General features: G+C 40.8%; 1 protein-coding gene across 7 annotated transcripts; it reads right to left on the reverse strand.

The window, feature by feature from the left end:
- Positions 1 to 16,830: 16,830 nt before the first annotated feature.
- On the reverse strand, positions 16,831 to 207,116 carry znf536 (zinc finger protein 536). Of its 7 annotated transcripts, none has more exons than XM_047579905.1 (8): positions 206,468 to 207,116; positions 182,731 to 182,812; positions 164,469 to 164,570; positions 136,505 to 136,604; positions 109,820 to 112,116; positions 79,460 to 79,618; positions 70,492 to 72,276; positions 16,831 to 17,153 (listed from the first exon to the last, which is right to left on the reverse strand). In XM_047579905.1, the coding sequence occupies exons 5-8, from the start codon at positions 112,113 to 112,115 to the stop codon at positions 16,963 to 16,965; spliced, it is 4,431 nt and encodes a 1,476-aa protein (XP_047435861.1). In that variant the 5' UTR covers position 112,116; positions 136,505 to 136,604; positions 164,469 to 164,570; positions 182,731 to 182,812; positions 206,468 to 207,116; the 3' UTR covers positions 16,831 to 16,962. The 7 variants fall into 7 exon arrangements, with proteins under 7 accessions (XP_047435861.1, XP_047435860.1, XP_047435862.1 ...); XM_047579904.1 differs by lacking the exon at positions 206,468 to 207,116 and adding an exon at positions 205,723 to 206,313; XM_047579906.1 differs by lacking the exon at positions 206,468 to 207,116 and adding an exon at positions 193,187 to 193,313.
- Positions 207,117 to 288,358: the final 81,242 nt, after the last annotated feature.

Here is a 288,358-nt window from a genome sequence, read left to right on the forward strand (position 1 = left end):
GGCGAATGTATGGGCTTCATGAAGTAACTCTTTCTTGGGTTAGATACATTGTAAGTATGAGTTTGAAGTGTATAAGTTTATGATCAAGGTTCTTTGATGTTTCTTCTAAATTGTTCCAGACAGTCAACCAACATATTTCATCGCTGGGTAGATTAAGGTCACCCGTCCACACTTGATGGACAGCTTGGGGTCAAGACAAGAGATTCATGTTGTTAAATGACAATAATTAAAGAGGTGGCATTGAAGATTAATGATAATATTTAGCCAAGAAAATTATTTATTTGTACTCAACTACAACGTAAAGTGAGTTGTGAAAGTTTGCGAAGTATGTTTCCAGTGTCTGAGTCAACATGCAAGTGATGGAATCATGTGAAGGTTTTTGTCAAAGCAATTTATTACAAGGTGCATGTTTGCATGAGCAACATGGATACATGTGCAGCTACAGGCAAGGTGTCGTGATAATGTGCAGGTGCAGGGAGATTACTGCGTGTGGGGAATGTAATGAAGGATGAGTGTAGAATTTTGAAGACAGTGATCAAGGGCACAGAGGGAGAGGGGAAAGGAGAAAGAGAGGACAGCGTAATAGACAGAAACTGAGATAAAGATGGTTGATGGACATGTCTCATCCTCTCTCTGATAGCTTCATTTATAGCCTTAGGACACACACACGCACACACCTACATGTACATCCCTCTCTGCTGTGTGATTGACAGCTAGCAGGTGCTGGGTGAATGAAGTTGTCAGGCTGGCTGCTGATCAGCTGTGCGTCGCTGTAACAACAGCTGAAGGCTCAGCTTGACGCACCACTGCACCTGAAGGTGATCTCTTGTTTTGCCATAGAACGTGTGCGTGTGAGCGAAACATTCAGATTAAATAACAGACAATTTCACTTTGTGTCATTAAAGTGGAGGAGAGTGGTAAGAGATGTAGAGTGTGCACCACAAGAGAGGAATCAGAAAAGGTACCTGTTGATTTTATTCATCACTGTGGCAAAGAGGAGGATTTATTTGGTCTGTCAAAACTTCCACCTTATTTTCCATGCATCTTTACATTGATTATAATGTCAATTTCCATGCATAGTTTCACCAGTCTCCTAAAAGTCAGTCTCAAAGTCATGTGGTCCATGTCGAAGTAACTGGGACATGCAGAGTTGCACATGTGAATAGAGAGATTCAAAAAGGCTGCCAAGAGCAGTTATGTCTTTCAGTCAAATACAGTTCTTACAGTCAGTATAGATGAGCAGTGAACATTAACATCAGTGCCATAAATATAATCAAAATATAAAAGTCCTTTTTTTATTTGCATCTTTTGCATGATGTATTTTTTTTTTGTTTCTGAATATTGTCTACATTTATTTGTCCTTGTCAGTTAGATCACTTCAACTCATCTCATCTTCCATTACTGCTTAGGGTCGTGGGGGTTGCTAAAGCCCATCCCAGTTGTCATCAGGCATGAGGCGGGGTACACCCTGGACAGGTCGCCAGTCTATCACAGGGCTCAGTTAGATCGCTTTAATGTGATAATATGATCAGTGTAATATCGTTATCGCATAATTGCCTAAGTCATTTGTGTTTTTCTTGTTTTCCGAAAACATTCAAATAAGACTTAGGCTATTATGCTATTAGGCTAATGATATGATAGTGTGGTAAAAGAAAAACTAAATGTTGCCAGCTTAGACTTGTTATTAAGATCATTTATTTAATTTGTTTTGGAAAATACCTCTACCAATTCTACCACGTTTGACAATCTTGCTGCACATTTACCTGTGTTCTGATTAAAATGCAGATCTCTATGTTGGTACTTGGGCTAGATATGTTAAAAATAAGATGATTTGCACCCCTGTTGCCCTGGTTACCTGGCATATTGTGTAGAGACACAGAAGAAGGACTGGATCCATGTTGATAGAGTTAATAGTTGTTATACTGTATACGTTTTAACTGTTGGTTGATCTTTTCATGAAACTGTGTACACTTCTTAGTGCCAGTGTATCAATATCCATATCCAGTATTCAATAGTTGATTTGCACTGTAGAACCATTTGACTGAGCTTTGGTAAGCACATAAAGCACAGTGGTTTCTGTTGTTATTTTACTGACTGCACATTTGAACCAGCAGTTCTGCCACGCACAATTGTGATTTGACAGTTAGAGACTTTGAAATAAACAGATGCCTTGTGCATTCCAGTGGTTGAAAAGATGGATAGCATCACTACATAGTGAGGTTGTCCCTTTAACAGATAAAGTGGCATAAACACATGGAACTGTGAGTACTGAACCATTCATGACACAGTCATTCTAGCCATGAAGATTACAGTGCGTTGGTGGATCACTGTTGTCACTCTACTTCAGCTCTTATCGAACCACTGCACACACAGATAGTAAACCAAGTTGGAAGAAAGGATCTAAGCGAACCACTGGGACGCCAGTTAACTGGTTAACTGTACCTGATAGTTGTCTTTACTTCTATTCATATCCAGGTCGCAGGGGAAGCAGCTTCAGCATGGTCCAGACAGCCCTCTCCAGCCAGTTGGGAGCATACCTGTGTTCCCCGGGTCCTATGTTTCCCAGGTCCCTAACCCTGTCCCTAACCCTAACCCTAAATCTTTTTTTAAAAAAGGGTCCTATGTTCCCCGGTCACGGGAACACAGGACCCGGGGAACATAGGGATGATCACAGCCAGTTCCACCAGTTTCTCCGGACGAATTGAGAGCTTCATCTCTCGGCTTAGCTCTCTCTTCACCACAACATATCTTGGCATTTACTGTATATGCAAATGTTTGCATATTCACTGTCACTTGATACAATATTCATTCATTCCTCTGGAGGGAGAGGGGTTGACACTTCAGGTGTCATTAGACAAGAGGCAGGGGACACCCTGGACCAGTCTCACTCTCACAGAGAGACAAACATTTTTTACACTCACATGCGCACCTATGCCCAACAGAACATAGGAAACTATGGTTTGAACCCATTGACACAAAATTGGCATTAAAAAAAATATTAATAAAAATTCTTCTTTCTCAGAACTCACCTTGCCTGGTGCGTGGTGGCTAAACTCACAAACTGGCCCTTGATATTTGTCCCTCTTCGGGTGACCGTCACATGATCCACGACTTTATTGATCCCTGTTTTTTCCTTCCTTGTCTTTCCTTATACATAGGGACAATCTCACTTCATTGTCTCTGCACACTCCTTTATTCTTTTATTGGTTCCATCTTTGCCCATATGTTTTTCCCATACACCTCTCAGACTCTCCACCTAGTGCTTCTAAGTGGGTTTTGAAGAGTTAACATTGAGATGAGATATCCCATTCTGTATACCCTCCAGATATCTGTTAAAAAGGCACAGGCAGCACTCTCTATCACAGCTTAGACACCAGATGTTGCTTGCAACTCCTCTCATTGCAGATGTAATGGGCCTGAATGCTGCAGTTTGTGACTTCACTGGCATCCATCCTGCGTGATGCAGCACCAGAGGACAAACTAGTGAGACACTGTACACGCACACACACACTCACAGAAAGAGAGATGTAATTATCCTCCATTATCACCAACTCTTTTATTTCCCCCAGCAGCAAAGGAAAGTCTCCCGTAGAAATGACAGCTATCAAAGTAAAGATGGGCGTTCTGTTTCAAAGACAGTGGATATTTGCTGTAGTGTCAGTGTTGGCTGGATGTGTGGCGGGTGCGTGTATGTGTATGGGATGTTATTGTCTGAATGCGATTGTTGTAGGTGTGCATGCAGGTGTTTATGTTTAGGTGCTGGTAAAATGTCTCTGATGATAAACATGGATATTAGATTTTTTGCATTTTAAGATAATCTCTCAAATGCTGGGACACAAAATTAAATTACTAGAAGTAAAAATGATCATGCAACATGAGTGAAAAAACGGATTTAAATCATGTATGTAATCATGTATCATGATAGGTCCAGATTCAACAACAGACACTGCCTATGAGCCTGGACTTGATAGCTGCCACAGTTGTTTTTGAAATCATTTCATTCATCGATTGGAGGTCTCTGTTTAAAAAAATTCCCACGTTTCTGATGTTTGGGTTTGTCTTCATTCAGAACTGGGGATAGATGTAAACACTGCAGAACTTTGATGTATTCTACCTAAACTGTAGCCCTAGCTGAATATGTAATAAAGTAATAAATAACATTTTATTGCAAAAATGTATTGAATTATCATCACTGTTACTTTAACAATAACAGTCTAGTCAATGGCAAAGTGACATAAAGCTTGGAAGACATGTTTTCTGCAGGTGCTTTACCTCCTCTAGTTGCGAGAGGAGCAACTGAAAAAGATCAAAAAGACTCAAATATCACAATGTCATTGACTCTTGACCACAGCAAATAGGCCTAAATAATAATTCCAACATGTTGTAAACTAATTTTATGGTTTCCCTGCGGTGACACAGAGTGCAAGAGCTGTGATTGTTTTGTGTAGTAGTTACATGTTTCTGCTTTAGTATTTCCGGTGTAGGTACCAGATCTGTTCAGGTGAGTATCTGGCGCTTCCAGATGACGTTACAATGTAGGGGATGTTGTCGTCAAGTTTTATGATTGGGTGGACAACAGGAAGAAGTGAAAGAGAGGTTAGCAGTTTTAACGGTTGTTGTCGAAGCAGAACTACGTAGCGGTTTTGTTTTGTCCCTTTATTGTTTGGATAAATTCATAAAAGTTGCATTTTCATTTAATATTTTTCAGGATAAAACTTCTTAAATCTTTTTGTGCCCACTATACAAATGAATGGATTGAAGTCGAATTATTTTGTCATTTTATTACTTTATTTTTTATGAATAATGTGCTTTCATTGTATTTTTTGGTGTTTTGTGGAAAAAATTTAGTTATAAATAAAAAACGTTATCGAGCTATCTCTTCCAAAGACATTGTGAAAACTAAATGAAACGCATGTTGTCTAACTACAAATCAATGTCGCAGTCCGAGAATGGATGAATGAATGCAGCTGGACGTAGCTGAACATACAGGCCAAACATGTAGTTGATGTCATCTGGAAGTGCTGGACACTTGCAACATTTTAGCGCAGAAGCCTAAATTATGCTTATATACAGGACATATTTTTCAGATTTTATATATTCTCAATGTTTGCACATTTTGTTTATTTATTTTTTTTTTTGTTTAGCTGCTGCTCTGTGGGTTTTATGAACTCCCCTGGGAGATGTGAAGTAGGTGAAGTGTGAGGGCCAACTGAGGTCCAGGTGGACTGGTCCACATACACAGCACAGAAACATATCACGAGGTGGGAGGTAGCTCACTTAACCCTTTGAGTGGGTGGAGTTGAGAATGGATATCACCTGGTGTGGGGTGAGGCGGGAAAAAGAGACACAACTTCCGGGGTTCCGAGGAAGGGTCGGGAGGTCTCCACGCGGAGGGAAACCACGCTGGTGACACACCCACACACACTGCGCCGGAGACACACCAGATGAACTGAGAACCAAGTGCCGAATCGAGCCAGCTGGCCGGCCGTGGAGCTCCTGTGGCCGTGTCGCGACGGGGACACCCTGAGCTACGGCCTCGCCGAGTCCGGTTGTGCCGGGTCGTACCGGGCCCAGAAGCGGTAGCTACGAAAGGAGCGGGTAAGTGAAGCGACTCCCATCCTCAGGTAGTACACACACACACACACACACACACACACGCGCGTACGTACGCACGTTTACGTACGTAATGGGCATACACGAGAGAGGCGTAGTTTGATAAACGAGCAAATGATATTTCATGCAGTACCGATGCAGTCCCGTTTGTCCACGTGTGTTACAGTAGGCCTTTGAGGATGGTCATTTTAATCCTGTATTGTGTTGCACATGTCAAAACTGACAATAAAGTTGACTCGACTTCATCACAGTTACTTCATAGCAATGAGGTAATGAAGTACTCTGCCAGGCTATCCATAATTGAAGCTATACAATTAAGACATGATCTGTTAAACAAGGTTTTTATGATCACCGTTATCAGGATCAGTTGAACTGGATGTCTCAAAGATAGACAAGGCTGTAGGTGGAGAAAACTGAAAAGTAATGGAAAGTAATAAATAACATTATGTACTCATGTCTAAATTTCTACAATCTTTGTAAAAACTATAAACTTTAATTATATGTAAACGCAAAGTGTAATGTTTGCAACTGAAATAGTTAGAGAACATTGTTGTGAAGCCCAAGCAACAGCACATTATACCCCAAGGTATTAGCTATCTCTTTGTCATGCACAGCCTCAGCCGCAGCAGACGACGAATAAATCTCTTCGTCCTCGTTGCTGTTATTCCGCTTCACATTTGATCTTGGAGGATGTGGTCACAGACAATCAAAATCATAATTATGGATACAGTGCTGCTAGGGGGACATTTTAAAAATGGTTCTGAGGTGACCGGCGTTCATCTATTTATTTTTATAGGGGTCTCAGCGTGAGCAACAAACTTGATTTATTTCCCTCTGCTTTTAAGGGTGCAAGACCCAGACATTCAGAAATGAAGTGGAACGCCGCTAAGAATTTCAAATGCACTTTTAATGCATCCCCCTCATATTGACGTTTAGGTGGGAATCCGTCTTTTTTATTTCTGTCGTTTCTAGCACTGGGGCTGTTGGTGTATTTGTGAATGTGTGTGTGTTTGTGCGTATGTGTGGCAACATTTATTCCTTCTCATCGTCTGTTGAGAGTGAGAGGGGAGGTGTGGGGAGGGTGGGAGTGTAATGGTAATCATTTTTTTGTGACTGCGCCCAGGGTCTGAAGTGGCTGTTGCAGAGGACTTTTAGATTGATCTTATGTACAGCATGCATGCACTCTCACATGCACGCACACTCACACATACACACAAGCGCGCACACACACACACACACACACACACCCTGAAGAAGATATGCTATATGGATCGCATCCATCCCCCTCTGCTTGCCCTCCCTCCATGCTGCCATTTGATTAATGATCCAAATATGTGAATAAAAATATCAAAACAACTTGTCAAACCCAGGGGTGCCAGAGGAAACGGAACAGCTTAAGGATGAAACTATATATATATATATATAATGTGTAGTTTAGACACTTAACCTTATATTTTAATAATAAGAAATAAATATAGGATTAGAATACATGAATGGGTTTTATTTGAAACTACTGTTCAGTAGTAGATAGTCTTCACGGTTTGCACATGCCTGTATTATATACAGTATAATGCACCCTGGTGAGCTTGTGGATGCTTAATTCATAGTAGTGATGCTATCAACCCTTTCTAACACAGAAGACCACTAATTGACATTTTCATTAACAGCAAATTTATGTTCCTATTTTTGTCCACGATAATGACCATTTCCCAAGCAGTGCTGTGAGCTCTGCTAATGGACATGGAATAAAGGCAGAAACTTGTTTAATTATGATGGGGAAAAAGAGGCCGTATCATAAGTGAGAAGGAGGAGGGGCAGGCCTGGGTGATGGCTGGAGGTGGCTGATGATTGAAGTAAGCGAAGAAGATTGAAAAGACTGTGAAAAGACTGACATCACAAATCACACCCCCAATTAACACACTTGATGGAGCACTACATTTAAACAAGATCCACAGAATTAATGATCAGATGGATTTGAATTTGGGGGGACATAAATTTCTTGTGTCAAGAAACCTCTGTAATACTAAATATCTCATAGTGTCGATTTAATCACACAGTTTATTGTGTCTGAATATGCAGTAACAGTAGCAGGGACTGACCATCTGGAACAGAAGGGATTTTCCCTGGTGGGATGGTCAAGCAGATACTCCAGGACAAGAGAAATGAAGTTTGTAACCCTAGCTGTACTCTGGCCAGCTGGCTTGGCTCAAGTGGGGGTCATAAGTTTACATCCAAATTGGCTTTACCATCACCAAACTTCTATAGTGGAAATAGTTTTTATTAATGTGACCTTACAAATTAAATATAGAAAACAAATTGCATGTTCAGAATTCACTTTCTCCTGTTGAAGGTGTTTATTGTATTTTTTTTTTATTTTTTTTTATTATTATTTTTAAGGTGTTGTTTTTAATGGTTTCTTGTTTAAATCAATCTGCTCGAGACAAGGAACACCACCAACTCCACCAATCAGGCATGGCGCCATAAATAGGTGTCATATGATTATTTGAGTATGTGAGTGTATGTATGTCTATATTTATATGTGTCTGTATCTACTGTATATCTGTATCTATATCTGTAAATAGACATGGTCAAGATGATCTGCTGAAGTTCAAAGAGAACTTCAGAATGGGGGTAGAAAAATTATTTGAATGACTTTGAACTTGGCGTGGTTGTAGAAGTCGTGATATTCCAAAAACTTTAATCTATTTAGATTTTTACACAGAACTATTTGTATGGTTCAAAGAGAATAAGCCATAACAGAACAAACTTCCATTGAGAGGCAGTTCTTTGGGTGAAATGCTTTGCTGGAGCTTGGCCAGAACTGTTCGTAATGGCAGAAAGGCAACGGTAACCCAAAAAAAGACACATTTTACAACTGAGATACATCTCCAAAGTCAAGAACACACGCCATGGAGCTTGAGAATATGCTACAGAAGACTGCATTGAGTGGCACTCCTTTTATCTAAGGACGGAACACTTAGACTATGTTTCTCAGTGGTTCACCAAAATAAGCTTGGATCCATCCTGACTTGTGTGATAGATTCATGGTGGTGGTGGTGGTATAATTGTGTGAGAGATTCTGGGCCACAAGAGTGTTGTCTTTAAATGCCACATGCTCCCTGATATCGTTGCTGAGCATGTCCATCCCTTTATGACCACAGTGTACCTGTTTACTGATGGTTATTTCTGGCAAGATAATGCACCATCTCCCTACATGACAGTTGGTATACTATACACTGTACTTAAATGGCCCCACCTGTCACAAAATCTCAATCCAGTAGAGATTGATGGAAGGGGAGATTCACATCATGGATGTGCTGCTGAAAAATCTGCAGCAACTACAGTAAATATGGGTCAAACACTCTTAGGAATGTTTCTTGCCCTTTGTTCAGTCTATATCATCCGTGATGTAACACTGGAGAAAGAACACTGAATGTGACTGTTTATGTGTTTGGTGAGTGGTCTGTGTTTATCTCATGTTTTGTCAATTAGTGAAGTTTCGCACAATCTTTGTGTGTGTGTGTGTGTGTGTGTGTGTGTGTGTGTGTGTGTGTGTGTGTGTGTGTGTGTGTGTGTGTGTGTGTGTGTGTGTGAGAGTCTGTGTGTGTGTGTGTGAGAGTCTGTGTGTGAGAGTCTGTGTGTGTGTCAGGTGAGTGACAGCAGACAGGGCTAAAGTCCCACCTAAGATGACAATAATGGAGACATCAGCAGGATAAGAGAGCCAGCTGACAGTCATCCACTCAGAAAGATGCAACGCCAATCCTATAGTGAGGCTGAATACACACACTGCCACTGGTTCTCACAGACAAGCAGAACCCTACATGAACATAGGCAGTGCATTACATGAGCATCATCGCCATACTTCTTAACAGCGAGAGACACCATCTGGAAAAAGCTACACTGGATAGGTTGTGTATGTAGTATAGTGTATTTTCTTAATATATACCTACTTATTTCAATTCTAACATGATTATATATACAGTTAGAAGTTCAAGGAATCTAGATACAGATAAAGTCACAAAATTCTTCTTGTTTGTTGAACATCAAAGGCCTTCTGGGTAACTTTACATGATTTATACATCAATTGATTTCCTGGCAACTTGGTGACAGTGAAACAAACTGTAAACACACCATTTAGAAGGCTACATTTACATGCACTTACTGTAAGTGAGCATGTTACAGTCAGCTTTCTCCAGTGAGACGATTTCTCAAATGTCAAGGAAACAAGATATTTGGTGTCCATAATCTCGATGATCGGAGAAACCACGTTTCACCAGGCAGCGTCAAAGAATGCTGATGGATTGGACACGTGCATGGTGGTTTCCATTCAGTACACGTGCACACAGATGTGCATAGGCATTTCCATCAGTCTGTTAAAATGATGGATTTTGTCAGGTTAGCTTTATATCAGCATTCGTTGTGGCTTCATGCAGACATGACAGCAGTGATGTAGAAAGGTGCTACAAGGTGTAAGATCCAGAACCTGTTGTGTGAGAGGGAGCGAAGGATGATGCAGAAAGTGAACCTTGTTGAGTTTAAAATGTTATGACAGCAAGGAATAATAGTTGTTATTTTATTAGCTGCATCACTGGTGGATTTTTTTAAGTTTATTTCGTCACTTAAGTCTTAATTATCATTAATTAATGAACACACAGGATGCTCATCCAGCTTCTGACCAGTTGCTTCAATTTAACATCATTAACGACAGATGTTTTCTGCCTGTTCTTATAATGGCATATTGCATTAAGTAGAGACGCTCATTTAATTAATGTTAGCTCACATGCTGTAAGGAGCCTAAAGCATTTGCTTAGCTATTTATTTAAACATCCATGCAGAACTTCATAAAATATGAAAACACAAGCAGAAAGTTTTGATAACTCTTAAAGCTGGAAATAGTTATCATGTGATCAGGCTTACATAATTTAATCATGTCTCTTTCTAAGTGGACATGTCCGTTTTAAACTGACTAAACTGAAACACCTGGTTGCTGAAATACATGTCAGCACATTGACATGTTCTGTTTTTATTGTAACTGGCAAATGTGACAGCAGTTGACTGATCTAAGCACCCAGAAACCAATCAACATAAGCATTCAGAGTCATCTAGGTAACTTAGGGATATTTAATGCCTTAAGCTCTGTGTAAGGTTGCTTTCACACATGCATTCAGTTCTGATTCAGGGAGTATTTAATGTATAACATGTTACATTAGCCTATTTAATCTTGATTCGGTTTGTGTCCCAACAGCAATTGAGACAAAGCAACCAAGACATAGTTTGGACATGGCCTCTCAACACCACATGCTTGCAATTCATTTTGTGATTGGTCATAATTTTAGGAAATTATCAAATCGAAATGGGGCCTCAGCAAAGAGTGTGGAAACTGGCATTTGTTGCTGTTTTCAGTGGTTCATATAGAGTTTTGTGTTCAGCAACGTGTTCAGTTTGATCAAGCACCCAGGTCACACATAAAAAATGTTTTAATATGTATGCCAAGAACGAGCACTGCTGCTGCCAGAGACCTAAGACGGCACACAATGACCTATTCACCCGACAGTTTCAGGCCTGGTTATGTAATTATAGGCTTATATTTCAGGCTCAGTGATCTGTTTTGGTCATGTTTGCTTTAACCTGGTATAGTCATATACCGGCTATGGCTCAGTAGGTAGAGCGGGTTGTCCATGAACTGAAGGGTTAGTGGTTCGATCCCCCGAGTGTGCTGAAGTGTCCTTGAGCAAGACACTGTTGCTCCCAGTGCAACTGGTGCTGGTGTGTGAATGTGTGTGTGAGTGAATGGGTGGATGTGTCTCTGACTGTAAAAGCGCTTTGAGTACCTTTGAGTAGGTAGAAAAGCGCTATATAAGAGCAAGACCATTTACCATATTGGTCCATGGGTAACTAGCTATTCTGGCGTACTGAATGTACATTGCTTGTACTTCTTTTTACAAAGTAGAGAACCACTTAAGCTGCCTATAACTGATAATCAAATGGATTTATAATAGTCAGAGGTGATTAGTTGCTGTATGATTTTTTTTTATTGATATAACATTCTGAAAGCTTTGTTTGTGTTTTGACTTTTGCTTTTGAGTTGGAAACCATCACCTGTATCTGGCAACTAGGCCACATGTAGAAAGCATTTGAATATATATGCAGAGAGGAAGCACTCCTGTTGCCAGACACCTAAGGCAGCACAAAATAACCTATTCACCCGACAGTTTCTCTTCCAGACACATCAGGTAAACTGCCTGGTTATATAATTATAAGCTCATGTTCCAGTTTTTCACTGGCTCGTGGTCGGGTTTGCCTTAATCTAGGGTAGTCGTATTGGTTCATGAACGACATGATGTTTTATTATCGATCTAATATTTTGGTACTTTTGTTGTGTTTTGGTGCATTTTGAACAGCTTTTCATTCAGAAACTGTCACTTGTAGGAGTCAACACTGAGTTGACTGCTTCTCTTGACTCAGGATTATCAAAAAGTCATTTTTTTGTTTTTGTTTTGTTGTGTCTCATCAATAATTGGATAGATTGCCACGGAATATCCCCAAGACATGAATGCCAAACTGTATTGTTTTTGTCCTTTGTTTGAATAATTTCTCTCCGTGTTGCATTCATCTGAGCAGTTGCTGGCTTTTTCTACTTGTTTCAGCTCTAATGAGAAAACAGATATTGGAAATTAGTCTGATTCTACAGACAAGGACAAAAAACTGTTCCCCTCTTTGTTGCTGTCTTGTGGAGGCATCAGCCAGCCCAACACATTCATCTCACTTTATAAGAATGAGCTGGTTTCATGCCATGCACCTTATTCATGTAGCCACAATTATCCATAAATTAATAAAACCTGACTGGTTATTACTAGGAGAAAGAGGAAGAGAGAGGGGGAAGGACAGATGCAGAGAGGGGGAATATGAAGGGCCGTATAGTGAACAATCTCCGGATAATTAACAGGAAGATAAACAAAACATAAATTTGGATATTGCATTTATTTGGACTACCACTCAAATATGCGTGAACCACGTTATTTTAATTAAAAGATAAATCTATGTGACATGCTGCTTCCCAGTTAATTATTCAGTGCTGTACAATAAAAACAAAACCCATTAAATGTGCCACGCACTCTATTTCTCCATTAACAGTAAAAAGCACTCATCCTGGGGACAACATTTCAAATTCATCTGCTGGTTTGTCTTTTTTTTTTTTTTTGCCTTTTCTGTCCTTTCATTGCAGATTTTTTTTGTTTTCTTTCATTTTCACCCACTTTGCATATGCATTGCTCCCCAGACCTTACACTTGCAAAACATTTGATGTGCATCAGATACTTTCAAAATGTATGTAAAGTATCTATTAAAAAGGGAAGACAGATATGCAGAGCAATTTATATTTTTACATTTTAAGTCCTTGTGGCTCCTTTTTAACCTTTTTTTGTAATACCTAATAAACTTGTTCTACAAATACTCAACTGCTTCTCTACCAAATTATTCAGAACAAATGAATGAATAACAGTACTAGGCAGAATTACTACACCAGAATTGGCATCCTTTAAAGTTAAAGAGCAATTTGGTCCAACTGTCTTTGTGTTCAGTTAAATTTGGGTGAAGTAAACATAAACTATTGTAAAACGTGTCCTAAATGACAGGAAAGCTCACTGGTTTTAAGTGTATGTTTTAAATGTAGTTTTAATATAGGGATCTGCTGCTAGCTGTAGGTCTCTTGGCTATCTTTTTATAGTTAAATATATAAACATAAATGCTCATATATTTGTAAAGTCTAGTACATTGGCTATTAAGCTGTAGTTAGATGACCTAGCTGCACTGGAAATGGATTTTTATCCTCTCAAGGCAAAGATTTGTGGATCTTTGGAGCTCCATAATGTCCAAGCTGATATTTAACAACAACATCAGATACTGGAGCTTGACACACACTGTCAAAACTTCTTTGCAATACAGACAAAGGTGATCTTCACTTTTCACATGATAATCAAATTATTAATACGTCTGATTATTTTCTCCAGCATGTTTTTGGATCTCAAGGGTTTCTTATTTGCCTCCCTGTTTTGAGATATTCATATTCATATAGAAATTCATATTATTTCTGCTTATTTTCTTCCTCTTGCGATTTTAGATCTTTGTAAGTCTAATGCTTTTCCCAACTTCTACAAGCAAACATAGCTGAATTCACGTTTTCTCGTTTACAGGCACATTTCGATACACAAATATAACAATTATCTCTTGGCGTCAAGTGAAACATCCCATCACTTGATGCCTGCCTCACATTCAAAATTCAACCTCTCTAGTGGAGTGATTGTACAGAATGGCACACAGGCAGCTAGATGCAGAAGTTTGGATTTCCAGAGGTAGAGGTTTTATTGCAGAAAAAACACCAGATAAATTGTAATGCTTCAAAGTATATCAGAACATCAAGATCGCAGAAAGAGTAAACAGTCGAATATTTGACAATGAATGTTGTCTTCTCTCAAACAGACATCATAATAAATAATGACCAGGGATATTGATTCTCTTTAAAATACAAAATTATTAGAGTTTGCAACAAAACCCCATCCCTCACTTGTCCTCCCCTAGGCTATGGAAATCTTCATTTAGGAATGTGGACAGTACTTGGACAAGGACCATGTACTATAGAATATCAGGCTAATATAAATGGCCATGGTCTCATTTTTTTTTTTTTTTTTTTTTTTTTTTTTTGTCTTTTCTAGCACCAGTGATTATAACTGAGCTATGTGCTGCTTAAATAAGAAGCTTGACAGAGATCAAACAGCATGGGGAAAATGGGATGGATTATTTTAGGATTACAGCAGTGGGGAAAATGGCGTATCATTCTCAGGCATGGACAAAGAGTATAAGTCACAGAGGAATGACGACAAATGATGTTCTCCAGTGTCGAAACAAAAAATATTGCCTCATCTAAACACAAGGATGAAAATGTACTGGTTCACATGCTTTGGTAAGCTCAAAAAGCCAGAATGCCGGTGCCAAAAAATGGAATGTTGTCTTCTTTAAAACGTTTTTTAACATATATGTTAATGTTTAGCACACATACGTTTGTATACCGAAAATTCAAGGTGCAGGCAGTCGCATTGAAAGCTTATAAAATATTACATGTACGCGAGAACCTACACAATGACAAGTCATAAAGCAGTGAGACCTAATGTGCATTGCACAGTGATTGACATCAAAATAAGCAGAAGAATGATAAATAAAACTACATTTTATGCAACATTATTTGTTGGGCCATGAAGCTAAAGTTGTAGTGACACAATTCAAATCATTATTACATGAATTTAACAGAATACTGCATTTACTCCGTTCACCTTGTCCTTTTACATTCTGTTCTTTTTCCTCCTCACTTCCAATTTCCTTCTTTCTCTGCCTTCTTTTGCATCCGTCCATGTGCACAGCGGGATTATATTTGTCACTGTTGTTATTGTCCGTGTGTGTGTGTGTGCGTGTGTGCGTGTGTGAGAAAGTGAAAGCGAAGGCGCACATAACCTAAGTCTCAATATATTTTGATAGACACTTTGTTTGCGGGGAATTTAGGTATAGGCTATGATCATGTTTGTGTTACAGTTTGACAAGTAGTGGTTGTGTTGAGGGAAAGTGTCCAAGAAATGAATTGAAGTCCATGTATTGTCCTCAGAAGTGATGAAACAACAATGCACATTTGTGTGTGAGTGTGTGTGTTTGTGTATCATAAAGTCCTCTAGGCAGAGCTGCGACGCTAAGATCCGAGGGTTTAGCCCTCCACGCCACTGACTGTGTGTTTGCGCTGGAAGATATCGACTTTCTAAAAGTCTGGATCATTTCTCTTTATCAGAAAAACATTAACAACCCCCAGCCCTCAGGCCCCAACCGCCAACACATCACAAAGCACCATACTTTACTTATTTTCCACAGCTGCCGGCATAATACAGTACAATAAGTACAGTAGATGCATTTTGTTTCTTCTTAAAACGATGTAGTTAAACTTTACAAAACCAAAACATTTATTTTTTTCAAGAAATAAAACCCAAATGAAAAACGGAACACATCTAAGGATGAGAATGCCTTTGAAAAGCAGGTTTTTCTTTTTTCTACAGAAAATGAACTACAATTACAGACATAAAGCAGGGCAGAATGAGTGATTATCTAATGTTATATCTCTACAAGAGCTTATCAGAGGAGGACAGTAATGCTGCTATTTTTCTGAGATGAAGCCACAATGTCTCTGTTTCCCTATGTACAAAATACAGATGGTTATTTCCCATTCTGGAGCATACGTAGTAAAGTCCTCACAGTTCAGGGTCCTTGCCAATGTACCAATCTGACATCTATCATTGTGACGTAGCAAAAGCTAAAACACAATCAGTTAAAATTCCCCGTCCTTCTCTGAAGTGGAGCCTATAAGGTGACCTCCAGACGTTGAATCGTCAAACCAGAGCAGAGCGAGACTTAACGTTGGCTAATGGATGCTTTAAATACGCCATTGATTGATTTGTGTTGTATATTTCAGGCCATTCTACCAGACTGGATATATATTAGAGAGAACGATGGAAGAGAAGGATGCAGGAGAGAAGGGGGCGACATGAGGGGCTCCGGCCAGCTGATGGGACTCAACTTGACCCTTTGGCGTCCCGTCCAGAGTCAGGTTACCACCACTGTACGACTCTGAGTGTGTGTTTTTGTGTGTGTGTTGTTGAATTGATTTCCTCTGCGATGACAGCTCCAGTCAGGCTGGCACCAGAGCCTCCCCCGCCCCCTTTCCTCTCTATCCACACACACACAAGCCACCATCGCCAGCACTAGCACTGCAACACACATATACAGTGCTCCCTACTCACACTGGAAAAAAATGGCAGCCATTGGTGTTATGTTCTGGTCTGGATGTGCATTCAAAAGCCCTTCTCTTTCTCCTCCATCTTCGATGCAGTAACTGTACTGCCAAATCATTTACATGGATCATTTTTCTTATAAAAGCATTATTTTTAGAGAAAAGTCTTTAATGATTTCAGATTACTTCACCTGACTTCTCTCTTGCATCCATCCTCCATGATTTGTCTGCAAACTATGAACCGTTTCCACTCGTTTTCATTTCCACCCTGGCACATGACCCACTGTGCTCAGTCACTGCTGAATCACCTCATCACAAATACATAGATTAGTAATGCATTTTAGTAAATGTTCACAGACGTCTACTAACACATATACAGTTTATTTACTTTGCGTTGATGTCATAGAAAGTGTGGTCTATGCAGAGGTGTCTGTTAGCTTCAGGTGGTTCACTCCTGCCTATGAGATGTGGTTTACCCAGACAATAACTTATATAGCAGAGCTCCATCTGCTCCTTTCACTGGTGTATTAGACACCAGCAACGGCATCATCTCCGTTCTTCTCCATAATGTCGGACTCAGGGCGGGAGCGTTTGAAGCGCCGGTCGGGGTATTGGCTGTTGTCGAAGGGCATGCGGTGCACGCACAGAACGTGAGTCTTCAGGTTGCCCTTCTGTGAGGCACTGTAGGGGCAGTAACTGCACTTAAATGGTCTCTGGCCTGGAAAAGATGCAGCAAGAAAAAGAAAGCAAAACCATTTTAATTTGACAGGCATTGAAGCTGAACAGTCAGATGATACATGCCTTTAATACTGATATAAGCAGGTCGCGGATGATTTTGGTTTGGCCGTTCTAAGTCTTTCCTTCTTCATACATTACGATACCTGAAATCAATCATACTTTTAGTATGATTGATAAAGTGAGGATATACACAAAACTGTCCATTTCACACCAAGTGGCTGGCTGAAATTTAGACAGATAGCCATTCTAATGTACATTCTAATTAGTTGAAACTGCATAAGTTTGGGCTCAGGAGGAGAAAACCCACGCAGACATGGAGATTACTTGCAAATTTCACATGAATAGACAGTATCAGGCTAATTACTTCTGACTGTCTCAGTTTGTGGTGATCACTAGGCCACAACTGCCTTTCCTCCTTTCCATCAATGTGTTCGTCTGTAACTCTAGTTTGAATGTTCAACTTTTTTCTTCTGACCACATGGAAGATGAGTGTGGGGAGCAAAGACTGAAAGAAGAGAGAGGAAAGAGCAAAAAGGAGGGGAAAAATTACTTCCCCACTGCCGACCTCCTTATGGAAACTAATGCATCACTAACAAAACAACACCCAACACTTAATACTTCCCTCTCTTTGTGCAGTTTGTGAGTTACCACAAATTCATCCGTGCTAAAGTTTTGCAACCCCTCGAGTCGATATGCATCTTTTCAAAAGGGTTCACGCATCTACTCTCTTGAACACAATAGCAAAGCGGAACAAGGTAAGGTATTTTTCTCCATCTTCCCTCCTTGCACCGGCACAAAATGTTCTCCCTAGATTGAATCTGATCATCACTGCAGCAAACACAATGGCCCTTAATAGCACCAGCCGTTTGTTTGAAGGATGCCGATTACACCGCCATCATAACCCACTTCACTTAGCTCACTCACTCACAGACAGACAGAGAGGACAAAATGGAGAGGGAGGGAGGAAGTCGTAGGGGCAGAATGAAGGGAGAGAGTTCTGAGCTCTCGCTAGTACTTTAGAATATTAATAACAGTACATTTGCCATTACTCTCGCTTTCCTTTTTCTTTATCTCTTATTCAATTTGAGATGCTCTAAATCAAATTAACATATGGGGTTTAAAAGAGGAGCAGGGATAAGTGCAGGGAATATCAATAGGTAAAAGGCCAGGAATTAAAACGAAACAGTTTGTTTGAATCGCACACTTGGCATACACATGGAGTCTTCTTATACTGTATAAAGATGCCCGCTAAAATATAAACACACACACAGCCATGATGTGAGGATACAGTGAGGCAATGCAAGATGTGTGGAAGCAGCTACTTTGTGTTTGGCAATCTGACACAGGCTTTGGAGCCTCGCCGGCTTTCTGATATTACATTGTTTGCTTCAGAGCCAGACAAAGGGGATTGCTACAAGTTTGGAGGCTTTGGATGTTCCAGTTGTCTGAATTTCCAGATAAGCTAGTCGGCGGCACACAATGAAGGTCCCCTTTATTCATGTGCAGTTTAATTTCACACTCTCTTACATTACGTTAAGTCCGAGAGGCAGAATATCTCATCCCATTTTACACTTAGGGAGAGCGAAATATGCCCCCAAACAACTCAACTCGTTTTTTCCTTTGCCTGCTTATTTATGTTAGTCTTCATGAACTTAAAATAAGAAGTTGAAAATAAATACAAATCAAGTTTTATCTCGGGGATGTTTAGGTAAAAAAAAAAGAGCAATATTATGCTTTGAAATGTGTGCTCTGGAAAAAAAGTTTAGATCAGCTCTATAAACTTGAGCAAGTATTGAGATTGAAATTGACTATACTGCAGAGAAACAGCTGATACATTGTTACGGATTAAAAAATAAGGCTCTCTCTCACTCAATCCCAATCACACATAAATATTTTTAGGCATTCAACAACACACATTGCCCGCGACTGAGAGGGGCAAAAGTTGCCATCATTAATCCATGTTCTCAGGCCTGTGCAAGAGACTTAAACAGGACGCAGGCATGCAGCACCAGCGTTCATTTTGATTTGTGTCACACCTCTCCCTGTCACTTTATTCACAACTGGTGTAAAACTGCAGTGTGTTATTTTACTTTTTTTTTTTCTTTTTTTTGTACATTTGTACCACCTTTACAGGTGGTCGAGGTTCAGCCTGCCTTCTAGGTTCATGAAAACAGGCATGTGAAGAATATTATTTGTTGTTTTGAACTCACTTATTTACTCGTCAGCGTTGTCACCAGGGTTAAGCAAGATTGCGAGTATATTAAAAAGGGAGTGGTTTTAATCAGAGAAATAAAATGCAATTGTTTGATTGTTACACAGAGGTTAATATTCTGAAGCACAAACAAATAACTCTCTACACCGCCCTGCAGGAAGGGCCTCAGATTTTGTGTCAATGCAGACTAAGTACACACTTCATCGTGCAGCCCAGAAATGTCCTGAACGCATAGAAAAGAAAAAGAAAAAATTCATGCACTAATGAGTCTAACCCACCTCTAACTGTTCTATATGCATAGCTTATTTGGCAAAACTATAATTTTTTAGTGTCTTTTTTTTTTTTTTTTGGACAGTTTATATCCTATATTTCACATTTCTATACACACTTTATTTTAGTAATTTGTCCCTTTTTGTCTTGACACTAAGTTGTCTGGCATGCCTTCAGCCTTTAGTGACAAAAAAAAAACAAGGGAAAGAGAAAAAATGGGGAAGAAAGGGAGGAAGGGAGAGACAGGAAGAGAAAAGAGAGGGAAAACAGTGGTCTTGTTTTCATTAGTGTGGCATTATCTAAGTCTGTTAATTAACCCCCTAAGGCCCTCGGCATAGAGATCAGAGGAAAAGGGGATGAGGAAGTGAAGAGGAGGGCAGCAAGAGAGGATTCAGTGGGTGGAGGTGTGAGTGTGTGTGTGTGTGTGTGCGTGCGCATGTGTAGCAACGTTAAATCACACCGCTGCCACAAACATGCCCATGTTTCACCTGCCACTCATCATGCACCCCACCCCCACACCAACCCTCTGCAAGCATTTTATCTTTACCCATAAACATGTGTTCTCTTTATCCACTCCTCCACATCTCTCTCTCTTCTCACCTCATCTCTCATGCTCCTCACCCCTCCCAATCCCTCTGCAGCATCTCTTCATCTTTCCTCTTCTCTCTCTCTCTCTCTCTCTCTCTCTCTCTCTCTCTCTCTCTCTCTCACATGCTTTTGAAAAAATGGAAAATGAGGGAGCTAGGGAAAACACCTTCTTGTTACTCTTCCTATTCCTATCTTTGTTCATGTTAGCATGTTAACAAATCATCTGACAGATAAGTTGCATATGTTTTGTTAAGTTGATTAATAGCAGTTCGGTCCGGCAAAAGTAAAGTTCCAGCATTTATTTCATTTGAAGTGGCAAAGTGGGAAGTAATAAAGTTACTCTGCTCTCAAGTTGTTATACACTCAGGCTGTGCTTACGTTGAATGGTCTGTTGCCATTTTAAAAAAATGCAGCGCGACTCGTGGAGAAGCGTTGTCTCGCCTGTGTCTTGTGAGAAGAGCCGTCTTAAGACTGCAACAGATGGCAGTGCTGGCATCAAATTGCATTTAAGAACGGCTGCATTTGGTTGGATGCCAGCACATTGTTCGCGGTCTGTATATGTGTATGTCTGTGGCAGTGTGTTTCAGTGTGCATATGTGGACACGACTACATGGTCCCTTATATACTGTATGTGAATGAATGTTAATGCAGTGTGTGCGTCAGTTTGTTATTTGTCTGTAAAATATATATAAACACATATATCTGCACAAATAAAGGATTCTCTGCTTGATTGTTGTAAATATCGGGGCTTCGTATTCTATTGTTATTATCATGCCACGCATCACTGGATATGGTTTGATTTCAGAGAGACCCATATGATACTATGTCTATAAAACATTTTAAAATGTATTTTACAGTAGAATCGTGAAGCAGAGATGACTATTTAAGGAAAGTGTTAATAGACGCAGAAAGCAGAAACAGGCAGAGGGTCTGTAGGCACAGAGACAGAAACACACAGAAGGTGTGAGCAATTAAATGTGCTAAACCATCTGTCCAATAACCTGCATGCATACTGCAGCACCTACATTACTCAGCAGATTGCAGCAACACCTTCACACACAAACACACACATATACACACACATGTACTGTATACCAGAATACAAGAATCCAAACCCACTGACTGAAAAATAAGTAAAAGCGATTTCTGCTGATCACATCCCTAGCTGGGCTCAACAAGAACCTGTTTTGACGTGACTGTACGGCTTCATTTCATAATCAAGTCTTTGCTGCATTTAACTGGTATCACACACGGATCAGCCACAACTGTGAAACCACTGACAGGAGAAATAAACCATCTTATGACAGTCAGTGTTCTGCTGGGGAACTTTTGGACATGTACCACCCACCTAGTAATCTTAATGATACTGCTTGATGGCAGCAGCCATCCCCAGCAGGATGCAGTCTGACACAAACACACACACAAAAACGCTTTAGGAACAACTCAAAAAAACACCTCAAGGTGTTGACCACCATGAGATGGTCCACAGAGGCCCCTCCCCTCAATCCATAGGACCCAAAGACCCACACTAACAAAATTCTGTTACCAGACACCACAGGAAACCCTCAGACGGCCCATGTTCATTCTCCGATGAGTCACAACAGTTTTGGAGGCACAAGGGAGACCTCCACAATATTAGGAGGGTGGTCATAATGTTATGCTTGATCAGTGTGTAAATGCTTAACTTTAGTTGCAAACCAAATTAGCCAGACTCAATTCTTATCAGAATATAATAGAGTCTTTTAGCATGCCATTTGGATTTCATTATAGAGCATTTCAACCAATACGGAGAACAAATGCCTCTGTGCACAGCTGTGGAGTCCTCCAGCCAGTCAGAGTCATTTTGCATGTGTGATAAATCCAAATCCATGATGCTAAAATGATATGGGTGACTACACTGGGGTTACTCATCTGTCCATCACCACATGCAGCTTGCCCAAACAATTTGATTATCCTGACAGAGCATAATCAGGTCCAACGTAAAGACTTTTGTGGGTCAGGGGATCTTAGGGCTGGCTTCCATGCTACATGATTTACTGTATATAGTTCAGTACAAACACACACAGAATGATGGAATGCTTCATCAGATGACCTTCCTGAGCACCTGACCAAAAGACTTTAGGGTGACTCGGACTGTGGCCTGAAAGCAAAGCAGCATATGGGGGAATGCCTTTATAAAAGTTGGAGGTGTGTGTCAGATGATGACCTCATCAAGTTCACAGTATGGAAAGAAAGGTCAGATTGTTAAAGTTGTTATCAGAGCTTTAACTTTGAGCTTCCTGAGAGGCTAATTTATACGGAGTCTAACTTTTAAATCATACTTTTACTTTCATACAATGCCAAATTCAGTTTTAAAGATATTTCTATAAATATACACACATGTGTCTTCCCACACCCGACCCCTCTAAAAATAAATACATTTACATGCCTTCAAACCTTCAAACAGCCTGAAGGGAATCTATCCTTCTATCCTTCCCTAGATTTCCTCTGATGAATTAAGATCATTTCCCTCAGCGAGCTGGCTTGTTGATAGAAAATTGGGCTGAAGTTTGGGGAATAACGATTTGGTCTGTTTCCTAGTTTAACTAGAGAAAACCAACACGCAAATAACACCAGGGGAGGCACTTAAGGAGAGGAAAGGAACCGTGGGTGGAGAGGGGTGGAGGGGAAGGAGCTCTTTCAGCATCAAAGCCAGCTAAAACGTCTCCACCAGGGACTAGGTCCCATGTTAAATACCAAACTAGATTATTAATTGCTGCACCAGCAGGACCTGTTAATAAAACCCCAAAATAGCAGCCCCATCTTCATCTTTATTCTATTTTCATGTTTTATGCTCCTTGTCTGGAGTCTGCCGCTGCTCTTTTTTATCCTTGTGCTCAGTTTGCTTCACAAACCCCTTCACTCAAACTTGCTGGGTTATATGAACACCTTTTTTTTCTCTCAATCAGTAACAGTCACCTTTTCATTCATTTACTCAATCACTAGCACTGACTCTCACCATCACACACTGGTGGGTTTAGTCTTTCACTCATACATAGACACATATTTTATTCATATTTCTCTCATTTTTAAACTCATACTTTCTGCACAACTTCTGTGTTGTGAAGGTCAGTCATCCAGGTCATGGTATATCCAAAATAGCATTTAAAAAGACAACTGGACTAGTAGTTCTAAGGGACCCCTACCTGGATCCCTTTTAAATGCTGTTTGGAACTTCTGTTATTCATATATACTTCCGTTTGATTGCTTACTTGTCGGTTCCCTTTATTAGAGAGATTGAGGGGCCTGTGTTGTCTCTTAGCTGTTCCTCGTACTGCACTCTTGTGGACAGAGATCTCAGATGTTGTTCCTGGAATCTGCTGGAGCCACACTCCCAGTTTGAGGGTCAAACCATAGGGACCACTGTTGCCTTCACCTCCTACATATTTTCTAGTTCCTCTTTCAGCCTTCGGTATTTCTCAGGCTTCTCACGCTTCTACTTCCTGATGTTACTATCACCCGGGATTGCTAAATCTATCACTATGGCCCTTTTCTGCTATTTGTCCATCACTACAATGTTCGGTTGGTTAGTCATCACCAGCTTGTCAGTCTGTAACCTCAAGTCCCACAGGATTTTGGCTCGGTCGTTCCCCACTACCTTTGGAGGTGTCTCCCATCTCTTCTATACTATACTATACACTGTAGTCACCTACTTTCATTGTTTAATTTTCAGTTTCTCTCATTTACTCATATTATCTGTCGAACCTACAAAGGTTCCTTCAGTCGTGTTTTCCCTCACTCATCCACTCACTCATCTGTTTGCTCACTCACTCAGCCAGTCATTTGTATCATTTTTCAGTCTCCATTCTTTTATGAGTCCACAGCAGTGTGTGTGTGTGTGTGTGTGTGTGGACGCCCAACCTGAGTCCCTGCTGAACTGAGGAAGGCACAATCTGCTGCTGACCTGTCACTGTACACAGATAATGGATGCCCAACTGTGTGTCTGCATGTGTGCGTGTGTGTGTGTACGTGTGTGAGTGTGCGTAGGCTGTCATCTGTGTTTCTCAGCAATGAGGAGAAAGAAAGGAAAGGAAAAAAATGGAGGGCAGTGGGGGTTGATAGATATGCCCGCCACCTGCTTCTCACTCACATTCTGACACAAAGAGCATCGGCTGCTCCGCAGTATTAATCATCATGAACTTCCTTTGACCTCAACACACAGCGATAACAGCTGAAAGTTAGGATAACACAGAGCAACAGGCAGACGCTTTATATACAATAAATAAATTTTAAAAAGTCCAATGACGACAAGGCGAACCGGTTGATGAAACTAAAATCTTTGTGCTCTCCCCTTAGAGGCTCAGCACTGAGCAAAGACCTGACGGCAGACAACTCAGTGGCTGACAATCAGAGCTGCTCAATGTGTTCATTGTAATGTATTATTACTGCGAAATAGCATTAAAATAAAACAAAGTGCATGTGTTGAAAGGCTGGTAGGCACGTCAACATGTATTAAAAAATTCTAAAATAGTAAAAAAATATGATACTTATGCCAGGTCAAGCTCAAATCCACTGCTTAGTGGTACCGTATGGCTTTAGTGTCATTAAACTGAGCTAAGCAGTAGGATGGATGGATGGATGGATGGATGGATGGATAGATAGATAGATAGAAACTGAAAAATTTGTACAGACACCTTAATACCTAATCTATGACAAAAAAAAGTTAAAATAAACAATAAAAACATAAAATACAGTATTTACAAGGATTATTAAATGAATAAAACAAAGAATTATTAATAATCTATAATTATAAATTATAAAAAATTATTAAATAAATTAAATAAGGTTCTAATATAATAATGTCTGGCATTGTCTTGGCTGAACAGAATCTATTACCTGATATTATGTTGCTTTAGCTTGGAAAACTTTAGAAACCTAAACTGAGATTTTATGACTTGCCTGTTGGGTCAGTAGTAACATTGGAATTTCTGCACCTCTGGTTCAGTTTTAAAGAGAAACATTCTACTACCAAAGGAGTGGGCAAAAGAAACAAAACAAGTGTTGTATGAAGAGTTTACTTAACTGATAGCATGTAAATCTTCATACACTGCACATTTTATATAGTATTACAATTAGAACTAGCTTGGCGATGTACACCATTAATACGCTGTAAATAATAATTTTATAATATAACAAAATGCACTGAAATTGTTTCCATTGCAGTTTTATTTTTTGGCCACATAGGATGGTGAGAGAACATACAGTGAAATGTGTGGCAAATATCGGGTCATTCTAATAAAATATTAAAAATGGTGTAGTGAGAATAATTTCAAAATGTGTCTTGGTCCTCCTCATAATGTAAGAGCCTTACAGAGAGAGGTGTAGGAAGCAGTCAGGAGCCAGCGTCACCACACATGCTGATCATGTATCAGCTGTGTTTGCTGGTAAACGGTGTAAGTGAGACAAGCTGCAGCCAAGGAAAACAGAAACTGTTATCAACACAAGAGTGTCGCAAAGTGTGTGTGTGTGTGTGAATGTGCTCGTTTCACATCACCCTGCCAGGTGCTCCTCAAGACTTGCAATTTGCACAAAACGGAAAACGCCATCATCACCAAGCTACAAGACTATCTCTGCATCTGTGTATGTACAGTATGTTTTCTTACAGATGCATGTACGAGTGCATTTTTCAGTCCATGTGCCTGTACATGTTTGCACTTCTCTCAATTCCAATTGGCCAGACAACTGTGTAAAACCAGAAAGAAGAAAAAACTCCTTCACAAACTGTTTTGAACTCATCTATTAGGATACTACTCCTGATACCCTGGAACATTGGCATTAGACAGAGATTTTTTTCACACTGATCAGCTTGTAAACACGATCGAGACTTGATCATGTTTTGCATTTTTCAAGTGTGATCCTGCATACAGAATTATGTGGCGAGAAGCTTAAATCCCTTCAGAATCAACAAATACCACAACTTTTTAAACCCCCTCCCAGTAGAGCTGTTCTTTACCCCCTTTCATAAGCTCTCCCTTCTTTCCTATCTCCCTCCATCATTTTCTTTCCATCGTCTTCCTCCACTGCCCTCTTTCCTGTCTTTTTTCCTCCCTGCACAGGAAAGCTTATTTGTCCGCTTTAAGTGAAATCACTCAATTCTTTCAGGAAGAGACTTTGGAGACCGTTGGTAACCGAGAGAGAGAGGGGGAAAGAAAGTATGTGTGTGTGAGAGAGTCTACCTTCCAAATAAGTTCCATTAATCATGGACCAGAGTCTAATGTAACTAATATTTTACAATTAGAGGAGACAAGATGGAGCTGGGGGCCATCTATCTCCCTTACACCACATGATCATCGATTCATAAGAGCTGAGGAGAGGGAAAGAGGGAGGCCGTGGTGCACTAGCCCTGCATACACCGCATACTCACAAACACACACACTTTGCTGGGCACACGGTGACCCACATGCAGACAGAAATACACCCACATACATAAGCACAGATGCTTAGCGGGAAACAGAAGGATGCATGAGAATGAGGGGACAAGCTGTCACATTAGCATTTATTAGTATATGCTGCGCTTAAAGTCGGACCTACAACTGCAGTTATCGTTGTTTATTGATAGTCTGCTGATTAGTTAGAAAATGCTGATTCTACATTGCAAGCCAACTTGAGTCTAGGAATAGCCTAGAATGTATTCTAATTACAGTAACACAAGTAGAGAAAGAGCATTGTAGCATTTTGGACTTAATGATTGATCCAAATAAATGCCTATTCATTAACTTTCTTGAGTGGCATATTGTGGATAGCGTTGTGCATTGTATCACAGCTCAGTTTGACCTAGGTGACAGAGCTAATGTAGTGACTGTAGGATAAAGTATTTTAACGTGATGTTTGGACTTCAAGTAAAAAAAAGTCTTTCCAGGCAACTGGACTTAAATAGTTTCTTCCAGAATCTCTACAAGTCCATTTGCCTTTCTTTAACGTTTTTGGAAATACGACTTTGGTAACTGTGTTGGTTTTATGGTACACTGGGGAATTTTGTAGACTATGCCCGTGGCTTCTGGTGTTCTGGGTACATGGGGATTTACAGTATTTTGGTAATTAAATCAAATCAATCAGCTATTCTAAAACAACAGACTTGATGGGATTGCAATCCTGGAATAAAATCAAAAATAATTAAACAAATAAAACGAAGAGGGAGACATAGACTTCTAAACTGGTGTTAAACAGCTACTAGGTCCATATCCCAAAAATCTGAGAGCACTGTGAAAGACTTAAATGCTACCTTAACCCGTTTGAAACCTACTTGAAACAATAACGTCCATGCATCTATAGCAGCATGACACGATGTGCTTTTGTTTGTCATTTGATTGGATATTAATCCTTTAAATTAATTCTGCTATCTCAACTTCAAACAATTTTCTTAAGGGGGAAATTATAAATTGCCTGTCTATTGATTATTTTTGTTTATTGATGAGTTAAATTAAAGAAATACATGATTGCCAAAGGCCCCAGATTCCCAGAATATATTCTGTAACAGTGAGCGTTCCGTTCTTCGGTGCAGCATGAGAGACCAATTCTGCACCAACACCTGGTCTACTGGGCCCTCTAGTGGGTTAACTGGAGAGCCGCAGCATGATATCCCTCAATCTAATGGTTAGGAAGGAGAGAACATTAGAGGCAGCCGAACAAAAGCAGAAAGACGGGTTCATCTGTAGGTCACCATCTGCCTAGTGACCAGCCAAACACTGGCAAAACTGCAATCACTGCAGAGGGCTGTCGTACACATGCAAGCAGACAATTATACAGCACATCCACATGCAGGCGCAGCAGTGCTTACGCACACGGCTGCACACAACGCAGCGTAGGAAAATGAAAAGAAATCCATGCTGAAGAAAGAGAGGAGACGGTAAATGAAAGACAGGCGGGGGGGTGACGTGACGAGGGAGGAAGTTAAATGAAGGGCAAAGAGCGATGTTCGTCACATCGAAAGACTTTGCTTCAAATGTTGAGATTGCTGGGAAGCAATGAACAGAGACACACACCAAGGCCACGTAGAAGGAAAGATGACCTAATGTGTTTTTTATTCAGACACGTGTGCTGTTACACAGATGCACGTCCGCTGTTATGTATAAGGGTGATATAATCAGACATGTCCACGCCACCATGTAAATGCGTGTGCATACTAAATGTTAGTGCACACAGTGATACCAGATCATACCCTAACTGTTCTCTCTCAGTCTCAAACCCAGCCATCTTAAATATCCTTTTTTGGGGGGAAGTGTGCGTGCATGAGTGTGTCTGTACAAACCAGTCAAACAGTTACTTTCCCCAGATGTGAGTTTTATTGGTAACAGACTCGGGAGATTTGTGGCAGGAGGGGCCCTCTGCATCTGGCGCATTGCAGTTGATCCGTTTAAAAATTAGTCAGGCATTGACCTGGGCAGCCTCCCGGTGGTTCAGCAACGTATGGGGTCCTGACTTTGGGTTAACACAAATACAGATTCCGTTAATGTGGTGCAGATCAGGTTTCAGACGACAGAGGGGGGCAACAAAACCATAAAATATGTCTTCCTTCTGTAAAGGGGAGTTGGCTGAAGCAGCTGGGCCGTGTGCGGCAGAGAACTTTGTGTTAACTTTTGATGTGTGGGAGATTTGTTGTGATTTTTACTGCTATGACAGGAGGACCACTCCGGCAGCAGATGTACACACACATAGGCATATTTAAAGGTAGTTTTGATGTTTATAGCTTTTATTGAGTTCTGACTCACTGTATGAACAGACCCTTATTTCTGCCTTGATCTTCTTTCTTCTGACTTTACCACAGGCTACCAGTTCCATCTGAAAGCCATATATGTTTTATTCTAATTATTGCTCATGTTTCTTTTCTGACGTGGCTGGTATTTTAAAGAGAAACAGAACATATGAAGACATTTTACATAACTAAGAGTAAACTACATACCACGCACCACACTAGTTTTGATCGTCATTCTATGTGGAAAATATTAAATCATGCTTCTGCTCTGAACCCTAAACCCCATAAAATAAGGCCCTAGAGGGGATTTCAACTCAAAACTTTTTAAATAGTGAGAGAGTTTGTAAGGTTTTCTTTTACTATTTATACTATATTAATGCGTACATGTGTGCCTCTGAATGACGTCCCGTTTAATAATGATTATAGCAATGCGGGGCATTCTACATGTTCGTATTAAAATGCAAAGAAATAATGATTGATCTGAAAGCATTACAGATGCAGCACAAAAGTATAGTTGAGTATGTGCGAGTTAAAGGATTTGATATGCTAGGTGTTTGCAGAGAATTTATATTTTCTCTGATAAAAATACATTAACCTATGAAATGCTTATAGTGTTTTGAATTAAATGTCCCTTTTTTCACTTTCAGGTTCCAGAACCTAGCAGCCAGAGTTCCACTGTTCTACTCTAATACAATAACCTCCTGCATAATGAGCATGTAGTTTGATAAATTGTGGTACCTTTCCTTGATAATCCAGCCATTGTTCAAGAACATTTGAATGCAGGACTTTATGCATTGTTACACTGGTATGTTGGGTTAAGTTCTGAGCACTGTATCCACCAGTAAAATATATTATTCATGCCTGTATATCTAAGTACACTGGGTGGTTACCGTGTGCGAAAACACAGTAGAAGTAGATTTGCAAAGTCAAAGGAGAGGTGTCTGATTTTCTCATCTGTGAAACAAGCATGTAGACTTCTGCTTGTTAGTCTCACTCTAGACAGGTTAATTATAGCCGTTATGAATTTATTTTCGAAAGGAGTAGGAGTGACAAATAAGCCTAACCCAGAGACAAAGGCAGTGTGAAGAGATGGGAACAGAGACAGGGATGAGGGAAGAGATAGAATTGTCTGCATTCGCTGCAGTTTAAATATCTGATTCATCTTTATGTTTGTCACGCGGGACATTCGTGTGTATCCTGTCATTCTCGTATTTTTCCCTACAGCTTACTCTTCAGGCACCTTTGGGAGACAAAGTGGTGCAGACAGTAATTTAACTGTGTATATTCGACGTGATCACAGTCTGCGGAGTTTTCCATCACGTTGAGGTAATAACTTGTGTCTGAAGTGATGGGACAGCCCTGCAAACAGTTCTGATCACACAGTGATGCTCTGACACAGCAGATGGGCTTCCTCATTCCAAAGCCAGAAGACGATATGAAGAAATTAAAAACATGAAACAGGCCGTTGATGTCCAACAATCCATTTTTTTTTAGTTTGAATACATTTTATTTTTATTATAAGTACAGTTCAGTAGTTACAAAACGAAGCATCTGCCATGAGGATACAGCAAAACATAAAGAGTGTTCAGCTCACAAGACAGGTTTTGTACATAATATGTGGAGTGGAATGATCATTATAGCTGGTTCTGAGAAGGAGAGAGCCCAAGCTCAAATCTCACCCTTAATCTCTCATCTTTACACGTCTGGAAAAAAAAGAAATAGGGTCAGATGTCGAAGCCACTGGTCAGTGCCTCCAGCAGGATGCATCTAACTGGTTAACTTAGACCCCATTTCTAAACCCCCTAAACTATTACTTCTCACATTTCATATGTCTCACTCTTTTAATTTTATTTTTGAATCCCCTCTTTTTCCGGCATATTGACATTGAAAGAATGGTTAATTGGAGTCTACATAAATCAAATGAAAAAGGTTAAAATAAATCAGAGGCTGTACTGCGGCAAAATCTCCTCAAGTTGGAATTTGAGCACTGAAAATCACCCAGGCTAAAGCAGTAAGGGGCCTATGCTGTAGGTCAGAAGGGGATTAGCATACAAAACAAATCTGTGAAACAATTTGTCAAAGCCACATACAGTAGAGAGGTTGTTCAACTAAAAAAAAAAAAGAAATATTATATTTGGACTGTACATACCGCATTAGACTTTTCTCTGGGTTCACAAAAATGATGTAGAAACATTTCACAATGCCAAGGGACACACAAACACACACCTTCATTTTAGTTAGTTAGCTAGTTCTGTACTGTATAGGTTGGATTTATAATACTATCACAGTGCAAAATACTTCTGAGAATCAAAACAAATGAAAGAAATAAGAAAGGATAAGTCCCTCTATGCATAATGGATTCTGTATATATGGGGGCAAATATGTTTGCAGCACAGGAGACGATTGTCATCTTTTTCCTCTTTTTTCTTTTTTTTTTTTGATCAGTAAATGGACAAGGCATTAATGTACAGTACATATAAAAATTAAAAATAAAATCAACCCTACATCCTACAGTCTAGCACAGCTACATAGCTTTGTAGAAGCAATAACAGATGACTTGTATCTAAGGCTATACACAATATGTCTTTTTTCCAGTTTTATGTTATTTTTTTCTCATCTTAAAGTAAATACATCAAACCATTTTCAGTAGTCAGTAACACTGTGCAACAATGATAGGTGGCAGTATTTTACAAACATTTGCAACACTAGAGTCCTTGAGGTTGACATAAGAGATGAAGAGAAAGGGATGGAGTGTAGTAAAGAAAGAAACTGTTTCCACAGTTTTTGATATATATATGTATATATATTTTTTCAGTTCTTCATTCAAAGTAGAGAAGAATGCCTTCAGTTTGATTATGTGGCCATTTTAACTACTGTCACCTCTTTCGTCTTGACACGTTTTAAAACTTCATTTTTTTTTTCTTCACTTTTTTCAGCTACTGTATGTCGCTCAGTGTACATTAAGCATCTATGGATGCTGGGTTGAATGATACAGAACAAGAAAGAAAGACATAGGGATATACTGTAGGTGCAGAGGGGTATAGTATTATGGATACATTTAGGGAAGTCTGAACGTTCATTATTAGCACCACCATCATCAAAGTCAACTACAGGTATGTTTTTAATACAAGCAATACCATATTATCTCTGGAAACTGGAAACGTGTTGTAGGTTATTAAATGGCAGCCTGTCTTTTGTTAGCTATAATCAGTGTGAAGCATGGCCGTGGGACATAAATAGTGAATCTATGACAGCCAATGGACGAGCCAGAAGTGGCTGGTTTGACAGGAATGTGCTTGGTCTCTGTCAACAGTCTGGTAAAGTTGGGTTTCTATTCATCTGTTGAGTACATTTCACAAGGTACAATATAGTGGTGGTCTGTGAACTTGTGAAGTAACTATCACCTCCATTTAACAAGAGAAAAGCATTTAATTAAGCACTACACTTGAGTCCTAATTAAAAAAGACATATCTTTCTAGCTCAAGGAATGTATCAGAAATTGCAGGGCCAGTTACAAGAAGTGCTAATCAGACAGGTAGTTTCATAAAAGGAAAAAAAAAAAAAAAAAACTTGTATAAGAGATAAGACAACAAAGACAAGGGGCATTCAGACCACAGGAGACAAAACAGGAAGGTTGGTGTCACTTTGTTTAGTGTCCAAGGATGCTTGCAAAAGTCATTAGGTCCATCTCGAAAATCCATCCCCCAAGGAAACTGTCCCAGACTTTTCCGTCATATAGTTCTCACCTTCTCTCGACTCTGACGGTAGTATGTGTTTTTTTTTCATCTTAAATAAAGTCTTTGTTATAGTGTATTCCTTCATTTAACCTTCATCCTTCTCCTCCTCCACATGATCATCGCCTTCACCATCATCATCCTCATCATTCTCTCTTGCTCCGGTGTGGGCCGTTAGTCTCTGTTTACAGCATGGGCGTCCAGCCCCTTGGGGTCGCCTAGGTTATGGTTGTTAGGGTGGTTAAGGTCGTTGTTAAGATGGTTGGGGTCGTGGGTCAACGCGGGGTCATGGGTCATGGGCTGGTCCTCCTCTCCTACCCACAGATGCACTACGGCCAATGAGAGAACAAGAGGCAGATTAGCACCACGGACCCAACACACCGACCCCACCCTGCAGCATATACACACACTGACACACACACACACACACCCTTAACATTGCATCATATGGTCAGTGGATGGATTAGATATTAAAGCTGGTCAGGTTTACACAGTGAATATGTGGAACTAACTTCATTTCATTAACTTTAAAGGGTGACTTCACTCATCTGTGTTAACTTGTTAAACATAGGGGGGAGAATATCTGCATCTCTTCCTGTTTGTCACACTTCTTTTGGATAAGTGTCTGTCCAGAAGAACTGGCACACTATTCTTTTTAAAATGTACATGCAAGACTTGAAACAAGTAGAGGAGTTGATAATTGCTCATTTAAGTGAGCTGATACCTGGATTCACATACTATAAATACAATGATGTACACACATTATACAAAAGAAAAAAAGAAAAAAACACTAGCAGTCCCAAAATGTACTGCTTTTGCAGAATTTCACGGCCATAAGTTGTTATTCTGAATGTTAGTATATTGCTGATATGCAGTCAGTATCTACAAAAGTGGTGGACCAAATGAGAAGTGCATATTAAACCACTGTGGTTTAGTTGCATTGCATTCTACTGCGTCCGTGTTATTCTGATGTAACTATCTGCAAGGCAACACACTGCTTTTTACTGATTGTACGCAAGGTCAGCAGAGCTACAGTTTGCACCATCTACTGTACACATCTACCATTTATTTCTTCCCAATTGCATTTTCTCTTCTTCTGTCCACAGAAGACTGCTCTGCGGTTTTGTGATAGGACACTCAGAATAGTCATACTTAAAATTTTCGATGCTAACACATTATACTTATGACAACTGGAGTTGGTTCAGACTTGTTACAAGTAAGATGGTTGGCTCAATGAGTGTGACAAGAAATGTGACAGTGGGTGAAAAGTGAAGTGATTAATTCTAATAAAAAAAAAAACAGTTTTAAGTCTTTGTGAGACAGTAAGAAATGCATAACTGTAATTAGGTCTCACAGCAGCGGCCACTAAATAATACAACCCAGCTCCCGCCTCCCCTTCCCCTTCCTCCTTCTGCACTTTCATTCCCTCCGTAACTTCTTTGAAAATTATTTTGCAATAAAACACTGCTGAGCACATTTGCATGTCATGTTCTTTTAAAGTGGCGTTATGAATCTGACAAAACCAAATTAAAACACGGGTTTATTTGAGCTGTGCTTTCACAAGTATGGAAATGGATATCAAAATGAAAGGACGTGCCACCGTAACAGAGGGAAAATAAAGAGCTAATAACATGATAAAACATCTCTCAGATTCAGCACTCGGTAATAACTCCCAGGCTGTCTGTGCATGGAGTGAACAAACACTTGTATGCCTTATATGTGCTTCTGCTTTTAATGCTCTGTATTACTCACGTCAGGCAGTTCCAGTGATACTAAAGGATAATTACAAAAATATGTTTTATTGAAATGATATTGGTAGGAGTGGTGGTTGAAAAATTGGAACATATAAGATAGAATCTAATTCCACTTTTCTAATATTCTACATGAGACAAAATGCTATCAACATGATTATCCGTGAGTCAGTGCAGCATTGTTCAGTGAAGTGTTGGTCTCTGTTATAGTCAACGGGTGTTTACTCATCACATTCAGAGTGCTACGGCAACAATAGGATTTCATAGCCGACCGTGACCACCAGATGGCAAGCTAAGACAGTAAATGAGACACAGAAGCGCATGACTAGATAAGTGAGCATACCTCCCCGTATATTAATACCAGTCCCCTTTGATTCCTTAAAACATTAATACATTAGAAGTTGCAGCTAAATTAGAAAGTGATTTAGTTAAACCGTCCTTTAAAGAAAGCTAATTTGATCATGTCCCTGTGATTTTTTTTTATTTTTAATGTTATGTGCAGGAGCCACTATAACTAAAATTAACCAAAGATAAAGTTTCCTTGTTTAGAAGCTTCAAAAAGTGTTTAGTCTCTCCCCAAGGGCACTTCCTGCCTTTGACTTCCCTGTAAAGAAACTTTCTGTAACGAGCTCCAGATTAGGCCCCATATTTGATTTTCACTGTTCATTAACTAAGCCACCTGGAATGTTATTATTTAAGCATGGTGCTCCTTCTCCCCAAACAACTGCCGCTGTGAGGGGGGGAGAGATTTCCTGGCCAACTTTATAGATTTAGCATAACTTCCCCCTCACAGTTTTTAATTTCCCATTCGGGTAGATGGCAGATGCACCTCACAGACACAGAAAACCTGCCTGGCATTCATTTATCACATGAATGCAAGGCTTATCTGTTTGTCTCCTTCATAGATTTTGCCTGTCTTGTGGGGGGAGGGTGAGGGGTGGTGGTGTGCGTACGTGATGCCAGTGTGATACCGTAATCAGTATCACTAAAAATTCTGTACTATTGTTTCACATGCAATGTAAGGAAGTGCATTTGAACACCAATCTATACAACACAGATGGGGAACCACAGCGGACCCTAAACAAAATGGAAAGAGTCAGTTCGCCCTCTTGTGGTGTGTTTTGAGATAGCAGATAGCAAGACGACGAGTGGTTATTGTGGAGAAGAGAACCTGGGAAAGCAAAACATATGGTGTGAGGACACACAGCTCCAGGATCCATCCACTGTTAATACATGTGTCATGCTTAACAGAATGGATAAATGGAAAGGAGGATGGAACAATGGCATACCACTGCACTCTGAGCATGTGTTGGGGACCGATTTGGGGATACGACAGACTATGTGTGTGTGTGAAAACGTGTGAGTGTCTTCTCACAGGGATCACAGACAAATGGCCAATGTCTAAGAAATGCTGGTGCCTCTGTTTCCTTCTCCTTTATCCATGTGTGCTGACCGTCAACATACAGTTTTGAAATTAGGCATAAAGGTATTAGAAAACACACTGCTCTCTGTTGGTGTCAAAGAATGGTGACACCGCCTCGACAGTTAGTTCACCCGTATTACAAAGAATTTGTCGCCCGCCTCCTTGGATTTATTTCGCCAGGTTTTGAGAAATCTATCTCAACTCCACTCCGATGGAACGGGCTGAATAAAACGTTGTTTGTGGTGCTCACAGATCTGTTAAAACTGCAATCCTGATAATGAAAAGAAAGCGCTGCCAGAGCACAGTGTCACTACCGCCACTAAACAAAATAAACAGATTTCTTTTTCCCGTCAGTGCTGTTAAGAAACTTATCTTAATTCTACTACACCTCCACTGTATTAGGGTGGAGGCAGCTACAGATTTCAAGATCATTTTAAATAATTGACAAACTGTTCTGCTTGGCTCAATAACACTGGAGAAATGGACAACATGAGGGCTACTACAGAACATTGGAAACATTACAAAAAAAATAAAATTAAATCTTTGGAATTACCTTTAACAGCCAGTAGGCACAAGTGGGTCTGCAAGAATGTGTTTCTTTGATTTATTTATTATTTTATTATTTATTGTTGTATCCTGTAGGTGCGAGGAAAACTATAACTTCACCTCCAGTGTACGGTGATGTAGCTAGAGTGGCTGAATCAGTGATTTAAAGTTATGCTCCTCAATATATCAGGCTAATCTTAAAATAAATAAATAAATAAAAAGACTTCAGGCATTAAATGTAACCCGAAAATTGCCTCATTCCTACATATGAATATACTTATGAAGAGTGCAAAAAGAGCTCTGTGAACTCTCTCCATGCCACTGAAGGTGGCTCTGGCTTCTTTGTTCCCTCTCCCAGGCATCCGGGCCCTACACTAGCAGAAACTGTTGTTCTTGGCACAGCCTTGCTTCATTGTACAGCCCAGTATTTATAAATATGTAAATACGAACAGCACCAGGCATAACACAGCCCGCTTGTATACACCGAGGAGGAGCGGCAAGGAAGTGAGCGCACCCCTTTGCTCCCCCCCCCCCTTTCCAAAATTGTATTTTTAGATGGTTTTAATGAATACAGGATGTTTATAGTTACCATTCCCTGTGATTCGCACAAAAGACTAGAAAAATCCACATCCACACTGCCACCCCTCCTCTTCACCCTTCTCACCCTCCCCCCGTCCCTCCGCCAATCCCTCAAAGCACTACTAAAGAAGAAGAAGGAGTGAGTGGAAAAAAAAGAAGCAAATTTGTGGTGAAACGCAGCAGGATTGTTGTGCTCTCAGTCTGGTTTCGACTCAGATCCTTATTAGACAAACAGAGTGCGGCGTTAAGGTGCAACAAAGAGTGACGAAAACTCCTGTGTGCGGGTGGAGAGTGCAGTGGGGAGGATAGCGGGAGGAGGGGGTTGTGCGTGAGAGAGAGAAACAAGACAAGATGTGCAGCGGAAAGGTTCCTTAAGAAGCGTCTTCAATGCGGAGCGCAATTTGTGTGTTATTTCTGTTTTTTAAAGTTGCAAAAATAATACAAAAGCGAAATCAGCATGTGCGAGGAGTGAGTAAAGAGGGTTACGTGTCTTCTGTTGTCTGTGATAATGCGCTTTTTGTGCGTGATGACTCCATGTCAACTTGCTTGTCAGTTTTGTTTTGCTGCAAACTCTTGGGTTTAGTATGAGGTGAGGTGTGTGACAGGATGGAAAGATTCAGAAAAGGAGGAATGGAAAGGAAAGCAAGTAAAATGTAAAAAAAAAAAAGGAAAAAATTAAAAATGAAATATATGAATGATTGTAGTTGGAGAAACACAATGAAGTGAATGTTAGTGGCCTCTTTCTATCTTTCGCTGTCTGTCTCCAAAACTATTTCTGAGGCTAAAAGATTGCCGGCTTGATAATACCTCCGCTGAGCAATTTAAGCCCAAACACTCTGATGCTACAATCTGTCTTCTCTGCCTGATAGCGCTTTTCTCTCCTCTTCTCTCCAAATTACTTTCTTTCATATCTAATTATATTTGCTAATGATCTTATAAGAGAATAATGGAATGTGCTTGATCTATTACCTTTTTTTTTCAATACATAAATACAATGCGGGGGAAATGACTATTGGAGACAGGAGGAAATGTTTTTTTTTAATGTTTTTGATGAGAGGGAAAATGAAGCTGGGAGCTGCAGGGTCATTAATGGGCGATGAACACAGAGGTCATCTCTCACATTCTCTTTGACATTTCTCCCATCCGACGTGCAGAAACAATCACAGCCTCATCCACACTTTCCATTTTGCCCCTTTGCTTTGCGGTGACTCTGAAATCTTTCAGATATCTACCTCGAGTCACTTTGATCTGGGGAATGGAAATGTTGAACTTTGTTAGGTGCCAGTTCTGTGCAACTTGTTTCTGGTTGTATTTTAAACCTGAATCCTAACAGGATATAGCACAGCATATGAGATGAACTTTCAAAATTGATATTATGATGAGCTAAGTTTGAATTCCTCTCGTGGGAAGCTGTAAACTTGCTGAAAAAATGTCCTCCTTTGTTATTTAGTGCGCAGAAAATAATCCTGATGCTTTTGCGAGAGGGATCAGTATAGTCCAAGTAAAGGAAGCTATTTTAGATTACGCCTGGCTATAAAATTCACCACAAAACATAAAAAAAGAGATTATAAGGAGACAGGAGTCAATAATACAAGTACGTCACCGAATAAACTGTGAGAACTTTGGTGCAAAATCCCACAAGAAAAATAATAGTTCCCTGTTCAAATGATAGCTTTCTGTTCTTCAGCTTATACTCACAAAATCCATTGGCCTTTTAACTGAATAGCTCTTCTCCCTTTCCGTTGCCAAGCCCCTGTCCCGTCCTGTCCATCCCTCACTCCCTTCCTCTTAAGCCGCTTCTCTATCCTCCATTCTTCCCCAGTTTCTCTTCCCCCTGTTATTTTTTTTTTCTCTCCGCAGGCCTTAGGAAAAGCCAAGCCATGACAGGCACTCTAAACCCCCTGCATTAATGGAAGGAAATGGCATTCGATCCCTGTTTGATCTCCTAATCATTTCTGCTGAAATGATAATTAGTGCCATTCCAATCCTCCCATGGAGGAGGACAAAGGGATGGGCTGAGGGGGCAGTCGGTAAATACATAAATAGAAAAAAAATCCTCTTGCTTTTTAGACCCCAAATGACATCTCTGTCACCAAGCCGGGCATGTTCACAACCAACAAGTGCTTTCCTCCACTGTACATTTCTCATCCTTTACACACAGAAGGGGACGTACACACTAACACACAGTCAGACACAGAGACACAGTGCCTGGCGACTGCTGTCTGTGATTCTTTTCAGCTGACATAATCCTGATTGATTCGTTCAGCAGATAAAAACTGGGTCCACTTCTGCCCTTTTACTGGGGGGGCTGGAACATAATACGTCCTTTTATTCGGCAACAATGTAACATAATGGCATTGGAATGTGCAGGGGAAAAAGGCCACATCTTAAACGCTTGTGACACACTGTACTTTGAAGAAGCATGTAGTTCGATGTAAAAAAAAAAAGAAGAAGAAAAGGGAAGAGTCCCCAAAATAATCAAAGAAGAGAAGGAAAAAAAAGTGACCATGAGCATTGCTTCTATTAAGGTCAAATTAAGCCTGTTTTATTTCACTTTTCGTCTTCTCTGAGTGTGACTAAACAGTTAGACACTTCTGTGTGTCTGCTGTCCAGTAACTCCATGTTGGCTTTCTTTTCTCAAGAGGAAATCCGTGATTGGAACTCTTGAGGTCCTACAGTAACTATCACTACCGTCCATTCTTTTTCTTGGTTCAGGGGCAGGAATACGTGAGGTCATCGCCACACACTGCGGCTACTGTCCGTCCTTCTCCTTTCTTTTTAGGAAAGCTTTGTGCTTACATGAGCTCATGTCCTTTACTCATTCTCTGTGACACAAACAAAGCTGGTGGATTCTTGTTAGTGCCCTCAGCTGCACTGGAATGTAGAAGTGTTTAGTAAAACGTTAGACAAGGGCTCCTGACTGAGCAGCACACATGTCTGCAGCTGCTTTTAAGTTTCTCTTTAGTCTGATTATCTGTTAATAAATATGTCATCTTACAGGACTGAACAGTACAGGGATTTTGTCTTCTTTCTTACCTCTGTGCAATATAGTGTGTTAAGGAAAATCAGACTGCTATAATCTTTTGTTATTGTACTACTACGTAGCAACAATCAGAAGAGAAAGAAGATAATGGCATTGATACATGGAGCTGTATTTAATTATGAAGTCCCCTGTCATGACCTTTGGAACTGAAATTCAATTTGCATCATCTATGACACTGACCAATCTTACCACACATTGCAAGAACATCTTGGCTGTTGGTTTTGAAGTGCAGCACTAACAGACTACAGAACACAAAGAAAGCAGACGGCTTTCCTGCGAGTCAGATATATTAATTGTAGGCGCTAATCTGCAAGCCGCGGCCCTCCCTGAAGTGGACAGTATTTTCCGCACCAGCACGGTGGCAGTGACATATCTGGTTACTAATTCGGTGTGGCACGAAGCCAGATGGGAGATGGGAAGGAAGAAGGACTCTGTTGATTTGCCAATGAAATGTGTCCCCAAACCCTTCCATTTGACTGCAAAAGAAGAGGAGGACAGACAAAAGGAGTGTGATGACACATTATAGAGGATGTAGATCACAGTGGGAGGAGAAAACGAACTGGAGACACAGCGGCAAATAGGACAATATTATATAGGGCAAAATGCATATATAGGGCAACAGTAAGTGTGTTGCTCAGCTAAAGTCTTTAATACTCACTCATACATGGACAGGAAAATAGAGAATCAGAGTAGAGAGGCACTTCTCCAGCTCAAATAATGAAAACACAATATCACGCCTCTTATTAAGTATAGACACTGGTGAGTCTGTTTCCTCCACCTCTGAAGACTTTTCCTTAAGTCCCAGCTATCGTGGTTTCAGAACAAAGGTATCGTTTTAAATATTTACATTTGCTGGACTCCAGGAGATCGGTCAAATAGAGTAAGAGGCCCGGAACGAATCAGGGAGAGATAAAAAGATGCACATACTGAGATGAAAAGAAGTCGGAGCTCTACAGAGGGCGATTAATGTAACAGACTGACAGACGGGAAAGTAATAGCAACCCATGTGCACAGCTATCATAGTTATCATTTATAATCACAGAGAACCTGTCGCTGGTTCCCAGCGTTCCCATGGCGTGCAGGGAGTTTTCCCAACCTTCCAAATGTTACAGATAAATAAATGACAGCAGTTTAAAATGGGAGGATAGAGAAGGCTCTGAGGACTGGGTGGTTGGTTGTAGTGTCAGAAAGAAAGAGGAGGAGGAGATACGGGCTCTGTGAACAACTGCAACATGTGCATCAATTTGGTATACCAAGGTGCAGGCACTTGCCATATGTTAAAGCTCCAGCAGGCAAGATTGTCAAGATACATGGAAGGTGAAACGGTTTCTGATTGCTGCCTACTTCCAGTGCTTCTTGGAGTGCCTTTAACGCCATTACTCATTATCAGTGTGTTTATGATATGCGAAAGAAAAAAATAGCCCCACACGTTTCAGGCTCCTATCGTTATATGAACACTGCGTTGCTGTAGAAAGGTCAGAGGTCGGTACAGATTCTAGTCCAGTGTGTTTGAACAGTGTGATATCATGCAGTTGGGTATAGATAGCCTACCACTTCTGGCACATCTCAGGTGTCATGGAAATGCTCTTTTAGCTTTTCATCACCTGTCATTTTTACAGTGTTAAATGACATGTGAAATGGTTAGGATTACAGCTAGGGACAGGGGTAGGCAGTGGTCCATCAAGATGACTGATACCCCACAACAAGACTTGGCATGTTACTCATGCGGTTTATGATGATACCAGGTAATACAGACGCTAGGCTAAGCTAGGTTAATACAACATGAAAAACTATGAGCAGTATTATACCAGAATTATGAACCAGGCACAGCAGGCCCTGGATTTCTATATGTTCCATAGCCCATAAATTCCAGCTGTACTACATAGCAAGAGCTTTTACATAACTGTGCTCTCCCAACATACAGAGCGTAAAATAACAACCGCACTAGAAAAGTTCTGTTTTTAATACCTAATCTTGTGGCCCTGGATATAGAGGAGGCCTTTACTACTTTATTTAGTGCTCTCACTGCATTATTTCTTGTTCTTTAGTCAGACTGGTTCAAAGACAAACAGAAGACCTAGAAGCCAGGTCTATTATCTAAACAGAGAAACACAGGATAGTTAGAAAGCTATAAACAACTTAATCTAGTTTCAATCAAACTTCACCAAATCAATGTGTAAATCTTTCCCACTACACTGTTTGTGAAGAATGTGTTAGTCATGATCCTGCCTTCCATGCATCCCAAAACAGTTTTTGTGTTACTGCTCCGTCATGAAATCTTCAAACTTCACATGATCATAGCAGGGGGGCTGCTACTTTTAGTATCAATGTGACAGATACAATCAGTGCCTAGTAATATTAAAATTAAAATGAATGACCTTTATTAAAAAATAAGGCTATTAATAACTTTAATCACCGTATAATGTGCCATGTATTGTTTTTTGTTCTACATCAGGTTTTTCTTTTGTCATGCCTTTGTTTTCATTTTAGCAGACATGTGAAGACGGAGGCAATTGCAGCAGTTTAGCATTGCTAATAACCCATATGTTTCTTCCTTTTCCTCCCTCTGTTAAGCTCTCCATACACACACTTTCCCATCACCACTTCAGCTTTCTTTGATGTAAAGCGAGAAAAAGGCAGAGGAAGTGAGAACTAAAAAATGTAGATCACCTGGCTTCTGTTTAACACGCTTTCATAGGCTTTCAGTGGTCTCTGATGATTCAACAGTTGCTGCTACAAACATCTGCTCGCTGCTCTTAGCAGATCTCAATTAAGACTCACACAGCCGGGCATGCCATACCTTATTTATGTTTTTTTTTTTCCACCGTTCCAATCAAGAGAATGAGGCCAAAAGGTGTGAGAAATCCCACTCAAATACAAATGTTACGAGGCGGAAAGAAAGAGACGTTGAGAAGAGGTTGGAGGTGCTGGCGAGAGATTTATAAAACGACGGATTCTTGCCAACACTGGCAGCACTTTTAAGAAAATAGGAGCAGAAATAAAAGGAGCAATGACAACAAACACAGACAAGTCGCAGCCTGAAGCCCTCCCTCATCTGTTTCCTTTTTTTTTTTTTTTTTTTAAATGGCACCCATAAGAAAGAGACGATGAAGAAGAAGGAGTGAGTGTTGATATGATTATGTAAATGTAAACAGGATTTCCTGCCGACTGGAAGCCGTTTCTCTCTCTCTCTCTCTCTCTGACCCGTTCTCCTTGCAAATCTTCCATTTAAGACAAATTCCCCCGGGGAGGCCGCTCTGCCGTTACTTAACGGGATAATTATGATATACGAAACCTTTCCAAGATCACCCCACCACCCCCACCCCCACCCAACACCCCTCCTCTTCCCCCTTGTCTTTGCCTTCTTCCCGAATTGCTCACACTCTTTCTATTTTTCTTTTTCCGTGTTCCTCACTCGCTGTCATTTCCTCTCAGGCCGTCCCTCTGTCTTTTGTCTGTCCTGGAGAGTAATACTGATCTGCCTTTGAGCTAGAAAAACCACAAACCTATGTTCATCTGGTGGGTTTTGAAGGCCTGTTTGGACTATTCTTTTGCTTTGAAACCTTAAACGCTGATTTGATAGTATGAATGCTAATACAAACAGGACACGTATCAGAAGAAAATGTACAGAACTTTTCTTTAAATTAATAAAATAAATATGTTGCTATATTTATTATTTTATTTAAATTTTTTTCCTGAAAACACATGCATATACTGTAGTACTTTGGCTTCTGTTAAAAACTTCTTTAACCCTATGCTCATTCTTAAATGGTTTCATTAATGGAACCATCTCCACCTGTCAGTGTTGCCAGATGGGAAATGAAGAAATATCATCATTTAAAATGATCGTATTTTGACCTGAACTATAGTGTGTACCAAAACAACATGGAAATAACCACACACAAGCATAGTGCATTTAAAATCAAAGCTATTCTATGTACGAGTAACTGCAATAACCTGAGGAATAAACAAGGAGGCCTGGCCATGAATGAAACAGCTGCTTTATTCATTGTCAGTCAAATGACAAACTATCGTAGGCCCTGAAACAAGATGCCAATACAGTCTGGGCGAATCTTCCTAACCATAGATTTTCAACATTTGTTTTCTACTAACTGATAAATAAACAGCTAAAATGTGTGTGTGTGTGTGTGTATTTTTTTTGTTTTTTTTTTTTTAAATTACATTAGCTTTCATTTGTTACATTTGTAGAGTTCTCCTGACCACCTGTTAAGACTGCACAAGATTTGAATGTTAATATTTGACCCCGGTTCCATTCAGCTGTGGAAGTATTCTTTCCCATTAAATCCTCCCTCTCACTTGGACCTTAACGCCATGACCTCACAGTGGAAGAATTGAGCAGCAATCACACTGTATTCCACATTTCCCCACTGTGTGACTGTGTCTGCACATGTGTGTGTGTGTGTGTGTGTGTGTGTGTGTGTGTGTGTGTGTGTGTGTGTGTGTGTGTGTGTGTTTGCATGTACGGATTACTATCCGTGATGTACTGTATTTACCCTTCATTCTCTCACAGCCAAGGAGTCTTTCAAGAACAAAGAAACACACACTTATGATATGAAGACTCATAAATGCAGAAGACCGAGCAGAAAAGCTGCTCCAAACATTTCATAATGCAGACGTACAAGTTAATTGCCATTCTTCGTGGTTGTTTGGTTCCTTATTTACTCCTACAACTTTGTTACAGAGCCACACGTCAAACTATTTACACGCTGGTGTAAGCACTTACGGCTACGACTCTTTTTGCTTGACAACGGCCATAAACAGAAGAGTGAGAGATCAAAACTCTTCATCAGAGAGCGTGACAGATGACAGATATGGTAAGAGATTTTCCATGATCTTCTGCACACATGGGGGGACTTCAAGGGATGGAGAGAAGAAAAATGAAGGGGCGGAGGAGGTAAAGGATGATAACTGAAAAAGAAAAAAGAACTCAAAGAAAAGTTTCTTTCCACAAGAGGTAGTGCAGTTTGAGAAATGGCCGACAGAAACTTCCTACTTACAATAATGTGTCTGATCAATTATTTATTACCAAACAATGTATGTGTGTGTGTGTGTGGTGGGACAGTAGATTGTGTAATAGTTTTGAAAAGGTGGAACATTATTTTTCACATTGTGGGCCAGACATTGGTTAAAATGCTCTACTAATTGGTAACACAGATGTAACCAAAGCCTCGCTTCCTGGACCTCTGCTCTGAGTGCAGGCAGATAGGACAGATGGCATTAAAACTTTGTGAGAGTGTAGTACGTAATATGTTTTAGCCCTAAAGCACATTTGTGATCTCTTAATTGAGTTAAGTTTTGAAGGTAATCATGTTCATGGTGCATTTATTACAGCTTTAAAAAATCTTACTCAATAAAGTTATGCCAATTAAGAGAATATAACATATTTATTAAAAAATTAACATCCAATTAGTTTTATATTGCTTTGCTGAAATGAATAGTGGCCTAAACTTAGTAGAGTTTTATGTTTTATGATAAATTCAACAATTGTTCTGTCAGCGATGTAAACATTTCAAACATTTAAAAATACATTATTTTTGCCATTACTGTCTAATTTTGTCTGTTTGGTAAAGCTTTGAAGACTAAAAAAAAAAAAAGGTGAACAAAAATAGCTATCTTAAATCAGCTTTACAGTAACAAACTATTTCATTAAGATAAATGCTACAATCCAGTTCTGATTCTGATGTGCTAAGAATTAATAAGCATTCTCTGTTTGCCTCCGTGCCTCTCTCCTTCCCAGAACCATTGTTTTGCTGTTGAAATCCATAGCATTTTTCTTTTGTTCCCCTCCTTTCTGTAAGCCTGCTCTCTTATTTTCCCAAGGCCACGAAACTTCAGACATGAGAACCCTGATATAAAACCAGGGAAATTTACCTGGGATTAGCAGCCATTGACAAATAACCTTGGTGATAGATGCACAGTAGATTTGGTTCAAAGCTCTCCCGGCAGCCTCAAAAGAGATTAGTTCACTTCTTATCAGGTCAGCCTTGTCGCCTGGGAAATGTGTTTAAAGTCACATTGATTTATTGAAAGATTCCCCAATAAGAAGATATCTCTAGACTTAAGGAGTGTGTGTGTGTGTATGTCTGTGTGTGCTTCCGTATGTGTGTCATGTGAATGAGTGCTTCAAATAAATTACACTGCCTGTTCAAGCTTTAAGAAAAAGAAAAGCTCCAGACAAAGACATTTTCAGCTGCGAGCGGTGCGCTTCAAACTAAAAAAGCGCTTCTGGATAACTAGTGTTGAATACTGGCACTAGAGAAAGACACCGTCTCTTTCGCTACCTGTCTTGCTCACTCTCTCAGTCTCTCTCCCCATTTACCCCATGCTGGTAGTGCTGCTGAAAACAGTGATTGTACAGTGGTGATACGCCGAGCGACACTGACAGGGAGGTATAATAAGGCCTCTTTGTTCCCCAGAGAGAGCGAGGTAGAGAGACATATAGATAGAAGGGGGACGGGCAGGGCTGGGAGGGGGGAGCTTTCATTTACACTATTACCTTCTTAAGCGTGATTATCAGGCCAAGGAGAAGAGGACTGTGGGAAAGCGGGTGGGGAAGCCAGTGAGGGAAACGAAAGATCTGACACGTCGCTCACCACGTCCATTTGTGGGACAACATTCTCAATTCTCCTCTCTTTTGCACACAAGTCTGCCTTGTAAATCTCACTCCTTCATCTTTTATCCTGATTATCCTGACTGTTTCTTCAGTGTTTGTTAAGCACACTTTTGCCAGTGTAAAAGAAGAAAATAAGTTGGTTTTGGTCTTGGGAGAAATGTGTCTTGAAGACACAAAGGGGATCTGTCTTTTCATTTACCAACCTTCCTATATATTCCTAACATGCCATCAATCCTAGAACATCAGTCCAGCCACTTCCTTGCTGAAGATACAGTCTACTTGGAAGTGGCTGTCGTTCACTACTCCATCCAGTACTCCTGGAACATCCTTTTGTAGCACATCATACACACATGCTAATACATCTCAGTCTAGTTTCTGAGCCCTCTCTGCATGTTTCTCATTGTGAGCATTGTTTAGTGGCCAAAACGCAGCTTTATGCACAACAGCCAGGCTCTGAGTTTGGCTCCAGAGATTGCTTGGATTCCGGAGACACAAGCAGTTTGCTCTCAGTTGTGAGTTTTTGTAGCCGCCCTCGATAACCCCTTACCCCTAAACCTGACCCTAGTCCACTATTAATTTGCGTGAGAGAAACTTTCCTTAACAAGGCCTTCATCTGACAGATTCAGCTGCATTCTGAATTGCTCTCGCTCTTTTCACAGTTCAGTAATTTCTCTCCAGTTAACAAAATATCAATGGTTCTCATTCCTCTTGAGCATTTCACTGTTTAATACCTTTTATCTTCAGAAATACAGTCTCTTTCATTCTCCCCATCTTGCATGACAACTGTGACAGGCTTAATAATGTGGAACAACCTCTTTAAGTAGGTTTCCCTACAGTTAAGATCATCAGGCAGACCAATTAACAGCTCTATCTGAAATTGATCTAAAAAGCTGTATAAAATCATGTTTGACTTGGTCAAAACTTGTTGTTACTAAAAGGTACCCATTCTCTTTTACTACTCACTCTGTATGTCTTCCATAAATCTTTCCCTTTCTCCAATTTATGTGTCTTTCTGCCTCTCTCAAAACCACCAAACCTCTATCGCTCTCCCCCTCCCTGCCTTCATGCACATACCTCCAACCCTCCTTTTTCTGTCTCTCTGTCAGTTTCCATGCTTCCTCCATGCCTTCGTCTATCTCTCCCGCTGCTTGCTTTTAACTCTTGAGGTCATCCGGGACCCCTGGGCAGCTATCCCAGAATGCTGAGCCGGCTAACATCCTGCAGAGTTGCCTTCTGGACAGAGCAGACAACCGAGCCAGGACTCGATCGGTACTCGGACTCAACCATGTATTCTGTCAGTGCTACACCCTGAAGAAACAAGGATCTTCAAAGGTTCTTTGGTAAGGGTGGCGGTTCTGTATCAGATTGCAATAACTACAGCAAACCTTTGACTGAACGCTATGCACGTAGTATTGTGGCATAAATAAATGAAATAAGTTATTCACTACCTTCATTTTTGGACTTGAGTCAAATCAGCATAAGCAACCAATCAAGAAGACTGGCAGCTTTACTGGCATCTTAAAGGTGTTTTACCTTGTGTGCCAGACAGCTTTATTGCACAAAAATAGATTTCTTTAGAACATAATATACAGTAGGCACAAACAGCAAACCGAGGTAGTGCTCTGGGTAGACAGAAATAAGACAAAGCAGGGTCAAAGGAAGTATCACCATTGTGTCAAAGAGAAACAAGGGACAGGGAGCTGGAACTTCGGTGGAAAGTAACTGAGTAAACATTGTAATAATAGTATTTAAATAAGTTTTGAAATGTCTGATTATTTCCATCCTAGCCCATTTGGTATTTGAACTTTTTGAACTTCATAATCAAATATTGTACTCCTTTCCTACATTTGGTGAAGTTCTATAGTTACTGAGTAGTTTACCAATCACTTGAAAAACTATGTTATATAACCAGACAGGGTATGCCCATCCAAGAACTATTATTAACCGATTGTCAGGAAAATATTTTGGGGTTAACAAAATACAATTTTTCCCTCTGAAATAAAAGCACCCAGAACTTGTATCAGGTATCAATAAAAATTAACTTGTCCCTACAGAACTCTACTGAGGACGTATCCTATACTTACACTCAGTGTCTTCAAACTTAAATAAAAAAATATCTGAAGTACCTGGCCCAGTTTTTTATACCCATTTGTAATTGTAGTAATTTGTTATGTACAGGAAAGGGTAACAAAATCCCTTCTTGCTCAACATCGCATGCCTGGAACACTAAAATTACAAGATTGAACACAATGCAGAAATGTGTATATCTGAAAAAAACACACCACACCACTGTTGAGTTTCAGAGAAGTTAACACAAGGGCTCATGTCTCTGTGTCACTGCTCAAGTGGAAAGCTATAATTAGCGATGGAGTCGTTGCCTGAGTAGTTCAACTACGCACAAAAACATGCAACAACAGTGGGCTGCTTCCATTTAGAGTGGACGGGTAATAATAAAATGACAAGGAATCAGTAGTCAGACATCAATGTTTGAATGTCCCACACCACACGCACACGCTGTTTCGCTGCCTTTTTCAATTGAAAGGCCACAAGTGTACCATATATGCAGTATATATTATGTACCAATACATTCATGTGTCTCTCACAAAGTGTGTGTGCATGTACGGTGTACATCTATACGTATCCACCCAGAGTGCACATAAACAGGCAAACTAGTGATCAATACGCAACAGAGAGTGTCAAAAACAATACTGCAGCATCAGGGCTTATGTCTATAAAATGCCCGTGTTTATTCAATAAACAGGAGAAAGAGAGGCTGAGGACAGACTAGGCCTGCTCAACCAAAGATGGATGTAGAAATCAATCTGTATGCCTCGCCTTTAAAACAAATGAGAAATATATTGCAACAAATTGTCCCTTCCTAATGGCCGAACATGAGCACATGCATTTCTTACATGGACTTGCAAAGAGAGCCCCTTTCATTTGAAAAGTTAACTTTGATGTTTTTATGACTCTAAGTCATCACCATTATTTATTAGTTTACCATAGATGAATTGGTGTCAAGATATGTCCACTGACAACTAGTATTTGTGTACTATTGCAGTACATCAATACCAGCAATATCTGGGTAACACAGAGACACTGATGCCATTTCTAAATGCATCAAACTGGGAGAAGTAGGAGAGAATTTCACAATTTACTACAGAATGATGTTAGGTGTGGTAAGAGAAAGATGTTTACATATAAAAGCATGATGCAAGATAATATGAACTACTTAATGTATATTACAGACTAGTTGTCACTGTAGGGATCATCAAAAAATACAGAGAAAGTTTGGAGGCAAACTCATATTCCACAGTACATTTTTTTTATTTTTTTTCAAATGTAAAAATTCAATCCTTGAAGACCAACCCATCACTTAATATAATGATATTTCATTTCATGCTGACAATGCCTTTTAGACATCCTTTTCGTTCTGAATATAAAAGCTATCTGTCATGGCTTCTGTTATCACAGAGGGACAGCAAGAAAGTCTGAGAAAGACCAACAAGTAAGAGGGATGGAAACACAGAGAAAGAGTGAGAGACAGAGACGGTTTCATTGGTCTTGGAACAAAGTGTGTGTTTGTGCGGCGGCCAGCGTCAGTCAAGAGCCCCATCAAACACACCGGTGCTTTTGGACACAATGATATCGACAGAATGTCAAGAACAACAGCAACTGACAGGGAGTGTGTCGATCTCTTTGTGTGTCTGCACATCTTGGTATGTGTGTAGCATGATTACACCGGTGCATCTTTGCTTTGTGTGTTTACGTGTGTGTGTGTGCACGCCTCATCAAAAACAAAGGAATCCAAATACACGCTCGTGCATGAGCATAAATATCACTGGCTGTCAGTCAACTTCAAACAATGCAGCTGTAATCTATGATAACACAAATACAAGCAGCTGTGGGGAGCCTGAAAAACTGCCACAGCAAAGAGCACAGGGTGAACCCGGTCTTGTTCTGACCATTCAAGGCGGCACACTGAAATCTAAGTGTAGCAGGGGATTGCGAAGAGTTGCTGGTTAGATTCCAACTCAGCCTGTACCTCATTTGGTTTGAGCTGATGAGTGTCGGTGGCCTACCAGACTGTCAGGACATGTAAACACCACAAGGACTCCAAATCCCAGAGGTCTGTGCTCTGCTCAGAGTCAAACTGGGTTCTGCCTCTCATCAATAATCCCAGTTGTCAGACCTCCCTGTCGACAAGGAGCAGATCTACATGTACACCCCCTTCAGCACCCTTCCTCTCCCACACACACACATTTTGTCTTTGATCTCTCCCCAGTGGATATATTCTATTTCCTATTTTCGTCATCACCTGGTTCTAATTTACAGGTCATGGAGGGAGTGCTGGATCAAGCCAGGCTAAATAGCTGTCACTCACATCATCACCACTGCTAACTATCAGCTTCTCTGCTGCTGAAATTTACGTCTCCATCTTTTCCACCTACGCAGAATGTGTTATTGCCCATAAGAAAATGTTGTGTTGAGAATGATGAGCTCTACTCACAAGCCACAGGCTGCACACTGGTAGCAACAAATGTCCTCTTTTCCCAATAAACGGTTTTAAGGAAACAATCATTTGGTGTGCAGTAAATCACGGTGTGGGAAACATTTCTCAGTGCTTTTCCAAAGAAGGGAGACGCACAGCGCTTTAATGCACTACTCAGGGAAGTACAATATCGGATTTTGACCTCTAGATGGTGCTGATCTTTTAGATGTGTGATTCGGAGTCGCGGTGGATCTGCATAAGCGCTTTGTGTGACAGACACAGTAGTGTGTGCAAACAACCCGTGTGTGTTGTTGTACTGCATTTTGAGTTCAGGGCACAAGAACGCCGACATACATGCTTAAGAGTCATTCTGTATTGTGTATTTGGGTGTATTTTTTTATTTTATTTTCACAGGACAATAAAAACATTAATTTGCCCTGAAATCATTTCTGACATAAATGTAGAGCAGTGCCCATTGGAACCCAGTAATGAAGCATGCGGCATCTCGCCGGCTCCTAATTTGACTAGTTAAATGACTCCATTACGTGTCTAACAGACAGAGGCAAATCATTTCTGGTCAGTTGAGGCTCACTTACCCGCATCCTGGTGTTGGGGAAATGTCTGTGTCTCTGGCTGACTGACTGAGTGGCTGGCTGGATCTGGCTCATTCTCCCTGCCACTGCCTTTTTTTAGTCTTTTGATTGGCCTTTTCTAAAATGGAGTGGTGTTTAAAACACAGCCAATACACCCCACCAGAAAATGGTATATTGCTTTAGTTTTGCACATGTTCCTGGCTGCTCTTTATTTCTCCATGTTAGATGTATTGTGAGCTCTGAAATAATCAAATTAAAAAAATACAATTTGTTATGTGTGGAAAAAAAGTGTTCTCTGTCTCACATTCACTCCACATCAGATTCTATTTTTTGATACCAATTTGTGTAATTATATTCTTGTCAACAGTGTTATTTGGCATCTGACAGAGAGACAGATATAGCGTAAGAGATAGAGAGAGGCTAGAGAAGATTAAAATATATTGAATTATTAAAAGGACTACCTGCTGTCCATCACTGTCACTTAACACATGTAGAATGTGAAGTGCCTTCCCAGCAGCCACTGGGTGGACATCTGTTACCACACACACACACACACACACACACACACAGCGACATCCCAAATTTCTACATTCAAAGAAGAAAATAATTAGTTCTGTTGTTGCTAAAAGCGTTGACAATGGCACACACATTGCAATGTATATGCACACACAGAGCATGTCACCTGCCGTCTTTGCCCAATTCCTTTGAGACTGTAACAATCAGAGTTGAATCCCAATGAACATGTGTTGTTGTTTTTTTGTACTTTTTTTTTTGTCATCCCTGCCACTCAACAGGGTTAGCGAAACTTTCTCGAGTCTTTAGCACCAGCCTGACCCTTATACTTGATGACTGGAGACAAGACACGACAGCCAATAAATTATCAAACACACCAAACCCGGGCCTTGTGAAGAAATGCACTTTTCAACAGTCGTCATTATGATGAGCTCAAAATTCAGCATGAATTCAGCAGATTCACACTAAAATGCGCATTACAGTTGTTGTGATATTTCCACGGACCTGCATTATTTATATTGAACTTAAGGGAGAAAAAATTGAATGCCAAAATGTGCTTCTAGTAAAACATGATAAATTTATAGACCTGGAAATGGGGCACACAAGGAACATGCACAATGGAAACAACTGAGTGAATGTGACAGAATATAGCACATATGCACATAGGCTTTATACAGTAATCTATGGTACACCTGTGTGGCTCATCCCTTTTGTTCTGTATGTTACAATAACACACACACACACACACACACACACACACACACACACACCCAGTGCCAGATTAGCTGTATCCACTCTGGTACAATCTTCCATTACACTATGTACCCTACTAAGACATAAGACGTACACTGATTAGCTTTGGAAACATTCAACCTTATGAACCTTGGACTTGCAGCTTGGCACATTCATGCATGTCCATGAAGCCTGACACGGAATCCTGCTGATTATTCTGTTGGATGTGATGGGGTGATGAGTGACATGCCTGCATTGCTGATAGCAGTCTGTCTGAACAGATTCATGCCAAAGGCATTGGTGTGTGTGTGTGTCTCTGCGTGTTTAGGAAGTCATGGGATGCTTAGTGTGTGTGTGTGTGTGTGTATGTGTGTGTGTGTGTGTGTGTTGGGGTGGGGGGGCAATTAAACAAAAGTGCTTTGAAGTTGGTCATCTACACTAACATAGACTCTCCTTCAAATCACATATTCATCTTCTCCCATTTGATTTCCTCTCGCACCCCACCACCCTGCCCCCCAACCACCTCGGCACACTGTGTGTCAATAATACTACCAGCTGCTCCACTGCTCCTGCTCTGTGTGTGTGAGACGGATAGAGAGGCAGGTAGACGGAAAGGGGGAGAGAGAGAGACAGAGAGAGAGAGAGGTCTAAGTCTGGTGGACATAGAGGGCTTAATGTGATAGGTAATTATGTAGTCTGATCTCACATACAGGATTTAAGAGCTAACTATACCGGCCGTCTGCCAGAGACACACACAGTGATGTCTATAAATAACTGTCATATGACAGTAAGATAGGCAGATGGATGGCTAAATAGATTGATAGATACATGGATAGATACAGGCCTATAACTCCATTCTGAGCGCTAATATTTCATGACGCTGTGACAAATAAAAAGCTGGGTCAACCATGGCCTTATCCACAAACATGTCCTCTTTCAGTTAGGGATAAAATAACACAATTTAAAAAAAATATTCCCTACACATATAAGGGACGGGGACTATGAAATTTTTTTTACCTTATCAATTAATCAATCATTTAGTGTTACAAATATTAAAAGAAGTGAATCTGTCCATCATATATTCTTGAGTATTGTAGAACAATAATAAAACAACTATTCTTTCGGGTATTATGGCAGATCAGTTATTTCAGTTGTTATTAATAAATCTTTTCTGATAATTATATATCAAATAATTCTAAGCATGACATTTAATTCAGCGTATTATTGTATGCTTTGAAATGATAAATGACCTCACTTGAAACGTGTTGAAGCTTCTTCACTTCAAGTTGTGATTTAATTTTCGTAAGAACAAAAAATGCTCTTTTATCGATCAGCATGTTATATTACCACTACACTCAAAGAGCCCAGACACATTTAGAAAATTAAAAGAAGAAAAGGAGTTAAGGTAGGTTTACTACGCATTATATCTTAATGCAATTTACTTTCTGCTGTTTCATGATGCGTACAGTATGTTAGGAAAAAAGAAAGAGTTTTAAAAATCACGGAGAAACCCAAGTGATGGTTAAGGAAATGTTAAGCGACAGTTTTTTTTTTTTTTTTTTAGTTGACCTGATCACATATTAGGGATTGAAGTAGAGGAACATGGGTTGACCTTATGAAGTCCAGCAGAGGTGTATTTTTTTGGAAATGCTTTACTCCCTCATTATACCCAGTCTTCATTTCCCTCTCTCACAGCCACCCTCCTCAAGTCCTCCCACTTCCTCTTCCTCCCTCCTCCTTTTGCAGCGCCGGGGCGCCCCTGTCGTTTGTGTGACTGTTGATCCTTGCAAAGAGGACAGATCAAATATTTCTCCTCCAGTGTATGAGGCTTTCCGCTGGGGCCTTGCAGATATGATGATTGGGGCTGACGGATGGACGGGGGCCCTGGGTTTTGAAGTCTGAAACAGACAGCGGTGGCTTTGATAGCCCCCGCTCCTCTCGCACTGGATCACCAAAGAGACCAAGCGAAAAGAGAGGAGAAGAGGAGGAGGGGGTTAAGGAGAGGAGGGTGCAAGTGAGAGCGAGTGGGGAACAAAAGCATCTGTAGAGTGGTCAGGGCTGGCGGCAGCGGCAACAGCCGCCGTCAGAGGCTTTTTGAAGTTTACACACTGCTCTCCCCTCCACTCCTTTCCCTTTTTCCCCCCTTCCTCTTCTTCCTTCCCCAAAAGCCTTCTGCTTCCCTTGTCCTTGAATGCTTCTTTCTTACTTACTTGAGTCATCTCTTTCCTACTCGACTGTGATATCTGTATACTAGACACAAGCAAACGGCAGCTCACTTTGTCCGTCTCGCTTCCTTTCCCGGGAGAATCCAAAACCCCTGTCACTGCAACCATCAACCATCATCCGTTTTTTCAGCAAACTGAAACTTTGCCCAAACCTCCCAAATTAACAGGAGCAATCATTCAAAACAAACAAACGCATGTCACTGTCAGCACTAATGAAAACACTTTACGTCTTATAGGAGGCCTCAAAGTTTGCACAGATAAGAAACAAGACGGACTAGTGGGAGAAATGAAACATTGCAGCCATAAAAACTGAGACTCTACAGATAAATAGACAGACAGATGTATAGAGAGTTTTACATGTACAGTCTTTTAGGAACATGGTTTTCCTGCTTCCAGGTGAACATATGTAAGTTTGCTATTGTGCTACAGGTTTGTATGCCTCACTGGGACCTACTTCCTTCCTTTGACTCTACCTTGCTCTCTAACCCATTAGAAGCTATACTGTACCTTACTTAAAATAGCTAACATCTGGCACCATAAGCTACTACTGGTCATTCCACATCCAGGACTGCAGCGGCAGAAAGTAGAGAGTAGATTGGCTGATGAATTTAACTTTTCATTGGTAAGTATAAAGAGCACATGCGCTCAGATGTTTGACACAAACTAGGGGGAAATAGTAAGAGAGAGCTAGATTTGAGAAACTAGGGACACCTGCGACTCAATTCATACATGTTTGTTTTATGCAAAAAGAAAAGGTATGTAAACGTGTTCCTTCTATACATTACAGTGTGTGCAGTGATAGCCGCTGACACCCGACAGATGGCTTTTGTCAGGCCTGGAGAGCAAGAGTTAACCCAATCCTCCGCTCACCCTCCCTTCATCCCTCTCTTCTCTTTAAATGTCTCCCATATAAACAGATTTTGTTGCTGCTTAAAGTGGGCTCAAAATTAAAGCGTATCGTTTTACACACATATTGCATGCATATTACGGAGCCCCAGCTGGTGGCAGGCTGCTCTTAAGAGCCATATGATTAAGTTAGAGGTTGGGGTATCCGATAAGATTTGAGCTCTCTGCCTCTCTCTCTATCTCGCTGCCTATTTTACTGCAAACTTATTAAATGGAGGAAACGACATTATTTTTTTCTGAGTGTATGTGTAATTATTGTCACACACCTGTGACTCCCTGCCATCCACGACAGGGAAGAAGAGAAGGGAAGGAGGGATGATGAGGAGGGGGGTGGGGGGTGGAATGAGAAGAAATGTCGTTGAGAGCAGCAGGAGTCCTCGTTTCAGGAAAAAGGGAGGAGGATAAAGAGGAGAGGAAAAACAAGAGAGCTTGTTAATCAGGCGCTTTCTGTCACTGGCTGAACACTGATATCCTAATGATTCACGCCGAGATAGTGACATCACAAGGGAGAATGACAGAGAGACATAGAGTGAGAGAAAGAAAACAAGAGGGAGGTTGCAAATGAAGGAAGGGGAGATGACAGCCCCAAAAAGGACAACTAGTTTTGCACAGACAAGATGACAGAAAGCAAGAAATATTAAAAAAAGACATAAACTGGGAAATGTCCCTCTGAATCTGTCGTCGCATTCCGCACAAACAGGCGCTTGTTTAATTTGAACAGAATGTTTCTCAAGGAGCGGCGTTGTGAAAGTTTTCCAGCCAAGTTTCAATCTGTAATTTTTTTCCCTCTCTTTCTCATTTGCCATTTCCCTCAGCAGACCACCCCGTTGAAGGCAGCAACATGTGATATGATCCTCAGAAGACAAAGGAAATTACCTATTAAGAGGGAGAGATGATCTTCCTTTAGCCATGCTCCAAGAAAGTGACTCACGATGTTGTAATTGTTTACCTTTGACTTGGCCCATAAGTCTCTCCTCCCATCTCTCTCTGTTCAGTTGTAACATAATATTTTGCAGCGCTGCTTTCAGAAGCCCAGCTCTCACTCCTTTTTCTTTTTTCTTTTTTTTTTTTATTCCTCTATCTGTTTTAACAGGACAGATGTCATCGCCCCAAACAGTCTGAGTCATTGTACGCCTCCACACCCCTGAGTAACCCAAGGACATCAGGGAAGAGAGGACTGTAATTTTACATTTTAGACATTTAGCTGATGCTCTTAGTCATGGCAACTTGAGGGTTCAGTGTCTTGCTCAAGGACATGCGGACGGGCCCGGTAATGTAATGAAATAAATCAAAAGGAGGGTTGTGTATGTGACCTCCAGTTATTATTAATCATAAGGAAAATACAATAGTAAAAGAAGAAAATATATTTTCAGATAAAAAAGGCCTTAAGACATGCTAACAAACATCACTATGATATACTATTGATTTTAGTCAAGAAGATTTATCCTAGTCTAAACAGGTGGTAAATTGCATTTTGTGAACTCAGTTCTCCTCCTAAAGACAAAACTGTCTTAAAGTTATAAACCTGTGACCTTGGCTATTTTTTTAATCAGTGTCCTGTGGTACTTAGTGTCAGGTGCTTGGCTTCATAGGTCGTACAAAAGCTCTAGCAGATATCCAGGAAGCTGTGGCAGAACTCAAAAGGGTGTTTGTCTGCACCGATCCAGTTTCCCCGAGACTGAAAAGATGTGGAAGAAATAAAAAGATGGGGGGCTCGAGGGGGGAGGGGGGTTGTAAATAGCATCGCCAAGCGAGCGGGCTGCATGTGCTTTTTTTGGGTGTAATGTTTTAATAGAAAGCAGATGGTTACAGATGCAGGGGCCGAGTGCCGGTGATGACATATCTTTAATATTTTAGAGTGGTCTTTGCTGTAAATGTTGCAGCAGCTGTTTCCCAACACAGTAAATTTACAACGTTTTTTAATCATTTTTTTTCTTTTGTGTGTTTGTGTGCGTGTGTGACTGACAGCTATTGGATTTACTGTAAATTACAGAAATGAATATGGAAAAGTGATGAAAAGGCAGTGAAAGGGGAGGAGGTTGTGCATGAGTATGCGTGTATGCACCCCGACTGTTTGTCACTGAATCAATCCCTCCTCATTCTGAACCCTTGCTGATTATTCTCTTATTTGAGTTTGTTAGAGGCGGCTCACACACGGTTGCCCCTGCAAGTATTAGAACGCATATTCAAATGTAAACTGATACTAAAATAATGAGATGGAGGGAGAGGAAAAAAGCAAGAAAAGGTTTATAGAGGAGAAGGGAGGGGGGGCAGGAAGATAAATATATATTTGTTTTGTGTTTCTGTTTGGGCCGTTGGTTTAGCTTTAATGTCAGCGGCGGGGAAGGAGAATTTCCGCCGATGCTTTTGAGTCCAGGTGATTGTCATCAATTCGCGTCTTGGCATTTAAACCACCCTCTTCAAATAGGAGTATTTGAAATGCAAATACAGCTGCGTTTGCCCAGACAAATTAAAAGACACAGAGAAGAGTGGAAAAAATAAAGACATAACTTTTTACAGTTTTTGTTATCATCAGAGTTTGTCAAACGCTTTTCTCTTTCCAGAGAAAGAGAGCGCCGACGTGGACAGATAATGCCCACAAAACGGCGTCCTAACTGGTTGTGTGTTTATTTGTAGTTTCGTTCACCTGGCAGAGAAAGAGAGAAAAGACAGAGAGGTGCTGTTTTTATCTTGCCCTTGACTTCACTGTTTGCGCCTTGTGGGATGTGTTCGATTAAGGGTCTTTTTCTCTTTTTTTCTTTCTTTTTTTCCACGAGACGCAGTGAGAAAATATGATTCACTTTTTTCCCCCTCTCTCCATCTCTCTGACGCTACAGTTATTTAAACATCAATAGCCATGCGTCTTCTTTAGCACACACTCTTTCTCATATTGATATTTGTATATGATCATTACTTTTGGCCCTGCGTGCTTTGTTATACTGCGTCAGCTTCAGTAGGTGGAGGATCCAATACTGCAACCTCTGCATTCCCCCAAAAAACCAATAGACTACACTTCATTGTGTAAAGGAATCTACTGTAGGACCACACTAGATAGATTCCATTCTACTACGTAAATGCTCTGAAATCTCAAGCAATGCAGGCAGCTTCCTGTGATTGCGTTGTTAACGTTTAATACTTTATGGAGAGAAGCAGACAACCTCTGCCCAAATAAACAAACAATAAGAAAAAAACTTGCATTGTGTTCAAGTTAACAGCCTGGAAGAAACCGTGTTCTTCTAAAACTTCAGGTGAGCTGACGGCACTCTTTCACAAAGAGGAAAATAACGAGGAGTGAAAAAAGAATGCATAAAAACGTTGTCTGCTGCCTCACTTGTGATGAAGTTGCTGAATGTTTGCTTTCTTAATTAACAAGTTCAGTTTTCTTTTTTTCTCTTTCTTTTTGTCAGATGAGGAGGAGGAGGGAGAGGAGGTGGAGGAAGGGTGGGTGGGGATGTTGGCGGGTGGATGGTGTTCAATATGATAGATGCATTTTTTTCTTTTTTTGCAATTGTTTTTCTTTTTCTTTTTTTTTTGAATGTTTGACAAAATTGGACATGTTCAGCGGTCTGTTTTTAAAATAGATAAAGGGACGAAGAGATTTCATCAGAGGACCTGCGAGTGAGCAGTGTGAGGACGAGAAGTGTGTGTATCCACGAGGAAGAGGAGGAGGATGGATGTGATGGGAGGTGGTGGGGGCCGACTACCTGCAGAGAGGCAGCGTCCAAATGAGAACATAATAACAACATCAGAGCGCGAGGAGAAGGATTGTCTGCGAGATGACAACGGTATTAGAGAGGAGTCAGATAATTAAGAAATGCACTTAGTGTTTTGTCAAAAGTGGCCGTCACTGCTGGAGATGGAATTTAGCTGTGTATGTGTACGCGTGTCTTTACCCCGCGCTCCGTACTGTAGATAATGAGCCTGGAAAAGCTGAAGAAGAAAAAAAAAGATGAAGGGAAGAAGGAGAAGAAGAAGAAGACAAAACAATAAACAGCGAGGAAATCAATCAGATTATTTAAATGAAAAGTTGTGTTCTGTCTACAGAAAGACTCCCGAGTTGTTCTGGGCATTTCTGATGTAGCTGTCCAGTCAGGGAAAATAAGACACATTTTGGATCAGAAGCAAACAAGAGTGGTGGCAGAGGATGGGAGGTATTGATGGATGGATAGAGGGGAGTTGGGGGTGGGGGGTGTGTGCCACAGAAATAAACCCAACTCCCATCTGATGAGCAGCTTGTCCATAATACTGAATCCCCATCTCTTGCCAAGTCTGCTTCCTGATACAGAAACACGATAAGTGCAGATTTTTTGAAAAGATTCCCTTCTTGTTCATTTGCCCCCCCCCCCCTCATCCCTCCATTCATCCCCCACTCCTCATTTGCTTTTGGCCTGAAAGCACATCTACAGTAGTTGGTGCCATGGATAATCAGGTGGTTGTTTTTTTTTTTGTGTGTGTGTTTTTTGTTCCCCCGCTTTGCCCCCCTCCCACGATGTGATAATAAAATTAAAGAAGAGGGAAGGCAAAATAGATGTATGTGTTCATCTCTTCCTCAGCCAACAACTACAGGACAGATGATGTGGCCATCTTGAGATCGTTTGTCATCTGTCGGGCAGAGTTGACCTTGCAACTAACGCCGACCGTTGCACTGATATCATCTTTTATGGCGAGGGGGAAAAAAAAAGATACAGAAAGATAGAGGCAGGCGGAATAGAGAGAGGGCTGTTGTTTTCTGTAATAAAGACAACATTTATGCCTTCCTTTTGCACTGCCAGTTAAAAGAGACACAAACATGGAAATCCATTATGGAACGCTTCTTAAAAGTGTGACCAATCCTTGTTCAGTCAATTAGAGTCTGGAGACTGAGAATATGATGTTTGTCTGTTTAGCCCGCGATGCATACAGATCAGCCTGGATTGGATGATGGAAAGACTTTTTTTTTCACTAAAGATAGAGGCAGGGAGAAAGAGAAAACAGGCAGAGATGGAGGGATGGAGGGGCAGCACAGCCAAGCTCTGCTTATCTCTTTTCTTCTCCTCTGCTTTCCTGCTCCCCCCCCCCTCCCATATACAAAAGCATTAATGTGCGCGGCTATGTGCTTTGCCATTGTTCTGTGTTTAAATGCTTAAAAAGAGACGTTGTTTGTGTGGCTGGCAGAGTGAGCGGTGTGCGGCCGCATCCAAAAGCCTGTACTTAAAGTTGCTCGGCGGAAATAAAAGACAAAAACATGGGCCGCGTTAAAAAGGGAGTGATAGAGAGGCAGCTAATAAGAGTGGTTACCCCAGAATGAGCGGGGATGAGGTTTCACATTAAAAAAGATTTATCTTAAAGTATGGTGCTAATCCCTTCAGTTTTAATCCCCACCACTCCACCCCCTGGACCATCCCCTTACAGCACCCTTTTCATTCCTACCAAGGCATAATAAAAAAACTATAAACCATAAAGTACTTACAATTTCTGGAAACTGGCAAATGCATGGCGCTCTGATTTTACAAGGATTCCTGGCCAGTGAATCACAGAGCTCGAAGGACTCATCTTTCTCACAACAGATTATTAAAAGAAAGACAAAGTTGTGGGATACAGCGGAGGGCAAAAAGGACGCAGGAAAACGAGGAGATCGGAGGAGAGCAGTGCATATTTTCTATGACCTATTTGATGATTATCGTGATGGCAGCGGTTGTGGTGATAGGTGGCGGAGGGGTGTTGTCATGCTCTCTGTCACACTCGGCTGTGTCATACAAGCTGGATGGATGCCTCTGTCCACTGCAAGCTGCTTGAATGAGGAAGCATATGGGTGTATGAGAACCTCAGCCCACTTCATGAATATTTGATTCATATTTCCTGTGTGTATGTGCGAGAAAGAGAGAAAGAGAGAGAAAAGAGAAGGAAAGAAAGGGAGGAAGGATATTTTTTCCCTTTCCCTTTCACTTGTCATTGCAAAAACTCACAAGGCTTACTTTGTGGCATTCTAATCATAATTGCCAATCCTGAATACAAATCTCTCAGCGCTAAACGCATTGAGTGAAATTGAAATGACAAAATGAAGCTCATATAACGGTGTAATCAAAGATACATTCAGGGGGAAAAAGATGAAGAAAAAAAAAAGTTGAGTGTTCTTCCGTAACCGGTAAGAGATGAGGATCAGGGGCCAGTTATTAGCTCGGCCAGGAACAAAGAGCCACAGTGTTGGAGGGCAGCTTAACGCTGAGCCAGTTACTGTACCTTTCAAAACTAATATGTAACCATATCTGTTTTAAAAGGACGATTCATATTACTGTGAATGCATGAGAAAAGTTGTTCCCATCTATGTGACCCGGGAAACTCGAATCCTACTCGTAATAACCGCCCCCCCTCACACACACACACTCACTCAATTGCAGGCCTGGCCTTTTGTGGAAAGTATCCCATTTAAAAAGATGGGGACATTAAATTTTTGTTATGATGTAAAACATCTTCAGCTTTTTTGACAGAACAATGGTACTCATTGTGCTTTATTGTTACTGTGGCAACTGCAAAGGTCAGCGTGGGTGTGGCCGGGGAGACAAGGACGGCACTGAATGAAAATTGGGTTATATGTGATCAACTAAGTTATTAATCAGATTAAAATGGATTCCCTCTGCCTGCTGTTTAACTAGGCAGGAGGGGGTGAAAAAAAAAGCGAATGAAAGATTGAGAGGAGAGGGAAAGAGAGGCAGAACAAATAGGCCAGTGTTTACTCATGCAACAGCATAGAAAGTCATTGTTTTAGAAGCTGAAGTCATTGTTGCAGATGAGCTACGATAAGGACTAGCTCTGTGAAATATCCCGCTACATGGAAGCAGTCTGTCTGTCTAAAAGCGTGCCCCTGCCGTAGATGCCCCCTAGCTTCATCCAGGTAACCTCTCTAATCCTGATTAAATCACTGTAATTAGAACAAGCAGTGTTCCTCCACCCCCATATTTCCCTAATAAAACAATGCAGCAGTTTAAATCCGGTCGCTGGGATTTGCAACGCAACAATGCAGTTTATATCCATCTCTGCAGAGGAATTAAGTGTATTTTCTAACTGCTAATGTTATAATGTTGCGGGCTTATTTGTCTTGACGCTCGCTATTCTTATTCTTATTCCCCCCGCGGTTTGTTCTGCGTCTCCCTCGCAACTTTGTTTATTTGAGTTTTATTTATTTGCTTCTTGGCACTTTTTGATGTTCGAATCAAACATGTTTTTAGCGAGTGGTTGGGATCATTCTTCACTACGGGAAATAATGCAAGTTATTTGTCTTTAATTGCCACAGAGCTTTTCAAACACGGCAGCTCGCTGCCTATATGTCTATACCTGTGTATACTTTTTTGTTTTTATTAGTATCACCGCATGCCTCCATTGATGTGGAATAACAGAGGAAATAAAAGTTGACATAGTTTCTCCGTTTTTTTTTACCCCCACAACCCCCTGTTTTCCTCTCCCCATTCCTTGCTCTCTGTTGTTTTTTATATATCTGTGTTTTTCCTTGAAGTTGATGCAGCATTGTCTCATTATGTGTCGACTAGCTGTGTAAGTGTAGTTATTATGCCTGTGTCTCTTTGCCTGACGGTACTGTTCCCCCTCTCTCTCCCTCTCTCTGTGTCTCTGTCTCTTCCTCTCTCTGCTGTCTTTCTCTGTCTCTCCCTCGGAGGATGAGGAGCTTTATGAGTACAACTCCTCCGAGGCGTCCTCTTCACATCTCCAGGGCGCCTGGGGAAGGGAACGTTGCATTCTTAAGAGGAGCAACTCAAACCGAACAAAGTCTACAGGAGTCAGGGAAGAAAAGAAACAAACAGCAAACTAACGAGATGGGAAGTAGAGATCATGTCAAATATATCGGGTTAGAAGGCCAATTTATAACCCATTGTTTCATGTTTTGCAATATCGAATACAATGCACGCGAACGCAGCTATGAGTGCACAGGGGGAAAGGGTATACAGACTTGCATATATACATAAAAGCACTTGATTTGCACGTGAGCGCACACACACACACTCATACACGCACAAACTGCATGTAGTTTATGAATGTGATCACCAGCTCCCTGCAACCTTCCAGCTCCCACGCTGTCTCTACACCCGCTTCCCCATCCTGTTTCTAAAATAATGAATAGAGTAATTGTCATGTAACTTTGCAATCATCCAGCATTCGTCTCAATTTTCTTATCAAGTGCAACTCGATACTGCCTTTCATTCACTGTACTGTACTTCCAGGAAACGTGATGTGGCCAATATTATTGGTGGTATTAGCGAAGATGGCTGAGAGAGGGAGGAACATGGGAAGAATATAAAGCCTTTTCAGAAAGGACCTTTCAGCAGACACAGGCGTTGATATATGGGGAATTAGTGAGGGGAAATATTTTTAGAGCCATCACATCTGCCGAGGAGAAAAGAGAAGGAGAGAGATGAGCAACAGGTACCATCCTTAGGGCTTGACAGCAGCTATTACACTTAATTGCTCTTTGAAAACTACACTATTTGCACTTTTGGGTGACAAGGTGATAACGCACCTCTGCACAAGTTAAACTGGTAATATTGTTGCACATGGGAAATAGCACCTCGCCTTCGCCAGCCGTCAGAGGCTGACATCTCGGCATGGCAGAGGCACACAATAAGAGCCTGGGGAAGTGTATCACCAACAGTGCTCTTCTTCTTCTTAGTAAAAGACAGACAGACAGACAGGCCTCCAGATGGCTTAATCACTGGAGGAGTCCGTGCCCTCCAGTTACAAGGAGAGAGAGAGAGAGAGAGAGAGAGACAGAGAAAAAAAAGACGGAGTGAGAGATAAAGAAAAGGAAGGATCCTGGAGTGTGGGAAAGTGATGCAGGGATCTAAGACAGACGGAAGAGTACTAGTGGACTCACTTTAGTCTGAACACAGGAACGTCAGTGATTTCACTGCACAGTCACTCTGATATTAGTCAAACTCTGGTTGAAGTTCTAATCAGGTTAAGCTGTTTACAAGAAGCCTCCAATTGAATTTGCCATGAATAAATTATTTAACTGAAAAGTCTGGTCCAGTGGCACACAAGAGGGAACTTTAGCACTGACTTTATCTGACCAAAGACCATTTCAATTGTCTAAACTTTTTATTTTTCATTATTCACATTATTTGTATTTTTTTATTTTTTTTTTTAAAATGATTTTACGAAAATTATAACTGCTGATATTTAATGATGCAGCACTATTGCTATCAAGATGTGGACAATAAACTCTAGTGAAATGGTCAGGCAAGTTTTTATGGGGGAATCTTTGTATGGTTTTAATAAATGTAACAGAATTATGCAAACTTTACTGATTTGGTCTCTTCTCTACTTGTTTGCTGATGTGCAGTCTGCCATTTTGGGCCTAGCTTATATTTATCTTTATTTATATATATTCATAGCAATGTTTTAGTGTTTCTAGAGCTTGCCAATTACTTTTAGTGAGCATTTTTGCTTAACTGATTGATAATGCTTACTGAACGTGGATAGCATCACCTATAGTCTTGCCAGTTGGAGACCACAGCATTACTGAAGTGATATTCTGAAGGAGTAAAGATTTGCCTGTGTGCTACTACAGGTTCCCAGATGTTGAATTGCATGCAAACCGTTGAGCAATAAGGTGCAGTTTGTCCTGTAAGCTGTTAAAGTGTTGTACTCTACTGGAAACACTATCTGCGCTGAATGTGGGAAGGAAATAGAAACAATACAAAAACAAGTTTTAACAGTGTGGATGTACCTTATTCAGAAAAAAAGAGATTTTGAAGTGTTACATTAGTGTTGACTATCTAGATGAATGATAACAACTATAAATACTGTATGTAGCCTTTATTTTTTCACATTTTAGATGATCATAAACCCCATCCACAACAACCAAGATTCCTGAACTTTCAGACTTTTAAGTGCACTGAATAACACACACGAAAGGTCTCATCTGCCTCAGTAGTAAGCATATTTGAAATAAAGAGAAAAAAGAGAGAGAAAAAAAATATATATAGAGAGAGACACTTTACGTTTTACTTTTACTTAAGTACAAAGCTTCATATTTATTAGTTCAGTAAACACAGGTTAATTTGTGTAATTATCTGAGTGATGTATCTGTGCATAGAAACAATTTTGACTATATCTGTGTTATAAAGAAAAAGCGTGTCTCTCTGTGTGTGTGTGTGTGTGTGTGTGTGCGTGCGTGCGTGCGTGCGTGCGTGCGTGCGTGCTGTTCGCTGTTGCCTACCTTTCTTCTACTTAAAGCAGAGAAAATAAAAGTGACACCAGTAATGCCAACTGTGATCCACTACATCTGCGCTTCACAGCGAGTCCACCAATCCCACCATATGTTTTTAATTACCATCGGTGCTGTACAGAACCTGTTACATATACGCACACACACGCACAGCCGCACACAGAGAGGGAGACGCACTGTATTAGCCTTTTTATCATAATAGCCTCAACTTTCCTCTGAGTGGACGTGTTTCTCTGTTTGCTTTCCAACACTTAAATATGCACATGTATAGATGGTCTGTGCATGCTGTTCTAATGTGACCTCAACACTCATGGGTTCAAATCCCTCCCTGGTAGGGTGGTGTATTCTCCCTCTGACAGATGTAACAAGCTACTGACACAATAATTGCTGCATTTAAGATTAAACTGAAATGCCTTTATCTTTGTGAAACCGCACACAAACACAATTGCAGACACAACAATGCAGAAACTAAACAGTAACATGTATCTTACAGTTGCAGAACTAAAGAGCAGTGACCTCACTTTAAAATAACATGAAGAAAAAATGTTTCTTATGTGTGATGGTTTTTCATTTTAAAAAGTGTGATCACAATTCTTTTTTTGTAACTTTGGTTACATGTACATAATTAAAATTAAAACTTGGAATGTGAAAAATAAAATAGATTTTTTAAGTCAATGGGTTAGGATTTCAATTTAATCAAAAGATCGATAAAATGCATCAAAATACAAAAGGCCGTTATGAAACAGTAGTTTTTGTAAGAAACATTGAAAAAGAAAAGAAAAAGAAGCTACATTCCATGTCTTTAAATACCTGGTATTTATGACAGTTGTCATTGAATTCTTAACTTGTGATTTTGACAGAATACTTTTTTTAGGAGACTTTTTTTAGGATCCACTTACTGCAATCATAATAATTATAAAAATAATAAAAATAATTTAGTATTAAGTGTCATTTAATGTGGGCGCAAAAGTTGAATTTTTATCTGCAACATACACAAACAAACCACTGCATTAATGAGAGAACTATAGCACACAATGTGAGGGCACTTGTAAACTGGGAGCGATGGGTCTAATTGAGATATACAGCATTTCCCTCTTTTCTTTCCCTTGCCTATCCACTAACTCTCTGTTTTTGTAGCCTACTTCTCAAATTGTAAGAGGTGCTCAGCGATGAGCTCTGCCATTTTCTTCTCTGAAATCCTCAACACTCTCATCTGAGTCCTACACTTCTATCAACGCTGCCTCTCCAGCTTGTCAATCTCAACCTAAAGTCCTCGTCCACATTTAATATATTAAATGAACAACGGGGTTGAGGTAATGTAAGTAATACGATGTGAGGAGCAATGTTCGCAAGCAGTCATGGCATGTACAGCACTGTTTGAATAATGCAATACTTCATGTTTGATAATGCATGGCTATAGATAGGTCTCCATTGCAGCCAAGTATTGATTGTGTTAAGCACATCTACAGTACAGCAAATGGTGTGGGTTCATATCAATCTTTACACAGTGTACTGTACCTCAGTAACCAGATACCTTGTCTGATTACAGAGACCTCAGGGCCACTGCTGCTGTTAATGACATTTATTGATAAATCTAATTCCAGGGCCAGTTTAGGGAGGTGTGGATTTTAATACTACTGACATGTGAAAATGTGTGTGGAAATCCTTATGTGTGCGTATCTATGTGTCAGAGTGCAAGCAGATTCATGTGCATTGTACCCCTTTTCCCCTCCTCCGGGCATACTAATGAAGAGACGGCCACTCCAGACGTGCAATGCGTGCCCTACAACAGCTCCCGCAGATTCAGGGGAGAATTTCGATATTAATGATTTATGCTGTATTTGCATACAAACCTAATGCAAACCCACTCCAGATAATCACATTTTGCCAGGTCTGAATTGAGTTTTACGGACGTCTTTGCCACCCCCACCTTTTCCACCCACCAAATAACGGTGGAATGTGTGGCTCTTGCTCTTCAAGCTGCGGGTGACCCCTGGCACAAGGGGTTTACAAGTGGACACATAAAAAAGGAGCGTAATCGTGCATTTTACTATGAAAGAAGTCCGCCTATTATTTCTCTTCTGATCACACATCCGAAGTACATGAAGTAAAGCAGAGCTGGCAGAAGCAGCCACAACAGAGGTAGCACTGCACTGAAATTAGTATCAACAACCATGGTATAAATTTACACCGTTGCAATTTTTTTTTTCATTTATTAATTTTTTTTTTTTTTTTTTATAAATTATTTCCATTTCATGCTGTTTTATTTATGGATGTTATTCACTAAAGTGGAAATACTAGCACACCAAGTACACTGAGAAGTGCTGGCAATTGTACTAGTCATAACAGTATGGCACACTGTGCATAATTACAAAATGATTCAACTTTGTAATTTTAGTAACTGTAACGATAAAGTAACAATATGACAGATAATAATAACTGTGATAATTGTTGTCATATAATAAAAAGGGTACTTGCTCACTGTAATAGCAGTCACCATCGATTCACATTCTATAATTCTAGTTGCACTTATTAATACAAATTTACACAAGGGTTTCATCATGTGGTCCATCACAGAATTAACACTGACAGACAAACACACCAGCCAACAGGATCACTTTCAATTTATTGCATGTCTCCGGACTGTGTGAAGAAGTCTGAGCTTACAGCATGTGGTAAATGACACCTCACACCACTCTAGCGTCTTCCTTTCAAAATATCACTGTGGATCGTAGTTCAATTCAGCTGGCGTTTTACTACACAGACATGAATACACTAAGCTTTTGAAATCAGGAAGAGAATCTGTAAAAGCTTTGCTTGTGATATAGGATTTCGTGCTGTTACGATCTGTTACATATATCATTGTTACAGTACACACGGATAATTGTTTAGTGGGCTGGGAATGGAGGTTGGCAGAAAAAAACACCTGAAGTAATGTCACTCTTAGCACAACAATTCACTCACATCCAAGTATGCCATGATATGTCTCAATTTTACTCATGTTTCCTATAATCTATTATATTTTTCTATCTTCAGTGCCATCCTTGAGATGTGCCAGGAAGTTGGATACATAATAACTTGTTTTTTTTTGTTTTTGTTTTTAAATACAATGAATGCCTAACTTAGACTAGGACACGTAAGAAAAGCCTTTGTTCAACAGAGAATGCCTTATCTATAAAGGTCAAAATTCTAGTTCCAAAGAGAACTGCCCACATTGCATAGTGTGCTTATACAAGCTTTTGCACTTCACATGTAGGGCATTCACACAAAAAGGTAAAAACGCATTTCCTGTCTCATGGTATATACACAGTTTGCTTAAACTGCTTTTACATTGTTAATCTCTTTAGAGTAAAGGTAAGCTGCACATTTCATATGTAAAATGTCATACTCTTAAGATTATTTGAAAGATATGCTAAATTTTCAGTCTGAATGATCAGCTAACAGCACCGGTCTTTGTTCTACATTTCCTGTCTCTGTGGTGTGCATATGTCAGTGTTTCAAAGCTCAACACTGGGTTTTACTTCTTCCTATAGAGACACTAAGCAACTTGCAACCACCCCTAAACAGCAAGAGCGCATTGTAAAAGAGAGAGAGAGAGAGAGAAAAAAAGACTTCCTTCTTCGGTCTCAAGGAGCGGCTATAACCTTAGCAGAATCATGAAAGTTGACAGTTCATTTTTCACAGGGTCATAGATCGACGAGTCTTATAAAGTAATGGGCTTTTGGGAGCTGGCTTTATGAGAGCTAAGATAGTTAAGAGACATGTGGAGGAGATGGCACAGGGAGCTGAGGTCCTGCTCTGACTCATCCAGGGTTATTCCCCCCATGCTGTGGAGCGGGAGGGAGACACTGCACTCCCAGTAATATAAACGTGTAATAAAGATTAATCTGTTGCTAGTCGCCAGGCTGATAGCTTCTAAACTTGCTTGAAATAAGGCTGAAATCACTTCAGAGCCAATCTTGAGGCATTTAGTGAGTGAGATTCCTTTGTGGGTGTCAGGCAAAAAATGTATATGTGTTTGTCTTGAAGGTTTAGTGTTTATGTGTATGCAGTGGTGGGAAAATGTGATTTGGGTTTCAGTTTGATGTCAGTGAATATGTGTGGTGCTGGTAGGGGTTAAACACACTCACCAGGTGCATCTGACCTCTTCATGCCCCCTGGGGGTGCTCCTCCCGCTCCACCTACCAGGCCGTTGAATGCTGGGAGGTTGTCATTGCTGTAGGCTCTGAGGACAGACAGCATGTTCATTTGCTGTTCTAGGTGGGTCTGCTGCTCAGCCTTTAACAGTCCTGAAGGACCCCCGGGAGACAAGAGGCCCAGGCCCTGCTGCCACTGCTTCTCTAGGGGCAAAGTTTGGTTCTGGGATTGTGGAACCAGAGAAAGTGGTGTCATGGTGGAGGAAGATGTTGCCAAACCAGCTCCACTCCTTGAAGGTAGGGGGGATTCATCTTGGAGCTGTTTGGGATGGGTGTGGAGATGGTCTGAAGCTGGACTTCCCTCTTCCTCTCTCTCCATCTCCATTTGCCCATCTTCATCTCTGTCCTCATCTTCTTCAGCAGCTCCTCCCTCATCTTCCTCTTCATCTGAGTGATTCTGTTGTTGCTGTCTCTTGGGGGTGGTGGAGGGGGTCTCACTGGCACTGTGCACCCTCGTCTTTACAACCTCCTCATCTGATCCAACACGGTCATCTTCAGTATCTCCATTGGAGCCTCTCTCACCAATGTGATCATCACCAGCAGAAGATGCTCCTCCAAAAGTCAAAGGGTTAGGTAGGTCGAGGCCCTGATCTGCTTGGCCTATATACCCTTGAAGGCTCTGGTTGGTCCTTGGGGATCCATCATACAAGCCACCAAATCTTCTGTAGAAGTCACTCTGGAAGGGGTTGTATGGCTGGTCCATGTGGTTGTTCCAGCCTCCCTGGCTTTTCTCTGCATCTCTATCTCCATCTCTGTCAAGAGCCACACCAGACGTCTTGTTGTTGGAGGGGAGAATGGTGGAAGTGGTAGGCGAACCCTCTCGATGAAGCTCCTTGCCTGTATCAGACCGCTGAAGCTGGGCCTTACTCAAATGGTTGGCCTGGAGGTGAAGAGCCATGAGCTCCAATGAGGAGGTTGAGAAGGAGCAGAAGAGGCAGCCATGCCACGCCACATTATCATGAATGGTGACTGATGAGCCGGGGAGAGATCCAGAAGCAGACTCAGGCCGGACTGATACAGACAGATCAAGTGGTTCATACTGGGAACCAGGTTTCCCAGGCTCTGACTTCTGTTTGGCTTCAGTCTTTTCCTCTCTATCCTGGTCATCTGAGATTGCTCGCTTGGCTTTGGGTTCACCATTATCGTGGTAGCGCTGGGGCTGGAGCTGGGCTGCATTCTGGTTTTCCTTAATATCTTTCTTCATGGAACTAAGGACAAAATTGTCCATGAAAGCCTGGAGTGAACCTTGAAAATGGACTCCATTTCCCATCATGCTTTGGTAAGCCCTGCTCAGGTCAGAGAAACTGGCGGCACTTTCAGTCACTGATGAGACCATGGAGGATGGGCCATCGGCAGTCTTCATGTTTTCTGCTGAGGAGTCAAAACGGCGGTCTCCACGCTCTCGTTCACGATCTCTGTCATGAGAAGACATCATGCCAGCTGACGCCCACTGATGTGGTAGCAATGGACCTGCCCTGAAATCTAAGTTGGGAGGCATGCCCTTGAAAACATTACGGAGGACATCTGGTCGGGCAAAGATGCCACCTCCTGTCTTCCCATGATCGTCCTTATGGTCAGAAGAAGGGGTGTGGCCAGAAGATGGGCCTGATGAAGTAGAGCCGTTTTGACGCTCGCGATGGTGACGCTCCAGGTGGTACTTTAGACTGGCAGACTGAGTGCCGGCATAGTCACAATGAGGGCACCGGTAGGGTTTCTCTCCTGAGAAACCAAGAAAGAGACAAAGAAACAGAAAGGAAAGACAGTGAAAACAGTGAATAATTAACCTGCTTATTACATTGACTTGGTATCAAAATCTATTTATTGGAGCAGGGAGTGTGGACCCTAGGGTCATGTAACCTCCCTGAACAAAGAAAATTAGGTCAAGTGAACTCACAAAAATGATAGGATTTCATTAACTACTGTAAAAAGATTATATGTTGCATGCCTCACTTTCAGTTGGCATCAAAATGCAGGCAAGATTAATTTCTGAAAAAAAGATTGTGAGAATAAAGTTTAAACAAAAAGAGGTAACATAGGGCAAGAAGAAATTTAGGAGTAAAAATAAGTGCAATAATATTTTTCCTTCAACCAACAATTCTATCTTTTTTTTCTTTTCCCAGTCATCGGCTCAGCTCCACTTGATGCGTGCATGTGTGTACTGGGACCAGAGTGGGGGTGTGGAGTAGGCATCTGAATATGGGTCGATCCAGCTCCGCCAAGTGAGCCATCACTCATATCAACACCATAAAAACATTTCACCATATGGTGCTTTCAGTCCACTACAAGAGATAATATTTTCAACTGACAACACAACTGTCTCGATGTTATCTGTGCTTGCATGGGGCTGAGGGTGCGGCTAGGTCTCGGTGCCTGTTTCCATGTATCTCTACAAGAATGTGTGTGTGTGCAGTGGGGTCATCATGCCTCTGTTCTGGCCTTGTTTGCTGTCAGGCCTGTGCCTTAGCGATGAGAGTGCAATTTCTCGGACATTCCCTATTTGCAGTTTATCTTGAGAAGCATAAATCAGCCACAGTGTAGTATCACTCCGACCACTGCTACACTGCAATGAACTGAGAATAAAATATGGATGTTAGACCACAAAGCGAGAATAAGAAAATGGGAAAAGAAATATGCAGGCGAAATGTGTGGACCACATGTTTGTTGCAGTGAAGCTCTGTGATAAAGAACAATATGATTCAGTACAGGATACACAGATCAAAGTGATTTATATCATGGTGAAAGAGAGGGTAAATCTGTTGTGTAACATTTACATATATTTATTTATGCTGCACATCCATATTCATGAATATTCTTGATAATAGTATAACACCAGTATTATTCTGCCAGAAGTGGATCTTCCATTGGAATGATACTGATGTTGAAATAGAACACATCCTGCTAGCAATTATAATAGGCTTGGAGTCTGAGCCAGATTTGGATTCATTAAACAATGAACAGAGAGAGAAAAACGCTAAGCTTGATTTTTTTTTTTTTTTTTTTTTTTTTTATAAATATATACATATAAAAAGTTCCCAGAGTGGAATTTCGCTTAGAAGGATAACAACGACTGTGTGCAGAAAAAAAAAGAGGCGGATTTGTGGAAAAAGAAATAAAAGGGGATCGGATGATTGTAGTGTTTTGTATGCACTTTCTATATATACAGTATGCCAATAAAATGTTTAGATTATACACATGGAAACCATTTTATAAAGGAAAAAAGGCATTGTTACGCAAGGCTGGTTTGAATGATTTAAGTCGGGCTGTGTAGTAAATCATGGATATAATTAGCAAATGGCATACTGCTCAAGTAATTTATCATTATTTAGAGGGCACCATTCCAGAAAAAGACTTTGCGATCTGCAGACCTACTGCAGAGTTCTCAAATAAAGGGCCACAAACACCAACTCAATAGAATATTGATACAGGAGAGGAAAGAATAGGAAGCTATACAAAAGAAAATTGAAGGTGGAAATGCTGAAGAGAGCGGAGAGAAAGAAAAAGAGAGAAACAGAGGAGAGAGAGAGAGCACGCAGAGATACAGATAACCCTGACTATACACAGAAAGACAGTGATTTGATATCTTTTCTCTTACACCAGAGTGGCTTTGAAGCATAGAGTATATTTAAAATAAACCATACGAGATGAGCTTTTAACCCAATAAGTGCTTCTCCTGTGAGCTGCCGAACAGAGGCTCAGTGCTGATTTAATAAGGAAACGTCCCTGATGCAAATGATCATTCTCAATTCGTCTAACTGGACAAAATGATATTCTAGGAGCCAAATTAGACAGAAATTAGACTGATCAGATTTTTTTTTCAACCTCTGTCTTCTCTTTCCTTATAAGAGGTTGTTAATGTTCACGGGGGAAAATAAAGATTAATGTACCATCTACATATCTAAAATTAGAATAAAAAGCACAGACAATTGTATGTTTGACACCGTCCCTTGATGTTTACAGAGCGCACTGAAAGCAAACACAAATGCTGTCAGTGAGTGATCAGTTTATACCAGTTTTCCATTAAAATTAAGCATTTCAATATCTGGAGCAAGTGAGACAGACGACACGTGCATTTCTGAGTCTCCTTGTGTTTATGTACGTGTGTGTTCACCATTTGGAATGTGTGTGAACACATGTTTATGCATGCGTGTCAGCCTGAGCCTGTGTGTATATGAGTGTGTATGTGTGTGTGTGTGTGTTTGTGTCTTAGAGGGCCATTTGGACTGGCTAAGACATCTGCTCCATCATACGTCAGGGGCCTGGTGTGACATCTGGGGAATATACTGTATCCTGCCTTGCAACATTACACACAATTTACTGCTAAAGGTCATTATGTACCCGTTAATCCACTTTTAATTGATATCAGCGCAAACAGCACAACCTCCCAGCCACATGACAGATCACTGCCGCCACAAAACCAGGAAATTGCTATGTGGAGTTAAAAATAGAATGGTGAACTTTTTGCTGTTCTCCGTCTTCACTTTTCCTTTTTTTTTAACTACTTTTGACATTTTGACCCCAACAAAGGTGAAAGAAAGATGGATAACAAATTCACCTATCTGGCTTTCTTAGCTAGGACTTGAAAAACTAGAACACATAAACATTTAAGTGGCACCTTTGTGGCTATAAATCAGCCTTTTCTGGACTGCTGTACTGAGATCTGCTTTTCCACAGTATGTTTGCACTTCATGTTGGATGTAGGGATTTCGTCTGGCTTTGTGTGAATTATGACAGCACCATAGAAACAAGTAAAGATAAATACCCCAAACCTGTACAGAGGGGCAATTAAAATGGCTTAATAGATATGACATACTGGAAGATGAATTTCCATTTGGCCAGAAGGACGGAAAAAAAAAGTTAAAAAAAAAAAAAAAAAAAAACAGACTTAGATGTTATTGATGTGAAACTGAATCACAGAAGAAGCTGTTTTAAGTGAATCAGTAAAAGGTAGATTAGAGAATGCCTCTAGTGCTGCTGAGGTTAACACCACAATTCATGGAAATTCAAGGAAAACTGACCCCCGCATATAAACACAAGCCTGCAGGAGTCTATTTGTCCATAATTTCCAAATATATAATTTTAAACAAGGACAAAGGTATTTCCTGTCTTCTCAAACTGTTACTCAAAGGAGTAAATAGTACAATTGTTGCAGGAATTGTTTTAGCTAATACAAAATTGAATATAAGTACTTCCAGCCCCAAGATGGTGTATCTCAGATTTAATCAAAATGCATTCCAGTCATCCAATGCAGCAGTGCATCTTACTAATGTGCTTTTAATAATTTTTCAACATTAATAAAGATCTGTGTTACATACGGTGTAACAAGTACATGCAACGTTTTAATACTTAATTCTTACACATATATATATGTACGCTGTATATGGCCATTGTTATCCTTCAGTGGTTAAGTGCTGGTAATGGTGAGATGTAAATTCAAATAAATGCACAAAAAAGCTTTGGACATTTTGTCAGCACCAAATAGCAAATACACTTTTGCCCATAAAGTTGAGTTGAAATATTTTTGACCTCTTCTTGTGAAATGACTGTGACAATTTATATAAAAAGGCATAAAAAAAAATGAATGTGTGTGAAAACAAAATGATTCCAACTTTATGGGCAACAGTGTACATTAAATATAGCATTGTTACCGTATGAAAGATACTCTATAGCAGCAATGAGAAATAGAGAGAAAAAAAATGTATTAGCCGAGAGATATGGAAAGATAGAAGGAAAAGGAAGAAAGAGGGCCCAAAGGAGTGAGAAAAATGGAGAGGGAGATCACAGGTCCCTCTTGATTCATCCTGATTACAAGGTTAGGTTAAGGTTAAGTGACATGGGCACGTCCTGCCTCTCTTCTTTCTATTTCTCCACGTCTTTGTCTCCCTCTCTCTTCATTTAAAGGTGAGCAGGGGCTCTTATTGGTTATGCGGCCCTGCCTGAAGTTATGTGTGGCTATTGTCAAGAGCGAGGACCTTTTTATTTTTTACACACAGCTGCTTACTGCTAAATAGTGCCTTGTCCAGAAGGGGACAATCTGGGCCTCTAATTGCTGTCACTGAAGCCTAGATTCATTATGTGACTTTCCCATTAAAATGTGAGCATTAATTTGTATAATGAAATATCACCCTCTGCAGTGTGTTCATTAGCTCTGGCCCCACACTGTAGTGCCACTGCCGCACAATGTTAGCTACCTAGAAAACTGTGGTTAATTTTGCTAATGGATATTTTCCCACTCACTGTTCAAGAGGAAATTAATACTGTAACATTAGCTCTTTAACTTTTTGAGAAATTTAAATTCACTTCATTCCTTTCAAGCTGGCGTTAGTCGCTCATTAATCTCCGTGTTGCGTTGCACAATGCCGCCTCGACCGGCTTGGTAAGCAACTCCATTGTGTCACTCACATTACATTAGGATGAAGGAGAGCTTGGCTGTCATCTGTGAATTTCTCTGCATTGTCACCAGAGCAGAGAGAGGATCTTTAGCCGCTGTAAAAGTCATCTTGTGGATGTAATCAGGATGTCACAGTGGAGATGCCATGATTAGGTTATAGTGATGATTTAAAGGCCACATGTTGGGGATGCATCAAGCTCTTTTTCTCCCCACGTGTGGAAGACTAAGTTAACACCGTGTTTAGATAGGCCCATATCCAAAGATACATTCCATTCTAAAAGGCAACGTACCTACCAAACTTTCTCACTTTATATTGTATTTTTTGTGACACGAAAAAACAAATGTACTGTATGAAATTAGACCAACCCACTAGTGTGCTTTTATAAATGAGTTAACGCCAGGCCTGGGTTGAGGTCTCCACTTCCTCCACAGTAAAATATGGCCCTCATGGGTATACTTTCTGTACTACTCAAAGCAGACATAACTCGCCACCAGATAACAGATGCCCCTGAAAACCAGCAGCTACTACAGTACAGCTGGTGATGGCTAAGGTGTGTGGATGTGCTATTTAACATATTAAATCTAATTTGGTGAATATACACCGGATACGTTTTGATGCTACAGTTTGGGTTTTTTCTTCCATTTTCATTCTGTATCTGAGGTATGTGCCTTTTGTTAAGGAAAGCAGCACAGGTTTTAGTCTGGCTTTTAAGTGCAGGGAGAAGGAAGAAAGCCAGTGAGAATAACTGTGAGCTTGAAGGTATTGTGAGCATTTAAGTGTCTCTACTGCCACTCAAAAATCAATCTGTTTGTGGTCCCATGATTGTGGTGGTGAACTGACAAAAACATTTAGGAAAATGATGATAAACCTGCACTTTTCTCAAAACAGGCGAAACAGTTAAAATTGAACAATTTTTTTTGACATAAAAAAAAAAACTAAAACGCAAACAAAAGTGAATTCTAAATAATTTACTGTAAATCACAAATATTTTGCTGTACTCTTAATGCATTTATGTGATCCAAGTAACCCTTAAGTAAGGATCTTAGGTGACCCATAATGGCGCAATAGTACCTCCAGCAGACACATGTTGGTCACTTGTTTCCTGCCTCCTGCAAATGTTCAGTTCAGCTGCATCTATGTCCATGTGAAAACAATGCAGCTGATCAGTACTATTTAGATTTAATTAGTTGGTTTATAAACTGTAATGTCTTTTGGTATTATATCCATGCTGGACGATACAGCATTAAGAACATTAAGAATGTTCTTTATTAGCCAAGCAGCTATTCACTTCATCAATAAAACCCTACCAGTAGCATAATTATGTGCGTTACACCACTTAGATGGCAAGGTGCCCAAATATCATAGTTCACCGTTCCCAGTTTGGAAAATCCAACTCCATTTCAGATGCACTGAGAGGTAGGGAATCACCTTACAAACTTTACACACAGGCTCTCCAATAAAAACCAGGTGTCCTTGTTGAAAGGTGTCCTCTGCATAGTGTAACTGTGACTTTAACCTGGATACTCATTGGGGCGTTTGTACCTTGCAGAGGGTTAGAGCCCTGGCTACTGTCCACAGTCCACATCATTACTCTGACTGCAGACTTAACCTTCCAGCAGTAACCTGGGGATGGGTTATAACAGAAATGCCTGAGCCATGTTTGGTGAGATGTCTGAGCAGAGAGTACAGGGAGTTAGACCGCTTGATGGAAAAATAAAGCTAAATCTATTAGGCACACCATCTCACACATATCCCCAAATTGTGGACAGGCCAGCTTTGTTTTGCCTTGAAAGTTATTGGGAGTTAGAGAGTGTGAAATTGCCCTCTGAATGATGTCATTGGAAGACACTGAACCCTTGTTGTGTTAATTAGAGCTCAATGAAATGATGAGTAGGAAAAACAGAATAACAATGGCCTTAAGCCTAAATGAGGGACACTGTTCGGTAATGCATATTCCTACTTGGGAACAGTTTTCTTAATTTGGCTTTATGTCAGATGGAAGAAAACGTGTTCCAAACTGACAGCTGATAAAACCGCACTGAAATTTCTCAAGGATTATATTTTGTGGACTAAACAAGAGTATGACTAAGGTGAGAACTGCAATATGTGTTGAGCTTTTGAGCTGAGACCACTGGGTTTTTATGGGGCTGCTTAGTTTTAGAACATTGTGTTGGTGTGATTTGAAAACTGTGACCATCTGTGCACATAAGTTTGATAGAGGAACTGTGTACTAAAGCTTCTTCTTTGACTTTCTTTATTTAGGGCAGAGACAGAGACAACGTCAATGCAATCAATTAATCTGCATCATATCCATCATATCAGAGGGAGATTGACTCCAATATCTGATTAGGCCAATATTCATAAACCAATATGTCAGTCTAACCCCAGAAGAAATGTCAGTACAAGTAGTAAAGTAAATTTTGCATGAAGTACAATAAATGTTTAATTGCTGAAGAAGTGCAGTCAATGCCTGTACCCAGGAGGGGTAGGGAAATGATAGTGTTTGTACTGACCTGTGTGTATCCGCAGATGGACTTTGAGATGATGGGAGGTGCGGAAAGACTTGCCACAGTAGGGGCAATCCTTGGAGGATGAGGCTAGACACCGCTCGCGATGCTGGGGCAGAGGCGGCTGAATGTTCCCCGCTGCCTTCCCCAAGTCCTCCCCGACATCTGGAGCGTGCACAGAGACAGCGAAAGGAGGGAGAGACAAATGGAAGGTGTGTTGAGTGCCACTTCAAACCCGCCCTCCACACATCACAACACAACACATTTTCTTTTTCTTCTTTGTCCGCTGTCTGTCTCTCTCTCTCATTGTCCCTCGCTTCCCTTGCTCAAATGTGTGAACGCCACACAAAGTCAAACACATCAAACAAGTTCACGGGCCACGCTATTTTCCTCCCTGACAGAACGCTGACAATTCATAAGCTTTTCAGTTTCTTTAGAAACACTATGGTTCTAAGATACACCCCCCTTAAATCAAGCACACACACACACACACACACACACACACACACACACACACACACACACACACACACACACACACACACACACACACACACACACACACATACCTACTCCCATTCTCCTCCTGTTTTTTTCTTCTTTTTTTATCCTTGCTATCATCATCATTCCTATTAAGCATATGCTGGATTGCAGTGAAAATTAACAATGCAAAATAAGACAGACTGAACGGAAGAAGAAGAAAGAGAAAAATAGATTTGGCTTTGTCAGCATCGCAGGATATCCTTGCATCTCTTTCTGCGACCTGATTTTGACAGGTAGCTGTCAGAGATATGATAGGGTGATAACAGTTTTGACCCAGCCCTCCACCACTTCCTCCGCATGCCAAAAAAACGATGATGCACAGTTTAGTGCAACAGCAGTCTGTTATCAACACAATCACCTTCTGAATACGAATCTAAAGATGAGCGACGACAACCTGGGAATGTGTTGACAGCAGCATAATCTGAGGTGAATGTGTCATCATCAGATTGTACACACAGGCCTTGTTGTACCTGGTGCTTAAGAGCCTCTGATGTGACGCATTTAAAGGCTTAAGAGACGCAGTTAAGTTCAAAACGTGGGGAAAAGACTTGAAAGAAAACAAAAAGAACATGCAAAATACGCTTGATATGTCTTGTATCTTGAAGCTGTAAAAATTAAAAATATCTGGTAGTCCAGAAGCATTTGATGGATGTCACTAAGCAGGCGGTTTAACATAAACCCACGCAGCACAGAACTGTCAGGAGAGATTTACAGATTTCATAGTAAATTCAGAATCTTTCCCTCTTTTTTTTCTTTTCATTGTGGTTGTTTTTTTTTTTTTTTATATATAATTTTCTTTAATTGTGGGACAGCTGCCTTATAAAGATTTACTCATCTGGTACGTGAATGTGTAATGGTAAGCAAAATAACTAGCCAGTGTGAGGATTCCTGAACTTTGTGATGACACTGAAGCTGTAACTGTCCGTGTGTGCAGCGCATGACCGAAAGATGCCCAAATATGGTTGAAAATGCTATTTATTTCCTAATCTGGCGCATGATTTATGTCTGTAGGGAGAAGGGGCGAGGGCTAGAATGAAAGAATAAGAATCAAAATCGAGCAACCCACTTATACAACCCCGGGACACAATGAGGAACATTTTTAACAGTAGCCTAATCTTTTCTTTTCTCTCGCTCCCCACCCCATTTCACCCTCCTCTGTTGGGGAGTCAAATAAGGTTTAGAGAATGGAAAGACCCAAGTCAGCAAGTCCTCTTCCACATCGCTACTAAACACACAACTCCATCCAGCAGGGCTGCTATCAGGCTGAAGGCTATTTATCATGACTGAAAGGCAACCTAAATGTAAGTCTGTGACAATACGCGGATACTGAATACCAACTGCTTCCACTTGGGTTTGGCAACTGTATGGTTTAATTCTGTGCGCCGTAATAGGAAGGAGAAAGAGGTTTTAAAAGCACAACTGTGGATCCAGGTCCAAATGTTATACAGGAGGGCATTCATTGGTTGTCTATTATTTTCACATTTGTTGAAATAGGGGCTGATTGAATTACAGCTAATAAAATGTTTTGAGTCGCTAAAATGGAAAAATGACAATTCTACTGATGCACTGTATCCACGTAAAACTCCCCAAAATGTCTGGGAAACTGGACTTTTAAAATAAATGTAAAATACATATAAAATGTGTGTAATAAAAGTGTACATAAATTTGAGCACACTGTGAACATGTGAACTTTGTCCCTAACATATATATAAATATGTGCATTTATTTATTAATAATTTTTGCTTTTCTTTTGCATGCGCATGAAATGCACTTAAAATATGCTCCGTAAACAGGAAATAATTAAATAAAAAGAAATACAATTCCCCTAGCACATGGTCCAGGACTGCACCATACTGTAGCCATAGTCGCTCCCTCATAAACATATTTTGAGTGGTCTACTGTACAGATCCCTTTTTGGCAAAGATTCCCTGCATCGTGTAACAGACACTGGCCCACCTGCCCACCCCAGATGGGGCTAAAATTAAAAAATCCAAAACACAGATTAGAAGCAGGACAAACAACAGACCACACACACACACACACACACACACACACACACAAGCTATGCATCTCCCTTTCTCTGTCACACACACACATACATGCATGTCCTTGTGTGTCAGGGTTAATAGTGCTCCTGTAAGAGGAAGACGCACTACTGAGAGGATGAGAGTGTGCTCTCCTGGCATATAACAGCCCTTCAATAATAAATGGACTTCACACATTTCCAGACACACACACACATAGTACACACACTACAAAGAAAGGTAAAACAGAACTTTGGGTGTGCTCCCTTGCTCTACTCACGACTGTGTCGGCATGTGATTTAAGTGTATGCACACACACACATCAACACACAAACGCACGCACACGTGAAAGACTGCACGTCATTCCCAGGCTCTGGCTGAGTGTCCAGCATGCACATCTTTAATCAGTTGACTGATCCGTAGCTTTAATGCGGCTGTTCCAATTACTGTAAAAGTCATCCTGCTCCATATAACCACAAATATTGACACTTTATTGCACAACACATTTATGACATTTTGAAGGTCACACCGTATATTAGGCATCCTCGTTCACAGCGGGGTGTGTGATGTGTGGAGAGAGTCTGGAATCTCCTGTTGACACCCAGCCGTAACTATCCTCTGAGTATTGATTTTCGTTCCCTGCCTTCCATTATTTTTTATGCAAAGATTTGCTGTAGGAGACACAACATTAAAGTGATTGTCACAGGTGAGCCTTTGGCTTTTTATATATAGGCCCGTTTCCATTGAACAACACGTGAACTGAGCACAAAAGAAAACTTGTAGCAGATGTTCTGTCTTATTAGCTATTTATTTATGTAACTCGCAGATAACGACTTGTGTCTCAGGTAAAGAGAAAACGGGGATTTAGGATTTGTTTCATATTTAATATTTCATCTTTTAGAACGATCAGTGTTGATAATCTAGTGCATGTCTCAAAAAATTGAGATCAATTTGTTGCAAGTGTCAGAGGTCCCTGCTGAGTTGACACGTTTTATTTCAAGCAAAGCCTCCTTCTCCAGCATTATTCCCCACAAACGATCATAACTCACATCGAGAACAGTACCGCTAAAGAAAGTCTTTTAATTAAACATTCAGTCTACTACTACTCGTTCTTTGCCAGATCCTCCCATTAAACTCAAACATTCAAACTGTTTTTACGTATTGTCTGTGAACTCCTGTCTTCCTTTAGCCCAGAAAAAAAAAAGAAAAAAAAAATACATGACAAACGCAGAACTGTGACTGTGCTAGTACAAGAATATCACAGAGGGGGAAAAAAGAGAAATACATGTATAATTCAACTGTATCTGATCTGAGACCAGCTCCTCTCCCCTCTGCCTTTACTGGTGTCACGGCGGCATAATGGAACATGCCAGAACAAAGGCTCTGAGATCAGATTGGAGCAGAGTTGAGCAGGCCATCTGGGAGGCAGGCTGAGTATCAGTCACTCTGCCTGCTGTCTGCTGCACTCACACTCATGTACACACACTTCCCCTCTGACTAACTGTGTACGAGAGTGCAAATGCATGTACAAGTGTGTGTGTGTGTGTGTGTGCGTGTGTGCGAGTCAAACACCTCGCTCCCTTCTGACCGCACGTCACCAGGATCTTGCAACAAAGCGACCGATACATCGGCATCGCGGGGACGCGCCACCGAGGCAGCCTCAACAACTGACTGACAAATATATAAATTGAGAGCGATCTCTGAGTGTGTGTCTCAGTCACACACACGCTCAGCGATCGCTCAGAGATCGTCCTGTGGGTACCCCAGGGTTAGGCACGCTGCCTACTCTTTTACAGCGACCACACCCAGTTCCCACTAATGGAAGACAAAAAAAAAGAAAAAAGAAAAAGAATGTAAGGAAAAAAAATCAACAACATCAAAAATAAAGAGCAAAGCCAGTGATTGTGTGTGCATATATGTTGCCAGGGGTGCAGGTTGGTGGGGGCAGGGGAGTTGCCAGTCCCTAATGGTGCTCTTTCAATCACACATTGCACTCTAAACGCTCTGTGGTTTTGATTAGTATGATATCACTTTCAGGAAATAAAACTAGGGGGGAAAAAGCACATCAGTCATAAAAACACAAGATGTTTTGCTTTTTGCTTGGCCATTATTCTAATGTGTCACGTGACTCCTGTCGAAGCCCGTCGGCCTCTCCCTGTAGCCAAATAACTAATTGGGGAGAGAATGTGTGTGTGAGTGCGTGTTTGCCTGTGTTTGTGTGTGTGTGTGTGTGTGTGTGCGTGGGGTGGGGTGGGTGGGGGGGACGGAAACTGTTTGGGGGAAAGATATTAAGAGAGATTGGGTGAGAGGGAGGGTGGTAGGGAAAGAGAGAAAGAGTAAAACGTGATGACATCATTTGAAAGGCATTAGGCTTTTAAAAATGCGCCCGGGGGGACTTGATTTCCTTACACCAGAGCAACACAACACCATCCGGCCTGATGCTTGCTCTCTCTCTCTCTCTCTCTCTCTCTCTCATAGACACACACCTCCCAGCACCCCCTTACCTTCATTCTTTTTTTTTTTTGATTTGGACCAATGCCATCTTTGTGAGCGTCTGGTTCATGCGAGTTAATCAATTTGAGGTTTAGTTACACTGCTGATGCTAGCATTCCAGCCACTGCTAGAACGTAATCTGAACTTGCAGAATTTATTAACCAAACACCAATTATCATTAAACACCACTGCATTATCCCCCTCCTTTTACTACCTGACAAGGACTACTTAATGAAATTTTAGATTAAAGTTATTTGGCCCATGATTTATGGGCATCCAGAAAGTCCTACTGCAAGCCTCGCTTAATGTGCATTGTTTTTTTTTGTGTGTTTTTAATTTTTTTTTTTTTTAATTTGGTTTCCTTTTTTTCTATTTTTTTTTTCTTTTCGAAGGAAATTCACAGGGGATTTGAGAAATCTCCTAGGTATTACAGCAACCAGGTCTAGACCAAGAAGAAAAAAGAAGAAGGAAGAGGGAGGACCGGAAAAGAGCAACTGTGCTCTAAATGTTCCACGGCATACTTACTTTCATACTCGTACTACTGACCCCACTGAGCAACAGAAATGAGACCAAAGACCAGAGGAATTATGGAACCCCCTACCCAAGAAAAAATAATCACAATAACGGAAATGCAAGTTTTTGTTTACCCCTGCAATGTTTGTGAGATTAAAACAGCAGCAGAACGTGTTACATATAAGGCGGTGGGGTAAACAGGGGCACCAGATGTTCTTTGATGTTAATAATGGCATTTATTATTAATATTAATTAGACCGCATTCAGCAATACATTTGGGCCATTTCCAAGTCAATTAAGCAAAATGGCATTCGGGAGATGTTGAAACGACATTTTAAGGCAGGTGTTCAGCAGCCCCCTAATAAAACATTTTTATTTTTTTTTTTTTGCGGTTCCAGAAAAACAACTCCTTTTGAGGCAGATTTTATTTATTTTCTCTTTGTTTACTCTTCCTCAGTATTTCTCTCGTCTGCTGCGAGTGTTGCAGTTGCAACGGTATCTCACAAAAAACATATTGAGGATTGTTTCTAGATTCAGAATGCTTTATCTAATTAAATTATACAGTATGTGGTGATTCTGATATGCGCGCATGTTGTGTCCACACGCAGGCAAATGTGTCCACAAAAGACTGATGGCTGGCGATGGGAATTCATTCTCATGATATAATGATCATGACAATCATGATGCGGGGAGGAACAATACTTTGAGGATTGCTATCCAAGCTTTTCCGAACGACTGCCTCATGGAGGATGCGCATTCTTAAGACAAACCCAAACAAATTCAATTTCCTATTTTTTTTTTTTTTTTTTTTTTAATCTGCAAAGCCCAGTCCACATAGCTGAACAAGCCAACGCACACTTACACCAGGACACAGGGTTCCTGGCTGTGTCGTTACCAGCAGATACCAGTTCAACCAAATCTAATTAGACAACACAACCCAGAGGCCTCACGCCAGGGGGTGTCTTTTCTATATAATCAAAATAATCCTTGGATATATGGACAAAAAACACACCAGATTTAAAGCTCTCTTCAGTTTAATCTAGACCTCTGAATGGAGTCCTGCCACACCTCTCAGACTGTGTTTATGCCGGTGTGTGCGCTCAGCCCTGCTTTTGGCAGCAGGCCCCTTTTTTTCAAAGCTGGTAGAGGCAGCAGCCTTACAATGGTACATTAACAATCTGTGCGTTCATTTATCAGTGTGCGCGATTTGGACTCTCCGTTCATGGCGCACTGCACTTTTCATGGCTGAAAATTAATGAACAAGCCTCCCCTCGCAACAAACATGCACCTGTGCTGCAGAGATGCTAATCACAAACATTTATATTTATTAGTGAACACCCGCACTAAGACTGGAGTTGTGAAGGAGGAAAAAAAAAGAGGAGAGAGGATGGGAAAAACAAGAGGAGGAGAGATAGTTCTCAGTTTCAACAGGGGTAATGAAAGGGTAGTGGTTTCCATTGTGCAGAATTGTGTTAAAGCTATTTGTTTGAATGAATGAAAGCAGGGTATGGAAGTGCAGGATATCTATTCAGGGAACGTGATCTTCATGCTGGGAAGATTATTCCTCTAAAACTACTGCGAAAAGGATTGCATCAAAAACCATTGTGAGCTCATTCTAAATGCTCGCAAATAATATAATTCCTGAAGGGGCCAAACCTTAAAGATTTTGAAGACAGCCTTTTCATTTTAGGGGGCTTTTCCTTGCCCACTTTTTCTTCCATTACTCTTTCCACTTCCTCCCCCACCCCTCATCCCAACTGACAGAAGGTGGCTCTCTTCCTCAGTAAAGGCTATGCCTCTGCCCGGCTAGGAGAAGAGGAATGGTGCCATAAGTTTCTCCCTGGCACCGGCCCACCTTTGTTTTCCCCCCTACTCAAGTCTGTTTCAGGCTTCAAAGAGCATTGGAAAAAGAAATACACACACACACACAGGCGCACACACATGCACATAGAAATGTCTGAGGGAGCACTGATGTCTCACTAACTTTATCATTCTAGCAGGGTGATCATAGCCCCGTTGAGAGGATGTGGATGATGCTTGAGGGTCTATGAGTGTGTGCGCGCTTGCGTGCATTTATGTATGTGTGCAATGTCCACCACTGTCTGCATGTGCGCATGAGAGCACAAAAGGCAGATGGGGACAGAGGTAGGTGTCTTTCAGGACATGAAGACAAAAGCAATTACTAATGTGTTTGTCTGCGTGTTTGTATCTGCACGCACTTGCCAACTTGTCTGTGTGTGTGTATTTGTGTGCATTTGTGTGCGTAATGTTATAATAATCAGGGTGTATATTCATCATGCCCCCTCTCAGTCTGTGTTGGCAGGAAGTGGTGTGGTTACCATTAGTGAAGGATGGCTAGGTCGCTGTATCTTTTACTGGTATATTGCTGAATTGGTATGGCTAGAGAAAAGAAAGGAAAGGAAAGGAAAGGAAAGGAAAGGAAAGGAAAGGAAAGGAAAGGAAAGGAAAGGAAAGGAAAGGAAAGGGACTGAACACGACAAAAAAGGCTAATAAACTTAAATAATTAAACAAACTGAAGCAACTGTTAAGAGTAAAAGTGAAAAATGAGTACAACAAAAGGGCGACAGAACACGAAGATGAGGTAAGATAAGGTGTACCTTTATTGATCCTTTATAGGTGATGTTCAAAAAAGAAATGGAATGATATAACATCACAAATTAAAGTATTGAGAGGGAAAGGGGGTAAAAACCGAAGAGGACCATGTGGCCAAAATTTAGAAAACGTAAATTAGAAAACTGGCAAACTCTTTTTTTACGGACTCAATGCGCACGGTAGACTACCACCTAAAGATGACAACCACCCTCTTGCACTGTCTCTTTAACGCTGAATAAAGCAGAACTCCTCCCTAAGCCACCATTGATTTCCTATTCATTTCTGAGCATACTAAATCAACAGCAAGCACAATAGGCCAATCATCAAACTCTGCTACAGTACCACCACTTCTATCCCACCCTCAATCCATCTGGCACTGGTCAGAGTCTATACTGTACGTGGCATCAATGCTCTGCACACCACAGCCATTAGTGGCGTTATTCTCCATCAATGAAAATGAATCAATTAAGCCTCATTAAGGATGCATATTAAGGTGGAGTAATTATCTGGTGAGGAATGTACAGTGATCGATAGCTTGGGAGCATAAATGCGCACTTAAAGACATATATTACCACAAGGGATGAACACTTTTAACAAGGTCTCTTTGGAAGTGGAGCTACGGTGGGTAAATCTGCAGCACGTCTTGCATACATACCACGTGTGTGTTATTGTGTGAGTCAGAGAGAGCATAGCCTGGTCAGGCAGTAAATCCAGAGACCAAGGACGTGTCCTGTTTTGCTCTTCTATGAACTTGTCCAGTGTTTCAGAAAATGAAATAAAAAGATTTATACTACAGCACGCACGAGTGCATGCCAGTGTGTAGACACGAGACAATGACCACAAGAGATAGACCCACAATTTAAGAATACATGACAGAAAGGCCCCATTTTTTAGTGAGAGCCAGAGAGTTTTTAAATCCTGGAGGCCTCCACTCACTGGCTACCGGCGTACAATACACACACACACATTTGCATGCACAAAGTAACATGCACACACACAATCCCATGCATAACGCCTATTAAAGAGCACGCTCTGTCCCAGTCGCATAATTTTAATTTGTTATGAAGGTCATTGACAGCAAGTAATAATCACCATTGGGGATCTAACAATTTGCCATTTCGGAACATTGAGGCACTGATGACTCAACTATTAATAGACTGAAGCCTCCCTCCACACCCTAGCCTCACCCCCCCTGCTTACATCCCTTGTCCGCTTAAATGACTAAAATCTATTCTAATATTTTTATACTCATACCATATTCACATACGGCATTAAAAAAGACAATCTGACTTCATCCCATTGACATTTGTTGTCTGTGGAGGACAAAGCCTAAAGCCTCTTTTACAAAGCCTAAAAGAAACCCGCATGCGGTGTCTCCTGATAACAGATTTAAGTTATAAAAACCTTCAGAACTTAAATTTCCTGTATGTTTCATACTATATGCCTTTACAACGAAAATAAAATTCAACAGCTGCCTGTACAGAACTGATGAATAGTTAAGCATATCCCCCCTTTTTACAAACAACATGCAGAGAGAGACAATGACAAGTTTTATTATAGACCAGCTCATTTATTCCCTGCTCTAGCTTCACCCAAGCCATTCAGACATATGTGTCTGGCATTTGTCGCCAAACAAATAAGTCCAAGCTTAAGCTATTTTTATCAAATGCAAGAGCGTTTTTTCTTTTTAAGTGATCGTCAGTGTTTGGGGCGAAGAGAATGGGAGCTGGAATCCTTTATCTTTCAGAGGCTCAACAACTCAAGACTAATTACAAATTAATCTGGATCTGGATATCTGCAATGAGAGGGCCCCAATAAGAACTTGTGCTTCGCTAAGAGGAACTAGTTGTTATATATTTATAGCGGAGCTCAACGCATGGAGAAGCAGGGGCAGGCCGGAGATGGAGGCAGCCAAAACCCAAAAGACAGAGTAGCACATAATTGCCTGCTTTTCTATATCCAAGCAGCCACATCAAGGCTGAGGATTGTGGATATTAATAATTGATCATTAGCTTGATAGGGCAGAGCGCGCTCAAGTTTTTAGTGGTTGAAGTTTGGTGCGGCTATTTTTGATTTCTCATTGGGGTTTTGAGCACTATCAACGTACTTGTGGAGGTCAAGTATTGTTATAGTTTAAACTGGCCTAAACTAAATTCAGGTCATGACAATATAGTCAGATGTGTATTTAACTGTATGCTATTGTTCAGTTTGATCTCGGATTTCCGGAAATGCCGAGATATTTCAGATCTACACACTGCATCTATTTTATAATATTAATCTTTTTTTTTTATTGGAACTTCAGTGGAGTGTATTTCAATGCAGCGTATGGTGTATTATTCTATGTACATGGTAAATAAAGTGTGTATGATGTCTTCCAAGTGCAACTGCTTTTACCACTTTTGCTGGTCACTGCTGAAAGCATGTCCACACCAAGAGAAGTGATTTCCAACACTTGATCACAAAATAACTCCTGGAATGCGTTGAACATCTGACTTGAGACTATGGTAGATGGTAGTTAACTTCCTGCTGGGGAAATAGGCTTTGATTTGCTGCCTGGTAGCCCGGGTATGTCGCTCTCAATTACTCACTCTGTCTCTACAGCTAGTGTACTCTGTACTCCCCCCGGTCCTATGGTAAGGGACCTCTGGGCACCTTGACTGTCGTTTAACTGCTTGTGGCATGAGGCAGCTGAGGAAATGGGTCATTAAATCCAACGAGCTAGGGCCAACCCCCCCAGTGCCCCAGATCTGTTTTCTATCAGATAGCCTTCCTTTACAGGAGTGACAGAAAGAAGCCTAGCACAGCAGCCCAAAGCAGACATTAGTGTCATTGCAGCTCAACACTACTAATAGCAGCAGCTAACAAGGACTGAGGCGTTTTATTTACGTACAATACATATTGTCATCCCAAAGGTATGTAAGAAGTGAGATCATTGTCGTCCCTCTACGGATATAATGGAAAATTTGTTCTTCACCCGGTTTTACGTAATGTCCCTAAAAATAATTGTAAAAGTACTAATTTGAACACTAATGTATGGAAGCTGTAATAAATTAGAATATACTAGCAGTACATGTGAATGCACTGCACCTTCGTACAACATATGGACACTGTACATCCAGACTGATCAGAAAATGATCAGATGTGGCAAATGGCCTTTCTACATATTGGTACTGAAATTGCTTTGCTGTCACAATGTCACATTTACCCACAGTGTCAAGTACTGGGAGAAACTCAGGGTTAAGTGTCTGGCTCAAGGACACTTTGGCAGCTGGAAAGCTTAAAAGTACTACTTTTCACCACTACACGACAAAGCAATTTTTGTAATTTGTAATATTTTCACAGTATAATGTATAATATATAGACTGTAGTATAATGTCTGAGGGACAGGATTAAGAACGCTTCTTTTGTGGTGGAGGCTAAGAGATCTATCCTAGAACTGAATAATTCTAAATGACTGATGGAATCACGTCCAGTTGCAATGCTGCAGTCACCCATCAGTACAATAGAGATGAGTGAAGTACTCAGCCCATTCTGGGTTCATTTTGACCTGAAAAATGCACTCCTGGCCTATTTAGTCTAACTTAAAGTTTAATTGTATAGGTCATCTCTGCAATATGTTGTTTATGCCAACATATACAATTACAGCATGGAAACAAGGCACTCATTCATTGTCTTCAGCAGTATGTGAAATTGGATGAAAATCAGTACAAATTCCATGAGCTGGATTATTAAATCACTACAGGAAATCAGGGTATCTGTAGCTGGGGTTGTACACAGTGAGGTTTTAGGGTATGCCACTTGGAATACAATCAGGATGGCCAGCCACAGTGACTGAATCTTTCCCAGGGAATGTATTATTTTCTCACTTATTTCTATTTGCCAAAAAAGCAAACAAAAAAACAAAACAACACAAAACATCAATTTTACTCTAATGATCTTCAAGAATGTTCATCTAATGCTACCCACAATTTGTGGTTATAGTCAATCAGTTGTTAAAAACCTGCAAAAAAGCACCAAAAGGCACAGAGTTCTAGATTTGACTATATTCCAATCCAATGTGTGTATTGTATTTTCTATTATTTTATACAGTTATCCTTGCTGGTTTATAAACCACTCACCTTTAATGTCCCCACACACACGTACACACTAGTTTTCAGGAGATTAAAAAGAAAAGAAAAAAAAAAAACTCCGATACAATTTCTTAGTCAGACAAAGAAAAAAAAACTAATTACCCAGATTTTGATTAGTGCCATTTTGACATAAGGTCTTGTGTTGGATCTCTATGACTTTCCAAGACTGACTGATCTCATCTACATAGGAAAAGGGCAGACATTTTGCAGGAAGGTAAATACTTCAAATGTTAGCCCGGGGAGTGTCTTCGATTTGTCCTTTAGGAAGATGCTAACGTGTGATACACCATGCCCTCCCTTCTTCCCTCCCCTCCTCCTCTCTCATTCATCTGCCTCGCAAACTCTTTTCTCTTTTCTCTGCTTCCTCTGTCACTGCAAAATGCAGGGCCAGCAAGATGAATAAAAAAAAATACTACACACTTGTTGCCCGGACTTTATCTCTACATTATTCTCACCGCTTCTTCCGTTCATTTCAGAGAATAAGATAAATGAACAACGTACATTTCGTGCACCTGTCCTCCCCTCCCCACCTTCCTCTTTCCCTAACGATAAGGGATTTCATTAACGTGAGAATGCTTGGGCTGAAAGAAACATAATTGCTTCAGTGTTGTTGTCCTCTCTGCTGCCGACGCCCTAATTTCCTCCTCTCCTTACTCTTGACTGTTAAGTGATCATTATATCAACACAGGGGATGGGCCAAGGGTAAAATATTGACAAACTGCGGTCATGTTCATGCAAAGCATCGAGAAGAGGAGTGTGTTTGTGTGTGGTACTGAGTGATGAAATATTTAAAAAAAAAAAAAAAAAAAAAAAGAGTAAGGGGGAGGAAAGAAGAAAGACAGGCTAATGGCTGGGAAGTATTGGTGAAGAATGAGGAAGAAGGAAAGGTGTTAAGAGAGTGACAGCAAGGACATAAAGTGAGTGATATGATCAATCGAGAAAGATCACATAGTCCAGTAACAATTTAAAAACCGGGCCCAATCTGTCATCCACCGCCTCCTTCCTGTCCCTGATGGATAACTGTATGTAAAAGATACATAATTTTTTGACTTGCCATTTACACAGCATTGCACCTGAAAGCCAAGCGGCATAATAGACAGTTGAGAATGTCAGGGAAGTAAGACTAAGAGTAAGTAAGAGAGAGAGAGGTCCACCGGCAGAATCTTAATTAGAAGAGCTCCATCTAAAGGCGAGGCTTTCCAGGCTAATGATGAAAGGCTAATGATGACATACACATGCACATATATACATGCTGATATAAACACATACTCGTAAATACACCATCTATATTATGTAGTATGCCTATTTACATCCTTGAATGGACGTCATCGGATAAACGTGCATATGTATGCACCATCATTTACCCGTTTGCTAAGAAACATTTTGTCTGAATCTACTTGAATCATTCAAATTACTTAAAAGGAAGACATTAATTCATGGAAATTCGCTAAAATACATGTCTACACACACTCTACCCTACACACAACAATTTTAACATCAGTGCAATTAGCAAAAGATCCCCCTATTCAACGTTAATTTTATGCCTTCAGCTGACCAGTCAATGACCAAATCTATCTAGTTATGGCAGAGCATCACAAGAATGTTCAGTGGTAGTCTGGAAATGCATGTATAGGATTTACCTATCTATCCCTGAGCAGACCTGGCTGTTGAGCCTGAGCCAGCGCCACATGATTGTGTTAATTAATCTGCCATTGTGAGCATGGGGAACAGCTGCACGGGCTCTCGTGGCTGCGTTGTCAAAGCAAAACAATGCAATGTTAAGCTTCCCCCACTGAATCTTCCATTACAAAGGAGCCCCAACAACAGGGCTAAATTCATAAATCCACAGATCAATTTTTACCAGCACTAATGTCTGACCTTTAAAGCGAAAAAAGGGATTTTTTTTTAACATGCTTCATTCGGGCTTGAAATATGGTCAGATATGTGATACCTAGGATTTGGGCCAAATGTTCCCCCACCCCTCCCGCCAGCCTGGAAAACAAACACAACGGAGATGGAGAAAGAGAGGGAGAGAAAAGAAGGTGGGTGAGGACGGAGGGAGGGATGAACAGAGGTAGAAAATGAGCAACAGAGACATACCGAAGGAAGAAGAGAAAAAGAGAGATACAGATCAGTACAACAGAGACAAACAGATGAGTGCTCGGAGTCACCAGCTGGGCATTGGTATTTTAAAACAAAACATCCAACGCTATTAGCAGGGATCCATCGATCAGTGTTACGTGGTGTTAATTTGGAATAAGGAGAGAGGGTGAGAAGAGAGCAAACAGATGAATAAGGCTTTATATGTGCTTTACAGGTTTATTCACTTGAGACGAAAGCTGTTAATGAAAGACACATGAAATTAAGATTCTGAATTTCTAACAATTTATCAGTATAGGAAATCTGAGCAGACAGGTTTACTAGTACTAAAGGAAACAGAATGGATCATTTATTATACTGTAGTCAGTTGCATGCAATTCTGTTTTGTTACAAACAAAATTCTAGCATTAGTGTACGACAAAAGGCAAAAATCTCCCATTCATTTAGAAGCAACATTGACCAGGGGAATACATAAATAAAATTAGGTAAACTGCGCTGCCACCACAAATTATGTCTGCAATAACAGACTTCACAAATAAATGGTTTAGCACCTCTAATCGAGTTCACAAAATGTTTCACTAGACAACCATTTCACTGCATTCATTACAGCTTCACTGAATTACAATTTTATTGCTCACAGAAATCACAGCATTTGTCTTTAATGTGGCAACCAGATTCATCTTCGTTTTAGAAACTCCAAGATGCCTGGAAGAGCTGGAAGATGGCGTGCCCCCATCACACACTCTCTACAGTGAATGGCATGGCCTTGGTGCATACTTGGCACTTCCAAAGAGATGGTGATGCACCCCGAAAAAATCATCAAGATGCCTGGCTCTCACCCCACTCTGCAGCCGAGCCCTTCTGTCTAGCAGAAAGCCCTCCAGCAGCCCACAGCGCACGCAAGACATTGGGAGAGAAGTTGTACACACTCCTCTGATGTATCCGACGGATCCTGTCAGTTGTCAGTGACTTTATGTAAAGGGGGAGGTGAATGTGACTGATCATTTCTTTCAGGTTTGAATAAAACAAAATGCTGAGGAATGCAATAAATGGAAGCAATCGTAAAGGCAGATGAAGGAGGCAAGACATTTCCTTCTCCCTGTGACACTGTCTCTCAATCTGCACCCTGGTTTAGTCTGCCAAACACCAAGTCAAATAGTGACACTGAATATAGCGGTGAATTCCAAATCCGTTGTTTAGTTGCCATATTCTTGATAGACTGCACAAATGTTCTTTTCTTTTTTTTCCCTTTTTTTTAACAAGAGTTTTTATTTCAATTCTTGGACACACAGTGTACAAAACCAGTCTGAATTACTTCTGACGCCCTGAAACATGAAACATTCTGAAACATGTGAACACACGCGTGCACATACCCAACATACAATCTTGAAAGCTTACAGATGGTGAAGGGTGACATGGTGCTAACACACGTCTCAAAAGTGATGCTCGCTGCAGCATCTCACCTGTCCAACACGCTAGATTTCAGAAAGCCATCAGATGTTGCATTTACCGCAACACTGAGCAGTGGAGAGCATCCGATCAGAAGATGTACGCAGCCTGAGGTTTGGTGCACTTACACTTGACAACTCAACAGGACACTTAGTCGAGCTAGAATGTGAATTTGTGACGCCAGAAAAGAAGGTTGATATCTTGTCATTATATTCTCCCTCATGGATTTGTTAGTATTTACAGCTAAAATGTTACAGAGTGTGTAGCGAATTGGAAGAAGGACTTTTTTTCCTCCTGTGGTACTGTGCTGTCGGCTCCCTGATTGTTGGAGTATAAAAATAATCGTCATGGAAATAGATCTCATTGACAACATGCCATGTTCACACTGTGAGCAGCTTGTGCCTTGTGAACATAATCCAGAAACGTCCTCCAAAACTTTCCTCTACAAACTTTCAATCCCTCATCCTCTTTTTGCCCTTCTCTCCAAAAGACGAAAAAAGGCAATGCCATGGAAGACAAAAGACGAAATCCTGTCTTGTCAAGTACCAGCAAAACAGGTAGAAACATAAAGCATGGAGTGGGCTCAAGGATCAGGAATGGAGGGTGGGGGCAGAGAAGATACAAAGCGCAAGCAAAAAGGACCATGACACTGAGAGGGAGGGAGGATTGACCAAACTGGCTTTCCCATCCTCTTCCTGAAAATCCACTCCTCATCTCTGTGTCTAATAGGAAATTCTGGCTCTCATAGTACGACACCAGCACAATTACACCTTACCTGCAAGCCCTGCCAGGAGAGGTGGCATTTGGTCGATCCGTCTTCCCATGGGGGTGGTTTGTGGCTTAGCCCCGACTTAGCTCCATGTCTTAAGACACGGGATACGAGGGATGGGAAGGACCATTGGGGAAAATACAAGTCTTTCTCGCTCTCTGTGAAAGCCCAGGATAAACCTGTGTTCTCACAAGGGAAAACGGTAACTTCTGGCAGCTGGATGGAGGCCCAAGGGTTAAATGTGATGACACTGAAGTCTCAAGAAAGCTGAAACTATTTTCTGTCCTTGGTTGGTGAACTTGTTAACTTAGCTGAAAAACAGAAATAGGGTTGCCCTCCACATATTCAAAGTCTGTCTCGGTGTCCTTTGAGAATGTATGTTCTGTTAAAAATCCCTTTTTGAGTGATTTCTGATTCAGGGAGATCTATAGGTCCTATAGGTATTGAATCTAGGATCCTCACATGGAGCTTTATGCTGTACATGAAAAACACTGAGAGGCTAAGAGAGACCATCCTTCGCTGTAAAAACCTTATCATCACCATAAACATATGCTCACTGTGTGAGACATTGGGCAATGTTAACTTGAGGGCAGATGCAAAAAAAAATATATATAAGGAGTTGGTAGAGATGACGAGACTCAGGTTCATTAGCGGAGCTGTAAATGAAAGTGAGGACGGCATCTCATCAAGCACATGTTCAACACTTGGTCCATAAGGGAGCTATACCTGAGGCTGTCGCATTTAGAAGGTGTTACTCTAATAAGACAACAGTCGCTTTTATTTACAACAAGCACAAGATGACATGAAAAATGCTTTAACACATCTTCTGTTATGCCTTTGGTGAAACAAACACCTTTGTTATTTTGTAAACAAAACGTCTAACACACAGCCCCTCGTGCGAGCTGCAGATACATTCAAATAACATATGCTCTTGACTAAAAAACACACACACACACACAAAATAGGTGTAAACCGTCTAAATTGCAATTGCACTGCTTCTTGGAAAACAAACACTTTGCTTTGTTACCAAGACAACTGAGATAATGTGATTCCGGCGGCATTGTCAGGACTGCTACTTGCTACATTATGTGTGACAAGCTTAAGAGTAGATCTAGGGGCATGAATGCGCAGATTCAGGCTTCAGCCTATTGCGGATTGAAGATAGTCCGGCAAGCCATATTTGCATGTGTAACCTTGCCAAAGAGTTAAGCTCAGTAGGCTAACAATGTTTCCACGCTTGCAAAGCCATGGTTTGAAGTCAGCACTGATGTATAACACTCTGTAATGCTGTGACTTGACGGTTTGCGTTACTGTTACTTCCTGTGCTTACGCTTTGTTTTTAACATATCCATCCAGACAAATAGCAAATTCATCGCAGAGCCTATAGCCCGCATTCTCCTCTTTCCTCTTTCTCTCGTTGCTTTCCATAACGACAAAATGAATTCAGCTCTGAACCTAATTAATCCACAAAGGTTTCATGTCTTAATCCCCAAAGTCAAGGGGGTTATTGTCCTCACAAATGAGGTCAGTGTTCCTCCCAGTGGAAATAAGCGAAAGAAGGAGCAAAACAGAGAGTAAAGGGAGGCACCACAGATGCTTACAGACTGGCTTTCTTTCTCTCCAGCTCTCCTGTTGAATGGGGCTATGATACAGTGGCAAAAGGCCCTGCAAACACACTGGAGCTGCCTGCTATCTGTACAAGGATGTTTACATGCATATAGATATCACGATGTGAAACGGACAGTTCACGTGCCATAACAAAAGGAGAGCAACAGAAACATAAACGGACCAGTGAATATATAAGGCACCGCATGACAGCAGTGAGAGAGGGAAAATGAAACGCCTGCCAATCTTCAGCACACAGACCTTTTGAACCAGGTGGATAAGAAAGCTGGTTCTGGTGGTAATTGTCACTAAGGCAAGTCACTGTCAAACTCTGAGGCGAAGAAGCATCATCCAAGTGTGACAGGACGATAGCCATGATACAGCCCTCCGTCTGGTGGGATGACAAGGGGGAATGTGACACACATGGCCACACCATGCTGCATGAAGCACAGTCACCACCAGCGGCCCACACGGGGTCTCTGTGGGGGGACAAACCCTGGGAATAGGACCGAGCCAGCCAAATGCTCGTCCAGGATCGTCGGCACACTCTGGCCACGCCGCGAGCCATATCCCCAAGGACCGAATGGGAAAGTGTGGACTATCGACCACGACAGTCCACGTCTATTCTCATTTAGACCATCCTGATGAGAGCTTTCCAGAGATCATCCAATCAAGGCTTGGCTCAAGGCGGGGCGGGGGCCGGGTGGCTGGCCAATGATAACTTGGTTAAATACAGGGTCAGCCAATAGCAGGCATGTTGAAGGGAGGGTCAGCCAGGAAGGCTAGCTAGAAGAATAAAGTCCAAGATGACACAATCAACAGCTTGCTGAAATCTGTTGCAGTCATAAGTGCAGCCACTGGACAGTATACAGCAGGCATGACAGAAGAGTGTAAGCCTGATGCCTGAAAATAGAAATAGTCTGCATTCTTCTTTATTAAAAAACACGACTAGAGCAGTATGTCCTCCCTGCAACTATTTTACGGATGATAATTACTTTACTTTTACTAAAGTTGATCAGGCAAGAGTTTATTTCCCACAAATTGCTTGCTTTCTGTTTGATGGATGATATGGTGACACATAATGTCATGGGTATATCAAAAGGATCCGGTGAGTAACTGGCAGTGTTTTTGATCACTGATAATTACTGTATCTGTACTCCAAGAAGAGTAAACAAACGGAGAGGCTGGAAAATGAGGGGGAAATAGAAAATGGGGAGGGCCTAGTTGCAGTCACTCTAATTTCTAAGTTCTTCGAGAGTGGTGGAATGAGAAGAAGTTCATATTGTCATCTCCCCACGGCAAGAGTTTGAAATATGAGTTTAAACTGACAAAGGGAATTAAAATCTGCGAACGCCACATTTTTTGATGCCTAATTTGAAGATCAGCTATCAGAGTTGGTGTTTGTTGATTTTTATCCAGGCAAGGGTTATTACATTTCAAGAACGTGACAATTAAAAATCCCTCAATCATTGTCATGAGCTTTCTTTGACCACGGCAACTTGAAAAGTAGATGGAATTCTACCATGGGGTCAAAATATAAATGACAAATACCAGATCTTGCCGGGAAATAATTCTCGTCTGGGTACACAAGGCTTATTTTTTGATAACGGTAAATACATGCTCACATGAGGAATTGTGGAAGTCTGATTAACCACAAGTGTTTTTGAGCACAAACATTATATCTGATACTCGGAAGCAGGTCTAAGAAGCCGGGCCTTGAAACAGACGAGGGGGGAAGGAAGGGGTTACTGAGCTGGTTTTGTTTCTCCTTTTATCTTTTATTCTTTTCTTTTTCCTCCACACTGCCGCCTGCATGCTTCCCCTTCATCTCAGAGGATATATAGAGGAGAAAAAGATTTAAAAGGACTGGAAAAAAAGCTCAATTGTTTATTGATTTTATAATAGGCTTAGTGCAAGAGAAATAAAGTGAGGGGCTGGTGGGGCAGTGTGGTCAACCAGAGGCGATGGCGTGACAAACACGCAGCTTACGAGCAGGTAACAGCAGCTTGAGTCCAAATGCCGGGATATTGGCTTGAGCCCTTTTCTGCTTTTCCAAATGCCCGTTCAGGCATTGTTATCCTGATTTTAAACCAGTGTAGACATAATCGCTCCTCTCACAATCAGGGCACGGCCTTATGACTTGGAAAGTGTGTGTCTTTGTTGGAGGAACAGGTGGCTGGCTAACTTCAGGATGAAATAGCTCTGTGACAGAGTGTGACTGCATAGGTGGACATGATGTAATTCAAAGAGGAACGGACTGAATTAAATTCTGTCCTTTGTTGGGAGCTCGAGAGTACCATGTAAAACATGAAGTAAAACGCTCTGAATTGTTGTGCAGGCTTTTTGAGGCTATGTACAGAAGAGTGTGTATGTGTCTGTCTGAGAACGCATGGGTGTGTGTAGGGTCTGATATATGGATGATAACACTAATTAGCTCATTTTGTTTGGGGCACAACACTCATTAAAAACCCAGTGGGGCCATTAAAGTTACCATCCCTCCAAACCATTGCTGCCACCATATCCATCTAGGCTGATATCTCACCCAGCTCTCCCTGCTTTTAATGGCCTCTGCTTCAGGTTGTTGGGTTGAGCAAAGATTTGTGGGACTTGGATCTCTCCCCCTTCTTCCCTTTTTTCCCTCCTTTCTATATCTCCTGATTTCTATTTAAATATCTCTGCTTCTCTTTCTCAATCTGTCATTCTCCCTCCACGTCACTCATTTTCTCTGTCACTGTCTCTGTATATCATGCTAAATGTTGCATACCAGTTCCCCCATCCACTACCTTTAGTTCATGTGCATGTTTAATCCTAATAGCTGTTTTCTGAGAAGGAACTGGGGAGGGAGTCACACTTTTCAGTCCCAAGAAGGAGGGGGTGATGGTTGTTTTCAAGCTTTACACAGCAATGTCACTTTAATACCAACAAACCTCCTTGTGATTCAGTGCGGCTTCCTCTGCCATAAGGCACATGTTACTCTGCAGCCGGAGAGACTACAGACAGAGGCCTGCCAGGATTAGATGAGCAGGTGTAGCATCCCGCTAACAGATACAGCACAAAGCCATATTCAAGCCCATACACTCTGGGGCTAGCCAATGCTAAAGCTAACAGCTTCTGCTCAACTAAGAGGAAGGTTCAAGTCAATCCACTGCACATATTACTGTCGTAATAATGTTTCAGCAGGGAGAAGACTAGATTAATGTCTAGCTAATTTATACCATTTGGGAAGTCTCCAGTTGAACTGGTAAAAGGGTTAATCCGCTGGGAAAATGATTGATGACGATGTCCTCCTAAGAGGATAAGAAGTACTGTGTGGTCATGTCTATTTAGTCTAATTTATGGTCAAATAGTGCAGGGAAACAATTAAAAATAACAATCAAGCCCAAACATAGGAAGTGGTTTGACACTGTCCTGCTTTAAATGCTGCTCTAAAATGAGAATAGTCCATTGATGGAAATAGTTCCCTACTAATACACTATTCTTCCCTGTTGGAGCAATGGTCGCTGCGACTGTAAACTGGCATTTCTACACACAGTACTGTGCTGTAACCTTTGTCCAGGGATTAGTAAAGCTCACATAATGCAACAACCAGACCCATATCGTGTCTGGTCATATCCCATATCGCTCCCTTTTAGCCATGATGTTGAAAGGCAAGACTGAAAATATCCTTGGTCTCAGGTCTGGATATTAAGAGTGTTGATTAGATATATGAGTTTGCCATTTGCCCACGGAGCGTGGAGTGTCTCTGACAGAACTGGGGACCATATGGCTGGTGAGAGATTTCCCCCCTCTCTTCCTCTTCGCGCAGCCTGACAGCTGGATGGCTGCTAACTGGGGACGAGGAAGCTTGGCAGCTGCAGCTGAGAGCAACGCTTTGATGCCGCTCACCCTTTTTCACTCTCACTCTTTCTCTCTCTGCCTTCCTCCCTGTCTCTTTCTCCTCCTCTCTCTTTCTATAAGACACACACACACACACACACACACAAGAGCTCACACACTCCCTACTAACCAGTGTTAACTCATGCAAACTTCGTACAGGTTGGACGAGAGAGGTGGAACTGTCAACATAGAAAACTAAAACTGAAAAAAGTTATCTGCCTTTCCAAGATGTACAGATCTGCTGTCGAAAAGAGATAGGTGTGAGGGATAAAGGAGGGAGAGCACCCATTTTGGGGTACAGTATGGTAAGGATGGGGATGAAGAGGCCTGTGGGAACACATTAAGATTTTCTTCCTTCTGCACTTGTAGTTTTTTAACTTTCACAAAGGAATCTTTCATCATTTTTCTTAAGCAAAAAAAAAAAGAAAAAGAAAGAAAGACACCTTCAGATGTTCAGATGCAGATACCTGGATGTTTTGTTGGGTGTGAAAGAGAACGCAAACCATTTGAAACAAGTTGTAACAGCAGGCACCTTTTTTCATCTTAAAGCTCATCATATTCTAAGGTACTCTGAGGTAAACAATACTAATGACTTTTTTATTATTATTAAAATAGATTTAAATGCAACCAAAATAATCTCTTTAACTGAGACAATTTAAACAATTGCAAAAATAAGATGCAGGAAAAAAGAAGCAAAGGTGCTGTGCATTTGTGCAGAACTCCATTTTTTGGCAGCACTGATCTTCACCCTCTTCCTTCTATGACACCATGTTATCAACCTCTGTTCTCTTCTCTTATTTCTTGTGTGATTCGTAACTTGATCTGATCTGCCCACTCCTTCATGCTCCATGCCCTCCTCAGTTTTATTTTTGTTCTCCTTTGACCCCTCCCCTCACTCCTTTGCCTTTACTGTATCCCATCTCTCATGTGCTACATTCATCTCACTGCCTTCCTTTCTTTCCGCCCGCTATCTCCTCCCATCCCTCGTCTTGTTGAGGGCCCCCTGTTGCTGCCCGCTATCAACCAGCTCTGAACAGGAGAACATAGTGCAGGAAGGCTGGCGGTGGGGGTGAAGGGGGGGTGGGGTGGGGCGAGGTGGACGAGAGGAGGGGAGAGATGATGTATAAGAGCGAGAGGGGAAAAGCAGAGAGGAGAGCTGAGTTTGGCTGGAGCCAAGAGGAGAGCAGCTGGGCACGGCTAACAGGGAATGATAATGACCTCAGAAATCTGCTGTTCGCTCCACAACAATAGGGTGCTCAGTCGCCTGGAAAATTGTGTTCATCAGCTAGCTCTGCTCACTTACTAATTGACATTGCCAAATATTTTAAGAACAATTGGAATGTGGCAGGGGGAGAGAGTGAAAAAAACCCGAAAGCTCAGAGATCTTAATCCCTGGACTTAATTCCTCTCACTTTTTGCTTCTCCCTCTCTTTCTCCATCTCTCCCTTCTTTCTCTCACTCTGTCTCTTCTTCTGTTGCGATGAGAAGATAGCTACAGCTAAAGGGGGGGAGGGTGGGGGAGCAAATTTTTCATGTAGCTTTCTGCTCTCATGTCAGCGCCCTGATGTTGACACAAAAGGCTTTTTATGTGACCTGTCAATGGGGTTAAGAGGAGGAGATTAAGAAGGGAGGGAGGTGGGGTGGAGGGAGGGAAGAGAGGGGCAGCAAAACCGGAGAATGATAAAGTGAGGGAGAAATAAAGAGAAGAAGAAAAAGAGGCAGAAGCAAAAAAGTGGGCAGGATGAGGGGAACAAGAGCAAGCAGGAGATTCCTCGGTCATGGTATCACATGCCTGGCCCTCCATTTTTTTTAATAAGGCAAAGGTCAATGTATTCTCCATGTTTTTCACACACAGGAGGAGACCCAATCATGCCCAAGTTAACTTGTTCAAACAAAGATCCCCTCACCCACCATTCCATACCCCAGTCCTGCCGCTCCGCCATCCAGTGCCATCATTTGCATTCTCTGACTGAGAGCCCTGCCTCATTTCACAGGAATCCCACATTGACGGAGTCAGACAGCTGTCACCAGACGGAGAGAAAAGGAACTTGGCATTCAATCTCATTCAGCTTTGCCCTCCCCTCCATCCCTCCAACCCCTCTGTTAAGCACACACATAAACAATCAAAGAAGAGAAAGTTTTTAGCCAGTGTAGAGTTTTGCTTTGCGTTTCTGGCTGAAGGAGGGGCAACTTCTTATTTAGTCTGGATCTGTGCATTTGTATGTGCATCTTAATGCTAAGACTAGGTAAACACGCTCCACTACCAGCGCAAGTTGTGACTGTGATGTTAATTTATGTCTCTTTCTTTGGACTTTGAGTCTCGTCTCCCGTGTGGTCAATCAAGTTAAGTTTTCCCCTGCATTTCAAACCCGTTGTAAAGAACTGTATGTTGAGTTGGCTTCGCTTTCCCTATTCTTGCTCAGTTTTAGCAATGACACCAGAGAAGATAGCTTGTTGATGTATTAAGAACATTAATATGCAAACAGTCTACCTGACAGTGTAAGGCAGCCTTCTGTTGTGGAAAGATAAATATTATGTTTTAATTATAAAACATAAAACAGAAAGGGGGAAGACAGAAGAAGAGGGATGAGGTGTGTGCCAAGGAAGCTTATTCCAAGGGAAAGGTAAGCAATGTTTTGGCAAAGATTTGGAGTTGAAAAGAGGGACTGGCATAATGCAATACTGTTTACTGAGGAATGTGATGCCCTGTCATCTCTCTCTGCCTTTTTTCACTGCACTCTCTCTGTCTTTCCCCTTCGCAATTGCCCGTGTCAATTTTTTCATCTCCTCTTCTCTCCTTCACTGTCTCAACAGTCGTTTTTTTCCCCCTGTCCTGGCTCCATAACCAAGCGGGGAATCCTAACGTGATCATTAAGACATAAAAGGGGCTGATAAATGTTTCATAAGGACAAGGCTAGCCACTGATAGCCACCCAGGAATACCGAGGAGCAAACCCAAGTCTCGCAGTCCTTCCCTCGATCAAACACACTCGTCGGAATACAATTGAAATTTTTAAATATCTAAAAAGCCAAGGCTAATTCCCACCATGGGTAATATTTACAAATTGAGTCGGAGAGACGGGGTAGGGGAGAGAGACAGAGAGCAAAAGAGGAAGAAAGAAATCAAATGAACTGTGCAAGGAAAAGGAGAAAGAAGAACAGAGAAATAAATTGGCCTTTTATATTGTGCAAGCGTGTACAAAAATACTAAGTCTGCATTTATCCGAGACATGTCAATCAGAGCAGCACACTGACAATTAGTGCGTTTGAATAGAACTTTTATCATTTACCAGACACCAGAGTCCTGACCTACTGTACAAAAATACAGCTCAGGGAATGAATGTGCCTCTAACACAATGAATGTCTATTTAAGTTTGGTGACACATAAAAAATACAGATATGACAGGCCAGACTTCTTCAAATGAGTGGGGGGTAGAAAGCTCAGGTTTTGTAACCACTGAGTTCTCTGATTATAGAGAAAAGAAGAATAGTGCAAGGAGGAAAGTACTAGAGGAACGGATGTCAATTACAAAGACAAAGTAATTTGCGCAGATGGGAGAAATGGGGGGAAAAAAGAGAAACATAATTCATTATTTTTTAATGCACATAGTTTTAGACTCATACTCTGTATTACTGCACACACAGTCACAACGCCCTGGCCTCATTTCAGTTTTGGTAGCAGTGTGAGATGATGTAGGAGTAATGTAGCTTCCAGCAACAAGGAATGTGTGAGGTATCTTGGCCTTTCATAGTAAGGCACCTTTACCAATTAAAGACACATCTATCTGACAGACTGAATGTGCTACTCAACTTTTGTAGTTGCTCTGTCTATATTTTTTTTTTAGCTTTTGTTCAAGTGCTTGGTCAAGCAAATGGTTTGCATTTTGTAAAGATGTGACCTTTCTTTTTAATCTTTTCATTCACGAACATAACTAGGGTTGGATTAGCCCAATGGGGGCGCCAATTGAGCCCTGTCACAACTCATTCCTTTAATCCATTTTGCCCAAAGCCCCATAAAGCAAACCAGTAGTCCTACACAGAAATATCAAACTTCTCTTCTCAGCATATTGATAAAATGGACTGATTTTAGATTTTGTCCCTTTTTAGGGTCAGTAGCAATCATACAAGCCATTTAAACTAGAAAATCTGGTTGGAATCTTTCAAATATTATACCAAACGCATCTCTTCACTGGCTGAGTCTTGATGTACATGGTGTGGTTGCTCAGACTTAGAGTGAACATTTGTATCAAAATATATTTTTTAAAATGTGATTATTATTTTAGTTTCTTGTGTGATGGTGTAAATCACCAATAGCCAGCACACAGGAAATTAACCTAATTTTTATCACTTATAGGAACATAGGAGGACTAGACAATCCTTGGGACATCTACAGTCTGCAGGATGGCAGCGGCTTCAGGTTACAGTCTTGCCCAAGAGCGATTCTCTTCAAATGTATATTGTATCTGCTTAGGATGCCAGTTAATCACAGGGCCGACACAAAGAGAGACAGATAACCAGTCACACCTGTCGGTAATTTCGAGTTCCCAGTTAAGCTAAACATTTATATCCTTGGACAGTGTGAGGATGTCTGGTCATCTAGAATACTCCCAAACCACTGCGCTTCACTGTGCTTCTCCATAGTTGGCTTGCCATATTTTACAGTTGATATTGTCTTGATCAGGTTTGTGACCATTCTTATTTATAGTAGTCTGGAGCTTGTTCAACTCTGCTTTATTCCTGTTTTAATGACACAGTAATTACACTGTAACAGTTTGTCTGCATGTGTAATTACGCCCCCATTGTACTGTCGCAATTAGATGAATATCCACGCTTTATAACCTAAGGCGTCAAGTTGGCAAATCCAATTTCAATTTGTATAGAGCAAGCATTTTGCCTGCTTGTTTGAGCCGTGGTAAGACCAGGGATATGCAGGCTAATCCCTGCCATGCTAAAACGCAAAAAAAAAAAAAAAAAAAAAAAAAAAATTGTAGACATAGGGGATTCTCCTGAGAGACAGAAAGAAAGAGGGAGCCAAAGGGAGTCTTCTTTTACAGCTGCAAGGAAAGAGGTGGGAGTGGGGTTTAAGGGGAGTGGGACGGTTATGGAGCTACATTCAAGGCTGCTTTAGGCCTTACATGCTTACAGCAAAGCCAATTTTTTACAGATTCAGTTTCATTTTGCCTATATTATGGCAGGAGAATGGGGAGATGGCATTGTGCAAAATGAGAATTTTCTATGGTGATTGATGTGCATGTAAGAGAGAATTCTTTCCAAAGACCCAGTTCCTTTTGACACCAGTTCTACCTGTTGCTGAAATGTGCTTGCATGACTTCACCACAGAGTTTTCACCCAGCACAGCTTCTTCAGGGCCTGATCATCGCAGGATACAATAACAGGAAGCAAGTCCAAAGATAACCAAACATAAAAGAGATAGCAATGGGTCTGCGTATAATTACCATTTTGTTTTCTAAAAAAAGCATATTGAATAAAAAACCCTGCTCAAGGTCAGCTGCAGAGATGTGTTTAATAAGAAGGGTCTTTAAAGGACATCTCCCACAAAGGCCTTTGTTTTTCAGCTCTTTTTCTTCCTCACTTCTCCCATTTTTCACTCATTGCTTTTAAACAAGCGCTGTCTCAAAGACAAAAGTGCCAGAGTTGACCTTCTTTCACAGTTGAGATGTTATTGTTGATTACTATAATTTAAGTTTAACTCAAAATTGCTGTGGGCAGGTGGCAGGGCAGAGGCACACACTCACACACACACAAGCACACACTTGCAGGTACACACTTAAAAGAGAATTACAAGCTGTTCTTTTAAGACCTGAAATATTAAGATAAAGACAATGGTACAGTAGCCACATCCTGTTCAAAACAGAAGAGAGTGATATGCGCACACGCTACAAACCTCCCCTCCCCTCCCTTCACACACACACATATATGCACGCACACAACAAACATTCATGCAGAGGAGAAGCATGACACCTTTCTCCACATGAGACTCAGACACATTTTTCTCACACATCAAAGCTTCTAATTTGAGAGTCCCTGAGCTCCAAATGTGAATCACATTGTGTAAGTTGTGAAGAACGACAAGTCAAGTTTTGCTACTCCTGATTAAAAAACAGGAAGTGGCAAAACATGCATTGTTAACATTTTAATGTCAAATCTGTTTACTTCTAAAATTTAATTTCAATAAAACTGCATCCCACTCCATTCAGATCAGGGTGCCCTTTATTGTATCCTTCTCTAAAAATGTACTTTATTTGGCATGTGCTGTAGCATTTAGCCTTTTGAGATCGTACCCTCACAAAGCTGTACAAAAACAATGGAAGGACGGCCTGTCAGATATGACAGTGTCAGAGTGACAAAAGGGTTGAATGGTGCCAATGTGTTTGAATACTGGGCTAAGGGTGAGACTACAAACTGTCCCTACACAAACATAAGCGCATACATACATCAGAATCAAGGCCTTGGGGAAACCATCACAGTTGTCAAATCACTATTTTGACTTATTTTTGTATGTATATTTTTGTCTTTAATCCTAACCGCCTTCTCCAAAGATGGTGCCCTGGGGGCAAGATTTAACTACTCAACTAAATCTAATGCATTCCTTTGTTCTTTGTTAAAATTAAATGAATACGTGCTAAATGCTGTAAGTTTTATTTTTATTTTTCTCAGACATATTTTAATTAGTTTATTTTGTATACAATATAGAGTACCTCTGAAGTTGTTGAAATGCTACAAGCTGTACCCATCAGAATCGGGGTGCTTGAGTCAAAAGAGAGAGAGAGATGCAGAGGAAGGGAGAGAGAGATATGGAGGAAGAAACTTCCAGCATTAAAATTCAGAAGATAATTACATCCGCTACACCCCCACTCTGTTGAGAAAGTGTTATGTTTAATAGTCTCTATAAAGAAAATAGGTTTTTATCTCACTCTCATTTTCATTAATTCCTAATTGGGGTGGGGGGTTGTCTGTTATTAATTCTTAGATTAAAATAAACATAGCCTGTCCCATGTTCAAACCCATCACACTACACGGGCATGATAAGGACTTCATGCCTCTGTGAATAAATAAACAATTTCATCTCCACTGGTGGAATTAAGTTGCTTACAGCCTTAAGCTAAGCCACTCTGATTTATATTTATATATATTTATATTTTTCTCAAAAGACTTAAAAGCACATCCTCGCTTTTGCAAATGAAGTTCACTTTTTTGACCTGCTTTATATGTATATCTTTAATTAGTGTCTTGTTTAGCTTAAACTGACTGATTATCGCATATTCGTGACCTAATTACTGCACACGCTTCTTAATGCCAGCATAGTGCCCCGAGGAGCAACCAAAAGTTACCTTTAAAAACTTGTGTAATCATTAGCAATGAGCCTCCCTTAATCCCACTAAACATACACTTATCTAGGCCCAGCCGGCCTGTGTTTACTGGGTAGGAGGGGGAGGGGTTTGGTTGTCTCTAACATGTTTATTAAAGACATTTATTAATCACTGTGGTTAAAATGAGTTCGTCCCTATGCTCTCCTTCTTTACTCATGTTCCACAGGGAACTAGACTGCTAACCTGCAAACAAGCGCTGGTGAAGCAGTTCACCTACTTGACTGTGTTCTCTGGAGTCTTCTTTGGCTTAACGTGAACAGTAGCTACAATGGTACTTAATAGTGCAACATAGTAACCATGTCCAGCAAAATGAGGAAAAAATGGAAATGAGGCAATATATTGTTTAACTGTACCTTCTTGCAAATTTCCACCCTGTGGGAAAAGGATTATCTTATCTATCTTAATATTTATAGCACAATGCATTTATTTTGCTTTTTTATCTTAATTTAGTGACACTGTCTATGAGTTTGTGTTTGTGCATGTGTGTGTGTGTGTGTAAAGTAACCTGTATAAGAAAGCCACTGTGTGAGGATGTGTGACTGTCTGGGGTGCTTGAAATCAAGTAACTAAGTTATGTGAGGAATGTGTGGCTCTAATTCTATATGACTTCAATTATTTTTTGTTTTTGGGGTTATTTTCCAGTCTTTTTGAAGACATGGATTTGTCATTGATATTTAGAGCATATCATATCATCCATATAATTTAAGTGATTCTTTGTGGAAGCTATATAGCTAGAGTTGTTGGATAATAAATCAGATTGGATTCTATCACTGGATTAAATAAGGAAACATCATTATGTTGTATTGTACATCATGTCCCTTCATCCACAGACTGAGCAAAAGATATAAGGAGCTTTCTTACCTGAGGATGGTGAGGAAGGATGTGGGCTGTCATCTTGGATGCTTCCTGTCTGGGAGTGTCCACCCCCAGCTCCGCTCTCTTCTGTCACATTGGAGGAGCCTGGAGTGGTGGAGCGACTGATGGACTGGGACTCGGGATCACTGGCTGAACCGCGACGTTCGTCCAGACCTTGCTGAAGTGCCTCCTCGATGATTCTCTTGTCTTTCCCATGGATTCGGGAGTGGACAACCATTTGATGGTAGGTTCTGAAGACCCGGCCACAATCAGGACATTCTGAGGGCTTCTCCTTCAGGCTGCCCAGATTGGAATGGCTGAAGTCAATGTTTGGGCTTCCTAAGCCAGCCAGGGCTCCAGGTGCCTCTGCATTACCATGGTGGGACATGAGGTCACGATGACTGTCGAAGCCTCTTCCATCCTCCTTCATGGATATCATGGCTCCACCAGAGGCCTTGGATCCCTGCAAGGCTTCAGAGAGCTGCTTCTGCTTGGAGCTATCGCTTGAAGCAATCAAGGAGTAGTCTTGTTTATCCTTTGAGAAGGAAGCCAAGGGCCCCACACCACTCATTTCATCTTCCTGTCCTGGGGGTATATGGTGCTGGTGCTGCTGCTGATCCTTAGGCATGAAAGCCCTGTCCATAGCCATGCCACGAGCCATTATCTGCCAGGCTTGGTAGCTATTGAGGGAGTCCATCTCTGCCACTTTTGCAGCTGCCTGGAGGCGCTCCATGCAGCTTGACTTGAGTGGTGGCACAAGATTCAGGCAACCAAGGAGAGAGCGTTTCTCATTTTCACCCAGCACATGGCCCATACCTCCTGCCATCGGCCCCAGCAGCTTCCCTAACATCTCCTTTTCCTTCATAGCTATCCCTGCTTTAGCCAGCAACTGGTGTTGCTCATTCAGACCCTGTTTGTCTGGTGAAAGGAAGCCTCCCTGAAGACAGGAGATGTAGCGGGAATAAAGGTTGGCATGAGCTTCCTGAGCCAGATTGCTCATGCTATTGACGGCAGCCATGTCCTGGTCACTGGGCTGGGGTGGCTTGCTCTTGATGGCAAGCTTGTTCAGATGCACCTTCATATGATTCTTGAGGAACCAGGGTTCCTTGAATCGGCGGCCACAGATTTGGCAGCAGTGTTCAAATGAGTCCTTGTGCTTTCGCATGTGGCCCTTAAGGAACCAAGCTTGGCTGAACACCTGGCCACAAACGTCACAGCGAAATTCAGTGGCCATCTGTGTGCCACCAGCTCCACCAGCACCCTGGCCCTGTGTGGTCTCAGCTGTGATGTGGGCCTTCTCCACGTGACTTATAAGTTCCTCTTCATGAGATGCAGCAAACTCACACAAAGTACATTTGTAGGGCTTATGGAGTATGCGGATGTGGCGATCCAGCTCCTCACGCTTCTTGAACTTTCCTTTGCAGAATGTACAACGGAAGCCTGTAGTTGGGTTCAGGGACTGCTCATCTTGGGTGCCAGCTGGCTTGGGTGAAGAAGAAGGCTGGGAAATGGTGTCTGGAGTGGCAAGGCCAGAAGGGGGAGGGGGGCCACAGGCTGAACCTAATTGCTGCTGATGGGTGTTAGAGCTGCTATTGAGGCCCAGATGAGGTGTTTGAGGTGTCTGGAGGAGACTGCCACTCCCTCTCATCTGCTTGTCCCTAAGGATGGCCCTCTCTTCAAGCTCATGCAGCAGCCTGTTCTCCTCTCGGACACGACCACGTCCCTTACCAAGATTCCCCAGCTTGTGGGTGCGGAGATGGATCTTCAAGTTACCCTTTTGAGCTGCTCTGTGGTCGCAGTATGGACACTTGAATGGCTTCTCTCCTGTGTGTGTGCGCATGTGCAGTGATAAGATACTGTTAAAACGAAAGCGCTTGCCACACAATGGACAGGGATACTTCCTATTCTTGCGAGCGTCATCTTCAATATCATTCATCTGCGACATGATGCCCAAGTTCTGCCCATTGAGAAACTGCTGTAGGTCAACACGCCCGTTCAACCCACTTAGTGCCCCTGCATCAATGTCACGGTTAAGTTGATTGGCTAGCAGGGCCATCTGACTGCTTATAGGTTGACTGGCCAGGGCTGCGTGGTGAGTCTTCTCATCTAAAGGTGTGGCTGCCTTCTCTTCAGGTATCTGTTGTGGGCGGTGTAGTTCAGGAAAGGCGTGTCCTAGCTGGGCAGTAAGCTGATGAAGTTTTTGACTGATGGGATAGCGGCCATTTAACACTGCATTGCTCAGATGGGCATCAGCGTCAGTAACCGCTGATGACACACCAAGACATAAACTAGAGTCCTCCATCCTGTAAAATCAGAAAGAAAGAACTAAATTAGAAATGTTTCAAATGAATTTTTGTTTTAAGATAATACAGGTTTGAAGGAAAAGGAAATATAACAAAACACTGTATTTAAAATGTATCATCCAACCACATATTCAGGACTAATGTATTTTAGGGACTAATGACTACCAACATCTGTGATGTGTAATCTGGTAAAGGAGAATAAAACTGATTGTCTTTGATGCATTATGTGTATTGTCAGCACCAACGGCCTGGAAGGATGCTGTGACTCCTTAGAACTTTTTTTTTTCAAAATGTAAAACCATTTTGGATGGAATAATTACTCTGTAAACACTGTGAGCGGTGTATAATTAAGCTACTTGTGCCCATCCTATCAGAATTCCTCCAATTACACGCCTTAATGAAATGGAGCAACTGCATTGTCGGGAAGCCACCGCAATACTACAATTATGATATTAACAATAGCACTTAAAACCAAGGGGTTACTCCAGTAAACACAACATTCTTATCTCGGTGCCACGACACTTGTCTTGGCGCAATATTCCATTAAAGAGCCGTATTACATTTGATGTGAATCACTTTGTTCTCCTTCTGCGTCTGCGTCTGTTTTCCCAACTCTCTCTGTGTCTTTCTTCTTGTCTCTACCTAACTCTTTCACAGTTCCCAGGATAGAGAAAACAATGGAAACATAAGTCAGCTGTGTTTAAAGTTTTTGCAGTACATCCAAATTTTCACTGGATAATACACTAAAAGAACAGATAAAAGCGCATCCTAATGTCCAAAAGAAATTAGAAGGTACCATTTATGCATTTATTTAATTCTACCTATGTTATCACATATATCTTCCTATAGTCCTGGACTTCCATAGAGCCTCCGAAATATATCAAGCTCCTGCCATGTTGAACTATCAGTGAAGGTGTTTCATTCCATATGTGTGACATCAGTGACATTTTATTTTTTTTATTTTTTTATTTATTTAAATATATATGAAAAAACAACAGCGTTTTAAAAGCAGATCCATCTGCTGTCCAGATGGAGAGGTATAAACATCTATCTGCACACTTCCTCACTGCTTGCAGAGGTCAAACCCTCAGTAACAGTTACAGTGGTTCTGCTTTGGTCAACAAAATATTGTATAATATCTCATTAAGCTGATTAGTATGCTGCCTGGTAACAGCGACAGCTATAGGCCCATAATGTATGATTATAATCATCAAAATAACCTTTCATGAAGAGGTAATGTAAAGAACTGGCATTAGGTGCATTTACTTACTAAGTCTGGCAGCAATGTGTCACACCCACATTAAATATGTGCACACATGTTCAGTGTACCCTTTATAGGCACAAAGGGCATCTAAGATTCTGCCACACTCCTTTTCTGTCTCTCCACCTACTGTATGTTTCTGATCTGCTCTTCGTTTCTCTTGGCTCATTTATGAACTTGTTCATTTGAGCATTTTCTCTTTTTCCCTTCTCTCTCCCCTCAGTAGGAGGTTAGCAGACATAAGGGGTGTCTGTTCTTGTAGTCACTGGCCCCTCCAACACACTGTTGATGGTGGATTCTTATCTTGTGGACATGAATTAGACACTGTCACCAGTTTCCAGTTGTGTGTAAAGGAATGTGACACTTGTGGGCTGCCCTTTGAATTCTCCTTATTCCTCCCCACAAGTATCATAAAGCAATTCTACTGAATTCATCAAGAATATAATGGGTATGTTATGTTCTGCGGGCTTATGTGTAACAGTTAGATGTGCTTCCGTCAAAGCCTACTTAAATGTACAACAGATCGCATGACTACATTCTGATGTGAGTGGAATAATAATAATGCACTCATCCAAGTAACAAATTATGTTAAAATCCTAATAGTAAATAAGTTTACACTTAAATGGAATATACTGCATAGGTGTATGTTTATTGTTAAAATTGCTGGGAAAGATACAACTTCGTTAGACTGCTTTAATAGGGCTTAGATTTTAAATTGTATTTATGTGACACCCCAGCTTCCATCACCAGTCGTGCATATATTGGAAAAGACCTTATTTGAATGGGCCCTTTTTACAGAGGCGGCTGCCTTTTGGAATAGAAATCTGTGATTTAAACTAGGCTGATGAGCTGTTGCTCATTTGGGGAGATAGCAGCTTGCCCTTTTCTTCAATTTGATTTCTGCCTTTATCTTTAACATATAACAAAGGCAGATAGACAATGGAATAATGTGAAATGAACTGAAGAATCCAGTTTGTGTTTTTTATAAACGTATCCTGGCTGACGAGCGTATGCAAATGAGGCACATTAATATGCTTGCCTTGCTCCCGAGTCATTTTATATTTTTTCCCCTGATTAAAAAGGACATTTCTTATGTGACATCCCCCCTCTGCTCACATCAACACACACATACAAGGGAATTTGAGGGTGGTGTACAAGCAGGAACACATAGACACACAGGGAAAAAAACACACTCAGACACATCCCTTTGACTGCAGACAACAATTCAATATGCGAATGCCCTCTAAAAGACGCGGTGAGTATGTTGCAACTCACCCAGCATTTTCAAATGGCTGCCCAGAGAAATCACATCAGCAACACTTTCTATTTTGACCACAGCCTGACAGTTCCACGCAAAATACCCCTGACATGTACTGAAAAACAGTTCTCCGTGCAATGTTAATATAGCAGCACTATGTCTTAGAAGATCAAGACTAAGGGATGTCATTCTTACCAGTCACATTAAGAAACGTCTCTGGGCCCTTTGTCCCTAATATGTCTCACTCTCTCTGCCATTGCTGCATAGTCTGTGCAGACCCGTTATGAAGACGTTATGAAGAACAGATGTCGTCTATAGCTTCATGCTGGTACAGTATCTGTCTGCCGTTATTCTAACCTGTATAACCTTATCATTTCCTGGCATGTGCAGCAATGCTGCCTCATTAAAACTATTGGCTCCTCTGATACCTCTAAAACCACAGAGACTTCCTTTAGCATTTTCTCACGAAGGTTCAGTTGTTGTCTTTATAGTTTGTGGTTTAATATTCAGCAAAGCACCACGTGCACCCGTAAACACACCAAATACTCTGCACATTTACACACTCACAGAAACTGATTTCACTCGGTTTCTCTTCAATCCTCAGCTTAATTATAAGTGGTATCTGTAACACAATGGAAGTATATTTCAGTCACCATTTGAATGCGCTGAGTTCATTTCTCTCTTATCAACAGTAGCATGCATCATAAATACATATGGGATTTAAATGTGCTCCTCTCTAATTGTAACCATATAAATGATTGTACAAAGGCAGTTCCAATATTAGGAATTGCTACCTATTATAAATCCTTATTAAAATGCACTTTTTCAGACATAACTCATAGTACACTTGAATTTGCCGTCAGTTTTGAGTCAGAGTTGTGTCATAAAAACTTTTCCCTGACATTTAAGACAAGATGGGGAGGGGGTAAAGGATCGAAACGCTATTAGTTGGACTTTACTTTGTTATTTTGGCATGTATCGACACAAAACCCATCGACTAATCACAATGCAATACCTCATTAAGTCCTAATGAACAAATTCATTGCATTAAACAAATCAATCATTATTCACAATGTGCTGAATTCAATCATATTTGCACCAAATCATTAATGAGACAAGGGAGTTGCAGTGACAGCATTCTGATGTTGAAGGGACAATGTGGGTATTTGCCATATGTTACATGCACTGAGAATTGAATGCTAAATATTTAGTGATTAGACAAGCAGCAGGGACATTCGGATTCATTAAAAGACTCTAAGTGTGTTTTCAAAAGTACAAGCTTCCTCATCATTTCAAAGATCAATTACCTCTTGGCAAAAGATGTTTTACTTAGAGTTAGTGCTTTGGTAGGTAGAACACACCAGATATGAGTTTCTTTGCGGCTTGTGTTTTGTTCTATTGCAGGTGGTCTTTGCAAGACGTCTAATTAATCCAATAAAAAAGCTGCCTTGTTTTCCTTCCTCTCTCTCGCACTTTGACTTCACTGCATTATTACTTTCTGTAATGAGGCGAAAACACTCTGCACTGAACTGCACATGGAAAACAGTCACACAACACCTGCCAAATTCAATCCTAACTCCATCCTGTGCCTAGAGCCTCTTGATCAAAACTCATAACTCTGCACTATCAAAAAGATGTGCAGCTTCAAAAAACTCGATTGCACTATTCTAAAAGGGGGGGAAAGGTAAAGCTGCAGACATGGCCAAGGTCTTGTCTCAACGTTGGATGTGGAGATGTGTAGGCATTTATTTTTTATTTTTCTTTATGAAAATTAACAATCGTTTAACGGAATATTAGTGTGAAACCTTTCTCCCAAAGGGCTACATGATTTTTGGGGCAATGGTTTCAGTGGTCTGAAAGAAATAGATTTCTGATTGGCTGGCCAAAAACACCAATGATGCTCACATTTTATGACCTGATTTGTGGTAAATTTCACACCTTCCAAAACACAGCATCAGTAAGACAAAAATAGTCCGTCACACAACCACAGAATATTTAACAACTGAAAACTTGTGAATAGTTGTGGATTAATATAGCCCCTGTTCTACTTTTGTGCAGAGAAAATAATAGAAAGTGAGTGGGGATTTAATGAGAGCTCAGGCTCAATAGATCTGCGGCAAATATGAATGAACAGGAGCCTCTGCCTTCCCTTCTTTCTCCTGCACAATATGTCATTGAGAGCTGTTTAAGAGGTCCTGTCAACAGGTAGTTCAACTTTCAGCTCATCCCCGCTGATCAGTGGGAGCCCTCCTGACAGCAAGAAAAGAAAGACACCGGGAGGGAGCGAGAGAGAGAGAAAGAAAAATGTTGTGGGTCTTTTTATCCGTCCGTCGCTCTGACAGCCTTGCAGGGGATGCCATGGGAGGAAGATCAATGCAGGACAAGCGGATTCCCACAGTTCATTGTTCAGGGCCAGCCAAATCATCTTCCCAAGACGGCCGGGAGCTCAAAGCTTCCCTTTATGATAACCATCCCTGGTATTATTCCCACTATGATGATGATGACCTGCAGATGTCTCAGTCTCTATGTGTGTTTATGGGTGTGTGTGTGCGTGCATGCACATCGTGAACACCTCTCCCCTCCTGAGTGAGCCACAATAGAGGTCACAGTGGCATGGTCAGACCCCTGCAGCAGTGAATAAAGCTGAGCGATGAGCACAGGATTAACAGTGTCAAACATTTGTTAAGCAGTCTGCTTCAGTTTAGCGAAGAGAAAGCCCAAAAAGAAACTGAAAAAATGTAGTAATTGACATTACAATAAACACGATTCTTGTTGTTTGTTTAGTTTTTTGTTTGCCTGTTTTCTGATACTGGCCTATAGGGAACGCTAAATATCAGACTTTGAAAACAGATATGAAGGAATTGTTTCTGTTATATAACAGATTTATCAAACTTTAAGTAGCAACTAAGACTACACTCTGCTTCATTTGCCAAAAAACACAGATCCACTACTGTAGTGCTGATGGTCAAGCATCACATTAACCCCACTACATCTATATGCATTGCCCATTCACAACCAATCATTAATTTATAGCACTTATCAGTCAATTAACTTTATGAGTTGTCTTTATACATGTCACATCACAGCTATTGTGGTTCTACTGTAGATCATCATTTGTGGTTTTATTTCTACCAGGCATTACTCTTAGCATACACTTTTGAAAACCTCAACAACCGCGTAGGCTCTCAGATCAACTGGTCTGCAGCTCACATTCAAAACGTGGCTCTTGTCTAATGTACCTGTGTGGTTTGGCCTGCTCTTTGTCTGGCAACTAAACTCTTCCTGTCAAATCAGTCAGAAAACTGGGGCACAAATCTGTGTGTGTGGGCGGGCATGTCCATGTGTGTGTTAGACAACAAACATGGCAGTGTAGAGCGCTCATGCATGGTTACACTATAGAAAGAAAGAGGCCAGAGAGACAATGGCCGCAGTGTATCTGTCATAGCTTACATCACTGGTCAGTCACTGCGCTGCATGTTAATGCTGCCAACACACACACGCTAATGTCTGTAGGTCACATTTTGGGGCAGCGCGCTGATGCACTGCAGGAATCAGTGAGTTCACGGGATTCATGAGTTCAGTCTCACTCTGATTTTCAGGTGACGGCGGCGAAAAAGAGACAAGCAGAAAGAAAGTAGTTGAATGTCAATACGGCCTAAATAACAGAATATCAGAAATAATTGCTGTTTTCTTCCACTCATGCTGGGCGCTTTCTGGTAGAGTTTTGCATAATGACTACAGTTGGGAGGGGGGGTGGAGGTAATAGTAGTGGGTGTGTGGCAGTGGTGGAGGTGGTGGTAAAGGGAGGGGTTGTTGTGACAGGTGCTGAAATCCAACTAGGGAGGCAAGGGAGACAAAGGTTCAATTTACTAAGAGGAGACTTTAATTGTTACACAGCTAATTAAGAGAGGAAGGATCTTTTTTGCACTCTCGACTATTTACTGAGAGCTGTGTGTGCATACATTGGGAGGTAAATTGTGCCTTCAAGCCAAGTGAGCCTATAGTAAGGAGTCACAGTGCATGTTGTGTGTGTGCGCTTAGAGAAAGGATAGGGCGCTACCTCTACATACAACATATCTTTTCACAGCTTCTCCACTGTTGGGAGTTTGGGACTTTCGCTTTCTTTTTTCAACTAAAACAAAAGTCTATGGCTAATTAGCAGCACTCATTACAGGAAGCGAGTCAGGTAATTATTTTACATCATGCTGCCGATAATTGAATGATTCTTCAATGTCTGAATGTCTGTTTGAAAATACCCCCCCCTCCTTCTTTTTTTTCTTTTTCTTTGAGGAAGATAAGAGAGAGGGAGGCTGGATACAGGTAGTGCTGCCATATGCTCTTGAATGAAAAAGCTCTTCTGTCGAAGCAAATGGGATTTTTAAATATTGAAACTGCTGCATGTCTTTTTAATATGACCGTGTTAAATCTCTCTTTATTCCATCACTTTGATAAACTCTCCCTTTCCATCTCTCTCCTCTCTCATTTCTTGTTTTTCTTTTTTTCATCTGAAGAGTTTAAATGGAACTTTCGCTCTTTAGAAAGAAGCTGAACTTATTTTGCAACCACGCTGTGTCTCTTTGTCATTTTTTTTCTTTAAGCAGCACATTTCCTGTTTAAGAAAGCAAACTAATCTTATCAAGGAAGTTGAGACTTGAGTGGAAATGCTTGCGATTCTCAGCATATGTTACAATATCTCTTAGAGCCCTTATAACCGCTATTGTTCTCACGCACGTTTGGTGTGACTGGGGAGCAAGAGGAAGAAAAGAAAAACGCAGCACACACTCTGCTTTCTCTACTTTTGCTTCAAAGTCAGATACAGACAGTGAGCTAATGTGGTACTTAATACTGTATAAAAAGGAATAGAGGAGAGAGAGAGAGAGTGAGAGAGCATTTTCTACTTTAAGGACAGGGTGTATTTATTACAGACTAATTGTAGCAGAGGAAGTGCTTTAGAGGGGTGTGCTCTCAGGAGGGAGGGTGGAGGGCCTCAGGGACATAAGAGAGCATGTTTATCTATCAGACTTTATCAGAAACACAAAGTGGTGACTGCTCTTAAGATTAGAGATGGGGTTTGGTGGAGTGGAGAGGGATGAAAAGATTTAGAGAAGGAAAGTAAAAAATTGAAAGACTGATAAAAAAAATGAGCGAGAGCGGAAGAGAGATGCCAGTGAGGCAGCATTTGCTTCGATGCCTATGACTCAGTGAAAGGCAGCCGTGATTAAAGCAGGAAGTTGGGTGAGAGGAGTTTTTTTTTATTTTTTTTTCTGTGAACTGGACTACAAAACACACTGTTACACATTCACATTCAGGGTTACTGTTTAGAAGAAAAAAAAACACACATTTAATTTGAGCGTGGCAGTAGTGGCATGTGTGATGTCTCTTAAAGAATGGGACTGGAGTGTCTGGTGGCAAACACTGCATTTTCCTCATTCCTCTCTGCCCTTCTTGACCTTCAGGTTCCTAACTGACTTATCTTCCACAGCAAAGGCTACAATACACACACTCATTAAAAACACACACACAGACACTTGGACTCATTTCTAAGAAAAGCTATGCAGTGTGATTTTCTCTGGGATTAGCTGCTAATTTGAAAGAATAAATTACTAGAACCTTAACAGCTCTGGCTGAGGAGTCATTTGTATTTCTGAGATGCACTGTTGTTAATGTCTAAGTGGTTAGTAAGAGTTATCAGCACCTAACAACTTTTGTTGTTTATCAGAGGAATATTTTGACATTGAATCAAAATGCCTGACACTGGCAGTCTTGCCACAACAAGCTAGTGTAGTAACCAATAGTTAGCTGTGTGTGCACGCCACTTGACGGCGTGCTGAGGAGGCTGCATCCGTTTGCCTCCAATTCTGTCTTCACACACACACACACACACACACGCACACACACACACACAGTGTCTTCTCCATGAGTTCCGGTGCAGCCTCGGGGTGTTGGATGTGGGCAGTGGTGGGAGGTGGAGCTGGGGTGTGGGTGGTTATAATCTGCGTGCCCTCTGTCGTCTTCCATCACCGCAAAACCCCTCTTCCTTTCTGTCTCACCTCTCTGGCGAACCCCCCACTCCCCTCATCCCCGCCATGCTCCTTCCATCCCTCTCCATATTTTCTCCCCCTGCATCTGATTAAGTTAACAATGTGGTGTTATTTGCATGCTGATTTTGCAGACCCCACCACCCCCATCTACCCTCTCTCTCTCTCTCTCTCTCTCTCTCTCTCTCTCGCCCTCTCTCTCAATTCTCTGACAAACAAGAGAGGCAGGATCAGAGTAATGTGATAGCACAGCAGCCAGCCAACGCAATCTGCCTCAAAGACCAGGTGTTCGCAATCCACCTCCCTCTTAATTCCTGCCTCCATCATTTCTCTTGTTTTATTCCTGTTATTCTTCTCTTTTATTCCCTCCCCTGGTTCTTCTTCTTCGTCTGCTCCCTCATCGTATCCCTGGTGTGTTTATAAGGTTGTATTATAATCAAATCTGGAGCAAGGGAGGCCTGTCTTTTTTTATTAATTATAGGCCACAGCTGATGTGAATGTATTCTGAAAGCATCTTCAAAATAGGTCGGCAGTACAGTTTGCTATTCTTATCACATTTAAATGTCAACATGGTGCAAAGCCCTACAAATTAGTTCAGGCAGGCTTCAACCCCCATTTAACATTTAAAGCGCCATTCTGTAGGGCTCAAAGAGCGATTTAAATCAGTTTACACACATACGCATATATACAGAGATAGCGCTGCGTCTTTCAAACTTCTCATTTCAACACAGACATTTAACTGCCAACCTTTGCCTAAGAGAATTCAGTTCACTGTCGGGATGGGGCGGGGTGGGGGGTGGGGGTTGGTGGGCAGAGTAACAGAACAAAAAAAAGAGATATGAAGCAACAGAAACAATGCATTAGCTTTTATGAATAATAAATTTGCTCGTTGTTCCGTGCAGAAAAGATCCTGATTTTCAGCATCTCTGCCTAAATCCACTGTCCAGATGAATAAATCAGAAGGGGGAGACATTTTCCTGAGTTGTAGGTAAATAACAACAATGATATGAAATATATCTTTTCATATGCAGCACCAACTAACCCCTATAGAGCAGCACAAGACAATAGAAGCCTACCACTGTTGTTCTACATACTGGTGACTGGGCATACCAAACAGAGTTCACCAATCTTACCCGCAAACACACACAGTCGCACACTAACATCTATTGATACAAACACAATCAGCAAATAGGAATCACGTACAATCCAACATAAAACAGTCTACATTAGTATCCTCAACAAAACACAACCACATTATCCCTCTTTCAATAGAAAATCTGAGATGGCTTGCTGTGAATTAAAAGCTTGATCCGTCGCCTGTGACAGCAGGACATAATTGAAGGAATACAAAATTAGTGAAGTTAAGAACCATGGCTTGAAACTCGTATTAAAAGATTCGTCCAATTTTAGTTTATTTTTTCTGGAGTTTTAACTGAACCATTAAGCAACAATTCAAAGACCATTTGAAGCAGGTTGCTTGGCAGAAAATGGATCCTTTGGAATAATTTACTTGGCCAGGTCATGATGACGAGTGATAGAAATTTGGTGGCACAGTGTGATTATATTCTCAGGTGTTTGTAGTGTAGCCTACAAAGAACGAAAACATAATATACCATCTTACTGCCAGGTAGAATGGATGATTCAGCTAAGATCTCAGGTTGCCGTCACTTTTTATCTTATCCCTTAAGGGGTTTTAAACACTTAACCAAACGGTTAAATATAGCAAGAGATTTTGGTTAGGGAAAATGAGGCAAATCTGAAACATGAATGTAATTTGCACAGATTTTTGGGTAAAACCCCTGGTTGTCTCCCTCGTACGTGATCTTAAAAATCTCTACTGGAAGGAAGGTGCAGTTGAAAAGGTAGGGAAACAGATAGCAAATGGACCTTGGTAGCTTTTTCTTTAGAAATGTTACTTTTTTTTATTTTTCAGTTTATTGTTTCAAACCACTTTCACATAATTTGAGCTCAAGAAATTCTATTTTTAGAACAAAAATCAGTGTGATATGATACAACATGGAAACCTATGACTCCAAACAACATTTCTGACATGGATACAGAGTTGCCCTCAAATAAAGTTTCATGCACACACACACACACACACAAATTAGAGCCCCCTAGTCAGAGGGGTTATGACAAGGCAAAAGAAGTGATGTTCAGCCTTAAGGAGAGCTTGGCTCTGTCAAGCTGTTTCATGCCATTGAGATGCAGGATCAACTACTAGCCTAGGAGACACACAAGCACCCTGAGCCCCAGAGCGGTAGGCCTGTTACAAGACTTGCTTTGCATCATTACACTGCTGACCTCAGTTGTCCCAGTGACACTACTAACGTCTAAGAGGGAACGACGCAAGCAAACAAATCTGACAATCATGGACTTAGATGAGACAGAAGATAACAAAAGTCCTTAGAAGGACATTCTGACAATTTAAGAAGCCTAAATGGTAATGCACAACACTAATGCACACTAATGCATTTATTAGTTAGTCTATGGTTACACTATAGACGACTTAGTATATATTAGGTACACTCATATGAGAACAAGAGCCAGTGTAGGGGTCACAGAGAGACTTGAGTATCCTCTTACAACTGCCCTATTACATCAGCATAAGTAAATGAATCCAAAGAGCTAACTAGCTTATAAGAGACCCAATCCCACTGACTGGCTTTCCTCTACCTCTAGGCTTGTCTATGACTCTTTCCTATCCAGCCCAAAGGAGAATGCTATATGGGTGTGCCTAATGTGGACTCGCTGAAATGTCAAAGCATTATATATCCTCTTACGCACAGAGTAGCCCCTAAGGGTTTAATTGACTATGCTGTAAAGTGAGTTTGAGAGCCTTGAGAGAGTGCGATGAAGATGAATATGTTTCATTAGAGGGCAAACAGAGCCTGATGGCTAGAATTGGCATTGAGAGAGAGGGAGAAGAGTCTAACGTGGATGAAAAATACATTTATCCATTCTCAATCCACAATGAAATGTACCGGCATAGTTGTCCGCTCCTCGGATAATCACCTTCAGTGAACTTACTGAGTTGGTGATTCACATTTACATGTGTTCATCACCACTTTCTTTTTTTTCTCTCCTGGTTGGCCTCTGTCTTTCTCTGAACGAAACTAGAAAGGAGAGAGCTTCCAACAACTGCCTGGTGACTTCAAATACTTGTCAAAAAAAGAACAGAGCAGAAGACAGAGAGAAGAGAAGGGGCCCCACTACTATCCCGCGGCCTTCGTTTACCAATTATACTGAGTACCTGCTGACAGGTGGGTTGTCACAGTGTCTGCTTGGCCACCCAACTCCCCTCAACAACCCCCCTTCAACATCCCATCACTTTCCATCACACTCTGTTACAGTTTACCACATGCTACGTGGAGGAACTCACTGCATCTTCAGGCAAACAGATGAGACAAAAGAAAGGGAGAGTTTGGCTTCGAGACTCAAGACTTTGATTTAGGAAACATTTCAGAGCGATATAAGTTCAGGGAGTTATTTACTGCTCTCTTGGAGTGGTGTGAGTTTTAAAAGGCCAATGGTGAGTTGTGGTTGCCAATATTTTCTCAAAAGGAAATTAACGATCAGGTCATCGAATAACTGTGTAATGTCAAAATATACATTACTGCATTTTCACACTCTGTCATATATCCATTGTTGACATGACCTGTTACTATTGTTATATTGTAATCTTGAAATATCCATTTTTTTTCAGTCCTAATAAAGTGATCCCAAGTTATTTTAGATTCACACATTCTCTTTTTAACTATGCCTCTCTCCAGTAGGAGGTTTAAAGATGCCCCTACCGCCCCTACCCACTTCCCCTGTCTTGCCGGCTCAGAAACTCAGCCACCCAACATACACGACTGAGACAAAACATAACCATAATGGCTCATTAAAGGGAATGGAGACGACTTAGGAAAACAAAGCAGCCTTCACTGGGCTGTCACCGAAACTCCTGTGGTGGTACGTCCAAACTCCAGCTGGTGACAGGGAGGCAAAAATGTCTTCCTCCCACCAAAACTCACATCGGTTCGGAGTGTTTTGACTACACTCGACATGTCTCTATTTGTTCGGTGACAAATCGAATGTGTTCTCAGCAGAGTGGCAGGCCACTGTGCTCCAGGGAGAGGGGAAGAAAATGCGTGCTCACCTTTTTCTCCACTATCTTTGAGAAGGAACGACTCAAGTGTTATACATCGGCAACTTCTATGAAGTTATGGTAGACTCAGGGTAAGGTTAAGGGTAAGATGAGAATTTAGCTCAGCACACATTCATGAAGTCTCTGAAATTCACAGGAAGAACAGACATCGTTCTTCCACGGGATATTTTCTCATTGATGTCGATGTCTAAATGGATAACCCTAAGCTGAACCCCAGGAAACAGGACAGAACTCTGTCAGTTTGCAAAGTGTGGTGCAAGAATCACGCAGGACTTTCTGTTTGGTAAATGTGAAGGTCGCTGTGCCCTGCATGGAAGAATTATTATTTTTATCATAAAGACTCAAGTCTTTACTGACAACAACATTTTCAGAAAAAATATGACACTACATAAATGAATGGCAATAAATCAAAATTCAGTAGAATGCTCTGGAAACTCTATCCTTTTGTCTTCCACTCTACTGAAGCTCTTCACTTTCTTTTGGAATATGTTTCTCTCTTTTTTCCTGACTGAAGCTACTGTGTATGGCTAATCCCATAGGCCGCCACTGACCCAGCACCTATTGCAGTGAAAGCACAGTCGTATCTGCTTAGCAATCCCCCAGTAATTAAGGAAGGCCCGCACCATGCCTAAACCTCTCCCTGACACAGTGTTGTGTCTGCACTGCATGGAGACAAGTTATAAGAGGCTTAAGTCTCATGTACCTGCCACTCTCTCTCTTTCCCTCTGTATGTTTCAAGAATATTGTAGATGGACAGAAGATTAAAAAAGCGATTGGAAAAATAGAATTAACCACCTTTACCGCTTTTTTAATTACTGCGAATTCCACCTCAGTGTGTGAGACACACTATAAATAGTCTCCAACTCCCAAGAAGCCCTGAAATCCAACTTGTAAATGAATGAACACACACACACATCCTTTCTTACAGAATGACCAAAAACTGAACCCGATGCTTCTCAGAAACTGGGCCAAACCATATGTCCTTCTGCGTATTTTGGGACCCAGCTAATTCATTTTTTTAATGATGGCATTAAATCTTTTTTTTTTTTTTTTTTTTAAAGAGAGAAAAGAAGGAAGATCTGAACTGACAGAGCAATGGGCCATGGGGAATATATGATCAGTCAAGGTTTTAGGCGAACTTCCAGGAGACTATAATAAGGTTGAACCTCTGTAGGATCAGCATCCAGGGAAAAATTACCATCAAAGTTGATGTGACGTTTTTTTTTTGACAGGGATAAAACTGTCCGTAATTAAGACTAACAGCATTACAAAACTGTTAAAAGATACATTGGGTGCATAACAGGCTTGTGTAGATTCACAGTTTGGGTGGAGTTAAAAGACAGAGTTAAAAAGAGAAAGCATGTGAGATGTAAGGACAGTATGTTCTAAGAGAGCTAAGATTTTTGTTTTATTTTGTTTTATTTAATTTTTTTTATTTTCTTTTACGTTAAAACAATGGATCTGTGAAAGAAAGACAGTGACCTATGCAAGGGTCATGGGTGAGGAGAAAGCAAACAGGGTGAAAAAATAGGCAGGAATGAGATGACATCTGTCATGAGAAAAGAAAAAAACTATATGTCTCACAAAATGGTGTATTCGCTACTTATCCCATAAGCAGTTGGTTCACTGTCTTTGACAATACATGTATCCAGGTCTTTAATGCATCCAAACAAAGTTGAAGCTATAAAGGAAAACATATGTAAAGTATGTTATGTTTTTATGTATTCTCTCTTCACAACATGAATAAATTTCATTTCTGAGCTATGAAAATGTTTAATAGTGTTATTTAAATACAATTAAATTAGCACCAAAAATAAAATTGCTGTTCATATGTGTTACCTGAATAACTTTGATACTAATTAAAGATTTTACATCCAGAAAGTGTCCTGTCAGCTCATAAAGTACAATTTATTGTTATGAATAAAACTATGCAGCAAAATAAAATAGTTAAAATCAGATCCACCTCATCCAATATCTGCATTAGTGTTGTATTGTTGTCCCACAAATTAAAACATCAGTATTATCAAGAATATTATCCTGTGAAAGAGCACTTTCACATTTCACTGTAAACACTGAACCGTTTCCACTAACTGCTAAAGAATCATTAAAAAACAGAAATAAAAAGAATCGGTGGATTTAAACTAAAGATTTATAAAGAATTTATAAAGAGATTTATAAAGACGGAAGTCTTCTTCAACCTGAAGTCTGCTCCACTATGTCAGAAAACATAGCATAATTGTCTTTCAGTTGACGAGAACTAAAAATAACAGACAATAGCTTTGAGATGAGCAGAGGCAAAAAAGGAGAGAAAATGTTTTGTCCTTCAGCTGTGTTTTCACTTCACTTTCCCACCCCATGCCAGTGACTGCGGAATAAACGGATATGTGAATTAAACCCCATTGTTTTAAAAAGATCTGCTTCTAAATTTAGGGGCAGCTCTCGTTCTCCCTCAACGTGAAAGAATGCACCAGTTATGTTTGTGTGTGTTTTATTTTCTTCCCTTCCTTCATCCCTCGTTGTCATCTCAGCTACATATATCTCATATTGTTTGAACAAGTGTGAGCGGTGTATCTATGCACGCGTCAAAAAAAAAAAAAAAACACATACACACACATATAGTTCAGTCATGCGATTTTTGCAATTAGAAAAGACACAAAAATAATTATTCTGCAGCGCAGTCAGTCGACATATCCTGAGTCGAGATGATGCACGGATCACGTGTTTAATAAAAAAGGTTAATCAGTTGTTAATCAGAGGATTAATAACGTGTTATTTTCTTTACAAAACCATTAATATTATGCCATAAATATTTAACACTGATAGGTCTTTTTTTTTTTTTTTTGGTGGCAGAGACAGCGTGGGGGTGATATGTGCTTGGTGATGCAGGGCAGAGTGAGCAATATCCAGACATTAATGTGCATTAATCATGCTTTGGTGAAGACAAATAAATTCATTCATGTTTATTAATACAACCTTGGAGAAAACAATACTCTTTACATTATTCACTGAGTTATTAATAAAGCATTTATGAACAGAAGGACCACAAAACACAGACTGGGGATTGGGGAGGGAAAGACAGATGACAAAAGGGGGAAGAAATAAGAAAAAGCGATCAGAAGTGGGAGGTCAGAGTCACAAAGCCAGGAGCAAAAGTTGTGTGGGGAGATGGAGGGGGACATTTAAGGAGGGATGAGCATGTGTGTGTGTGTGTGTGTGTGTGTGTGTGTGAATGAGTGAAATGGAGAGAGTGCAGATCACCACTGGAAAGCTGGGGGTTAAACAGAGATTTTCTGCCCTCACTCTTTTTTTCTCCTTGACAAATTACCCTGCCCATTTGTTAATCAAAGCAAAACAAATATTGCTTTTCATTCGCTCCATTTGTTTGAATGAACATACAGACATTCCCAAAATACTCATTCCCAGCTCAAATGTAATTAAATTGTGCCTTTAGTGAAAACATGCAGTGGTACTCCAATTAGTTGTGTTTTTGTCATCGGGTAAAGACGGAGAGTGGCAGTGGGTGCGCCCTGGGCACCTCGGTGTCCCGTCATGGAAGTGTGTCTTAGCGAGTAGGGTGGGACTGGGGGGTGCATGAGTACATGGGTAATGACAGAAGATTTTTGTTTGCAGGATCACAACCTAACCAGAAAAACAACGGTACTGGTCGATGTTTTTGTTGTAGGTGTTTCAAACAAGCAGTGACTACGTATACAGCCATGAACATGTAAAATCTTTCGCACTGGGCTACACTCGTTACCATGACAGAATTTAGCTATATATACCTTAAATAGTTTAGTTGATTTGATGCAGCCAGAACATTGCCCCAATTTCCACATGGTGTTGAAATGAACGAAAGCTGAGCTAAGATGACAGGTAAGCATTGCATTTACTGCCAATAAAAAAGTGAAGATTCAGTCGAGCTCCCATGCTTATAGGCCTTTACATCAACCCGACCTCTAAGCCAACCTTCTGGCTAGCTACAGGAAGGGCATAAAAATTCCTGTGTTGACACTGAAGTTGATTTGATTCAAACCCCAGATTCCAATAATGCCACAAGGACCCCATGTCATCAGTAAAACCAATGAACAATACATGGTGTTGGGTGCTGCGTCAGTGCTGCCGACACTTTACATATCCATCTTATAATCATTATCTTTTTCTTCTTAAAAGGCCTTATTTATTTATTTATTAATTTATTTTTAACTTTTTCTTTTTCCTAAGCTCCAAATTGTATTTTTATTGAAGGGCTATATGGATCACTTGGCAAAATGTCATCCGTCAAGCTGTCGATGAATCTATCCTTTCATTTAATGATCAGCCTAGCTGATATGCATTTTACATGGCTCCATATATCTTTAATGGGAATCAATGGGAAGCAAATGATGCTGGAAGCCTGTAAGATTCGTGTCTGATGGATGGAGGAGGTTATTTGTTGTTACGTGTGGCTGTACAGCTTAGACATGTGGCTTTGTACCATATATACCTGGATGGATGTGGCTGCAAAGATGGCTCACTCTGGGTTACAGACTGGCTTACATATGAGTCTGTTCAGTCCTGCTGCTACATTCTCCCAGTTGCCTTGTCTTCATAAACCAGGGGAGAGGAGAGGAGGGAGAGGGAGAGGCTGAGTGAAAGAGACAGAAAGAAGGGAGAAGGTGGAAATGATGAAGGCGAAAAGAAGGGAAAAAGAAAGACAATTAATGAAAGGGGAGGAGGAGGAGGAGGAGGAGGAAGAGATGGAGAGCAGGATGCTTAAACTAGGATGAAGCGAACAGCCGAGAAGGAAAAGGGAAGGGAGGAATGGCCATTCGACGTGGTTTCAGTTAAATAGTGATTTCATTATGTGATTTTGAGGGTGGGGGTGTCTGTGGCAGCTCTAAAACACATAACTTTTTACGAAGTGAAAATCAAATATTAAAAATGACAGGCCTTATAAGTGTGCTGAGTGAGCCTGGGTCACGAAAGGAGGGAGGCGCGGGCGGCTTGTCAGCTACTATCTGTCAGGGCGAATTAGAAACAATCAGGGCCGAGTGAAAGGGAAGGTGATTGTTATTAAGCGGCGGGGCCCTGCGAGCGGGCTCCCCAGATGTGGTTGTGCATATAAAAGAACAGGAAGCCGGCAGTTTAATTCAGGAAACTTGCCGAGGCAGGCGAGCAATGCCACAAAGGAGGAGAGGGAGGCGATGGGTGCTGGGAGGAAGGACAGAGGATATGAGGGGGATGGGGCTTCTTGTTGCTAATATGCTGGAAGTTACTTTGGTAACACATTACGGCTTTTGTGGAAATTCGGAATGACGCACCTTCTTTTTTTGGGGAGCTTTCTTCCTCAGCTCATCCATCTTTGTCCATCTTACAAGAGGAAGTAGCTGGCCAGCCCATAGAGAGGGCAAAAGGAAGAATCAGATGAAATCTAGATAAGTTCAATTTAACACACACATACAAGAGTGTCTGTCTCACCACCTAAGCCCCAGAACATCTCTCCCTGTCACTTTTGGAGATGCTGTCAATGCCTGAATTGGTACGAGTGCACTTTTTTTTTCTTTTCTTTTTTTTTTTCAGGCGATTGTGGACAAGCATATTGATGGACAAGGACATGGCTCAGTTTTGACTCCTTTGATAGTCCTGTTATCCGTCAAGTTGCACCCTACCCCTCACACGGAACCCTATCAAGGACAAGTGGTGAGAGTGTGGTGGGATTGGCAGGGTTGCTGGGTAAGGTGGGGGCTTGTTGATGTGTACAATATGTTCATCAAAGGAGGGTGGGGGTATTTGAATGACAGGGAACGACATCTGCCAAGAGGCCTTTATCCTGAAAGGCACAATGGCAGTGGTGACATTTTGTCAAACCAACACTGCCACACAAACTGGCTACGACACGCACGGAATAAAAACTTGACTTGATGTCTCAATTTAACTTTTAATTTGTTGAAAAAATATCAAACACATCATTATTAGGAGGTTTATTTTGACCATAGTGGGATCCAGTCCCCACTTACTCGTTTGACAGAAAGTCAAGTGGATTCACTGTATCTGAAATAGTTTCACTTAACACTAGTTACATGAAATCAATGGCAAATACAGAAGGACAAAAGAGCAGAAATGAAGGAGGTTGTTAAGAGAGTTTCTTTCATATAATGCTTCTGTCTCGTAGCGTGAAGGGCTTTGATTTCTGTTTACTTTGTAGTGAGAGATATCGCAAGAAATTATCCCTCCACTTAAGAGTCACTGATCATCCAGTAGGTTGAAATAAAGCAGACTTGTTACACGCTGTCTCTCTCTTTCTCTCCCCCTTCTGTCGTCTTTATTGTGGTGATCAGTCGAATGCTCGCTTAACACGAGCCGTCTCTGGTTTCCCCCTCCCGGATTTTTCTACTCTGTTGCCACTGCTGATGTAGCGGAGGTTATGGTGTTAAACACGGAGCTGCTAAACGTTCCCCAAGGTAATAATAGTCAGCTTATATACAGTTCTGTGCAGTATGGCAAAGGGAAGTTTCTGCCAAGTGCGGAAGCAACGTAAATGGAGTGAAAGAGGCGATGGGGAGGGTGAAAGCAGAGTGAGTAATAATAAAAGGAAATACATAAATGAAGAGAATGATTTGGAGAGGAGAGAAAGGTGAGGTGCAATATGAAAGAGACAGAAGGTGCATAATTGCTAAACCAGAGGTATAAACAAAGTAATATTGACGCTGCATTGTTGTGATACTGTTGTTGAGTGAGAACAGTTGGTGAGGGAGCACCGGTAAATGCTCTGTGACTGTGATTACATGGGTTTAAATCAGCTTGAAGTCAAGACATCACTTTTAACTTTTAATCCACTACATTTTCAACTCTTCAAGATGTACTTTTTCACATTGTATAGCCTATATTTAATTTGTGCGTGTGGTCAATATCAAATTAAATTAAAATATGAAAACGTAATAATGTTTCGTAGACACAGAGAAGCCAGCCCGACTTTGCCTACCAACAAAAGTTTTCTAGTGGAAAGTTGGTCTGGAGTCACTCTGTTGGGAGCTGATTATGCTTTGGCAAAGAAGAGCCAAGCCAGTCAAAATGGGTTTTATGCGGTATCTTCTGATAAGACATGAGTACGGAAATGCCAGACTAGTTTTCTTTTGCTTTCAACCAAATACCAGGGGAATTTCTCTTACTGTTCAGTAATGCCAGAAGTCAGAGGACAGTTGATTTGTCAAGACATTGCTGAACCCAGAAATCCTCCAGGTGATAAACGTTTGGGCAATATCCAAAAACCATAATACATACATATATATATATATATATATATATATATATATATATATATATATATATATATATATATATATATATATATATATATATATATACATATACACATATATATATAAAAATGTGGAACACATGATTTTTTGGACATTATTTTCATAGCAACCAAGGAGTCAGTGCATTTTGTGCAGCATGGGATGTTGCATTGTCCTGCATTAAAATAATTTCACTATTTTTTTCAGTGGCAGTCACTATTTAGGAGCTCGGTTTTGACACCTCAATAAACCTAAAGGAACTGACCATCTCACTTCCCAATATCCCGGTCCAGACCATCATTCTTCCATCTTTTTGCTGACTTTGCATCTCGTTGGAACAGGATGGCCATTCCCCAGCCATCCAGAACTGCATCCATCTGGACCATCCGGTGTTCACAGAATCCATTGGTGAACAAAACATTTTGAAAATTAGTCTTCATGTAATTCTGAGCCCACAGTAAGTGTTTCTTTTTTGTGAGCATTGCTTATGGACGGCCAAAATGCAGCTTTATGCGTCCAGGCTCTGGAGGATCCTTCATCAAGATGTTATTGAGTATCTAGCAACACCAGCAGATTCTTGTTTTCTTTTTAGCTTTCATTTAATGCTAATTATTCATTTTTTATGGAAACATTCCCTAATAAGACTTCATCTGATCGAATTCATCTCTGGTCTGAGTCAAATCTTTTAATAGTTTGATGATTATTTTTCTGTTTTCACAATGTATATATATATATATACATACCTTCAGGCTTCTGAAAAGAACATAAATCAGCACTGTTCCACGCTACTTATGTTCAGGGAGATTTTTCTTCCTCCCTTTATTGCAAGAGAACTGTGACTTGCTTAATAATGTGGAACAACCTTTTAAAGTAGGTTTCCCTTCAATTAAGATCATCCACCAAACTAATTAACAGCCCAATCTAAAATAGGTACAAGCTATCTGAAAACATAGGAGAAATAAAACAAGTAAAAAAATTAAAAGTCATTTTACAGTTCTGCTTAAATGTTGCCTAATCTTGAGCAGATTGTTGTTAATTAGTTAGGATCCCTGTTAGCTGCGGCATACATGTACTATATGTAACATTACAGTCAAGTGTAAAACATATGGAATACTATATGTTATATTGCTAATTGACTTCAGGATGTATGAACATGACATTTTAAATGACTTTTGCATTTTAAACATTCATTTCTGTTTAAATCTAGTCAATGACAGTGGTGAAGAATATCATGGTTCCTTTGCTCTGTATACCACTGTGCATTTACTGCTGGGATATTAGTTTTTGCCTTGGGGAATGAAAACCAACCGTCTGTTGCCTGTCTGTTGGCATATGTATACGATTCTAAATCGTGTACAGATATGGAGTTTTTGAATTGTAAAACTTTACCCATAGCAAAATTCATCCCATAGATCTTTGTGAACATGAGACTTGTCTCTTTTGTTGAACAACAAGTAAATGTGTAAATGTGTAGAAATGTGTGTTCTTCCAAGGTGTGTGATGATATGAGAGCAACGGCATGTCGCGGAAGACTACAGAAATATGAATACTGTGGCATGTAGGAATTGCCCACCCTCCCCAATCTAATGTAATCCAATCCAATCCCAGTTTTTTCCTGTAGGAACCCAAATCCAGGCCATGTCTAAGATTTTACAACGATTAGTGGGGGAAGGATGACGAGGGATATAGAGATGTACTAGAGCGGCATTAGCCATTAATCACCAAAGGTGGAGCAAAGGGAAGAGAGGGAGAGAAAGAGAACGGGAGTGTTACAGAGAGTATGGCCGTGCGTAGTCATTCTACACTGGGATGGTGGACCTCCAGGGGTCTGGTGTTTGACTGTGTAACAGTACCGTAGGAGTACAGGAGCATCCACATGCATGGTATTAGCCTCAAGCATGAACTTCTCCTGCCCATACAGTGTATTACAACAGAAAGTTGGTCTGAAATTATGTATATGTTGTATGCCAACCATCTACAGACCCTAACTCTTCCTAAGTCCTAACTCTTCTTTCAGTGATTTCACTACCAAAAGGCCATCATTAGTGATCCACCTGTGTCCTCTTTATAAGTCACTTTTATGTTTAAACTGTAATTCTACATTGAACATTGAGTAAAGCAACACAAAAGTGTGTTATATGCTTCTTAGGTTCTATTTCATTCTTCCAGTCTGCCAGAGCATCAGTTATACTTCTTGTTTTTCAGCCACAGGCGCATACTACGCTGTGGGGATTTGTTTTGGGGAGGGCTTGTAATGAATTCTCATTTATGTGTGAAAGTCCCACTTTATAGCTTTATGTTTCTAATCAAGATAAATGAGAAAAGTGGCTGCTGTTACCCTGCATCTACATCTACATCTACATCTTTTTGATCCTTGTCAGAATCTGACTGTGGATGTGAGTTTTTCTGTGCTGTACATCAGGTGACTAAGTTATATTCAGAAACATCAGCTGAATGGAGCTTTTGGCTTAACTAAATATACACTGCTGTTTATCTAGTTAGTTAGTCTGCAATGCATGTTTGATTTATTTTTGGTGCCCTTGCACTATAACTAAAACGAGAGGTATGTAGTTGTGGGAATACAAGATTTCCAATCCTGTCACTCTCATCAAATCATCCTAACTGGATGAGAAACCCAAGTACTTAAATAAAAAAATCCCATCCCAACCTCTCAAGAAGATTCTTATCACAGTCCCTGTATTTGATCATTAGTTTACGCGTCTTGTAAACAGCATATAGAGATTTAACACAATCACTCTCTGCACTCATTAAAAACCTCCAGTTACCTCGAAGCAATGTTGTCCTTTAATGCCCACTGAAGCACCGTCTTACAGGATCTCAGAAACTTAAATGTAGGTGTTAACAGGTAACTCTGATAAATACCAGAACTCCCAATAAAATGTGGAACTTCGGTTGCATGGTACTGAATAGACCCTTATGATATTATATAGTAATCATTGTCTCTGTTCATGAATGGACCAAGGTTAAGAACTTGCCTATGTAATACCATCCGTTGTGTAGTGACCAAGATACATAATTATTATCAGCTGGATGAAGCTTGTAACGAAACAAATCAAGACAAATATCTATTATCAGGATTAGATTTAAATATTGTTGTAAACACTTCGTGGTGACTGTACAGATTTCCAGCACTAGCGTAGGATATCGTATCAAGATTTTAAATCTTAGCCTGACTATTGTACTGCTTGGACATGCACTAGACCTTCCATTGACAGATACAATTAAATTTGCTAGTTTCCACTGGTCTGACACACACGCACGCACGCACGCATGCACACACACACACACACACACACACACACACACACACACACACACACACACACACACTGATCGCTGTAGTGGGAGGCAAAGTGAAACTGGGCGACCATAAAACCAGAATGGCCTTCACTCAGTGTTCCCAGCATCACCCACCCTCATCCCTACACACATACCTCTTTTTTTATTTATTTTTTTATTTTTTTTCCTGTACTATGAATAAATTTAGTCTGTCCCAGACATGAAAATGTCAAATACCTAAAATACACCTAGGCTAAATAGCATATTAATTTTTAATGCCTGCTCATCCTATGCTGCTATTCTCATATCAGGCCTGTCTGCCAACAGCTGTTGCTGGCTCTGTAGCTGGGAATTTATCATCCATCTAGCTAAAGGAGGGGAAAGAGGGAGAGTATAAAAAAAGAGATGGGAGACATTGTTCAAGCGACAAGGGAAAGGGGAGGGACAGATCTGTGTTTTCATGGATCTCTACCTTGCATTTATATCACCCACACCTCGCAACTTTCTTACTTTGATATACGAGTGGGATTCAATTACACTAATGCCAAACATAAATTGTTCAAGATTCGTTTCCTTTTTCCCCCCTCACCGTGTATTATAGAGCAAGTCTCCTCATACATAAAACAGAAATAAGGAGCAGAGCAGTGACATTGACGATGGAGGTAGTGACATTGGGAAGAGCGGCAGAGGGAGACGAGATACACTGAAGCAATGTGCCAGTGTGGGTGTTGAATGCCACCCATGTGCGTTTTTAGGTGGCATGTGGTGGATGATTATCATAGATTATCACAATCCAGATTGTTACAAGTTCTGTCTGCGCACATAGCAGCAGTGTACTGTAGCTGTGTGACTGTGTGTGTATGTGTGTGTGTGTTTTGGTTTAAGACAGAGTGCCTTTGGGGATAAGACTAAATGGTGAGTGAATGACGAACAGTTGGAGTGTGTGAGTGTATGTGTGCATTTATCTGTGTGTATATGCGTGTTGTTCTTTTATCCTTACAGCGTGAGAAGCTATTATTGCACAGGGTTTAGAAAAATGGAAAAACAAAAGTTGAGGGCATTCTGCTACAGGCTAAGGGTATGGATTGTCTGAGAACTTACCTTAATACACCAACTGCATACTGGTCCACAACCTGTCTGTTAGGATCAAGAAGCCTCTCTCTGTCACTCCTCACTGACTCCTGCTTGCTGGAATGGCCACCTAGAGGGAAGGATTAGAAGAGAAGATGATATTGAAATATAGAGCTCAGAGGTGCAGAGGAGAGTGGACAGAGGATGCAGCATTAAGAAAAGACAGTGATGGGTGGAACGGAAGATGAGCATGAGGTGGGGGAAGGGTCGATGTCAAGATGGAAATCTAACAAATTCAGTAAGCGCTGCTTCAGAGGTCAAGGGAACGCAGCTGAAAAAGGTTAAAGATGAAATCAAAGCCGGGGCGCTGCGGTGCCCGGAGGCACAGCTGAAAATCTATCCCTCCAAGGCAAGGCCACCACTGACGCGAGGCAGACAAGAAGCTAAATACTGCACGCCACTCTGGGATCTTTCATTTTCAACCGATCAATAAGGGCTTATATTTATCAGGGCCTCCAAGCAGCTGCCACGTCTGACAACCTCCACTTCATTTTTGCACTCCTCCTCTGTTCTTTTTTCCTCCAGCTCCTCCTCTTCTCTTCCTCCTCCTCCTCCTCCTCCTCCTCACCCTCGCACGCTAAATTGAGACCCATCGACCATGAAAAGGGGCAGAGACCCTGGATTGCCATTAACCCCCCTTGTGTCACTAGACTGTCTTACACACACAAACGCGTGCACGCACACACGCTCATACACACACACACATATACACACACAAAATGCCCTGGAGATACAATTCTGCTAAAGGTCTGCCCCCCCTTCTTTGAAGTAACATGCCTTATCATTATGGCCTTGGCAGAGACACCAGCACCAGTGTCTTTTGTTCCTCAAGCTGCCCATGCCACCCAAACACACACGTGCGCACACATACACCCTGTCTCTTAAACACACAAACAAACATGTAGACACCCATTGCTCTGCCACAACCTTGTTTCACTTTTAAATTCTATCCCTCTGCACATGTTCTTTCCTGACAAATTTATTTCAAATAACAAAAACATCAAATCCCAAATTACTACATTAAATCTGAGGAGCATTATGAGAAGCATAAGATTGGGTTTAGGGGTCTGAGTTAAAATAACTGGCTGTCTAATCATCTGCACAACAATATTTGCTGTGAGGCATTCTAAATAGATTATCGCTAGTCCATCTGTGTCATCATTGATTTATAAGGCATTAAGCTGCTTGGGGAAGAGATAGGGCCTCGCCTTCTCTACTGTTAAAGGGGCTTCTTGTCGAAATCAGGGGCATGGCAATGGAACAACTGTGGCACTCGTCTAACCTCCCCTTTAATCGTTAGGCGAGAGGAAGTGAAAATAGGACGGGCGTATCTGTTTTTTTCAAAAAGGGGAAGTATGAATCCAAATTTTCAGCATATCTTTTTGTTTGGCGATACAAAGAGACTGGGAGGAGGGGAGGAAGTACAGGAAAAAAAGAGAGAAACAAATAGCACGCGCAAACACACATGCACATACACACATGCAGAAAAAAAAAACAAGGGACATCATTAACATATGAATGCTATATGCAAATGGTAGGGAGAGAGCAGATGTTGGTGCATTTAATTGACCTATATGTGAATTGCATCCAAACCTTTCAGTGTGTTTTCTGGGCCCACTGAGTACAGTTCTAACTGGCATTCTAGTACCACTCAACATATGAGCAGGGAGCACAGTGATTTTAACAGTATTTAAACATAATGTGGAAATGACTAAACATAGAAGAGAGTAGAATAGGAAATAGTGTAAAGAATTGGCTTTCCTGGAAAACTGTGAAAAGTCATTGTTTGTCCCCGGTTGCTTTTCTGTTATACGTTACGGACGACATCTGCCAGGGCCGACTGTTTTACTTACTAACAGGTGGTGGTGGAAAGTAACTAATTATAATTACTAAAGTACTGTATTTGTGTGTTATTTATTTTATTTTATGTCACTTTACCCTTCCAAACTGCATTTTATAAAGACATGTATTTTTATTTACTTTATGGCCCACTCTAGAGTTGTGTTTTAAAGGAAATTTGTACGATACGCTTGCAAAATATATATTGTTATAGACTAAACGGCAGACAAAATGGCTAAAATGGTCAGTATTTCACACATAAGCTTTATGGCTGGTGGAAAGCTGTGTGCGACTTCTATTGACTGACCTCCATCGAGACCAATAAAAGCATTAATCATATTTTCCAGGAGTGGTCTTAAAGATACGTTCCCTGTGAGCGTTCTTTGCAGACACATTCACTGGATTTGTTTTCACTGGATAGGTCTTATAACTTACAGACTTTTCGTGTAAAATTGTTGGAATTATGTTTCATTCATCAATAGCTGCTGTTCAATCTGAAAATAAATGGAATATATATTTTTTTAGGAATACAGCTGCGCCTGAGTTCTGTTTAAAACTAGATGTTCTTTCACATAATGTGCAGGTGCACTTTTGTCTTCAGTGTCAGGTCCAGAAGAGCCACAGTTATTTTATTCATTACGCTATTTTCTATATACTTACTATACACATGACAGAAATACACTGGAAATAACAGTGGAAATAACATAAACACATAAATAGCAGGGTGTGCCATTTTAAAGGATTGTTCCTTAGTGACTTAGTCAGTGATGTAGTGTAATTTTAGATTCTAGCGTTATTATTTTTACTAAAATTAAACTAAAATATTATATCACTTCCACGTCTTGTGACACCTGCCAAGGCCCAGAACAAAAGTGATGTGCACTCAGGTAAACCCCACCACGTTCTATTTTGCAGGTAACAACGGAGAAAAACAAAGAGAATGAGGAGGGAAAGTCACGCATTTAACGCTGCAGTATTTGCATGGGCGAGCCATGAAAAACACAGATGCTATTTTCATCTGGGCCTCTGCCTTTCTTTCTTGATTTTTCTCTTTTCCCCCTTCCCTCCTTCCCTCCTTCTGTCTCTCTTTCAGAGTCCAAACCCACCCCTACACATACGCACGCATGCACACACACACGCACACAAACACACACACACACACACACACACACACACACACACAAATTCTTAGGAATGTCATTAAATTGTACTAAAAAGCCTTTTGTCCAGGGGGCAAGGACCACCCGATATATGATAATACATTAAGGCCCCAGTGTAGCAGCCACTGAGCCGAGACCATCTTAAGAACATGCATGGTGTGTATGCCATTGTGTGTGTGCATGTGTGCGTGTGCGTGACATGCTAAAGAAATGGATGCCAATGTGGCGAGGAAAAAACAAAAAGAGGGGAAGGGAGGATGAGGCAAGTTGGCGTAGAGTAATAGAATGAGTGAGATATAGAAAAAGAGAAGGGAGGGAGAGAACAAGGTGGTGTGGCTGCCTGCCTGCGCATGTGGCTCTCTAACAACTGTGACACATACTAATAGAAACATACCTAATAAATTACAAGCTTTCAGGGTCTGGCAAGCTGACATTTTCTCTGTACACGGGACAATTTCATATCTGCGGCGCAAAGTCAAGGGGCTGCTGGACCAAATTGCATCACACAGAGATGCCAGAGGATTAGCATAAAAATTAACACTTAAATTTCAGCTTATTGTCAACCCCACTCCTGCACCGGCTGCCTCACAACAATCAATTCCTCTTAGAAATCTGATTAGATTCCATGACGCTTATTATCCTAGTCATGTCTGCCTGCCCCCTTCACTACTACCACCACCACCACACACACACCATTAGCATAGTCAGAGCACAGGCTGCCACAACTGCCCAGACCATTGGTTTAAATAGAATTAATTAGAAAATAAATCTCAAGGTGTGGCATTTCTTTTGACAGACGATGCTTCATTCTCTGTCTGGTTGTTTATCTAGAGATTTTATGTCTTTGGTCTGGATAGAAATCCATCCCAACGTGCTGAAAGTTTACCTTTTGCAGGCGAGTCAAGTCAGGTTCATGTCTTCCGTGGTGGTAATGGTCATATGCAAAATATAGAAGTTACTGTTTGAAATGTTCCTTTTCTTAGTATCTAAACTCTAAACTGTATTTAGATTACAGTCTTACTGATTTGCCAGCTGCCTTGCGCTCATATGCTACCATGGTTTTTGTCATCATTCCCACCTTCCCCCATTCAAAATGAACTTCAGCCGTCACATTTTTTTTCATGTTTACAGCAGAAAGCTGGAATGATGCAAAGAAAAAAAACTCATTTTGAGATCTCATGAGGCTGTCGCAATGAAATATTTGTCAATATCCCTTTCTGTTGAAGCACATTGCACAAGTATGTACTAAAAGCACAGTGCACATTGGGTGGCTTTGGTAAGACTCTTGATTGTTTAGACAAATGGCATTTCATCGCATCCAGATGTCTTTAAGCTGTGCTCAACCACCATCGTTGCTTTCCAAGGCGCAGGCTGAATGTATACAAACATCTCCTCATAACTACATTCCTCATCTGGGCCTGCAAGCGTCACAGCCGTCGTCAGTGAACTTGGACGACAGCCAGGAGAGTTAACATTTGATTTTCACATTTTGGAGTTCATCTTCACGGGGGCAGAATATTTTACTAGATTGGAGGGTGTGCAGTTCATCTTGGTGTGAGCTTAAAGACTCATCCTGTCAATTATCTGCCATTTTTAAAGTGATAAAATCAGTTATGGATCTTTTGCAACGGAAAACCTGAATGCAACACAAATCATTTAAAACATTTTCTCAGTTGAAAATAATTTTTTTTTAAAAAAAGCATGATTGGAGAACTGTACAAGCGGAAGAGAACGAGGTGCACCCTGGCCTGGACAGGCATTATAACATAACACTGTACAAAGGGTCCCGAATAAAGACGCCCACAGGGTTGAGAGAAGGAGAGAAGAGAGAGGGAGAAGGAACAAATCGTCTGATGTTCTAAGTGGATAACAACAGCTCCTGCTATGCAGCAGCAGAGGCGCAGAATAATTTAAACCAGCTACCCGGCCCCTCCTTCCCCTCCCTCATCTCCTGGCCACCACTCTATTCTTATGTTAACACGGCTAAAGCAGAGAGGGCCACCCAGCAGCAGAGAGCAGAAACTTAAGTCCACACTTCAGGAAAAATAATCTATCTCTCTGCCTCTCTCTTTGCAATGTAACTTTACTCATTTACACACACACAGGCATACTGCTTGGTAAGGGAAAGGCTGAAACGGATACAGGGCAGAGCACACCATTGCATTTACTGTGCCTTTAAAGCATATTACTTTTCAGACAAGAGTTTGAAGAATAATAAACCTGGTGCTTAACTGGGCTATTTTCCCTTTCAGTTAATGCCATGCAATGGCAAGGCGGGGGCGAGAAGAATTCATAAGTCTTTAAATGCAGAATAAACACTGCTTTCTTTGTTGATTGTACAGCTCTGTTGTGTTTTCTTGCGGAGCTTGCCCCCCTTACCCTCTTTCTCTTTCTTTGTCTGTCTTTTCCAACCTCCAACCAGAAGAGCTGCTGTTGTGTTTGGTCTCCAAACAGCACATCTGAGCTACACACCTCGCTGATATTTTATAGGTTCAAATCCCCAAGAATGGGAGAGGGAGGGAGTCATATTTTATACCGGCGGTTTATTTTAACGGGGGCTTGTAATTAACGCAGCATGTCCTCTATCTCCCAGCCATCTATGCCAAGGCCTTTATTTAAACAACTTTATTGTAAAATGTTTGCGTTCTCAGCGTTCGGCCAGAGCCCACACACAGAATATTATTTCATACTTCAAGGAGAGGATAGGGGTGTAGTGGGAGCTGGGGTAGGGGGTGTTGGAAGAGTTTACGCTTTGAGCAGTTATTGTTTTTGATTACAGCAAGACTGAAGCCCAGTAACCTTGTGCGCACACATACATATACACTGGCAAACGGTCTCACGCGGTCTCACACATCACACACCGACTCTCAGTGAAGATGTGAGAGGCTGGAGGAGAACCTGTTTACAGAAGGGGTGTGCGAACCTGAAGCCTTTGCTCGGGCCAAATGTACAATCTCAGCATGATTTATGGGAGTAAGATCACACTATTTACGTCCAAATGAGAGCACTTGTTTAATGCCACTGCTTGGGGGCTTCTTTTTGGAGTGCGTTTGTGTTCTTACAGGGTTTAATGGAATTTGATGGGGAGATTGAGTGTTTACATTTTGTCAAAACGACCCTGAGTTAACACAAGAATTTCTCGCATGCTATAAATGCTACTTACAAGATCAAACTGGGAGATATGAGCAGCCTGTTGAGAGCTACGTACGTTGATTACGCTGTTGCCTTTTATGACAAGCTTTTATTTCAGGATCATCTACGATCGTGATCTATATTGGTTCTGTAATGTATCACATTTCCATATAAAGAAACCAAGGACTTGTTGAACAGGAAGCTCCACTTGGGTGTTAGATGTGGATACCGAGCATGGTGTAAGCTGACAGAACATTTGGAACTAACATTTACACACACCGCACTTCTGATCTGCCTTTGATGTTCTTTGTATATAACTTCTAACTTTCAGGTTGGACATGGAATGGAAGATGGCTTTATATTGTAACCAGATAGTAAAGCCCATGCTTATCTTATCTTCACTGGGAGATCTTATGCACACGTTAAGTTTGAATAAGCGTTCCTCATAAAGTATAAACCACAGATGCCTGTTAAAACCTCATTCAGGTTACAGAGTGGGTTTTAAAATGAGAATGCAACCCATGTAATAGTATGTGTTATTATGCAAAACAGTCAGCAATGTAATATTTCTGATCCAATTATTTGACCTTCATAAAACACTCGCAGCAGATATTCTATTCTTATCATCTCGTAATAGAGCTTCCATGCTTATAATACAGTATCATACAGAGCGTTAAAGTGCCAGTGCATTACCGTGCCTGCTGTCCAGCAGATCAGATGGATCACAGATTGCCTTGGGGATGCTAAGTTTAGTTTATTCTGCTTTTAGCACACAGAGGAGATTGACAGGAAAAACCTGTATGTGTGTGTATATGTGTGTGTGTGTGTGAATGAGAGAGAGAGAGAGAGAGAGAGAGAGAGAGAGAGAGAGAGAGAGAAGAAATGACATCAGCAATGAATAAGGTTGCATGCAACTGTTTTAAATGGATCATAGGTGGACTGGGCACTGTGAGACTACCACACACTACTCCCTGGAGTTTTAACACACAGAGCTCATACGTGTGATGACATGGCTGAACAAACACACTGAACCTGGTACATCGACTCAACGATGAGTGAAGGTGAAACAACTTGCTTTTGACCAAACGGCAGCCTCGTCCCATCCTTTGTGTCTTCTCCCAAGTCCCAAGAACCTAAAGGATCCAGTTCAGGGGTCAAAGAATCCCTGAGTTACACTGGAATAGTTGGTCACTATCAGTTCAGCAACTACTTTATCTAAGATATATACCATAATCATTTAAGAAGTGTGACATTTGAATGTTAAATGTATAACTCCTTTTAATGACTCTGTTACAATGAATGTTGTAATAGTGCTAATATTGTAGTATAAATGTGTTTCATGTCTTTTTTTTTGGCTCTTCAAGCTTTGAGGCTCTTGACCCCCAACTTAGTGCAGCACAGAGATTTGAAGTCTCCATCCTTTCTCCATCACATGCATGAAGTATGTACATGTTGTCTTGGGGGAATCATTTTAAAACAACTTTGTATCACAGTTAGCATTAAATAATGAAGTCAGGGCAAGATGCTTGCCAGTAAATGTATGGTTGGAAGAAAAATAACATGTTCTTGCCTTCGGAAATTTTAATACCCCCAAAGAATCCCTTGAAAATGTATACACTAAGGGGACATGAGACATAATACTGCCACAGGAAAAAAAAAAAAAAAAAAAATGCAACGTACCAAAGGCTTGGCAGGATAATTTTTATGATGAGAAACACATATGAAAAAACATTCTTATTACCCCCAATGGATTCAAGTGAGAAAGAATGAATCTGCAAAAGCATTTTATTCTTTAAGGAAGCTGCAAGCTTGACCCACACTGACATTTATATTATATGCTGACTGTTGCGGTTCGATGTCTGTGTTTCTTATTTGCTGCGATGCGTAAATGCTGCTCTACCACTTACTTCTGAAGCAACAGACCAAGATATACGAGCAGGTGCCTTGACACTGAAAATGGTCAAACTAGCTGGCTAGCCTCCCAGTCTTAACAAAGGTGATTAACACAGTTTTAATATGCCAGAAGAATGTATTTGTGAAATGTTCCAGATTCTTAGCGTTCACCCTGATCTCTTCTTACCCTTCTCTTCCCTTCTTGCTGCAGGGTTCCTTCCAATTCCTTCCACTACATCCACTCCATTCAGCACTTCCTCAATCTCCTGCTCCCCTCCCCCCATATGGAGGTGAGAAGCTAGAAGGGGATAAAGTGAGGTGTAGACACTTCTTTAGCCTGGCGGAGGCCAAACAGATCGAAGTCAGAGAGCACCTGGCTGCTGGGTAATCTGCGAGCTAAGAACTCCTTCCTCTTCCCCTCTTTTCTCAAAATCTTTTCTTTACATACAGTTGCTGCCCCTTCTGTTTTTTTTTTCCAACTGATTCAGATGTTTGCTTGATATTTTATTTACTTTTAAAGCAGTCAGTGTTCTGCAAATGCTTAGAAATACAATTGCACGTAGATATTTTATATATATATAAACATTATTTAAAAAGCTCTACACAAGGAAAATGCTCTCTTCAAATGTTGATGATTTACTATTTACTAAAGGCACCTTCCACACCCTAAACATGCTTACACACAAACATGTTCCCAAGTGCTCTCCAGGCCAACAAGCAGGGACAGTGGCCACTCACCAGAGCTCTATCGATCGTGCCTGGATGTGCCAAACTCTCCACTGTGTCATTCAACCTTTTCAATTTTTAATCACCAGCTCCAACATCAGAACAAGTCCCTGTACAGTCTAACACACACACACAAACACACACATAAGCCAAGGAAAAGAATGCAAATGCTATGAACGCACACGGATGCAAATGCGTGCAAAAAGTCAACACTGTTACCACCCACAGTACTTCAAACACTCTTATCCTTCCATCCCTGCACACACGACTACACACACACAACTACACACACACACACACACACACACACACATCTTCCACCACAGACAAAAGATGCACGTAAGCAACAAAGCATATTTCTGCAGACAATTCAAAATCTAAGTCTGTTTCTCGCAACACCAGCTGACAAATAATATTAAGATCTGCATGCATGCCGAGACTTTGTTTCTGTGATTGTGAGCGAATGTGAGAGAGGCGTATAAAACCATGTTATCACCTGGCCCCGTCTTGTGCCCAGCTCCAGACTGTAGCCAGTTTTGACCTTGGGCTCTGCCATATTCATTACATCATTAAGTTACCTCTTCATTAACTTTTCATTGTTTATGGAGGAGACATTGGAAAGGAGAATAGATGGGGGTGACGCGATGGTGGAGGCTCTTCATCAACAAGCCTTAACCATGGCTCAGGCATCTGGGCCCTGTCTGGGCCCGAGAGGGACATATTCCTCAGATTTGATGAGCCATTTTCTGGAACATTTCTGGTCGATTCTCCAAACTGAAATAATGTGCACTGTGACTTTTACTCACAGTTTTTCACTTGTCAAAATAAGCACTTCAAATAACAGGTACTCAAAATGATTGTTTGCGATCTGCTATCATGCATCGTGTATCTTAAATCTGATTGTGAACATATTTGCGAGGGCTGGTCTCATAGCCACCAGGCGCTGTTGTGCTTCCACACCACTCTAGCTTTCTGTCATTAGCGATGCATCGCCCCGACAGCAGACACAGATTGTGTTTTTAAGAAAAAAAAAATGTCCATGCCAGCTACCATCTACCATTGCAGGCCAATTATACTACAGCATCGCTCACTCATTCTAGCCCTCTCACTCATTCTTTGTAACAGTGGTGTCTGGCCAGACTCCATTGCTCTTGAATAACAGGGGTAGATGTCCCCTTGTGTTACAAGCTGCTGAATGCTTGTTAGTTCACACTTTTTCACAGAGAGAGCACAGAGGGGGAGAAAGCGCGACAGACACTTATATGTTTTCACCTTGAGGTTTTTTGAAACCTTAAAGATGCAGAGTGTAATCATAATCTTGGCCGAGGTCAAATCATGGTTTGTACAAACCTTTAGGTGTTCACATGTGAAATTACAAACCAAATAGTCTGTAGTCTTTGTGTAAGGCTGACTCTGAAGATCACTTACCAATTACTGAACCCTAATTCATTAAGGAAAATTAATCCTCCAAGAAAACATTAGGGAGGAGAAAAAAAATTCTCTTGAGAGATGTTACAATATAACTTTAAATAGTGAATTATGCACAAAATGGAGATCAGAAAAGAAAACAAGAGTTCAGTTTACACTGGGGCAAAGTAGGTTTCTCTTGACATTCCCACACAACGCGTCCTACATTTCTGTCTTTGATTCAATATATTATTTGGTTTCACCTCTTACTCACAGTGGAGATTAAGATAGGAATAACGTTCTCTTTCACTTGTTTTTCCTGTGCTTGTGTGCCCAAGGTGTTGATATAAGTAAGCCAATAATATATAATTATTTATAAGAATAATACATTACAGTCCATCTGAAAATGACCTCTCGGTGATTTGTGGTTTTAGTGTAACATCACTGCTCCTCTTTAAAACCTCAAACAAATCATGATCAGTACTAAGGAGGCCGATCATAAATCTCCAATCAAATTTAAGTTTACAAATTTACAGTTTTGTCTGCCTGGCTGGGCTTTCGTCATCACATCAACTTACATCTCAGTAAAACAACATTTAAATGGTGAGTTGCTTCATCAGATGTCCGCATTTAACTGTCATGTTGGTTTTAAAGAGTTTTTATTTTATTCCTCAACTCATTCCTCCCTATACAAAATCCAACAGTAAATAATAAGTAAATATTTAATAAGTAAATAAAAAAGCACAAAAATGCACCATTACCCATCAAATAATAACGGAAGAAGTTTTGACCTCCGTTCAACCGCTGCTTCAGGTACAAAATTACACAAACACACGTTTTAGGCACAGAAAAAGCCCATGAGAAAAATGGGTGATTGCAACAGCGATGCATACATGCATGCATGCCACACACAGCCATTCGGTTGATGTTATCTTGCAAGTCTTGTTTTCCAGTGAGCTGCACTGCGGAAAAGATTTTGTACAAATACACCAGGTCATTTGTTTTTAGTCTGGTTTATTGTGGCAGCAAATGAGATGTAGAATAATGGCCTACCACAACTGAAAGTCGAGATCTAAAAAAAAAAAAAAGTTTATTTCCTTCATGCTTTTGTTTTTTTGCCTCTTTTAAAGCATGTTACTCAGGTTTACTGATCCAGCAGCAGGAATGGAAACACACTATATCTAGTTTCAAGGTAATTATTTTCTTCTGGACTATTGACACAGTATACGAAAGTGTTGTAAGTTAAAATACAAAAAAAATAAATAAAAGCATGCAAGGTAAGTCAATGTTAATGTATTGTTTGTCATGAATGTACTGCAGTTACCTGTGACTCTGCAGCGGCCATTCCACCTACCACGGTGTGAAGTTGCCTTATAAAGTTGCAGGGAATGGGCAGAGGACGTTGAGGGCAGTTTAAATTCCTAGTGGCAAGTTTTACTAGACCAAATCTGCCAAGTACAAAGTGGTCACACGAAATGTTGATTTGACTTGGTTTTTAGTGTTTACTGCACTTTGCATGGAGTGAAATTCAGCCTGGTATCATGTAACAATGAGTGATGTATCAAGTTAAAAATGTTTTGCTGTGTTATTTCACGCCTTAAAATCCTAAGGAATATATAGTTATAGACAACTATATAAATGAAATTAGGCATTACCTTACTTTTAGCACCTAACAATTTGCGCAGCACTGTCCATGCAAGGCATGGACTCTCTGAGCAGCACAACAAGGAGAACAGAGGCAGAGGATCAGAGAGAATGTGTGAGCTGTGCGATGAGAGTGATTTTTGTCTGTTTGACAGGTAACATCCAGCCTGTTTTCTTCTCTGTCTTAGAGACAGTTGTGTCTGCCTCAAAGCATTACTGTCAAGCTCACCTATGATTAAATCACTTCAGCCTGTATATATTGCGGCCTCGTGGCTGTATTCACTTAGAGAAGCACATTTTGAACCCGTTTGAGTCGATGGGTCAAATGTTTCAAAGTAGTTAAGGCTGTGAGTCTGGTAATAATAAAAAAGTATAAAGGAAGAAGGCTGATGTATCAAGGTCTTTACCTCTAATGTTCGTGTTGTCCATGTCCACCAGCTAGTGTTGCTGTGGTGCTCTCCTTAAAGACACCTGGGCCGTACAGTGCAACCATTTTACCGGGTGTAAGAATGAAAATTGCGTTGGGTGAATGTAAAAAATGATTTGGTCACAATGGTGGTGGACTGTTATGGCGCATTGATGGGTTAAAATTGCTAATGAGCTTGACTTACCCGATGTGTTATTTATCTTTGGCTTTGTCATCAGTGCACAAAAAAACATTGTAGACAACAGTTTAGTCTGGGCCAACCTTGGTCCATGTTTTGACAATGGGACAAACTAAAAACTTGAGCCTTTGTGCTCTCTGCAGTACCATTTGTCCAGGTACATTTCTTTCTGTTTCATATCAGTAGTTTAAGGTTTTCAGCTTAATAGTTTTGCAACCAGGATCAGAACTTAGATCAAATAGATCAACAATCTTCATTCATGTACTTCAAATCCAGAACGGACCATTTAAAGAATATTGGCTTGAAGAAACATTTAGACAAATATATGAATCAAATGAGACTGAGAAATGCAATGGTAAAGTCCTGTCTTAATATAAAGGAAATCTCTCGATCAAATGGTGATTCTGCTGAAATGACCACGTGCAGTTGATTTCCTGCTCTCCAACCCAAGCAAATAAGTCTGGCTGAGCCTTCACAGACCATGTTTCATTATCATACAATTGTGAGTCCGAGTTTTCTGTATATTCTCCTGTGGTTTTCCTAGTTTAGTGTGACGCACAGCACAATACTCAAAGACTCCAAGTGATTTAACTCAACTTTACAAACGTAAGCAGCACTCAAAACATTTCAAAACAGATGTAGACGGTTGTTACAACTGGAAATATGAGTTGTGTATAAAATACAAAGGTGACGACTTGGATCAATAGCGTTAGTGCTAATGCTGTGTACAGTGTGTCGTCATTAGACCACACACAGACCTCACACGTACCCACAGCAATCAGAGTGCAGCCTTTGCTATCTGACAGAGAGCACCACTAGGGAAATGAGGCACCGTGTGTGTCTACGAGTGTGTGTTGTGCACATGTGTGTGAGGGAGAGAAAGACCTCAGAGCCCTGGGGATAGTGTGTCACATAAGCTCCATCACAAGGCTGCTTTATTGAGCCTGGCATGGGTCAGACCCCTACTGTCATCTTCAAATATGCCTGCCACCTGCTCACGTACACACACACATACACGCAGTCACATACATGCTCACACATCCAAAACTCTCCACGCTCACCATACACGACACACTCATGCATACACAAACCAGCACACATGGCTTGAAAAGAATTCATCTGGTGTTTTCTGGTAATTGCAACAAAAACACCGAATCTGGACGTGTCACGTTCATTTCCCAAGACCCCAGAGCGGAGGGCTAATTTCAAACAGCCTCCCCCTCTCACTCTGCAGACTTCTGTCCTTTTTTCTCTGCCCGGCCTTCTTTTTTACATTTTTTTTCATCCTCTCATTTCAGAGAGAAGAAAAAAAAAACACGGCAGTCTTTTATGCACCCGCCAGTTTTGCAGACGATTATTTGCTTAAGAGAGGCAAAACTGACGGAAATTCTTTATTTGTCTACGCGGAGAGACTTCATGCCACTCTGCTTTCAGATTCCACATGTCTAAGATATACTCTGTGCCCAGGCTGCTATGTCAGGGACACCAGTAATATGAATTAGCGATGCAATAAGATTTGCAATGCCGTCACAATAACTCCTGAATTCATAAGCAAATCAGGGGCTCTCTTTCCTCTTTCTCAATCCACTAACAGTCTGTGTTTCCTATGTGGTACTTTTGTGTGGATGCACTTGCTACTCCCATTTAACTGGCACGCACTGAACTCTTCATTACCACAATATGAGCCCACGTGTGTACTGTAAAAGTGAAAGTGTGTTTGTTAGTATTTAGAATGGACACGTTTTTTTCCCTCACAAGCACGAGCGCGGTTGTGTGTATGACTGTATGAATTGGCTTGTGCATGTGCCTGTTTTATGTGAAAGTGCTTGCCTGCTCGCACACCAATTGTGTGTGCGTGTGTGTGTTCCCTGATGGAGATAAGTCTGAGTGGTTAGGAGGGAACAGATGTCAGCTGGTGTCGGCTGCCAGGAAGATTGAACAAAGCCAATCACGTTGCCTTCCTGTCCAAAACGCATGGCAGAGGGAGACCTGCATCTAACAACAATTTGTGGCATTAACTCTGAGCATGCCACCCTGCCTGCAACTCTCATCTCACACACACACACACACACACACACACACACACACACACACCACCATCATCCTGTTTGGAATAAATATGGTAAACAACTGGTGGAGATATAAAAGATTGCAGGGGGAACTAACAAAATGGCGTCTGTAATATGATCTGCCCTTGTTGCTACAGTAGCTTAATCATTCATGAGCCCGTACAGTGGGAGAACTGGCAGGCATTACTGAATCTCTACCTGTTTTTCATTGGAACCTATTATTCATTAAATCAGATGTGTGAATGTTACAGTGTGTACATTTTTTTTCATGAAAGAAAGTTTGAATCGTAACCGACTGCTTCGAATGACTCGTTTTCCCTCTCCTTGCTCTGCCTTTAGTTTCCCTCTTGTCTCTTTTTCTCTTGCTACCACTTGTTCGTTCGCCGTCAAACACAATCACATTACAGCGTTTCATGCGCTAGGATAAAAGTGTAAAAGCTTATTTGACGAACAAACGCAGAGATCTTAATTCATTTGGAAGAGGAGAATGAGTCATGCAGGATAGCACACAGTATTTACCATGTAGCATCAACAGTAGGCAACAGTGAAAGAGACATACCCACACATGGAGTCATACAGAAACAAACATTTAAAAATATCTGAACTACACTGTAAATAACGATGTGAGAAATGGTGACTCTAAGTCCCATTTTAGGTTAAACACCTTGCGTCTGTGAAGGTCCTCAGTCATCCAGGTCACGTATAACCACAAAAAACATCCTTTGGTTAAACACCTAGTCTCTCCAAAATGAGTTTAAATTAAGTGACAGTAAAAGCCGCTGTGTTAATGAGCTGTGCAACTGTCCCAGTGGGATAGGAAGACAGATATGCATGTCCCCGTTGGACAGAAAACTTAAAGGCAGAGCTGTAAAAGCTGGTCTGATGGGTAGAAGGGTAAAAGCTCTGGAGCTGAGATGTGCCTTTCGGGCACATGGAACCAACTGTAAAGTCAAGTGCGATGTGTCTGTTCCTGTCCAGGAAGTTGGACCGGACTTAAGAAATTCTCTAAAACTACAAGAAGTAAAGAAAAGCAGAAATTTTCAAATGTGTGTGTGTGTGTGCACTTCTTTGTGTGTGCGGTAGTCACCATGGCATCTTAGCCTTGACTGACAGATCCTTAGAGATTGTCTGTTACAAATCTGTTGACCTTTGACCTCTCCACTGAGTTGTAAAAACCACTCTCCATTTCCCTTAAGACTTTAACAGCCTGCCCAAGTGTTGTGTGCATGTGCATTTGCGTATGTCTTTGTGTGTGCGCTTCTTGTTTGTGTGTGTGCGTGCGGTGTAACCCTGAGGTTAAAGAGCAATCTGCAGCCAATTAAGCGCTTCACTAGGAGGGCCCTGCTTCCATGAATGAGAGGAATGCTCTACGAGCTTAAGAGAGAGGGACTTGACTGAGTGCTTTGAAAGCAGTATGTGTGTGTGGGGGTGTGTGTGAGTGAGTGAGTGAGTGAGTGAATGTGTGTGGTAGCTGTGTGTCATGGCTACAATATTTACAGTGCAGGTTTGTGTCCTGGTAACAATTAAGTGTCAGGGAGCTAATGTAAGGGTTTAAAAGTTCACCACATACAGAAGACTGGTTTTGAACAGGGCGAAAGCTTGGAAGCCGAATGCCTGACCGAAAATGTACAGACAACTAAGCCATTTACAAAACAACAGAAAGAAATGGTGAAAAATAACTACAATGTTGATGTGCATCACTGTATTTTTCTCAAAATTATGTTCAGAAAAAAAGTTCTGCACTGGATCTTTGGACTTTTTGAATATGGAGTATTTGTGGTGCTACTCTCCTCTGTTTGCTGGACTGGAGTAATATTGCATATACCTGTGAATAATTACAGATCTTTTTTTTTGAGTTTGTACAGCCTTTGAGTTTCTGTTAACACATAGAAAACAAGAATAAAACTTCTATTTGCAAAACTGCGTCCGACTGAATAATTATTATTCATAAAGTTGGTGACAGAAGAGGAGGGAAAGCCGAGTTATTAAATGTGATCAAAAAAAATAAAATAAAATTCAGAGCAAGAAAGAAGGAGATGGAAGAAGATGGAGTAATATGAGGAAAGAAAGCGTAAAAGGACAAGGGAAGTGAGGGTGGCGGGAGGCGGTACAGAGGAGGGTATAGTCGATGTCCATCGTGCTCTCCTTCACCTGCCCCCCACCTGCACCTCCTCCCAGCAGCCCGGGCCATCCATCAGTGGGTAGGCAGAGAGGATCAGGGCCCAGAGTAATGAGCCGTAAGCCCCCTTACACGTGTTGATGCGCCACTAAATAAGATCCATTTACCTAGACTACCGCTGCTGCAGCGCACCAATGACTATGGGAGAATGTGTCGCCCTTCCTTGCACCCCCAACATGACTCAAGCACATCTCTTGTAATGCAAACTGCTGCAGACTGACTGTTTCTGTCTGTGAGTTTACTTCCATTCTTCTCTTCTCCAGTTTTTATCTGCCTGCTTGTGTGCATCTTAGTGAAAGAATATCTATGTGTTTGTGCTGAGTGTAAGCGTGCGTACAATAACGTGTAACAGAGGTTGTGTGTGTGTGTGTGTGTGTGCCTGTGGGCAGGGAGGACAGCACAGTGATCCAGTTACTCAAGACAGACAGAAGCAATTGTTCTCCAGTTACAGAGTTTTCTCTGAGACTTGAGGGCATCACTGTCAAGTGTTGAGGCCATCAGGGAAGTCTCACTTTAGACGATTACACTCGATATGGTTTGTGTGTGTGTGTGTGTGTGTGTGTGTGTGTGTGTGTGTGTGTGTGTCATGACAGGGAGACTACAGTGTGACCTCCACTGTCTAGATGGGCTAAGGTGACAGTTATTTATTTCCTTTAAGAACGATTTTATTAGATCAAAATGGTAAGAAAAGTTGTTGCAGCTGCTCTTCAGTTTCAACAAATATTACAGCCAGTAAAAACAGGAATTGTAAAATTATAGGGGGCCCGGTGAAGTAATGTCAACCCGTCAATTTAAACCTTCAATCAAAAATGAAAATCCCAGTCACAAAAGGTGTCATACAAGGTCCGTGCCTCTTACTCAGACCCTGTGTGGAAAACACCCACAACTATACAGGGAAGGAAAAAAGTGCTTACATAAAGCATAAAGAAAACAAAGGAGGAGAGTTGTGAGGGACAGAAAAGCATGGAAAAAATGGTGGAAAATGAACAAATCGCAGAAAGAAGTAAACACAAAAAGTGAGACAAAGAAAGAGAGTTACAGGAAGAGGGGAAAAAAGAAAACAGGCAGAAAAGAGGACAGATTAGCGAACAAGGCTTTAGTAGCGCTGCTGGGGTGAAAGAGAATGCCACTAATAATGAGATGTCTATTTTACCCACCAGCTCTCTGTCTCTCTCACTGCTACGCCTGTTTTCCTCTGGCCCCCATTATCAGTGCACTTGAACCCGGGGATAACAATGAGTTCACAGAGATTGAGAAGTGCCGAGGCCTTAATTGTATGTATTTAGTCACGCAAACAGAGGCAATGGCCTGAGAACGCCTAGTTAGCCAATGACATCATTTAGCCACACAGCCACTTTAACTCAATGGGGCTGCTGTAGCATACAGATCTCTGTCACTTTACACTATCTCTGCCTACCACAGCTCTGTGTCTTTTGAACATGTCTTTCAGCATGCAAAGAGTCTGTAAAATGTCTTCTCCTCCTAGACAAGTCCACTCTTTGCATCGCCATTTTCACATCTTGTTTTTCTTTAAATAATTGGTAATATAATAAGATATTAAAATGAAAAAGAAAAGTCTGTATATTTCTGGTTGTCAACAGACATAGACAATGCATTTTTCAGTCTTAAGGTCGGCGACCATTACCAGTTAGTCTGATTTATTTAAAGACTGTGAAGATGCTCAGAACACATATGAACCAGACATCCTGTCAAACTGCCTGTTGTTCATAATGAAATGAATTAAATTTGCAATTATTATTCTGAAGTACTGGAACCAGCAACTGTTTGGCATTCCCTTGCTTTCTGGCTTACTTGTAAAACTGTTCACTAATGTTCTGTCAATCAATTAAAGAATTTATTAACTTTATAGATTCAATGTTTTTAAGGGAGAGCACTTTTATTTGGACTCGTTTGCATTTCAAAGAAGCATTTACAAATAAGGGCAAAGAGGGAATGACCTCTTGCTCTGTGATTGGATGCAATGCCTGTGTGTGTGTCTGTGTTTTTCTCCTTGTATGTGTGTTTGTGCGTCTATTTGTTTGCATGCATACTTTTGTCAATCAATAGTGGTTGCTGGCAGTCACAAAGATGATGATGGCACTGAGATGTTAGTGTGCCTGACTTGCTCGGCACAAAGAAGGGTATGTGTGTTTGCGTGTGTGTGTGTGTGGAATGGAGGGGTGCTTCTCAAGCAGGGATGTCAGCACTTGAAAAATCAATCACCATCTGGGCTCATTTCATACAAAGGACAGAGGGAGGGGAGGAAAATTCACAGACACACATACACGCACTTCTTGCATCTTTCATTTCATGCAAAGACAACAGAGGGCAAAACTGCACGGCAGCTCTGTGCCCCTCTCGTCTTGTGCCTTTTCTGTTTTAAGTGAACACTTAACTCCTTGCCTGGATCCTGCTGGTATAAAAGCAGGTGCAATTTTCTTCTCTGCCCCACACCTCCGTCTGACCATTTTCAAATCAGAGGTTGCAGTGGTAGTATTGAACGGCAAGTGTACAATTGCAGGGGGAAGGGTTGAACGTGGAGGGGTGTTTTCAGTGGAAAGTACTGGCCACACTGGGGCCTATCTAAGCCATTAGGGCAGTGCTATGTGAACACACTGCATCAGGGTTGGTGTGCAAGGTCACCCAAAGCAAACAGGGATAAGAGGAAAGAAAAGCAAAGATTCATCTGCTTGAGTTAGCACCTCAGGTCAATGGGTTTACCTTCTATTCACCAAAGCATGGTCCTCATTTACAACAGATGCTGCTCTGACTGCCTTTCAAAACCAGTTTTCAACTTTCACATTAGGCACCTTTATATGAGAAAAGTGAATGTTTTACACAAACGCGATGTTTTTAAGTGTACACAAAAAAAGCACCAGAGGTTGAAAGCGTGTGTGTGTGTGTGTGTGTGTGTGTGTGTGTGCATGTGCATGAGTGTGACGTGATTTTTGCTGCGGTGCTGCCTCCTTTCAGTTGCACAGCTGTGTGAGAAATACCAGTGGCAGAGGCTGCTGATGCAGCGAAAGCATTTAATACTTGACAAACAGTTATCTAAGCCCATGTCCAATAGCTAGACACCACTGTAATGTGACCTACATACTAAGTGAATAAGATTTTTTTTTTGTATGTCGGTTGGGGTGCGGTGGGAGAACAGAGTGGGGGTTTAGTAGTAGATGCGAACAGAACTCATTCAAATGCCAGTAATAAGATGGCAGAATATTCCTTTTTGCTCGCCTTGTGCCTCCTGCTCCCACTCTTTTTTCCTCTAGAGCAATAGAGAAAGTACAGTATAATATAACAGAACATATTGTGCCCTCCCAGGCATTGAAGTCTCCCTCCTTTGTTCATTTCTACCCTCTGGAAAGAGGACTCTTTCCCTTTTTTGAGGAATTAATGAAATGGCATGAATGGGGTCCCATATTTTTTTTTTCTTTTTTAATTTTTTAATGGGTTTTAAAAAGTCTAAGCATGTGTCTCAGGGATGTAACAGAAAAATGTTTTCCTCAACAGAATGTGTACTTAGTGTTCCGTATAAATTTCTATTCAATTCTCATTTTGGATAGTTTAAAAGTGATTTAAATTATGGGTGAAAATTTGCTCTTTTAGAGAAAAAAAGTAACTAAACAAAAACAATTTTGTTTTAATACTGATATGATTTTGTACACGATATTTCACATTTAACCCTACATTTTCTTACAAATTTAATGTCTAAAAAGCACTGCTGTGACTAGTTCCAGGGCTAAATTTATGCACAATTTCCGGCAGAATTGAACAGATTCACTTCGGACCAGTTTTGATGGGTCTGGTCCCTGTCTCAGCTTAAAAATTGATGAATGAATAAATCCACACATGCACACACACAGTCTGCCTGGCCATGTCAACAGAGCAGGTGTCCTTAGTAATGCACCATTGCGCACTTGGATCTCTGCAGCTCAGAACAGAGGGAAAGACGGATGACAGAAAAGCAGAGGAAAAATAAAGGACAGTTAGAGGAAAAGGACGGAGGGTTGTTTTTTTTAGTTAGAAAGTTACAAAAAGGTGGAGGTGGTATTATTTTTTCTTTGTTTATTGTATGTTTTCTAGCTGCTGGAATGTGGAGGATATGTCACCATCGCAGAGGTAACCGGGGCCATGTGCATCTGTCTCCCTCTGACTCGATTGTCTCAACGCACCAGTGAAAGTTGTTTGAATGCATCTAATTTCTTTGCAGCAGAACACCAGACTCCTACACTCGTTATTTTGGGGATGATCAAAAACACTGAAATGATATCAGGAAGACAGGCCGCAAGCCCAACTGAGGAGAAACTAAGCAGAAAAAGATGTACTTAGTAAAGACTATGCCTTTGCCCCCTGCTGAGTTTCAGCTACATGGTACATAAATAACCATTATGAATCACGCTGTTTGGTCTCACCCTGCCGTTCCTCAAACAAGATCCAGTTTCCATTTAGCCACAGTGGAGCCGAGCAAGCCTCCTGCAATGTTTGAACAACGCAACAAAATAAAATAAGATATGTGTTCATCTAGTGCTTTAATTTGGTGGGAAAAAGTAATCTAGTAATCTAGTACATGTATCCGGGGTGGACAACCGCTTTTTCAGCTTCTTGGTGTTTGCCTGTCTAATAGGCTTGCATTCCGTCTAAACCTACAAAAGGCCAGAGGGCAAACCAACAACAAAACAGCTCAAATAAAAGGACAAGCTGCCACTCAAATAAGACCATTAGTTTGCACAAGAGAAGAAGCCGTAGAGGTCTATTATGAAAAAGAAGACTCTGGCATTATGAATGTATGCAGAGGTCAAATATGATCATATAGGGACGGAATATACAACATGTCAAGTGAGAGTGTTCACTCATACGCCATAGATGCATGGCTGTGTAGATGCTTGTTACTTCCCTCTTTTGGCACCAGTTCAGAGACAATGTTTCCTCAGCCTCTGTGGCCTAAGAGATTACCCTACCCAAACTTTATCCCATGGCAAATCTATCCTTAGAGTGCGCATTTAAACCTTGTAGCAAAAATCAGGCCTCTATTCAGAAAATCTCCTTTGTAAAACCTAAATACATCCCAATGTGTCCATCAACAAAGGACTCTACCCTTCCTCCTCACTCTCTGTGACACTTTAAGTTTAGGATTGTTCAACGGGCCTGTGGGTGGTTTTTTCATTCTTTCCCATTCTTCTTTTATTTTGCTCCTTCTTTAGAGCATTAGGGCGACCAGCCATTGAACTACAACCGCTGCTATAAAAATTAATCAGGATTAAAATGACCTCACACACAAAATTAAAGTTCTCCAATGTACACAATAAGGGCCTGTATCTTTTTTAAGACATTCTCAGCTTCCTTGGGAACAGGATTGTTTCTTGACAAAGTGGTCTCCACTCAACAATGAGCACCTTTCAGACACACACAGGGACTGCCTTTAGAGCTGCAGAGAGAGACGGATTTCACATATCAATCAAAAGAGGGAGGGGGAAGAAAAAGGGCCCTCGTTTGGTGAGAGTAGTCCTTCAGCAACTACGGACACTTTTGAATAGGGCATATGCATTTCTCTCCTACTACTATTCATAATAACAGGACACAAAAGTAGTTGAGAGGGAGGGGATTCCTCTTAACTCCTTTTTTTTTTAGACTTGTCTTTCCCTATATGGGTACTAGTTCCTCATCTTGGCCATGAAATAATAAGACTGCAGTGGATGCCTAGATTGTACAACATTGAAAAAAGAGGTTGCTTTGTAAAGAGACCAAGGCCCAAAGTAAGTATTCTTGAGTTTGTAGGGTTAGTGTGTGTGTGTGTGTGTGTTGGAGGACCCACAGAGGTACACTTGGCCACAGCCACCCACTGTGATAGCCATGCACACCATTGCTTCTAATCATGTAGAAAACGAATAAGGTGTCAGAGCAGGTAATTCACACCTCATTAAAGACCCTCAACTCAGATACAGTACAAGATACATAAAATAAATTTAATACAGTATTCCAGTATAGTATAGAACTACTGTTTTTGACAGCAGTATTTATGGTCTTCTTATTAGGTCACTGACTGCATGTTTCACCCTCTACACCTTTTGAGCCTGGGGTATTCAGATCATCTCTGAATCATAGATCATGTGAAAGAGTCATCTTACTGTATAAGGGCATCAGAACTGTTAGTGGTGTGAGCAATTTTAGAACAGACAAGACATCCAACCGTAAAAATCTAAAGATAGCTGGAAGGTTTTTCCATGCCTGTACTTAAGCAATGAGAAAAGTATGCATTTAAAATGTGCCTTTGGTTTTTCAAAAGTAACATCTGCTTATTTGCAGTACTGTATGTTGTAGGATTTAGGGGATGTCCTTTATTTCCCTGCAAATGGCATCTATGACGAATCATCAGAGGACGAACATGCACCTACACGGGAGGGGAAACCTCGGAGGTTACCCAGTGCTTGTTCACTGTCTTGTGAATTATATAATTTTTCTTTGCTTAGACCTCAGTCTGACATTAAAGTAGATCTCAGTGTTATTGGGAAAAAAAAAAGAAATAAAGTATTCGTTTTCATGTGGTGCATGTGGGCTATTTTTAAATAGGGGTGCTGTGAAAGTGTGGAATTGGGGACAAGGCAGCCTTGCACCGGGCCGTGACACAGACTTATGTTAAACCTAATTAGATCATGATAATAGCTTTAGGGCCCCAGTGATCAATGCTAGAGGTCTGTGGAGATGAACTTTCCTTAAGTTTCACGCTGCGTGCTGGTTGTACTCATTTTTTTTGCTTCACACACACGTGCGCTCATACACACACACACACAATCTTGTTTCCATAATTTCAGGGAACATAACGTTGACATGCTCTAACCTTAAACCAAACCCATCTCGCCTTGTCTATACCCTAAAATTAAATTATTTACATTAGGTTTCTTATTTTATCTTCAAAAGGGAGCCTGGTCTCAGTGTGACTGCAATAGCTGTATCTGCTTATCTCTTTTAAATATTTGTCCATCTCTTCGTTGCATCTTTAGTGAATGACTACATATATAGTCCAGTGGATAAATGTGGACTAATTCATTTTCTAAACAGGAGGCATCAGTCCTACATCCACCACCACTATCATTCAGAATTGCTAATGGAGATACATGAAGAGATACATCATCTGAAGCCTCTCCCATAATACAATCCACCCATAATGTGTCAAAATCACGAAAAGACACTTGCTAATTGTGAGCTGCTTTCCATCAGCAACCTTATGGGGGAGTCTAGTTTACAGCTAGCAGACTCCTCAGATCACTCTCGCAGAAGACAAAGAGGATTCCTTAAGCCTCCATTACTAACAAATGTAATTTGTGTAATGCAATATTTTAACATGTCTGCGTCTGCTGGCATTCTAGCTAGCTGGTTTTTGATTAGTCTTGATACTGGATGCTGTGGGAATCCCTGTACATATCAATTGAGGTTTTATCAGTTGGTGAATCCCAGTGCTCTCTTCCTCTTGCCAAAGTACTTCCCTTCTGAGGAAGAGGTTCAGAGGAATAACTGCAGCAGAGATATGCCAAAAGACAATTGAACGACAATATTATTTTAGGACATTTTAGGATTCAGTTTATTATATAATTAAGCCTTTATCAGTTCCTGTACGTTACATGTACACAGGAATCCATGAATGAATCCAGTGAAGGCATGAATATTTGTGCCTGGTCAAGAAACGCAGTACTCCACCCTTAGGTCAGAGAGTCTTTTTGAACTCCTACCTTTACAGAATTTGGTATGACTGATATACCAGCATTTAAATCTTAAACTAAACGGACTCCACCGTGGTATTTTGATCTAATTCCCCAGAGTTCTAAGGGATGTTTCAGGGACTGCTTTTATTCTGACAATATTACACACCTAGAAGAACTTAATCAATTAAACACTTCCATAAATGTTAATTAAGCAACCAGTTCATTTTAAGTCTACTACTAGCACTAGAGCCAAGGAGAATGCCCAGTTTGCTAACCAGTTAGTTAACCTCAAGATTATTTCTCAGCTTTTTGTGAGCCACATTCTGTTGCCATCACTGGGCTGGGTAGATCACCAGGAGAGATCATTAAAAAGAGCCAGTTGGCTTGTCTAGTTTAGGGCAGTTAACACATGTTAGATTCACTGTACTGTTAAAGCCACAGGTTTATGTGCATGAACATATATCTTTGGGAAAACCTGCAATTGAAGAAAGAATGATTGTTTCGTTGCCAACCTTAACGTGCAGCTTCATTACCCTTAACATAAGGGGATTTAATAAATAGTATAAATTGGCAGAGGTAGAGTTGATTAGGTTCAATTTGTATTTTCAGCAAGCATTCAGTGACTTTCCAGTATGACCCACTAGCCTTCCTGTTGCTTAGCACTGTGATGATGAGTTAAACCAAAAACTGCCATTAAATACAATCTTCCCGTTGAAAACAGACAGGGAATAAATAATTTACTCAATAACTAATCTAAGCCACAGATGTATCTGTCTGTTGATAAAATAAGCTGTCTAGATGAGGTTGTACTTTATATATAATGACCCCTTAAAGCATTCCAATAAATAAAGCAATAACACCCTTTAATATATAAATTTCCTGAAAAGACAGGACATACCTTGGTTAGTGTCTAGGTGTTAAGCCTTCCATGGTGACATCTATCTCTCGCCACCACCTTGAGGGCATCCTTTAAGCAGAGGAATTTAGCCATTATGTGGCATTAACCTCATTAGAAAACACTCTTTAGCTGCTCCAAGATAAAATTGATTTACAGCTGCCATTTCCACCACTGCTCTCGATCAATGGTTAAACTATCCCTTTTATGGCACTGTTCACACTCTCTGCTCTTTTCTCCAGTTTTCTTTAACTGCTCTTTAATTTCAAGCCCCCTCCACTCTTGTCCTTGTGCCAGGTATACAGTCACAGAGCAGAGGCGAGCTTGTCTCTATTTTCCTATGGGAAAGGCAGACAGAATTACTGACAGATCTCTCCGAACCAATTAAGCTCAAGGTTTCTGTTTTGGTATATTCTGGACGTAACTGTTCCATTATGTGCAGCTAAATTATCACGGGTGGTCTTAAATGAGGTTATATCTTAGCAAAGTGTTGTAGTGTTTTTTCCCCCTTTTTTGTAAAAAAAAAAAAAAGGAATGTGATGCAGCTGCAGATGCATGGCCATGTTTATGTGGATCATGTTTTTTTACGGCTTGGAACATGTTGAAATGTGGGCGTTAGGTTGGTACCAGTTTGTATTATGAAAAAAAAAAAAAAAAAAAAAAAAGATCTGCCTTGAGAGAAGATTAACATGCTCCAGTGAACTGGAGCTTAACAGTCAACCTGTTAACAATAGACACTGGAGGGTCAGTGTTTTAAACTTATCCTGTATTGTGTATTTGCATTAGTATTAATTTTTCTATGTGGCTAAATTTGGATTTATCAGCTAAACATGAACATATAATTCAATGTCTTTGTGTAGGCAATATCTGGTGAGGAAAGCTGCACAAAAAGTAGACACTGGCTTAAGAGTTTTTTTTGTCTCAAACCTGTAAAATGTTTGGCCAGTGTGACTAATTGGGGGAATTTTGAAGATGGGGTACTTTGGATTCGCAGATGCATGGGCTTCTTTAACTCTTTCCTCGTGAAGTCAAGGGGTAAGCGTTTGTCCAGTGAAGTTAAGCAGAAAATCTTGCAAATAGGAGGTATGTGCCCACCCACTTCTGACGGGTTAAGTTTATGTAGACATTTAAGCGAATCACGCAATGTTGTATTTCTTTGACAAATCAATAAGACCACCATTTCAGCTTCCCTTCCCTCCCCTCCCTCTTTCCTGTGCCTGCTCCGTTCTCATCTCCCTCTGTCTGGGAGAATTGATCCGCACGGGTGGAATGATATCAACCTACAGATAGAGTGATACGCCCCGCTCCCTCCTTCCTTTTCACCACACTTTTGACACATAAATAAAATATGTGGCCTTTTTGTTTCGATACACCACGGTGTTAGTTCTGAGAAAGGAATATGGTGCACGGGGGCTCACAGGGAGCTGTTGGTAGACAAGAAGGAGCTGAGAGTCGGCTGGTTGCCATCATTCACTGTTCACAGGCACCCAACAAAATCCCCTGAACTTTCCGACATACGCATTTGTTAGAGTGACGCAGTCAGATTGTAAAGAATGGCATTAGAATAATAATGTGAGTGCTAGATTATTCATACATTTTTTTGCCATGATGCCTGACTATGCAAGCACACACAGCTGCACAGACACACACACACACACTGTATATATCCTTCCACTCACAACTGAGAAGAGTTCACAAACTTTGTCATGCTGCTGTATCAAAATGCCAAACCAGCATTGCAGTCAATCCCCACCTTAATATCAGTTGAAATAAATCAGTACCAAGGCTACATGTATTACGCCTGCTATTAACAGATGAATGTAACATGTTCATCCTCACCTTGGCTAGATATTCCCAATATGATGGCAAAGGCATTTCCACAGCTGGATAAGAAATAGCTGCTAGGTGAACTAACCTTGCATCCTTGGAGCATGCCAGAGTGTCAGGCCACGCAGGCTGGCCGGGCTTTAGTCCGCAAGACAGACAATGTTGCAGAAGGTTTCAAAGGCTCAAGCTTCTCCACGTATCTTCCTAGGCCTGACTTGCACTTTTGCACTCCAGTCCCTACATCTGAAGCCCTCAAAGGTAGGTCAAGTCACACAGACACGCATATAGGCATGTTACATAATCTGGGCAATGCTCAATATTCAGCTACCAGTCTGGACTCTGGAGGGGACAACAAAAAGAGGTAAGGCAAGGCCAGCTTGGACTTAAAGATAGAGTAACCCTACTACAACGGATAACTAATGAGATTAAACAGGAATTATCAGTTGATATGCTCTGTATGTCCATTTACAACGGACGTCCCAGCCAACTGCTCTGTGTGTGCTTATGAATGTGTGTATGCCTGACAATATCCTGATCCTCGTCATCCCCGTGGTGACCGCCATCATCATCACCCCGCACTGATTGCATCGTAGTGTGAATAACAACCTGCACGGGCTCAGCAGACAACTCTCCACCTCGCCCTACCTTTTTACATCTTTTACCCCCTTTTCTCTCTCTCTTTTCTTCATTCCGTTCTCCGGCCCTCAGCTTCACCCATTCATGGAATGAGTTAGCTCCTCTGTCTTGTTCTGCGCCCCAACTTCCCTCCACCACCCCCACGCAAACACACACTTCTTCTCCCTTCTCCTCACACCCTCATTTCCTCTTCCCTGAAAGCCCTGAGTCACTTTAGACAGTCACCTCAGACAGGGGGTGGGGGTAGTTTCTCAGACAGCGTGACAGTGTGCTTAGCCCGTTAAGCCAGCTTCAGCTCCGCTTCAGGTCGGCACTGATCAGGGAGTCCTGGGAGAGAGAGAGAGAGAGAGACACACACAGAGAGAGAGAACATAAGGAAAGTGCTGAGTTCACTGCTATTACAACCCCCCTCCCCTTCTCTCTCTTCTTCTAATGTCCCCTCCTCAGGAAGGGGTTCCCCCCCACCCCTCCTGGAAAGAGGATGGGAAGGAGAGGAGGAGAAGGTGTATCGACTGACGCACTGCTGAGAAGCTCCAGCTCTCAGTTCATCCCTCTCCTCCTGTTGATTTACTGTTTCATCCTGCCACTCAAACCTTTCACCATTTTTCTTCTTTCTGCCGTTTTGAATATGTAAAATGGCACATGATGCAATAATAGTCACTAATATTTTTTTTTTCTGGATGATAATCCCATTTCAAGTATCGACATATCCAGTGAAACATGAAACATCTTGAAACAGCAACATGTTCCTGATTCTGTGTATTTGTTTTACTGTATCTGTGAAACCCACTGGTTCCTACTACTTGTTGATTACACAACTGCTGATTTATTTTTTTGTAAAATAAAAAAGGAGCCAACAACTTAAAGCCACTGATGTTCTGTTGGTTACTTTTTTGGGGGAGTTAAAATCTTCTAATGTTAGAACCCTTGTACGTTTGTACTAGTAAATGTAGATAGTACTGGTAGGCAAATACCATTATTGCCTTAGAGCTTTATTGTGTAATTTTTACATATAAATTAATATTCATTAAATTCAAGGCCTTACCAAACAACAATAGGCTACAGTAACAAAACTAATACCAAGAAGAAACAAACCCCATTGTGTTCAATGAAACATTTAATTTAATGCCTTCACGTTCAAGTTCAGGCCTAAACATTAACATAGTGATGATCATTTTAAATCAAAAAAGTAAACAAATAAATAACAATAAAACACTTTTGTCAACATGTTCCTTTAAGATCTGTACATTGCACATGTCATTAATAATGTTTCCAGATCAAAACAATCACACTGATGACATGAATGACTTATAATGCCATGTGTTTTGAGATACTTAAACTGTCTCCTGCCAGGAAAACCTGTAAAGCAAACTAGTTTTTCAGTCACACAAAGTTGTTTTAAACATCTGAACTCCCTCTACACATTAAAGCATTAAAGAAAAAAAAATGCAGCTCCTGCATAGATCTGCAGATACATATTTCATGCAGTGGATATCCAGGTCATTAAGCAACATTTTGACACCTCTGTTATTTACTACCCCAAGCGGTTTCCTACCTCGTTTAATCAGACTTTACTAAAACCTGCTGACTCAGAGAGAAACCTTCTTTCTCTCTGCTCTGTTTATGTTTATCTCCTCAGCTCCATTCTGCTCTTTGCCTTTCTCTCTTTCCCTGCTTACTTACTCATATATTTCAAAAGGCCTAATTCAGATGTGTGTGAGGTTCAGACAGGCTGAGACGCAGATCACAAAAGAGCAAATAACGTGGAGCAAAGCAGAGCGTACCAAAAAAGAGGAGGCTCCCTCCGTGTGCTGTAACTAGATGCTGAGCACAACTTATCTCAGTGGTCAGGTGATAGACATTCAACTTTGTGTTTCTGACGTGTTTCACCAAAGCAACTATCACAACCTTACATCTTCTCATCTGTCAGACAGTTATATTTAAAACATCCAAAGTAGAGTGCACCGGTTCTGCCTCAGAAGAGGTTTACCTTCGATTTTCTGTGCTCGGAAGGGATCACTTGAGACAGGGGGGGGGGGGGTTGAAGGGAATAAGAAGCGGCTCAATACAAGTTATCTTTAATGGAAGGATCCTGGATGCAGGGACTCAAAAGAAAAAAATGGAGAACAACCAAAAGAGGGACAGAAGGGGAGAAGAATATAGATGGAACGTGCTGACAGCTGTGTTTGGTACAGTCCGATTCTGGGGTCAGGTGCCGATGAACACACTCACAAACAAATGCTCACATGACACACATATATTAGCTGTCCCTCGCTAAATGAAACTTGGATGTAATATTGTTCTTGTCATGACGGCCATCTGATGGCGATTTCACACAGCAGCAGGACCCTCCACAAGCTGCTGTGTACACCAGATACACTGATACCAAACAAATCCCACACATATACAAAAGGTGTACTAAAGCTTCACAGTCATGCGAATCTCCACCACGCCCCCACCCTGTCCCCACCCTTGTGTACCCCTCCTTCCTCATACACACACTAGGATAAGTCATGAGGAAATGGATGCCCATGTTTTGTGGGACCACCTGTTCATCCTGGATACAAGTCTAAGAACCCAGTAAGGGTTAACCCTCTTTGTGGTTGGGAGCCAGGATTGTGTGTGTTTGTGTGCATGACTTTTTTCTTGCGTGTGTGTGTGTGTGTGTACGAGCATTGGCACCGCCCCATCTGAAACGTGCCCCATGAGTGGCAGACTGGCTCAGGCTGTCCAGCTGGGAGGGAACAGAGCCCACTGCTGGACCACCTCCCCAGAAACACACACGCACACACACACGCACATAATCCTATGCACATTATATGGGGAGCATCTTTTTTCTCCATTATCCATTCAAAGTACAGGCTCTAAATAAAAAAAAAAAAAGAAAAAAAAAAGAAGAAAAAATATTTAGAAGTGGCCCAGCATTTGAAGAGTTAAATAAATTAGGCAAGTGAAATTACTGTCATCAATATCAACAATATGGTGGCGTGACTACCCCAAACAAAACCCCAGACTGTCTGCTGATATGATCAATAAAACTACATGCTTTTTTCTTATAATAAAAAAGCACAATATCATGAGCCAAACGCTGAGAAGACACAATGGAAACAGATGCTACGTACACATTTTGTTTCTAAACCGATTCAACATTTCCATCTGACCTGAAGCTGTTCTCAACCTCAAGACTATACCACTCAACAATGCTATCAGTGTGAGGACCAAACATTCATTCTGACAAGCTTCCTCACACACGTGCATTCACACAAAACCACCTTTGATTCATGAATCTCATCATTCTCATAAGTGTCTGAAAAAAACAGGAAACCATCACTAACCCACCAACACCACCACACACACCCCCAACGCCAACAAATAATCACCTCCAAGGAGGAAACGAGAAGGGGAAAAAAAACAGCAATCTTGTCTTTCAAACGAAAAGGGGAAATATTTTAAGGGGCAATGAATTTCGTGGAGCTGAATAGGATGTTGGTACATGTTTTACTAAAGGAAATATAATGGCAGACTATTATTAGATCACATTAATCACGAGTGTGCCAAAGGCAGTGACAGCCGTGCTGAAAAGGATTGAAAACGCTGGTAATGGATATAAATTACCCATTGTGTGATAAAAGGATTTTTTCTTCACTAAGAAGGTAAAAAGGAATAAAACACTAAGCGAGCCACTAAGCGTTGTGTGTACATATTTGCATGTGTATGTGTACGTATGTGTGAGTGTCCTGCTGCCTGTGTGTGCGTAATATGTAATAATAGAGGGTTATCAGTGCAGGATTAAAATTTTAAGGGAATCAGATAGTGACAGTGAGGCCTCGCATTAAAGACGCCAGTGACAGAAAAGAGGGAAGGATTAAAAACAGATTAAATTGGTTTGTAGTGACGGAGATGAAAGGAAGGCGGAAGAGCGGGGGGAAGGAGAGTGTGCTCTGACAGAGGTCTGTCGGGCTTTTGGCACGGTGATAATGAGTCACATCTCCCATGCACTGTTATTTATCGCCGACTTGGCTCACAAACAAAAGATCAATAATTTTGAGCAAATCTAATGTTGTCCTCATTGCTAATGTGCTCGTCCATCACATCTGCCATCTTCACCAAGGAGATGGACTGATTCCCTGTTTATTTGGAGATCAAATGCAATTGTATCACATGTCTCTAATAACAGAGGATACCCCCCGCCCAACCCCCACCCCCCACCCCTGCAGCCCCACCTCAATGTGAATATGTGTGGAGCCTCAGATCATGTCCCTGCATATGTATGTATGGTTATAAAGTCACGCACAAAGGTGTCATGTATGTGTAAATGATAATATATGGATCTAAAGGGCAATGGTTTGCCACTCCATTTTTTCGCATCAATCTTCATTTCTTCCTCAGACCTTGCTTTTGAAATATGAAGTGTGTCAACAGCCTGTCCCCCCACAACACAGGAGGCACATGGAGATCTGTCACAGCAACACACCCGATGTTCACCAGTTAGCCCTGCAGCACAGAGAGATGAGAAGACAGCAGATCCTTCACTGACAACTAGCCCTGGGTGAGACACTTCCCAGCCACCTGAACTCAATCAGGACCCAGTGGAGGCGGCATTTGGGTATTTCATTTCATCTCCGTCCCCTTACTCACTCAAGGTACGTTTGATTTATTTCTCAATGCCTCATGCAGGAATGCAAATCTCATTTGGAATCTAGCGTCACTTTTGTTGTGGTTATCTACATAGGAGCTACTTATTTTGGTTCTTTTCATCCCGGTAGAGAGTACGCAGATCAGAACAGACACTAATAAGAAGGCTCAGTAGTTGAATCCACTGTACGCACAGTGTACACGATTCAAACTCACTGAAAGTGATATCATATTTGCAAATTGTTGGTTCTGTATGCAAGACCTTCTCTGCTTTATTTTGCCCACCACCACCAACCCACTTTACACCAGTAACTAGCGGTATGATGGTAAAGTAAGGTGGCAGGTGTAATTCGCTAAGCTCCTTCCCCTTCTCCCTGGGTGAGGTGTGAGGAGCAAAACAATGACAGACAAAGGTCAACTGGCCCACAACGCCCCACCTGCTGAGGTGTTGACCTGCCAAACACACCCCTGAGGGAAGAGGAGCAAAGAAAGGAAATAATAAAAGACTCAGCAAGCAAATAGTTACTTAAAGAAAAAGCTCAATAGCAAGAAAGAAAGGGACCATCATCAACTAAAATAAGAATTTCAACTGTGATGTTATAGGTCATCAGAAAGTCATATTAGCTCAGGAAAGGTTTCCCAAGGAATACATGTGCTTTCAATTAATGATTTCTTTCATTGCAGATTCCTGAAATCATGTGACAAGGTAATTACGACTGAACTATTTGAACTGTTGGCATTTGTCATGTACTTAAACAAGCAAACACTGGATCCTCTTTGATACAGTTCCTGTAAACTCCAGTAAAACCATAGTTTATACAATTTTGAAAAATTGCAAAAACAAAGTGCAAATCTAAATATTAAAAAAATTCTGAAGTACTGAGTGACATGGTTTAACAGAATTTAATTATTTTATAACTTTTTTGTGTGTTTTCAGCGTACTTGATTGATTTACCTTGGATAACCCTCTTAAAATTGCCTTTCAAATTGCTACTTTTGTTCAACCAACAACCCATTTCTGTTTAGACTCAGTCTTTAACGATCCACAAGGGGAAAAAAGTATTTGGTTTTTCCACAAGTAATTACCTTTGATAAGCTATTGTATTATTATCTGTTTTCTGGAAAGTGTGAGAAAGGAAGATCCTGAACATAGCAGGTCGGGACCTTGGCAGGTGAAATAGTAAAGCCTTGACATAAGGATGAGAGCAGGGAGGCACACCATGACCCAACGCAACCCAAGGCACCTCCCAACTGCACCTAATTCTCTCTCTCACTGTGTCTTTCCTCCCCACTGTTCACATACCCAGACACCTACAAGCATGGCAGACTTCCTAGATGTTCAGAACAGTGTCAGGGCAAAGCTAAAGGTCAATATTTCTGGAAACCATGCAGACGAATAGCGACTGTGCGCTGTTTTTACACTACAGATCTTCTAATTAAACACTTTTTGATGCAATCAAGGAAGAAATAGACAGCCTCGCCGGACATGGTGTCAAGTGTTGTTTTCGAGGAACAAGCATCCTCAAAATCAGAGCCGCTGTTATAAATAGCTTACAAATGCGCGCAGGGATCCTCGCCTAAACTGATTTTGGCTTCTTGTGTTTAACTGACATTCGTATAGCAGTAGTAAACATTGAAATATGCAGAGACAAATGTGGTGTTAATGACACAGCCACATCCACTCATCATTCTAACAGAACAAGAGTGACACTGGTTTGCACTAACATACAAAATAACAGGTCAGTGTCTCTGATTCACTCAAAGTTGTGTGAACATTGTAGTCAGTGCTGAGGCACATATTGCACTCACTCATTTTGATCTGTCTGTTGAAATGTATTTGATGAAACCTGTCAGAGCTGTGAAAGTTATCTCAGCTGAACATGTAATAAGTTACTAGTAAATAATGATTTAGAACATCACTATAATAACCACCTTCCATTTTGTCATAATCATTAATGTCACTGACAGTATCACTATCATCATCAACACCGTCATCTGTAATCATCGAGCCAATCAGAAGCCATATTTTATTGCAATGAATGTGGATAGTCAGTCCATGGTGATGATGCAGTGTTAGGATACATTCACACTAACCATGTCTGCTTTTTTTTTCTTTTTTGCCCAAGTGGTAATAGATGCATTTATACAAAGCCATTTCAAAGTCTACAATACGGAGGAATTTAAAATATTCCACAAGAAATCTAATTTATCTCAAACTGCCCTCCAAAAATTAAACAGGTGCTCAACTTTACACCTTATGTGACGAATCCATTATTTTCTGCTTTACCACTGTTTTGGGTTTTCTGTGGGCTTCTTCACAACAGCTACATTTCACTTGTACTAACGACCAAAGTCTCAGTCAGGCCACATATATGTTCAGTCATGCCATTTAAGGATATTTTCTAGCTTAAGAATATGTTACCAAAGACTGCAAGGTAAGACGTACTATATTTTAAAGGTAAAATCCTCAACAATTCCAATTGATCGGGGCCATTCAATTACACATTCAGTTGGGCCAGTTGAGGCCTGTTCCGACATTGTGTTAAGATCCATTTTGGGTGATCCGATCCCGTAAAAGACAGGTGCAATCCCAGGACACACCAAGATTTCCGCTAGCTAGCCAGAACTTTGGCTCATACAACACAAAAGTAATTTATTAAATCTTTGTGAGGTAAGTCTTGTTCATGGCCATTAAGGACGTAGTTGTAGATATTTAATGATTAATATCCCCCCATTTTCTCATTAGTGCACACGCCGTTGCACAGTATGTAGTCCTGTCAGATTGTCCATCCATTGTGTTGTTGCACTTGGGTTAAGGCTCATGGTCCTGAGGAGCGAGTGACCATACATATTCAGATAAAAAAATAAAAAAAAAACAAGCTAACAAAACATTCTAGCTAGAGCTGACGTATTATTGTGGATTATTTTGCCTCCAAAAGGAGGGGGCAAGCTCACATTAAAATACGAAGCAAACTTGAACATCAATCCCAATTGATTGATGGGCATTTTAGTTATAAGCAGAATAAAACATTATTCATATTGGTTCATCAAAGATGAAAGTTTTGCCCAAAATTAAGTATACATCCAATGCATGTGGATAAAACATACATATTGTAATCTTAAATATTTATATGATAGGTATAATCCATTTCAGACTGACACCAGCCAGCGTTGTTATCAGAGCATCCCTATCTCACTGAGCAGACAGCCTACACGAAGCCGTCTAGGAGCCTGGCTAGACTGACATCGCAACACAGCTTTCGGTTCCCAGCACCTAACACTCCGTTCGTAGCCCGAATACTGCCTGTGGGATTTCACCGCTCTAAAGAGTCATGTCAAGGATCTCGACAACGCATGACGTCTCCCTCAGCCACTGCTGTCATGTTCCCTCTGCTACTCACTTTCACCCTCCACCCCCCTCTCTTTCCAAGCCTCTCTTGACTCGAGCAGAAGACTTTCTCCCTGAGCGTTTTAAGTTGTCATTTTTTTTAAACACACATATCAAAGCTGAGAGTAAAGGGAGCAAAAAAAAAAGACAGATGTTTCTCTTATGCCTTTCTACTGAAGTACAATGAAGCTATGGAAGGGAAAGACAGTGAGAGGGGGAGAGAAAGGAGAGAAAAGACATTTGCAGAGATCTTTTTCCAATCCACATCCTTTCTCCTGACGACTGGCAATACATCATTTGTATGGATGCAATATTAAATTTCAATATCGCATGTCAAAAGGTACAAAATGATAGATCATAGCCTAACTAAATGAATTATTAAAGGCCTAAGCTTGCTATGCTATCGGCTTCTCTTACAATCAGTTGTGTCAGAAGAGTGCAGTTGGTGATACTGGCAGCATTTCAAAGCTTTGTCGTTTTTCTTTCTAGTCGCATCCCAGCTTTCTTAATCTAGCTTTCTGTCACTTATTAATGTTCCCAAGAAACTGAAAACTACTGATCTTTCCTACCCAATAAGCAGAGCCTTAACTCATATCCTTTTATTTCTCCAGAATTCTTTTTTTTATAATGAATGAATAAAGTCATAATTAAAAATTCAATATTGAACATAAAATAAGAAAATGTGTTCAGTTTTGTTAGATACGTTAAGAGCACAGAGGAAGGAAACGCTGCCATGGTTGAAGCGGTGAGTCATTCTGTGTGGTATGATTTATGTGCTCTTTATGTGTTCTGTGACCCTGTAAGTTTATCTCTATATTCCCTGTCTGATAGAGTGACTCCTTCATTGTCTCTATGTCATGCCACAATAACACTGTTTACCGGACTCAACGGTTGATTCTAATTTATGACCAAAGTCAAAGGTTGCATCTTTGAAGCCTTGTCAAGTTGTGGATGACGGGAATAGAGAGGATAGCAGAGGAGAAATACTGATTTTATGGCTTGTAAAGGACATGCGCAAAATAAATGCTCACCCTTCTTCATTTGAGTCATTATCTTGGGCTTCATCTCAAGCTGTAAAAGTACATTCGGAACCTTAAGAGGTGTCTCACAAAAGAACTATCGCTAAAGACACACTTAAAAGTGATCAATGATCACCTCTTTGTTTGACATCTTAAGAAGATCCAGAAGATCCGGGACCTTGATGTAGAAATGAGGCCAGAGTAGCATTCACATTATAACCCCCCATATTCATTAAATTTACAGAAACTGCCACTACTTGATATGACCTTAAGGGCAATACCTGCTTCGAGTAGCTACTAAATCAATCAACCTTTACTTTCTATAAATTAAAACCACCTAGTGACATGAATCATAAAGGGCAGCAATTAAATTGTACCAGACTATTTACTGCACATTAAGCTCTACTTTCATACTGAACAAATCCTGCTATAAAGTATATTTTTTATGTCAACTACTATGCATTGTGTTGTATGCAAATTTTATAGCATGACTTATTGTACATACAGTCACATGAGCAAACCTATTTTCTAGTGTACAGAATCCTCTTTGCCACCAGCAGTGGAAAGTGGAAAGAAGCTGCTCATGGTATGTATATACATTCATTCCTAAATACTTTTGGAAACACATTTAGAAACTTAAGAAAGAAAATGCAATTAACTTCAAATATGTTTTTTTTTAAGGCAATTATTGGAGATATTTTATCAAAATCTGACTAAACCAAGTGTAGAAGCATCAACATGTTAAAAATGTCATGTTTTCCTTGTGTTTTTCTTTTTGGTTTTACTGTTCCAGTGTGTATGCACTGTTGTCACAGAATAACCAACTGTTGTCACGCTGACTTGTTGAGTTCTTGCAGTTGTTTACATGGAAAGTAATGTGAGGTTTTTACTTCATGTATAGTTTGGCTGAGCTGACTGAGGATTCAACTAGAAACCACCCCAAATAGGGGAACAACCATCCATATTTGGGTTTCTGATTGGGGGTTACATACATTTAGATTTCTCTTTAATGAGCTTTGAGGCCACATTAAGGAAAGTATTCTTCCTTTTTATGTAAGTTAGTTAGACTTACGTATTACATGATATGAAGGGCTAAGTATAATACTTGAATATAGCATGAATATTGATACCAATGTAATGTCTATAGGATACATACTCTGTTGAAGCCAGATGGTTGGCTTAAGCTAACCATAAAGACTGAAAGCACAATCTGGAACTAAAGCAAATCTCCTGGTGCTGCTTATATCAAATCTCTACTACTGTGTGCCAAGTTAGCACGACCCTTAGAGCCACAATAGCCACATTAATGGGAAATGAGCCAGGTTGAAATAAACCGGAATTATCCTTTAAGTGTGCAGACTGGAGCTTGGTACTGATGTCTCATCTTATTCTGAGCACAAAAGTACATAAGCATGTTTCCTAAAGTATCAAACTATTTCTTCAGGACTCAGCAATGCAGTAATAGACTTTTGCTGAACATTTATATATTCAGATCAGATGTACAGTAATGCCCATCACAAGATTTAACTGCTGTGCTAATTTAGTCAGTGAAAACATGAAATGCTACACAGATTGTTGGCATATTCAACAAATATGATTTCTGTTTTAATGCTGAGTTAAATTTAGTGACCTACAGTGTCAGCTTCCTAGATTAAACTTATGCTTTGATGCTCAAAACTCAAGAATTAGAAGCAGCAACATACGAACTGAGACAACAGGTACATCCACACATTCATCCAGAGATAAACAGGCACACTAATGTACCCCTGGTGTAAATCCTTATGAATCTTATGAATGAGTTCTACAATGGACACACAGCTAGCCAGGATAATGCTAATGCTAGGTGAGCAGGACGCACAGTGAGAGCGGTTCTGTCAAATCCAGGGTTTAGAAATAAATAGTGCAACTAGATTTACTCACGAAAGTCAGTCTGGGGGAAACTGACCTCGTAATAGAGAATTATTGTACTGTAAATGAAAACTACCAAAACTACTAAACATGTTTAATTTCAAGGCAGCTTAAATCTTCATAAGTGAGTTCCTAGTCAAAGTCACGCGTTTGAATAAAGCTTGTATATTTATAGAGAGCGGTATGGACTTGCGATATGCTTATTTCAGCGTGCTTTTGACCTGCTGTTAATTCTCCTGTGCTTGTGTGATGTCCTCAATCCCTAACCCCCGTGAGGTTTTAATTGCAGGGTCCAGATTGCCAGGGCTGGTCAGGGCCTGGCGACCCCCATGAGAAGTCACAGCCTCCATTTAGCTTCCAGATCCCATGCAAACGAACACAGGGCCCCCGTGTTATCGTGCGAGCACTGGCTGGCAAAAATTCAATTTTCATCCCCTTTTGTATCCAAGCCTGCTGTCTTGCCCTAACGATGCTCTGTCATCCCCCCACCAGCCACCCCCATACCATTCTCCCCCCATACCATCCTCCCCCAACAAACACACACAGGAACACACGTACCACACACACATACGCGAACCCCTTGTCTTGCCTTCTCCCTTCAACAACAGAACACAGTGGAGTCGTTAGGACCCTCTCTTCATTACTTCAAAAAACCAATCATTAGACACCAGAGTATATACGTAATTAGAAAATCACTTCCTTTGCAATCCCGGCTAAGTAGTTTACATACTGTAATTACAGGGACAAAATCAATTTTTAATCATTTCACTGATTGGGCTCATCAGCTCAGTAGGAACATTGTATCCTGCTTGTTGTGCGAAAGCAACATCTGGGCTAAAACAATTACCCTTTTGTGTTGCAGAGCGGCTCTGAAAATGCCTTGCTGCCACTTCCCCACATCGTGGACACTCTTTCTATCTCTATCCGTCTCTAGACACCTTTTTCCCTTTGCCTTCGCCTTCTTTTCTTTCTATCTCTCCCATTCTGTCTCTCCCTCCCTCCTTCTCTTCTTCCCACTCTTTCTCTTTCACTCCCTGCCCTTGACTTGGACATGGAGGATCACATTTAAAGCTTTATAAATCAATACGCTATAATAAGCTGCTCTTGACAGAGCGAGAGAGAAAGGAGAGAAAAAACAACATATTGCTTTTTTAACACTGCTCGCGTTTTCTTTTATTTTCTCATGCCCGTTATTGCCATTGATATTTTTTAATTTTTAATTTTTATATTGCTGCCTATTTAGAAAATAATTTTGGTTGGCCTTGCAGACACATCACCACACGAGTGTGCATGTGGGACAGTGTCAAAAAACAAGTGTGTAATACCAGAAGATGGAAGTTCTCTGTCTCCTTGTTGAAGTGAGACAAGTAAATACATAATCCAACTTCAAACTGTGTCTTCTGTCCTGGTATGTTTCACCCTTCACTAGCTAATAAAACGCTTTGTATTCTTGTCTGAGAGAGGCCCAATCGATCCACATTAGTCTGAACTCCCTCTCCCTCACTTTGAAAACTCAGAAAATCAGATTTCAGAGGGGGGAGAAAAAAAAAATCGGTTAATGCATTGATCACCCGGGCTGTATGCAAATCACATTTGCCTTTATTTTTTGCTGATCAATAGCATTAATTAACAGCTTCGTTTTAACAGCACCCCGCAATCCCGTTAGACACCGCTGTCGACCTCAGAAATCATCTTCCCCCCCCGTCCCTCAGTAGCCATGGAAATGAACGGCACGTGGCAAGGGCCATAAATCAGGAAATCCAATTTGGCCATGAGCTCGAGTAGTAACAGTAAAATACGAGTGCTAACACAGCACACAGGTAGATCATCCCGTACTGGCATTAAATTGCTTATTTTATGACAAAAAAAAAAAACTAAAAAGAAAAGAAAGTTTACAACAAAATTCATAGAACTGTTAAAGGGACTCGTCCTGAGGAGTACTATATAGCCAGCATAAACAGTTAAATCCCTTCCCTCGCCTTGGAGGAGCTTTTGAGCTTTTCAAAAACAGCCCATTGGTGATGCCATCCAGGTTGTCATTTTATAAGTTCAAGTTCATAACAGAATACCTGTGCTAAATGTGGCAGTGTTGAATCTGAATGATGTGGAAGTTTACCATACGGGTACATTCAGTAATAAAACACCTTCAAGTTGTTCTTTGCAAAGTGTAGAATCTGTTTTAGAACTTCATCCATGCAAGGAATTAGGAGTCAGGAAATACCGGCTTGTTGATTTTTGTATTATATTTTATTTTATTATTTTATTATTATTGTTTCTCTCAAGCCTCAAACTTCACTGTAATGGACCTTTACTCTTGTTCCTTTTGTATTTGTACGATTTTGCATCTTCTTTTTTTATTGGGATTGCGCATTTCAAGAAGAAAGAATAGAAAAGAAATATACAGATGAGTTGTTTTATTAAAAACCCATACATAACCAAACAGATAGCTAATTACTGTATGACATGACAAATCTGTGTGTGTATGTGTGTGGTTGGAGGGCGGTGGGGGCCTGTGCTAACCAGCCTAGCTGCTGCTGCCAGGGATGCTAGTGTGTGGGATTAATAATGGACGCTTTTTGAAATTATTATTATTCCCAAAATGCTCTTTTGTGATTTGCTTTGAAGGGCATGCATGTGTGTGTGGGTGGAGGGAAGGGGGAGGGGGGTGTTAAGTGAGATTGGGGGGGTGGGGGTTGAGGGGTGGCTTGCTTGCTCATTTGGAGAGCTTTTCCAATTATACAATTAGCCAGGAATGTAGGCCAGCAGCCTTAGTGTTCCTGTACCCCGACCCTGGATAGCAAGTGCCCTCACCTCACTCTGTATTTATCTGTTTCTGTCTCTCTCGTCAAGAAATACTTGACGGATATACTGCAGACTTGACAACAGAAAAATATGCAACTGTGGATAAGTGAGAGTGACACTAGCTCAAAGTTGGTTGAAGCCACGTAGCAGAGACACAAAGCTGAAAAATGCTGACGTTCTTTCTGAGCTGGGTTGCGTGTGAACAGCCGTGGCAGTACAATGTAGTGGTCAAGTCACAGGGTTCAAGCTGCTCTGGTCATCCTATGGTTGAAGTGTTTTTTGCAATCCCCCACCAACTTCCACCGGGCCACAAACTCCCACAACTTTGGGAAGATGAGAATGTTAGTGGGACAGCGGGGTTGGGATAGAACACACACGGAATGCTAACCACTGGTGATTCCTTTTTTTTTTCTCTAAAATGAAGTGATATGATAAATGGATTTATGATGAAGAACAAATTGTTTTATAATTTGGCCCCTTTCTGATTGTCCCCTCGCTCTTGCCTGGCTGCAAGCAAGTGTGCCGTACTGGGTTTAATATGAAGCAACAACAACAGCCAAGTGCCATCTGTTGGCATGCGGATTTTCTGTAATCTCTCTTTACTGATTACAACAATGACTACACAAACCTCTTAAATAATTATCCCGCAATGTAAAAAAAAAAAGCTAAATAATTATAATCATTAACTCCCACCAAGTCTGCCACTCCTCTAGAAAATGAAGGCTGTCAGAGAGGGAGAGAGAGATAAAAAGTGAGACAGAGAGAGAGAGAGGTTTTTTTTTTTCTGATGTGATGCCAATCATGTCTTATTTATACCAGCAGGGTAAAGTACCACACAGCAGTGACAATCTTAACGCAATAACGCTGAGGAGAAAACAGCGGAAAAATTGACCTGTCTTCACCACCACCCCTTCACCTTATGTTCCATTTTCTCAAAGAAAGATTTTTTTTCCTAAAATGGAGTGTGGGTTACATTTTGTAATCTGCATCAAGTTAACATTCGCAGCTCAGATTTCAATGTCAGATTTTAGCGATCATACATAAAGCAAGGCCTGGAAATCAGTGCAGCTGATAAGAGGACAAATGCTTTGTCCAAATTCACATAGACACTTTTTTTTATGTCATAAATCCAAGAATTGGCATCCTAGGAAATGTAAAGAGAAAAATACACCTAATCAGCCTGGATGTCATAATTTAAGTGTTAAATCATTTGATTCAATCCAAAGTAAAAATCCTGAATTCAGAATTTTTAACTGATATTTCAAATATAATAAAATACTTTTTGACCTTTGCACTGTCGTGTAAACACAATTTTGATAGTGTAGTTGTTTAATGAGGGCCTACGCAATTTAGTAATGGGACATCTAGTAATATTTTCTTAAAAGGCTGATCATGTGGTTTATATAAAAAATCTAATCTGTCATATCTAAAAAAAAAGTATAAAATTGCATAAAATGGAAATATGGAAGTAACTACGAGTGCCCAAACATGTACCAAAGTATAGTACTTATATGACGGCCATAGATAAACATGTTTTTATTTTCAGCAGCAGGCTGGGTACGTCTATAAATGCTTACGTGTGTGAGTATGTGTGTTCAAGTCTGTTTATGCATCTCCCTCTCTCTATATAAGTCATCTTTGTGTGTGAGCGTCTTCAAGTTTGTGTGCGAGCGCTTTGTGTGAGAAATGGTGTGAGAATACGTCAAGGGTAGCATGTGTTAGCTCTGCTTCCAATATGAGGGAAATCTGTGGCACATACCTCCAATATGACACAAGCCAAAACGACATGACTCACCCATGCTATATTTGATTAATACAACTACAGCCGGTGAAAATGTGTTTTTGAACAACGGGCCATTATCGAGGCATGGTGTGACTGAAAAGAAAAATATTATTACTATATATTATTACTATATGGGATCAGAAATCTGCTAATGGAGCGTGAAATCTGATATGATAAAAATGTAATCTGAAAATTATTAATATGTCATTCATTTTACACTTTAGTAAGGCCTTTTTGAATGCAGATTGACAGGCTGTTGTCTCAGCTGGTCTTTAGGAAGACAGGTGCCATATACAGTATCTTTAATACCTGCCATTCTCAGTATTATAAAAAAAAATGTTGTGCCATGAATTTTCCAGTTTCAGAAGAAAAGGTTTCCATTGATTAGCACTTTACATGCAATCAATTTCTACAAACTGGCCTGACCCACTCATCTCTTTCTTGCTTTCTCACGAAGCTGACTCCCTGGACGATGGCCTTTTACAAATTAAAAAATACCAAGAAGTGAGGGTGGATGAGTAATTATTGGAAAGATGAACGAAGGAAGAGATGGGATGGTGGAGAGACGTACAGATTTAAAATGAATGCAGGCGAGCATGAGGCAATGAGAATATAAGGAATCATGGAGAGAAAAATTTGTTTTTGTCGTGTGAGCTCAGCTACAATAATGATGACATACTGATTACAGACAAGCAGGTAAGATGAAGAATTTTAACCTCGCAGAAGAAAGATCCCCCAACTTGTCATGTGATCTTCCGTCACTACACATGGCACGCATGGACTATAACAGCCCATCACTATGAGAAGGGATGGCCACGCTTATCCAGCTCCTGAAATAATGGCTTGCACCTGTTTACCATGTCACCTTTGTTTGCTAATTGTCGACTTCACTTCAGCTACATAGCGAGGAAATGACAGAGTTGGGCCTTTTGACAGACCATGTGTGTCCGTGTGTGTCAACATGTAATGAAGAGACTGGTAACAAACTTAGTTTGTGTTGCACAACTTTGTCCAGCATGGATGTTAATACTGTAGGTGATTTGGAGAAAACAAGGACTGGAGCAGTCAGTCGCTGACAAAAGCTTGAATGTTACAGATGTCTATTAATCTGTAAAGTCGCACACACCAGCTTTGAAGGTACAAAATGTAAGATTTCAGTTTCTCACCATGACACCAGCCTGTACCTCAAAAGACAATACTTAAGGGTCCAGTTTGCCCTGTTACACTGACATTTGGTTCGTCCTCAGCTAATTCCACTGAGGCTGTGTGTTATCATTATCCATCAGAAAATACCCAAGTCAGTCAAATATCCAGTTGCAGATGTTCCAATTTGTGGAAGTGCGTGGGCTGCAGCCTTGACAAGAACTTTCTAGAAGACCTTGAAGATCTTATAAAGACAAAGTTTAAACTATGTGGTCAGTCTGCAAGCTGACTCGCCTTTCTGTATCTGCCTCTTTTGCCAAGAAAAGACGGTCAAGACAACACTGCCGTCTTATAATCTTCACATGATGCGTTGGCCAATATTTACATTATAGTCTAAAAGCTGAGTTTTTGGCAAGACCATACTGACAAGAAAGCAGACACAGCACAATCACAAATCAACACCATTTGGACTGTGTTTCAGTGTGTTTCTGCAGTCACAGGCTGCACCAAAAACGACAAGTTTGCCTGTGTGCATCATGAAATAATTTGAACCACGCATCCACAAACATCTAACTTAGCTTTTGTACACATTAGCACTGTCAATGATGTTATACAATTAGTTTATAGGCTATTGCTACATAGCAAACTTACTTACCATTTCTTCTTCCTCCCATGTTGGACTCGAAGCGGGCTAGAGTCTACTGCCACTTTCAAAGCACAGAGTGGTATTACAAGAGGGGCCAGTTAGCTTCAGTACATATGTCTGCAGCACAATCCTTGGATGTATTTGATACATGGTGACAGTTTCATATATTTCCCAGGTTCTGTTGATACATTTTGAATGTCATTTTAAGATAATCATCTCACCAGCTCTGTATCTAGACATCCAGTATTTGGAGACGGTAGCTGGTGAAAACAAGTAAAAATGGAAAATGCAAAAAATAAATGCTGTTTCAATATGTCAGATAAATGTAATCAACGTTTCATATCCTCTGCTACCAACAGACATTTTAGGTTGTAGCTACAGGTTGTGGACATTAATTAGGTTGCAGTGTTAGATGTCCTCCTGACAAAAGGAGAGGATCCCATGTCTTAAATTTTCATTTAATTTTTTTTTTTTAGTCATTTGAAAACACTGAAAGGTAACCCAAGCTGATTCAGTCCATGATTTGAAAGAAATCCTATCCAGAAAGGGGATATAATAGAGGGTTTGAATCTGATGAAATGCTTTCAAATCACAACACTAACTAGCACAAGAAGCAGTAACATGAGCCATAGGTGTCTCTTTGAGTGTCCGTTTGTGACTTCACAGTCATATCCTTCTGGCTGCAAGAAATGCAAACATATACACCATAATACCCAGAGGTAGATAAAAACATTTTCAGTTACTGCTACTTTGAGTGCTCATTTTGCAGGCGATGCCCCACAAATAAATGAGAATAAATTTATGCATTTTTGTGATAGAAGCCTAATGGGTTTGTGGTTGGAAGTTTGATCATTCAAATTAATGTACGTAAAGTGTAAGTGGAAAAACTGAGGTGATAATTGTGCAGGATGACCTCTGTTATAACTGATGTACTCCAGGGTCGTATACAGGCGCCCCAATAGATACCGTAGAGGCAAGCTCCCAGGTGTGAAAGTCTGTGCTGTGTGACTAAGAAGCATGTCACTGCCAAACAAGTGTATGCTTAGCTGACTTTCCCAAGATAAATATTTAAATGAAAACAAAACATAAGTGCACGGATCTGTGAATATGACAGACACCTTTAATATCCTCCCTTTACCCGTGATCAATCGGTGTGATCGTACCTGCGCGGCTGCCGCCTCTCCAACGAATGCCGGATGTCAGGAAGAGTGCCGACAGCTTCACAGAAGGTGGGACGACAAGAGCCTGTAAACAAAGCACACACACCAGGAAATTCACAGTCACCCGTATTTGAAGCTTGACAAGTTTGCAACACTGGCGACAGAAGAGAAATACCCATTAAAAAAATGTCTGCTGATCCCGCTCCCCCCAAAACCCCCCACTGCTTCATTTTTCCTCAATACTTCCTATGAAGACGTGATGTCATTTACACATTTATGAATAATCTAACAAAAACATAAACTGTAATTGCTTGTGTATATCAATCACTTTCTTTCATTTTCTTCTTATTATTATACCTTATAATTTGACACTGTAATATCCAGGTGAAGATGAGGGAATTGCACTGGGACACATACGAGCATGCACATGGTTTATCATTTGAGCACTTAAATACAAAGTTGCAGCAATAAAACGAAAAAAAGGATAAACAGGAAGCCTTGTTCTCATAAGCAGAAAACTGTGAGAGGAGCCTATGAGGCTCGGCAGAGGATGTTATCTGATCCTGCCTTGAAGTCTCGCTGCTTAACACCAGAAAAAATAATCAGGCTGACATAAAGTATTTAAGTAAAAGACTGCCACTCCCCTTTAAAGTAACATGTCACTTGGTGAGTGGTAGGAGAAGGTTGGAAGCTCTCGTGGAAAGAAGGGGAGACTGAAGGCAACTGACTGTGACTTTTCATACAGGCAATGATTTAGAGAAATTTGGGGAGGAATTTCCTGAACTCTGGCAAAAGTTTTAATGCTCGATTAGAGGGAAAATAAAAAAAAAAATGTATGGCTTTGTTCTTTGTAGGAGAAGTTAAATTATCCATTTCTACACAGCTGATTAAACTGCTCCAAGTTTACATTTCATTTTTTGTGACATTTCAAATGTTTGCTTAAATCTGCTGAAGTTTGCCTAGACGGTAATCTGAAAAATCTTGGTTTTGTATATTTACCTCCAATCTTAGAGCTAAACGCTCAATGTTACATTATCTCTGTGTCCCGATGATCCACTGTAACGGACACAGCATGATCAATACTGCCATCTGATTTGTTAGATTGTCGCAGGTGACGCTCATGTCTGTGATCCGTTAATACAGAACTGCTGGAAACGCTGCTTCTCGAAGAAGGTTCTACAGAGTGTCCAACAAATTCTCCTGACTATTCTGAATGTGTAAAGGCAGCCAGGCATGGAGAAGCTGGCTAGCTCCAGCAACAGTGAGATACTGGGGGAACACAGATGTGGAGGGTCTGCAGGAGGCCACCCAGATTTACCCACCACTACTGTTTCAATGGAGCGTCAAGAGTAAAACTCACACACAGCGAGCGCACACATTCAGACACACTTACACACAAAGCCATGATGTTGCCTTAAGTCACAATCTAAATTGGCTCCCAAGGGCATACCGACTACCTTGTTCACCAAAGGCATTGTGTATGTTTTCTGAGTGCTTAGCATATGCTGCCGTAACCTGAGATCTCTCTCTCTCTCACTCTCTCTGTCTCGCTCACTTTTTCTCTCTTTTCCTCTCACTTGCACACACGCACATGTACACAAACACACAATGTTGCTAGAAGTTACTCAGTTTTTGTTTTTTTCCCCCTTTTACGTTTTTCCCATCAGGAGATTAATTAAATTGAAAATAGTTCACATCTACCTATTAAACCATGTTGCACCAGCCACCCACCAGACAAACATCAACAGAGACACAACTACAGACGGGGTGTTCAGGAGGAGCTGGGTTGGAGGTCTTGGAAACTCAGGGATAGAATAAGAGGAGAAACTACAAGGTGTTCCACTCAGATCACAAGCAATGAGGAATGTCGCATCTCCTTTTCATACCATCGCATGATATCTTAGTAGTGATGTGTAAAAAGTAAACATTGGTTTTCTCTGTAATATATGTTCAACCTGCTGGTAAAATAATACACATGCAATATCAATCAGTTAATTAAGTTTAATTTTGTGGATTGAGTACAGAGGATGTTGTATGATAATTCTGAACTGTGCTTTTTTCTTGCAATTTTAAAAACTCAAAATGATATATGTAGTCATGAGAGTAGCTTGAAACTACAATCAGAGTCAGACAGTTTATTGTTCTAGCAGAGTGAAATACCTCACAAAAGCTACTGATTCAATCTGCAACATCTCTGATTTGATATAAAGTGCACGACAGAATAATGAAAATAACTAACATTTAAGACAGTCTAACCTTTCCTGTGTTTACCTTATTAAAGAGTGTGTACCTTAACTGGTAGAGCAATACACACAGGGGGGGAAAAACAATGTGTATAAAGCTGGCAGTGTTTAAGCAGGCGAGCGGGAAAGTAATAGGCAAGAGCAGTGAAGTGTTGATTCTACAAAAGATGCAGGGGAAAAATTGCACCTTAGAGCACACACACACACACATAAAAGCAATCACACATATATGCACACACACACACACACACACACACACACACACACACACACACACACACACACACACACACTTTCCCTCCCCCTCCTCAATATACTCCCACAACACGGCCGGCTGCCTGGCAGCCGAAGTTAACATTTTCAGAGAAAATATTCCTTGCCTCCAATAGTCCGATGTAATTCATTTTCCATCTCTGTTCATTAATCATTGTTAAAATTAGTGATCCATTTCTTCCACTCTGCCATCTGCACTCAGCTTCCTAACAAACATGACACCTCAGCGCATAATAAAAGCTGACAGCTACGAGGAGGCCTTTCCAAATAGCTTTCTGCATATGTGCACCTCCATGTCTTGATGCCGTTGTCAGACAAAAGTAGGTTATTTAGACCACTGGTTGGAGAGAGCTGCTTATGAGTATATGTACACCAGCACACATGTGCACACTCAAACGTTTATGGACGTTGCATGCATGCATGCATATATAGTATATGCATGTATTGCATACACTATATATGCATGTCTCAAGACTACTGTATATAGATAAGGTGCTTGTTGAAGAGCCAAAAAAAAACAACTAACAACTAATAATTATATGTAAAGTCACATACAAACACAACAGCTACCCCCATGTACCAGCATACAAATTACAGATGGAATGTGTTAATATTCTTATAAGGTACATTTTTTTCCATATTAGTCAGCAAAGGGGTATGTGAGTAAAATGGGCAAAGTGTAAAAATCTACCATATAAACAGTCATGCCACTGAAACAAGCAAAATAACTGGAATGGGAGAGAGGGAGAGAGATGCCTTAAAAGTTTGAAGTATCCTGTTTATCCCTGGACGGTTTTTGCGTTAATTTTAGCTCTAACTGTTTCAGTACTTTTCCATTTGCATTTGCTTCCAACAGCTGTGGCATGCGCGTGTATTTGTTATCAGCTCAGCAACACCGTGGTCATACTCTAATAAGCTACAAGCTAATTCAGCTAAGAAACAAAACAGTGGGGGTAGAAAGAATGCAAGTAAAGAGAGTGTGAGTCACAGGGCTCTAGGATACCCCTTTCTAGTCACCCGGGCCTCATAAACACCCCTGTAATTCACACAAAAAATACCTTGATGTAAAGCTGTCCCTAGATGACCCCTTTACACCCTGTGTTCAGTCCAGGAGTCTGAACAGATTTAGATTTAGGTGATTAAAAAGTAGCAGGCTTAACATTCTACAAAACGTAACATTTATGTTTAAAGTAACGAGTCAATCACATCTCTTTCCTAAGTATTAAGTGCACGCATTCACAGTTTATTGATGCCTAAAGCAAGAATGCCCCAAGATATTTGCAGAAATATTGTTGGATTTCTGAGTTGGAAGTTGGGTGAACAGAAAATGACCTCATCATAAACCCAAGCTACACATAATGTCTATTCTCCCCAACTTAAATAAATGTAAAATCCTTAAAAGTAAATCCAAACCTATTGACAAAATTCACAGAGAGAATATTTTTCAGCGTCACTAAAACCTCTTTCTCTTTTTTGTGCTCCGTCTCTCTCGCTCTCTCACACATGCACAGCTTATTCTGAGCACCTTCCGCGAGTCTCTTGTTAACACCCCCCCTCAAACTGTCCCTTCGCACATCCACACACACATATGCGCACAATCACAAGTATGCACACACATGGACACGCACGCTGGTACACACACTTTAACTCAACAATCCAATGCCGCTGTAGTCCTCCGATTCTCTTCTGTACACACACACACGCACACACACACGCACAGTCAGGATCCCTCCCTGGCGAGGTGTGTGTGTGTTTCTGCCCGAGGCACAGCACATTAATCTATATAATGCCCTCAAAGAGAAGGCTTTTTCACACCGCTAACTGCCAAGGACTACGAGGGGCAGCGGCTGAGCCATGATTCAGCTGTTAGCCCAACTGGCGTCCCTGCGCACACACACACACACACACACACACCACTCTCACATCCCTCTCGACACACACACATGCACAATATGTGTGCAAAACTATATACTGATCAATGATAAACCTGGTTCTCAAACCTCACTAGTTTTATGGTACGGAACAAAAATGTTCAAAAATATCGAAATGGCACTGACATCTTGTTCAAATGCTTTATCCTTGATCTGACGGTTCCTGAATTAAATCATAATGTTGGCAATTTAAAATTACATTTTACTGAGCAAGGCTATTACAGTTACTATCATGAAGTTATTTTTTACAATTAAAATTACTTAGTATTGCGTGTAGTTCACACTGGTTCTGTTTCAGAATTCAAAATTTGACCAATGGGATTCAGAAAGCAACCAAGCAAATAAAATCAGATCTTTACTCAGTACATCACCTCCTGCGCCATTAGAAAACACTACAAATGCATTACAAAACTTACCTTTACCTTGGTGGTCTTTGCCATTTCAATTCTCCAAACTGTAACCTCTTTCCACTGTGTGAAGCTGCCCACCCAGTGTAGATTTAATATTCATTTGTTGCATGGAAGGCCACAAAACACAGCCCAGATCAGTGATTGGAGGACCAGTGCTCAGAGACAGACGGCGAGCAGAAGAGCAGCTAAATCATCTTGACATTCACCAAGAAGTAGCCACACAGAAAGCTACTGCTGCTGTTAGTTCTCCCATCGACTAATTTGGTTCTACTTAACCCCTAAACACCCCTCTTGCACGCACACAGAAGTAGATGCAAGGCAAACAGAAGCTGGCAGAGACGTGTGCACGCGCAACGGGAGCACACGCACACATGCGCCTCACAGTGACACATTTAATTCCAGGTTCTCAGCACATCTGAATTACAGCAGCCTGATGAGGGAGAGAGGGCCAGGCCCCTCTGGACTGATTAGCATCATTTAAGAAAGTCTTCCTTTTCCTTCTGCCTGCCTCAGTGACCTCTCTTTCTTTCTCTATCACTTTGACACCCACCTCCCTGCTCACAAGATGGGTGGCATTCCCAGCAGCAGAAGTCAATATGGAGCGCACTCACATACATCTAAGACGGGAGAACAATTCAAGTGCCTGTGCCTCTGGGGATATTTTACTCCTAAAGGTATTCATAGACAACTGCTTGTTACCTTTGGATTCAGTTTTTTAAAAGAACAGAAAGACATAACTCACAAATATATATATATATATATATATATATATATATATATATATATATATATACGTCAGAGGCCATATGATGCCGTTTTTTTCCGCGTGTGTAAAGTAAATAAGACAGGGCTCGTTTTATTTGTGCATATTTTTCCCCTTCTAAATTATATAAGCCTTGCACATGGCTTAAAATTTTGTAAAGCTTTTCTCAAAATCCTACTTATGGTTGCCATTCTGTGCCAAAAAGTTCATCTGGCCTGTAAATTTAAGCATGGATTACAAATATTCAAATCATGAGCTTACTGTTCAAATAAACATTTCCAACAGGGAGGGGAAAAGTTGCAAGGCATACACTTTCAGCATAATTCCTTCTCTGGCACCTCCCCTCCCCTCGCTCCTAATAAAACAACCACAAAAAAAAAAAAAAAAAAAAAAAAAAAAGCAGGGAAGAAGGGGTCGGAGCGGTGGGAAGAGGGTAAAAAACAAGAAATGCAAAAACAAAAGACAGAGTTGAAAGTTTGGCTTCTTCATTTACCGTGCGGCTGGATAAACAGTGTTGATGAAATATGTAATTAATGTAATTGTAACCACCTATGCAATTACAGTCAGCTGGGTGGGCTCGACTGTGGCCCCGATACTCCCTGCCATAGGACAATAGGGCACCTTATTACAGTTTTAGAAGGGGAGGGAGGGAGAAGGGGATGAAAAAAGGGGGGGAAGGCTTAAGCTGGTCAGCTGCTCACCACATGGTAGAAATAATAGGGACTGAAGTCACAATCATTTCAGCTTTGGTTTAGCTTCACTAATCACTGCACTTTAAACTGGACAATATAAATAACTGACAAAGTCATGGGCATCCAGAGACATGGCTATGCGCTAACTGTTTGTGACTGAGTACGTCCTGAGTACTTCTGACCTGCACCTGATGGAGGAAGTGTTTGGAATCTTAAACATCACTTGCCAGAATACATCTTTACATCTGTTTTAGTATTCTCAGCACATGGTGTGACTTTCGAACTAACCTACAAATGCCACCATCTCCAACAACATGGAAGAATAAAACCAGGTCTGGTTCCCACTCATAGACAGCTACAGATTATGGATGGAGACATTTGTAGTAGTCTTCTACATAAACATATTGTCAACAGGGTAAAGACAAGTCAACTTTTGGCTTAAGGCGCAGGCCACGGCCCAGGCCCATTCACGCTGACAGCCGGTGTTATCCCGTGGATTAAAATAGCCTCTTCCCTGCTACCCGCCCCTGCCCAGCATTAAAGTCTTCCACATTTGCAAAATTGCAAACAGATGCAACTCAAGTACCTGCAAATAATCTGCCAAGACCAATTTCAAAAGGGAGATTTCAGAATATGCGGGAGTCATTAGAGGGAGTATTATTTCAGCGATGAGCGCGAGAGGGCCAGCAGTGGATCACCCAACCAGATGGGTTCTGCTGCCTTTTATTCAGGAAGAAAGAAGCCAACGTGTTCTTCATCTCCCCCATTCCACCTAAATGAAGATATATAACGTGTATGAAACAATTACGGCAGAATATTGGAAGTTTCAGAAGCAACCAAAGAATGTCAAATTTCCTTTCGAGTTTCTCAAAACAATCTTTTCATCTTCCTCCCGGTGAGGATGCTTTACTATGGGGCTGGCGAGGGGGGGGCGGGGGGGGCTGGTGTGGTGTTCAATGTAAACGAGGATACAAACACAGAGATCTGAGGCTTTTATTGTTGTGTATCGAGTGTTAAATATGAAAAAGAATTAAAAGGTAGACACCTTAAAAGGGGCCTGTGGCGTATGTAAATGAAATATGTTTCAGAGCCATAATTTGCAACTGCTGCTGTTGTTATTTTTCAGACAGCTATCTGAAGTTTTTCTGGTTGCCTCAGTGAAGCTTTAAAGCGATGCACAACAAAGCGTTCCACCAATTAAAGACGATTTTAACACTAAGAACTGCGGCAAACTTCATTAGATACTCCATCCAGCTGCTGACAAAAAGCCATTCAGAATGCATCTTTAAGTATCCGTAATGAATAATGTATAATCAAAACACACATTTTTTTCTCACACAAGCTATTCACAACATTGACCGGCCCTTATAACAAATGAAATGTTTATATCAAATGGAATTTGATTAGGTGACTGGTTATTATTTCTCGTGGGGAGGCAGAATAATAATCTAAGACACTTAAAAAAATGATCAAAATCACCAAGCCCTTGAAACAATACACATTCAATCAAATTCTTCATAATTGTAACAGTAGGAAGCATTTTAGGCATTCCACCCACAACAAACAGGCTTTGTTCTCCTGTTATGAGAGGCAGCGAGGGGACACAATCAAGTGCGTGAGAAAGTCAGGAACGCAGGATTTCAAGCAATTCCTCCCTCTTTCTCTTTCTCTCTTTCTATTCACCCCCCTCCTCTCTTTTTTCAGGGTCGCCCATATTATTTGCTTCCTGTTTCATTGTAGTTGGCAAAAAGAGAATTTGGTAATTGAGTGGTACAGAACATGTGCCCTCCCTGCTCGCAGATGACAGATGGATTATAAAAACTTCAAAGGCAAGCATTTGGAGCACCAGGGGAGAGATGCTAGGTATTTGAACTATCATTCTTTACCCAGGAGACAATGACTGCCTGACATGGTGCATACATCAAGGAATAGTGCAACAGCACAGACATAATCCAACACACCCTTTACTCCTTTTCCCTCTCTCTTCCTTCCCTTCTCTCTCACTGTGCTATATATTTAACATCCTGTTCTGAGCAACTTTGCGCCAAGATCAGGAACATAACAAGAGTGTGTGTGTGTGTGTGTGTGGAGGGGGGGGGGTAACGCTGATGACGAGAGTTGGGAGGAGAGAAGAGGCGACGCGGAATTTTATCTTTCCATTTTTCTATTTCTGTCTTGTCATCTTTGTTGACTTTTTGCCACTTTCACAGATCAAACGGTGGTGTCTCCTTTCACTTCCTCTGGTCAGTAAAACAATCTGCATTTAACTGGTGTCTTTGTGTTTTTTAAAAACACAGTCATATTAGCAGGCCTTGAGGAAAACTGTAATCACTGCAGTGCTGTATGTGAAGGGAAGGAGAGAATGGTGGGTGGCGACGCCTATAATCATCTTATAAGCATGATTTATGAAAAGGGCCATCTGCTTTGCCTTTCTTAAGCACAGAGGCAACCTTTAATAATATAAGGACATGAGGAAAGCAGGGGACAGAGGGGGTTGAGTAAAAACAAGAAGGGGAGGGGGACGACTGTTCTACACGATGACACACAATGATTTCAACAAACTGGCAACTCAAATGTAAGCACCCCTCCTCTTCTCCTCTTTCCTCTCTCCTCTCCTTCTCAGCATCCAGCCATTAGTTCAGATGGCAGCTAATCACCGTTGACCTCCCCTGTCACAGCATTTAACCCCGGCCCCTCCTCTTGACCCTGAAGGAATTAGCAGCCTCACTGTAGTACACACACACGCACACACACACACACACACACACACACACACACACACACACACAAACACACACACAAACACACACACACACACACAGACACACACATATACGTTCACACACACACATCATTTGCATACAACCCACAAACTATCTTGCAGAAAAAAAAGATTGTCTCAACATTGCGTTACCTCAGTTTTCATGGCGACACCAGGCTGATGTAGTACAAGAGTCTTACACAGTTTAGAAATTAATGAATGTGAATCCTAATGGATTAATTATTTGATTTCATTTATTTGTTTGTATATAACTACAACCAAAAAGTAAAAAACAAAAATACCTTACCAATTTAACTCACAATCTCTTAAAACCCAGAATATATTCTCTTATTTAATAAGTTAAACTCAAAGACTGCATTAAATAACAATTACAACACCTGTGTTGCTTACGTTTATGGTATTAGCCTCATAAATAATAGTGCATTTCAGGGAAAAGCTGTGACTTGACTGACGTTCATGCCCCAGCCGCTGCCATTTGACCTCCCTGTGACCTGGAAACGGCTCGTAGCACTGGGCTGGGTGTGATAATGTAGGCATACGGCATATGCTATTGTGTTATACGCCACATACGCACACACACACTCATTTTCACATATAGACATGCACACATGGCCCTCCCCATGTGGTCACCTTTTCAGTGTCCATCAGGATTGTTGGTCTAATCCTCGTCGGATCATCTCATCAATGCCTAGGCTGTTTATGTGTAATGGATCCATCTAACTCCCTCTTTCTCTAACCCCCACTGCCCCCCTTTGCTCCCTTTGGCTCGTTTTCTATCTCCCTCCAGGCCTTCCAAAATCCCCCTTTTAGCCATTGTCACTGTTTTTTAATCTCTTAATTTTGTCTTATTAAGGTATTTTTATTATTACGGATTTATTATTTTTCTTGTTACAAATTACACCTAATTGTTTTGTTTTAGACGTGATTTTAGAAGAAAGGCTAAATTGCAGCTGTTGTGTCAGTGGTCTAAAATTAGCATAAACTATAACTATATAAAATAAGTCCCAGCCACATAACCACAAATCCAGCTGTTAGTGTTCTATCATGTTCTGCGCTGCAAAATAATGTTTTCAGTCAGAATGCGTATTCTTAAAAAAAAAAAAAAAAACATTGATTGGAAGATCTGAACATCGTCTCCCACATTACTTTCGCTCATCTATTCAGCGAGGTCAAAACTGTTTTGTAATTCTTAATGACATTTATAAAATCTACAGACACAGTATGTTTATCCTGAAAGGCTTCAAACTAATTATTTCTATTTTTAGAATTGTTATCGTAGTCCATAAATTCAAACTCTACTTCTCACACCGCTCCGTTTTGAGTTTAGAACAAATTACAAATTTCCATAAAATTTTCTTGACAAACCTGTCACGGAAACTGTATAATCGTTTGTCTTGCCACTCTTCCCATCCTTCCACACTCTCTTCATCCTCCTCTTTCGCCTCCTCCTCGAAGCCTCGCAGCATGTGTAAGCAGAAGCGCACGTGCTCCTTCGCCCTCATTACGAGCTAACTACACTGTTTGATTAAAAGCGTGTACAGAGAGGAAGAGAGGAAAAAGAGAGAGAGAGAGGAGGAAGAGGTGGGGGGAAGAGTGGAACAGGCCGAACCTCCATAATTAAGATCACTTCACAGATTACCTCCGGCAACAAAAGCGCGGCAAGCGGCCGCCCGCAGCCTCAGAAATTGGATGAAAAAGGGGTGTTGAGGAGGAGACTGACCTCTGCCGGGCTCCACATGAACACAAGTAATGGGTGAATCAGATGCCCCCCCACCCCCCAACCCCTTCCTCCCAACAGTCACTGAAACACACACACACTGACACAGGTACTAATACGTATCGTAGTCAGAGAGAGAGTAAACTGCAGAAAAGCGCATTTCTTACAGGTAGAAGCAACGTACAGTACGCTTCCGGGAACCCAATCACCCACTCACCAAAGGCAGTGACACCTCCTTTTTGAGAAGAGGACTTCATTGCCAAATCAATTATCACTTTCCTGATTTCTTTTAATATTTAACAAAAAATCCAAGAAAATAACAAGTTGCACCTCAAATGTTGCAGTTGGTATACTTGCTGGCACCACATATGAAATGGGAAACAGTGGAGCTATATCACAGACACTGACCAACAGTCAAACCATCAACTTTTGTTGTTTCTCTACTTTTGTCCTTTGTTCTCTCGTCCTCCCTCCATCAGTTCCCACATCCACGCTACAGTGTTCTCCTGTGCTGTTCACCCCGCTCTTCTCAGTCCACCTCGCTCCTGCCCCGCTAACCAATTCTGATCTCTGGCAAAACGGGGGGAGGCCATTTACTCTAATCACAGGGATCTAGCGAAAGCGCCTCAAAGCCCTCAGGGGCTGATCGGCAATCAGGGAGATGGAAGCTACAAGAGGGGGAGAAAGAAATAAACTCTACCTCAACTTCAGATTTGTAGAGCAAACCTCTTCTATTTCTAATCCGAAGCAGCTCTGCCATGTGATTGTCCTGTTGGTGGGTGGGCGAGATCACAAATGGATGGGGCGGGGGCAGCTTCCAGTGACAGTGGAGGTGGTCACAGGCAGGGTGACGTGTGGAAGCATTCAGTCAGGACAGGAACGAGATCAACATGCATACACAAAAGTTTGCTTTAGATGCGACTGCTTAGCAATTTCAGCAATTTAACGACTCCTCCAGCACATTCCATTTTTGAACCGATAACTGTGGTTTCATAGGATCTCATTTTAAAAATACAGTCTTCAGTTCTCTAGAGATTGGTTTTACTCAGCAAAGTATTTGTTGGGATCTAGGAACATAATGGTAATGGATCAAATAAGCAAGGCACAGCAATAAACGAAGCCAGACAAATGGTCAAACGTTTAGTCAGATGGTGTAAGGAAGTTTTGAAAGATTTGAGACTATTTTAATTATTTTAACATATTTAGACCCAGTGGGATTTTTAGCTCAAAGTTAATATCTGGATCATCTTATTTTCACTGAAAGTACCCTGAACCTTTGGTGCCAGGAACTATGTCAAGTAAGTAAAAGGTTCCCTCCAACTGCTGGCTGTACGTTAGTTTTCATCCTAGTCTTAAGACCCACAAAGACCAATCAGTCCACTGACATTAGTGCATCATGTTTGCTTATGATTACACAGCAACCTGCTCCACACAAATCCAGTAAATGATGGAGGTGCAAGTGACTATTCTACAATAATGGCAGAAAAAAAAACTAAAAAACGAAACAAAACAAAAAAAACCCATTAAACTGATTCAAGCAATGCCGCTGATCATGAGTTACTGTGTTACAAATGTGTCATGAAGTCAATGCTGGAAAACAGATGTGACATAGCAGCAGAGTGAACGCTGAATTAAATCAAGCAAACTGATTCCATGAGCTATTTTAGAGATTCACTTTTTGGGTTTTAAATAATTCCCCCAGAGCTTAATTAAGACTCCAAAGGTTCCCAGTATCTAGGGAATGTTCCTGCAGTGGAAACGTGGCTCATGTTAACATACGCACAATGACAACGCTAAAATGATGATGTTAAGCAAAAAAAAAAAAAAAAAAAAGTTGATCATGTTTACCAAAAAATCCAAAAGCTTATGGAAATGACCATCTGCTTTGCCTTACTTACAGAGGCAACCTTGCTAGTAAGGGGAGATTGTAAAATCTCTTTCCATAATTTTAAAGCAACGGACCAAACATTGTTTCAGAAGTCTTTCATAATGGTCATTGGCAGGAAACTTGTGTTTTGATCTGTAAATGAATGCAGTTACTGATATATGCTGGCAGTAAGGCTGACTCAATGCATTGATGAACCAACTGCTTGACTGAGTACAGTGTTATCCTAAACGTTAGAAATGACCAAACCTACACCTAATCTGTCATAAACTTGGCTTATCATTTAAAAATAACTTCCCTCTCTGTGATTTGGTAGAAAATCTCTTCTTAAATCCAGAGTTATAATTATACACGGTCCAAACTGACACATGGTGAAATCTTTCATGTCCCTTTCTTTTTTGTTTAATAGGTGCCATAGACTGCTGACAATGAACTCAAAGTTTTCAGGACACACATTTTTAACAGTGAACAAACTTTGTCTGAACTCCCTCTTACCCTTTGAGCCTATCATGGCTATCAACCACAACATGGATGAATATGCTTCAAATGTTTATTCCATCCCCTCTCTATCGCTCTATCTGTGCACATCTGACAGTCGTATTTACCAAAGCAGCCGACAGACAAGCTGAACAAGGGCTCGAGCCCCAGCACTTCCACTTAACTCTCTCCCCATTACTACGAACGGCGTGAACGACACAACAAAGGAGATAAAATGCAGTTCTGAGGCAAAGAAAACAACTGCAGCTCACGATGAGGAATAATAATAATAATAATAACAAAAGCCATGGATGAAAACAACAAAGAAAGAGGAAGATGAGTAGGAGGTGGTGGAGGGTAGCGGGGCTGGGGAGAGAGAAGATGATTAGGTGGGCCATTTGAAAATAAAAATAAAAAAGATGATTCCAGAAGACTGTCGGAAATTGTAGGAGATCTGTAAAGGTTTCTTTTACAGCAGAGGTGCGAGCACATCTCACGACTTAAAAAGAGATATTAAAGGAAAGAGCCAGTCGCCCAGGGAATTCTACCACATCAGAGAGCTTTCTTTTTGAATTCAACCCCAGTAATAACCGAGATAAATAATAGATAAATAGTATTTAGTTCCCACCTCGAACAACACCTTTTAAAGTAGTTCATGAAAGACTGACAGCTCCTGGCGAGCAAATGCACTTAGACAAACACACACGCGTGCGCCCACACACGTGTAATGTGTGTTTTACCTAATTAAATAAAACACCAGGTGTGATCAACTGATTGTTTGTGAGAGTGTGTCCGTGGACAGAAAAAGGAGATGCAAGAAAAAGAGGGAAGGATCAGTTATTTTAGATGAATTTCATTAAGTTCACGTTTATTAGGAGTTGTTTTATAAGCAACGGATGGTCGGTGGAGGTGCCAAAACAATAAGGCTCTGTAGACAGCAGAATGAATGCATCAGTGTCATCAGTATATTGTGCAATTAAGCAGGTTTCTTTCTCGCAAACCTACACATGTCCTGCTGTATAGGGATGGGAAGCTGAATTGCATGGAATTTTAACGTGCTTTGTTATACAATATGTTGATGGATTATCATATGATCCAAGTTTGCATTATATGTTCTACATCACATTTTATTTATTCAAAAGTCAGGCTGTTTTTTAGACATTGTGGTGCCCAAGCTCTGCGGCGCCCACAAGAATGCGGACCATTCGTGGTCCTCACATTCCAGGAATGTAACAACTCTTTCTTTACCTGTTCTTTACTCAAAACCTGAAAGCTGCTATAGTTTTATTATGTTACAGTGTTACAAGCTGAAATGTCTGGAAGGAGGGTGTCCAATATTTGGTTGTAACACTGGCAAGGATCCTGTCTATTCATTTTTGTACAGTCCCTAAGCTTGTGTAATATTCTCTGAGGCCTTTTGCTGTCTCACAGTAATGATGTTCCATAAAATAAAAAATATTAAAAATAGAAATTGGTTTTGAATACCTTTTCCTCAAATGAGGGCAAACATAAACAAGAAGAGACGTATTTACCTTTTTTTTTTAAGAAAAAAAAAAGAGAAAAAAAAGAAACACAGTAGCAGTGCTTCGTCTCTCAGCAGCTACGCCTCGGAGATGTGGTTGTGGCTGCGCCAGACGTTTACAGAAGGCTGTGTGTTTAAAGCCTGGAATGCTCATTTGCCTTTTGGGTTTACTTATTTACTTTTGCATAAATGTAAAACAGTAATGTGGTATTAAAGGGCTTCTCAGGGGAAAGCTGTGTGTTTTTAAATGCAGCCTTTTTAAATGCTCCCTCAGTTTGCTATATTAAGGACGGTTGATGATTAATGCAACACAGATCTAATTTCTCTTGATTAATAATAATAATAATAATAAATTAGAAAAATAATACCAGACGTGAGATGAGCTCAACCCCAATACCCCCACCCACCCTATGCATACCCAGGCACATACACACACTCACACACACAGAGTACACAAACACACTCCCCCTCCCTTGCTCAAAGTCATCAGATACAAAATGAGCATCCAGGCTAAAATGAGCAGCAAATAATCACAAAATTCCCAAAAGACAAATATAAAATGTAAAACGACTGCCTTGATCAACTGGAGCCCAGTAATCTTTAGCGCCAGCCACAGCTGTACCACCACTACTGTCACTTGAAATAAAAACTTAAAGCTCTCACAGCTTTCGATTGAGTCTTTAATTCAGCCTGATGTGACATTAAAACCCTTTGGTTGACTTCCACTGGCTGTGACAAATGTACCAGCGCTTAATAGAGGTGTGCAGACAGGCCGGCATTTCAGTGACTTTTATCAAACTGAATTTATCAATGCAGGCTCCCAGGATCTGTGGCAGCAGCTTGTTCAGAGGGAAGCCTACAGATACCGTTAAGTATATCATCCTTCCTCTGCGTCTCTCTGCCTCGCTCGTTCTCTCCTTCTGCTCGCCGCGTTGCTCGCTAAGTATTTTTTCCCACTCTGTCCTGTCATCACTCTCTCTATTGTATATTTAATTCCTTGCCTCGGAGCCTACCATTCCTTGGATGTGATATTTAGTAGACTAATAGGATTGTTTTCTGAGTGGCAATTGTATAATCGAGGGTATATTCAGATCTTGCCAATTAAAAAAAAAAACAACAAAAAAAATAAACCCTTTTACACCTTTACTTTTTTAACAGCGCCTGTAACATCATGGGGCATCAAAGCTGTCCACTAGAGTCATCATAATTGTTTTGCATGATTTAACAGCCTCTTGTCGTACCAGAAAAGGCATTGTAATTGTCAGATTTTTGTGAAAGGTCAGGATGTGTGGAACTGATGTACCATCCAAACCAGCTTGTTCCTGTAACTTGCAGGAGACACCCATAGGATCAAGGAACAAACTCACCGGTTCCTCCCGTTTGACTGGGGGATGGTTGTCTAGAGGATAATCAACTTGAACTGTACCATCTGATCTCATAATTAGCCTACCATTAACCAAAGATGACAGACAAGACATCTCTCTCTCTCCATGAATTATTTCTCCGTCTATAATTATTTTCTGGTAAAGTTTTTCGATTCGTGATCGTTTAAAGACGAAGCTCCAGTGCCAGTAAGTAACTTATTGTCATTTTCAGCAACCAGTCATCAGTAATGATAAAGAATCACAAATTGAGTGGCAGATGGTATAAATAAGGAGTGAGAGGGGAAAAAACGGAGAAATAAAAAGCTGGTGATAGATGGGAAAAATTTGATTTGGAAAGGGGATGGAGAAATGACGGGGGCTGCGGCAGAGAGACAGGAAAAAAAGAGTGAAATGGTGTAGTGAGGAGCGCGATAAGGAGGCTTTTGAAGGGTCCTCTCAGATGCTGGGATTGCTCAGTTCAGCGCGATCAGAGCCTCTGAGGTACTTGAACCTTGCCTGCCTTTCCTGCACCTCTCTACAGAGCTTCTGCCCCACAAACCACCTGTAAACCGCTTTGACACATGATCCACTCCCACAGATGTTGAGTGGAAACATACATTCACACACACACAGAGGGAGAGAGAGATCACTGCTTGCAGGCAGCTAAGCACGCACAAATGCTTTAACGCACCATCAACATTTAGTTGTTTTTTAACATTAGCACTCGATTAACAACTGGCTGTCCCACTCTGGAGTAGAGGAGCACTCACAGCAGAAACAAGAGAGCTACCTAATAGTCCTTGTGACACGTTGATTAAAATGTGATGTTTATTTTTCTTTTTTTCCATCCGACAGTCCGTTTTAAGCAGCCGATCCTTCAGCGAGACAAGACAAATAACCCACTAATATCACCACAGACATCACATTGGCATTAATCTTAACCTTCACCCCTGAAGGCCGAAGGAAACAGGATATTTGAAATTTAGTGAGCAAATTATACAGATACAAATAGTAGACAGAATGCCAACTTTTAGTCAATCACCCAAACGCAAACTGAAAAAAAAGGAGTTTAATTGAAACAGCACCAATTAAAATAAATAATCCACGTGCATATTTAAGAATGGTACCGAGGTGCTCGGTTACCGCAACGAGACTAAGCAACCTCCCCACAACCTCAAAAACTAGAGAATAAAAAAAACAACGGCTCCTGATTAGTCTTTGTCAAAATATTTGCAACAGAGGAATTCCACCAGGCGAGCGTGGAATCGGCTCTTCTACAAAAGAGCCATCTTCCCTGAGTAACAAGTTGGTGCAATGAGTGTCGACAGAAGAGGAGCTGAAATCCCCCCTGGGCAAGAGAATATCCCGCTATTGTAGTCTTAACCCGCGAGACCTGGCTGGGAATGTACAGCTTTCACAGTCACTTCTCATCCTATTTGTAGCACTGCCGCTGATGTGTGAGTGCCTGGGCCTGGCCAGGTCACTTTTCTCCCTCTTCTTATTTCTCTGTCTTCCTTATATATTTCGAATCTCCCCAAAACCGCGTTAAAAAACAAGTCGACAAATATTTCATGGAGCATTTATCTTTATGTAACCCCACCACCATCGCCACCAAACCACTTTTTTTTTTCATCTTTCTTTTTGTATTTTTTGTTCCACAAGGCAAGTTTCATTAAAGATCCAATTATGCAAATGAGGTGCTGGAGAGGCAGTTGAATATGCACTATAATGGTGTACAGTAATCGTTCGACACAATATACGGCATCCGGGGCCAGATTTACGAGTGCAACAGAACTGGAACGCCTCCGTCCTTTGGTGAAAACCTCTTGATCATAATTAAAGGTGCAGGAGTTCTCTCCAGCATTCTCACACCCTCCCTTTTCTCCCCTCCGTTTCCTCTACCGTTTCTCTCTTTTCCTCTCCCTCCATCTCATGCTACTTTGGCGTGCTCATTAGCAGAGGTCTGGAAGTTTACAGAGGTCACATCCAAGACGCAGAGAAGCTAAAGAGCAGACATGACATGCGCCTTGCAGTCTGTGATGGTATGCGAAGTGGGTAACAGACATAACCTGCCTCGCGCACACACATAGAACGTTCCGTCTCATGAAGACTGGAGGTATTTACCACTGTCTTAGCTGAGCAGGGCTGAATGTTAAGCAGTAACAATTCTCTGCTTCAGGACCTCTGATTGATGTGTGCTTGCCTGTTTGTGTTAAGCTGTTGTCTGTGGAAATGACACGGCTGAAAACACAGTGCCGTTCGACACATCAAAAGGGAAAACAGTCCTGACATTGCATGACGCATCCTTAAATCCAAAACGCTAACAAACTTTGAGGAAAAAAATGCCAAACTAAAGCCAAACTCAATAACGCCTTAATGCCAGGAGGCTCCGCAGGGAAGCCGAGGGAAAACAAAAAAAGAACTATCGCGGCTAGAGAGGACAAGGCATTTTTTTTTTCAGGACACATTCCTTGTTGGTGATATGAGTGCCTACTGATAACACAGAGAAAGGGCAAGGTCAGAGCACGGTCTGGACACTGGATTTGAGAACACACTGTCACAAATTCAAACTCCCACATGCGCTGACGTGCATGCGTGCACATTGTCAGATTTACTGGACAAAGCTTGTGACTCCTGATAAGAAGATTGCGATGAAGAATAAGATTTCAGAAAAAAAAAAAAACATCCTCCTTGCACCCATCTCCTTGCCCAGCTCTCCCTCTGAGACCACTCCGACTTCTACTTTTCCTCACTCCCATCCAGACCTCACCAGCCTTCACCACCCACCCCAATTCCCCCGGCTGCCCAGACAGGCAGACGCTCCTTGTGATGGCACCCCGGCATGAGAGGACTGAGTCAAGCCTATCTGTCAGCGCCTCATCTGCCCCACACTCTTTATTCTTAGATCAAACTGACGTCCATGATTACCCCACCACCACCGTCACCCCAACCCGTCCACCCCACTGCTCCTCCATCTCCACCCCCCTTTCTTATCAAGCGTTCAGGGTAAAGAACACACCAGAAAAAATTTACACTCATAGTTAAGATACTGATTCACACAGAATGGGATTTTCCTTGCAATACACCACTCGTGCACACAACAGATAAAGTGTACATTAAGCCTTATTTAAACAGTAATTAAAGTCTGACCAGTCACACAGCCACATTTATATTGATAGCCCATTTATTTGCAGCTAATGGCATCTTCCATATTTCAAATTTCTTTTAATATTCAGAATGATCATAATCTGAGTCAAAGCACTTTCTTTAAGATTCCTTAACGGTCCGGTTTATTTTTGTCATTTTAAAAATAAATAAATAATAATAATAAGCAACGTGTGAAATTTTGATTAAGAAATCACTGGAACACGACAGGCTTTGAGACATCAACGCCTGCATTCGGTTCACGAAATTCATTCATTACAAATTCATTCCACAAAATAAGATCCTAAACATGCGTAATTATGGAAAAGGTCAGAACAACAAATGTCTTAAAAAAACTTCATCCATGTCCATTTTGATTTATCACCACGGTGGAACAAAAACATAATTCCTGTCTGCCGTCACTCCCTTTGTGCTCGTAGTGGGGAGGGGAAAAAAAAATGATTTCACAATTCAAATATATTACTGTTTGAGTTCTCTGTCTAATTTGTGTAATCTAGTGTGTGATAGTTTTGGTCAAAGCGATCCAGACTGGATTGATATTTGATTGCGTGCGTAGGTCTGCTTGTCATATCAGCTTCATACGGCAACTGCAGTTTGCCAACATCTTCCCCTCTCTGGCTTGACCTCTGGAGATCAAGGGCATGGAACTACAAGGCTCAACCCAGCATAACGCCTGTGTGCTACAGTCCCTCCAGCACCTTTCTTTCCCCCTGCGGGACACAGACACACTGGAACAAGTGTACGCTGCCTCCTCGCCTTGCTGGCAGAGGGAGGAAGACAGGACAGATCAGAACCAGAATGGAAATGAAGAAAAAATAACACAGCCAGTATCCACAGCCATTCACCCAGTAGGTAAGAGAGAGGAGGGGGTGGGGGCTGCTTTCACAATGACTGCACATATCAATTAATGGCTGGCTGATGAGCAGAGCTGGCCTGATCTTGCCTGCCCACCACCGCCCTGATCCCAGTGGACTGGGAACCCTGGCCTTGCAGCCTGTACAGCTGGAGCCCTCTCCCCGTAATTACATGAGAAGGGGATCAAGTAGCCACAGTGAGGCTGTCTGTCTGACTGTGGACTGCATGATGTTACAGATGCATATATCAGAGGGCACAGGATAACTGGAATTATGTGTTGTCTAATAGATTATACACACATATTTTCTGTACCGCTAGATTATGTAATTTGTGCGACCACTTCACTGTGGGTTTGCGTGTTTTTGCAAAGGCACTGGGTGTCCCTGCTCCTGTGCCTACTTTATGCGCATTTGTTAAATGAGTGTGTGATTTTCAATATTGTTTGTTCTTCCCTTTTCCAAAATGTCAGCGTGCAAATAATTTACCATGTGTCGGATTGACAACACAGCAGCTTCAGTCGAGTGGGTCTACTCTACGGTGAACCGAGGGGCTGACTGAATGACTGACAGCCTGGTGAAAGGAGGACTGATTTGATACCATCCTTTGCATGCCATGCTCTCTCTGCGTCTCTCTCCCCGTGTCTCTCATCGCCCCCTTCTCCCTCGTTTGCAGCTGAGCGATGTGTATCGGCACACTCAGTCACGGCCCGTGGCCCCCTTAGCAGCCCTGACACAGGCACAGGTGGAAAAGCAACTAATACAAGATCAACGGCGACCGCTACAGACAGGCTCCCAGGAACAGATTTTGAGCTCCGTCGATCACAAAGTTGCAGCACAAGAAAATGTCACATTTCTTGCGCTGTAATAAATCTCACACTCACGCCACAATACCTCAACCGTAAACAAGAATTTATCAATTTGATTTGCAGTAAGTAATATTTGCATATTTTATAAGAATTGTTATTTTATTGGCAGCATACGTTATAATTAACTGGGTAATTAATTAGTGAGTAGTATGTCATATCGAAACATAACTTGACTAAAATATAAGTACAAAAAATTAGATGCAGGCATAAAACATATTAAATAAATTGCAAAGAAACCACCGAGGCCTTGACACCAAATTCACTCCATAAATTTCACTAACAGGCCAATCTGCACAGCAAGGCCTTTTTCTTAAACACAGTGTCTCTTCCCAGATATTTCACTCGAAAAGAATGACAACATTTCAACTTGTAGCAGCAGAGAGGTGCAGTAAAGGGCAAACAGGTCTGTGAGGCAGCCTGTACTGTCAGAGGAAAGGGGACAATTATCCATTTGATATTTCTTCTCCAATAAGGGATTGAAAGGAGCTGACAAAAGGGGTTTACGCCCAGACACTATTTCAGACATAATATCCGCCCTGTGCATGCCTTTAGACAATGACAGCATCTCAACTCGCACAGTACATCTATTTATTCATTTTCCTTGCACAATGAATTTGAGGAAGAAGCAACTTTTTTGGCTCAAGACAACTTTAGGAAAGGTTAGAGAAACAGAGGGAAACAACGAGATAGACATTGTTGAATATTTTCAGAAAGATGGCACATGTATTCACAGTCATTGTGAGTTGTTGGAAGTGGGTGGATATCCCAGGTCAGATCATTCAGGGGTCAACTCGACTTCCAGGTCCTCCCCACCCAAGACGCAGGGTGAAGCAGAGGGTTTAAATGGGATTACAAGTCTTAATCATCCCTGGTGCCACATATAATTCAATTTATGTTTTTTTTTTTCTTTAATTCAATTCTGACCATTTATATGAGCACATATTCGGACATGTGAGCCTCGGTGTGGGAATTTATCAACCGATTAGAGGTTTTGCAGCGCAGGGGGGGGGGGGGGGGGGATGTTGAGCCTTCTGTATATTTAGGATATCCTAAAAATAAATATGGTCCTAAAAATAAAAATCCCCAGATTCTTAGAGATTATAACGGGAAAACTTCTGAAATGAAGAATGCAATGACATGTCATACACTCGAGCTTTTCCATCCCGTGGAAAATTATGAGCTTACGGGCTCCGTCATTTTATATTTACACAGTAACGGATGCCTATCAGTCTCTCGCGACTCGCAGCAACTTTCCCCCTCTGTCTTAAAAAACAAAAACTCCTATCCCCTGCCCTATCCCCATCAAAAGTGACAGCGGTTGCCAAAAATGTCACATTTCGCCGCCGCTAATATGCGTATTAGTCTCCACATATGACATTTACCTCCCTCGTCTGAATGCCATCAAAACGTCTCCTCAAAGCATAATGCAGAGGCTGCTTATTCATAAGAGAGGTCGATCACTGCACAAAATGGCAGGTCTCACCGGCTCTTCTTCCATCTCACAAGTTTTGACACGTGGTGCCAAACGCACCGGTAAAGTTTAATCGCCCTCCTGCACTGCTTTCTTTCAGCCCAAGTGTGGGTATCGGTAAAAAAGTTTTTCCGTGCAAACTCTAAACGGGAACACGACTGGACTTCTCCAGAAGTCTCACACTGTACCGCTGATTTGTGTACCGCAAAGCCGTGCGCCCGAACGCCTTTTACGCACACGCAGTGTTAGCGAAACATACACCGATAAGGGACTCATACTGTAATTTATTTTGTGCTAGAATAAAAACTGTCCGTGGCGCGTTGAGTTGCAAGGTGTCGAACAGGGCAGCACATGCCTCGGTCCCAGCTGCTGTTTTGTCGTCGTTTTTTACGATCGTCACTCGCTACAGATAATTGCACTGTTATTTTCTAATCATGATTGGGGAGACATCAGGGACCCCCGCTGCGATGCTCCCACACAAACAACCCCAATCCTTCCCAAAATTGACTTCCCAGCGAGTAATACACTCCAAGAACCCGGTAAAACCCCACTTGCGTACTATAAGCTCCACACTTCTTACCTTTTAAATTTGGCGAAGCGCCGGCTAACTCCTGCGCGTAAACGATGCGTTGTAGGAAATAGTGTTCATTGAATAATGAGGCATGTCCATATGATTTGACCGGATCATATTCTTGTCGGATGACGGGGGTGTTGAAAAGTGCGCTTAGGACCTGTTAAAGATTGTCCACTCCTCGATCCCCTCTCTACAACTGCTCCCTGCCGCGCATCCTGAGTTTCAAATGAAAAACACGGCTTTATTACTTGTCTCTCTCCTTCTGTCCCCCTCAGCCTATGTCCGCTAACAGTAAACGTTTGCATTGATGCCGATCGCCCGGCATCAGCATATTCCCTTCATCTTTCAGCTTGGACTCCCCCTATCTGGTAGGTGAAATGCATTGTACCGTTAAAAGGCACTCCATTGTAGAGAGCAGAGCCGACTGGTCTTGCGGTATTCGCCGTTGACGGGGATAAAAGCAGCTGATGAGCCCAGCGGTGATCTGAACCTCGTTTAAAGAAATAATCCCCTGGTCGTTACATACCCCCAGTTACCGTGGCAAGAGAAAGGGGTGATTCACAACCCCATTAGTTTGTTTCTGACCTTGAACTGCCCATAAACACTCTTTTATTTAAAAAAAAAAAGAAAAAAAAAGCTGCCCTCTGTACATAACCATTAGGCACCGAGCGGTAAAAATTGGCTCGGATAACATCCCTTCGTGCAAAGACACACAGGTCGCCAAATTACTCCAAAAAGTAGAATTTCTTACCTTTCAAGAAAACTGTTTCGATTCTTTTCCCTCTTCTCCTCGCCTTAGAAACTCCAGGATAAACGAGTGTTTCCTCTTCTGCGTCCTGAGCGTCAGTCACCGCTTAAGAGAAGTAATGAGTGATAAAAATGACGCTCATCTATCTGCACTGTAACCTTGTGGCGTATTTAATGTAAATAAGCCTCGTTGTGCTGCCAATCCTCGTGCATACAAACGCATAACCGCTCCTCGGGGACTCGCTTTTGCCTTTTTCCCCTCAGTGTTGTAACGATTTATTCTTACTGCCTGAAAGCGCAATATGGTATGAACATAATTATTAGAAAATATGATATGTCAATAATACGACTAGTCCATTTTAAATGGATGAATTTCTACATACGTTTTTGAAAGCGCCTACTCTGCCTGCAAATGAAACTAATACTTTTCTTGTTTGAGGGTGATATTTCCAACAGGAGCCCCTCAACTTGAAGTTGGCACAACTTTTTTTTGCAATGCGTAAAAAACAAACAAGGCGGCAGGGAGACGTCCCGCATAGGCTGAAATGTTTCTTGCAACTAAAAGCCTGCTTGTACGATGGTTTTGATATATTATGCTTCTATAGGGGGGTGGAAGAGACTGAATAATGCAATTATAGATTCAGTGTCCCAGCGTTGACAAAAGACAGGGCTTCAATGGAGGCTTTGTTAAAGGATTATATAATGATTATGGGGTAATTATGGGAACGGTTTGGTAATAATAAAAAAAAGTATCAAGTGCTCGATTGCACGGACAGCTTGTTTTCTATAATGTAAGTGCATAGAAGAGTGTGATAAGACAGACAGACAGACAGACAGACGGTGCTGCTGACAGCTAGTGGCGGGTTGACGGCAGACAGCCCCGATTACTCAAAATGTCGAACCGAGAGGCACAGTAATGCCACTGACTGAGATGCTATCAGATGTCCGCAGAACCGGACATGGGCCCACAATGGAATATCTCGGGGTCATATTCATAACAGCCCTGTGCGTAACCCAGTTCCACCCCTTCCACCCCATAACACACACACACACACACACAGACAGGCGCGCACACACACGCTCTCATGATCCGGTCCCCTCTCCATGCTGCTTGTGCCAGCCTGTATGTGTCAGAGCGAGAGGGAGGCAGATACATGTGAATGGTCACTCTGACAGAGAGCACATGACACTCCATCTGCGGGTGAAAAGAATCCGCACCTTACATCACATTACAATCATAATTATTTTAATTACACGTAGGAACTGCAGCAGAACTTTCCCACAAAAATAGCTCACGTCCACACTGAATATATTAAATTGTGGCACACGCATTTTATTATTATAAACTTTAAGATACGTCAAACATGTAAGATATATATGAGTTTATTAGGATATTTTTTTTCTTTTGGCGATGTTGATTTTAAGTTGCATTTTTTAAAGATTCACTCACTTTCACTCTCGTGAGCCCGTGCGTGCGTGCGTGTGCTCCCGTGTGTTCCGTGAGACGTTAATAGAAATAGATCTCCTAAGTGTTGGCTTTCTTTCCCTTCCCAGACAAAACATATTTTTTCTCTCTAAAAGATGCTCCACATTCATTATGCACTATGAAAATCAGATTGCCATGCTGTTCCTTTAAATGGTTATACGGAATTCAGTTTGATGCATCTAAAATTCTTTTTTCTTTTCTTCATTTTTTGAGCATTTCCCAACATAAAAAAAAAGTTTTCCTCCCCTAAAGAAATTAGCATAACCATTCCCCATCAATAATATGGCTATCTCTATGGGAGTGATAGCAGCAAGCAGTAGGGGTGTTTCTTTTACCGATTCTCCATGGATCAACAGCGCGTCATCAGCTCCTTTTGAACTTGTTATAGCAAGTCAAGTGATTCTTTATCGGCTGACAGCCCTGACAATCCATCGGGGATGGGAAAGCAGGTCAAAAGGAAGTTGCCATATGGACTTAAGCATGCAAATTTCTAACAATACATAGCAGTGAGTGTTGTACTCTCACAGGCACACCACCATATATGTGTAAGCAGCGACGCAAAACTGTCTGCTAGGTGTATTGTACTGGCTGACACGCATCCCACTGGCTTAAATGAACTGTATGCAGTGCAAGTTTATTTTTTTATTTAGTTCAGTTCAGTTTTGTGTTTATTACACCGCATCATAACACACATCATAACATACTCATCTCAGGGCACTTTGTATAGCAGCACCAATCTAATGTCAGCAGAAAAGCAGGTGTTTTCTTCAAGGTGATGAAATGAAGTATATGAAAGCAACTTCTTTTTGAAAATATCATTATTCTTTAATAATATTAATGACGACTGATATTGCTTTCTAAATGGACACGGGTTGAGGACTGACTTCACCTTTAAGTCTGAGGCTTTTAAATCATTTTTAACATCAGTTGCACTAGTTGTGATTGTATTTATTTGTTTTTCTAGGCAAATGCATTTATTCCCATCATTTACAGGCTAGATGAAACAATTATTAACAATATTTTTATGAATGGTGTGTGTGATTGATACTGTAACGTGAAACTCTGATGTATTACTGCAACAAGTGCAACAGCTTCACATCCACTTCTTTCAGCCCTGAGTACTGCTTTACCTCTACATTTGCATTAAAGATTATAAATTATGATGACTAGTTATTTGTGCGCTCTCTGTGAACACTTTGGTGAATAAATTAATGTCAGCTTTTACTGTTGTTATTGTTTTTGTTACTACATTTAGGTCTACGCGGTACAGCACAAAACTTAGCAGCAAACATTTTAATCTACTCAGCATGTGAGATAGCTTTTCAGCACGCCAATAGGTTTAATTTAAAATGAATGGGTAGAATCAACGAATATATCGCACACAGAGAAGTTTGGTGCTGTACTGTATTATCTGTTCAACTGCACAGCCTGCGTTTGTGTGTGTGTGTGTGCTGAAGGGATAGGAGGCAGAGGGACTGTTGGCCGGCAGTCCTGGGAGGGTCATCACTGCCTTATTACTGCCATGTTAGTGACTAGCAGCTGAAGATGGCTCCGCTCCCTGCCCCTCTGCTTGGGAGTCATCCAAGACAGTGTGCTCCAAAAACAGACCGGCCACTGTTCACTTCTCAGATAGATTAAGATGTTATTCCACTGCTCTGGCCATGTCTTTCTGACTCTCTGTCTGTCTTTGCTCCTTACCAAGACCAGATTAACAACATGCCCTCCTGTTCCGCAACATCTCCAGAGGCCTTTATTGCTAATTTCAACTGGAAGTAGACACAACAATCTAAGACCGTGGGTGCAATACGATAGCAAGGTTTTCATGCTGTTGCCTGCACGGGTTTAGAGGGAGCTACCAAATTATGTAGTCAAGGGTGAGTATGTGCATATGGCAAGTGTAGTGTGTGTGTCCATGTCTGTGTCTGTATGATGACTGCATGCGTCTTTAAAGCCAGATATTGTGCCCAGTTTATATTTAAATGCAAACACAGCCAAGACTTTGGCTTCCCCCAGAGGAAAATAGATGCTTTTCTTTACTTCAAATTGAGTTTCTCAAAGTCTAATTTGTAGCAACCCTTTGATGAACAAATGTTTTCAGACTATCCTGCTATAATGAAAAGAGAGTGAGTGCAATTTTAAACAATCTGAAGCTCTGAACCCTCTGTGACTGTAAACTTTAAAAATTAAACTTTAGAATTTGTATCAATTACACTTTCAAGTTCTGACAGGGCCTTAAATAACAGCCAGGAGCGCTGGCTATGGAAAATGTTTACCACACCAGATTCATTTCCACTGCAATCGTCTCCTCTGCTGGTGACATCAATTCCTCATGTGAGGCATTTACATTTTCAACAAATACACACTAAACACACACTACTGTCTCAGGCTCTCCCCTGATGACTGGGGTCAATGAGTGTGCATGTTTGTCAGCTCTGATCGTTAATGAAATGCTCACACAAATACAGCACAGGCAAATATTTAGAGCCGGGCCTGGAGATTTCATCACAGACAAATCTGTGATTCTTCAGGGAGCGCTGTATTTCTTTATTTTCCAGGACAGAGCATATACTCAAGATCAAACTCGTCTGGGCTTGATGAATGTGGAGAGGCAGGAAGTATACTGCCTTTGACCGATAACCAGTGTGATTTTAATTTAAATCATATGAATCAATGTCTGCCCAGAGCTGAAATAAAATATATTTAAATGAAAACATCTGACTCTAATTGATTAAGAACAATGTTCTTCATAGTAGGTCTAGAATATCCTTGTTTTGATACTGATTTGATTTCTGTGTGTTTGTGTATCGTTACTTAGTTCCAGTTTGTGCCTCTCATGTGTTCCTATTACATTCAAGTCACAGCACTAAGTACCCAATGCCCACTTAAAAAAAAAGGCAATCTCTGAAAAACTAAACTAAACATAAGGTTGTTTGACAGCACGCTGTTTAAAAAGTAGTTTTTAAATCTTCAAAACATCAAGAAAAGATGGTTGCTTAAAATGCATGCACATATTGTCTTGTTTTGGTTGATTTTTTGTTTTGTTGTTTTTTTAAATTACTTGTAAGTTTGACTCATTTCCAGATGTGCGTTATCTGGAATGCTGAATATTCTTTAATAACTTTCAGAGTTTAGATGAACGTAGGTGCAAACTTTGGAACTGTGGAATATCTGGACTTTGAAGGATCATATCTGCAAGTCAGCTTGATCCGCATGCTTATGAACAGACACAAAATGAATGAGCATCCTTTTTATTGTGACTAATTTCATTCTGTACACTGGCTCGTTCTCTGACTAGCTTGTCAAGGTAAACATGAGCTGACCCCTCTTTTCTAGCGCTGCAAGAGATTAAACCATGAAAATTGAAGTTCTGTAGCAACAGTTATTTACACTTGTTCGCTGTTTCTTTCATTTGTGTATGCTGTGTTACATTCAACTTTTGCACTTCTATGGTAAATGGTCTTGCTTTTATATAGCGCTTTTCTACCTACTCAAAGGTACTCAAAGTGCTTTTACAGTCAGATACACATCCATCCATTCACTCACACAAGCACACACACTTTAACACACCAGTGCCAGTTGCACTGGGGCCACTGGGAGCAACTGGGGGTTCAGTGTCTTGCTCAAGGACACTTCGGCGTATGGCACAAACCAGGGATCGAACTGCTAACCCTTCGGTTCGTGGACAACTTGCTCTACGTACACAGCCGCCCCCTACTTCTACTATTTTCTATTTTAGTTGCAGTCCTCCACTGCGGTCCAGACTGAAAAATCTCAGACTGTAATGACTGTACATGGGGAAATTGGAAAAACTGAGTTGGGATGCTGCCAGTGGTTAGTCACTAGATGCCAGGGTTGGTTAAAAATATTTAGTCAGTCAGTGATCCACTTAGACTTATGTTCTACTAAATAATTAGGTACGTTAATATCTGCTCCATGTTCTCTGGTGTTCTCGTCAGTAAAATCCTCCAATAACACGCATAGGACAAACAATTATATTCACAACACAGAGAATGTTTGATAAACCAAGTATATCTCGAGCCTTAAAACCCCATTTTTCACATCACTAAAATGTCTTGCAGGTTAATGATGTTGAAGTATTATGATGGCATCTTTAGTTTCTCAAAGATCAGCAGATATTATGTTTTGGGGAAACTTGATGTTTAGCTATACTGTAGGTACACATGGGACTGTGACTATTCGTTACTTAAACAGGTGCTTACATGCATGCTGCTGTCTTCCTGAAAAATTAAGCCATTTTGGTGCCAAAAGAACATATTATTAAAGAGAAACAGGCTGTATCACTGAATAATTTTATCTGCTGATCCACGAGTTAACAATTAGAGCAAAGCTCTAACTGTACCAACTACACTGTCACATGCACAGTTACAGCGTTTGAACTTTCTCCATTCAAGTCAGTGCAGTTTCACATTTGACCTAACTTTTCAGCTGTTGCTCTAAGCTGCTGAGGAAATTTTGTTTTCTCCACTACTGTGGATAGACACTATCGTGTACTACCACTCGCTGTCTCTTGTCGTCTCACCTTTCCACCAGAGTCCATATTTCTTGGATAGTGTGCTATCATATTTTACTATTACCTATCAATTGGTTTCTAATCGTGGTAACGAGGCAGCTAGCTGGCTGGTGACAGAGCGCTAACGGCCTCGTAGGGAACATTAAGGAGGCCGGGTTATGCTGTGGGCCGTTAACTACCTACAGGCACTGGCTAATGGCTCCAAATGACCTCCTCAGTGGCTATTAGCACATAATTAGAACCTGCAGACCAGTGCTGACCTCGGCCGGACACACGTGATTACTCTTCCCCCCATGTTCTACCATAGTCTCACCTCTTTTCCTTTCCTTTTCTTTATTTTTCCTTTCCTATCCTCATATCTCCACTTATTTTATCCCCTTTTCTAATGCTGCAGGATTACATTGACTCCCTGGTGGTAAAACTACAGTCAAAATTAATCTCCTCATGGTGTCCCAGGACAAAATGTACTCAACTATGCTGTAGGTTCTGCGAAACCGAAAGTCACAAGACACAAAGTCTGATTACAGTTCTGTGAACAGTTTCAGTGTTGGACTGAATTTAACATTTATTTATTTTTTGTCAATGGGTTTTGGTGCTCACAGCCCTTTTTACATTGTAGTTACCTCCTTGAATTGATTCAACAGCACTTCCTTAAATCAGCAGATAATGTGGCTCTGCGCTCAAAAGAGAAGCTAAATAGCAGATAAAGTGCACAGTTCTGCCACACCACAAAAGAGCTCAGTCACACTAACCTCTGTGTACACTTCAGCAACAGTCTCCCGTTACCCAGAACAAAAGAGACGCTAACTAGTGTCAGCTCAGGAGTGGCAAGAAAACAATGAAAAAACAACAAAGGAATGTGCTGATTTTTGTGTGTGTGAGGGGGAAATGCAACTCAGTACCAGTGCCTTAAATTATCAGTGAATTATCTCTGAGCCTGTGGGAATTATGTGGGTTATTTGTAACAAGCAGTCAAGGACAAGTGAGCCTTGTGTTACAACTATGAGATGAATACTAAACACAAAAAATTCCTGGCCAAGTATCTATCTTTCCAGGCCATCTTCTAGCCTTGGAAATAAGAAACAGGTACATTTGCTCGATTCATTTCAAGATGAGTGAAGCTGGTGAGGACATAGAGTACAGTGTAAATACTGCTGGACAAATGCTACTGGTACGACCATCAACACAGTCATACAGCTGTTGCAACCTCGAACATGTCACTGATTTGGCACAATAGCACAGTATAGTGATGCTGAAAAAAAAGCAGTAGTGCTCAGTGGGTCTTTTGTAAAAGCCATACAGTCATGGTCCTTATAGAGAAGAGGGCCATACCTTGTTTCAAGGCTGTGTCTTACTAAAACTGTTCGAAGTTTCTGGTCGTTAGACAGACTTTGACACAGCTTAAGGGCATATAAGAAGGGATGTTAATGAGCATATGGTTAGCCACACAACTCAAATATAGCATCCCACTAGCATGTATAGGGGAGCCGACGTCCTTTGGTTCCCTCAAATACAGCTTACTTCAATCATATTTACTTATTACTTACTTATTGGTCATGTTTGCATGTGTCATATCACACAAACATAATTAATAAACATAATTAAAAATATAATGTTGTAAAACTTAAAGTATGCTATGATGCTCCATAGACCGGAGAGGTGCACAGCTGGGAATAATTCTATGAGAGTTCATCGCTTTCACATTTCAAATGGTAATCTGATCCTTTGTTAATATATATTTTTTAAAAAAGACAGTCTCCTTAGTAGTAGAGTGGCTGTTACGTTTTGTTATGTTTGTGTTTTTATGTTGAATTGAAGTTGTTATCTATCTATTAAAAAGTGAAAAACTAAACAGCTTACTTTAAATTTGTTTTTGTTCTTTTTCTATGCTTATTGCCTGCATTATCACAGTTTGCTGAAGTACATTAGTGGAGGTTATATGTCACCGGTTGAGCCACCCCCTTTAGGAAGATGGCCTTCTGGGTAACCTGTGTATGTGGGTGGTCTAGTGGAAGTGTGTGAGATGCTGCGGTTATCCTTGTAGGACTTATCAATCATAAAGTATCCAAATAGGTTTCAGTGCAACAGTTAACCTGAATATTAGGCTCTGTTCATGCTACACTATGATGATGTCTCTCCTTGTCATTGTAGAGTTGGACATGACAGTAATGACTAGTTAGCAGCCACATGAAGCCAGAGTAAACAAAGCCTATTTTTAACATGCCACAACCATTCCATGCAATAGTTTTTCGAGGCTTGATACTGTTACAATTCACAACCAACACTATTTGCATTTTCTCACTAGAAGACTGGAATCAATCTAAATATGCAGACGCTAACCACTAGATGCTATTAAGCATGGCAAAATAAACGTATGACCAAACCATTTATTCTTATGCAAGGTTCTATGCAGCAATGTCATGTTTTCCCTTCTTTCACAGTCTCCGCTGATTGCCTATAGGATAGCAATATTGACAAGGCCGATCATTGTTCCACAGCAGCAACATTAACAAGGCAATCTCCAGACATTTTTGTTTACTGCTCTCTTGAGTGCAATCATTGGCCATTGACACTTATCTCAAAATATCATTTAATAGGCTCAGTTAACCGGCTGACCAGTTCATCTGTTAACCACTAGCCCTTAGCAGCAAAGAAAGCTACCCTGTTTCTCACTTTGTAATCTATAACTTGTAACTAATGTTGGTCATTTCTGTTTAATAGGTACATTGTGACACATTGGTCAAACCACTTGTGGAGAATTATGTCTGTAGAGTCCACTATATGCATATATCGCTTTTAGAAATCCACAGTACAGATGGATGGCTTGACTGTAATAGCCCCAACAAATAAGTATTGGAGCAAAGGCAGCTACAAGGGGAATTATGCTCTTTGAAGTGGACACCTTGTCGGTCATTATTCCTAACATATGTTTTGGGGTATTTGCTTAGACAAGTGATGTGTGTGTTGTTATTTCTCAAAAAAAGTGCCAAAACTGCAAAACCAAAAACCACGCCACATATATTATTTCAAAATAAAATTATATAGCATACATTAATGTGCCACTTTACAGGAGTGTACAGTAACCTCTTTGATTCTCACAATATCCTGAATAAAAACAAGCTCCAGCAAGACTACACCATTATTATCCTGGCAGAGTCAAGCCTGCTTTGTACAGTGACAACCAGAGGTTGAAAACTGCTACTGCTGAGGGGTGGAGTGCAGAGGTGGGAGCCAATCTGGGGTCAAGCCAAGAGAGAAATATTCAGATACCTAAATTTCTTGTCTTCTGTCAGTTCTTAAGACACACACACACACACACACACACACACACACACACACACACACATTCCCTAGCCCCTTACCCTAACCCTAACTCTAACAGGAACCATAACCTAATTGTAACCTTTACCCTAAAACTGAGTTTTAACCTTCAAAACAGACAAAAAGTGAAGCCAAAAAAGTGAGGACCAGCCAAAATGTCCTCACTTTACACAAATGTCCTCATTATAAAACTGATGGCACAAAACTTAAACTGGTTCTCGGAAAGATAGCTGTACAAGTACACACACAAACACAGAGAGGGAGAGAAAGAGAGAGAGACATGTAACTGCAGACTGCAGTCCTTCATCTCTTTTCATCAGTCCTCTATCAGTTGTAATATAGTCTTTTCTGCAAAATATTTACTAACCAAAGAATCTTCCATAGTATTTTTCCGGTCAAACACCTATACTTTTACTGGGGAACCACATGGTGGTCACATGGTAACTCTCTTTCATAAAATTCATACTACTACAGTACAACAGTACTAGTAAGGATTGTGGTCTTGGTATGGGCCACTTATTGGGAGAAAGCGCTGTATCCAAAAATAGCCTCTTGTGTGGATGTTGTCTTGTTTCAGGGAGTGTGACGTAACAGTGTGCTGGTCAAATATTACGAACATCCATGCAGAGTAAATATGACACTGGTGATCAGCCATATGGTGTCATGTAAACACCTATGCATATGCTCATAACTGAAACATATACAAACACACTCTGATACTCCTACACTCCTACACAGGAATAAGAAAAGGTTATCCCTGGTGCACAATTACAAAGGGATGCAATAATGAATTCTTCAACCACTAAGAGAAGAGAAAGACGTTGGAAATTACACTGCCATGTCATCCATTTCCTGGAGATGGCTGCAAACCCCTGGACACACTTAATCAGGAAAAGGGCACACCTCCGAGTATCCATTCTTTTGTAATGGCATTACAGCGCACAAGTAAGATTTAGAGATCCCTTAATGTGGCAGAGTCTTCTGCATAAAAGTATATACAAAGGTTAATATTGCAATAATATGTTCCTGGAGGGCATTGTAATCATTATCTCTCTGGTGGTATCAATTAGAAGCACTTTACTGCAGGTAATGACTAAGATTCCGGTACAAAATGACATTATTATTATTATCCTCATCTATAATTTCAGAGTGGATACACAAGACATGGGGGAAAAAAAAGAGAAGCATAAGTTCAACCAAAGGTAGGCTTAAAAAGTGAGAGGACTTTTATTGTTGGACTCGAGGAAGGAAGCTGAGGCTGAATGGCTGATTCAGCCTCTGGTGTGTGGGCATGTGTGTTTCTCAACACATATACAATACATGCGCACATGCAGATGTACTGGACCAAATAATACACAAATAAAAACTTGCATCCTTTTATTCATGCCTTGATAGTCTGTAACAGTTTCCTCAAAGTGGCTTATGTCTTTGCATGAGTGCATGGGTGTGTGGGTAAGAGAGGGAAACCAAGCGAGGAAGGGAGATAGATCTGAGAAAGAAAGCTTCAGCAACCTGGCAACAAATATTTGCATTCCTCAAAGCACGGGGGTGTTGTTCCTTGCTCTCTTCTATTTATTTAGAGAGACGGAGTGAGAGAGCAAAGTTTGAAAAGTCAGAAAATATGTATATTTGTGTGTTTATGTTTAGGTCTAAATATTCATAATCGACCCCCTAACATGAAATAATGAATAATTTAGAAATCAAACTAAATGGTTTGTGCTAGTCGGCACTAAATACAGAGAGGCAGGCCTTCCGATTTTGATTTAGCTGTTTTATATTTAATAAGCACACACAAGACCTTGCACGGTGCCTATTTTAGAAGAATTTAATTGGACGTCGGTGACATCCATCATAGAGTTGTCATGGCACTGACCTTTCAGCAGAGACTATTCATAACCAGGAAGTTACATGAGCCAGGTTGCTCCCTGCTCTCTCACACCCACCACAATGATGCTTTATCAGTCACACCACTTATCATCTTATGAACGTCTGATGTGCTCTCTGACAAACAAATTTGCTCTTCACTGCTACTGTTAAGATAATACTGAATATTGAACATTGCTTTCTATTGTGTCCTGCAGGGTTCCCATTTGGTCACTATCTGAATTCTACGCTTAATGATAATTGCTACAAGTTGATGCAGCTTTAATATTGTTGGCCTCCAAGAGCATGAGTCCAGGTGCTGTAATTAACCAAAAGCTATGGAAAAATGCCTGTAAGTTAAGCAGTGGCTGATGGAGGACAAGATATTTGGTCAGTTCGAAAAATTTATAATAAGTCCCTAAACTTTCAGCTTAGAGGAAGAATAGATAAGGGCTTAACATAATTAAAACTACCACATCAGTTTAAACTAAGTGTGCCACAGCTCATGGTGGAACGTCGTATAATCATATTTGTATTGTGTTATGCTACTCACTTAAATCTTTAAGATTTCAGTTCTTGTTAATCTGATGACACCTGTGGTTTGTTGTACTTCCAACTTAATTTTAATATTTAACTCACTGAATTCCATATGAAATGCTATGGCCACCTGGAGCAGTCATTCTGTCAGAAACACTACAGAGGTTTTCAAGGCATTATGTCAGTGTCAATTTCCCTATAAAGCACATTTAAAAAGGGAAGTTTTAAATTAAAAGGATCACATGGAAACAAACTTTGTTACACTAAAAATGTCAGCATTGTAATAAAAATTAGTTTTAAGAAGAGATTTAAAAACAGGCAGTGTCTGGGCATGCTCAGTGAACGCACAGAGGCAAACTTTTCCGGAGCCTGAGGCTGCAACAGCTTACTCTCCCCTGTGATACAAACTTGTGGTCAACAAACCTGATGTCAATGGAACATGTCAAAAAGATAAGTTGGAGTCAGACCATTCAGGGGCTTATATGCAAACACAAGCCCAAATGAAAACATGTACAGCATGACTCTTTGAAAACCCTTTAACTAGAAAAAATCAAATCAATCAGTCAATCCTCAGATGGAAGCAACTGGTCAGGATGACTGACTTTACCTGTTTGTCCGATTAAATATCACTTTCAATTATCTCATCCGATCCGGTTTTTAACAGAGCATGGCACTCTTTTCCATATGAGGAGCCTTGTAGCCACAACTAGGTGCAAGTATCATGAGCTCAGTTTGAAATTTAAAACATTGAAGGCTACCCAATCTTTGGTGTCCTTGAGACAGTCTATGAGTGGTCTCATTGAGTTAGACATCTGCATAAGAATGGAATGAAAGACTTGGGGCACTAAGAAGTCCTGCTCCCCTGGGTAGAATGTACAGAATGAACAAGACTGGCACAAGAATAGATCCCTGAGGGACTCCACAAAGGAGAGGTGCTGAGAAAGATAGAGTCATCAAGGCTAACACAGGAGCAAGAACGAACCTAGCCCACTCCAGAGCAGTACCTTTATTACCCACACAGTGTGCTTGTGCTGCCTTCGTTTTCAGTTTTACACCCAGTACAGGCACAGTTTCCTATGAACTTGTTCCGTATTAGTATCTGATTTTAATCTTCAATGGGCAGGAAAGACTCAGTTAAAATGACTATAGTGTAGGCAAGAAGACTGGTGTTGCAAGAACAATTTCCTGCACCACCAGCACACACAGACACAGACTAACATTATCATTTATTAGAGTTGTATTTCAGTTTGATAAGCAAGTTTGTGAAAAACACATTGATGTTCAACCCTGTTTTTTTAGATCCATATCAGAGAAGTTTGGTGCATATAGAATGTAACATGAAATGTGTGGAAAAAATCTAAAGATGTGGAGTACAATCCAGTTCAGACATAGTACTTAGCAGCACTCATGGGGATCTGATCATATGTGGCCACCTCTAAAAGTGTGTACATACACATACATCTTGAGCGACCACAGTTCAGCATCTTATACACAAATGACACGCAGAGCATTTATGGTGCAGAAGAATTTTGCAGAGTCACACACACACACTTAAGTCACCCTTTCAGAAGCGTGTGTGATCATGATAACTTTATAGAAGAAGTGGTGAACTCTCTCTTACTTAGTAAAACCGCACACATTCACTGATCAGATCACCCAGGATGCATTTAATACAATATCTGAAACCTGACCATAGTCATGCAAAGGAAATTGAGGCATATATGCGCAAGACAGCTTGAAGTATTATTTTAGAATACATGAATGAATGAATGGTTGTTACGGGGGACTGGTCACTGAATCATTATGTGCTTCCTTCCTGGACTGATTATTGATTATTAGGTATATGTCACATCTGTGATTTTTGCAGCAGGAGTTCTTTGGTTGCAAGACCTTTAAAATGAACACATTTCGCTCTCAGTATGCAAGAGTGACAGCCAAAGATAGATACTGTATCTTCTGACAGGGACAGCCAAAAGTTTATAATGGGTATGGTCTTCATTCCCGGGAGAATATCTGTAGTGTCATGTCACTATATATGTCTGAGGTGCAGGTCATAAAAACTCTTTGTATGCTGTGTAACTTTAAGCATTCTGATTGGTAAAAAGTGAAATTATTGCTATTTCAAACTGTATCTATATTTTCAAGACATTCTGATCATCAAACAGAGCTTTCTCCTGTCTGGCCAATGGATTACTATTCCATACAGAATAATGGCAGTTTTGAGCATGTGATTTGGAAAGCCTCCAGTCAGCAGTTTTTTTTTCTTCCTTAGCAGAGTACTATAACAGTTCCGCATGTGAGTACTCTCAAATGCATTCAATAAGTATCATTTTAACTAAACAAAAGAATTCAGACCAATAAATGTAAACACTGCATGAAAGAGGACTTTGAAGTAAGTGAGTCATCTTTGCAAGCACTGCAACAAAGGTGGATTACACAAGGTTGCACACCAACTAGCAGTATCCCCCTATCCATTGTATACATAATTTCTGTCACATTGGTTAGTTTCAACTTCCCCTTTATCCAAGCAATGTTCCTGTGTTTTGTATATGCTGTCATTTTCCAGACTGTTGCTCATGACATATGAAATCCAGTTTTGTTGACTAGTGCACCTGCAGTTTGGGCATAGATACATGGTCAGAACTGAAGCAAGTTGTATATCAAAATCCTGTTTTCCAGACTTTGTTTATAGCCTGTGTTTATCTTATTGTCTCACCAGTGTATATGTATACTTGAAACATCATGAAGAACATTACTCTTATTCTGTGTCATATTCAAAAACAAAATCATAAAATCTGAATACAGCCTTTAAAGCATCATTCCAGAGTTAAACAAGAAAAAAAGAGACTGTGGTAAAAGTCAGGAAATTCAGATGTAGATTATGCTATATCATATACAGATATATACAAAGAATATGTCAACAGTGATAAAATGTCAGTGTGGTTGCCTACTGAGGAACAAACACTCTTTCAGATTCAAACCCTGACCTCAACTACAAGAAATAAAAACATAAAACTATGCAAAAAACCCTTCCGTCCACATATGGTTTTCACTAAAATGCATGCATTTCTGGCAAGTGAAAGAATATTGACAACAGCATCGCATTTCGTCAAACTAAACAAGGTAATATGAATAATCTCTTGTTTAGAAAGAGATGATGTGCTTCAAGGTACAACCAAAGGAATCAACAGTAAACAACCAGAGCAAGCTGTGTGGTTACTTTCATGCCAACAGAGCAATCGACTATGGGTCTGTAATGTTTAACTGAGCAATAACAGCAGAAAAGAGGGAGTTATAATCTTAAGTGTCTCCTATATTAGCGCAGATGAATCTAAAGTTAATATGAACAGGGGCAAGGTTATAGCACCTTCCTGAATGGTGCCGCAGCGCACTACGGCACAACGGAGCCCGGAGGCAATAGGCAGAAACATAAGAGAAATGGAAAGGCTGAGCAATTCACCCAAAGGGATTAGATTTTAAATAGATATCAGCCCATATATGATTCCCTCTTTCTTTCTCTTGTCTGTAAGTGGGTGTAATTTGGAGTACGTAATGAAGGAAAAAGAAGCTATAGGTTAATCTCATTGACCTCCATACTCTGGGGACGACGGGTTATAGCTAGGAGATATACACCCATCTCCCCCGCCAGCTAGCTCAGCCTGCCCTCGGAGAGGTAATGAAAGTTGTGAAAGTGACTCAGTGCAGGGGAAAAGAGATACAGTTGTTTCAGTATTATGGCATAATGAATATGAACTCTAAAAGAGAACCCTAAAACAAAGCTGATGAGAAATGTGACAGAGTTCAACTTGATATTACAGGGTATACTATGTTTAATTTCATTTGGACACTGACCAAATTAATTCTTTAAACAAGCCTGCCAGCATCACAGAGCAATGGGTCCAGTGGAAGTAAGTGCCATGGACTCCACTCTCAAGTTCTCTTTTCGCACATTTACTTCCTTTACTGTTTATGTGTATGCTTTGGAGTTTGGAGGTGCATGACACCCAGTGCTGTTGACTCCGTTTTATCATAATTGATCCTGTCAAAACTACAAAGGTACTGAAGAGACACAAAAGTCTTGGAGGGAGATCAAACAGAGGTCAAACAGGATTAGGCTAAAGGAGGACAGTTCACAGGAAGTCCTTCAGTTACGTTTTACACTCCTTGTGAGGTTTTTGCACCAAGACAAAATGACAAATTAGTAGTGTTACTATAATTCATTTTAAGAACAGGTGCATGGAAAGGTGGCTTCAATTCTTCAGTGTTTCTTTCATTAGAGATCCTATGAATCTAACACCATAATCTCAGTTAATCCTGCAATTTTACAAGAGTGTAACACATCCTAATAAAATACAGGTATAATAGGATATAATAGCATGATGTCTAGAGGGGTACAGTAAAGTTTACTTTTTGAAATACTTTCATATTTGTAGTGAAATGCTCTTTTCACTGCAGGATTCTCATTCACTCACAAAGGGAAGTACATTGTATTTTTACAATGTAGTATTAGTACTACTGTCTCACTAATATTCTTAATTTTACTATCAAATTGACTTGTACTTGTGGGTTTTTATTTATGAGAAGCAGATAGGAATTATAGGAAGCTGTCAATTCATATGTGAGCTAATATTAGACATCAGTGATTATTTCTATCATATTGTTTGTTGATTTTATAAGAATACCAGCAGCCCAGCCAGCAATGTATCAGTTTGACTGTGTCTTGGGTTCAGACACAAACAGCAGTATTTGGATCGCATACATGGCAAGGCAGTTCATTCTCCATGAAGGAGTGATGAGTGATCTCAATCCTGTCATGTTAACAGATTGCAGAGCACGGCCATATAATTTGGAGACTGATTTGTTGTTTCCAGTGACAAGGGGGCTCAAAATCCACCTCTTGCCTCGTTTTGTTTTGACACTTGTTACTAACTATGGTTTAATATACTTTTTACACTGCACTGGCTAAAAAGAATTCAAAGCCAAGTTATTATTATAATTGTTTTTTATTTATTAATTTTTTTTTTTTTTTTTACAGTGGAAAGCAGCAATACAGGAGAGAGATACAGTGGCTGCAGCTGCATTAGCCATGCAAGCAGATATGCTCGGATACTGAGCAGCAGAGAGCAAAAGATGACATTTGCATCATCACCAATACATACTGAATTTCTCTGCCACCAAGAAGTTCTTGTGCGGAGTGTTTTTATTGTATGCTGTTGATGATGCCAGCTCCGAGGGAGTCTGTCTATAACAACCTCCTCTAGGCTGATAGTAACCAAACGGACCGCCGGCAATCCGTTACAGCATGTGTTTTTTGAATTACCATAACTCACAATGGTTTGCGCTATAGACAAAATTCAAATTGTGACTGAACACTGGGCAGTGCTTTTGTCTGGAAGACCTTCGTGATATCTCAAGGGTACTTGACTAACTAACTCCTTTTTTTTTTTTTTTTTTTACCAACAAATCCTCCAAACAACTCTCTCTTCCTGGTGTGTGTCATCATTACCGTAATGGCAGCTTTTTTATCTTGTGTTCAGCAACAATTTGAATTTTGTCCATCAGTGAATTACAGTAATTCAAATACCATAAGCTTAGCATAAGGCAGATGTTTAGGTCTTAAAGGGTTAACATGTTTTCACCATTTGCATGCCTTCAGAAATGGTCAGTGGTCAAGTTGAAGAGTGAGTAAGTTTTGGATGTGTTTAAATAGCCCATACAAGCTGGGCTGGTTGCTAGCTCGCAATGCATGCTGGTACTGGACAATAACAGCTGTGCAAGTAGGCCAACTCAGAAAACCCAGCTTTCTCTTTCAGTACAGCCCAAGGAATGTATTACCTCAGTGCAGTTAACATTAATATATTGAGAAAATGTAACTCAGACATTTTTTAAGGTCCAAAGGCTCAGGTTAAAGGGAAGTTACACAAGTCAATTACCAAGTATTTTTGTGATATTGACAAGTCTAAAGATTTGAGTCTAAGTCATCTGTCCACACCTATGCTATGAACTTAATCAGGGCTCCACAACCTTTGGCAAAAAATTCAAAATCAAGCAGACAAGGCAGAATCCATCATGGAACTAAGTCAATGCCGTCAAATTGCTACAAATAAAGCAAGCGACCATATTGCTTATTGTACTACACAACATGGAAAGATTCAAAGACACGATCAAATCAGCTGTGTTAAAACATCCTTTGCTATTTAAGATTTCACCTGACGAGAATGTGGAAGTGAATGATTGAGCATGTTCTTTCAGGCATAGCATGACAGAGAGAGGTTCTGCTTTACGGAATGTTTTGAGGAGTGAAGCACTGGCATTTGTAAAAGTTTTTACCCACCATGAAACTGTCTGAAAACCAAGAAAACCTCTGAAGATTAAGGAAGTGAACTTCAAGCTAAGACTCCCTCTAAGGTCAGCAGTTCGGTGGTCATCAAGAGAGTATTTTGTCAGATATTGTAATGTCATTAAGACGTTCCTGTGGGGACAGGCCAAGACTACAAACAGTACACAGTGGCCCCTGACACAGTGAGACCATAGCATGACACTGAACATATTGGACAAAACATGTACACATAAGAATCCAAGGTGTGCTAGCAACCATCTTCCAATCTGAAGAGTGTATGTAATAACCGACATGTGCACAAACTGGTGCATTATGACAAAATGATGCCAAGGCAATGCATGGGCTTCAATAGAAAATATCAGCAGATCTGTTGTGACTGTTTGAGTTATATTTGTTAGGCGCACTGACACTTTGGAAAGTTTTAGTCAAAGCTGCTCACAGTGAGGAGACTGTTCATAATGAATCTACATAAACAACCCAACATCTACAGAGAATGTGTCATAATAATTGTACAGCTATTAGGTGAATCATTTCACTGCTCTCGAACTAGAAGCCTTAATGTTATTTTAAATCTAATGACTTTGGACTTCATCCTCAAGTTCGCCAGTATTCTAACATCATGGGTGGAAGACTGAAGTTTTTAATGCTCTGCATTAAAAGAGGTGATCTTTTCAAAGAGTGTCATGTTAGGGTTTGGTTTGGTCTGGTGTATATTACACATGTCCTTAAGACAATAATGTCAACTCTTTGTCCTCTGAGGAGATAGTGTATCAGTGCCCCCCTCCCATTCTGAGCAACTCATTTGATGATGACAGTGTAAATGTGTACACATGTAAATCTTTGTTAGCTGTCTACGTGCGTGCGTGTGTGCGTCCATGGCCATGGTCTGGGTGGTTTGCTTTGCCCCTGAGTTCAGTAATAACATGCAATGCTCTTCAACTCTGTCTGACTTTGTAACTATATCTGTCCTTACCTTCCCATGGAAATAAATAAAAGCTCTCCTGCTACTCCCACTACATAAAGGGGAGGCATGCCTCACATAATCGTTTGAGACTGGGACAAACTTGGCCCATTGATATCTGTGTATTTATTACGCCTATGGCAATATAAGGCAGAGCAAAGTGAGATATCAGCTTACCTTGAGCGCTGTGAGAGAGAGAGTTTAAGATAAAGGATATTTAATATCCAGTGCACACCGGCAGGGGCCTAAGCCTCTAATAGCACTTGGGGTTTCAGAGCAGGTAATGCCTTCATCTTTGTCTAAACACACTTTTATGGACTTTAACTGTAATGATATAAAGAGAGAGGGGGTCACAGATAAATGTAGCGTAATGGCTCAAAGCTGAAGATTAGCCATGTATCATGTCTGGGGGATAATGCTTCAAGGCAGTTCTTCCAAAAGGTGTTATCTCCTGCTGAAGAAAGACAAGAGAGGAAGACACACACACACATACACACACATGCAGACATATACATTAAATAATGACCTCCTCTTTTTTCTTGTCTTTTTTCGCCTGCCTTTCTTTTAACAGTGCTTTGCATTTTGTCACATTGCGTTAGAGTCAATGGTGGGGGCATTTGGGCTGTAATGAATCTGTGAAGGCAATGTACATCGCTGGCAACAAACATTACCAGGGCACCTCTTGTGTTCCAGGACCCATTACCTTTGCTTATTTTGTGTCTAAATGATAATGAGAATTCATGTGATAACCTATATCATTTAGATCTAAACATGAATCTTAAAAAAGAATCTGATGAGTGCACGTGTTCCCTCAGCCTCAGTACTTACGGGCCATTGGACATCTTTTTTTAACAGGTCAATCACATGAGCTCTACATCTATTAAGGAGCAGGATGAATCAAACAACAGCTACAAACTGCAGTTAATGTGAAGCGTAAGGGAGGGAAAAGAATAGCGTTGTTGTCCTAATTATGCGCTGGGGTGATACATTATTTACCAATCCAACATACGTCGACAGCGCTGGATATGAGTAAAATAATTTATGATAAGATTCTCCTCTTTCCCTCCTGCCTTTTCTTTGTCTCTCTGCCTTCCACACTACACCTCACTGCTCTTTAAATCAAACTTCAATAAAATGTGCCACCTCTATTCATTTTGCATGATGCCTCCATGAAAACCATCAGGACAAGAAGCCCCGTTATTCAAAACTTCTCCACAAAGTGCAGGGTCAAAACAACAAAAGAGCAACGAGGCAGGCTCCTGTAATGCCTGTGGTCTTCTGTTGCAGCCTAAAAGAAAGTGAAAAAGGCAGGTGGGTAGCAGGCAGGTTGAGTGGACACCACAAAGAGACTACACTGTCCTGATAAACTAAATAAAATTTATCAGAGAAAAAACACAAACTCAGATATTTTACTATGCTTAAAATGTAATAAATTGAATCTTGTCTCTGTGGTTGGTAATCCCAGAGAAGGGTTCTTCAGGACTCCATGGTTCTATAGATCATGTTTATTAACGTCTGTTTCTAGATCATTCACCTCTTTGATGTTTGTCAGTGTGACTCTAGGAGTTGATCATTTGGTTCGTTGGCTAAGCCAGAAACCATTAGATGGGCTGACATAACATTTTGCCTCTCCTGTATCTCCTGGGACTGAAGATAATTTCTCAATAACTACAAAATTGTCCAGTTTGGGTAATTCCTCCAACAGAAGATGTTGGAATAGCTTTGGGGACTAAGTAGTGCCAAATCCAAAACTCTTGTCTTCACTGCTACTACAAGTATATTTTCTCATGTTAAAATACTATTCTAAGATCTGACAGAGCCACCGTGCCTCCAAGGAACTTCAAGTTGTTTGACAGGACAGTTCTGTTTGGTATATGTGTGATGTTAGGTGGTGCTGGCAAGTCAAACAGCTCGTGTACCGATGGCCTAGTAGAAAGTGGTGATAAAGGACAAAAAGTGATTTGACAAAAGTATTCTAATGATATAGCTTTTCGATTTCTCAGAAAGGAGTGACTTGTAGACAGATTGAAATTTGTGCTGCCGGGACAGGGATTTCCAGACAAGGTCCAGTAACACTGGATCCTACAAATTCCATAATGCAGCAAGTACACCCATGCACCTTATGCCTTTCAAACTCCACATCTTCAGACTGTAATGCATTTTCTTCTGTCATAAGGGTGTAGCCTCCATGACCAATGATGTCATCAATCTACTATTTCCTTTAAATCTACAGTATAATGCGCAAAAAGACATTAAACAGGTGCCACAGTCTGAGGATTACTCACCATGACCAGTTTTACTTTCATAAGTAAAACCAGGGGAATTCCCCAATTAAGAACAGCCCTATTCAGTCACTTATCCAGGAAGGTGGGAATGAACATCTGCGTGCATGCAGATATATTACCGCACCTTTTACAATACACTCAGTGGCCCTCCTTTCTCTCAGCAGTGCAACGCATACATGCAATGTTTGATTCAACATCTCAGCATATCAGTGTATCTGCACATGGGTGTACAGTGTATAGGCTACCTGATTTCATACAGTGTGCAGCGTTGACACACATGAACATTGTTCCAGTATGCGTGTGCCACCTCTGGCTAATGACAGATGCAATAAAACATTTGCAAAGGATGGGAACATCCATCATGTTGTGTAGGGCACAAGGAGGCAGGCTAGCTTAAAAGCACAACAAGAGTCCCCAGCACAGGGCCGGGAGAGACAGATAGAGGAGGGATGGCATAACGAAATTTATATCATATTACACACTGAAATGTGACCTCGTAACAACATCAGTGAAATTCAATCAAGTCCTTGACTCAGTATTACTTAAGGTAAACCAGTGTCCTTCCTGATGTGAAATGAGAAAATTTAATCCTGTGTTGTTGTTTTTTACTACTCCGTCAGCTTTGGTTGTAGTTTGTGTGATAGAAGACAAGTGTGTGTGTGTGTGTGTGTGTGTGTGTGTGTGTGTGTGTGTGTGTGTGTGTGTGTGTGTGTGTGTGTGTGTGTGTGCGTGTGCGGCATGAGCATGTGTGTGTGTGTCCTCATAAGCAGCAATAATTACAGTAGTAAAGTTGCAGTAATATCAACAGAAACAGTAGAAGTTTAGTCAGACACGAGTGACTACTGATGCTACACACCTATGGAAAGCTATAATTACTCTTAACTAAACAGAATGAACCTTCCTACATGTCAGATAAATCATCCACACAAAGAGCTGATAACATACAACACGCATTTTAGACAGCAGCAGCTGTCAATAAGCTTTAATGCTGTCACTGCATTAATATCTACAATGATAGACAATGAGACAAACAGAAAAAGTTGCATCTTCGTGACAATTTTGCTTTGATCAAAGCTACTGTAGCCATGGGAGACATGGATTAACAGCCATTTAATGATGAAGTAAAGTTTGTGTTGTGTTGCGCTTGTTTGGTGTTTGTTTGTCTATCCCATCCAGCTCTGAACAAGACAAGCTGGCGGGGAGGATTTCTTTTTCTTTTTTTTTCTGGTTACAAACTCGTGGGTGTGTTTGATAGAAGGCATGAAGGCATGCAGGCACAGTGTTGCCTGTTGAATCACATCATCAGCATCAACAATAAAAAAAAGGAAAAAATGGCAGGCAGATATAAATGAATATTCCTCACCTGTCTGCTCATGTTGACTCCTCTTGTTTGGATTTCACAGTGGGGGAAAAAAATAAAGGCGTATATTTACTTTTAATTGAAAGGAAATTAAAGACGCATCCACATCCGCATGTGACAAAGGAAGATCACAAGGCTCGGGAGTGATGATAGCTTTTGTTTAAGATGGATTTCATAAAGAAAACCCCCCACTGATAATGATGAAAAAAAATCTTGGACATTTCTCCAAATACAATTACCTCGGCATCACCTGATTCAATCAAATGCATTTGCATTCTGTTTGCATGCAGCGTTCCGTGAACCGGTAAACAAGGCAGGCAGAATAAATCTGATGTGTTTTCATGCTTATGGTTGCTCTTCTGTTTGCTACATTTTATTCTGAGTATTTGAATTTTTATGAATTGGTAAATAACTGCACAAACATACGCATCGCCGTGTGGAAGGATGTTCTAAAGATGGAGGGGCATATTTTTGCAAGCCAAAAAGGAAAAACTGAGAATGTTAGCTCGTGTTTTGAGACAGATGTTGTTTGGTCAGCAAGCATGGCAGATTAATATTTGACTGTGTCTGATGTGTACTTAAGAATGTATCAAAGAAGATGCATCGTTTTGGGGCCTACCAGAGGATGTTGCAGCTGGCAAGATGACAAAAAGCGTAAGGCCAGACTTGGCACCAGCCAGTCATATACTTACAGCCTGGATAGCTGGATAGGAATGTAGTGATTACATGAATGTCTTGTTCTTCTAATCCCTGACCTTCTTTCTCCCTGGACACTGGGAACAAAATTCTCATGGGTCATATTTTTACACATTGCTAAATTTAATTTTGATTTGTATGGAGATTGTTGATTGCACAGATAAACTGCAATGATGACAATAACTTTAAGTAAGTATATTGACTGTATGCTGCATACACTCCACATTACTATGGGACATATGCACCTTTGCTAAGCATGCCTTTTTACAAAGTGAAATTCTGTGGCAACATAACATGCATAGTTCCTGTATTGTTTTATCCCTATAACAGTGAAAACATTTTTTTCTGGTTTTGCTTTGTGTGTGAGAACAGTGTATATTTGTTTCACTGGTCAAAGTTTACAGAGTCAACTCCACAGTCTGACAATATTCTTCTTTACTGAACTGTTGGAGCCACAGTATGAGAGTATCCAACTTTAAGGAACAGTTATTTGTTTCATACTTGAAATGCGCTTCACTTTTACCAGCTATACTTGACAGGCTTGCATGGTAATGGCAAATAGCAACGGCAATTAAATAGAATAATACAAATAGTTCTCGATGTAACTCTAACTTTTAACACGAGAGTTGCAAAATATAGTGCTTTACTTACTGTACACTTAATTGATTACATTTATAGTAAACAGCCTGCATTATGATCATAGATTTGGGACTATGGAAATGCTAGACTCCAAAATAAAGAGCAAGTAGTACAGACAAAAAGCAACTGAACTACCCAAGTAATCTTGGTAAGAAAGCAATATTTCTTGCAAACATCAGTTACCACAAGCCAACATAAGCTACGGGTTATAGTTTCACAAAAGGCAAAATCTGAAATAATTTGCCCATTATTATAGGGACAAAACAATACAGTAACTATTTAATTTATTATAAAAGCAAAAACTCAACTTAAACTCAGGTGTGTTTTATTGCTTGTGAATTCAACTGTTATTTCTTAAGATAGGGTACTATTAAATAAATCATCAGAAACTGCATTATCAATTAAACAACAGAGATGAAATGACATATTACATCCACCATAACGTAGTGGAACCGCTGTCTTTATCTGTCCTCTAATTATCTGTCAGCTTCTCCTCCTCCCACACATGGCCGTCAAACCACTCATCTTGATCCAGCTCCACAGTGGAACACACAAGTGGGGTTAAAGGCCAGCACCATCATGAAACAATATCGCTCCTCTTCCTCCATTTACAATGACAAAGTAATGATGATCATCCCTTTGCTCTTGAGATCACTACCCTGACTGATATATGAACCAGTTCGAACAATTACAAGAGGCTGTATTTTTTTTTTTTTTTTTTACTTGTTTAATGTTATGTCTGCTGAGACTCAATTACACAGTGGACTGAGTGAAGTTCAGGTAGCTGGCATCTTACTTATGGCGTGGTGTTAGCTTAGTCACGCTGCACACACATTAAACACACTGTAGAATGTCAAGCAAAGGGTCTGAGATATGGAGGGGATGCATATATGTACATTAGAATATACGTGAGAATAGAATGAACATTATCATTTCTTGAAATGAATGGAATAATCTCCCAGGCAGTCATAGATATTTCTATTTATTTATCAAATGTTGTAATCCAGTAACATTATGTCAATGAATATTTCAAATCACAGTGTTCCCCTTTGATCTTTCACTAATTTTTTTTTCTGCTATGCAGTATGATTGTTTCCTTTCAAGATCAAGAGCCAAGGAAATGAGGAAAAAAAGCCCCAGTATATACCCCTGAATTAAACAAAGAGCTTGACTCAATAGACAGACCAATTGTCACCGTTTTGTAACTGGTTAAAGCATGCCATTGTCAAAGGGCTGTCGGAGAATTAATGGATCCTTTGAACGTTATTTTTAAAATTGTAGTCTCCTTGTTTTCCATGCACAGACATTACATGATGACTCAGAAATAAGAACATATTGAGAGTATTTTTCATTTCTAATGCTGGTAACAACATCACAGGGCTTAAATACAGTTTGTGGACGCAGTGGGGAAAGCAGGGGAACAGAGAAGCTTACCATCGACGGCATACCACTGAGATGTACTGTAATAACTAAGGAGACTATTTACCCTTAATTGATATGGCCTTTCTTACCATGAAAAGAACAATTATTTCTAGCACCGCACGCTTCTTATGTGCACAGTAAGCTATCAACACAAAGTGCCCTGAATGAAATGAACAGAACTCGCCATCAAACTCTTCCAAAAAAAAGGGAAAAAAACTGGCAAAGCCTTTTCATCTTTTTTTTTTCATTCCCTAAGCACCAGCAACAAGCTCAGAGATGATAAAAATATGGCTGCATAATGCCAATTTAATATATCAATGGTATTTGTAAGGAATTTAAGTCAATGACACATTGCGAGCAGCAGCATAAAACAAAGGGTCCTTGTTAAAGTGGATGCATACCACATTCATGGCACTGCATAATTTTCCTGGAAAGCATCCTCACGAAAGTCATCAGTGCTGGTTGGCACCATTCAGAACAGTTTTGTTGTTCACACAGATCCCACTCTGTTGTGTCCCTAATTTAGTCCACGGTTACAATTTTGTTTGATTTTTGTCCACTGTCCTGATAAAAAATTAATGTTAACCAGTTATAATACATGACGCCATGACTGTAGAATGCATAACCTCAAAATAACTTTTTCTTTCCAAGATAATGTAATTTGAATTCCCTGATATATAGGAGGATTTATTTCCATGTTGGTCCAATGCTTATAAGAGAGTCTGCACATACTACTGAAAGGAGAGATGGCGTGACTCTTTATATGATGCATTTATTGCTCATTACTCACTTTAAAAGGCCGATCTCTGACAGTATACAGCCACTGGCTGTGAGCACAGCTGCACAACTCTGCTTGGCTGTGACGGCTGAAGCTGTGGCTGTCGATGGTACTACTCCTCGGACTGCATTGGGCTGAATTTGTGGTTTTATCCGCGGCACTGTGGTGATGCCGTATATAAGTGTACCGCGACCATTTGACCCTGCAGTGATCCTGTGATATTAGTTGTGGAAGTCAGGAATACTGTGGCGTCAGTACACAGCCATGAAAATACACTGCACACACACACACACACACACACACACACACAACCACAGCACATAGTTAATGTTACACCCATTAACCAATGTGTCACAGCCATAATGTTAACAAGCACAGCCACGACTACAGCTACAGCCGGTCCTAATCAGCCTCTGCGTTGAGAGATGAGATGGTGAGAGATCTGGTGAACTATCTTCTCCAGATGTATTTGTGAACCCACCAGTGTTGACTTGTGCCATTTATGACCTAGCAATGAGCCCCTAATTAGTGTCCACTACACACTGAATGTTTACAGCAACGAATGAGAACCTTAAAAAAAAAAAATAACAGAATGTGACTGTGAATTCATGAAAAGCTCATTTATGAATTGGGTTGAGGATCTGAAGAGAGAGACAGGATTTTTATTTTTTTTTTAACTTACATTGTTCCACAATCTCTTCATTGATTTCCATTACATTACACAATTACAATTACAATATTCTTATGTAGCGCAGCCCCATCAATTCTCTTTTGCCATCTCTCTTACTCTAAGAGCTGAAATCAATACAGAAATAAAATAAAATAAATAAATAAAGTAATATGACAGTATTGAGAATATAGTTTAATGACACCTCCTGCCAAAATAATTATTAAATATAATACATATATAATAATAATAAAGCTCTCTTCTTTCCCTCTTTTTAGACTTTTTAGTTTGATTATTCTCTTAGGAAAGACTCGCCTATATTAGCAGGACTTCTGTTAGTAATTCCTGTCTCGTTCTCTCATAAAAGATGTTAAGGTTTGAGGAAATGTTGCTATATCATGTTCTTTTGTTCCTCTCAGAAAATTAGATTGTCTGATTGTCTGAACTATCGTTCGGGCCCTCTCTGTACTCTCCACATTTAAATACTTTGTTTATTTTGTGGCGAGATAGAAAAGTCAGTGCTGTAGAACATAAAAGCAATCAGTCTGCGTGATTTAACAAGAACCTGTGCCCATTAAATGAACTCCAGCGCTATTGGAGGAAAAACGATCCACAGCACATCAGCAGTTTCCCCATCGTCCCCCAGACAACCTGAGACACAGCCTGCTCTCAAAATGGTACTTCTGCTTGAGAGTAGAGGAGGAGGAACAGCGTACAGTGAGCTATCGATGTACAACATCACCAATGGAAAAACAATTAAGTGAAAGTGATAGAAAAATGAAGACAATTGCTGGGTGAGGGGAAGAGTGTATGTGCGTTTGTGCGTGTGTGTGTTTGTGCATGGGGGTGTGGGGGGTACTGTCTGTCTATCCCTGTTTGCATACCTCCTGGAGGCACAAATGTCAGCTTTGAGCAGTTTGTGGACTCCCCACTAAGCTCTTGGCCCGCACCGTTCCAGACTGGTTCTATCTTCTGGACTCTTGGCATGCCGTGCATGAGCTGTGGCCATCAATGTGTCATTCAAATGCCATGGCTTCACAGTCACCACTTACTTCTGTGCTCATGGATATCAGGGTTACTATTTTGTACTTACGCTTATCTGCAGAGGTACCCATGCTCTCACCGTTCCTGATTTCTGGAATATATATATATATATATATATATATGCATGGTGCTGAATAAAAAGCACGCAGCAGTTCACCATCTTTTAACCCTTATCAACATAAACATACAGGGAGTAATAGTAAATGTGTAAAGGCTACAATAAAAAAAAATGTGATGACATAACATAATTACTACAAATATTAAATAAAATTTTTATTAAAAATAAATAATAATAATAGTCATACATTTAAAAAATGTCAGCCAGCTTAGGGTGATGTTTCTAACCCATTTGTCCTGTCACAAGAACAACACAAAACACAAGGACATTTTAAGTGTTACTGAAGACAAAGAAAAAATGAAAATATTCATGACCTGTCCCTTACGGTTTTAAATGTTAAATCTAAACTGTTAGCAACGTAGAACAAAGGGTTTAATTGTGCCGGGGACTCTGATCAATGTGGGCTTTATGAGAAATCTGTGGTTCATGTCATTTTCTAGCTACTACGGTAAAAAAAAAAAAAAAGAAGAAGAAGAAGAAGAGGAAGGAAAAAGAAAAAAAATGAGGTCTGGCTTGCTCAGATCATATAGGGTCAGGATTTCATTCTAAAATACTGGAAAAAAGAAAAAAAAATGTAACACAAGGAACAGAACACAGAAAATTTCATGATCAAATGTGTGAGAACCTTCTAGATAAAAATTGTTTCACAGGGTTATTTTTATTATTTCATTGTCATTAGTAAAGTTGCTAACAACCAGTGCAGCCACAAATGACAATTGTATGACAATGACAGATGATTAAACAGAAGGAGAAGTACTTCAGTGATGTCACTGACAAAGCACATTAAGAAAAAGAATGTACTACTTCATTTTTCATTTTTCAGTGTTTAGGCCTGTGCATTAAAACACAAGCTCAAGCCCTTAGAAGGGAAAACTCGAATGATTAATATAACAGCGATCACACTGTGTATTTTCCTGATATAAACTTAGCGCACATGGCATAGAAAGACAATCTAACTACCAAACTGTAACAAATAAACCATCCTTTTGCAGTGGTTTGTTGTTTGTCACCTCTTTTCATCAAGGCATTAACTATTGAAGACAACTGCTAACAAAAGTGATGACGCCCAAAAAAAAAGAGGAGGAGGAAAAAAAATAAAGACACCACTAAAAAAAAGTGCTGCTACTGTAAAACGCAGGTATTGTTTAAAGATAAAGAAAAAGAAGGGGAAGAAGTAGCGAGAGTATGGAGCCCGGTGGCAAAGAGAGGAGTGACAATGCCGGTGCTAAACAGCTTTGGCAAGAGATGACAGGAAGCAAGTGAAAGAAATAAACAGTCAACACACTTTGTTTCTGCTTCTTAAAAATATCCTGTCCCGTTTTAAATCCTGACACATTCTGTGATGGGGCTGTGCATGGATGAAGGGGGTGGGATAATAAATTGGCGGAGAGAGGTCTAGCTTTTTAACCAGCTCTGAGGCGAGTGTGTGTTTTTTCCCCATAGCTACTACTACCATTTCAATGTGAATCCCGGGGCCCCTATGGATTTGCTTTCTATGTAGTGCCAGCACTCACTAAAGAAAAACCCCACATGGAATAACTAATCCCTTTCAAACGGGTCGCGGCCGGCACGGACATGACTTTGCAATGTGTGAGCAATGTGTTGAGGAGAGCAATAGAGGGAGGAGGAGGAGGAGGAGGAGGAGGATGGTGAAGTCATATGCTCAAAGTTTGGTTTCAAAACATTCGCTCCTCTCTCTCTGTGCGTCTCCCTTTGATCCCCACCGCCAACTATAATAATCAGCTTCTCCTCCAAGTATTTATCAGATAGAACACAGACAAGATTACATCGAGAGCAAATATGTGTCCCTATTATGCTGCCAAGGAAGGACTCGCAAGACTGACAATAGCAGAGGTGACAGAGTGAGAGTTAGAAATGGGGGTGCAGAGGGAGACAGCGATGTGTACTGTTAGAGATGGGGAAAGGTTGTTGTTGAACGGAGAAGAGCAGCAAAACGACAACTCATTATCTCAAAATCGAAAACATCCCAAGCACACACAGATGCACACACAAAAAGTATGCGCTCACACTTGCAGTCGCATTTTGTACACCACTTTTGTTTGCGTGCTTTGTCTCTGTCATTTTGCTTTACTTATTTATGGGACTTTACAAGTTCCTTGGCAGAGATGCAGAGCATTGCAGTTTATGTCTAATTTAGTAAATATCCTTTCGCCAGTCAGGCCTGTCAGCCATTGTTTTTCTCTCTTCCCTATGTTCTCCCGTCCCCATCTCCCCCCTCGACTTCCCTCGTCTCCCCCATCGCCATTTGCCAGTGAGAGACAGAAATCAAGTGTGATCCAAACAACATATATTCTCTCTGATTTCACACCCTTATGTTTGTGGGTGTCACTGTGAAAGTTTAACTTCTGAACTATGTGCCACAGACAGGGCCAGGTAACTAGTGCATGATTCCAGGCTAGCTGTATGAAAAGTGTCAAGCCCTCATTGTCATTTAATGCAGAAGGGGGATAATAGCCTGCCAAACAGGCAGACAGCAGTCTCCTTTGCAGTACCCTTCGTTAACGATCACAGCGTGGCGGTGGTGGCATACAAAAGGGAAGGAGAGAAGGGAGAAAAGCACGAACAAGAGCAAGAAAGATGAAATATATTTTGAATGTTTTATGGAAAAACAATCTGACACAAAGTAATATTCATCTCCTATGAATCCAATATTCTTTTAGGAATGATATTAGATGGTATCTATTATATCTTCCATTGTGTTCCCATCTGCCCTTTTCAGGATCTAAATTATGTGCATTAGTACGTAAATGGGCTAATGCCTGTCTGTATTTAGCTGGCTACATGCCGTGAATATATTCTCTGCTTCAAGAAGTAATTGGTAATTACAGTGGTCATTTAGGCAATCCACTGTCTCCCTGTGATTCATGTCATTCTTAAAAATAACTAGCTCTTAACCTTTGACAGAATTCTACAGAAACTGTTCATCATCGCCCCCGCTTTGATTAATTTTTACACACATACACACACTTGCACACAATGGGCACAAATATGCTCAGAAACAAAGATGGACACACACCTACAGTATGCACTGACACACAATTGTGTAAGAGTACTTAAGAATGGAGGCACACACCACCAGGCCATCTTTATATGAATAGAGAAAGCTATTTCCTATATCGAGGAGAAGGCAGAATATCCCACCTCTGACACCATTAGTTCCATTTCATAAACAGTAAGACGACACATATATACAGGTCATTTAACTTATCCGCCCCACCCCCTCTCCCTATATCCATCTATCTCTCTATCTATCTTCTCCAAATCTGCCCAGATTTATCTCACCTCATTCACAATAAACTGTCAAGTTTTTTCATCTATTCCATCTTCCCTTCTCTCCTCCATGTTCCCTCAGTTTAAACAAGCTCTCTCAGACACCAGTCATTTCCATGCATAATGATCCTCCATAGACAGTGGTGGTGGTGGTGTAAAACTGGTATTGTGTGCGAGAGATCATCAGGTTGGCGATATTAGCATCCAAATACTTATTCGCTTACTCTGATGCCCTCCATTACTGAGTTCCCCACACAACTCTTTTGCATCTTCAGAGGCTTCTGTATGCAGAAAAAATGTGTCATAGTTTTCTTATACCGTCACCCACCAGCATATCAGCAATTTTACAGTAATAAGCAGGCTTAGGGTGCGTTTCATAAATACTTCATATCACTAGTACTGGTTTTATGAATCTTTAATGGGAAAGCCAATGACCTCAGTCTTGATATATAGAGTAAAAGCCACAAGGAAATAAAAACATTTTATCATTTTTTGTAAAATATTATAAAAGGCTTATGTAATATATTTAGACACAAGTGGCTCCCACTGAGTCAAAGCTTATTGCCTTTGTGGTTAGTTTTGTTTTTATGATGTTGTTCTGTTTATCTGCTCTGATGATACTTGTCAACTTCTACACGCACCATAACTCAACCTTCTTACCAAATAGTGTTAATTTAAAAAATTGTGTGAATATTTGTGTACTGCCTGTTTTTCATGATATTCCAGCGATGAGGGGAAATAAGCTGAGGCCTTTCTGGCTTGGCTGGTTCCTGCGTCTTCTGCTGAAGAAGCTGAGAGGTAGCAGGAGAGTAGAAGGACTGTGGTTTCTGTAGTGGTAGAAGCAAAACCCGTATTCCAAAGACTCTGTTCAGCCTGTGTTTAAGCACAGATGAAGATAAAAAGAGCTGAGCCAGATTGGTGACACTGTTGGGCACTGGAAAGAGCACTTGAAAGGAGCTCAGGAGGAGGAGCAGGAGCATCTGAGGTAGTCAAGAAGATGTGGATCGGCTTTGCCTTCGGATTAAATAAATTGAGTAGGGTTTTTTTTTTTTTTGTTTTGCTGTCATGCTTCCTCACTGTTGTGGAGAGAACGGTACCCATTAAGAAGCAGACGGGGGTGGTAGTTATTTTTTCTAAATAGGGGGACCAGTATAAGCACCAGATACCGTGAAACATGTGTTGAAGCATTTTTGGGCAAGACTTTGAGTATCCCTCACAATTGTCTTGCGAAAAACCTTGTGTTCTGATTGAAAGACCCATGTGCTCAAATCAAGCAGGCAACGTCTGATGAAAAGAAAAAGAGAATGACCTTAACTAAGAAGATATACATGGTTCTGTTCATGCACCCCAAAGGTCACCTGATATCCTGGAGGACGACCACAATGGGAGGTATGTACCGGAAGGCTCAGTTTTCAGCTTAAGGGATTAATAGTCTACACTGATGCCACCAGAGTCTATGACCAGCATCCTCTTAGCTCCAACCACTGGTCTCACAGAATAGAGCTAATATGAGTTATAATGCTGGGAGTAGTTAACAATTCACAGGCCAAAGTTATATGCACATCTGTATTTCCATCTTCTGGCACGTTCTGTATAAAGTGCATCAAGGTGACTGCTTAAATTGACCAGGCTGCTGCTTTCAAGTGTCAACCATTCCCAAGCACACATAATTTCTTTAGGACAGGTACAACAATTCATCATTCACTCTGCTGCACACCATCTCACCTTCCACTCACTCATTTAATCTAATTAGTTGTGTAAATAGTAAATGGTCATATAATGCTCATATACATACACACAGTACTGTGCAAAAGTTTTAAAAAGGTGTGAAATGATGCTGTAAACTAAGAACGCTTTCAAAATGGAAGTGGTAATAGTTTATTTTCATCAATTAACAAAATGCAGTGAATGAACAGAAGAGAAACCTAAATCAAATCAATATTTGGTGTGACCGCCTTTTGCCTTCAAGGCAGCATCAATTCTTCTAGGTTCACTCCACACAGCTTTTGAAGGAACTCGGCTGGTAGGTTGTTCCAAACATCTTGGAGAACTAATCACAGATCTTCTGTGGACGTAGGCTTCCTCAAATCCTTCGGTCTCTTCGTGTAATCCCAGACACACTCCATGATGTTGAAGCCGGGGCTCTGTGGGGCCATGCCACTTCCAGGACTACTTGTTCTTCTTTATGATGAAGATAGTTCTTAGTGACATTGGCTGTCTGTTTGGGTTCTTGTCCTACTATAGAATACATTTGGGGCCAATTATACGCCTCCTTGATGATACTGCATCATGGATAAGTATCCACCTGTATTTCTCAGCATTGAGAACACCACTAATCCTGACCAAATCCCCAACTCCATTTGCAGAAATGCAGCCCCAAACTTTCAAGTCACCTCCACCATGCGTTACTGTTGCCTGTAGACACTCATTATTGTAGCGCTCTCCAGTTCTTCAGCGAACAAACTGCCCTCTGCTGCAGCCCGATATTTCAAATTATGACTTATCAGTCCAGAACATCTTTTTCTGCACCACAGTTCCTATAGTTGAGTCTCTTGGCCTTGTTTCCATGTCACTGTGACCAATTTGGTTCAGTCTCTTGCCCAAGGGCACTTCAATACATGGTCCACGTCACAGAGATTAAACCACCAACCCTCTGTTTTGTAGAAAATCCACATGTGCCACAGTCGAACCAGATCTAGTGGACATCATGAGCATGCTTCCATGAGAGCCTATATTGTACTATCTGGCCGTCAGATGATCTGTGTCCAGACGTTGGTAGATAAGGGACATCTATGATTAACTTGTACGATGGAACTGTCTCATACTGACACAGAGAGCGATCCTTTAGATCCTTTCATCTTTTCTATCTGTGCGATGTATCTGAGTATTCCCTGAATCTGTCCGTTTTAAGTATGAAGACAGTTGTGACATGTTGCCAGATCTGACACTGTTATTCATACACTAAGAGGTGTACCTCTAATCCCAATATGGATTAGGGATGTGCACGAGGACTATTGCAGTGTGTAATGTCCCAGTCTCTTGCAGAATCAAGCATATTGTATGAAGAGAATATCAATGTCTGATTCATTGTTTGACTGTTTAAAGCCCATAGTTTTTCTCCTGTATGGTCTTGTTCTGCAATATGTATTCGGCTTGTGGACCCTCCAAGCTGCATGTCCCACTGGCCCTGTCTCTGTTGGGTGAACTCAGGTCATAGAGTTGTTATATACTGACGTCAGGTGTGAAAGAAAATCTTCAGGATTGTGCATGTGTGAACATATGAATCCAATAGCAACAGCTGCTATAGTTCTCCCTTTACACTCATAGAATCAGCAGATTCCTCTTCATGCATCATCAAATTCTCAGCATATGCACCTAAAAACACACCTCAAATCTACCACTGCGAGGATCATGTTCTTTGATTCCTCCAGTGCGTGCAACACCATCCAGCCTGTCATACTGAGGCTCAGACTGCATGCAGGAGTGAACCACCAGCTCACACCCTGGATATTGGACAACCTGACCAATAGACCACAGTGTCTGAAGACATAGGACTGTGTGTCTAATAAGGTCATCTACAACACGGGAGCCTCTCAGGGAACTGCCCTGGCTCCCTTCCTCTTCTCTATCTAAACTGATGATTTTCAACACCTCTTAACTAGCTGTAACCTGCTGCAATACACAGATGACTCTTCCGTCATCGGCATCATACAGCATTGGGAAGATCCAAAACGTTGTTATCTGGTGCCAGAAAAACTGCCTCTAGCTGAACATGAGAGCTGGTTTTCGGCAAAGACAAACACACCATACACACTGGTGAACATCCAGGTAATGGACGTAGAGATAGAGGATTCTTATAAGTACCCATGTGTTCCCTTGAACCAACACTTAGGTCCTTTCTATTGCAGGGAGCACTACTAAGGTCATTTTACGACACTGTGGCTGCATCAGCCGGGCACCATGGAGTGGTCTGCTGGAGCAGCAGACAGTAATAGACTGAACAGACTGGTGAAGAAGGCCAACTCTGTTTTAGGCTTGAGCCTGTGGAGGTAGTGGGTGAACATGGTCCTACTATATAACGTCACTGGGCAGCGCCTTCAGCAGGAGACTGCTTCATTCATGGTGGGATCTGTTCTACTTCAAGTAAGCAGGCACTGTTGGTGTGTTTTCCTTTCCATAGGATATCTGGTGTTCTCAACATTAGGCACTTTGTCATTTACAAACAGTACGTTATTATATAACAGTAAACTAATTCACATGAGAATTTATGTGAAAATGAGGTTGAACCATGAGTATAGATCTAAGATTTTCTATATAACGTTATACATATTTAAACTACACATACTACAATTAAAGACTTAGAACGGGATATGTGTCTAGTAACACTTCATTAAAATGGGATCAGATGTAATGGATGTGTTTCTGTGACTTTGACTTGAATGTAGTTTTTCATCATTGCCACTGACTGCTGACACCTGCTCTCATCTAATCTAGGCACAGTTGATCTAAAATTGGCCTATTAGCGAAAATGTACACCTACTTGAACTCAACAGAGTTAATCGATAGTGACTCATGACTGCAGACACTGGGAAGATGGAGAAGAACTTGACACATGGGGAATAAGATGGAGAAGAGTGAAAAAACAGCAGCTGAGGTGGCAAAGGTTATGCACAATTTATAGTACTGCATCAGTTTGATATGTTGCTGCGTCATGGCCCCAGATCCTACACTGGACGGGAAACCCAATCCTTGTAAATCAAGCTAGCAACAGAGATTAACCTTAATGGTAAAGAGGGCCAATGTCGGCGCTATGGTGGGGTATCGAGGGCTGGGATAACATTTCTGCTGTGTTGGACTGATGTTAGCACTGCGTTCAAATATTTCTCAAATGGCAGTGCCTGCCTATGACCCACTGCCCCCGAATAGATCTGCTCTGGTGGCAACTCTTAAGTGGGGGAGTGCGTTTTACAGCCAAACGCCATTCTACCTGGCCCAGTCCCCACCAACTATCCACCCAACAGTCCATATTTGGACTATCAAAGCAAAAACCATGCCTTTAACATATATTTTGTAAAACGTTTGTTCCTTTAGACAATTTTAGTCCATACAATTAAATCTCTGAGTGGGCTAGACAACACAGCACAAAGAAAACACAAAGAATTATAGAGAGCTATGATGACCTTTTGTATATATTTTTTGTTTAATTATTAGTATCCTTTTCTCTTTTTAGGTAGCATGTTAGCAATTATCTTGCCAAGTACAGTGGTGGTTCGTGAAATATTCCTCCAAGTGGTCTCTGTGTCATTAACTATTGTTCAAGGATCCATAATTGCTGCAGGTGTGACCAGGTTAAAATGCTGCATGCATTTGTCATGACTGAAAGAAGACAACCATAATTTAAAAAGAAAGAGAATAACAAACAATATTTTAGGGAGAAATTGGGGCCCACATTTATGGATAGAAACACCATACAGAAAAATGTTCTGCTGATAGATATGGACATTAAACCAGTTAAACACTCTCAAACCTGTGTTTCCTCAGCAAATGCTTAATTTTTTCTTGGACATTTCCAGACATAAAATCAACAGCAGTAATAAAAATAATTACAAAGCACTGAATGTCCACAGACATTGTCAGTATCATGCAAATAAGGACTTAATGTGTGTTTGTGAGAGCACTCAAGTTGACTCCACACTTGGGATGTGACTTGGGGCCATTTAGCCATGACCATCAGATAGCATACTGGTGATGCAGATGAGCAAAGTGGATTTGCCATGATTGATTTGACAGAACAGTGGAGCAATCATGGGGACTTTTTAGTGGAAACATTTATGCACATCAATATTCATCCATGTGCCTCTCTAAACACATGTATTCTCGTCAAGGCTGATAGCAAGTAAGAATTACACAGTGAAGCTAAGGGTTGATGTCAAGTGATGCTAAGATACGCACATGCCTATATTATTGCCCTGTGCAATAATGGGCAAACTGTTTAAAAAAAGAAAGAAAAGAAAACAGAATGTGTGTGAGAAAGAGGCAGGCAGCGTTCACTCTCCACTTGGCAGTTAAATGTCTTTGCATGAAAGGTAGAGCTACTTACTCACCCAACCCTGAATCCCCTCTAGAGGAAAAAATCATCACTGATGGATATAATTTTAGAGGAAAAATGAGTCAAAGAGGCAGAGAGAGGATATAAAAGCAGATTATATTTAAGCAGTAATCAGGACAGTGAAGAGCTTGGGAGATTTTAATATGTTTAAATGTTCTTAATTGGGCTCAGAGTGGAGTGGGGCCCCTGAAAGCATCCACCCAAAACAGTGCTCTAAAGGTAAAAGCAGATTGGCTTTTATTGAATTGTAATGAGAAGTGGGAAATTGGATGTTAATTCTGTCCCTTGAGTAAGTGTGCTCCCTTTGCTCGGTGCGAGGTGTAGCTGTAACGGGGTCGTGCGATTGAAGTTGTGTTGCATCTCGTTCATTTATTTAAGGTAAGGGAGAGGGCGTTGCTAAAACTTAATAGATTTTGCGCTTGGTGATATATGTGCCAAATTATGTGTGCCAGCATTTGTGTGTGTGCTGGCACGTAACAGCACATCTCAACTGGCATGCACATCACCACCAAACACACACCCCGATGTGTACTCATGATGTCTATAGACGGTGTGATCACGTTTAGTGCTGACACTGTTGTCACCTTATTGAGGCCTTGTAGGAATTAGACCCCAGAAGATCTGCTCCAAGCACACTCCAAACACACTCTAAGCCGTGTTTCACTGCAACTCCGGATATTATTGAGATTTCACACTGGGAAGGGAAATATTAGTGTGACAAACATATCTGCCAATACAAACTTGCATCTAAAAAGGCATAGCGACGATGCAGCTCAAAAACAGCATTTCCATGCACTCTGTCCCTTTGAATTATAAAATCAGCTTGGCAAAAGAAGCGGCACCATAAAATTCAGCTGTGGTTTTCTTTCAGCCAAAGCGCTTTTCTTTTGTAGGGAGGGGGAGAAAAAAAAGGAGGGAGAAAAGCCTAGGTCTTAGCTGTGAGAGCAAGAGTGTGGGGAAAAGCATGGGTCCATCTGGCAGGGGGAGAGGCAGCTTTGTGGAGATTGGGCCCAAGACACACTGCTACAGAAGGGTCCTTCTCTACGACACCTGCAGAATACCTCAGAGCTTCCACTGCCTGCTTGCTTGCATTGTTCTACACAAAGTACAGGCATACGCCGCCACAACCTCTGGTTGCCCTCGCCCAAACCTGGGAACAGAGGATAGGCCTCTCAGATTACATTATATCCCTGTACACACATGCACAGTGTGCGCACATACAGAGACTGAAGCCATAGCAGTGTCCTGTCAGCTGATATTATCATGCATAAATGTATTGATACAAAGAGAGAGAGATAAAAAGATAGAATCTAATGAAACAGATAATCACAGGGAGAGGGAGTGACAGAGCAAGTAGAAGAATGAGAGTGAGTGTAAGAGAAAATGCGAGAAAGATAGAAAGAGAGAGATGTCTCTTTTATTTACTCTCATGCTTCAGTGCTTCTTGTTAAGAAGAGGGAGGACATGGGGGCCCTATCACCCAATTTGCTGCCCATGTCTGTGTGCTTCTCAATTGATTTCTCTGACAAAGTCCGGAATAATTTTTCAACTCTCCTTCATCCCCTCCTTCTCCCTTCTCAGTCAGTCTCTTTCTTTATCTGTTTCTTTCTGTCTGTCTTTCCCTCATATATCAGGGCACACTCCGCCTTTCTGTCTCTGCTCTCATCGATGTTTGAAAAGGGTGCTTGCTGCTACTACATATACAGCACATAAAGATGTCTAAGAGACAAGCAGACAGAGCATCGAACATATCCATCATATGTGTTAAATATAGACTATTTCACAGATGTTTTATGAAAATGAGAATTAGGACATGCTTGAAGCACACTGATGACAAATCCTCTCTAAGCTTTAATTAGGAACGTTGTGGAAAAAAAAAACAGCCAGTGTACCGTCACGTACAACTTTTAAAGTGTATTAAATGCTGCAATCATATTTAAAAACGTTATAATCTCTCTATATAATTAGAATTTTATGCGTAATTGAGAGTGCGAGTCACAGGTCAAGGTGAGTGTTAATTCTCACACAAAACCTCATCTGCAACACAATGACAAAACTGCCACAGTCAGATTAATGAAAACTGCTAAAAAAAATATAATATTATTAGGCTTACGACGTTCTCCTGCAAAAACAGGACAGCTCAAACCAAATCTCCTTATATGTTGCCTTCCGTTTCAGGGCTTTATTCTCATATTCACCCCACAGCTAATGGCTCCTAAACATCCACTTTTACACAGCTACTGTATTGATCAAAAGAGCTCTAAGAGGTATCAAAAATGTGGCCTTTATAATGCCTTCTATAGAGTAGAAATAATATAAGACATCTTTTTTTCCTAATGATTCAAAACTTTTTGTTATCAACACTTTACGTGTTCCTTCTGTCTAGTTATTGAGAACATTCTTTTTGCTGCTGTGGTAAGGTTAGACTAGATGCTTGTCATTTATTATATTATTTTATTTTTACTACTGACTTACCAGTAGGCCAGAGGTGACAGAAATGATGTTGGCTACAGTCGTTTTTTTTTTTTACTGTGGGCTCAATTCTCAGTGAAATTTTTAAAACCGTAACAGATTTTTTTTTTCCCATGGCAAATCATCCATCACCCATTCACTTCATAGCACCCTTCTGCACACATAGTATGGTTTGTATACTAATATATAAATTATTAAAGGGCTTAATTAATTGGACATTGATAATAATGCAGAGCGGTTAGATGTTTTTTTGTTGTTGTTGTTTTTTAATGGGTGCTGCTTTTTAGTGCAGCTGAATTATTTTGCTTTATGCATGTTGTTATAGCACTGAACCGTCTCTTTAGCTTACTTTTACATGTTAACAATAGATTTTTATTACTCTGAATATTTGACAGGTACACTCTCAGTAAATGGTAGCCTGTATGTCAAAACTTTAGTTGATATGGGCCTGTGTAAGTAGAAGAACCCCCCGATCCTTACCCTACCTTTGATTCAATAAAATTTGAATTGTGTGTCACTAGTACGTGTCTCTGGTAGCAAAATTTCAGGATCTGCAAGTAACATTATGAAGGTGCACACAAGTTTGGTGTATGTGTGAAGATTGCTTGGAAAATACCCTTTCTGTCCAAAGGATCATCAGAGTAAAAATAAAATTTGCCACGTAACATAAAAAAAAAAGTTTTTTTTTGCTACTTTAATGGTGACATATGTGGTGCAGCTTTTCAGGAGATGAACGTCACAATGCAACTGTGAAAATGACAAAGAGAATCTAATGTTTTCAAAATGGCAACAATTTCCATGTGATGTGCTTTAAAGTTTTTTGTTGTTTGTGATGTTGCAATGTTCAGTTCCCAGTTCGATGTGAAAAAATAAAAATGTAGTTGATGTAAATGTTTACATGTTTTAGAACAGACATAGTTAACATACTAAAAACTGAACCCTTAGCCTGACTTAAGGGCAGCCATATGTGGAACCACTGTACGACTTTTTTGAATATTTGTGTCGTTTTAGTTAAGAACTGCAACAGTAGTAAAATAAATGATATGTTACAAACAGGCTGAAGCTGTAAGAGTCTAGAGGGTCCTGCAGGACCGAATGGGAGGAGGTCTAAACCAAAGCACTGGCTATCAGGTGATCACTCGACAAGGGTCAAGTTGTTGGGCTGATCCCATGAAGAGGAAAGGGGCCACTGCTAACAAGACCACTTATGATGGTGGCAGCTTTAAGTATAGCAAGCCATTAGAGGATCATTGCTCACATTGACTCAAGTGTGAAATGAAATGTGTGGAGAGATAGCAAAGAGGTAATCTTACCATTATCACAGGGTCATCTCAGGAAGACACTGATAGAGGATTCTTGTTAACACAAAGTATGAAACACAGACTTATAACAGTACTTTTTATTGTTCTCTTGTTCTATTGTCCATGTAAAAGAAGGCTGCATGTTAAGAAGGATCCAGAATCACTGGATATGAGAATCAGAACAGAACAGAGAACCGTGCAATTTATCAGTCAGATGTGACACAAAGTAAAAGATGCACTGCTTTGTAGAATGGTGAGATTTGGGTTTGAAATGTGACAATTTAAAGAATCAGATTATCGCCAATGGCCCTTCAGAGCCACCAGTGATACTCTTCTGGACTCCATGTTGGGTATCCACTGATACTGATGGCCCCTATTGATCTGAGGACAGCTCATCTCCCCCAGTGCCTTTCCCCCCACACATCGTGCGTGGCAAGATAAAGGCTGGCCAGGCATGAAAAGTTGCAAGCCAAAAGTTTGAGCTGAAGAAAAGAGAAGAAGAAAAGAGGAAAAAAATGGAGGAAGTTTAAGCTGTGGAGCCCTTCCCCTGAAGGCAAGCTGGCCTGCCATCTGTGCAGGCTCTCTAGCCATAGCCACCACCCCTGGAAAAGAGAGAGGAGAAAGGCAGCAGGGTAGAGGCAGCCAGGGAAGGAGGGAGGGAGTAAACGATGGTAGAAAGGAGGGAAAAACAGCCTGGGTACATGAAAGAGGTAGCGGGTGAGAAATGGAGGAAGCAATAAATGGACAAAAGAAAAAAGGAAAAGCTACGTAAACTGAGGTGGTATCATTCTTGACTGGTGTGTCAGAGATCAACCTTTGAAGCAAACAACCAACCACAACCACTTCTGAAGACAACAACATAACCTCTCCCATAAGGGCGAGAACAGAGGATCCACTACTGCCTTGAGCATGAAACGAAGCGCTTGACAAGCAGACATGAGCTTTGCTTGTCTGCCACTGACACTGGGTCCACTTTTTAACGAAAACGGATCCCAGTTTTGTTGCCTTTTTTTTTCTTTACTCCCCTTTCCTGGGAAAATCTGCCAGAGCTTATCCATCGAAGCCAACACATGAACTTTCAATCAGGGATTAGCCGGATTTTCCAATGTGGATCTTCTTTTGTGAATTTGGCCAGCGTCGCCTGTGTCGTTGGCAAAGGGAACGTAAATAGAATATGATCCCTGGGCCAAGGGATTGCCTCGCTTATTTCAAAGAAAGACTTCAAAAACCGGGCCCACTTAGCCTGCTCCATGAGTGTGATGTTTCTCTGGTTTGAAGTGTGTCCTCTACATCAGACCACCAAAAAAGTCCAAGAAGGAATGGACATATGCTGCTCTTATGCATTTTGTCCACGGCGACAAAAGAAAGGAAAGGACACATCGTGGCATAAAAGAGTGGGAAAAAGAAATACAAAACTGGTTACACCAGTAAGTGAAGGCCGGCAGAAATAAATTAGTTCTTTACTAGTGAGTATAACATCCCTCTATCTGCTTGAACCCTCCCCTTCCATCCGCCCCCTCTATCTCTATCTTTTCATCCTGCACCCTCCTCTATTCTGTCACCATTGTCCCCTGTGCTGACGTCCAGTCTTCGCAGATCTAGATGCTAATCCAAGCTTACCGTGCTGGCGGCTCCGATAAGAGAGGCCCCGCCATTGAACAGCAGTGTGTGTGACTCCTGTAGACTCCAGTGCTCTATCAGACCACTCCATGTGGCCGTGGGCCACCGCTGAAGTTGGACCGAGGTCTATCCGAATGAGGGTTTATATCCTGGAACACACATGGGCATGCAAGCATGTACAGCCATGAAGAACTATATAGAAACACATGCACGCAAACACAGGCACTGAGCCACCCAGACATAAAGAAAAACTCTCCGATTCAACAACTACCCATGAAGATTTAAACTTCCACATGGACAGAAGTTTTATCTTAAAAAGGAACAATAGGCAAATATGCCACCCAACTGAGCATTGTGTTTGTTCTTTAAATGTCAGAATGAAAATCCCCCCTACTTTGAAGAAGATAGGGCTTTAATCAGCCAGCTAACGCTGTTGCATCCATCATTCACTGCTTGGCTCGGTCATGGCAACAGACTTAACAAACACTCCATGTTTACTCAACAGCAAGTAAAAAGATTATCTATAACTTCATTCTGTCTTTGCCTCGCTTTTCCTCTCTGTCCATCTGCCGGAGATGGGTGATCGCCTCATATTGTTGTGCCTCCTATTGTGAGATCCTTCTCATCAGGTGGATAGGCTCCCACTGGGTAGCACTCAGGTGTGTGTTTGTAGGGGGTGGGGGAGGATGTAGACTGATGCAAACAGGGCTAAAATCAGATACTACGAGTAAACGAGTTGTTAGTGATTTAAACGCATTCCACCCGTCTAATCTGGGCTGTGATTTCAGATGAGAAAAGATTTCTTAAAGTCACATAAACAAAAAAATAAAAAACATGACTGACAGAAAGTACATGGTTAAAGCCTTGTACTTGCACATGACTCAGGGGCACAGCACAACAGCGCTCCAGCTGCCTCCCTCACCTATTCTTCTTTCTATTTCTTTTTTTTTTTCTTTTTTAATGTATTTCACGGCATGGAGATCCTTGTCACACGAAACCAACTAAAAAAAAAAGAAAAAAAAGCTAAGCACTCCTTTTGTGTGTATCTAAGAGTTGCTTGTTTTCCAGTTTCTCCACGGTGGTGTGTGGCAAAATTGTGGCGTTTTTGTGTGAATTTGTGTATGTGTTAAACTGGGGGTAAAGTATGTGTTGTTCAAGCCACCTAGGGGCTTGAGAGTGTGTGTGCATGCGTGCGTAACTGTGTGTGTACGCACAAAAGAACCTTCCTCTTTGCCCACCTATCTCTCCCAAGATGAGAACCCCCTCCCCCGGGTAAAATCCACAACCTCCAGCACATAGTGATGACGGGTGGGGTGGGGGATTAGATGCCACGGCTGAAAACCACGCTAAATTGAGCCCTCAATGTTTATTTTTACACTTTGCATTGTAAATTAAAAAGATGAAGAAGAAAGGATGGAATTTGAGGTATTGTCACAGCTACATCTTTTTTTCTTATTTGTTTCCCCGCAAATGAGATTGTTCTCCTTGACTAAGAAAGCAAATGTTACAGCCCAGGGCACAGAGGAAGATGATGCATGAGAAATCTGCCCAATATGTGTAAGAGTCTATGTGTATGTTTGTGTGATGGAAAATGTACAATACAATTTGCAGTTTTCTGTACATCACATGTTACCATAAGCACTATAGGCAATATGTAAAAGGATTAGGAGTAGATTGGAATCATGTTACTCTGAACATAACAATATTACACACTAAACAATGATACTGTATGGTGCGTGTGAATGTATCAATAATGAGTACACCATCACATGTAACACACGTGTGTTCACATCAGACTGCTATTGATCTGGTGGACAACATATAAAGAAAAAAGCAAAAAATCATGACTGATTCTTAGCTGTGTCTAGCATTAAAATGCACTCACTATATATCTTTCTCCCCCTCACTTTTTGTGTATGCAAGCATATTTGCAAATGTGGCGTGATATCAATGTCAGCTCTCAAGTATCAGACCCCCCCCCTTTCCATTTTAAATTGCCAACAACCACTTAAATTCAGTATATCGCCCAAAGAGTTGATTAAGCAATTCATACATACAAAAGCCTGCCTGTCACTATTTAAGATATGGGCCAAGATGTCTCCACATTTTTTTCCAGACATGTTATGAGGCTTCTTAAAATATAATACTACATTTAATGTATTCTGTTATATTCCTCTAAATACTTTCATCAGTCTCTGAATGGTGAGAAAATTTGCAATTTCATTATCTTTCAATCGTGGGTGATGGATCTATGCCAAAGGCCTATAAACTGCACGTGTGTGCCTGTGCATGTGTGTCACTCTGGGTCAATATATGCTTCTATATGTGGAAATGTGAAAATCTGTGTATAGATGTGCTCCCATTTGTGTGTTGGTGAAAGGATGAGGGAAAAAAGGAAGGCAGGCACAATCTCCTCTCCTCTGTCTCTCCTCAGTTATTTGTATCAGGGCTGCGCATCACTACGTTAAAGTCTCTATTAATCAATCTCCCCTCCTTTTTATTGTATCACCATGCACTGTGCGGAGATTGCTAAATAAAAAGACATTTCTGTATGGGGAGGAAGGGGGAGAGAAAGAAAAAAAAATGCAACTGTATTCATTGGACCTTAAAATGTTTTGATGGCTTCTGGGAGCCACATTATATTTACATAGGAATGTGTCATTAACGTCAATGGTGCAGCAGAAACTATTAAACTAATACAATGCTAAAGCCAACAACCTTGAGAATTTGATTAAAGGCCTTTGTTGAGTTTTAAAAACCTTCCATTCTCCAGTTAAAACAAAAGACTGATGGATTCGGCTGCGGTTATAATTCAGCTGTCAACTTCCATTGACGCTTCTGACTGTCACAACTAGACGACATTTACATACTTTATATATAGACCAAAACAAGGGGTCTGTACGCCGGCAATCATAATAGCAGAAATTTCTGCAAACACACACACAGACACACACACATACAGCCACTGTTTGTCCTTCATTTCAAATTAGCCCGCTGTAATTTTGAAAGAGGCTGCAGGCGTTGTTTGCTTGGCAAAGTGTTGCTGTTTTAGTGCATCTTTAATTCTGCTTTAATTGTAAAAGCGTCTACCCCCTCTCACTCTGCCAAGTGCTCCTTAGTTCGTTGCTAATCGGAGGCCTTAGCTCATCTGTGTGGATATTACAGTGCCCATGACCTTCTAGGCCTGTTAATTAGCTCACATGTATTGTGCGTCTATGAGAGTGTGTGTAACAGGAGACCAAACGCAGCATCTTAAGGGAGACCTCTACCATGAATTTACTTTCCCTCTCCCCCGCTCAGCGCGTGATATGGTCGACTCTCTCTAGTAATTTAGTCTTATAGTAATATGATGATAATGTATGCTTCTGAATGGATGGGGGACACGCAGCATCCTATTTAGCACCTAGCTGTGTTATCCCCTGATCATATTTTCAATATAATTATGAAATTTCAGAAAATGCATGTGGGGATGTTTCGACAAATAGCAGCCATGGCAAAGCGAGACCCTATTTGTGTTTCATTATCTGTTGGAACATATTTTACAGTCATTGTGAGATATTTAACATTGTTTTATCATACCCCCGAGATATCTTACACACGGATCTAATTAAAGTCACCATTTTTGCCCAGTATCCTATTTAAAAAATCTATATATTCTATATAATTATGAAATTATGCATTATTTAATATATAAACCCCAAAGCTCCTTGCAAGTGGCAATAATTTTAATCAAAAGAAAATGAATAGATTCCCCCTCTCTTGGTCCTGTTTAGAAGCTTAATTGGAGAATGGAGTAATTCTTGATTGTTCTCAGAGTTTTCTCTGCCAAAATGAAAAATACAACTGAGCGAATTAGTATGAAAGCATGCATGAAATCTAGTTTTAAATCATTTACGAGCCATGTAACAAAGTGAATATGATTACATCGACTTAGGCCACCACTTAACAAACTGTCTGTGTGTGCACACCTCACGTGTGTGTGTGTGTGTGTGTGTGTGTGTGTGTGTGTGTGTGTGTGTGTGTGCGCGCGCGCGCGCGAGCTTGCTTGTGTGTGTGTACATTGCACATAAGAAGAGAGCCTGAGCTGTGCGTTACGTGGAAGAGGCTGTGTCATCAGTTTTTTACAGGAATATTACACAGAAACACATTGTTGTCTCCGGTATTGTTGTGAAAGTAGCCCATTAAAATGCAAGCATGTATATTAAAGAGCAGCGCTGCCTTTTGATGGATAGTCATCTGCCTATGAATAAGTGTGCATATTGATTGGCAAAAAAGGTGAAAAGCAGTTTGACACAATTATTTCTGAAAGGCCCTGGTTATCCCGCATGATTTAAAAACCATTTTAAATGCCTGTCACTTACATTCCTTTCTATGAGACCCCAATGACTCCTGAAAATAATAATTATGTAAAATGTCCAGGAGATATTGGATGTGGCAGGCTCTATGCAGACACTACGATACGTATTGATATGCATCTATAAGAGAAGATAGAGAGAATGAGAAAACCATTACCAGGGATGACTGTCCTCTGTCTTTCTCTGGTTTTCTTTCACTCTTGTTTCTTTTCTCCAACAGATCCGGATTTATTAGGCCCGTATGTATGGAGCGTTGTTTGCTTATAAGGCAGACATCATAAAACTACTTAAAAACTTAGAGTTGCTTAAAATTAAACAGTTGTGGATGTTTACTAGCACAAAGATGAATCTCATTAGAAAATATTAGATTGACTGATTTAGTAGCCTACTGGAGGCTGGACTGGATTTACCATACAGTGGCAACGCTGCAGTGCAATCATCTCTGCTTTTGCAACATGGACTAAAAAATGACAGGTGGGGATTTTCTACTCTGAAAGGGTTTTGAATTGAAAGCCATTGTCAACCATTCATCCCCTTTCTCTTCAGTCTCCCTTATTTGCTGGATTAGAGTGTAGAAGTGGAGATTTTTCTTTAGGTTTTCAAATTTAATCAGCGGGAGACACTGTGAGGAGATAAATCCAATGAAGCAGGCTACCTGGATTCTATTTTCTGTTCTATACCAGAGAAGAAATATGTTCCCAATTTATGGCCAACAGGACATTACTAAGTGTGTTACTATTTAAATGCACACGCAGGCAGCCAACCTGGCCGCAGTGAACATGCATCCTAATAAACAATCATTCCGCATGAAGATGAATTTATAAGTAGTCAATGTCTCGTGTAATATAATCAGTCTAGCATGTTCTGTTGTTAGCAAGTTCAAGAGGTGACAAAAGATAGTACACATTATGTGTGATCACTGATTAGTGCGTGTCTCTGTGTCCTAGTGTGGTTGCTATGATCTTCCCCTCCACTCGTTGCTGATATACTGCATTCCAGTTTTTCTTTAACATCGTTGTCTTTCATAAACAAATCAACTGTAAGCTAAATTTAATGGCTGTCTTACCCAGAGAAGAAAATTCTATCCCATTTACGAATCTTAGATTTTTTTTCTAATCAAGTAGTTGATTGAATTAGATCAATTATTATAGATCACATTGGCATGCTTTGATCCCAAGGTGATATGATCTTCAAATTACTTGTTGTGCCCAAAAGACAGTCCGAAGGCCAGAGACTACATTTACAACGATACATTTACAAAGAATCAAGACATTTAATCTGCAGTATTATTAGTGTTTAAGAGCTGAGATCAAGAGGGGAAAATTGAGAAGATATAAAAACATTTTTTTTTTTTAACTGAAACATTTTATTCTGTACATTTGTTTATTACCATCTTTATATTTTAATTGTATTTTTCTCCATGACACATAGTTAATTTACACATGTTCCTTGACCAATGCATAGTCCTATGTAAAACAAGCATTGGTGACGAGTCAAGTAATCATTCATTTAGGTGTGTTTCTCCAAGTGTTCATTATTTCCGTCAAGGTAAATGTCACTGGTTAGATATCATTAATTCTTAAATTTTTATAACCCTTTGCATCATAATTCCTCAATGAACCTGATTTAATCTTGAATTACTCTTTTATTGTGGTGTCACTACCTGAAAACCACTATAAAGGAAGGAAGGTAGCAAGAAAACAATATCAAAATCTACCACTTGAACACTCTTTACCTGAAAACTGTTTTTATGGGATTTGCAAGAATGGGTGTGTGCAGCTGTTTGTGTGCAAACCCACACACACACTCGTTTCTGTGCGTGAGCTGCAAGGTGTATGCGGCTGCCTGAGTGCATATGTTATGTGTGTGTATCCGCACAGTGTGTGCTTTTGTGTTTTTAATGTACTGTAGTTTCCACTCGCATCAATCATTCCATACAATTAGCCCAATTCCCGCTCAATTTTCTGCTTTCTGAGGAGAGCAGCATTGCTGACTGCACAGGCAGCTGTCTCTGACCAACACGCATGCGGCACACGCATGTAAGCGCACTCGCTGTCTCCTCCCATGCTTATAACACACACACACAACCTCTGAACATGCATGGTGCAAAGAGGACAGCAGGTGTTTTGTCAGCACAGACTATATGTGTGTGTGCGTGTCAATTTCCATTCATCAGCTGTTTTTCTTTCTCTCTCTTTTGACTGGGCACAACTCTTTCTTTCCTCCTTCTCTGCCGTCACCCTCAAGTGTCATTTGTTTACCATAGCAACCGGATTAAATTAGTGGAAGTGATTACGGCTTATTAACAACCAAACGCTGAAACGCTGTCAGTATATTCTTATAATTTGGTATGTAAACACTTTGCCCTCATAGCACTCTCTACCAGAAATTGCTTTGCTTTGTGTGTGTGTGTGTGTGTGTGTGTGTGTGTGTGTGTGTGTGTGTGTTAAGCAAAAGTGGTGATGGTGTGTGTGTGTGTGTGTGTGTGTGTGTGTGTGTGTGTGTGTGTGTGTGTGTGTCTGGGGGGGGGTCTCACTCACAATAAAAATATAATTATAAATCAGACAATAGCCACTCGTTGTACCCCCTCAAGCTACCCACCCCTGCCCCTTTAATCACCCTGTTCTTTCTCTCACACACACATACCCTCATGTATGACGTAACAGCAAATGCCCATGCCGCCCCCCTCCCCCCATTCCTCCCTCCCAAACAAGAAAATTCCCAGGTACCACCACAGAACCACTTGTAATGAACAATAAAAAAGCTAACCTCTTCTCTTTTTTTCCCTCCTTGATTCTAACTAATAAACCCACTAGAATTAACATTCACACTTCATGTAATGAGGTGTGGGGAGAGGGGTGGGCGGGGGGGGGCAGACTTTAGCTCTCCATATTGACTGCTCTCGCCCCTAGCCCCGCTTTGCATTTAATACAGTACTCCGAGCCAAAGTGATTGTCAAATTATTTCCTTGTTGTGTGGAGAGATATTTGTAATTAATATTAAAATTAAGCATTGCGTTGATGCCGGGTGGTGTATTATTACAAAAGCTGCTAGCAAAAGGCCGCTGCGCTTGCCCACTGCTCTCATCTCATTTTGGCTTTTTTTTTTTTTTGTCTCTCTTGCTCGCATCAAAATATTTCTCTGATCACCTTTTACTCACCTCTAACTCTCTTCTTCCCCGCTCATAGTTGCCTCTCTTTCATTTACAGTAAACCTCCCTTGCTCCCCACCCTCCCTTCTCTTTTACTTACCCCTTTTCTTATCCTGCTAATATTTTCTCTCCCTGCCCTCCCCTCTCCTTTAAGACATCAATTATACACCCACAGATTATGTTTTCACGGGGTGTCCCACCGGTTTTGGCAGAGTGCTTTAGAAATGCAGGATCATTTTAAATAAGCATCTACTCACAGAAAAAGAAAAGGGGTTGGGGGGGTGAGAGAAGAAGAAAAAGAAAGATGAAGGAGTATGCGAGATGGAGAGAGAAAATAGAAAAAGAGAGAGGGGGCTGCTCTAGGCCAAGAGAATATGAGCAGGTGCAGCAGGGAAAATGAGTGCTATAAACAAGCCTAGGTCCTCGTAATTTATCATTAATCTGGGTGCCTGTGCTCGCAGTGCTGGGCTTATTCTGCATGCTGATAGCCATGTCATATTTCTTATCGCAGATTTGTTTATGCTCTTATCCTTGTTTCTCAGGCTTTACACTTACTGCTATGGCCTCAGCTATTACCACGCTGGCATTTGGAGAAGGGAGACGGTAAGTTGTGTATGTGTGATGAGCCACAAAAAAGAATGATCCATGAATGTGTCACTTGGTCTTTAATGGATAAAACCAACAAAGCACAGTGGTTGAGTCTTGAGCAAAGAAAAATATACACATTACATATACAGTGAACGCAGCCTTTCACAGTTATTACAAAAAGTAAATCAAGCAGGAATCAGAAGCATGTTAACAGTTGTGCCTGGGCTTGCTGTTGCTGTTGAAGTCCCTCCTTTATACTGCGATATCCGAGTTCCTCAAACTAGAGACAGATTGCCACGGAAATCAGTTCAACTTTAAAGAGGCTCAGATGGGCATCAAATCTGTCCAAATGTTCTGTACATTGACAAGGCGCACCAGATTTATCATGAATTTCTCATACTGGATTACTTCATTAAAAATGTTCCAACCATGTTTACTTGAATAATCAACCAACTAACTGTATCTAAAGCAACAACATGATCTACTTTGGAAAACTGTAGCAGAAGCATAAGTGTTTGAGTGACTGTCTCGAATGTTTATTTTTCATCAAAGTTAGGACGATTAGAATGCCCCCCCAACCCCCCCTCATGCACATTTGAATTGGTAATACTGCTTCTTTGTTTACTCTGTGCAATTTACTAATGAAAAATATGTGCAGAAGTTATTGATTCATGACCGTAATTGTTTAATTATTAATCAGTTTAGTCTTATATTAGCAATTTAAATGTAACAGAGAGCTTGAGAAAACTGAGACGCAGGTTCAAGTTTATTTTCTTTTTTCTTTTATCTGCCATCAGAGATGGCAGAAGACATCAAAGACAAAACTGCATGGGCTAAAAATGTGTAATATTAAATGCAAGTCTTGCATGTACAGATGCTGCTATATGAAGACAAACACTTTTAACATGAGATTGAAATTTCCTTTGAAAAAATGTGAAAACACTTTGGAAAAAAGACAGGCCACTGGTGGGCACATTGCACCTTAAAAGGCAGTTGATGCACATGTTAGTCAGGTGTTACTCATCACTGATACAAAGCGAGACAGTATATCACCCTAGCAAATGAATCAAAAAACGATTAGGGGAAAAAACAGATATTCATCTCTGATAGTGTTAATTTAATCCCAAATTTTCCCCTGCAAAATAAGTGCAGGCCGTAAGTAAGGAATCCTAGTGATGTGACCATTAACACTAGTTATATGATATTGATATAAATTATAGGAGACACCCTATTATTCATTTTAAAACCTTAATTAGCTACAGGAAATCAAACTAAGACTTCAAGATCTTCCAAAAGGTTCAAAAAAAAAAAAAGTGCAGCAAATATTGTTGCCAGTGGGATTAAACGGGTTGCCTGTGGATATTAACTTGTAAATTTGCACATGATGATAATTAGCAACTTTACGTAATCAGCTACTGCTTCATCTCTAACCTTCATGCTGTCATAAATAGGATGTACTTTCACCAAAAACTTGACTACCCCCCTGTGGAAGCAACTGCTATGCCAAGAATCAGAACCAGAACACTGGATAGCAGAGGTTGTGGCTAATGGGGGCTGTTGGTTTGTGTCTGTCTTTGTCTCAGATAAACGACTTGATCCATGAACAAGACTTATTTCTCTACAGTGGCAGTTAACACAACCAAGGAGTGGGTGCTTAATTGTGCTGAATTGTAGCTAAACAAGATTATCAGGGCACAAGATATTTAGGGCTGACAAGCAATAACATTAACAGGTTACAACTATGGACTGACACTACTGCACAGAAACATATGAGACCTTGTCTTTTAGAATAGCTACAAGCACTGCTACAACACGAGTACATACACAGTTTCAGAAGGTCCATACGTGTTGAGTTGATCAAGTTGTGCCGGACACAGGCTTTGCATGGGAGTAAACTCTGAAGGAAATTTGTGAACACATTTCTGTAGCATTCTTCAGTATTTCTTCTAAGAAGCTTCCAAGAACACATCAACGCAGTGTAAGCCAACATATAATTTCATACCATTTTGTCCACATTTTGAAGAGATTACCTTAATTACAAATACAAACAATATTAACATCTTGGCTGCTGTGGCTCATGCTGTAGAGCACTCATCTCAGGGTTGGTATTTGGTAGGATACTGGCTCATCAGCATAGAGGTCAACTGTTCTACAACTGAAAGTTTTTAAGGTTTGCTATCTAGCATGTCCAGGGTTACGTTAAGGTATGGCTAAAGTAGGTCACAATAGTAGTTTCATTATGGGACATTTTCACAGATACAGAGAAAAAAATATATACAGAGATACAGAGAAAAAAATACTCTGCAAGTAATTAGATAGACCCAACCAATCTGAGCGTTCAACTCCACTGGTCAGATGACATGGATGACTACATTGCTGCAAAAAGGCCACCCAAACGATTTGACTGGCCGAGCAGATCTTTGCCTCGGCATAATCAGTTCTCAACCAGGCAAGTTTACAGCAACTTTCTACCACAAAAAAAATGCGGTTTTATTTAACACTGTGTCACCTTACTGTTCCAGAAAAGCTAACATACACCATGTTAACACTTTGGGATCAATCACTGGCTTATAATGCAATGATTTTAGATTTCAGCTGGTGAAAACAATTTCACCACATCTGTAGAAACACTAATGATGGCTTAATGTTACACAACAGTTTCACATATTTAGACATATGTGAACTTACAGCAGAACAGTGGATGTAACCAGTTAGCCAGTGAGCTGTTAAGTAATGTGTTGTCCACTGCTCTCATGACTTTGGAGCAAAAGCTATATTTCTTTTTGTCGACATGAGTAAAATAGTATTGGCGAACAGCTGGATATAGCTTGCAACAACTTCACCACTATAGTTGCTCCTGTCCTAAGCTCTTGAAAATCAAACTAGCTGGCATAAAATGCCAACTGACTGAAAAGTGGTGACTGAGAAGTTCAACTATAAAGATTATATAGTGTTTCCATATCTACTGTAGTTCCTAATTCTAAATGATTTTCCTCAGTGAAAAGTCAGTATGATTTGTACAGTATCATTATGAGTGTCTTAGTTAGCATTTTTAATTATAGCAAAGTACAGTGTTTCACTGCACTTGGTGTACTTTAACACAAATATGAGTAGTTCTACTTGCATGTCAGTCAATGAATTTGAAGATTTGAAGAAGGAACAGATTAGTAGAGATTTCAAGGGAAATTGTGGCTGCCGAGTCTGACAGGAAAAGTCTGAACATCAGTCACAACAGCAACAAAGTTGTTATACCGCATTTAATTGCAGCATGCTACTCATCCTGGGAAACGCCTGGAAGTGAATGAATATAAGAAATTATTAATAAAGGGTAAAAGCATCAGGCAACAGCCCGGGCTTTTAGTTTTTCAGAGGAAGAGGTTCGGAGTATCTCAGAGAGGCCCATTTAAAGAAAGTAAAATGTCCCTTTCACGTTATTCACACATTACTCACATTATTACCATTATTCTTATTATTGAATGGAAATTGTATGAAAAGTTACAAAGTAATTGTTTTAAATATTAATACCATTAAAACACAACACAAAACACAAAAAAATCTTGGCATACTGGCACCAGTCTCTTTGTGTGAACAATACAAAACCATTGCTTTTAAGTGTCAGGCTGCTGCAAGTTATTTCCATATGACGTTAGTGCAACAATACACTCATTCTTCTTCTGAACTAAAAAGCGAAGACAGGACAATGATGTTTTCAGTTGACGATGTGCTAATACTGTATGTGGGCCCTTGTTCTCACAGAAAGGGAAAAAGGTCACTACAGGACTGTCACGCCCCAAGGTCAGTTCAAGTGAAGTGCATAATTAATGATGCGGCTCTAAGGCACCAACTAATTTTCAGCTATGAAAACAGAAAGAAAGGGTTTGTTACCTAAATGAGATGTTTCTCCATTTGAAAAATATGATGTCTGTGCTAAAAAAAAAAAAAATTATATACATATATATATATCATGACAGAATTTAAAATACACAGGTTGTAAAAGCAGCATTTATTTTAACTGTGACACTTTGACACTTTTTAACATGTTTTGTCATTTGTGTGTGTTCTCTGGCTTTAACAAAGCACAGCATGTGTCATTCGTAGGTTTGGTTTTGGCTGTTCTTTTACTTTCCTTCGCATTCTAGCAATCATTCTGAAATAAAACACTTCAGACATCTAAACTCTGAACACACAGGCTTTTGGAAATGATATTGGTGGATTTTTATCTGAACATGGTCCCATCTGACAGAAACCCAGGTGGGGTAGCAGGTGCCTTCATTCTGTGACCAATCCCAGCGATTAATGGATCAATTAAGTTCCAGGTAGACAGGAAACCAGCTGCATCATTCTCAACATTAGTGGCTTATCTGTGAAGACCTTCATTTAAAATGATCAAAAATATGAAAGGACACCACAGTGGGGTTGTTCCTGAGCCTGTGATTCAGTCTTATGTGTTTACCACCTCAATGACTAATAAAGTATTAGTCAGTGGCTTTTTGTCACAGTTCTAGGAAGTGACCGTTTCCTCTCAACACTTAGGATTTCTATAAACACTCTGTATAAAGAGTTTGGGAAAGGTTAACTGAGGAGATACAAACATTTTTATGACTCGTCTTCAGCAAAATTTCTGCGAAAAAAGTATCTGTTGCAATTGCTGAATGGGAAGCAGGAAGTAGGTTACATATCACTCTCTCTCTGTACTGACTCTCACAAGACATTATATGTTACATTATATATGTATCTTTTAAACCAAACATGTGTTAATTTGTGTTAATTGAACAATTCATTTGCAAAGCCTAAATTTTGAATATTTTAAATTGCGCATCGCTTTTTCAGTCTTCTGTAATGTCTGTCATAAAATCAGGGATTTGTATCACAACCTCCTTGTGCTTTGTGCTTTGAATATAAGTGTGGGACACGATGACCACATAAGTTGTTTCAACTTGAGCAAATAATGGCAACTGCAAAGCAACACAAATGCCTGATGGCTTATTTAAAGTACTGCAGGAGGTAGATGGGTTAACCTACGTTGGTACGAGCCATTTATACATTTGTGCTCGTCATGGCTCACTCTGCCATCCAAACGCTAGTCAGCGCTGTGCTTTTTTCGGCAGTCAGGTTAAGTTTTACTATTTTATTTTATTCCTGCTTCACTTTCTACTTCCTGCTTCACATTCAACAAAACTGAAACTTTCGCCAAAGACGAGTCATAAAATAGTTTGAATCTCCTCAGTTAACCTTTCCTCGATGTGTTCCATCTTTATTGATCCAAAACAATCAATTCAAAAATTGAGAAGCACCCGGAAATAGTAAAGTGGAAACAAGCCACTACCAAGCAGGCTATTCACAGCGTCTCCGAGTTGCATATTTCTGGGGAAGAACACAGGGTCTGGGCTGACCCTGAGGTATAAGCCACGCATGACTCCTCCAGTGGATCACAATTTAGCCTTATTAAAATACTGTATTATATTTTAAGTTGAAAAATAAAACGTGATGTGTGTAATTCAGCTCTTTAAACAGGATCAAAATATGATTTTGTCCTTTACTACCATTAATATTTTGATAAAATATGGCTCCATATTGGCCAAGCTGTAATACTTACCTATCAAAACAGACAATATTGAAACAGAAAAACCTGAGTATGTAGAACTGAGCCCTGCTGCCTTTTGTTTTTCAGCATATTTTTCATGCATACAGGAAACAATGTTTTAGTTCTAGTCTCTTTCTAGAGACAGTTCGAGAGACATTCCTTTTATTTCAAAACACTATTTTAATACAATGGGAGCAGCATTTGTCTGTTATTAGTGCAGATTGGAAAAGCCCCAAGTACAGTGTATTGAAGCTATATTTACTCAGTGCTGAATATTCAACATGCAGACATAGTTAATTGTAAAGGATTATCTAGGACTGTGTTTGGTATGCTACTTAATGACCTAGTTAGATATTGGGTTAAGCTAAGAGCATCAAAATAGAAACTAGCAAGTGTAGATTTCTTATTGCAGCTGATCTCTTTCTGTCTCAATATGTGTTGCTTAATATGTGTCTGTTTATGTCAGAAATCTAATTCTAAGGTTGTCATCACACTCTCTCTCTCTCTCGCACTCTCTTTCTTTCACAGCAGACTGTTTGATTTTAAGGGCCATAAATTGTTATTTTTTCCCCTCTGTAGGAGTTCCTCTTTGAAATTTACACCAGTCTATAATGGCCCTTAACTGGTACCTAATTAAATGTTACAGTGTGATGAAAGGAGGAGCTTTCAGAGACCACATCTAGTTTCAATACAGTTCTGTCCCACTTTTCGCACGCATGGGCTCGATCACGCAAACACACACAAATGGCCTCCACAGTCACCCACTTTTACCCTCTCAGATATTCATACCAACACAAGCGAACGGATGCGGAGACAGGCAGTGATGTATGCTCACCTGAGCTTTGATGGGTGCAGTGCTGTGAATGACAGGATTGATTCTTGGGCACCAAGTTCATTTGCATATTTTTACTTTTCTCAAAGCATCAGCACACTTAACACCCCACCACCACCTCTACCACCACACCGAAAACGTTTCCATGCTAAATGTGCGTGTGTATGTGTGAGTGCACACCTCACGGCTGAATGTGTGTGTCATAGTGTGTTATTACAGGGGAGAGAGGGAGAAGCTTGTCTTTTTCAAGGAACACCCCCAGAACTAATGTTCCACACCTGTGCACAGTGCGGCACTCTTTATCGAGCATCACAGGTGCACTGCATTAATTGTGGGAGAAACCATTTCATTCTGGGGGGGGGGGGGGGCCAGTGTTAGTGGTGTGGGGGTCCTCCTGCGCCTCCTCCTCTTCTCTGGCATGCATTCAATCACTCAATATTCACATCTAAATTGCTTTTAGCTTTGAGGGTTTGAAGGTTTTAAAGCATCTGCGTGGATGATATCAGAAGATGAGCACCGCCCTATTTTTCTTAAATAATGACACGTTATGTTCATTTGGGATCGGTCCCAGTGTGTGAATCCTTATTGTGCCAGAGATGGCCTTCCTGCTGCACTTTGGATCAATCATGAAAGTATGACCAAATGTATGTTTTGTTTGAGATGTTCTATTGGGTTAAGGAGAGCAGTGTTTTCTACCTTGTGTGCGTGTGTTTGTGTGTGTGTGGGGGGGTTTAAACACCTGCAGGACCCAGAGGTCAAACGTATGAGACTGCCCCCCTCCAGTGATGCAATTACCATGCGTAAATACTTTCCTCTCTTTCTCTCTCTCTCTTTCCCTTTTTCTTCTTTTATATCACCTTCTGCCACTTCCGCATCCTTTCTCCCCCACTGCATTAACCTCCTTTAATTTTTACCCGTCTTCTACCACCTTATCCTCCTCTTTCTCCAATGCCATCTCCTTTTTTTTCTCCACTCTCTTTCCCATAGACCACATTATGACTGTCTGTCAATCAGTCCATTTAACATCTGCTCTGAGAAAGGCGAGGCAGACAATAACACATCATGGTCACTGAACTGAATATCCCCAAAGATTTCAGAGGAGGCCTCTTTTTTTACATTTTCCTTGTTTTTTTTCTGTCTGACTCTCTCCTTTTTTTCCTCCTTTTTTTGGAGGTCCAGTAATGAGTTACAAAAGGTCATTGGAGCATTGCAGCTGCTCATCCACTCGTGCCATAATCCATGGCACTCATGCCTGATTACCTCTCCAATGGTCAAAGGTAGGGGAGGGAGTAAAAACAATGGGTGCAAAGCATAAAGCTTCTCCAAGAAATATGGGCCAGGGGTGTTATTTTGGAGGGTGCCAGTCAAAGAGAAATAACCCTGAGCAGATCCATTTATTCTTTTAAATCAAAATGGTTCGGCAGCGGCGCGCAGTGAGGGGGAAAAACATGACACATTTTCTCCCTTCCCCTCCATCAACAGCCATTTTGATCTCCACAATTGACCTTCCATGGCATCATTTACAATGAGTCATATCACAGCCACAAAGTGTTAAAGCCGCAGCGCACTTGCTTGTGTGTGCACACAGACACATGCTCAAACACATGGATAATCATTCTCTTTTCTTGCCCACACAAGCCTGCAGGCGCACACACACACACACACACACACACACAGTTGTGTTCCCAGGCATGCGCACACACACACATACCTCAACATTATTACGCATGCACTTGTGGGCATAATAGCTTTAACTAGACCAAATTGTCTGCCCTTCATTTGTATGTCTACGGCGACCCACATTCTCCATGACTCGCCCTTTGACAAAGAGGGGTCATTCCCCCAGCAAAGAAAATGAAGCCCAGTAGATATTGTTTGATTGGATTTTGCCTTTTCAAGGTTTCAGGATCATTACAGGAATTCATTTGAAGTGTTGCTGAAAATGAAACTGCGACCCTCTTCCCGCGTTTAATTATTCTAATACCACTTTCTTTTTTGCTCTCATTCTCTTTTTTGTCTGTCTGCAAAGTGTGCCATTTCGAGAAATTAAAACCATCAGGCCAGACCTTAAAATGAGACCAGGGTGGACTAATTTTCAGCCAGGAAGTTATTTTGTTTCTTCTCAGCCATCTCATCTCTTTTCTCTGCCTGCGCACCACCGCCTCCAATTTTTCAATTTTTTTTTTTATCATCTTCGTTCTCTTTTTTTCTCAAAATCATCCCTCTTCTGTATCCACCACTGTTTTTTCATACCCTGACCTCTTATAACATCCTCTGTCGGTTCCTTTCCCCTTCTCACTTTTACAGTGTTTCCATCACTTTTGTCTCATCCCTCCAACCCCCACCCATCCATATTTTTAAACACAAGCCAGTGCATTGGTTCCAAACCAAATGTGTTCATTCCAACATTTCAATAAATTGAGTAGGGGAGGCATTAACGTTAATCACAGCGACCACATTGTGCTTTAGACACGTTGGTGGGATTATGGATTACTATTAGCTGGATGGAAACCGATTCTTTCATTTGAATTCCGACTTCCTCGTCTTGCTAAAATTAAAAAGAGAACTAATACTTCTTGGACAATAATACTTCTTCTTGGACAGGACTTTGCTCTCTCTCCCCCTCTCTCTCTCTCGCTTCTTCTTCTCTCTCTTTTTTCTCTTCCTGATCTGCAGGAACACCCAAGAAGCAGCAAATGACAGACAACAGACAGTTCACATCTCCATTTAAATTGCAGCCACATGAAGCTTATTGTTTCATTTAGAAACTGATACCTCTGTGGTTGATAATGTTAATTCCTCATACTAAGGCTGATTCAGTCTGTCTCGTTTGATATTCACAGTTAGTGAAACTGGCCATGCTACAGTCCTGTCAGATTCAGTGTTGTGTGGTCGTGCTCTTTCAGTGCATTCATTGAACGTGCCCATGCTGGTGAACAGTAACATGACGTGAATATATTCCTTAGCAATAAATGAATGAGAACAGGAGGACTATTAACTACAGTGAAGAACATTACTGCTCTTGCCATGATTTTACACTAATATGGCTAATTCAGCTTGTTAAGTCGGGCAATGCATCTCTCAGAACTCCTGGAGCAAATTTGAAGATTTGAAGGAGTTTTAGGAACAGATTAGCACAGATTGCAATGCAAGTTGTTGCTGCCGGTCAGAAAGTTCGAAGGCCAACCACATCGGCGATAGCACTGAAAGCACCCCACTAACCTTGGGAAATCTCTCTTTATTCTAATATACAGTATTTCAGATGAGGAGGTTCTGAGTATCTCAGAGAGTCTAATTTAAAGAAATGGAAAAATGTTAACTAGTTCACTTTTGGGGGGACTGTGAACTATGAACATGATGTGTGAACTTGTACAACACTGGTTAAAGGAGATCTCAAGGCAAGCCTCAAGACGTTCAATGAGTTCAACTTTGTAAAAAAAAAAAAAAAAGTATGTGCACTTCTTTCATGTAGGGTTTATTATTTAATTTCCTAATTTGGGTGGTATTTTTACAGTAAGCTTGGCCTCCATATTATTTTTCAAAAAAAAAAAAAAACACTTAAGCTCTAGAATTTTGGGATGTGTTGTAAGTTTGAAGAGGTTGGGCCTAAACATATAAACAGAAACTTGATGCAGAAAAGCAATGGTTTTTCCTACTGAAAGTGAGCCAAAAACTGGTCCACTCAAGAGTTTTGAGGTTTCAGCTTCAATGAAAGATCTGTGCACATCCTGGAGCTTCATAATTAAACGTCTACAACCTGTGGGTATGTAATGGTGTACATAAATCTGTCCAAGTTATTTTTGTCTGAAAGGTGGCAGGGAATTTCGCTAGGTTTTGGCATAAAATATCTCCATCTCTTCTTTCTAGGAGGATAGTTAAATAGCTAACTGCTAACAGTCTGATGGAAGACTTCTGTTTCCCATTTGATACTGTGTAAAGGTAATGAGGGCTGAGTTTATCTGAGCTTTGGGGCTGTGGAGATGATGAAAGGCGTCAGAAAAAGACTTTAAAGTAAATTTGTTGCCAGTGAAAACAAAGCAGTCAGCTTAAACGTTCTGTTAGTTCTGTTGATAGGGTGCAAGCATTGCAGAGGCTGAGTGGTGTCAACATGTGTGACACAAGGCTGGAGTTATGTTATCCATATTGTTTCCTTTATCTTGTCTTTACTAGGAGAATTCTTGTCCTCAGCGTCCAACACTGTCGATAAGTTTAAAAAAAACCTTGTTGATGAGGGCTGGACAGGATTGGATGTAGTAAATTATCCAGTAATATCAAAACTTAATTCATTAAATGTACTATTCCAAGAAGCAACAATTGATTTTTTTTGGACCTTAACATTCTAAATTGGAGTTGTTCTATCTGCTTTGCCAAATACAGTGCTGAAAGAAAAAAAAAAGTGTAAATACCCTCCCAACCCCCTATTTCATCTCAAATAAGCCTGTTGGGACTATTTTGAGAGAGCCAAGTAGCTCTGTAATTCACACAGTCACAGATTTAACAGGAATGATCATTTGTAACTGTCTCTTTTGTCTTATATGGTTTTCTGTTTGAATTTTTTTTATTTGTAATGTTCCTTATCCACAATCTTTGTCAATTTTGGGACAAAGTGGAGAACGATTTAAACAGAGCATCCCCTTGTTAGACATTCACAATATATGTTTAACATATGTTCATAGATATCGTCGGAGAAATGTTGGAAGGGTTCAGGAGAAATACATAACATTGACCATTCTGTGACAATTCATTGTTCTCCTGGGAAACTTTTGGACCTGGTATTATGTGGATGTTACTTAAACATGTACCACCCACCTACACCAGACCAGACACCCCCACCCCATAGCAGTGACACTCCTTGATGGCAGCAGCCATCCCCAGCAGGATGCAGCCTGACACAGACACACACAAAAACATGAAGAACAGCATAAGGTGTTGAACTGGCCTCCAAATAGGACCCATCAGTCCCACCACAACAGTAACAACCTCAGTGGAGGTTGTCCATTCTCTGATTCAAGTCAGTGATGACCAGACAGGAAAACAAAACAAGTTTATAAGGTTTTATGTTTTCTACTTAATTTGTGGATGTATACCCAGAGAACACCCACACGGACACAGGTGCAAGCTCCACCCAGAAAGGGCCGAACTGGACTCGAACATGGACCTTCTGAGGGGCAGCAGTGCTAACACCACTGTGCCGCTCCCAATATGTCAGTTTAAAAGAGTCATCAAAATGCACCCCAGGACTTGACAGCTCAGTTTGGATTGTTCACATTATCTGAACAAGACCCAAATTAAACCTGTCCTCCTGTTATTTGAACGTTTTAACACTTTTGGCCGTTATTTGTGATAAATACAGTATGTCTAAACTATGCTTCTGCAGAAGACATATTTTAGTGCTTGCCGTGCTTGTGACAGATAGGTGTAGGTGTTAATATGTGAGCATGAATGGGTCGGAGAGAGAGAGTGTGTGTGTGTGTGTGTGCGTGTGTGTCCCTGACGCTGCTGTCACCAGTGGATGGTATATGTCAGCCTTGACGACATGCTGGCTCCACTTCATCACCAGCTGCAGCCCAGCTCAGCTCCAGAAAAACTGGCAAACTCTTTCTCTGCCTGCCTGCTTGACGCACAATAAAACTGTGTCTCCATTAGACAGGCCTCTACAGGCCCGACACACACACACACACACACACACATAAAATTTAAACACAAACATGCAACCATGTGCAGACACCACTGTAGTCAGACACACTCCGTGATAAATGTGCAAACTGACACACATTCACACAATGTCCTTGCAGTGTGTCCATGGTGTGTGCTTGTGTCTGTCTGTTCGTGTGTGTGTCTCCGTGTGTCTTTACCTTTTCTAGAGACAACTGCTGTCTGTGCCAGATACCATCATAATGTTGGACAGGTGTACAACACGGTAATCAGGGATTTGCGAGAGAGAGGGTGTGTGTGTGTGTGTGTGTGTGTGTGTGTGTGAGGGGGGGGGATTGTGAAAAAAGAGGGAGGACAGAGAACAAAAAAGAGAGAAAGATGGCCAAGTAGTCAGCACTAGTGTATTTTTCCCAGAACCCTGTATCTGCCTCATCCTTCCTCACCCCCCAGTTGTGTGGGATTGTACCTATGTGTGTCTGAGAGGTCTTTCTGGACAAGGTCAGTATCCTCTTTCCTCATTGCCCCACAACATTGCCCCCATTACTCCACATTACAGTCAATCATAGTGTTTCTCTTCCTCCCTCCTTCCCTCCCCTCATCTTTCTCTTTTACATGTTAATCGCCACCCGTCCATTCTCTGTTTTCCCTCCCTCCTTTCCATGCTATTTTCTGCTGTTCTCTGGCCATGGATCTTAAATGACAGGCTGTCAGAGGACAGTGAGCGCTCTGGCCAGGTTAGTTAATGTGTTAGTTACAGACACACCTGCCAGGGAAAGAAAGCAACATTGGGGAACTTTAGATAACAAAGGGCTGATGAATGACCAAATTAATCAAGCAGTGAATAAAGTCATCAAGTTTTCACTTGTTTTAACAGCCAGCACAGATCCACACCTTAAATTTCCGTATTTCTATTCTCCGCTATTGTGCATATTGCGCTGCCCTCATAGATGCACACGCATTAGCACATAGCGCTGTCAACCTAAATGATACTTTTCAACATCTTTCCATTTGCACCTCCTCCTCCTCCTCCTCTCGCCTTCCTGTGCCTTAAATTATTCAGATCTCTCTACATTTGATTTAGCATGCCTCCTGTCTGCCATTTCCCCCTCTTTTTTATACATTTCATTATGTTGTATGACTTTAGACCCACTGGCTGGAAAATGACAATTATTTTGCTCCAGCAGCCAGCTATTAACAGAGCTGAAGAATACATGGAGTGGCGTGCAGAGCGGGGACTGCAGAGTGAGAAAAAAAAACACATGTATGCTGTACATGCAGTTGCACAGAGAACCACAAATGCATTCATGTAAATACTGTATAGGCATATACTATTAACCAAATTATATGAAAGCGTATGCATGTGTGCAGCTACTGTGCAGTGTTTTTGTAACGTATTTTTTCCCGTCTGCCATTTCTCAGACACACTCCCTTCTATGCACATGCTTATTGTGCTATAAAGCAACGAAAAGTTTGGCTTGTGGCCGAGGCCACGTGAGGAATGATTTCATGGAAAGAGGAGAACAAAGAGATATATCTGTCATAGCGAAGTAATGCCTTTTAGATGTACCTTTAGCGTGGCGGGGCTAGAGAATTCAACCCATATCTAATGGTAGCTTGTTTGGCCTTTTCATCAATTCTGCATAAATATATATGAGCCACAGGGAAACATACAAGGGACCTAATAGAAATGAATGAACTACTCAACCATATATTTGCCGTGAGAGATATGCAGCCTGTGATTGGAAAGGGCATCCACTATCTGCAATATTGATAATACTTTTCAAATTTCATCTGCTTTTGTTTGCGTTCTGCGGCCGCCTGTTTAAACATGGTGAGAATTATAATGAGGCCAAACATTATCTCCACCAGTTGTTCTAGGCTGAACATATAACTTTATCACTGAAATGATTCCCATACTTTGGCTGCATTGTAGCGTTTCCATTAGAGCTTGGCTATCTGACAGAACTCCAACCAATCTGCAGCAACAGTGGCCCACGTCTGGTGGCCAAGCGGTGCCTGAGTCTGTGACATGGTGTGTGTGCTTCTACGTGTGTGTGTGTGTGTTTGTGTGAAATGTGCCAGGATGTATAATTGTAACCATCTCTGATCAAACAGGCTGGAGGACAATGTGAACTCGCTCTATTTTACCTTGGATGCTATGTGTTTAACATCAAACATTTTGTGTATTAACACCACTTGGCATTTTAGGGTTATTTTTTAGACCCTGTATCTCTGATTCGTTATTTCAGCACAGCCGTTGTCTTGTTCTGCCTATTTATCTCTCTGGTGCAAATCATGTCTTGTCACATATAGACATCTGGTCACTTACTAGGTTGACTTTTTTTGCAGTAAGGCTGAAAAGCTCTTCATTGATGCATTTACACTTAGACGTCCACTTCACAAAGTGATGTCCAGATGAATATGGGTGACATTCTCTCTCTAGATATTTTATTTCATTCATTGCACGGCTATCTCTTTCACAGTCTCTTTAGAATATACTAGTACTATGATTGCCTTCCAAAACAGACTGTCTGTACACAATTATTGTATTTTGATTTTTACCTTGCCTTCAACTGAGACCACAAAGGACTTTAATGGCACAAGGACATTCTCTTCTAGCATAACCTGGCTCATTCAGATTTGTCTGTTGCATCATTTGAATATGAGTTGACCATTGAGCTGTAAGAAAAATCAACATAAACCTTTTAAATGATAACAGTACAGCCCAGGATGCCAACTAGTATGATTGGTTGATTTCTGCCAAAAGGCAGGTTCAAAATGCAAAAGAGCAATCTGTGTATAGATTTCTATATGGGCAATAGAACAACCTCCCAATTAAGCTATAATATCATACTAAACTATGCGTATTTTTAAAAATGTATGATTGGAACCATTTATTCTTTTAAGGTTTTTCCCCTTTTCACAGCAATGCTACATATATGTGTAAAAGAAAAAAGCAGTGGACTATAAGTACATGTTTATTCTTTTATATTTTATTATTTGCTGAGTTTCTATAGTATGTTACTATATTTTATTTTAGCTGATTTTGTACTATTCTGAGACTTGACCCTCCCTGGCAGCTACGTTGAAAAATGTTTATAAAAGGTTCTCAGCAGCAGAAGTATGCAGAGGTTAACTGTGTTATACAGTGTATCCTCTTAAGAAAGCACAGGAATCAGTCTTGCATGATTGCCCCTCACAGTGCCTCACACAGGCGAAGAGAGAGCAGGTTATCCATGTAGAAATTGCACAGCAGATATCATACACCACAGCTCTGTCATGCACAAAGACACTGGAAAAAGTACCAAGACGATCTTTCATCCCAGACTCGCTGAAATCCCCAACACACACACACACTTAGAAGAGCAGCTCAGCCCCCACACAGGGACTAAGGGTTATTTGAACTAAAGCTTTGTATGGGGTTACAGGCAGCGTTCAAGCTCTAAGACCAGGGCTGGTCCAATGCCTACCATGGACTTATGGTGATCTTGGTGACTTGGCCAAACGTTGCAGCCCAGATCGAGCTGTGTCACCAGGGATAGACATATCAGAGGAGCTCAGTGAAGCTGGCAGATCATGATAGTCATCTTAGGGAGAGGGGTCCCAGTGATTAAATCCAGGCTGTTGGATCCCACCCTCTGGCACTTGACCACACACATGCATGCGCGCGCACACACACACACACACATATAAACGCAGACTCACATACACACAAAGATGCATGCGTGTCCAGAGTCCCAAACCTAGGATCATTAATATTTGCACATTATAACCCTCCTCTTTTCTCACACTGCTGCCACCAGATATACCAGCTGGGTCCGCCTATCCATTACCATAATGCCATCAGTGTGTCTGTGTGTGTGTGTGTGTGTGTGTGTATGGCTATATCCAGTTAAATGTAGTTTCTTGTGTGAGATTTCGTTGTCTGTCTCTCTGTATTTACACTTGCTGGTTCTGTCCTGCATGTTGGTGTATGTAATATTTATGCATGTGTCTTTTCTCTAGCCTCCTACAGTGGGCACGCATATTCAAAATGGATTTAAGGGCTAAATTGTATAATGATTTCTGGGAAAACAATAAATTGAGGTTCCAAATAAAGGCCATTATGGAAATGAGATTATAGAGCAATTGAATTAGGCTGTAATCACTGTTTCTATATATCATTACAATGCAACTTTATACAGCATTACTCTGTGCCCAGGGCTATAAATGACAAACAGTGTTTCTTTGTGGAGTATTTCAGGAAATCCACAAGGGGAGGGTTTAATTCAGATTCACTCAATGCATCTCCACCTCTGCCACTTTATTTCAAAATTCACATTATTCCCACTGGGTCAGACACATATTTCCAAATTTAACAATTCAGTTCTGTGCTGCAGAGCAAAATATGCCCAGACACAAAATAAACCACAAATGTCAATATTTTCTACTAACCTTGGGTTTTTATGAATGGATTTTCACCTAAGGCAAGTCCTCTTGGGCCCACATAAAATATATGGGTACATACTTTTGTTTTCACATAGAATTTGCCTAAAATTGTCAGTGGGAGGATACTTATCGTTCACATGGTCACAGGCAAGTAGTAGGATGACATCTGACACATCATATTATATGATGACCATTGCACCGGCCAAACAGGAAGAAGCCGCAGTCAGGGCATAATAACAGAGTCATAACTCGGCTTATTTCAGATATTACAGCCTTGGCATATACAGTTAACACGTAACAATGTCTGCAATAAATAGTATATCCATCAGAATTGATTGACAAGTCTCTTCTTACACAGAAAATATTTCAACTGGATGTTGGCCACCACTCATAAAACACAACATGATAGAATCATTTTATTTATTGCTTCGTTTGATTGTTGAATTTATTGAATAAAGAGTGACTAATGGTGGGACTTTTTAATGCCTCGAGCAGCTGAGATTGCACCAGCTTGGGGAGTGGATGTGATGAAACTGCTGCTTCTCAAAGGCAATGGTGCGTTAACCTGCTATGACGCATGTCAATGCATCAAGACCCCACTGTTGTGAGGTTAGACATAAAAAAAAGTACACATTTGTTTGACATGTGTTTGACATGTGTGTATTTCTTCCAAAGATAGAAACTTCAAACCTAACCAGGTAATCTGTATCAATTTGTCCCTTAAACACCTTTGATCACATACATGTATGAAGATCTTTGAAATTTCCCGTAACAGGGATTATTAATCTCGCCGTCATCTTGCAAATAATAGTCACATGCACTGCTGCCAGCAAACACACACACACACACAGCCTATCATCAGCAATGAGAGTCCTCTCCTCCTGTTTTCTGTGGTCCATGGGGATTTGTCAGTGCTCGTCAACCAACCGTGTCAACCGTGACAGTCGTCCAGATGTCTCCTGCTGCCACAAAGATGACAGGAAGGACAGGAAGAGAGGAGGAGTGAAGAGATGGGGAGAAAAGAATATCCCTCATCTGACAAACACTACAGTGGGACATCCATGAGCAATCAAAGTCAGAGCACAAAGAACTAGCCATGTTGACAAGCACTAATAAAGTGAATTCCATGCCTGTTGTACTTCAGGGAATACACAAAGTTTGTGAGAGAATGGCCTGTTGGTCAGCTTATCTGCTGAAGCGTAACTCTGGCGTTTTTACAAAAGCACCTAGTTTTATGATATTTGTAATTCTGACCAAATATACATCTGCTGCTTCTCTCTTGAACCACTGCAGCTCAAGCAGCTGTGTAGTTTTTTGATTGATATGTAGTACTCTCCTAAATATAGTGCATGTGATCAGAGACTAGACTCCTTTTTGATCATTATCGGCAGTCAGTGGCGTTATTGGCTCACTGGAATATTTCATTGACGGAATAAGGAGTATGATGGAGTATGTTGGAAGAAAGAGAGGGCAAAAAACAACCGAGCGATCCATGAAAATTGTGGTCGTAAAAGCCACAGCAAATAATAGCCACCAAAAAAAGAGAGCAGCTGGAAGCAAAATTGTTAGATTCTCCTGCCAAACCTGCTATACGCTTGTTTTTTATGTGCATAGTTGCAGGATATAGCTGCTAAGAAAACATGGTAAAGAGCAAATATTTGCAGCTCAAGATGTGTAACCCTTACATTTCCATTATCAAACATGCACAAGCTACTTTCTTTTCTATAATGTGACACTTTAAACTCATACGGAGGGCATGGCAGGGCAGAGATCCAGCAGGCTGGTGGCCTGTGCCAGGAAGTGCTCTACGAAGCACATGGTGAGAGCCTGCAGCACCAATCAGCCTGTACTGAGGCTGTCAATGGGCTCATTAGCACTCATTACAGCGACCTCTTGGGCACCTGGGTGCCCTTCAGAGCTCTTAGGGCAGGGGGGTGTGGATAGACTGTGGGCAGGGCGAGGGGCAAAGCAACAAAAAACAGAGTAAAAAGAGGACAACAAAAGATACAGTCAATTTTCATCTTGCAGGAAACTGGAGCAAGGAAAAGCGACATGAGAATAATGTTTTTAGGCTATTAAAACTCGAAAATGTGGGTAATAATATGCTCACAGTAAAGACTGCCTTGTAGTTTTATGTTGTAGATTAGTGATGAAAAGGACCTTTATTACTGAGGTGATAAAAATAACCTTGTTCCTAAAGTGCGCTTTAGTTAAAAGCTTTAGTTGAACTTTTGCATTTTGAATTTGGTGGCCACAGTTGTATGTCCTCAGTTTGTGGCCTTTGCTCCATACAACTCATTGACACATATCATAGCTATGGCTAGAAACATGGGTAGCAACATGTGACTACTATTGCAGCCAACCAAAAACTTAATTTCTCTGTTGTTGCCTTGCAGTAGATTTATGCATTCAGTCCTTTTTAAGTGGACTCATACAGAGGTAAGTTGGAATTTTCCCAATGCAGAAAAGGACACCTTTAGTGGGAGTGTTGTAGGGCCGCTAAGGCATCATCATGGGCTTATGGCTTTGTGTTCAGATCACAAACATACAAGGTATGAAATGCTTTCTCGTTACCACCTGATCTGACATACTGTTACCTTGTCAAAGCTACTACCACACAGTATCCTGTACATGTAAGTGCATCACAAAATGAAAACTATCCCAGAGTTCTGTCTGCCACTATGAAATCGTACAGAGAGCTGGACCAGTATCAGTATTGAAAACACACAAAATTAGAAAACACTACCCAAACATATTGGATAATCATTTTGAATTGAATTTAAACAAAAACAAACAAACTAAGAGATTATTAAATTTGAGCTCTACATTTAAATTTCACATGCTCTGGCTTCGAAACAGCTCAATAAATACAAAGTTGCAAAAACGCAAGCAGCCAAGTTTGTGTCTTCTGGGAATAGTCTCATAACAAAATAAATAACAAATTAAATAAATACAGAGGCGGCACAGTGGTGTGGTGTTTAGGGCCTTTCTGTGTGGAGTTTGCATGTTCTCCCTGTGTCTACATGGGTTTGTTCCAGGTACTCTGGCTACCTCAAACCATCCAAAGACATGTTCGTTAGGTTAAATGGTGCTTCTAAATTGGCCGTAGGTGTGAGTGTGAATGGTTGTCTGTCTCTCTGTGTTAGCCCTGTGATAGACTGGAGACCTGTCCAGCTGGGATAGGCTCCAGCCCCACACAACAAATTTCTAGTGGACAAGATGAGTTGAAAATAAATAGAGAAAATTAGGACTATCAGTAGATTAAAGTACTGCAATAATCAACTGCATCATTTACGTAGGTAAAGCACATAAACAGTGATATCTTTTGGTTTTAAATGTACCTGGAAGGAATAAATTTCCAGTTATGTTTATATTACTCCTGCTCAGTTTACATTAAAGGTAAAGGCAAACAAGAATAAGTTCTATCTGGCAGCACTTCCCCTGCATATTAAATATAAAATTATTTACTGTGACTTTTCTGCGTGCTTTCTACTATTATATCTGCCCAAAGGCTTAGGGCCCCTGCAAGAACCAGGCTCATAGTTACTTATTTCCTCATAGTTACTATGGAGTTACTAGATCCACGTCTCATAGTGAAAAAATAAAATTATTTTGCTTAATAAAGATATACTAAATCATATTTATAAGATAAGACAGGTGAATGCACACCTCAGCATCGCCTCTCTTGTTCTAGGCTTCATCACAGCAAAAGCAACCAGTTGAAGCGGTTTGGGCATTTGGTAAAGATGCCACCTTGGCATCTCTCCTTGAAGGTTTCCCAGACAGTGCTGTCTGAGAGTGCACTGGAGTGTAGACCCCGAATTTAGAGGCATTTAGAGCTAATTTAGGAGTATTATGAACCTCATATCATATTACATATCTCATCTGCTTTTCAAATACCTCAGGATCCCTCATGAAGAACTACAAAACACTGCATTAGAGAAGGAAGTCTGGAATACTATACTTAGTCAGTTGCACCCTTGACCTTACACAGACTGAAATGCATGGATGGATGGAGGAATGTACCACATTTTTGTACTGCTATGAACTTCTCTTAATGTACTATTGGCCCATATGCTCTGGATGTTACTGTAACTCTGTTCTGTTTGGTTTACTGTCCAAGTGTCTCCACAAACTTCAAATGGTTCAAAACACTGCAGCCCATATCATTACCCAAACTCTCCATGGATCACATCAACCCAGTTCTTCAGCATCTCCGCTGGCTGCCAATAAAATTCCACATTGAATACAAGATTGTTCTTCTTACCTTCAAGACCCATCACAACCAAGCTCCATTACATCCGTCTGAACTTCTCCATTTATACATACCTTCACGTACCCTCAGATCGTCCTCAGCACAAAGCATGTTGCACCACCTCAGTTCCACACCTTGAGAACATTCTCCTACCTGACATCCAAAACATAGACACTCATTTCAAAACCAGACTCAGAATACATATTTTAAAATAGCTTACTCCATTTAACCCGCTCATTGCTGTGTATTTAAATATGCTTTTATAATTTTGCACTGCATGTTTTATTATTGGTATTTTTTGTAAGGTGACCTTGAGAGTTTCAAAAGGCACCCACAAACGAATGAATTATTATTATTATTATTATTATCTGCTGATGTGCTTTCATTATTCTCACTTTTCATGAGAGTTTTAGCTACGAAGAAAACTAATCAACAGACTTATCTGTTGATTAGTTTTCTTTGAGGTTTTTCTGTGCTAAGGATCAGTTTTAGAATGATTGATAATTAGTGATGTATACATTGTAACGCTGGTTCTAAACCTGTCTGTACTCATGAATGGCTTTGGCTATGTATATTCATCATGAGCACACCAGCGCTGATCTTACAGTTTAGAATGTTACACATATTACCATGGGTTATCTATAATACTCTTGCCTTTTGTTGGTTAGCTAGGAAACAGTACTAGTATATTTTAAAGGCTAAGGTATTAATTGATACAGCCCTATACCATAAGCATGTCTAAAACAAAAATCAGCCACTTAACAATAAACTAAGAAAACCTCAAAAAACGCTGAGACGTAGAAACAAGGATTGTCTAATTCTAAGGCAAAATACCAGGAAGTCAGGACACCACAGTGCTTTGTGGGTTTTTTTTCTAGTGCTTTTTTTGTCCATTAACTTTCTTTGAAAAATGTGGTTAAGCAGCAGAGTGGGGTTAAAGGTAGAATAGATTGGTTCCTTGGGGGAAATGGGGGCATTACAAAGCCGTGCTGAACTAGGAAAGGTAGGTAAGTAGGACAGAGTCCCTTTAAAATGAAGTAAGGGGTGGAAGTGCGGAGCAGACTTTTTTAGTGCCTTTACGGGGGAAGAGCATCGAGCTGCCGAGATAGGAGGCACAGATATAAGGGCTTTAAAGCAATGTAAAGGCAGCTCAGTGGAACATAATCCAAGAGGCCTTTTGTTCTCTTTGAAATGTGATACTATTGGTTCATGAAAAACCACTTCAATTGAGCGACTGTATTGAGTGGGGGTGTGAATTTGATTTTATTCCAAACAGCATTTCTAATCCATATTCTGCTCAGGTGTCACCAACGATGAAATGCAATTAATGGACCTCATCAATCTGTTATAACATCGTGCATAGAGAAAACTGGTAAAAAGGGGCTGAAAACACTAGAGCTGAAAATGAGGCCACCAAGAAGAATACTTACAATAAAGCAGCCGATTCATAACATTTGCTCTTCATATTACTCATACAACAGATTCCCACCTGGGAACAAAGTTTCCTTTTAACAGGTAATGTCAGTGAATGCCTGCTCCTAACATGACACAGATTGTTCTTGTTGAAAAGCTTAAATCCACCCCCACCCATTTACTGCACCTCAGACACCGCCATAAATGTTTTAGAAACCACAGTGCAAAACAGAAAAACAAAAAAGGATAAATACTCAACTCCCTGTAATGGGGATAAGACCCCGAATATGTTTTGGAAAGACAATCAGCATCATAGCAGCTCTGTGTGTCTATTTACACTGTGGCCACCATCGCTCCTCTCTCCTCCAACAAACAAGAGAATGGGGGTATGGAGCAGAGGAATAATAATAAAAATAGAATAAGGAAATATATTTTGCATATTATTTTAAGTAACTGTTCAAATTTCATTTCAGAATGGTAATCCACAAAACAAATATGTAGCGGCATATTTTAAAAAGAGGCTCCGCTCGCTTCAATTTCCTATTGTGGTGTTACGGCGTGTGTTTGCTCTTTGTGTCTGTTTGAATTGATTTGCACAGCTCGGCAGACAAGGGCTGAATGCTCAGACCAAGAATCCATAATTTCATATGATCTGATAGTTCTGCAGTATTACATTGATTTTTTTCTCTCTCTCTCTCTCTTTCTCTCTCCCTCTCTTTGGTGTTAACAAACAAGCTAAGGTACCTGCGCTCAAGGATCCAGAGCAGAGCCAAAAGAGGCATTTTGTTCAGGCTAAGGTGATAATGTGGAGAAAGGGACATGTTTGTTTGAGGAAGGGGATATGTTTGTTATGTTGTTTTAGGAGGAGATACTTCCCATCTATTTCGCTATAGGGCTGTGGTATCTGAAGCCGCGTAATATCCACAACTAAAGACTAAAAACACTGCTTATCTGCAGCTGGTTAGTTACACACGTATCTATGACCACATACACACTAAGTGCAGTAGACCTGATTTTAGAGTAGATTACGTATTTGCTGTGATGGAAATCAACAATCCACCCCCCAAAACTAAAGGCCTGCAGCAATCTTTGGAGGGAGAAAATAGTTAAATACTGTTAAACTCTTTGATACCTACTCATTTGTCAGGGGTTGCGCTAAACAAATCCTACAAATGAAACTATGTACTTGTATAACGTTATTCCACCTCCAACTTTGTCCTTGCTGGCCAGGTAAATATGTGATCACTAGGTGCTGGCGACCTATATTCAGTATAGTAAATGAATACTGGGGAATACTCGTCCACGTTGATGTAAAATTCAGGGATCATTAGGGCCGATTCAAAATTTGGTTGACCCAAACAGACCCCATAACACAGAAAACTACCCCTTTTCCCTGCAGTTCAAACTCCACATGATCAGAGTTGACAGTCTATCCGTGAGACCTGTATCAAAAGAGTGGGGTAGTAAATGGAGTCCGAGATTTGGTCTGAATCATTAGGAACATGAAGACATCCACTTCTGTGAACTGAGGGCAAAGTGCGCGTGCAATAATACATAATGCATGCACTTATATGTAAATGTTATTTTCATGGAGTTGTTATTTCTTTTGAACGACATGAATGATGTTCTAGTTGTGATATATTTATATTTTTTTTCAAATGCAGTTACACTGAACTGGCCTTTGCGGAATGAATAAAGTATGTTTAAACTTAAAACAGAGTGCAACAGAGAGATCTCAATATCAGCACAAGATGTAACATAACAGATATTATAATGCTTGAGTATGCAATAGTACCTGAACTGCTGCGTTCAAGTCATGTTATTCTGCGGCAAAATGAAAAAAAGACTAAGATCTCTTACAGCCCAGACAAACAGAGCCTTATCAAGAAAACTGAACAGCAGGAAAAATGCATGTTGCATGATTTATATGAAGCAAAACAAGAATAAAACATATTTGCACTGTGCACTGAAACAAATGAGGTTTCACTCTATATCAGAAAAATCAATACAATAACAGGCTCTGTGTGCTACGCACCCTGTATGCATGCTTAATAAGTACTATTCTCCTGCACTGTTACACTAAGGATCCAGCCTGCAAAGTTACATATTATGATATCAAGAACCCTTTTCTCTTTTTTTCAAAAAAACTCCATTCTCAAGCCTCTCTTTTGGGATTTGGTTTGAAGAGTGGGGTGTTAAGTACTAAAACCACAGTTCAGAAGAGGCTTATGTTAAAAGAGTCATCCTGAGACACTCACCCATCGCCTTAAAAAGAGGGAGAGAACCGTGATGCTATCACCTCCCTTACCTCCCGTACGAGCACAACCCCACTCCCTGCAATCCGTTTCCACGTGCCGTCAACTTTCACGCACCTGTCACAGACTTATACAAATACTTATCTCCAGGTAGCCGGGCAGGCTAACACCTCACAGGGAAGACTGTGGGTGGGCATGTGTGTAGGTGCGCCGTGAACGAGACAGAAACACAGAGACAGGGAGACAATCAAAGCAGAGCAGCTCCGAGGCAGAGAAAGTAAGTCAACGATAAAGTGAGAGATGGGGATAGAAAAGAGCGATTGGGTTGAAAAGCGGTAATATCCTCTGAGCACTCTCCTATCAGTGGGGCGACAAAGCGGAGTGAAGCCCAGGTATTAGCCTTCCCTCTCCCTGTCTCGCACACTCTCCCTCTCATTCTCCCATCGCGTACCTCTTCTACCACGTACCGCCGTCTATTTTAAGCCATTCCTTCAACATGCCGTGTCAAACAAGCCTGAAATCCCTGCTAATACTAGTTACCCCTGAAACACTGATCTTACTGCTTTCGTTAGACAAGTCACCCCCCACCCTCGTTCACCACCACACACACACGCTTTCAAGAGGAAAAAAGTTAAAGAGGAAAAAAAGTGTTTTGACACTGCCTTTACATTTTGAGCCCATTAAATCCCAGGATCTGTCTCACTTCTACCTGGATTTTTTTTTATTCTCAGAGATAAGCCAAATTAATATGAACTCACCAGGGCCGGTTTTAAATGCTTTGTGTTATCCAAAGCCCTGCGCTCCATCTCCCTCTCGCTCACACTCTCTCAAAGTTATCATGGGGCTCATGATAGCCTTTAAACAAGCAAGGTGAAGTGCTTTAATTAAAACTTGCAGCATTCCATGGGAGAGGGAAAGGGGAAAGAAGAGGGGAAGACTTCATAATTTATCGAGCCAAAGGGCTTCCCCGATGGTGGCTGAAACAAGAGGAAAGGCAGAAAGCCTTCTCTTAAGCAGAGGCATAAAGATGGCTACTTTAAAGAGATGCAGAATGTCCCGTGCATGGAGCACTCACCTTGGAGACAACAATGAAAGCCGTTTGATGTATGGCAGTGCATAGGACACAATATATTCACCAAACAGAATGCTCTCATACGGCTGGTCTCACTCTTAAAAATAGTGACACAAAATCAAGATTCAAAATGGGTCTGTGTGCTTCTTCTGATGTTAAGTGCACCATTGCACTTAACATCAGGGAGAACCCACAGTGCAGGCCATGTAAATCAATCTGAGTTATACTGCACTAAACTTTATGCAATATACCCTCAGCTTTCATAGCTTCTATTATACACATTTACATACAGTCTACACAAACATGCGTGGATAGCAGTATGTACACACACATGCAGTACACACACAAACTCCCTTACACGCACACTCATAAGAAATCTATTGAGTGTATTTCTCCTTGCCAAGGATTTTTTTTCCCGAGTCAAAGATAATACAATTCCTTTTTTTCTTATTTCCTCACAATACATCTTTCAGTTCTGCCTTTTCCGCGCATGAAATTCATTTTCTAATGGAAATATTTGTTTTGTAAATCAAATATGTATTATGCACAGAATGCAAAGCACAAATTAAATTATGTTAATGAAATGAAAGAGATATGAAATGCATATTTCATGGACAAAACATAACCCTGCCGAACAGCCATTTCTTGATAAAATCTTTAAACACAATCTCATTCGGAGAAAGACATATTGCCATGGCAGATAGCACCTCATTAAAATGGTCTCCTTTAATATCAGTGCTTAGTATATATGGGATTGTAAATAACCACTGGGGAAGAGGAACCAATAATGAAATACTGTCTTTAATAGCTTGCCATTGATGTCAGCATAAAAAGTCTACTAGAGGAATATTGGAAATTGGGTGTGCACACACATAGTCAAAAGCTGTAAATGATTGCATATTTAAATAGAGCTGACTAAGGAAAAGATGATATAGATATTATTAATAGGCAGAAAATTATGCTGACCTTACATAATTCCACAAAAAAAGCACAGACTGTTTTAAATTTTATATTGGTTACACTTAATGAATAATAGATTCTGTAGCTGTTGTTGTGCAGTCCATGATGTTAATAAAAGCCTAAGAATAGGAGCCCTGCTCTGCCCAGCCGACTAGCAAATGAACTAGACTGGCTTTTCAGCAGAAATAAATACAGCAATAAATACAAAAGGAGGGGGACGGGGCGGTAGGAAGTTGGGGGCGAGGGCAAAGAACACAAGAGAAAACACTGAAATGGTGAATGGGAAAGATGCACTAATCGGTAAAGGAAGGTGCAAACAGACAAATGGAGAACAAGGTGGGAAAAAACAACCGCAAGAAAACCATCTGGGCTCTGTTTCAGCACGGTGCAGGTTAGATGACACTTCTAACCGCAGATGAGCTGCCTATCCTTGTCCTTGGTTTTACTAGTTTATTTTGGGTTTCTAAGCAGATCTAATTTGTTCAAAAGCACTGTCCAGAAGGAAGAACTGACTAAAAAGATCAGGTTAACTGGCCTGAAACTGAAGCTAACTCATACGAGCCCCTTACATAACACGAGTAAATATATTTCTCCTGATTTTGTCTATCGATTACATTTTTATTACGTTATGGTAGACTCAGTGTTACGAATTAATGATTAATAAATCAAATTGTAATCAGGTCGTATCACCCACAGACTGTATAAAGACTGACGGCTGAACAGCTGCTCAAAAGTGAAGCCAAATCAAGTAGAGCTCCCCCTGGTGACTGGTTGCCGTGGGACTTGGGCCAAATTCAAACATGATACATCAAATATTTTTTTCAAGGATGGTTTCATTTTTCTGAGAAGTTTAGTTAGTTATTTGACGCTTTAGAAACAAGATGTCACATTGTAAAGACTACAAGTAGCCATGTGAACTGCTTCGTGAAGCAGTCCTATAGGGCCATTAGAGTTGGAAAAAATAATCAAATAAATAAGTACAGTCTATGGTTCAACATTTTTTGAAACTGGTGTAGGTAGAGAGGAGCACAGTATTAATTAAACGACATATCTGGCAGAAGTGCAAGCGGGTCATTGAGATTGTGGCTCTGTGGTTCCATGCTCGGACTGTACTGCGCTGACTCTGACTCCAGAGTTGCAAGATGGCGGCACCCATACCCCTAAGAAACTACCGTCAGTTAGGCCAGTGCAAGGAAGAAGGGACATATTGTGTCATTTTGCTTAACTACTGGGTCTTAACTTTTGAAAGATAGACCTCACTAAATACATTATTACTGTATTATTTAATTGGGTATTCGTACTGGTAGGAAGGCACCAAACCCAAGATTAAGCACACCTGGAAGGCACAGATCCATGGAAGAGCCTAACATCGTGCAATAGATGTTGGAGTTTTGTTAAGGCTAAACGAAATCCAATTTCACTGTGTATACGGCTGACGGGTATAAATGTAAGGTGTATTATAAGTGTAATCCAGACATAATCCTGAGACAAGACAGGTTATTCTTGGATATTAAAGGCTACTGAGAGACAGCAGGAAGGAAATGACGAGGCTCTCTGTGTCCGCGCGGAGTGTGTATCTGTGGGAGGGAATCACTGGAGAACAAGGAGGAGAAGGTTTGTCTCAGTGTCAGTAAGGAGGAAGGTTTGCCGAAGAGCGGGCCGATTCTTGACAGGAGGTCATCACACCCAGTCGCTTTATATCAACCTCACTTTACACGCCTAATTTACCTACCAGTCCCCTTCCACTTCTCCTTCCTCCACTGCCCCCGAAATTCCCCTTCTCTTCTTCTGTTCCTAACCCTTCTCTCCTCACCACTCGGTTAGCTCCTCATCTTTTGACAGTTTTTCTGGCCGGACTGCCCTGAAAGTGGTTGCATTCAGAGCTTTGTCCTTTGCTCTTTAGAGCATATTAAGCCAGCTCAGGCATCCTGACTTGAGTGGGTAACTCTACTCACATGACATGGCTCCTCTCCCTGCAACACATCCAACAAACTCTTTTATCATGGCAGCATATTCAAGCGTATTCCTCAGTTTTTTTTGTCTGCATGCCTGATTCTGCAGAAACACAAAAGTCATGCTACTGGTTTGTGCTGTTGAAACATTTTAAAAGCAACTGTATCACATATCAGTCTGATTATATCTTTTGAATTACAGCTTTTGTTTACATTGCATTGCTCCTGGCACATCTAACTGGCGATTGTTCCTGTTTTCAGCTAACAGAGACAAATGCAGGACGCAGGGCTAAGGCTGCAGTGTTTGCACCCGTGATGTAGTGATACGTGATTGGCTTTCAAGTGTTTGTTCTCCACTGAGATGCCGCCGATCACTGCTCCAGTGTCCAGGTTTTTTTGTGCTCGTGTACATTCTTATGGAGATGTTTATGTTCTGTTCAGCCGATGCGTGTTCTGGCCTGACTCTAAGTTCTTATATTGGAGTTGGCTACATATTCAGCTTGGGTTGGTGCCACCACTAACAAATCTGTTGTCATATTTTCATTTTTCCTACCTCTTTATTACCAGCCAAGATAAGCGTACACATTCATGCAGCAGGCTTCTCATTTTCAGCTGTGCCGACCGCCATTTTGTTTCTAAATGGTGACAAACCAGCTGTCACTCCCGAGGCCACAAAAAAACATGCCAAAGAGAAATCAGTCTGTCAGGTTGTGTGTCCGACGCTTTCTGTAAGTTGCATCACTGCTTCTTACAGTTGTTTGATTGCAATTATTACAACACACTGTTTGCTCTCACTCAGTGCTTTTACATGCAGAGCTTAATCGTGCTCAAAATTCGGCTTTCTGACTGATTCCGATTGCATTATCTGGGTGTCTCAATCGGATAATGAGAACTCCGAGTAACGTGTTTACTTGACTTAAGTTCACCTGTTATAGTCCGATTAAGGCAATAATTCGTTTTTTTTCACGTGCATGTAAACGCACTGACTCTCAGAGAGAAAGGAGTCTCCTCCAGTTAAACAATGGCAACTAATCAGGTGTCTGAACATTGGAGTTCATCTCTTATTCATTGAACTACAACTACAAATCAAAGTCTAAATGTTATTTTAATTCAGTATTTGGAGCAGGTACAGTCAGTGCGTTTACATGCACGTGAAAAAAACGAATTATTGCCTTAATCGGACTATAACAGGAGAACTTACATGCATGTAAACACGTTACTCCGATTAAAATCGGAGTTCTCATTATCCGATTGAGACACCAACTGCCCCCCACCCCACCACCCAACGGGGCTCCACGCCCTCCATGAAAGTCACTTTTCCTATAGAACACGTCTAATAAATGATGTTGCTGATCTATAAGATCCAAGGTAATATTTCATCTAATTTTCTTCATAGTCGTGTATCTCAAACAAACACATGAACGCACACCTACAATACAGCCAGAATCATAGACATATCTCTAAAACCAGAATCCCAGAATAAACCAGACTACTGGAGCTAAAGTGGTGTCGTAAATCCAGGCGAAACACCGCCTCTTAATAGATTCCTTCAGGTTTGTACACAATGTGACGTTTTTGAGGGGCGGGGTTTAACTGCGAGACATCTCAAACACTACAGCCTGTAAACGGCGGTTAGCACATTTTAACTAACTGTATCACTAAGAATGGACGAGGGAAACGCATATTTTATAAAATATATGAATACACTCGCTACCGGAGACCGTGAGTGTTATGTTAAAAAGTTGACTCTGACTGATGGGACTACATTCACCGACCTCTACACTCTCACTCACTGGATGGATGATGTGACCAAAGGAGGACATAGAGGGGACGAAGTCTGGTCTGTCTTTATCAAGTGAAGCCTCTCCAACAAACAAATTATAAGAAGTAAGTGGAACCACTGTGGAGGGTAACGTAGTAAATGTAACTTCTGCTTGGACGCCCCTGAGACACGGATGTTAGCTCGGGTTAGCATTAGCATTAAGGTGTAACAAGAATTCCCCAAATAATGATTAACCTAACGTTATTTCAGTCATAATTTAGTAATGTTGTCCAAGCTGAAAGTGATTATGTATTAAATATTAATCTTACCTGATATCAAATATGCGCTGCAAACAGAGAGTTGTTGATGATTGCCTCACTCCGAGCCTTTATTTTAATCGCAACTAAAGTTGCTTACGACTGGCAGTGGCTGGTATGCGATAAAATTTCGAGCTAATGTTTTTGCTTTTTCTGTTTTCACCCTCCAAAATTTAGCAAGACCAGTTGAAAGTGACAATGTTGCCTCAAGTTTCCCTCTGTTTTTCCCCCAACTGACGCCGTGACGTCACGGTGACGGTGCAGTTCTCCGCTGAGCCTCTGAGCCAGTTAGTGGGCTGAAAGTGGCTGACAGATCCCTTTCAGTAGCTTCTGAGTTGCCAGAACCTTTCTTAACGATGTCCAGCTTTTCTTGAAAAGTCTTAAAAATATCTTTGACAGTAAATCCTCAATCAAACCCAATTATTTTTTGCAGTGACAAAACAGCTATTAAATCAACACAACTATATTTTTTGCT

The sequence above is a fragment of the Mugil cephalus genome, chromosome 3 (assembly GCF_022458985.1).
Source record: "Mugil cephalus isolate CIBA_MC_2020 chromosome 3, CIBA_Mcephalus_1.1, whole genome shotgun sequence".
Taxonomy (NCBI): domain Eukaryota; kingdom Metazoa; phylum Chordata; class Actinopteri; order Mugiliformes; family Mugilidae; genus Mugil; species Mugil cephalus.

What these genes read in the sequence shown, in the direction of transcription:
- znf536 (XM_047579907.1), bottom strand. Translation starts at nt 112,115, where the DNA reads ATGGAGGACTCTAGTTTATGTCTTGGTGTGTCATCAGCGGTTACTGAC. An exon ending in TCCTTCCTCACCATCCTCAG is followed by an intron (nt 79,619 to 109,819) that starts GTAAGAAAGCTC and finishes TGCACGCTCCAG; the next exon opens with ATGTCGGGGAGGACTTGGGG. An exon ending in GAAGAGGTCAGATGCACCTG is followed by an intron (nt 17,154 to 70,491) that starts GTGAGTGTGTTT and finishes CATCTTTTCCAG; the next exon opens with GCCAGAGACCATTTAAGTGC.